Source organism: Stegodyphus dumicola, chromosome 10 (assembly GCF_044657685.1).
Source record: "Stegodyphus dumicola isolate Sdum_Otavi_A_Nest chromosome 10, ASM4465768v1".
Classification (NCBI taxonomy): Eukaryota; Metazoa; Arthropoda; class Arachnida; order Araneae; family Eresidae; genus Stegodyphus; species Stegodyphus dumicola.
In genome coordinates this window covers 137,600,167-137,850,215 of record NC_140777.1, presented here as the reverse complement: position 1 = coordinate 137,850,215, position 250,049 = coordinate 137,600,167, and the positions used below count along the sequence as shown (strand labels likewise).

The 250,049-nt window shown below is 31.7% G+C and overlaps 2 protein-coding genes across 3 annotated transcripts; both read right to left on the bottom strand.

Annotated features, from left to right (window-relative positions):
* Positions 1-6,122: 6,122 nt before the first annotated feature.
* LOC118186617 (intracellular coagulation inhibitor 2-like) lies at positions 6,123-25,580 on the bottom strand. Of its 2 annotated transcripts, none has more exons than XM_035356722.2 (4): positions 25,442-25,576; positions 21,518-21,776; positions 12,080-12,519; positions 6,123-6,707 (listed from the first exon to the last, which is right to left on the bottom strand). In XM_035356722.2, exons 2-4 carry the CDS (start codon positions 21,761-21,763, stop codon positions 6,167-6,169), a joined length of 1,227 nt encoding a protein of 408 aa, XP_035212613.1. In that variant the 5' UTR covers positions 21,764-21,776; positions 25,442-25,576; the 3' UTR covers positions 6,123-6,166. The 2 variants fall into 2 exon arrangements, with proteins under 2 accessions (XP_035212613.1, XP_035212621.1); XM_035356730.2 differs by lacking the exon at positions 6,123-6,707 and adding an exon at positions 8,840-9,439 and having other exon boundaries at positions 25,442-25,580.
* Positions 25,581-58,890: 33,310 nt separating this feature from the next.
* Ubr3 (Ubr3 ubiquitin ligase) lies at positions 58,891-246,565 on the bottom strand. Its single transcript, XM_085825584.1, has 37 exons — positions 246,261-246,565; positions 239,171-239,384; positions 238,950-239,086; positions 233,339-233,485; positions 227,652-227,747; positions 227,412-227,554; positions 221,156-221,384; positions 213,525-213,704; positions 207,690-207,823; positions 206,565-206,657; positions 200,043-200,198; positions 199,507-199,688; positions 195,499-195,632; positions 193,281-193,426; positions 189,180-189,346; positions 185,090-185,237; positions 182,403-182,498; positions 178,193-178,418; positions 170,040-170,159; positions 166,156-166,471; positions 162,604-162,927; positions 157,738-157,826; positions 152,619-152,753; positions 149,453-149,589; positions 147,457-147,567; positions 135,862-136,068; positions 116,591-116,724; positions 112,922-112,995; positions 106,108-106,216; positions 105,930-106,027; positions 101,542-101,735; positions 97,343-97,450; positions 83,943-84,065; positions 74,920-75,096; positions 73,281-73,490; positions 65,969-66,108; positions 58,891-64,538 (listed from the first exon to the last, which is right to left on the bottom strand). Exons 1-37 carry the CDS (start codon positions 246,478-246,480, stop codon positions 64,421-64,423), a joined length of 5,772 nt encoding a protein of 1,923 aa, XP_085681710.1. The 5' UTR covers positions 246,481-246,565; the 3' UTR covers positions 58,891-64,420.
* Between the last annotated feature and the right edge of the window lie 3,484 nt (positions 246,566-250,049).

Genomic DNA, 250,049 nt, shown 5'->3' with positions numbered 1-250,049 from the left:
TCAGAAAATCTCTCTATCTTACAGGTTAGAAAGTCCTCTACGAAGGCATCCCTCCCCTTAGGCAGATAGCCATTGTGCGCTTTGCCATAATTAAATACACCTCTATCTTACAGCAGATAATTCTAAATGTTTGACGTAATAATCAACCGATTTAAAATTCAATACTTAGTAAATACATTGAAAATTTAAAAAAAAAATATTAGCTTTTTTCAAATGGAATATCCAAATTTGTTTTTATTTCACTAGATGTTATGCAGACAACAGTAACTGCGTTTGATAACTGAATTTTGAACTTTTGATTGTCATATCGGCTGCTAATTATATTGAGCATACCTTTCCTCAAATAAGATTACAAGAAATGCATTTAATGACTTACTCGTTCAGAAAAATTGAATCATTTACATAAGATTAGTTTATTATTGACTTAAAAGTATTAATCACCGCAATCTGTTATAAAATGTAGAATGGTTAAAGCATCTGTAAGCTAGGTAGAAATATATTAAATTGAAATTATTTTCCTTGACTTTTTCATTCTTAATATGAGCCGAAATGATATCAGAATAACAAAGAAATCTTCCATAACTAAAATTCATGTTTAATTGACAGACGAATTTGTTTTTCTTGACTATATTCCCTCCGTAGAATCAGTCATGTTCGAAAATAGCGGAAAGTGTTTGCGTCATGTAGTATATAAAAATTCACGGAACGAGCGATAATCATCTTTTTGGAGGAAAGTCTTATGCAATCAGTTACAATGTTTTACTATTCACTTCGCTGAGGTCTTTGCACAAATGGAGAGTGATTACTCATTTCAAATGTAAAATGACCTTCTGCAAGTAATAATTTGGTTAAGATTCATATTATTGTTTCTTTGGAATAAACCAGTTTCATGGTGAATGCCTGTCATTTCCAATTTTATTTCTGCATTTACAGGAGGAAACCTTAATTTAGCTGACTTTTTTAATACGCAAAAAAGACATTCGAAACAAGTTGTAGAGGTATTATTTCTTTAATATAATCATCGACGTATACTTCTAGATAGATTTTTTTAAAACAGCTTTGACAAAAAGAATGGTATTTCTTAATTCTCTGCTAACCCACATACATGTGGCTCGTACAGGCAGCAGATTTCAATTGCTTAAGTAATTTAAAAATTGTTAAAAACTGAAGTTTCACGCACACAGGTCAGAGAAATATTTAAAATTGCCTATATTGATATAAACCATTTTATCATATATAAACCTTCCGAGCACAAATTTAAGCAGTATCTATGAAACAGAAATTATTGCTTTTAATTTTCTGTTAGTGATTCCAACTACCTTAACTCAGTGCTGCTCTTTAAACCTGCAGCAGACTCTTTTATTTTTTTGGGGGGGGGGGGGGGGGGGAAGTGAGATTAAAAGCTTATTAGCGCTCTCCTTGATGTTTTTCAGTAAAATTAGCGAATTTTCAGTCTTTTCTACTTAAAGCGTTAAAAATGTTCTATGAATGGAGTTTTCTCTCCATTACAGCGGTATAAAAATTTAGATCCCCCCCCCTCTCTTAACAAAATCTTTCCTGTTTTGAATGTCGAGACTGTTTCCACAAAATTCTGTTTCTTATATTATTGAGTTTCGTAACTGGAAGTAAACTTTAAGAGGGATAATTAAAGCAATAAAGCCCTTTTTCAGGTACCTCTACATCTGTCAAACACAATATATGAATAAATTATTTTAGATAAAGGAAATGTGTAGAGACATTAGGCATTTTTAGAAACAGGAGAAGTGAAAAATGAGCAACGCCTTTGCCGGGAACCGAACAACGGACCTCTGAAATACGCGCCCAGCGTCCAGACCACCACACCACGAAGGCATGCTAAGAAGTTGGGAGAAATACCTTATAAACTTTCCTATAACCCATTTTTAATATAGGTATAGTGTATAAGATATTTCTCCTGCCTTCCTAGGGTGCTTTCGTGGTTCTGCACTCTGGGTCGGTATTTCAGATGTCCGTAGTTCGATTCCCGGCGAAGGCGATTGCTCATTTTTTATCTTGCCTGCTTCCAAAAAATACCTAATGTGGCGCCCGATACAGTGGTGCCCGAACTAAAAGTGTGTTGGATAATGATTCTGCATCTCGAATTAGTTTCTCTTTAAAGATTAGATTCAAAAAATGTTTTTGAAAAATTAAAAAAAAATATGAAAATAATTAGATTAAAAAGCAATGGCATCATGGATCATGATATACAGCATATAGTTTGAAATTAAGAAAAGGTTTTAAGTTAAGCAGTTACGAAAGGCCTAATGGTTTAATAATTAGTCCCACAGAATTTAAAAGCTTAGAACATGAAATCTTACAATTAAAACGAACCATTAAAATTGGTAAATATATAGTATGTATAAGTAAATTATTATGATACTTTTTTCATCGCAAATTAAAGCCTCCTGTACGTTTGAAAACGTATTTAATAAAGAAAAAAAATTAATTATTCAAGACATACCTGGCCATTTATTTCTATGCACCACTTATGAACGTGGCTTGCAATCAATATATTTCTCTCAAATGGCAGTACTTTCAGTTTTCCCAGGAAACCAAACCCGTAAACTGAAAATAGCAAACATCTCAACATTCCCTTCCAGCTATTTAATAAATGATTTAAGTTACGTTTTCACAGTAAATATTTAAGCGTTTTAAAACAAATGGAATCCATTTCTATGAGCAGAAAAAGATGAGAGGAACCTAAATATTTTTCTGTTTAAGGGTTGATACCTATGTCTACTTGTTATTTTAACAAAGTAGTCATAGTAGGTCTGATTAATACAGTCTACTTGTTAAAACAGCAAATATTATTTTTATTTCGCCTATACAAATAACTTTTCTGAATACGTTTTAAAATAGAGATAAAACTACTCCAAAAGAACAACAATTATTAGTCTCTAAATAGGATTTTGCGTTGAATCACTATAAATGTCTGAATCACTTTTCAAATAGCTACCTCTAAATATTTTCGCCCTGTAATACATTTTAAAAAATTAAATAATGAAAAATTTGCATGAATGTATGTGTAGCGTCTTTCTCCACGTATAATATTATCTTTGTTATTGCCAACATTAGTTTCTCTAGATTCGCAACGAGAAAAATCGTAAATAAAAATGAGTTCGCTTTGATGTTGTAACCCTAATGTCTTCTATTATTATTGTGAATTAAAATATTCTTAATCTTTCTGTAATTTCATTAGTTATTAAATTATCCCATGTATTGACTGACCACATCGTCCACAACATATGTATATTTCGTAATTCAACAACTGAATTACGTTACATATTTTTTCGCTTTTAAAATATACAAAAGATATATAACATTCCTATGTTACTCTAAATGCATATTCATCTAAAATCCTATAAAACGTTTCGCTACTCCAGCTGGGCCTTCCGTATCGATAATCTCTATTACTATCCTTAAAATCTGAAATCTTTCTTATACTTTTAAAATTTTATTTTATTTTGCAATTTATCTTTCTAATTACTTTAGAATTTTATCAATTTAGTGACATTAATAAAGAGATTATATTTCAGTATTTCTTATTACCAGCCTCCAGGTCTCTTACTCCACCACGCAAAACGATGCACGCAAAACGATGCTCTTGATCTCTTCTTGCATCTCTGCATCCATTATGAAAAACGAGAACTACCATCACCGATAGCCGAACTTCTAAGAAAGCCACTTCTACAGAAGACCAAAATCATCTGGAAGCGTGGGTAATCTTCACTGTACATTAAATATACAGTATTAAACTAGTCGCGCTTTCATTATATTGTTACGAATTGTTTAGCTGCGGTAAGATATCTTCCCCGCAAAGCGGGTTTAGGGTTGCCAGAAAATAGAAAGGAAAGGCAAGTTTGCAAGATTTGATGCGAAATCACCCATTCGGAGACATTTGCATACAAAACTGGCAATATGTCATAGATGGAGCTAGAACATTCTGGAACGAATTCTTACCGATTTGCCACAGAGTGTTCTCGAAGGAAGGGCAAAAGCTATATAAACCCTGCCTGTACGCGAGTAGCAGTGTATCGTGAGTTTTATCGTGAAGAGTATCTTGACTGTGTTGAGCTCCGACAGCGATTGACCGTGTCGAGAGCTAGTGTTTTGCCGTGAAGCTGTCTTCCCCGTTCCTGATAGCCTGAAGGCGGTGTTGCTGATTGTTTCAGCGTGTTTGTCGTAGTTTTTCGGAGGCTTCAAACGTCATTTTGAAACTATCCTGAGTAATACTGGCTAAATAAATTGCGTTTTGATCTTTCGCCAAATGTTGTCGTCAATCACTCCAAATCCACGAACCCGTAAATACGCAACAATATATTATGATTAAAATGTCTTTCTTAACCACAAATACATATAACAGAAAGACATTTCAGGGTAAGGACTGATACCCACTTTAAGAAACGAAGAATGTGAATTACTGCATGTTTGTTCTTTATGATCAGAGACAGAAAGCAAAAGATTTGTTTGAACGAGATATTTAATGAAAAACTGTGCTATCTAAACTGTGTCAGAGTATTTTATCGTCGCATTATACCAGCGGTTCTTAAAAATGTGATGATATGATGTGCATGTAGCGCGATCACTAACGTATATGATATTTTTATTACATTTTTAAAAATTAAACTAAATAACGATTAGGTTTTAGTTTAAAAAATTTATCGCTGATTCCTGATTATTACCTTCAGGACATCGTTCATCACAGTTTGAGAACTACTGCAGTATATTATTGCAGTAATTATATGAGCTGAAGTTTCGCATATTTTCCATATTCCTCCGGATACCGCATAATACCTTGGATGAAAATGACTGAAATTTTTTAATGTTACAGAAAAATTAATTGCTTAAGGTTAAATTCATTACCTGTAAGCTTCCAATTAGATCTTTAATGCATAAATCTTTTGCAGAAATATGACTGAGCGTGATATCTGTTAGTAATAAAGAAAGTAGTAAGAAAAGGACACTTTTCTAATTCAGAATCGAATTAAAAGAAAATAATGTTAAAAAAGAGATATTTAGAGACAAGGGCTTAAAATCATTCTACCAGATGATTGTAAAATACTGTAGTATCATCCGCTTATTAAAATCATTGGTTTATAAATTCAGCTCTTTATCACGTTTAATTTTCAGATCTCTAAATACAAACTAATCAATAGAAAGCCCTTTTTTTTATTAAAGTCATCTCTTTCACTTACGAAACTTATAGATTCTTACTTTCTTTGGCAACATTAACTAATGAGAAAGGCTACTGAGGAATAATCCTCTTGTCTCTCTGCTGGGACATATGCCTGTTTACCTTCGTTAAACGCCAGGCGTCCCCGTCCTCCGTCACTTGTCACCTGTCTTTCTCTGTAGACAGACAAAGTCAGAAGAAAGGTGAAGAAAGGTTCTAAAATTATTATTTTAGGATTAATTATTTAGTTTTTACCTATTATTTTACTTGAAACGTTTGAAACTGTGAAGGGTACTAACGGACAAAGAAAATTATCGTTATGCCTAAAACGACGACTTTCGTGTTAAAAAAAAAAGTTTAAAAAAAAAATATTTTCCTTTAAACAGAATTTAAAACACAAAGGCGGAATTAAATAGAACAATCAAAAGTAAATCAAATGTTGAAGGGTAGTCAAAGACAACACATTTAATTACTATTGTGGAAGCTAGTTCACTACTCTACCGGAGCGTCAAAACTAAAATTTCGGCAGCGAGAAAAAGCAAAGCCAAATAATTGAAACTATCAGAGCTGGCAGAAAACTAACCTGTATGCGATGCCAGAAACACGCTATGTCTTTAAATCCTCAGTTTAAATACTCATTTGCATTCTGGTGCGGAATACGAAAAGGAGAATTCACAGAAAAGGCTGAAATTATAAATAACTACTTAATCAACAAACGTATATAAAGATTTTCAATATGTACGTGTGAATTGTCATGTGGTGAACTCAGCCACTTAATGAACTCAAATATGCTTGGAACAAAAGTTATTTTATTACGTGGCGGGCACTGTATCTGTGTTTTGTGTTTTTTGCATCTGAAAAACACATTAATATAATTTATGGACAATGTAGTTATTGCCAGTCATGATGAAAAATGCACATCACTACGCTGTTTCTTATACAATGGCCGATATTTTATTTAAATATTTTACAACATTACAAGACATTTACACGACCCAAAAACAATATCATATCGCTTCTTTTATCTACAATGGCAAAGAGGAAAGGATGATCAGCAGTAAAAGATGGCGTGAAATCCATTATTGGTCTTATTCGATTGCCTATAATTCCAGTAACTGCCGCAGCTTCGCTACCTTTTTCGTTTACTTCTACTACTGCCTTATGCAGAATTTGACTAACGTAGACATTCTTGCTATCTGTCATTCCAGAAAAGTCAGCTGCTGGACGAAATATTTTATTGACTCCCAGTGATTGTATGTGACCAGACAATTCTTGAGAATATTGCACCTTAAATTTGGGGAGTGAGACAATGACTTTTGTGGGATACAGTTGCTGTCGGATGGTGGCCAGCTTTTCCGCAGTAAGGCTTTCTTCGAGAGCTTTCAGTCCATCTCGATTTTCAGGCAGCAAGACGAGCATACTGATGTTTTCTCCTTTGTAAGGCAGTTCCAAAGCTTGTAGATCGTAAACAGCAGTATAAGGGAATCGGGCAGTTATGTGCATCATTGGAATTTCTCTAGTTAAAGAAAAATACATAATTCTTTACGAACGTATTCTTTACATATATGTATAAATCGCAGGATGTTCATATGTTCGTATTAATCTTTTAAAAATATTTTCAAAATTTCAGCTCTTTTTTTAGTTTTTATGTGTTTTTGCTAAACTAATTATTTTACCTTAGATTAGGTGTATAATTTCATTTTAACTCATACTTTAAACTTACGACGGTAGCAGTGAAATTTTTTAGAATGGCAACACGGCGTGAAGCATGGTGCTGTCACTCCGCAAGGTTGAAAGCACGAATCTGTAACATGAGAATGCAGCATAAGTTGTATGGTCGTTCTCTCTTGTTCCACATAAACTAAATTATATTCTATAATGGCCTGACGAATTGTCGCATAGGCGTGAAGGACTACCAAAGCAGAAGAAAGGGGAAAATAACACTTTATTAATTCAAAATAGTTAATAGTATACAAAGGCACCGTTGCGATGAAACCAAAAACGTAGAATATAATTCAAGTCAAACCTAAAATAAGTAGTGCTAAATAGCACTTAAGTTACGCCTAAACAGGTGGTCTCACAAAAACCTAACAGGCGTGATGATAATTCCAATATGAGCAAGAGGCTTACTTACGTAACATAGCGAAACAACAACGTAGCGTGCGTTGGCTAGCAAAAACACGCTCTGAATAAACTCAGAGATTCACCCGTTTAAATATGCATTTCACTTAACTGTAAATTTACATCCTGGCGAGGGAATGTGAGGGGAAGTTGAGAAGTTCAAATAAAGGTATCAACTTAAAATAACTTTGTTATGCAAAATAAGAAAAACCCTACAAAGTAACTTAGGGTCTGTGTCTTGCTCTGAATAAGATGAATTATACTGGTATGTCAGCTGAATTTTTTTTAACACAAGAACATTTACTACGATTATTTTCTTTTTTGTGGCGGTGTTTCCAGCAAGTCTGTCCGTTTCTGGAGATTATATACGTGAAATTCAGAATAATATATCCTTTTTGACGCTTTTTGAATGCTAAAAAATCTTTCTTGGTAATATAAAAATATTAAAACTTCAGGAGACTCAGCGAACTTCGAGTTAGCTAAAATGTTAGCATCCTTATTAATTGAACCGTTTCTGTAGAATAAGGGAGAATTAATTGAATCCATTATCTTTCATTTCTAGCAGCGGAGAATAATTGCGGAGTGAGATGAAATTAGAAAATAAATAGAGAAATTAAATTTAAATTTAACTCTTGGTATGTTTTTTATAAATTTTCTTTAAAAACTTATATTTTTTTAAAAAAATTTCAAGTCATCATGTAGGCCTGCAAAAAATGCACTTCTTTCAGTAATGTTTTAATTCAAATCGGATTAACAGAACATTTGTTACAGTAATTCCGTTAGTCAATCTAGTCGCAATAATTGTCAATAAATGACGCGTTCTTTCAGCGGAATAATCTCAAGCAGATGGTAATAATGCCCAATTTGACTTTAATACTGTGACTCATCGTATGCCACTTATGCCTATTTTTAACCTTTCGTTATAATTTGTAGGAAGATACTAGAAAAAGAAGAGCAGGTGTTTGAAAAAAAAGTCCGGATTAAATGAAGTGCGTGTTATCCTTTCATTTAGAAGTCTATTTCATTTATAGTTCTAATTTCTATATGCCAAGGAAATGCGCTCTTTTTTCATGCAAATGGCTGATATTGAATTTTTGAAACTTCAAGAGCTGAGCTATTTATAGCATATAAAAATTATACCTATCATTTTAAACAAAAATATATGTCTGAAAACTCGAGATGAGTATGTGAAAAATCAAATTGTTTCAGAAGTTTGCTACTCAATGAAAACATTACGATGTTAATGGGGAATGTTAATTCAAAACTACAAATCTATATATTTACACAAAAATTATATAAAATTCTACTATGTGTATAAATTAAGACAAGTATAAATTTCTATTATGAGAAAAATACGTTGTAAAGGATTTGAATCTATCAATCAAATGCTTACGAGACCGAAAAGGGATGCTATATAATTTTAAATGTTATACGCCAAAACAATTTGTAAATATAATTCCTAGAATACACAAAGTATCTATGAGAGCTTATGAGTCATAATTTAATTTATCATTTGAAAAGAAACGATGACATTAATAAATAAATTTATTGTTTAGTATGCTGGGGTTTATTTAGAAATTTTACAAATTAAGACGTCACAAATTATTTACACGACCTAGAAACAGGATAATATCATTTCTGTTATCCACTACGGCAAACAAAAAGGGGTGGTCAGCGGTGAAAACTGGTGTAGGAATCATCATTCTATTTTCAATGATTCCAGTAACAGCAGCAGCTTCGCTGCCTTTTTCATTCACTTCCACCACAGCTTTATGAAGAATTTGACTGACGTAAACGTTGTTCTCAGTTGTCATCCCTGAAAAATCAGCAATCGGACTGAATATTTTGTTGGCTCCCAAAGACTGAAATTCTCCAGACATTTCTCTCGAATATTCCACTTTGAATTTAGGAAGTGAGACTACGACTTTCATCTCGTCTAACTGCTGTCTAATGTTCTCCAGTCTGTCTAGTGTAAGGCTCTGTTCAAGAGCAGAAAGTCCATCTCTACTTTTAGGTAACAAGATAATCATACTGATGTTTTCGCCTTTGTATGGTAATTCCAGAACTTCTACATCGTCCTCAACAGTGTACGGAAAACCGCCAACTATGTGCATCATTGGTACTTCTCTGTAAAAAAATTAAGAAATGAGGAAATAAAAAGAGACAACTATACTTAATCAATATCCGCGATGTTCATTAGCCTTTTAGCTTTGAATTTTTTATTCAAAAACTGAATAAATGTCATTTCTTTTTCAATGGAACATGGGATCATGCTCGAAAGCTAATGTGTAAGTCAATAAAGAATAATTTAATATAAAATACAGCGATCTTCCTAACACTACAAAAATTCCTTTATATGAAATGTTAATTTACTATCAACTTCCACTGTTATACAGGGTGTTTATAATTAAAGTTCCACATTGAAATGGCAATAAAAGGAAAACTACTGGATCAACTGTTATCAAACTTGGTAATCATGTAAAGGAGGTCATGAGACTTTATTTTCGGCCGAAAAAAAATTCGAAAACTCACCACCAGGAGGGAAATGGATCTTTATGCAATATTGTTAAACGAAATAAGAGTCGGAATCTAACTTAAGTTTTTGCAACACGGATTTAATAAGCTGCATATACCCTTAAGAATCATTGACCTAAACAAAATCCCCATTTAAAGGTGTTACAGGCAATAAAAGTCGAGTACGCCACCCGTGTAACGGAGAAATCCGTCAACGAAAAACCACAAATTAGAGATTAGAAAATGTGAGATTGCAAATCACTAGCAAAAGTGCGCGCATTCTGGAAATCGTTTTGTTACAGATCGCTAATTTCTGATTTTTGAAGCCTGAATTTAACGATCCTGCTGCAAGAGAATCTTTCGCGTTGGAATTCCTTGCACTGATTAAGTGGACGAACATTGACCATGGAGCATTTTGTGGACATATAGGCCCATTTTTACCTAAATGGCGATGTAAACACCCATAACTGCAGGATTTGGGCCAAACAAATCCCTCATGTTATCTACCCAGTTCCACTGCATTATCCTAAAGTCACCGTTTGGTGTAGTATGTTAGTTAATTTGATAATTGGAGCATTTTTCTTTGAAGAGCAGTCGATAGCTGGACCTATTACATGCACTGTGACTGCAGCTCGCTTAACGTCAATGTTAAGCCGTTTCGTGATATCTGAACTGCAACAAAGTGTCATTTTAGACACCACGATTTTTATGCAAGACGGGGCCCCACCACACATCGGTACATATGTCAACTTATGTACTTATTACTTAGGCAAGATTTCACGAATAAAACCGACACTTCCTCACTTCTTGACTACCTCGGTCACCAGACCTTAACCTCTGTGACTTTTGGCTACGGGTTATCTCAAAAGCACTATTTATGGCGATAATCTAAACAGTTGGTGGAATTGAAAGATGCGATACACCAACAAGTCCATAACATTCCTCCTGATATGCTAAGAGTTGCTGTTGAGAATGCAGTAATACGATTTAACTTGCTTTCGAAAAATGGTTGGCGCCACATTCGACATGCTTTGTAACACGTTTCAGAAACGATTAAACACATTTTAAACCGATGTATTCATGTCTTTTTCGTTTAACAATGTTACCCCCTGGTGGTGAGTTTTTGAACCTTTTTTCCCGAGGAAAATAAATTCCTATGACCTCCTTTACCCAATTACCAAGTCTGATAACATTTGGTCCATTTACGCAATTTCCAAGTTTGATAACATTTGGTCGATTAGTTTTCCTTTTATGACCATTTCAAAGTGGAATTTTAATTGTGACCATCCCGTAGTTCAATAATTAGGCAATTGCCTGATTATCGAACTACCTACTGCCTGATTTTTAGTCATTTTTATGTACTGCCCAGCAAAATGAATCCAAGTTACAAAGTTTCAGTACATCATATATATATAGGCTTTTAATTGCTGGAACGATTGAGCCGGCATATAGTACCAATTATTAACTATTTTGTAGCCTATATAAGTTGGAATCAAGTGAAATAGTTTTTAAGTGGAAAAGAATAGAACATGATATCAAATTTCAACTTTTTACAGCTTACACAAGTTGAAGGTCAAATAGGTTAATTTTCTTGTAGAACATAATATATGACGAAGTAAAATATATAGTTAATTACTAAGAAGTTAACTGGCTGATGAATAAACTGCCACAAAACATTCGGAGTATTTGCCTGAAAGAACGAGTTATCTTGATGTAGAACTTCTTAATTAAAAAGGACTCATACTTACCTGATATTATATGACACGAAATCACAAAAATTCCAGTGCAGCCACTTCATTTTGTTGCCAAAAATCAAACTGAAAACTTAATCGTTAGCACCCTAGGAATTTAACCCCTCGAACATCGAAGAATCCTAAATGTGGTAATTTTATTGGTACTTTTTGATTGCCTCTAATAGTATGTTAACCCCTCGAACATCGAAGAATCCTAAATGTGGTAATTTTATTGGCACTTTTTGATTACCTCTAATAGTATGTTAAGAATATGTTCAAGATTAGCTGCACCGTGTTCGAATACTTTAAAAGTATACACAGAATTAAATGATGGTCATTAAAATGTAATTTAAATGTTAGGTATTAAGACTATTCTGAAAAAAAAGTATATTTCCTTCGCCATTGAAGCTCTTCCTCGTATCTTAATACTTTATTTGTAAACGATTACGCTAATTGCAGATGATAAAATAACAAATATAAAAACGAACTGTGGAAACTAATTGCAAGAAAATTAACTTACTTAGCTTCTGATTCCAATCCATTGTTATAAAATTTCTGAGGTTTAGTTTTCTTCACATCGAACTCAGTTTTCCAAGTACCTTTAAAGTAGACAGCATTCAAAAGGACCAGAACAGTTGACGCATCCAGCTCATCAACCAAACTGTCGATCTTGCCATTTGTTTTGGCTTTTACCCAATCGTTTATTTCTTCCACAATCTTAGGCCCATCTTTCGCAAAATCGACATCCTGAACAGAAGCCTGGTATAAGGCTTGAACTTCTCTCTTGTAATTCGCTATCAACTGTAAGCTTTTGTCAGCCAAAATGGCATTTGCTGCATTAAGGACATAGCTATCGGAATCTCCACTCTTTATCGATTCTGTTAGTAATCGATAAAAAGATGAATGAACAAACTGGTTTGATAGATTAGCTTTCTCATATCCTAAAACAGTTCTAAGTTCCTAAAAAAATAGAAAATAAACAAATAAATAAACAACCTCATTTTTAATTTTATAGGATTCCTATTTTAAAAATTATTCTTATTATCCGAAAAGTTTCCAAATAATCAAAGTATCGCTAGAAACATTCTTAGTTCAAGCTTTATGTTTCAGGTGAACTTCGAGATTTTCTTGATTGAATTTCGTTTTGCTTTATTAACAGATCAGTCCTTTGAAACAGACTTCTAAATCATCGAACAAAAGAACGTCAAGATATTGAAGAAATTATTGCCAACATTTTGAAGAAATTATTCCCTTTGAATATATTTTAGCAAAGCTATTTACATATTTAAATAATAGTCTTATATTAAAGAAAAGCAGAAATTTGGAAAACTAGTATTAATATTTGTTATTGATAACTAAAATCAAGGTATTTAGCTTCCTGAGTTTTAATTTTTGTTTAAAACCTTTTCTTGTCACTAACAACTTAAATACGAATAAATCGATCATGAGCAATGATTTGGTTTGGTTTATTGAGATTACGACAAAGAACACTAAAACCCTGGGAAGGAATGCCTTTGTGGAGGACTTTCTACGGGAAACTGGCTCGTATACACGCTACAGATGGGAAAATCACGAAAACGTCCATGCGTCCTGGAATCGAACCCAGGTCGGAACTTCCAATGTTTAGCAACTTTCCCGCCCGGCAACTGGTGGACCTAGCGAGCATTGAAATTTATGGATGTGCGTATGTATGTATATTTACTTTCGAAAATTTTTATAGTTTTTAAATATATTATCTCGATGTTCAGAAACTCTGAAGAGGTGATTCAAAAAGGGAGAAGGAAAGCTTATGATTTTTTAAACATGAGACAAGATTTTAATAATTTAGTTAATTATATCGATTCTGTAAATTTGCACTATCTCTGCTTCTTTTCAATTTGCTCTCGTGATTTTATATGCAGTCTTACGGATCTTATTTATATGCAGTCTAACAATCCATTCACAAGTATGGAGTTACTGTATATTTTATTCCTATATTTTTTTTATAATTTGGTGTTTCACTTACTATTTGTTGGAGTTACATTTAAAGTTGATTGATAAAATAATTCTTTTGCTCTTAGCTACAATAAAATGATTCTTAGTTTCCGAACGTTTAGAAAATTGTGCAGTGCACATTATTGTTTCACTTTAATTAAAACCCAGCTTAATTCACGAACTAGTAACTCTAACATTTCTTTAACTACTATTCCCTGATTTGCTAAATATTTATAGCAATAGATGTTTCATAGAGAACTTGAGGATTTATTATAATTCTAAACTGAGGTACAAATGTTATGAAGATAATTAATTTCTTCAAAATCATGCAAAGAGATTATAAACGAAAGACAATAAACATAATTTTATGTATGCATTCTAAAACAACTACAAACTAACAGTCATTATCATTTTAAGATTTATTGATTTATTTTCTTTAAATTACATATAATTTTTTTGAATTATCACAGTGACATGTTTCCTAAATTAACTGAACTTCTCTTTTTATTATAATTATAATATAGAAATATGATATAATTTATTATATTATAATTGTAATTATTAATATTTATTATAATTATAATATATTATTACAATTCTAAATGATAAAATATAATTAATTTCTTCAAAATTATTCAAAAATATTACAAAAGAAAGATAGTAAACAAAGTTTCAAGTATGCCTTTTAAAACAACTATAACCTAACAGTCATTATCATTTAAAGCTTACTCATTTTATTTAAATTACATAAAAATACTTTGAATTATCACAGTGACATATTTCCTAAATTAATTAAACTTTTCTTTTTTGATTTCTCTTTTAGTTTAATTTTCTCCTGAATTAAGTAAAATAATTCTTTGGTTTCCACTAATTATCGTTTTTATATTTTTTCTTCAAAACTGTATAAAAACATACTGATTGGATAAGGAATATAAACTTGATTAAGCTTTTTATTATTAATATAAAAATATCATACCAAATTCATTTACGTGAAAGAAAACTCATAAATTAAGAAATCGTTAAAGGAAAATAATAAAAAACAAAATCTGAAATGTTTCAGATTTTAAATTACGTCCAAAGGGGCGTTTTTTAACATTTTGTGTGTTACCTTTCTTTATTAAATATCATGTTCCTCGCACTTAAACCATAAGATCCAGTGCAACAGCAATATCGCAAAATAGTTTTAAAACGAGCATATCTTTAGAATTTCCGATACAGAGACTCACGCGCTGGAGATAAAAATGTTTTTTCTGCACAACGTTGTCATTGCTCGCTTTGAAATCCTTGAGTTTGTTAATCAAAAATTCGTCAAAGTTTTAAAAAATAGGAAATCGATCATAAAACAAATTTCAAATTTCAAATTTGGTCTTCCACATGCTCATATTCGTTGGAGGATTACGTTATTCAAAATTCGATGACTCTATGTACCGTTGTTTTATCACAATACGAGAAATATACATACATTTATGCAGATTTTTCATTATTTAATTTCTTCAAATATAATGCAGGACTCTAACATTTTGTGGCAACAGTTTGAAAAGTGAACCGACATTTATGAGTCCGACGCAAAATGACAAAACGAAACTAATAGTCCTTCGGGATTCAAATCCCTTTGGACTAAAAATAAATGTAGACATAAAATGTGATATCTTTTATACACGTAAGAATGAGATATATTTTAATATAGAACAGAATTGTAATATTTTATTATTTAGAAAATAATTATATTTATTATCCATATTGGAGTGGTAACTCCATATTTGTGTCATATAACAGTTGCTGAGCAACGTCAAAAATGTTTAAAAATTGTTATTCTTAAAGTTTTACCAGTAGATGTATTAAAAATTTATAGAGAAAGAAACTGCTGGAGTGTGAAGCTGTAACGGATAAATTTGTATTTAAATTACCTATCTTCGTGATTTCAGAATAAAATTTTATGTTTTACTTAGAAGCTCATCGGTTATATCGATAAAAACAGCAAAGTACGTTACAGTCTTATAAATATTGGAGGTTCCGCCGAGATTTGAACTCGGACCGCTGGATTCAAAGTCCAGAGCGCTTTGAAAAAAAACACTCTGGACTGGCTCACTTTGGACTGATTCTGGAAAAGCACTCTGGACTTACTCACTCACTCACTCTGACTCGCTTTTTAAAAAGCACAATAAGAAATGAAATGTAGCTTATCCATGAAAATCACACTCAAACCATCAAGCACAAGCTAGCGCTGAATATAAAGAGCCGTTTAGGTTTTCTTTCTCTCTGCTGCATGTAATAAGGGACTAAGAAATAGATACTTTAAAATTTCAGGCTTCATGCTGTTAGATATTCTGGACAATTTCAGTCGTTTTACAAATATCAGAATTTATATTTATAATTAAATTTAGACACTTTATTTCTAGATTCAAGTTATATCATTTTCTTCTAATTGTTCCGAAGTCATAAAACACCCCTTAAATCTAAAATACTCCTTTGAAATCAACGGTCTGATTGAATCACATATTTAAGAAATTTTCAAAGCATACGTGCGTTAAAGACACTGTTTTATATTTTGTCATAGGCTTCTGAAAATACAGGATATGAACTTCAGTAAATAAAACGTAATTAACTGGCTAATTAAAATGTATAGTCGCATCTTCTTTGGAAGCATCAACTAATTTGAAACTCCAAATTTTATCCCTCCTTTCCGCATTCCTTCGTGGTGTAATAGAAAGCATACTCAACGCGTATTCGAGAGGTCCGAGGTTCGTGTACAGCGAGAGCATTGCACATTTTTCAAGTCACCTGCATCAATATAAAATACTAGCTCTACAATCTTAAGCGACTTATCTCTGTGTTTAGTAAGAAGTAAGAGAAGATCCTTTCATTAAACTAAGTAATTTAACAGAAGACACTTCTTGTGCTTATAAACCAGCCAGCATTTATGACGTAACTTAAAAGTAATGAATTCAGATTCAAGCTAAGTAGTCAAACGCTACACAAAATAAATAACTCGCAAGTTGCCCCAAACCTAATACTGGCGTGACACGCCTAATGGCGAGAATAACGCAAGTCGCAGACAGATTAACATGTTCTTGAGCAGGCGGAACACGTTCTGATTCAACAATTCAAAACCTTCCTTTAAATACTACCTCTGTCTACCTCATTCGAATACGCGTGAACTAAAATTTATATTCTGATAGGAAAACAGAAAGCGAGAATAACATTAAAGTTACTGAGTATAAAATAACTGGTCAGAAAAATAAAAAAAGGTATCAGTAAAAAACAAATATTGGCATTAGAAACATCTTTCATTAACTGCAGTACTAAACCAAATAGTATTATAACAGTATTAAAAATTAGAAAATAAAATAAAATCTGAAAGGTTTCAGATTTTAAATTATGTCCAAGTGGTCGTTTCTTAATATTTTGTGTTTTACCTTTATTTATTGAATATCACGTTCTTCGCACTTAAATCATAAAATTCAGTTCAACAACAATATCGCAAAATGATTTTAAACTAAGCATATCTTTAGAATTTCTGATACACAGTCTCGCGCGCTGGTGATTTTTTTTTCCCGTACATTGTTGCCGTTGCTCGCTTTGGAATCGTTCCTGACATTCTTGAAGATACCTCTAATGATAATGATCATATCACCAAAGCCAATAGAACAGTATATTCTTTCCTTAATAGCCCTGGACTACCTAATTTCACCTTTCTTGCTTCTCCGAGAATTGTTGCGGATTTTATTAGCTCTTTAAAAACTAAAAAAGCTGCTGGATGTGATGGCATTTCTTCCAAAGCACTCAAGCATCTTCCAATTAATGTAATTATGTGCTTAAATAAAATAATTAACTCAGTTATCGAGCTCTCTTACTTCCCAAAAGTATGGAAACATGCAGTTGTTGTTGTCTTCCCTAAGCCCATGTCTTCCCTAAGTTCTACTTTTCCTCAAAATTATCGGCCTATCAGTTTACTTAGTCAAATTTCAAAAATTGCTGAAAAAATTATTCTGTTTTATATTAATCGAATCATGCCTCCTAGCTCTTATACTCCTGATGAACAATTTGGATTCAGACATCTGCACAGCACCAATCATCAGCTTCTCCGCGTTATCAATTACACTACTGATGGATTCAATTGCAAATTTCCTACCGGTGCAGTTTTCTTAGATATTTCCAAAGCCTTTGACAGAGTATGGCACCAAGGACTTATATTCAAACTAATTCAGCTCAATTTTCCGAACCACTTTATTCGACTTATTGCCTCTTACCTCAGAAATCGCACTTTTGCTGTCAAAGTTGGAAACACCCTCTCAACTACTAGAAATATTACTGCAGGTGTCCCTCAAGGCTCTGTTCTCTCTCCTTTTCTTTACAATATTTATACTCAAGACATTCCAAAAGAATCTCATATTACTATCGCCTTATTTGCCGACGATACCGCTATCCTATCTCAAGCTTCAACCATCAATACTATACAAATTTTTCTACAAAACTGTTTGGAGCTTCTTGAAAACTGGATGACGCTGTGGAGAATTGCCGTTAACACTGACAAAACCAAAGCCATTATTTTCAGAAAAGGACAAACAAACTTCCTTTCGCCTAATCCCATCTTCTTTGACGACGAAATTCAGTGGACGGATCAAGTGAAGTATCTCGGAGTCACACTTGACAAAAAACTCACTTTTCGGCAACATTTACACGAAACCTTCAGGAAATTCAATATCTCAATAGCTACTATGCATCCTCTCCTCGGCAGACATAGCAATCTGACTATCAACAATAAGCTTATTTTATACAAGTCCATCCTTAGACCTACTTTACTTTACGCCAGTCCGGTGTGAGGTCACGCCGCTAAAACCCACATAAAAAAGATCCAAGTTATTCAAAATAAAATCCTTCTTGAAATTATTAATGCACCCTGGTTCATCCCAAATTCATATATTCACAGATATCTTCAAATTGATACTATACAAAATTATATAAAAAAAACTTGCAACATTTTTTTTTTTTCTTTCTGTACTATTACATCCAAACAGCTGTATCAGTTCTTTGCGATGCTCACCTTTTTCTAGAGCAAAACACACATATCTTTCGGATATTGTAACCTAGCATTTTGTTAATTTATTTGAAGTACCTACTACCTTACTGATCCAACTTTTTTTCACACTGCTGGTCTATTTTCATTCCTTTCATCTTTCTTCGCCGACTAATGGCGGCTAAGTGAAATATCTCATTCTACCATCTTGATTCTTCATATTTTCCTTTTGTTGTTCCAGACATTCTTTTATCTGATACAGAGTAAAAGCGCGCTGTCACTCTCTTTCCATTCAACACAAGTCAAGTTTGTTAATCCAAAATTCGTTGAAGTATTACAAAATATGAAATCGATAATTAAACAAATTTAAAATTGAAATTAGGGCTTCCACATGCCTATATTCTATGCAAGGTTATTCAAATTTTGATGGCTCTAGGGACCGTTGTTTTATCAGAATGCGAGGAAAATGCATACATTTATGCAGATTCTTCATTATTTAATTTCTTTAAATATAATACAGGACGATTATATTTGGTGGCAACAATTTGAAATGTGAAACAACGCTTACTGTGAATCGACGCAAAATGTCAAAACGAAATCAATAGTCCTTCTGGGCAAATTGCCCCTTTGGACTAATAAATCCTTACAAACGAGTGCAAACCTGTTAATAAAAAAATCGTATCCTGTCTAAATTAAAAAATCTTGTATACCTTTGATTAACAACTTTTTCAATGAAGCGTTGGTTTTTATCAACTTTTCTTTTCTTTCAATTAAGAAAATTCTGCATAAGTTCTCATAAAAGAATGTTTGACCTTCTGACCACATAAAAAAAACATACTATAATGGCCTAGATAATTAATATTTTAATTTCACTTTTTCTTCCCTAATATCTTTAATACTAAGAAATGAATTGAAGATCGCCATTTAGGGTACTTTAAATCGGCTGGAAATTAAATTTTATTCTATCAAGTCTCCAATGATCATTTTATATATTTTTCCCATTAGAATATAATTTGTTTGAAATGCTATAATCTGTAATTAATATATTAATTATATTAATAATTATAATGATGCTATAATTTGTTTAAGGGTCTTAAGTAAGTCAAATCACATGATCGTAGAATTCCTGAGCTTACGTATCGTAAGCAAATCTCATGTTCATCTACGCAAATTATTCCAAAATTCGTATTTATATTCATTCACAGCCTGTCATTAGTAATATTAATTAAGCCATTATAATAGTTTAAACTACAGTAAGTTGAAGGCATTGTTTTTATTATACAAAAAGAAAAAAATTCAAAATCTCAGACAACAGAAAATGCTATCGATTATACTCTGAAAATATCTGGTTTCCACGCACCTTAATATTCATTAAATTGGAAGCATTGCCAACTCATGCAACATTATCTTAGTTCAAATTTTTCTCCTTATATACCATACGCATGTACCAGAAAATGTTCACCATTACTAAAAAATCATTTTCGAATTTTTTATCGCATATTTCTAATTGCAATGATACAAATTTATGTTAACCTTTAAATATATAACTGGAATTTGAAAAGCAGTTATTTTTTTAATTATTATTCAGTGTTTTAAGAAATTTAAGCTTTACGATTTTAGTTTCTTGAAAATGGTTGCAAATAGTTACAAATGAGAGGAATACGACCCGATCCATCTGGTCTAAAAATAGACCTTGTAATCTTATTTGGGTTGCCTCTAAGTTCTTCAAGATGGTAAGGAATTTTTATTTGAATCGTTCAATATTACTGTGTTAACTACTTAAACAAGACGCCTCCTTTCTTAGCCAGTTTTGGCCTTAACTTCACTAGGCTGCAAGCTCCAATTTCTGCACAGCCAAAAACGCTTTGATTTTCACGATAATCAACTGCATCTGAAACACTTACCACCAGTCTATTCAAAATTACACCACTCAAGCAAATTAATTTTTACTTAAACTATTTCCATGCATTACCATAATTGAAGCCTCTAAATTAAATCTCTTCTTATTTGTTCTTACTTTTATTATTTGTGTTGACCTTTGTTTTAAAAATATATAAATACCAAAAATGTCAGAAAATCTTACAAAAACCCATAGAATTCCCCTGTTCCTTCTTAAACATTTATATTCTTGTGAATCTTTATAGATTGCTTTTCTATATTAAATTTTTCCGATTTCTGCCCTTTCATTAATATTTTTTATGTACAGGTAAATGATTTTTCAACCATAGTCACTGCGTAAATTTAAACCGTTATCATGGGCGCTAATTGTTTCATAATTATCAGTTTTCTTTGTAGCTTCAATCTATCCTTAAAAAAGATTTCATTTACTACAAATGCAACACACCAGCGACCTAACGTTAAAAGTCGCTGAACACTGGTATTTCGGTCTGAGGTTCGAATCCCGCGAACGGGCTGGCTGCTTGGGGGTTTTGATAGTTTTTGCCGTAATCACATAAGCCAAACCACCAAACCATTCACTACAAATGCGGACAACTTCATTCGTAGGATCTCTGGTTTAAAAGTTAAGATTAGCAATTGCAGCAGAATTAGCAGATACAGAAAGCATGCGCTAGCAAGATTTTTAACATTGCTAGCATACTTAACTGACTTTTGATCTAGTTTAATATCGAAAAGATGCCACGAATTTAATGACTATTAGTGAGGTTTAAGATGTTGTAAAAAACATTGCTTCTCATTTTCATTATAATGATGCAGTCACTACGTTTCAACCACAAGAGGTTCTAAAACATTCCACACAAATAATGAGAGAAACTGTTATTTAAAACTATCGCAAAAATTATTTGAAAATTTGAGTTTTAACTAAAAAAAAATTATTTTATTCTTTAAAGAAATTTTAATTAATTGAAATCTGTTTGCTATTTTAAACTACGCTATCAACAGATAAAATAATCGTTGGAAAACATCTTATAACAGAAATTACAATTACGATGATTTAAGTTATGTTACCTGAGCTGTTTCTCCCCTTGCACCGTAGTAAAGCATTCCAAAAGCGGTAGAAATACTGAATGGAGAAAAGAAAACATTACTAGATGATCCTGATGATAATTTTTGATGCAAATTCAGAGCCAAATTATTACTGGCTGTAGCCAACTTTTTCAAGTGATCTTCTGCCGCTTGTGGAGGCGCCGCACTGGCAATCAAGCAACAAACTGACAATACCACAGCTACGGAGATCAGATTCGATAGCGCCATTTTGTGAGACAGCCTAAAAAGAAAAACGATAATCTTAAAAACGAATATAAAGGCGGCAACATGTATCACTAAAATTGGCTTTTAATGAGTAAAAGTATTGGGAACTTCCAAAATTCGTTCCTAGCTTTTCAGAAAGATCCTTTTCAAAATATATCAAAAATATTTGCCCCCAAAAAAGCAGGAGAAGAGGTGCAAAAATTGAAAACAACAATTGTAAATCTTGAGAATATTTAAGTATTATGATAACAGTTACAAAATTTCGAAATAACAAGCAGAAGTATTTAAATTTTACTTCAGTATGTCTCTCTTACTATTAAAAGTAGTAGGATACCTCACAATAGCCTATATAATATACTATAAAATACGAAACTCTTTTCATCTTTACGGAAATATATGCGCAGTGTTTGGAAGATATTTCTGTCATAACGTACTAAAGATAAAATTTTGTAATGGAATTACTTTGCGTACTTTTAGACTATCCGTGAAAAAATTCATAAAGCTACCATCAACAATATCATTATCTACAAAGTGCAAAAATGTAGAACAATACACAGACATCTTGTGAAAATAAAATTAAATATTATTAAAATAAGATTTAATAATACTTTCAGTAATACAAATCAGGAAAACTCATACATTCAACAACTGAAGCCAATCAGTTAATTTATTTCATTTTCTCGTTTACTTCAGAAAAAAATATGATGCATGCACCACATGACTTCCTTGTGCGGCCTATTAAATTACGCACATTTTTTCCTGCATTTCATTTAAACATATTTGCCCCAATTTTATTACAGATATATTTCACACCTATTAACCTAAAATATATTTCTCATTCAATAAATTCAGTTCTCACTTCTCGGCAAGGAAAAAATACATAAAAACTCAAAACATTTTCATTAAAAATTGTAAAATAGAGGAAAACCTCAAGCACCAAATACAATTAAAAACCGTCAAAAAAAACAATTTTTACATTTAAAATTAGTGTTTAAATTAATTAAAATCAGACAGAAAGACAAATTTTTTCAGTGCACAATGCGTTTGGCCCCACTCGGCAAAAGGACAGAGAAGTTGTTGATAATTCTGTATTCTAAATTGTTGATAATTCTACAACTATTTCATGCAGATTAACTAAAGGCATAAAAACCTTAGACGGAACATAAGAGCAGTATAATTGAATCATTTTTAAAGCAAAAAATGCACAATTTACAAATATATAAGAATAAAACACAGCTCATCAAGCCGGGTAACAGAGTGAGTATATATATATATACATTTTTGGTACAGCCGATTGCAACCGAAATGTGAGGTGCACAACTAGATGTTATAGCACTATACAAAATTTCAACGCCCTGAGTCTACTCATTTTTGAGTTATGCGAGCGATCGTAATTAACTTCAGGCATTTACTATTCTAAATTTAGTAACAATTATTACATAACATACATTTTCTCAAAATATTAAAATATTAATTTAATAAAAATACAATTGTTTAGAACGGAGCAGAAAATGGCTCACTTAAGTGATGGGACACTTACTTTTCCATCAAATATTTATCCAAAAATTTTACTTTTTAAAAGGTTTTAATATTTTGTTGGATTTCCTTTTACTTTTAAAACATGATTTAATCTTCTTGGGATGGATTCGACTAATTTTTTTTTTTTTTTTTTTTGTGATTTCTGGAGTGATTTTACTCCATTCTTCTTGAAGCACCGATTTTAATTGTTGATTTGAAGAAATGGTGTGTTTGCGAATTCTTGATTCCAATTCTTGCCAAATATTCTCTATGGGATTTAATTGTGGAGATTGTGGGGGTGTTTTAATTATTTTAGGACAGTTATACAGCAGCCAGAGTCTAACGTTCAAAGCAGTGTGCTTGGGGTCATTGTCCTGGTAGAATTTAAAATCGTTATGAAGGTTCAATTTTCGTGCTGAAGATTTCAAATTTTGATTTAAAATGTCAAGATACTTGTACTGATCCATTATACTGTCAATAAAAACAAGATTACCAACTCCAGCGGACGACTACACCCCCATACCATAACTCCTCCTCCACCATGTTTTACTGTTGGCACCAAATTCTGTTTTCGAAATTCTTCCCTGGCTTTTCTCCACACCAAGATTCTACCGTCAGAACCAAATGTATTAAATTTACTCTCATCAGCAAATATAACTTCATTCCAGTAATCAGAATTCTTATTTATGTTGGATTTTGCGAAAGCCAGTCTGTGTTTTCTATTCTTTTCACTTACAAAGAATTTTTTCCTGGCTGCTCTACCGTGATATCCAGCAGATCGAATTGCTCTTCTAATAGTCTCAGGATTAACAATTACTCCATGTAATGCTTGTAAATCAGCAGCAACTTTACGAGCACTCATTCTTGGATTTTTTTTTAAATTTCGAACGATAATTCGCTTTATTCCATTGGATAGCTTTGATGGCCGGCCAGGTCTTCTTTTATCCCGAATCATATGATTCTTTTTATATCGTTTAATGATATTGAAAACTGTTGAATGACTCAAGTTAACTGTTTCAGCAGTTTCTCTAATAGATTTTCCACGTTCAATATGCAAATTAATAACTAATTTTCGAATTTCAGGCAAAGTTTCTTTCGTTTAGCATTCATGACAGCACAGAGCTAAAAAACACAAAAATTCCAAAACAAACTGGAGAGAAATACTGCAGACGATTTTATAAATTATTGCCATTTGCTTTTGAGTAAAAATATAAAAACCCCAAAAATATTTTTATTGCTTACTTCAGACGATTTTTGTTGCATAGTACGTGATAGTATCTAATGGTGTCCCATCAATTATGTGAGGCACTTTTTTGCTCCGTTCTAAACAACTGTATTTTTATTAAACTAATATTTTAATATTTTGAGAAAATGTATGTTATGTAATAATTGTTACTAAATTTAAGTATGAAACACACCCACAAAAAATTTTACATGTTTTTTAAATTTATTTTACTTCAGTTTCCTTTTGTAAAGCACAAGTGTCCCATCACTTTTGTGAGACACTGTATCTATTAGAGCACAAACAATAACTCCTTCACAGCATCTCTGTTATAGAGTAATAATTTCTTTTAATACTTTTAGAAATACCATCGCAAATTTTCTGCTTATTGAAAAAATCCTTATTTTTCTGTCATTTTCCAACATGATTTCTTTTGAATAAATTTTTCATTCAAAATTTAAGAAGTCTTTTTTCTAAATTGCTTAAATAATACTACCTTACTTGTCTAATTATTTAACAATTCATTTATTTATATTAATAAAATGGCATAAATTCATTCAGTAAAAAGTATTCCTAGAGCACATTCAAATTTTGACGAAAAAACAAGGAGAAGATGGCTCCTCAAAGTTCTCAAAAGTCATTAAATTATCGACTGGAAATAAAATACAGCAAGCAATTTTTGTTGTTGAGAAAATCATTTGTTCAAATTTGAAAATTTTAAATAGAAATATACACAGATTTTTTTTTCCTATAAGCATTTACATATTAACGCGTTAATTTAATTACGCATTTTTAGTCACGAATTATCGGATTAAAGAGTTTAATACACAAGTTATAAAAACAGAAAATTTACTAAGACAGCTATAAAATATCTGAATTAAAAAACAGAATTTCAAAACATGTAGGATAAATTTAGAGAGTTCACACTTGTAAATACGTACCCTTTTGACTTTTGTAGAGAAGGTTTTTCGGCGCGTGACACTTTTATTTCTTCTCCGCGAGAAATTTGGCTTGTCGAACAGCTGCCCGTGACTATTACTCAGACAGATGTTCGACAATTGCATTGCTATCTGTTTCGACTGTCAAATATAAACCTTATCTATTATTGATAAGGGTCTAGTCACACTGCACAAAACATTTGCATAAGATCTGGGTATTAAAGCTTTTAATGTTAAGATAATATGTTTCCCCACGCTTTATGAAAGAAGAGTGTTTCGTGAAATTTCTCGTAATTGCGTAAAAAGAAAAAGAAATTACCATTAATTAAAAAAACGTTTTCTGCCGTACCGTGCCACCAAAACAAATAATAATAATAAAATGAAATCACAACAAATAACACTGAAAACCTAAACTCACATTTAAAAAAACTGATAATATGATAAATACTCACCCGCAAAATAGAAACAGCATAAGTATAGTGTAATGTTTCCTTATAGAATAGGGTAGACAACTTGGGAACGCTGAACTACTTAGAAATGGTAATAAATAATAAAAATGCAAGCTGGCTTTTAAAAGATTTGTAGTGAATGTAGCAGCTCCCACTACATATAATATTATCTTTGTTGCTGTGAAGTTTAGGTTTTCTAGATTGGCAACAAGAAAAAATGTAAACAAAGCTAACTCGCTTTGATGTTGTAACTCTGTCTTCTTTCATTATTGTGAACTCCAATCTGGAATTATCATTTAAGCTATTAAATCATCTCATGTGTTGACTCAGCCTCCCCAACATGAGAAATGCTAAGACTGAAATATAGTACACAGCAGCGATAGTCAACTGGTGGTACGCTAAAGAAGAATAGTTGATACGCAAAGAAACATAGTATTTTAATTCATAAGCTCAAAAATTAAATACCCCAACATCCTGTTTAAGTTTTTTCTCTAACTCTCGTAAATTTATGCGATCTGAGCTTTGTTGTTGATCTGAGCTTTTGTAAGTCAATAGCCGCTCATGGACTTTAGCAAAGTAATCCGTTTTTATTTTCACAAATATTCTTTTAGCCATAGACATAACAAAATTTGCCGTGAATGATGTTTTTAAAAGAAGTAATAGAAATGGATGTTGTAATTAACAGGAAATAAAAATAAATTCCTGCAAAAGGATAATAGTATTTCTGTAGTTAACAGGAAATAAAAATAAATTCCTACAAAAAGATAATACTGTCTCTTTACTTCTTTTCGAGTTATCGATTTATTAGAATGTGTAATAGACTGATGTGTAATAGAATGATATTTTTAGAAGGAGTAATAGAAATGGATATTGTAATTAACAGGAAATAAAAATAAATTCCTACAAAAACATAATAGTATCTCCGTAATTAACAGGAAATAAAAATAAATTCCTACAAAAACATAATAGTATCTCCGTAATTAACAGGAAATAAAAATAAATTCCTACAAAAAGATAACAGTGTCTCCTTAATTCTTTTAAAGTTATCGATTTATTAGAATGTCTACACTTTTTGTCGCGACCATTTCCGAGCTCATTTTTCAATAAGAATAATTTTTTACGTCGATTTGCTGTCTCTAAAAGTAGGTATTCTAAAAGTAGGTATTTTGTTGCTTTATACTCTTTACTTTTCTATGCGATTTGAGAATATCGTCGTTTGATTTTGAACAACTCGTAATATATTGTGCATTTAAATATTTGTGAAAAAATAATAAAACAAACCTAGATTTTGAAATTAAAAAATGGCTACGCTTGACTAAGCGTAAGAGTGATGATCCATAGATGTTGGATCCAGGACAATCTAAGAATATGGAAAATAAAATAAAAATTGTTTATAGCAAATATAATGAGAGTTATTTATGATTTGGATTTACTTGGAATGGAGATGAAATGGACCCTCAACCTCAATGTGTTGTTTGTGGTGAACTGTTATCCAATCAAAGTATGAAACCATCGTTTCTGAAAAGACATCTTTAATCTAAGCATGCCAATTTAAAGGATAAATCTGAAGAATATTTTAAGAGGTAAATATCGGAGTTCAAAAATAGTAAACAAGTAATGAAAGCTTTTGTTACTTCAAATGAAAAAGCTTTGAAAGCTAGCTACATAGTAAGCCTAAGCAGCTTTCTTCAATAGTGTGAACCTGGGCAGGCTCACACTATTGAAGAAAATTATAGTACTAACAGTTTAAATAAATATGAAGAAAATTATAGTACTTATATTACTAACAGTTAGAGATATCTTTTTAACAATATTCAAATAAAAAGCGGATAATGAACTTGATAATATTCAGTTATCAAATGATATAGTAAGTAGACGAATTCAAGAAATGGCAAATTCCATAAAAGAGACACTTATTCAACATAAATAAATAAAACACAATGAGTATTTCCCATTGCAGTTGGATGAAAGTACTGATATAACGAACTTTGTTCAGTTATTAGTTTACATACGTTTCGAAGAAGATAAACGAATTGCCGAAGAGTATTTATTTTGTGAACCTCTTCATGATACAGCAACTGCCAATGAAATTTTTAAAGTAATTGACTATTTTATGTCTGAGAATCATATTCCTTGGAATAAGTGCATTGCCGTATGCAGTGACGGAGCTCGGGCTTTAACAGGAAAACATGTCGATGATATTTTGCAAATAAAGAAATTCGCAGTTGAAACTAAATTTACTCACTACTCCATTCATCGTGAAGCTTTAGTACCCAAAACAATTCCTGAAAACCTTATAAGGTATTTCTCCCCCTTTCCTAGCGTGCCTTCGTGGTGTAGCGGTTCTGCACGCTGGGCCGGTATTACAGATTCCTGGCGAAGGCGGTTGCTTATTTTTCATCTTTTCTGCTTCCAAAAAAATCCTAATATCTGATGTAATCCTAATGTTTTTGCTTCCAAAAACAAAACCTGAAAATCGTTTTAAATCAAGCTGTGCAAATTGTTAATTTTATTTTATTAAAAGCCGAGATTCAAATTCAAGAATATTTGCGATTTTATGCTAAGAGATGGTGAGTGAACATGAAACGCTTTTATTATATTCCTAAGTAAGGTAGTTATCCGGAGAAAAGTCTTAAATCGTCTTTTTGAACTTCAATCAGAATCCACATTTTCTTCTGTGATTCAAAATTTGAATAGAAAAAAATTTTACTGATTTATGGTTGGCGTGTTTAGGATATTTAACTGATATTTGTGGAGCGTTAAATGAATTAAATTTAGGATTATAAGGATTATAAGTGTTAATTTGTTTGCCATTAGAGATAAAATAAATGCAATGATAAAAAAACGCGAGCTAATAATTAAAGCATTGGATAATAATATTTTAAGCTTTTTACCACTTTTAGAAAGTTTTCTAACAGAAAATAATTTGAAAATATAAGAATTAGCATCTGACTATAAAAATCATAGTTTTTCATTGATAAATAATTTCAACGTGCATTTTCCCGAGGATTGTGAAAAAGAAAATTGGATTAGAAATCCATTTTATTCAAATGTGCCTGAAATTTTATCTCGTGAAGAAAAAGAACAATTGATAGAAATTTCCTGTGACCGAACTCTAACTGAAGATTTAAAAAATAACACACTTGTTAACTTTTCGCTGAACCGAAAAACCGAATTTAAAGGCATTTCAAACAAAGCAATTAAATTTTTACTGCCGTTTTGCTCAACCTATTTGTGTGAACAAGGATTTTCTTCCATGTTACATTTGAAAAATAATTACAGAACAAAATAAAAGTGAATTCTAATTTAGGGTTTAAACTAGTGAAATCTGATCAGACATAAGGAAACCGGTCTCTCTTAAACAGGCCCAAATTTTACACTAAATTTTAGAATTAAAGTATTATAAATATATAAAAATACCTAATGTATCTGCAGTGGCGCTCGAACTGAAAAGGTGGTGGGTGATGGTTCTTACACTCAGGATTTGGTGACTGAGTCCCCTAAAAACCCCACAGGAAAGGCGAAAAGGAGGAGTATATAAGGTGTTTCTCCCGCATTTTCAGCGTGCCTTCGTGGTGTAGTGGTCTGCATGCTGGGTGCGTATTCAAGATGTCCGTGGTTCGATTCCCAGCGAAGACGTTGCTCATATTTCAAGTCCACCTAATGTCTCTCTCATTCAAAATACTGTTCCTGTTAGGCCTGTTCAAACCAATATGAATATGACTTATGCAAATGTCGTTAAAAATAAGAAACAAGCTCCTAATGGCAACCTCTCTGAAAACCGACCTGAAATTAGTGTTAATACCATGTATGAATTTTATAGGTTTTTCAAAGAACTTGTCAATATATTTAGTGGCTTTTCGTTAGAAACATCCTCCAAAAAATCGCAGTCAAATTGCCCGAGATTCAAGCAAAAAAAAAAAAAAAAAAAAAAAAAAGAAAAAGAAAAAAAAAATCTGAAATGTTTCAGATTTTAAATTACGTCCAAAGGGGCGTTTTTTAACATTTTGTGTGTTACCTTTCTTTATTAAATATCATGTTCCTCGCACTTAAACCATAAGATCCAGTGCAACAGCAATATCGCAAAATAGTTTTAAAACGAGCATATCTTTAGAATTTCCGATACAGAGACTCACGCGCTGGAGATAAAAATGTTTTTTCTGCACAACGTTGCCATTGCTCGCTTTGAAATCCTTGAGTTTGTTAATCAAAAATTCGTCAAAGTTTTAAAAAATAGGAAATCGATCATAAAACAAATTTCAAATTTCAAAGTTGGTCTTCCACATGCTCATATTCGTTGGAGGATTACGTTATTCAAAATTCGATGACTCTATGTACCGTTATTTTATGAGAATGTGAGAAATATACATACATTTACGCAGATTTTCATTATTTAATTTCTTCAAATATAATGCAGGACTCTAACATTTTATGGCAACAGTTTGAAAAGTGAACCGACATTTATGAGTCCGACGCAAAATGCCAAAACGAAACTAATAGTCCTTCGGGATTCAAATCCCTTTGGACTAAAAAAATGCCATAGATAAATTATTCGTAGTATTTGAAATCTTTGAAGATATTTTTGGTTCCACCGATAATGAAAAATAATCTATAATCTTTGCCTTCGCTCCTCATCTTACCATTCCACTTCTCTTGTTTTGTTATATGTTCTTAGCACTGTAGAGTTCACACTAACCCTTTTATTTTCAGCAGTTCTTTACGAGTTCACGTTCATGTATTGTAATTACTCATTATATGCTTTACTGCAATTATCTCCATCATAATTCGGAACCGTCTAATACATTCCACAAGGGGTAGGGTTTCCCAGGTACCCTGGTGTTTGAACACCATTCCACTGGAACGATTACTCAAAATCTGACGTCATTTGCCTTAACCTTCTGTGTCTATATTGCTTCTTAGTATGAGGTTAAAATGTTTTAAGAATATCCAGGGCCCCGCCGACTGCGAAAATGAGTTTCTCATTCGGTTTCAACAGCAAAAAACGTCAAAGCTGCGAATATTCATCCCCAGATGTGTAAATGTACGGTGACAATACAATCAGTGACAGTAAAGCACAAAAGTGGGTGAAAGTGTTCAAGGAAGCTCAAAACAGCGATGAAAAAGTGAAAATGATCGTGAACACTGGCTATGACTTAAAAGCGGCAGAGTTCTATGAGGAGGATATACAGACACTCATTATTCGTTATCATAAATGTTTAAACCAACTAGGAAACTGTGAACTAGTACAAAAATGGAACCGATTAGAAAAATAGAGCATTGTATGCAACGTCAAAGAGATTTTTTTTCCTCCCTTTAGAAAAATGCTGCTTACTTGCCTCGTTTTTATCGCAAAATAGACCTCGTTTAAAAAGAATTCTCGCGCAATAAAAAGTAACTTTTATGGAACAGCGCTTTTTTTATTTGCATTTGGAAGCATTAAAGGTTCTTCGAATTTGGAATGCTTTTTTTCAGTCTTTTGCCATGCATTCATAGTAAGTTTCAGTATGATTTGGGCCTTGGAATTCATTTTATTGGACATCGTTATGGAGCATTTTTATAGCAAGTTGATCAGCTCTGTCGTTTCTCAACTGGCTAGTTAGAGTTTTAATTATCATCAACATTAAGCTTCATGGATAACATGAAGCTTATACTCTTATAATCTTGATGCTAAGCTACGAATATGATCAATTTAAGAAACTGATATTTTAATAATTAGTGAGGAGGGATTTCGGTTTTTCATGGCATAAATAGCAAACAGACTTAATGATTTAATTCAAATATTTCATGATTATGTTTTATTAACATTTCTGCCGATTTTCTTATAGCATTGATGATAGAAATTTCTTATAACACAGATAATAAAAATTTCTTATAGCATAGAGCATAGAATCTTTTCTTATAGAATAGATAATAAAACATTCTTATAGCAAATATCATAGATTCTTTTCTTACAGCATATAGTACACATAATAAAAATTTCTTACAGTATATAGCATTTATTCTTTTCTTATACCATTTAGCATAGATTTAGCTTGCGAAAACCATTGTTTTCGTCAAAATGTCTTTTCCATTTCTTAGGTACCTAATCATTTAACATAAGATAAATTCCACAAGCTGCACGATCGTCAGTTTTCAGTCCTTGTCTAGGAGTTACAAAGAAAATGAATGCTGGATCATTTTTCATTGCATGCAATTTTTAAGTAATGAAGGACGCAAAAGCAAAGCTGATCTAGGATTTTCAAAGTTATCAGGCATAAAAATTTCAGTCTGGTATTCATTTTGCCCGTTTAATTGAAATAATATGAATTTCTTAGCATAGTTTCTGGCTATATGTATAACGGTAAATTACCTACCTGCATGATTAATTACATCACAAGAAGAAGTTTTATAAGCTCTTGTTATTTGCATTGAAAATGGACGTTTGAATGGAAGGAAATATTTTGTTTCATTGCATCCTGTCATAGGCAGTGCCATTATTGCAGAAGCTTAAGTCTTAGTATTTTTTCAATAACTATTTATTTAAAATATTCAAAACAGGAGGATTAAGTCTTGAATTTTTACCTTACGTTTTTTGTAGAGTAAATACTGTGGCAGTGGTATGTTCTTTACTGTATCTTATGAGAAGAGCTCAGAAAGGTTCGTTACCAAGGGTTATTTCAATTTAAATAAAATTAACTGCTGGAATAAAAACTTACGTTTGGGAGAGAAACTAAACCACTTAAAAGTAGATATTAGACGTATAAAAACGACAATCTACGTAAAGAAACCTATCTGGTGTACATTAAACAAAGGGAGAAACAGTTTTAATATAGAAGTAAAGATGGTGAGCATACTGTAAAATAAAATACGGATCTTACGAACTCTTTATAGAATTGCAACTAATAAAATCTAAATTAATTTTGATAATTTTCTTGAACAAATCTAACCCAAACAAATTAAGTAATAATGACATCAGTTGTTCTCAATAATATCTTAATAAGAGGATCCGACTTAAGTCTCTAATGTACTGAATTATGAGAATAGTAACACTTTTAGTGCTTGTAACAGGATCCTATTCATATAAAAAGAAATCATCCTTATCAATAAAAATTTACTACGTAAGAAAATTCCTGGTCCAGACATAACTTATCAGTCAAATTCTCACCAATTCAGTACCTTCCCAGAATACTTCAAAACTGAAAAGATCCAATTCTTTGCAAATAATATTAAAATTCTTGAAAATACACATTCATACAGCCCAACTCATCTTCAGTGTGTGGTAAAATCTGAAAAAGCAATTTTTGGTCGACGTAAGCTTCATCTCCATACTACCGACATCAGCAATGCCATTCAGTTTGTCGTTGTTTTTATTGATATTGCTACGTATTTTGTACATACATAGATGATTTTAGTGCAATTATATGTGAAATATTTGTATTTCTCTGTGTAATGTAACGCGAAAAATTTCAAGAGACAAGCTATGCCGGAAAAGTAAGATTACAGGGGAAAATAATATAACATTGAGTAAATGGGTATCTCGGTAATTCGGCGAGATATCGCCAAGCTGACATCGGCGAGAAATCGAGGCAAGCTGACAACGGCTTTTGGAGAGAAATCGTCAAAAGTCGCCCAATTTGGAGACCATTCGGTGACATTCTCATATGATCTATAGCAGTGTTTCCCAACCTTTTTTTCCTCGCGAACCAAAAGAAAGGTCCGAAAAAATTTGACGAACCCCCTACGTAGTCGTTAATGACAGGTTAAAAAAAAGTAATAAAATTTGATAGAATATATATTTTTCATATTGCAGAATAATTGATTATATTAATCGTGAAACATTTAAATAAAACATTAATAAGACTAAAATGATGGCTATAAAAGTTGAAAACAAGATAAATTTAATAAACTGGTTCCTATGTTTTACATTTGGAAAAACTCTTAATGGGATATTTGTGGCTGTTTGATAGAACAAAGCAATTCAAATTTAGGCTCAATATCTGACAATTTCAATCTTAGATCAGGTACTGCATTTAACCTGTTTCTGTATTTATCTTTCAGATAAGTATATGTTGAAAATCTATCCCGCATAGATATGTTGTGCAAAATGGTAATAGCACTTCAATGGCATTTTTTGACAGAACAGGATATTCATTTTGTATACTGAGCCATAAGTCAATTAAAGATTGATCTTTAAAAATTGCTTCTAGAGACTGTCACAAGATAACTCTATGAGTTTTTCTTTTTCCAGTATATTTAGGGAGATTTCTGAACTTACATTTCCTTGAAATGGATTACGTATCCAGTTGTTTGAGATGGATATATTGCATCTGTTGGGAAAATAGTCATCGAAAGTTAATCGGAGATATTTCAGATGTTCACATATACTCCTTTTAATGTTTTCGTCAAGTTTAATTGAATTTTCTGATAAAAAGTGCTGACAGAATCGAAACATCCATACTCATTCATCTGCAGGCATTGAATCCAAAAATTGATCTTTTTCAACATAGCCTCAATTCTATCATGTACACTGAAAATGGTTACACCCTCGCTTTGTAAAGATATATTTAATTCATTCAGTTTACAAAAAATGTCAGCTAAATACGCAAGCTTTTGCAGCCAAAGAACATTGGATATACAAGAAGGCAAATGAAACGGATGATCCATAAAAATTGCTTGAACTTCAGACTTCAATTCAAACAAACGCGTCAAAACTTTACGACGGAAAAGCCATCTAACTTCTGTGTGAAGTAGTAAAGAAACGTGGAAACTTCCAAAATCCTCACAAAGCGTACGGAATAGACGGCAATTTGTAGCACGCGATTTTATAAAGTTCACAATTTTCACAGCATCACTTAGTAGATAACTCTGCAGGAATACGTTTACATACTAAAGCTTATCTATGAATACAACAATGAGTCCATTGAATTTTCTCGTTGATCTTCTTCACGCGTGCCACAAAACCAGAAAATTTTCCTGTCATTGATTTTGCACCATCTGTACACACACCCACACAATAAGACCAGCTTATCCCATTCTTTTCAAAATACCCATTGATCATATCGAAAATCGCTACTCCAGTTGTGTAGGTTTTTAAAGGTTTTGCAAATAGTACATCTTCTTGAACAATATTCGTAAAAAGATATCTAACGTAGACAAGCAAGACTGCGGCATTTGTTACATCCGTCGATTCGTCAAGTTGAATTGCAAAATAATTCAATTTTATTCTTTTTAGAAGTTCGTTCTCCACATAATTAGCCAAGTCATTAATTCTACGCGACACCGTGTTGTTTGATAAGGGAACTAGCTCAATTTTCTTTGCTGTCTTTTCCCCAAGCATACATTTGGCGATATCTTTCGCACATGGTCCAATTAAATTTTCTGCTATTGTATACGCTTGTCCAGATCTTGCAATTCTATAACTTACTCGAAATGATGCTTCAAGGGCCATTTTACTATCTTCGTTTGAAGTCAAGAAATAAGAAAGGCTACACTTTTTGATATCTGCTAATTTTCTTTTGAAATATTCAAGAGGTTTATCTTTGTGTGTCGGATGTTTTTTTTTTCAATATGTCTACGAAGAAGTGATGGTTTTAAACTGCTGTTGGCAAGAACTTCGTTACATATAACACAAAGCGTTTATGTTCCGACTCATCCCCAGTAAAATGAAAACCCAATTGTAGTCGCAGTCATATTTTCGCTTTTTCCCTTTTCTATTATCATTTCCTTTGTTTTTCGTCTGGTGAAACTTACTACAGCTTTCAGTAATCTCGATTATCATGTCTCGTTTCTAATCGACCCATTTTTAACCATCGATCCATAATAAAAATAAGCTATAAATATATAATTTAATTAAATTAATAATTATTAAATCACGAGAATTGACAATCACAGTATCACTATCACTCAAGCTTTAGAAGTGCTAAGCCTATGTATGAACGTCGACAGACAGACAGACAAAATAGATAGTTAATACAACACTACTCTCCCAGTTCACGGTTGTGAACAAGTATTTAATTCTAAAATCTGTAGTAAACTGCCTTAATTTGGTATTTATTTCCAATTGTATTGTAAAAAAATATATATATATATTATATAGAAGAGAAAACTGCTGCAATGATTTTAATTATAAAGCAGAACATGATACTAATCACATTGATAAAATGTTTTAAATATAAATAAATGTTTGTAATAAAAAGAGAATAGTATTTGATTACTTGAATAAGACGAATAAATTATAATGTATAAAATTGTTGATATAATTTGATATTGAAGAAGTAATTTTTAAAAACAAATAAGAAAAAAAGAAATGAAAATATTGAAATTTATTATAGATTTTTTTAACAAACAGGCAGCGAACAATCTGTTTTACAGTAAGTGTGTTCTTTAATTTTTGTGTTTTTTTTTTCCTTTTGATTTTTAATGGCGTTTTAAAAAATACTCCATTACAATATTATTTTCGCGAACCCCCTCTGCAAACACTGCGAACCCCCAGGGGTTCGCGAACCACCGGTTGGGAATCACTGATCTATAGTAATGTTTTTCGACACTTTTTTTTTTAATCTTGTGCCCCTTAATTTTGGTCCGGTTCCTGTATCATCGTAATAAGTGTTGTAACTGAATAGACGTAATTGACTATTACGTTAGCTGTAACCGTACCTCGATCCTGTTATTGCTTTCCAATAATTTCAGGCCTACCAGCGGCCGAGCGGTAAAGTCACTGAACACTGGTAGTTCGGTCCGAGGTTCGAATTCCACGAACGGGCTGGCTGCATGGGCGTTTTCGTGGTTTTCCCCATGTGTAACGTGTATACGAGCCAGTTTCCCTTAGAAGGTCCTCCACGAAGGCATCCCTCCCCTTAGGCAAATAGCCCTAGTGTGCTTTGCTGTAATTAAATCAACCAACCAACCATCCAATAATTTCAAGGAGCAGAAAGTATTAGAATTATCTCCACAGCTGGTTAAAAACTATATAAGGCCAGAAAGAGCATCTGATTTCAGTTACTCAGCTATTTGTTGCTCTTTTTGTTGCAAGTTGTAAATTCAGCATGAGATCGGATTAGCTTTCTCTTTAGATGCGCTTTGCATTGCGTTGTACTTAAGGTTCTAGTAGTTTGAAGTGTAATTACTGATTCTACTGTGTGATACTGTGAACACTTGTACGAATATTTCTGCGGAAAATTCGAGAGTTAATAATATATTTATTTTATGACTATTTATTTTGATAAAAATACATTTTATTAATATATCAACGGCTTTGCGCATTCAATCTGTTCTGAACCCATGCGCACTAACAATGTAATTATTATTTCTATTAAAAGTAAAACTACATAAGTAATGATGTAACATACCTAAAGAATTTTATAGTTTCCATTTACTAAAATAAATACATTTATCCTTTATTATTTTATATCTAAGCAGTTAGAGTTCAGAATAAGAGTTTCGAAGATGTCAAGAAAAATAATTATGATCTGCGTCACGTTAAACGTTATCTACGAAGTTTTCAAAGTTTGCAATTTAATTAGAAATAAAAAAGATATAATAAAGAAAGTAAATTTTATTGTTTGTATGGTTAATCTTCAAAAATATTTGAACGTAACAATAGTTCGGTCATTTCAAGATTTACTCTGCAAAATCACAGGCATTTTTGTCAGGAAAATAGAATTAAATATTATTCTCCCAGAAAGTTCATTGAAAGTGGTTAAACATTTTAGAAAATGTCTTTAAATTTTAAAAATCATTCTTAAACGAAAATAGTGTTTAGTATTTCTAAATGCGAAGCTGTTCTGAAGAAATTGCCCCGTTGAACTTAAAATAATAATAATAATAATAATAATAATATTTTGACAAAAATAAAATAGAATAGTGTTTCGAAGAAAGGCTACAAAAATTAACGAAATTTATGTAAATTTTTTAAATTAAGTAGAAAGGATAAACAGAGTACACTTAAAAATTCTGTTACTTGCACATTGAAAGGTTTGTTGGAGGCGAAATTAATGTCAGTACATTAAATTCGACTTGTACTAAAAATAATACTTTCTAATTTTAAATTTAAACTATTTAAATACATTTCACAAAAACTTATTTTTATAACAATATAAGAAAAAAAAATTAGTACCAGGTGTTTAAATTTATCCTGTCTAGAAATCCAAGGTTACCCACGATTAGATAAAGAAAAAACTATCGTATTATCTCTTATTCGCTTAATGGTCCAAAATAATTCCCGATCCAAAATAATTCAGCTTATCTTAAAGTAATGCTTTGTTTAGAAAAATGCTGCATAATTATAGAAATTTCACTACTTATCATATGATTAGACTATTCTGTCTCCAGACGTGCCCATCTATCTTTCATTTTTCTTCCCTTTTCTTTATATTTTTATAAAATCATGAAAAATCTATTAATCTGTTCTTGAAATTCTTTCTGTTTCCTGTGCATTTTCATGAGTGATTTATACCTGTTTCTATATATGTTACCCTAATTAAATTCAAAATATTTAATGTGCACAATGTATTCTCATTTCTCATATGATGTATTGTAGTATTTTTATGCTGTTCTTTTTAATTCGTGTATCATGTTTATTCGTGTTTCTTCACTATTCCATATACCCCACCATCACCCCCATTATGTGTAATTACTAACATATATAAGTGCAGGTACAGTAAAAACATTATAATACAGGGTCATTTTTATGTTTAACAAGTATGCAAAAATGGCGTACATTGGTAATTAACAAATGTAATTAAATTAAAAAAATTAAACACATTTAATGTGAGCCGTGAGGCTGTTCGGCAGTACTCAGTAATTTAAAATCCCGATCGGAAGATGAGTAAGTCTAATGTCCGAATATACGCTGAGAAATGTATTCCTATGTTTATTTTTTAAGAAAGTGTAAGATGAGAAAACCCTCCCCATTCATACGGCACTTGTAGCGTAATAATGATTGCCTTGTTGAATATTTCAGAGTATTCTTTTAAATCAATCCAGAATGAAATTAGAGGTTTGATTTCAAATTCTACCTAAAGTTATAAAGTATTTCTCCCGCCTTCTTAGCATGCCTCCGTCGTGTAGTGGACAGCCGGCCAGGGTATTGCTCATTTTTCAAATCTCACTTGCTTCCAAATAACCTAATGTCTCTACAAAGTGAAGAATCCGTACGATCAACTTTTTCTTCGTTCTTCAACTTTCGTTCAATCAACTTTTTCTTAGACTAATAAATATGCACACTGGAAATACTTTTCGCTCTCTCTATAGAGAGTGTTTCCGAATTCGACAGACACATTCAGAGGGGTAAGAATAGGCATCAAGACCATGAAATATTACCATAGAACATCGCCTCGCAAAACGTATTTAGTGTAAGAAAATCGCAAAAATAATTATGAAGGGTATGGCGTCGAATGGAACAAAACGGGCCAATAATTAAGTAGAAAAACATTAATTTGACGTAAAGCAAAATTACAGTGCATCACAGTTCTATGTCAGAAAAGAGACGGGCATTGCACAGCCGACATCGATGGACGAAGTTTTGCTAAACACGTTCAAATATACCCGGTGTGTTGGCGATGTCTGTTGAAGCGATGACGATCCATGTTGTCAAATCCTCCCGAGTATCCACAAGCATATAAGATCAACCGATTTCAGATGGCCTCAGAAGAAGGAATCCAAGGGATTGCATTCCAGGGAGCGTGGAGGCCAATCAACAGATCCGAAGCGTCCAGTCTCACGGAGTACGTAGCATCGAGGTGGTTACGCAGAGTAATCGCAGAATGTGCTGGTGCACCATCGTGCATGAACCACGTGTTTTGACACAAAGTGGCCAGTATTCCCTGCATCAAATTCAGGAGTACGTGCTTGCTGTAAAAAATACTGAGGCGTTCAGGCAGGTACGGTTCCAACAGATGATCTCCTAGAAGCCCTGCTCAGATGTTTATAGTGAGACAGTGCTGTGGGGACCCCATATGAGCATTGTACCTGTTGACCACGCCTTCTCTCAAAAATCAGTTTTTGGTTTTGGTTTATGTGATCACGGCAAAGCCTCGAGGGCTTTGATAAAATTTATTTTACAAAACGGAACATTTTACAGTTCTGGATTTTTCGACGAAAATACCGTTATGAGTATCACAGAGCACAATCAGTAGTAGCACGTCAAACTGCTGAGAACGTTAAACACAACGCAATGCAAAGGGCATCTAAAAAGGTGAAGCTGCTATGGAGATTTCTCAAAAAATGTAAAATTCTTGCTGAAGGAGGTCTAAATCTAAGAAAATTCGAAACCAGTTCCCTAGAGCTTAAGCAGAAATGGCATGAGGAAAAGTTAATCTCTCTCAATAGTGACACTCCATGTACATCCTTAAAGATACTAGGTTTAACATGGAATAATGATGTCTTAGGACTAAAATTAACACCCTTACTGTCCTCTATAAATACTGATTGTACCAAACGTAATGTATTAAAAATAGCAGCCAAAATTTTTGACCCATCTGGATTTATTGCACCTTTTGTAATTCGAATTAAATGTTTATTGCAACAGCTATGGCTTCAAGGGGTAGCTTGGGATGAGGTCTTTTCTGGAGAACTTGAAAACGACTGGAAAATATGGCTCTCCGAAATAAAAGAACTTAAAATGTTGAAAATTCCCAGATATTATTTTCATGTACCAAATTTGGATAGGGACACTGTTCAGTTATACATTTTTAGTGACGCTAATCCGAATGCATATGGCTCAGTCGCATACTTGAGATACAGAACTGATGAAGATAAATTTGAAACTACATTTGTTTTGGCAAAATCACGTGTTGCTCCATTAAAGAAGTTAACGCTTCCCCGCCTTGAATTGATGGGAGCATTGGTGGGTGCTAGGGTTGCCAACTACCTGAAAAATATTCTACATATTTCAAATGTCATTTTATGGTCAGATTCGGAAATAGTTCTACATTGGATAAAAGTATAGCTAAAAGATGGAAACCTTTCATTGCTAATAGAATTTCAGAAATACACGAAATTTCAGATCCTTGTTCATGGAGACATTGCGAAGGAATGTCTCCATGAACAGAACATCCTGCAGATCTAATAACAAACGGTTGTTCTGCAAAAGAACTGATGAATTCTGCGAAATGGTGGCATGGCCCTGCATTTCTTTCGTTACCTGAAAGTCAATGGCCAGAACCCAAACTATCAACGTCAAAATTACATGATGTATCAGAAGAATCTCGAAAATCGGAAGCTATCCTAGCGTGTTTGATCAAAACAGACAAAACTGAAAAAGTTCCACTCATGAATTTGACGAAATTTAGTTCCTTGAAAAAACTTTATCGTGGGACTGCTTGGATTTTCAGATTTATATCAAATTTAAAAGTAAAAGGGGAAAATAGAAATTTTCCGGATAGAGTTAATGAATCTCCGCCTTTCGCAATTTGTAGACTCGATTTTGCAGGTCCTTTGTATGTAAAAGAAAATGACAACAAATACTACATTTTATTGTTTACTTGCGCCACTACAAGAGCTATTCACCTGGAGCTCGTAAAAGGCATGAGCACTGAAGAATTTTTACTTGCGTTTCGCAGGTTCGTATCCCGAAGAGGTTTGTGTTCCACTGTGTACTCGGACAATGCTAGAACATTTAAAAGAGCCGAACTTGAATTAAAGCAAATGTGGAAAGTGATTAACCACCCTGAAGTAAAAAATTTTATGCTTCCATGGAATCACATGGAAATTGTGGAATGTGCTGCCTGGTGGGGCGGTTTTTATGAACGTTTAGTTCGCAGTGTAAAAACTAGTTTAAGAAAGAACATTGGGAAATCATCTTTGATTCAAAGTGAATTAGAAACGCTTTTGCTTGAAACAGAAGCGATGATAAACTCGCACCCATTAACATACGTCTTTTCTGATCTTGAAGAGCCCTCCGCACTTACTCCAGCCCACCTGTTGATTGGTAAACGACTCTTGAGTTTGCCAGCTGTAAGGAGGAATGACTTGAATTTACGTTTCCGTACACGAGAAAATCTAATAAATCACTTTTGGAACAGATGAAAAAAAGAATATCTCCTGTGCTTGAGATCTGCTCATTACACCGGTCAGAAGAAACCATCTGCATTCAACGTAAATGATATAGTGCTTGTTCATGATGAAAACTTACCTAGAAGCTAGTGGAAATTAGGAAGAATAACCAAAACTTTTATTGGTAGAGATGGAATGATCAGATTATGTGAAGTGAAAACTGGTAATTCTGTAATCAAACGTCCAGTGCAGCTATTGTACAATTTAGAAATTGATGATATCAATAATTGCAATTTTCAGTGACTTATCAAAAATAGACTGAATGACTGATAAACTGATGGTAGACAAAAAAAAAATATTCTTTCCTAATGTTTACATTTATTCATTTTATTATTTTCCTTGGTTTAATGATTTGTGGTGATCTTGAGAAATGTTAATTTAAATGTTTTGTTTTTTCTATAGTTTCAGAAAAATGTTGCTTGTTACTAAGAAATTATTGATATACTGTGACCTGTATATGTAAGTAATTTTTATTTGTTTCTTATTGTTATAGTAATATTGTAATGGTTAGGTAAATTTGTGATGAACCTATTGTTCATCGGGGGGAAGTTTGTTGAAATTATTTCTTTTTCCCTCCGATGGAGCAATTTTTCTTTTATTATTTATCGTCTGTCGCCGACTAGGTCACGTGATTGGCGGCAGAAAAAGAATGTAATAACTCTTTTAGTTTAGCTTGAGTGCGACGCTTGAAATGATCTGTTTGTTCTTGGCTGCATAGCGGTAATCAACAATTATAATAACTGTTCTTGATAAACTAATCTTGGCCCTGTGATGGGGAAATTTATATTATATGTAAATTTTGTGCTTTGAATAATGTAAATAATGTACATAAGCGCTTCATTAAATATTTCTGTGTTTCAACTAGAAGTTCTTATTTTCAAATTGAGTCTTTACGTGAAAATGGTATATTGACTAGTATACTAATTATACTAGTATATTCTTGATTAATTTGTTGCTCTCCCAACTCGTGTAAAATAGAATCGTGAATTCGTGATCATAACGTTCAAATTTTATACAAGCCATATTAATAACCACAAGGCAATTGAAACAGAGAAATATTCGGAAAACTTCAAATGCACTGAAAAATAATTTTGAACTCCGCTTCTCTGATTTCCATTAAGTTCAATCAATATTATTATTCATCTCAAACCCATTTGCTGAAATTAATATTTTCAGATGTATCACATAAGATTTGAAATATGTGTAACAAAAATGTTGATGTTTTGGAAATGTGCTCGCGATAGGCCAAAGATTGGGCACCACTGGTCTAGACTATTGTAATGGACGCACAACTTTAAGCTTAAAATTTGATGACTTACAGATCTGAAGTACGACCTTGTTCAGTCTGTTTACAATTGTTTAAGGACCATTCCAGGGTGACTTTAGTTTAGAAAAGAGTCCTTTCCGTCAAATCGGATTCCACAACCAAATCTTGTCACCTTCGCTGAATCGACGTCCTGTAGATCTTGGGTATATCGGGTCTTCGTCTTCACCGCGCCAAGCTGACTCGCTCTTGTGCATCACTTCAAACTGTGCCTAGAGATCTTGCATATAACTCTTAGGGCGATGGCCAATACTCTTATTGCTCGTATCTGGGTCAGGAATAAATGGTTTGTCGAGTTGAGGATACGTCAGCTAAAGCTTTCTTCAGTTTGTTAAGTGCATCTATACATTTTTTTTTTGTCCACAGGAAAGTTTACTTGCTTTCTGTCAGCTTGTGAAGGGATCTTGCGATGGAAGAAAAGTGCTTCGCAAATCTTCTATAGGTACAAAGCACCAGGAATCTTCTCAGCTGATGGATATTTTCGAGATGTCTCCAAACTTCAACTGCCGATACGTTTTCTGGACTCGTATGCACAGCTTCGGCAGAAATGACATGTCCAAGATAAGTCACTACCTGTCTGAACAATTTACATTTGAGGGACTTAATTTTAGATTGTTTTCCTTCAATTTCTGAAGACTTCGTAGGAAAGTCCTCTCAACACGATCTCCATGAGGCGTTCGAATGTTGCCGGCACATGACATAATTCAAATGGCATCACCTTCAACTGCCATCGGCTTTGTCCGGTAGTAAATGTATTTTCTCGACCATCAGGATGTAGCTCTATCTGCCAATAGCCACCTTTTAAATCAAGTGTCGGAAATCACTTTCCTCCGGAAAGAATGTCAAGAATATCGTCAATTCCAGGAAGACGGTAGCTGTCTTTCTTCGTAACACCTTTCAACACGTCAACGCGAAATCTAGTTGAATTGGCTTTCTTTCTGGTCAGAACTATGGAACAAGGATTTGCTGAAGGCTTGATAACATAGCTTTCTTGCATGTCCTTTAGAAGTTTTCTTACCTCTTCCTGTTTAGCAATCGGTAGACGTCTTCGATATTGCTGGATTGGTGAATGATCCCCTGTATCAATTTTGTGCTGTGTCAAACTCGATTGACCTATGTCAGAATATATGCAAGAGAAAATACTTTAAAATTCTTGAATGACACTTTCGTCAGCACTCTTCTGTTCATCGTTTAGATGTGCATTTTGCAATACCTACGATGTTAGGCTCTCTAAAACAAGATTCTGAAGAACTGCTGGTTCGTTTAACGCAGGTCAGTGGAGTACGTGATGCTACACATCGTCTTTCCTAATGACTTTCGTATTATAACTTACGCTGGCAACTTTCACGGGGATGACAGTCCTCGATAGGTAAATGAGTGTCGAGGCTACTAGTACTCCTTTCGGGCACTTACAGTTCTTAGGATATTGCACTTTAGGATCGGTTTTTTGCCACTCCTGTTTCGCGTGAAGGCACTTGACTTCTTGGTTAAATCGTCTACGCGAGCAGGCAATTTATCTGCTGGCTCCTGGACATGAACAGCTCTTATTGTTTGGCGGTTTCTAGGTGTTGCTTGCTGTGATGTCTTGAATTTTATGGTATACATGAAAGTGCTCATTGAATCCTTGGCATCAATTTGCGCAGTGCTTTCTGTATCCCAAGATCCCCTATGCCATCGATGACGTATATCAGGGACAGGATTTCCCTATTTCTGATGGGCAATCCGAAAAAGCTATACGAGATGGCTTTTGAACATCCATAACGAGATTTTGCGATGTTTCCGGAGGGTTCTGTTGGCAAGATTTTAACTGAAGCCTTCTATAATCCTTTAAACACTTGTTTCCAAAGCGTAGCTCCAAGCGCCGGATAGAACTTCCGTTCTAGCCTCTTGGTTTTCAGGCAGAGTTTGAAAGACATCCGATGCGTCTGCTCTCAGAGAAACAGCAAAATGTTGGCCTTAGCTTGGTAATCCCATCCATTTGCGTACGCTACTGCAACTGAGTCTTCTACTACGAGTCTCTACGCTTGCCGAGAGGTTTTACTACGATATATGGATAGCTTTAGAGATTAACGAAAAGGCACGGGTAATCTTCCTTCTGTATTTCTTTAAGGTCTCAATTCTTTGGCGACTGCAGAAATTCTAATCGATTTGTTCGACAGCAGAAACTCTCTCTTCGATTTGTTCTTTGACAGAAGAAACTCTTTCTTCAATTTCTCCAACTTTGTTTTCAATAGTGTCTATTCTGCCTTACCTAATTTCAATTTTTTTCTATTACGGTAGTATTACTTTACATTTCGTTTCTATTACTTTAAATTTTCTCTTGACCTGCGGCCCACCAGCAGCCGAGCGGGAACGCTGTTAGTTACGACCTGGGTTCGAGTCCAAGCGAATGGTTTGGCTGCATGAGCGTTTTCGTTGTTTTCTGAATGTGTAACGTGTGTACGAGCCAGTTTCTTTTAGAAAGTCCTCCACGAAGGCATCCCTCCACTTAGTTAACCCTAGTGTGCTTTGCAGTATAAACTAAAACAAACATCTTAACCTACTTCAATCTTTTCTTCAACTGATTTGACGACCTCTTCAGCCTTGCTAGACCCGCTTTCATCTCGTCTTACCGAATTTTTAGTCCGCTTTCATTTCTGCTTTAACGGAGTTGACGACTCCTTCCAACTTTTCTTGGAATGCAGCAAGAGAGGTCACCATTTGTGTTAGATACTCATCATCGCTCTTGTCACCGGCATTCAGCCCCACTCCTGACACCAAAAATTGCAGCGTGCGCACAGATTTGCAATACACTGAATGCACAGAGAACCGGTTGTAGTTTGATAAAGTTCATTTTACAAAAAGGAATACTTTACAGCTCTGAAACTTTCCACAAAAACACTCGTACGCTGTCCTCAGTATCATAGAGTACAATCAGTAGCTACATTTCAAACGACTAAGAGCGTTAAACACAACGCAATCCAAAGCGCATCTAAAAAGGCGGAGCTCCTACGGACATCTCTCAATACTTCGAACTCACGCTGAATTAAACAACTGAGAAACGTATGCTCTCCCCGGTCTTATGTAGTTTTCCCCTGGCACAGAAAAATCTGTAATTCTCAACCTTTTGACTAACGCTTACCATCTAAAATAAAATTCATAAACTTTAGTACCACCATTACATTTTACAAAGATTATTTTTCAGTTTCTCAGTAGAAATATTTATATACATACAGTGTATCACAAAAGTGATGGGACACTTGTGCTTTACAAAAGAAAACTGCAGTAAAATAAAATAAAAAAACATGTAAAAATTTTTTGTGGGTATGTTTCATACTTAAATTTAGTAACTATTATTACATAACATACATTTTTTCAAAATATTAAAATATTAATTTAATAAAAATACAATTGTTTAGAACAGAGCAAAAAATGGCTCACATAAGTGATGAGACACTTACTTTTCCATCAAATATTTATCCAAAAATTTTACTTTTTAAAAGGTTTTAATATTTTATTGAATTTCCTTTTACTTTTAAAACATGATTTAATCTTCTTGGGATGGATTCGACTAATTTTTTTATGATTTCTGGAGTGATTTTACCCCATTCTTCTTGAAGCACCGATTTTAATTGTTGTTTTGAAGAAATGGTGTGTTTGCGAATTCTTGATTCCATTTCTTTCCAAGTATTTTCTATGGGATTTAAGTCTGGAGATTGAGGTGGTGTTTTTATTATTTTAGGGCAGTTATACAGCAGCCAGAGTCTAACGTTCAAAGTAGTGTGCTTGGGGTCATTGTCCTGCTAGAATTCAAAATCGTTATGAAGGTTCAATTTTCGTGCTGAAGATTTCAAATTTTGATTTGAAATGTTAATATACTTGTACTGATCCATTATACGGTCAATAAAAACAAGATTACCAACTCCAACGGACGACTTACACCCCCATACCATAACTCCTCCTCCACCATGTTTTACTGTTGGCACCAAGTTCTGTTTGCGAAATTCTTCCCTGACTTTTCTCCACACCAAGATTCTACCGTCAGAACCAAATATATTAAATTTACTCTCATCAGCAAATATAATTTCATTCCAGTAATCAGAATTCTTATTTATATTGGATTTTGCGAAAGCCAGTCTGAGTTTTCTATTCTTTTCACTTACAAAGAATTTTTTCCTGGCTGCTCTACCGTGATATCCAGGAGATCGAATTACTCTTCTAATAGTCTCAGGATTAACAATTACTCTATATAATGCTTGTAAATCAGCAGCAACTTTAGGAGCACTCATTCTTGGATTTTTTTAATATTTCGAACGATAATTCGCTTTATTCCATTGGATAGCTTTGATGGTCGGCCAGGTCTTCTTTTATCCTGAATCATATGATTCTTTTTATATCGTTTAATGATACTGAAAACTGTTGAATGACTCAAGTTAACTGTTTCAGCAATTTCTCTAATAGATTTTCCACGTTCAATATGCAAATTTTCGAATTTCAGGCAAAGTTTCTTTTCGTTTAGCATTCATGGCTGCACAGAGCTAAAAAACACAAAAATTCCAAAACAAACTAGAGAGAAATACTGCAGACGATTTTATAAATTATTGTAAAATGCTTTTGAATAAAAATAAAAAACCCAAAAAATATTTTTATTGTAGTATGTTGTAGTATCTATGGTGTCCCATCACTTATGTGAGCCATTTTTTGCTCCGTTCTAAACAACTGTATTTTCTTAAATTAATATTTTAATATTTTGAGAAAATGTATGTTATGTAATAATTGTTACTAAATTTAAGTATGAAACACACCCATAAAAATTTTTATATGTTTTTTTAATTTATTTTATTACAGTTTCCTTTTCTAAAGCACAAGTGTCCCATCACTTTTGTGAGACACTGTATATTGCCATTTGCACAACTTACTGGGTATTTGTATTAAATATGCATACATAAAAAATATTAGATTAAAAATTGGTTACCATTTTAACTATCAAAATTTAAGTTATAATACTTTAATTCTAAAATTTAGTGCGAAATTTAGGCCTGCTTAAGAAAGATCAAATTCTTTATATCTGGTCTTATTTCACTTAACTTTAACCGTATATTAGGATCCACTTTTAATTTTGTTCTGTATTTTATTTGTCAAATATATCATGGAAGAAAATCCTTGTTCACACAAATAAGTTGCAGAAAAAGGCAATAAAAATTTAACAGCTTTATTTGAAATGCGTTTAAATTCTCTCTCTCTTTTTTTTTTTTTTTTTTTTTTTTCCCGGTTCAGCCAAAGTTAACAGGTGTGTTATTTTTAAAATTTTCAGTTAGAATTAATATCACAGGAAATTTCTGTCGTGTTTTAATCCTTTTATTTTCAAATTATTCTCGTTTCGAAAACTTACTAAAAGTGGTAAAAAGCTTTAAATATTATTATCCAGTTCTTTGATCATTAGCTCGAGTTATTTTAACACTGCATTTAATTTATCTCTAATGGTAAACAAATTAATACTTCCTCCTTGTAAACCTAAATTTAACTCATTTAACTTTCCAAAAAATATCAGCTAAATATGCTAAACGCGCCAACCATAATTCGCTAAATAAATATCTTACGAAATCAAACTTTAAATTAGAGGAAAATTTGAATTTCTAATCGAAGGTGAAAAAGACGATTTAAAACTTTTCCTCTAGATATAACCACCTTATTTCAGAATGTAACAAAAGCGTTCCATGTTTACTGCCCATTTCTTGGCATAAAATCAAAAATATTCTTGATTTTAAAGCTCGGCTTTTAATAAAATTAATTTTGACAACTTGATTCAAAACGATTTTCAAGTTTTCGGGGAAAACTTCAAGATGAATGGAACAGTGAGTAAATTCAGTTTCAGGTGCGACTTTCTTTATTTGAGAAATATCACCGGAAAGTCTAAGCTCCGTCACTATATATGACAATGCACTTATTCCAAGGAATATCATTCTGACATAAAATTGTCAATACTTTAAAAATTTCATTTGCAGCTGCTCTATCATGAAGAGGTTCACCAAATATTCGGCAAATCGTTTATTTTCTTCGAAATATATCTAAACTAATAATTGAACAAAGTACCGATTACCAATTACGATGCGAAATACTGACTGCGTTTTACTTTTTGAATAAGTGTCTCGTTTTACGGACTTTACTTTTTTTTTTTTTTTTTTTTTTTTTTTTGTTGCCATTTCATGAATTCGTAGACTTACTATATCATTTGATGATAGAATATTATTAAGTTAGTTAGCAGCTTTTTCGTTGAATAACGTTAGAACGCTGTTTGATATAAAATGCGATGAGTTACGAGAGATAATGGCGCTGGTTCCAAAATAAAACTAAGTTCGGCCATACAAATATTTAATTATTTACGTAATGTACAAGGTTACAAGTTAAGTGCTCCTTTAGCACAGACAAAGTGGAACGAACGAACGCACCATAGAACGAACGCTGCGTACCTTAGAACGAACGCTGCGTACCTTCTTCAACAACCAACTCAACTAAATTTGGCTCCTCTCACAAGAGGGCGCTGATCCTAGAGGGCGCTATATTAAACCGAACATTTCGGTCCCCATTGAAACAAGTTTCAATAATGCCATAAAAGTTTTACAATCAAATTCAAATTTAGACATACATATTAAATACACAATGAAATGCAATTTGCCCACCAGCGGCCGAGCGGTAAAGTCGCTGAACACTGGTAGTTTGGTCCGAGGTTCGAATCCCGCGAACGGGCTGGCTGCATGGGCGTTTTCGTGGTTTTCCCCATGTGTAACGTGTATACGAGCCAGTTTCCCTTAGAAAGTCCTCCACGAAGGCATCCCTCCCCTTAGGCAGATAGCCCTCGAGGCTTTGCCATAATCACACACACACACACAATGAAATGCAATTTAACACAAATTATTTCAATTACAATTAAATTCAGTATCATATAATATAAAAAATCAAAATATTATACTTGCAATACAAATACATACAAATATTATACTTGCAATACAAATACATACAAATATTATACTTGCACTAAAGAATAATGTAATAATGTCCATTCATAATATGAAAATTTTATATCTGATAGTTGTCTGGTATGGGCAAAATACTTAATTTTGTGACAGGCCTTTTATAAAGAGACCCTTTGCCGTGCTTAAACTGCCATTTTGTTCGCTCATGAAGTTGCGATAAATAATCCCGTTGCCACCTTTTCTAAATATTTTGAGTCACTTTGGTGACTCTTTTCCATCTAGACAATCTGTTGTCAGACTTATTTATAATTTCTGGTTCTACAGGGGCTGTTATAGAACGGCCAATTAAAAAATGTCCAGGCGTTAACGCATTAAAATCCCTTGCATCTGAAGAGAGAGGAGAAATTGGTCTGGAGTTTAATATTCCCTCTATTTGTGTTACTAAAGTTAGAAATTCTTCCATGCTTAATTTTGAATTCCCAACCGTTTTTTTTTTTTTTTTTTTTTTTTTTTTAATGCGTTTTGAACGATTGCCTGCCTCCCAAAGCCCACCAAAATGCGGTGCTCTAGGAGGTAAAAATTTCCACTCAATCTCCTCTGATAACAAATAGTCGGATAACCCTTGTTCTGGTACTTTGGCTAATTTAAACAGCTTGCTTAATACATTTCGAGCTCCACGAAAGTTTGTAGCGTTATCGCTAAATATGGTTGAGCTTTTCCCTCTCCTAGCGAAAAATCTCTTTAGGGTAGCAATTAATGCTTCCGAAGATAAGTCTGAGACAATTTCTAAGTGAATTGCTTTTGTAGCAAGGCACACAAATATTGCAACATACATTTTTAGAAAAACTTCTTTTCTTTGATTTTTTGCCTTTATAAGAAACGACTACAAAAATCGAGTCCACATTTGTTATAGGTTGATTCAACTGACACTCGCTCAGCAGGAAGATCACCCATTATCTGATTTATTGGTACAGGTCTGTGTTTGAAACACTGTACGCATTCATGTACTATTTTTCTAGCAAGATTCCTGCCGCCTGATGGGCCAAAACTTTTGTCTAACAGTACTCAATAGAGCTTCTGGTCCAAGATGCAAATACTTCAGATGATAATAGTACATGATCAAATAAGTCAACCTATGTCTAGCTGGCAAAATGATTGGATATTTACAATCATAACTTACCTGAGATTGCGCAAGTCTGCTACCGACGCGCAAGATTCCATCATTATCGATGAATGGATTTAACGATTTAAGCTTGCTCCTACGAGGTACCTGGCTATCCCTCTTAAGTGACTCAATATCAGAATAAAACTCACCTTTCTGCACTTCCCGAATCAATTTTAACTCGGCCCCTTTCCGCTCCTCTAAGGATACAGGCCCTGAAACCCTTTCCTTATTCCTAATGATTCTGAAGAACCTAAAATTAAAACTACAAATTTTGATTAATTTCATATAATTATTTGTTCGGTTTAAGAGAGAGGTTAAACTAGAATTATTTTCTAATATTTCAAAATTAGAGTCTGATAAACATTTCAGTTCCTTGACATAGTCATTATCAGTGGTAGGCTCAAGAGGTTGTTCTGGATAATGCATGTCCTCACGGAGAAGGTCTGGTCCATTCCACCAGACATCACACGTAAGAATGTCACTAGCATACAGTCCACGCGATATGACATCAGCTGGGTTACATTCAGATGGCACATATTTCCATTGGTATGACCCCGTAAGCTCTTGTATTAAAGCGACTCTGTTACTCACGAAAATTTTTAGTAAGGTGTAGTGATTTTCTAATTCAAGCAAGAGAAATCGTAGAATCAGACCAAAGAATTACTTTTTCTACTTTAACATTCAACGAAGATATCACTTTATCCATCAATCTGGATAACAGAAGGCAACCTGACAGTTCCAATCTAGGAATTGATAAGGTTTTTATAGGTGCAACTCGTGACTTGCTACGCAAAAGTCGAACGGTTGGCAATCCCGAAACTGGCAAAGCTTGAACATAGATTGCAGCTCCGTATGCTGAAGATGACGCATCTGCAAATCCATGGAACACTATGTGATTTTCCTGGAATACAAATCTAGGAATCTTAAGATTACTTAGTTCAGAGAGCGTGGATACGAAATTAATCCACTCCTTGGCCACAGAATCTGGCAATGTGTCATTCCAATCGAGTTTAGCAAGCCAGAGCCTTTGCATGAATATTTTGGCCTTTGTGACCACTGGACCAATTAAACCAAGTGGATCGAACATTTTCGAAATTAGTGACAGAACATCTCGTTTACTATAACTGTTAGAGTGAGGAATGGTCATTGCAAACAAAAAACAGTGAATCTAAGGATTCCATAGGACACCAAGAGTTTCTACGGACGAAGATTCTTGTTGCTTTTCAAAAGTGTATTCTGAATGAGCGGTAACCTTATTTTCAGACACAAGCAGATCTGGATGATTTGCAGGCCATTAATGCAATTCCATTTTTCCTAATTTTAACAAATCTATTAATTGGGCTTGTAGAATTCTAGCCCTTTCGAGTGATGATTCTCCGGAAAGTATGTCGTCGATATAGAAGTCAGTAAGAGCGACGGACGATGCTAGAGGTAAGTTTTGGCTTTTATCTATAGCTAACTGTTTAAGAGCTCGATCATTTTCCGTAATCAGACCACAGTATTGTGATTCAAGTGGGGAATTATGCACAATACTACTACCTACGAATCCAAAAACTGTTTCCTGGAACAATAAGTCTTTTGTCGCGCTGCGAAATTGACCCGATTTTAATAAGTCAAAGAAACATTCTGCCCCCAGTAATAAATCAATTTTCTCAGGTGTGTTAAATCTGTAATCAGCTAAGGAAATATCCCTGGGGATGTCAATATTTTCAATAGGTATGGGGGTAAGGGGAGTCATTTCTGTAATTTTGGGAACAATAAAAAAATCAAGTTCTCTAGAGAATGTTTTTTCCCTATTGGCAATTGAAGTCCTCAATTTATAATTTAAAGTAATATCAGTTCCATTTAATCCTGAAATCGGAGCGAAAACCTTTGTTTTTTTAATCCCTAATTGTTTTGCAAAATGATCAGACACACAGTTAATCTGTGAGCAGCTGTCCAGAAGAGCATTTTCTTTGATGAATGTCCCTTTCGAAGATTTCATCATAACAATCGCAGATGGCAAGATAACACTTTTATTCGTAGCTAATAAACAGTTTGAAAGACTCGTCGCCTTCCCATTAGGCGCCGAAGAAATATCCTTCCCGCCAGCTGTCTTCTGCTGTATCGTCTGCGAATGTTTATTTGAAACAGAATCCGAATTCGATGACTCATCCTTATGAAGCAATGTATGATGTTTTGAATGGCAAATATTGCAAAAACTATTCGATCGACATTGCGGAGCAATGTGCTTTTTTCCCAAACAGTTTAGACATAAGTTATTTCGTTTTACTAGCGTAAATCTTTCACCAAAATTCATATCAAGGAATTTACTACATAGGGAATGTGGCGAATTACATATAACGCAGTTTCTTTCCGAAATATTTGAATGAACAAGAAGGTTTTTTGGTTTTATTTCATTCGTTTGTTTTGATTTTACTTTTTTTTTTTTTTTTTTTTTTTTTTTGATATTTTCCAAAGTTTGACTTCTTTTTTCTAATGCCCCTATCACTTCTATGGACGCGCGCGCTTACCCGGGATAATTCCGAGCGAGAAACGAGATTCTAGTAGCACGGCTTTAAGCGGCAGGCTTCCGAGAAATGTTTCGTCTAGCTAGGAGGAACCTGTCCCGCCTACGAGCAACATTTTAAAATTTGTCCGAAAATGTTCCGGCTGGAGACGTGTTCCTCGAACGTTCAACCAATCAGACGAAAGTTCTGCTTCTGAAGGATCACGGGTAACTTTCAATATGGCGATGACTCTCACTGTGAAGTGATGGATGGTGGAAATAGAGGCCGATTTAATTATTGCTGTTTTGTTGTAATGCAACTGCCTGAGTCATTTTTTAAATGTATATATATTCATTAAAGTCTTTCTGACCCCTAAATGACCAGCTGTTTTCGCGTCGTGTAATTCCTGCAAAATGCTTAATCGAAGCGAGGCTGGGATGACTGGTTTATATTCGAAATTTTCGTTTGTTGTTTTCGTATAAAATAGTAAATTATCTATTATTTCATAGTTTTCTGCTCTACTTCTTATTGAATCGATATCTGTGTGTTCAAAGCTTTCGGGGTCTTTCAAATAAGTATAGATACTTCCAAACTCAGGATCAGCTTTCAATTCGGCAATAATTGTTTCTCTAGAATCTAAAATTTTTTAAGTCAACACAGCGCATTTAACTTCAAAAATTTTCATTGCCTTCATCGTCCAGTTTTATACGAGATAGTGCGTCAGCAACATTGTTTTCCTTACCCGGTTTATATTTAATTACTAGGTTATACTCTTGAAGTTTTAAAGCCCATCTTATTAACCTGGGCTATAGATTTTTCCCGAGTAAAGTCTACCAACAGCCGCATGATCCGAAAAGACTGTTACTGGCGCTTTGCCGAAATAAACTCGAAACTTGTGTACAGCCATTAATACGGCTAATGTTTCTCTCTCTGTAGCTGTATAATTCCTTTGCGTAGGGTTTAAAGTTTTACTAAAAATTACCAAAGGATGGCCATTTTGCATGAGAACCGCACCTACGACATAGTCCGACGCATCTGCTGCAATTTCCAGGTTTTCCTCCCCCTTCCGGGAATTTCAAAACAGGGGCATTGATGAGTGCTTCTTTTAACCTTTCAAATGCAGTATTTGCCTCTGCTTTCCACGTAAATTTCAGTTACAAAGTTCCACTGTTCAAATCCTGTAATTGCTGTGCCGAGAATACCGACTAACTTATCAATCAAAATTTTTTCGTTTTCAATAACCTCTCTGTCACTTTCTTCACTATCGGAAGCGCGCATGTGTAAACGCTTTACTGGCATTACGCGCATGGGTATCAGATGCGCGCATTAAACGCACAGGCGTAAACACTTCATGTGCATGCATAAACGCTTTACGCGCATGCGTAAGTTTGTGGCTTTGAGGTTCGGATTATAGATCATTCCGGATAATGGACATCTGGATTACGGACTTTGTACTGTATATATAATCTGTGACAATATTCTAATATTACGTATCCTAATACACAGAACAGTGTAATCTTGCATATTCCTATATTACGCAAGATTATACCATTCTACACACATTTTCTTAAAGGTTTGAACATGAAAATGACATTAAAAATTTTCGACTGGCTTTCACGTCGGTGCAACAGAAGAGAAAGTGGTGTTTATTTGCCTCAATTTGACTAAGCAAAGAAATATTTTTGAGCATCTGGCAATTTCACAATAACAAGGCAATAGCTGTTTAAATATGCACATAGTAATTACTTGCTGATTAACAGAGGCAATTTTTATCAAAGGCATAAATATCACATCGCAATCCCTGTGTGCGTTGGGAGGAAAGGACCAAGCTACCTGAACAGTGCAGATCAGCACTTACACATGGAAATTTAGAGTGCAAAGGGGGGGAAAATTTACTTTTTGTAGGGTGATGCACTTCAGTCTAGTGACATTATTGATTTATGATGTGCTCCTCAAAAAAATAGATTAACAAATGCACTTCAGTGTTGAAATGATACCAACACATGTTCTAATGTTAATGGAACACATGAAGCTCTCTGAACTTACCAGGACTCCAAGCTACACTTTTAATAACTTCTAGTGCTACATTAATTAGCAAGCATTGCTTGTCCTTTTGTTTATTTTTTTTGGGGGGGGAGGAGGATGTTAATTTTATAGCTAAAATAACTACATATTCTATTTCCTCATTACATTATTTTGATTCCCCTGTGAAGAACACAGAGAAAAACTGAGCAGAATAATAATATATATATAAGCATATATTCATATCTTTACATATAATAAAAGAAAGAGTCTGTCTGTGTGTGCGTCTTTTGTTCGCGCTGCGCATAAGCTAATAGACCCACGGCTACGAAATTTGGTACATAAGTGCATCTAGACAAGAGCCAGTGCACCTCGAAGCGATTTTTTCGAAATTCGAATTTTTTTATTTTATATTTTGTGACGAAATCGCGTCATTTAGAGACATAATGGGCTATAGGAAAGCGAGATTTTACTCCACACATTCCATTTTCACATCGTCATGAAACGTAGGCACTTAGCTATTTTACGAACTTAAAATAAATTTCGTGTTTCAATAAATCGATTAAATACGAATTTATTTAACAAAGTGAGCTTAACACCTTTTCAACGGGATTTTTTCTAAAAAAGTTTATTTTTAAAAATATACAATTTAGTTTTCTTTGATTTTTGGACACGTTAAACTTTCATCCTTGCGATTGCTTTCACAAAAAGAATTTTGGAAAAATGATAATATTTTGTACTTTAAAAAAAAAAAAAAAAAAAATTAAATGAAACTTTCAAGTACATTTCTCACATCTTTAAAAATGTGATTTTGGCAACAATTTTCCTTTCTTATTGTTGTTGCTGGACTTTTGATGAAATCACATCATTTTAAAGTTTCATTTTTTTAGAAATATGGGTTTGGCAACGATTTTTCATCTTATTTCTTATATCACTGTTTTTAAGAGAATGATATATTTCATTGTCCTATATATATATATTTATTGATTTTTTTTTATAAAGTTGTTCTGCAGAGTAAAATTCTGTGCAGAATTTTATGTTTTTTTAGTTGCTTTCATGTTATTTTTTGTTTATTTCACTGTTCATAAGGTATAGAAAAGTTTTGCATGATTTTTTTCCTTCAATGAAAAGTTGGTTAATTTTTTATTAGGATAATTAGTATTTGTATTAAGGGATATAGCTTATTTCATTGTAATATTTTGCTCTTGAAAATATAAGATAAAATATCATTAATTATACTTTGCTTTTCAGAATTTTTTGTTTTTTGTATTCTTTTATGTTATTTATTGCTCATTTCACTGTTTTTAAGATATTGAAAAGTTTTGAGTGATTTTTTTAGGAAACAAAGTTCTTAACCTCCTTTATGCCACTTGAGTTCTTAAGATTTTGCAAAGGGAAGTTGATTAATTTATTTATTAGGATAATTAATATTTGTATTAAGGGATATTGCTTATTTCATTGTAATTTTGTTATACATAATAACTTCTTTTAATGAAGTTGTTCTGCAGAGTAAAATTCTGCGCAATTTTTAAATTTAATATTTGGTGATCCCTTCAGACATTTTTCCGGTACATTTAAAAGCTAGACGAAGGCTGGCAGCGAAGCTGCTAGTATATATATATATATATAAAGAAATATAAAAATAGGCCAAAAAGTTGAATTAAATCATTTTTTAAAAACCCGTCTGCACTATAGCTATATATTTGTGTGTGTGTGTATAGTTAGTGTTTTGTTGCAGAAAGGATGTGTTTTAAAAGCGTCACTTGGTTTGCAAAACTAAAAGAATAACATCAATTTGGCTGGCTAATAATACTGTTAAGCAATTTCATAAAAACTGTATAAAGACTGGAAATCATAAATTAACAGTTTTTTTTTTTTTTTTAACTTTTGAATTATGTTCATTTCCTCAGTATATGCTTGTAACAGAATCTAAGCATAGCAAATACCTTTTTCAGCCAGAAGAAAGATTGCAATTAAATTACATAATATATACAGGCATACAACCAACTTACGAATAATATTCATTAGAGGAAGAAGGTTTTTTAAATTATTAATGTTGAGAACCTACTAATATATTAATTGTCTAAGTAATCAGCCAATTAATTCCAAGGAATTTTGAACAAATTTAGTAAAATAAATACAGCTAGAAGTATAGCAACATAAAAGCGGCTTTACAGGATTAAATGAGTATAAGATGTATGTAGAATATTTCACCAAATGAGGTTAACAATTACATTTGCAATTGTTTATTATTCATTAACTTTTGTTCCATATTAAAATAACATTCCTCATAACAATAATTACTAAGATTTTTGTTAGCTGATTTAATAATAGAATAGTTCAGAAAAATTATAGCATTATTAAATCAGCTGAAATTAAAACAGAAACTTATTTTCTCTTGCAACAAACTATAACAGTATATATTAACAATGATTCTGCACACAAATAAATGAATTCAGTGTGGCTGCATTTATTATAAAAATAATCTAACAAGTTTTATTTTCATCACTTCCTAACTTTTATCATTTTATGTTTACATTACTCTTATGAAACGTATGAATAATTTTGAAAAATATGTTAGAAGCAGCAGTTTACACAGACATTAAATCTAAATTAATTTAGTTTTCATAACAATGCCAAAAAAGTGGGAAATAAAAAAAAATTAGTTACTCATGGAAAGGACAAGGTCTAATTATATTAATAATAGAAATAATTTACGTTCACTAGGAATATGAAGCAGAGTGAATGAAAGTAAGATTAAGATCTATGCTAATAGCTAAGGAGATAAAAATTTTATCAGTTTGAATTGTTCAGTCATACTACTAGTAATTCCAATTATAGTAAAGAACGCCTGACAATGCTAACAGTTAAGGAGATGAAAAAATTTAACAGTTTGACAAGTTAAGTTATGCTACTGCTAATTTCAGTTATAGCAAAGGATGCCTAGCAATCATTTATATGATAATGTGCAATAGAAATTGATTTTTTACACTACAAAGAGATCAAAGCATACAGTAATAAGAATAATTAAATTTTATAGCACTTCCACAAATAAATTACAGCATTTTACAATATATACTACAAATCATAATAGTGTAACATTTAAAAGGGTTTTAGCACATAGAGATTTTTAGCTCACAATATTTTCCCATTGTTTTACACAATACTTATCTTGATAATGAAATTGGGGATATTTCTTTCCTCACAATTAAAAATTTGCATTGTATTCAGTATTACTACACATCTTTGATAATAACAACAGAACATCTAAAAATATAATTTTTAAAAATTAATTTCTGAAATGACAAATATCTAAGAATTCTACTTCCAAGAAATCTGAAGAAAAATATGAAACAATGTAAAACTGTTAACTTTTGCAGTTTAATTCAAAACAAGTGATTGGAAATATAAGATTTGGATAAAGCACACTTTTTGCTTAACATTTATACTTATTACATTTTCATTTACAAGCTTTATTTTCACCATATTAACAAAACACACTCTTCTAAATCTACTACAAAGACAAAATTCCATAAATCTACAATATTTTACATATAAGCAATAACTTTTACATTATCCTGGCAATAATAATTTTTTATAAAAATAACTTTAACTAAGTTTGTCTATGGTATAGTCAAGATATATAACATACTTCTCTGCTGTTAAAAAATTAGAACTAAATTTTCAAGATCAACTTTTATGCACTTAATATAAACATTGGCTCAGTTCTAGAATTCTATAATTTCTATGCAATACTTACCAAATAAAATCGTTTTAAGACAAATACTACACACGATTACCATAACAGCAAACCTTTATCCAATAACAGTTTCTGACCAAGAATTCTACGTTGTGAAAAAAATTTAAAACACTACATAAAAAGGTCTCTGAATATTCTCCTTCATTTCCATTCAAAATTTTTAAAAATTGAATGGAATTCCTTATAGCGCAGTAGATAAAAGTTTCAATAATGTATATAATAACACAGAAAAAGAAGACAATAATGTAGTCAGTATGTAGTTAACAATTCAGCGGTTTCAAGATTAAACAATTTTTCCTTCCCAAATATGTGTGATAACTGTCAGCCTTAAATTTGTAATGCAAGCTGTGTTCATTTCTGTCAGCTGCAATACATAACTGGAATGCTGACTATTAAAAGGGTTAATATTCAAGCAGAGTATATCTTCTCAATATTTCATCAAGATAGCTTATATTTTGTTGCATTTCATAACTAATTACATTATTTGCTACAGACTGAATTTATATGGATGGAATTTTGTAACTGCCCCTTGACATTATAATTGTTTCACAATAAAATGGCAACTTCTAGTTACACAAAAATACACAACCAAAATGACTCGCATATATATCCACACTGTTAATTATCATTCATTATTAGATCCCAGTATTATAGTGATAAAAGAAATGCTTGCAAATAGTTGTTGATTTTCATTTTGAAGTTCTGATGAGGTATTTACTTGGCAATAATTAGTGTGAAATATTACAGCTTATTTCAATATTGAAAGGGGAACTTGCCACGCCACCAAAATGGTCCAAACCTACTTTGAACTCCAACTGAAAACTAACCTCTTTAATTTTTACTCCAGTAAACATAAAATTAGCTGGAAAAATTAATGAAAACAGATGCTTTTCTAGCATTACACATGTTCAACAATTATAGTTGTCACATTAAAATCTTGATTTAAAGATCAAACAATAATAAAAAGTCAAACAAATTGAAATGTATTTTCATATGATCATTGCATTAAAAGTCCACATTTTAATGATCACTGGCATATCCACTGAAACAAGGGGAATCCGTTGCATAAATACTTTCAGAAGCAATTTTCGTAAATCATTCCAAAAAGTTTAATGAGGCTCTCATGCCATTTGTAAAACAAAAAGTTTTTTTGTAAAAGCATCAAACTCATCTTCTTGCTTAAAAGTACATTTCATAGTTGAATTTACACATCTTACAGGGATTGATTTGAATTTTGATTCTGCCACTACTAGTGCTACGAAGACAAAAATGTTTGATAATTAGAAAATATGCAAGCTTGGAAGAATTCTGTTGTGGAGGCAAAAAGTATCTTTACCTTAACTGCAAAAATAATTTTCTGGGGGAAATTTAAATATGCACAATCAGAAGAAGGAAGGGGAGAGGAAATAACATACCACACACCACAACCAAAAAAAGAAAAAAAAAAAAAAAAAAAAAATGCAAATTATTTTATTGCATGAAAAATGAATGAAAGATGAAAGATATAAATAAATTCTGTGTTATAAAAAAATTTTAGAAAAAAGTCAGACATCTAAAATTTGGCTTAAACAGTTCCTGGCAATCAGCAATTTGAGTAATATTAATGTTTAGTTAATGGTCTAAAGTTATTCCAAACTACAGGGTTTTCTACAGTCATCTCTGAGTATTGAAATAGAAAATCTATGATCTCTTTATTTCATTAGCAAAGCCACAAGACTATTTCTCACATAGTTAGCATAGCTGTCTACTGGATAAGAATTCTTATTTAACAACAGAACATGGAAAATACTTTTTATGACAAACAGTGTTTAGAAATTAAACTTCAATGTTTAGAAAAATTAAATACATATGTTTTAAATATTTAAAACTTTCATAACACAAAATGTGCTACAAAACTATTCTGATCTATATTTATCATTACAAAAATATATGCTTAGCTCACAGATTATCATGAACATATAAAGCAGTTTTTCTGTTGTTGCAAACAACACAGTGTAAAATTTACTTTTACAATATATCTAACAGCAACCTTATTCTTTAGTTTTGGGACAACTGATCCTGTGACAAATGCTGAGGCTGTTAGTATCAATAATAGCTTTTTTCACTGTAAACTACCAGCTTTAGATATAGACCACTACTTAATCAACTTATCTGAACACACAGCAATATCCCACAAATTTGTTTTTTACTATCTGCAATTATATCAAAATTTTTGCTCTAAAGCCAGATCTAAATAAAGTTTGTATAACTACTGAAAAAGTGAGAATTTTCAATCTCTCTTTAACTGAATAAATGGTGTCCATCATATCCAAAATTATATTTAAAAATACTTGAATTGATAATTAATAATGTTAAAAACAATTAATCATGCATGTACTAGAAACTTTAAATGTATTCTTTTTTGAGGGATGATTACAAAGCAATAATGAGAGAATATTTGATGCAAAACACACACACACACACACAGAAAAAAAAAAAAAAAAAAAAAAAAAAAAAAAAACGTAGATTTTTGCATTTTTAAATAAGAGACCTTTCCTTCAAACTAGAAAACACCATAGTAGCTATTCACATCTTCAGTTGCTAATTTCTTGAATTTTGAAGATATATTTATTTCAAGCTCGAGATATTAAGTAACCAAAAACTGAAATTTATAATAAAAAAGTTTATTTATCCAATACCTATATCTATGCCCAATAATACTCCTAGTCATTTTTCCATATTTTTATGAAAACATAGACATATGAGTGTCAGTGATATCGCCAAAAAATACTAGATATAAAGACAGACGGTCTATATATATATATTTAAGTCATACATTGACAAGTTTCAAAGAGCAAAGCTGGTAAATAAAAATGTTAGACTACCAAAAACTAAAACACAAACTAAGAAATCTTATTACCGTATTTTCAACAGTTCTCTGGCACCAATATATTTTGCAATGTGCACTGAAATTCAACTTGCTATAGTTATAAAAATTATTTGCCTCTGTACTGGATAAGGGTTTAACTGCATTTTTTTTTCATTAATTTATTATCTTAATAAAAGCAGACTTTAGAAAAAAATTTTACATGGGAAAAATAAGACCAAATGTGAAATTAAAAAAAAAAAAAAAAAAAGAAAAGAAAAAGGAAAAAAAAAATCATTTATATATAGCTTAAGTTATTTTCAAATAAACGGAGGGAGAGGATTTTTCCCTGATAGTATGGAAGCCCCATACTAAAAGAAAACAAACACTTGGCAGAGAAACGCATTAATTTTTTATTCAGAAGGAGCAACGTAATTAGTATTTTTTTAACCCGTATGTAGCAACAAAAGTGCTTCAGAACAAAATCTCTAACTCATAGAGAGATATTAGTACAATGACACACATACCATTTAGCATTTCCACTCAAAATACCGCTACATTAAATCATGACATCATTTTCAACATTGCCGTAACCAATATTATAATACATGCAAATTTAAATAAATTTTAAAACAGTACTCAGGTGATAAAACATAGCAAATCATCAAATGTTGTTGCTATTTTAGAAAGGAATTTTATATTTTTAATTAGTACTTACAAACATAAAAGAAATATTTACATCATTTATAATCTATTTTAAATAAATGGAGGAAAAACACAACAGTAAATAATTACATGCATAATGAGTAAAAGAATTCAATTTAAAAATAGAGAGAAATATGAATATCTTTAAAATTTTAGCTACTATAAAGTTTTATTACAGTAATAGTTATAGGAAAACGGCTTTGTTAATTTTTTTCAAAAATATGCTCAAAATGATTTAGTTTAAGATAACTGAGAAGGAGGAAGACTGTTAAGATAAGTTTTAACTAAGATATTCAAATTTTAATATTTCTTACATTTATTCAGAATTGAGGCTTGTATCAAATAACTTTCTGCTTTATTTTAAGATTTCTTATTTTCATTAATAGTTGAAATAGAAAATATGTTTAAAAAGGCAATTCATTCTGCATAATAAAAATGACTTGTGAGCATTTCTGCAATATTCTTTACTTATTATTTGCATATCATGCTAAGCTACTCATTACAAATTATTATTATTTTTTTCTGAAAACTTGAACATAAGTGATAACCTTGAAACAAAAATGATAAACTTCAAGATGCAAAAATTATGTCTCAAATACCTAAACTAAAATTTTGATATTGCTTACAATTACCTATTTTTTTTCTTCTTACTGTCTAGTATTTAAGGAACTGCACTAATATGGCATGCATCTTTGTTCAGCTAAGAAAAATGAATAATACATTTAGAATTATAAAGTTTCACTGTGTCTTGACAGAACTCAATCACCTGGATAAATTTAACCATTTAGCACCTTTTTTGTTTCCTTGATATAAAAGTATGCATAAAATAATAAGCAGGATTAAAAGATAATCAGTAACAACCTCATATGCAGTACATGATTTTCTTTAACCATCTAAACTGTTTTACGTTACAGGAAAGTATAGAGTAAATATGAAATATACTAAATTGATAATAATTTTACATAATTTAAAATGAATTGAGACTCATGTGTGCTTATAATCCGAATTAAGCAAAAAAATATACACCACCTTTTTTTTTAAAATTGATTCTCAATATTTTTTAATGACAATAAAATTGACCAAGTAAAACTGCTTATTTTCAGTACATTCTGAAAAGATCCACTGCCATTGCATGTTCAATTTCTTTAAACAACATCAAAAACAATTTATTATACAAATGCTCTGAAAACAGAGTCTATTTTCTCTGGGCAGGAAATTTACATAATTAAAATTAAATGTTATAAATTGTCCTTGTGCCAAACCCATCTTTTATTAGTGTGATCAAAGCTATGGTTAATCCACTGTTGTTGTAAAAGATTATAACGATCTTCACTCAAAAACAGCGGTTTGCCACGTCTAAAAAATAATTCAAAAAAATTAATATTACAAAAAAGAAAGATAAATAGATACATAAAACTAAAATCATCATTACAAAAAATGCATGTATGAATTATAAGAATTTATAAGGATAAACAGCATTTTTAAATAAATGAATATTTTTTACTAATAAAATATGATTAGAGAAAATATAAATTTATATCCAACAGCAACTCCATCCACTTTTGATTTCAGGATGGCATGATTTTTAATTTCTCTATTCCTTTCTCCAATTTTTGGTCAGAATTTGCAATGTTGTCCAGTGGCATAACACCCCCCCAACCACCACCACCAAAAAAGTTCCATGGTTTCCAGATATTTTTCCAGACTCTTAATGCAACAGCAGTTTTTGAAACTTCTGCAGAGTCTCATTTTTGTAATTTTAACAAATTCATAAATGAAAATATTCCACTTTTTCTCTTTCCAGAATTTCTCCTTTGACCCACCAAGGAGGATTCCTGTTTTAAACCACAATACTGTTGTATAAATAAAATATTATATAAATTTTTAGTGCCTGCAAAACGCTTATTATATAAAAATAGCCATTGCCAGTACATTAGCTAACTAATACATCAGCAGCATTCTTTGCATATTAGTTAATTCATCAACAATCCATTGTCTCCTTTTTTTGCTGATGAAATATATTTTTGATGTCAAAAGATTGATGAAATAGGTATTTTTAATTTCCAGCAGGAACTGTTTGGCAGTTGCATTCTATATTGCATAAGATTATTTTCCTTTCCAGTTTGTCCCAATGAAATACCCTTTTTCATTATACATGCATACAGTCTATGCATGTAAACAACAATGAAATTTCAGTACAAATAATTTTCTACATTATAAGTCTTAAATACTGTATTATCTATTTTACTCTGACAGCTTCACTTGATATCTGATTTTCAGCCAATTGATTTTCTATGCAATTTTTATAGCTATTCTTCAATGTAACTTAAGTCTTAAGCATTCAGTGTAACTTAGCATTAAGAAATTTAATTTTAATAAAACATTTTACTCTAAAACAATATCACATATTTTGATAAATAAACTGCTCAGTTGCTATCTACAAAATTTCAGAATTAAATTGAAATGGTTCTTACAGTTCTCATGTTGTCAATACAATAAATAAATGGTAAAAACACCAAAATACTTAATTTGATGCATTCTATCTTTGTCTCAAACATGCCAAATATAAGTTGTTTCAGAATTCATTTGCTTACAAGAAGGATGGGAAGGATACACACTTTAACTCAAAAAATATACTGGCATTTAGACAAAAATATAATAGTCATTAAGCTACGTTCAGAAAAGAATATTAAAATATCAAATAAATGTTCATTTTAATGGCAACAGCAAACAAAAAAAATTATTGAAAGCTGTTCATAAACTTGCTAAATAATAAAGAAACATACTTCAGATCTCTGTCTTCTTCTCCATAGCTATCAAGATAGACTGAGCCCCAAAGACATGCTCGCTTTCCACGAATTACTATTATAGTTGATGAATTTACAGCAAGATACATTGCAGTCCCAGCACCACAAATAACAGAATGCTGAAAATAATAATCATACTTCAATAAATATAATAACTACAAATAATCCAACAAAATATATATGCAAAACTTTAATTAACAATACTGTAGTTATACATATCTAATTCAAATAGAAGTCTAGAAATTAGCATTTTTTTTAACATTGAAGAAAATGCGTATGGATGTTTTTTAAAGCAGGATTAATACTTTGAGGACATTAGAAACTGCATTTCTCCCGTGTAAACATTTATAAAAATTCAGTGTATCTTAGAATATCATGTCTAAAAGTTTCTCTGCCTTCTGCAGTATAATGTCAAGTAATTTATTTTATGCACCCCTTCCCCCCCCCAAAAAAAAGATTACATTTCTAAATTTTTTAGTTAAAGAAAAGATGACAGATTACAGAAAAAAAGAAGAGAAAGATAGTCAAAAAGAATCTAATTGCAATGACTGCAATGTACACCAACTAAAAAAAAAGGGGGAGACAGTTCTACATTTCCACTCTTACTTGGCATATAGACAAAATTAAATTTGAATTTCTCATGACTTGACATCTCGACTTGGGATACGTACTAGATTTTTACACAGCAATGTTCTAACGTATGTATTTTGACACAAAATTTTACTTTATGAAATGACAGGCTGATTTTATTTTATTTTATTTTTCTATTTTAACTCTGCACCTTAAATTATGCTAAAATGCCACATTTTTTAAAAATTTCACCAGTTTTTATTTAGCACAATTATAACAACTTTTAAATTTTACCTTCCATAATGTGCCCAAAATTGGAGCAATTGGATGACAAATTTATTTATGTGAATTTTTTCCCAAAGTTTGGCTTAGCAGCTTGAAATGTCCCTTCTCACAAGACAATGCATCCAGTTAACATGCCACCCTGAGATAGCAGTTCAGTGACTGAGCTACCTGTCACAAAAGGTTAACCACACTTTATGGTATTATACTGTGCTTTATGTGTATTAACCATACTTTATGATATCTTTTAAAGCACAATGCAGTTTTCAAAGGCATTGTAATGAATACTGGGTCACCTAGTATTCTTTTGAAGGGAATGCTATTCAAATAAGAAAAATCAAATTAAAAATATATATATATGAACAAACATGCTTTAAATACACTTGCAAATGAATAAATAGAAATTTTTAAAGTCACTATAATTAAACTATGCAACTCAAAAAGTTAAAATGAAATTCTAAAAAGAAAAAAGTAACTAAAAATAAAAATTGTGATTAAAAAATTACATGCAAGAAAAGACAATATTTTTTTCCCTGCTCACACAGAATGAAAGGGAAATCATAATAGGTTGCCGTAAACCTATAAATTTGCCAAATGAATTATTCTAGGCAGAAAGTAAAAAAAGGTGCAGTACGGCAAATTTTCCAATTACTGCCAAATTTTACTTAAATTTGTTCTATAGGCATAATTTGAGTGGTAGAATGGAAATACATAAAAAAATTGGCATGTTATTTCCGAAAATGTCCGATTTTGTTTCAAAATATGTATCTGAGAACAGTGTTATATGTAAATATATATCCTAAGCCACGCTTTCTAACCATGAAAAACGCAAATTGAATTTTGTCAATCGAGCAAGTAGAATGGGAAATACAAAACTTTCTAATTTTTTTTTAGTCGTTCTACAAACTGATAGTTCAGAAGAATAAAATTATGGTATTGATTTAAAATAACACGTAATCATAAGCAGGCTCTATTGTTGTTTGTAAACCCAAATTCACTGTAATTAAAATATTCATTATATATATTTTGATACTTTGATTCAAATTACTGAAATTAAGTACAGTCAAAAGTCTTTAATCCAGACTCGTCGGGACTTCGGCGATTCCGGATTATCGATTGTTCCGGATTATAGATCATCAGTTTAAATCTGGTAAGATGGCATGCAGAAATTATAAAATTAAAAATATGAAACCAAAACTTAAGAAATAAAGAGCAATTATGATTTAAAGGGTATCAAAATTTAAAAAAAAAAACTTAATATTTATTTGTTTACTTTATTAAACATTTCTTTCAACGCGTGCATGCGTAAAGCATACATTACGCATAGTCGAAATTAGAAAATTGCAACCAGAAAACTATTTGATGTGTTATAATGATGAGGAATTTGATTTAAATCATATCAAAGACGGAGTACATCGATTTGAAATAAAACAAAGGAGCCTTTATCCATTTTTTGCAGCAATTCCACTTTTTGTTTGATGGACATCGAAACATGCTTTCCCTTTGTAGATCCAGCATTGGAAATTTTATTTCACATAATCGAAAGTTTCAATTTACTTTTATAAAATTGCTCTAACAGTCTGCAAAAAATACTAAGCCGGATCCAATTCGAAGATTAAGGAACAACACAATCTTCAACATTAACTGAAATAGATAATTAGATAATTTTAGCTTAGCTTATACCGTCCGTTATACATTAAACGCACATGCGTAAACGTATTATGTGTATGCGTAAAGGTATTACGTGCATGCATGAACGCATTGTGCGTTGATGCATGCGCAGAAAGTTTGTAGCTTTCAGGTCCGGATTATAGATCATTCCAGATTATGGGTGTCTGGATTAACGACTTTTGAGTGTAGGTGCTCTCTTATAATGAAAAAATGTATATAATTAAATTTTGGTAAATTTTACAAATGATTTTTCTTTCTTATCATATGCATTTTTAGTTTTATGCATAAATAATAATTATCCTGATATAAACTATTTGGGAGAAACAGAAATGAAAGCAATGATGATGCTGCTCTTCTTAACTATCATTAACAATTATTTTTCAACATAGGAATAGTGACAACTTAATCTTTTAATTTAAAAGTTCTTTCGTCTGAAAAATTAAGACACAAGATTACTTAATCTCAGAGACAAAATTTTCTATAAATAAAAGTAATACGCATTACTTTTGGTTTTCAGAGGTAAATAAGCAACTTTTTAAGCAACATTAAAACAAAAGGAGGCGCTACACATTTTTAGTTTCAAGGTGCATATTTCATCCTCAATGTTTATCAGAAACAAAATACAAAACACAATATAATTTACTTTTCTTATGAATAGCATCAATTTTTATCTTTTATCAGTCCCTGAGTTCATTTACAGCATTTAAAGAACAAGTATTCCCCAACTTCACAAAAGATTTTCTTTTATGAATGACATATATTATCTAGAACAGAAATAAAATCACAGAGGACTTTTGCTTTCATGAAAAATTCCAAAAAGCAAAAAATCTAGTTTAGTGTAAAGAGAAAGTGAAAGAGAAGCCAGTGCTACAATAAGAGAACACGATAAAAATGAGAGGCATGAAGTCAAGCTACTGGTGACATCTACTGATGAAAATTAGAATAATTTTGAAATAATTTCCTTAAAATCTGAAAGTAAAGATGGATTGGAATTGGGATCATTAATTAAAATTGAAGAATGTGAAACACATCTGGAAACTCTAATTTGCCAATGGAAATAATTTTTTTGAATAATTTTGGCTGCAGAAGAATGAAAAATGTGATTTTCTGACCAACTGTGTTGGGCAACAAAGGATTCATGTGTTTCTTTTTTCTTAACATATGCTTTGTGTTTCTTAGTGTGAAATTTTAAGGCTTGTTTAGTTTGAACAATGCAAATTTAACTACATTGGCAAAGAATCCTGTATATAACCCATGAGTTCATATCCAGAATGGGGTCCTTAAGTATGGAACTGCAAATTTTATCAACAGAAGAGAAAACAACCTGAAGTTGAATTTCTGTATAATATGTGCAGTTTTATACCTAATCGAAGGAAAGGAATGACAACAGAAATCTTACGATTTCCTAAAATGAGAGGGTGCTTTTTGATGTGTTGAGATGAGAAGTTTTTAACCGCTTGGTCAGTAAAGGTCTTAGGTTAAACATCTTTGTCAATAGCAACTGCTTTTAAGAAATTTAATTCTTATGAAGAGCCAATTTGGAGGAGCAAACTTGAAGTGCATGGAATGTGAACGAAGTCAAATGACCAGATTTGAAGCATACTGGAAAGCAAATAGATAAAGGTAAAAAAGTAGTACTTAACACTTTACTGACTGCTAGCGGTTCAACAGCATACGCACATTCGACCGGCCGCTCCCGCAGATTCTTGCTGTTCCGAATAACTGTCAGGACAATCTGATAAATTGTCTAAATAAAACTCGCCAGTACCATTTTTTTCACTCATTGTTAAACGTAATTTTTTTAAAAACAATGTGAAAACGTGGTTGCTTACGAAGCAACACACTTAACGCAAGTGAGCAATGTACCTCAAAACTATAATAATAAAATGCAAATGATATAGCAAATGGCAATTGTTTATCGCCATGGCTACCGATTGATAGACTATTTTTAGGTAATCCCAAGGAAAAAAAAGCAATTAATAGGCTATTGATTGGTAGGCGTTGGCAAAAAAAGGCCGATTAATATTGGTCGGTAGGCATTGGTGAAAAAAGCCGATTAATAGGCTATCAGCCGGTACAGTGTTAAGTTAGTTATATTACACCTGATCAAAATTTCCAGAAATGGAAGAGCATTGGATGTCCTAAGTCCAAAAGTGAACTGAATAGCAGAATCAATAAATTTTGTTATTGAAAGAACGAAATTTAAATCCTCTTTATAACTGTCAAGCAGGGTATTGTCAACACTGCAGAATGATACAGGGGAAGCTTATGTCAAATAATTTTCATTCACAATAATGCATGTAGATATCGGCAAGGATACAACTAAGAGGGTTTCCTATGGCTAATCCCTCAGTTTGCTTGTCATACTTATTTTGAAAAATAAAATATATTTGATTCAGATAAGTACAGGAAATTAACTCCTCAATTTTGATAGAGGAGAAATGAAACTCTCAAAAATCTCACTTTTAGATATTTGCAGTTACCACTGAAACATTGATTTCACCAGCGGCCATGTGGTAAAATCACTGAACTCTGGTAGTTCCAACCTGGGTTCGATTTCAGGCATATGGGCTGGCAGTAAGAGCATTTTTTTGGTTTTTCTTATGCGTAACATGCATATGAGCTAGTTCTCTTAAAAGGTCCTCCATAAAGGCATACCTTCCCTTAGGCAGATAGCCCTAATGCACTTTGCCATAATCAATTAAACCTTGAAAAACATTGGTGAATAATGCTTTTACATCAAAAGAAACTACATTGAAATTCCTAGAGGAAATGCTTCTTACTTTTTTTATAAACTGTACTGAATTAGTTAGGGTGTGTTATTAACTAATAAAGTCAAAAATCTAGAAACCAAATATTTAGCTAATAGGTGCAAGGCAGTGCCTAAATTTGATACAATGGGATTCAATGGAATACCACTTTCATGAATGGTGGGTAGAGCATATAATCTAGGCATAATGTAATGGGATAAGCAATTTTTTTTAAGTGGATAAATAATTTTTTATTATGAATCAAAGTTATTTGAAATTTTAAACTTCCTTGTGTGGTTCTGCTATGTTGACGATACCTTTACCCTATTTGACAGTAACAAAGATTATTTAAATAAAGTTCTTTCAATAACAGATTCCACAGATCCAGCTGTTTATTTCATGTTTGAATTTGGGACATCCAATTCTCTTTCATTTTTCAACATTTTGGCCATATGCAACTTATCCAAATTCAGTACTACTGCTTACCACAAAACTTTAACTGTTTCCCTTTCACAACAATTCAGATCTTGTCATTCGACTAAACAGAGCATCATATTATTCCTATGCTTTCTGTGCATTTCAAGCTTGCTCCTCCAAATTGGCTCTGGATTAAGAATTAAATTACTTAAAGCAGTTGCAACTGGCAAAGAAAAGACTTTTCGTCTAACAATATTGACCAAGTTGTTAAAAAATTCTTATCTCAACACATCAAAAACACCTTCTCATTTTAGGAAATTACACAGTTGCCCTTCCTTTCTTTCCATCGATTAGCTATAAAATTGCATATATTGTAGAGATATTCTACTTTTAGGTCATTTTCTCTAGTGTTGATGAAATTCACAGCTCCATACTTAAGGACTCCATTCCAGATAGAATTCATGGAGAAAACATTGGATTCTTTGCCAATGTAGTTGATTTTACAATGTAATCAACTAAGACAGCCTTACAATTTCAAACTAAGAAACATGAAATATATGTTAGGGAAAAAGAAACACATCAGTCCTGTCGTTGCCCAACACTGCTGGTCAGAAAATCACATTTTTTTTATTTTCTGCAGCCAAAATTATTAAAAAAAACTTCATTGGCAAATTAGATTTTCTAAAGGTGTTTCACATTCTTCAACTCTAGTTAAGATTTCTAATTTCAATCATCTTTACTTTCACATTTTAAGGAACTTATTTCATATTTTTTCTTATTTTCATCAGTTGCTTGACTTCTCTCCTTTCATTCTTATGGTTTTATTTTATCACTGGCTTCTCTCTCATCATCTGTATGTATGCAGCTGAAGAAGGTTCTCTATTTAAACCTTCGAAACTAATCCTGCAAATTTATGAATATTACACTGACTGATGCTTTAACTCCTTGAATCATGTGAAAAATGTTAAAACGTTTACCGTATATATCTGCATATAAGTCAACACTTAAATATAAAACTTCAAAGTAGGGGATCGACTTATACACAGAACCTAAAAAAAAAAAAAAAAAAAAAAAAAAAAAGGAGGAGAGAGATGCTCCGCCGCCGATCGATGGATGACATGTCAGTGAACTTGATTCAATATTATCGTTCATACAGAAAAAACACAAAATTTTTATTTATTTATTCCATTTTATTTATTAGTTTTTTATTAAATTTGTTTCGATTTTATTTTCTGTTTATTAGAAAAGCCCCCTTTCATTTCATTATCTGACGTCACACAGCAATTCAGTCTGTAGAATATCTGTGAGGCACTCTTTGATTATTATAACCATATCGAATCAGTAACTGTAACATAATGTCTGTCTGTTTATTTATCTAAACGTATCAAAAGTGTGAGTGACAGTTTATCAAGTATATCGGCATACCATTTTAGTTGCAGCGGCGCTCATGAGACAAATTTGTTTTTCCGAAAATTTTTCTCAAAAGTCGAAGGATTGACGTATATGTGGGTATATATGGTAATTCATGCAATAAATTCATACAATTACTGCTTAAATCACATGAAAAATGTTATCTTTACATTCTTAAAAACCAAACTAACCAGCACAGCTTCATAGTGTGCTTGCTGCCGACAACAGTTCTCTCTTAAGCACACCATAGTACCACAAACAAGGCAAAGCGATGGGTCTTTAGGCTCACTGTGACAAACTCTACATGGTTTTTTGTGATAGTACTTGAAAATTTCATCATAGTTCTGAGGGAGTTTGAGCAGAGCAGGCGGATACCAAATAATGGGACGTTGCAACAGAACCTAAAAAAGGAAAAACAAATATTAACTTTTTTCAGTCCTACTTACATAATTTTCCAATTTTAATACATACATACATAGTTAAAGTGATAAATAAAATTTAAAATGCATCTTTTTGCCATAGTCCTTAATTTGTAATAAAATGTTCTATGTACTTTGAATACAAATGGGTAACATATCCTTTATTCAAAAGCAAATTCATCTGCTAAATAACTCAGAACCAACCTGAATTAATAACAAATTATATTGATTATAAATACTACACAAATACAGGGTGATTCAAAATGAATACAGCAATTACAAAAGGCTATAACTATTTAATTTAAAAGTATTCATTAATAAGAATTATACAGAATATAATAGAAAATTCAAAATTTTGTTTACATATTTTGTAATTATTCTGTGCGACTCCTCTTGGTAACACAGATAGCATCTAAGCTGTCATGCAGTCATGCAGTCTGAAGCATATATGGAGTCACTAATGCAAGTGCACTAGAAATGAACATTTTGAGTTCAGGAGTTGTTTCTGGCACAGGAAGAACATACAGAATTTTTTTTCTATGGGATTATGTGAAAGATCTTGTGTATGTGTTTCCTTTACTGAAAAAAATTCCAGAGCTCAAAATGCATATTTCTAATGTGCTTGCATTGGTGACTCCAGATATGCTTCAGAATATATGGCATGAAATGGACTACTGCTTTGATGTTGCCTGTGCTACCAAAGGCAGTCACACAGAATATTTATAAAGTATGTAAGTAAATAAAATTTTGAACTTCCTTTTACATTATGTGTATTTCTTATTGATAAATTCTTTTCAATTTAATAGTTATAGCCATTTGTAATCGCTATATTAATTTTGAATCACCCTGTATATCTTCTGTATTTTAAAGCAATGGGGTTTAATTCAAACAGGAAGTATGAAAGTATGTTATAGTCTTTTGCTTAAATTTTTACTCAATTGTAATATTTTTTATAAATAAATAAATAATTTTTTGTGATTTTAATTACTGCTAGTTACATTCAACATTATTTTTTTTAACAAAGCTAAGAATTTCATTCTTATTCTAGATTAAATTTGCTTTATTTGAACATATGATAATATAAACATTTAGAACTTAAATGTATTTAAAATTTATTAAACTTGAAATCAAACTACTTAAATTTGTCTGTTAAATTCAGTCAAGCATACACAGCCGTGCTGTATACGTGTGCAACATATATATACAAATAAAGGGATGAATTTTAATTTCAAGTAATTAACACTTTATTCGAAATTTTAAAACTAAAGGCAGAGAATTTAGTGTAATCAATTACATAACATGAACTATACCTTCAAATTATATTTGCAGATTTATATAATAACATAATAATAATAATGACTAATAACCTACTTTAAAATTATTATACAATAAAAATATAATTCATACATACCCTTGCAGCCATAACTGATTTATTGGCAAAATTCATAAAATCTTGACACCAAGTCCCAATTAGAATTCTGGGATCATGAACAACCCACTGTATGCATGTGGCTGCTGTAAATTCTAAGTTGAACAGATGACTGAGACCCAAAAACTGGCACAGATGCTGAAATTCACTTTCAGAAGGCTATAAAAATTAGACAAGCAAGATTTTAAAAAGAAGCTTTTTTCAGAAATTTAGTTAAGAAAGTAAGCACCTGAAATCAAAGTTTAACCAAATGACTAATATTCTGCAAGATACTACTGATCACATTTATTATTTACAAAATACCTTTTTTTATTTAGAAAAAATTATCTGTCTATTTCAAAATAATTCTTGTTTCTTTTACTTACAGGGGAAGATGGATACCAGAGGCATATAAGGGAAAAAAAACTGCAAAAGGACTTTACAATTTTTATTTTGTGCATAAAAAGAATTAAATGTCATTTACACAGGAAAGTTAAATACCTCTGTTGTAACTCTGTTGATTTTTTAACCCTTTTCACTTCCTGTGAATCTCACATGAGTTATTTATCATTCTTAGCATTTATGACAACAATCCCATTTTCAAATTACTTGCTTTCTCATTAATACATTTTTCTTTTTTCAAAGATATTAATATCTTTTTCTTTTTTCAAAAAGGGGAATCCTGCTTACAACAATATTTTTAAATTTTGTTCTAATTTTTACACAATTTCACACTGGAGATAACACTGTTCTGCATGAAAATGCTCAGAAACTAATCTGTTAATTCAATAATTTCTACTTATGTAACTCTTATACTGACCTGTAAATTGTCACATCACGTAGCATAATCTAAACATCATCAACAACATGTTTTGACTGATTGCGAAGCAGGTATACAAATGTACTTAATAAGTTGATAGTTAAGTTGTTATAGCATACCGGAGTGTGATGTTGCAAATCTACGTTTTCTCCGAGTTGATTTGGGCTACCTGCCAGCACTACACGGGATGCCCCTCTCCTTAGGCTTTACATGGAATTCCAAGGACAGCAGTGACCAGACTCTTAATGGTCCAGTTTGCTACTTGGCTACCAATACCCTCGTGGAGAGGACTTACACCTCCCGGCCCATGAAGAGCAAGTATAGACTTACCCCATGGACCATCGGGAACCGCCAAGTTCATAAATTTTATACCCCCATGTCCGAGACTGCCTAGGTACAGATGCTAGCCAGTACTGGGCAGAGTACTCTACATGGACCCCCGGGGGGTAGATCTACCCAAAACAAAAGCATAGCTGCTTGGATTTCGTTTACAGCAATGGAATCTGTTACAAAAAGGAGCGAAAATTTCCATGTTTCGGAAAAGGCAGCCCATGCTTGCAGTATTTTTCTCAATGGCAAATGACTTAGTTTACTATCATGATATTCCAGGTTTAATGAGCGAATTTTGCCTTTCTATAAACTTACCGAGTGGCCACTGTTTATTGACTTTTCAAAGAGAAGTCTAAAGGCAGTTTTATTGTTTAATGGGAACGAACAACCGTGTGTTTCTGTGGGTCATGCTGTAAATATGAAAGAAACATATCAGAACATCCTAACTGCTCTTTAAATACACCTGTGGTATTTATTAATGGTTTTTATTATTATTATTATTATTGTTAGAGTACTCGGTGTTTCTTTAAATGGGCACATGGTATTTATTGATAAATATTATGCTTTTTTTATTATAGACCATTTGGTGTTTGGATTTGCAGTTCAGTTTCTAATGAGAATTATACCTTGTGTATGTGAAATGTTTCTGCTTAGAGTTACAAACAAAGGCGGTGAAACGAAAGGCAGTAACTGCCTTATCTCTGGGATGCTCCAATACAGCGGTGTCCAACCAATTTTGTCTTGAGGGCTACTTTTAAATTTCTGGCCTGCCTCACGGGCACCTGGTATTTGATGTTTGAAATTGAAAAATAAAAATTTCATGAAAATATGCGTTTTAACTAGATGATTTTGCATTCCAAAAAAAAATGCGGAAAATAAATTAATACAAACCTGAAGAAACTAAATAAAATCCACTATTAAAATGCAAATATAATGGAGCTCCAAACTGACTTCATTTCAAATTAGAAAATAAAGAAAAGCACATATTGTCAAATATCTCCTTAAACCAGCATTGCATTAAGTCATTAACTTGCTATTATTGAGATATCTGATTATTAACATTCTATGATAATGGTAATTTGGCCATCTTCTGATACACAGCATGTTAGCACTATGTTGTTTTCACATACTCTGGAACCAACATATTTTGTACTTGCTTTTTCTTATTTTATGTTGTGAAGGAGCTAGATCACAGAGTTAAGTTGACCCCAAAAGTGCTTTCCCTGTTAGTGCACACCTAAGTACATTTTTGTATAACAGGATCAAGTAGTTTAAAACCTTCATCACTTTTATTTTCTGTGCTTTTGAGTGTCGCATCAGTACAAAAAGTAATAATCTCTAATTTAGCCTGTGATTTCTAACTGAAACAGCATTTTTCCATTGAAGAAGTCACTTCACTTCTAATTCCAAGACATGATTTTTTAGAAACAATAAAATGGGCTCCCCAAAAAACGGGCTTTGGAATCTTCTCTTAAATTGTGCTAAGTAACAGAAAGTTTTCAACATGAATAAATTCCAGGTCTAGAATGAACTTATATGACAGAAAATGTCAATAGCCTTTCTTCCAATTAATTGTTCTACCACAAATTGATTTTAGCCAGAACAGCAGATACGGGACTCTTTATTTCCAATACACGCTTTTCTTGCAACTTGGTATTTAGGCCATAGAGTTTTATAGTGATCTTGCTTATAAATGCTAAGTCAACAAGCCATTCCGAGTCATCCAATTTTTTATCATAATTTTCTTTGGATATGAGAAAGTTTTAATCTCAGACAACATTCCAACAAATCTTGTTAAAACTTTTCCTCAGCCATCTTACTTCTGTTTGGTATATTATATCATCACACTCGCTATCTAAATCATCAAGAAAATTTTTTAAAAGACTACGATTCAAAAGTCGTCCTCAGACAAAATTTACAATGTGTAAAGTAACAGTCATATATGTCTTGTGCTTCAGTGTACTTTTCCAAAGTCAACATGGTCAAAAATGCTTCTGTCATGGAAAGCAGGAAATGCTATTTTTGTGAACATTTGAAGTTGTGGTGAGTCAGTAACATGAGTGAGTTCATGAAACCGCAGGCGAAAATACACACACTTTTTTCAAATCAGATTTCATTTGTATGTACATGAAGTTCGCTATATCGTTCACTCATCATGCTGCCGTATTTCAGAGGCACATCTTCTATAGCTGAGATAACTATTATTATTATTAATTTGTGAAATAAAGACTCTGACATTACCAGCATAGCTTCCTTCATGAGCTGGATATGCAATTTTATATCATGCAAGAACATAACTTACTTTGAAGGATGCTTCTACCTGATTCTTTCCGTCAATTTTTAGGGTGAAAAGATTATCTTGTTGAGCTATTTGAGAAAGTTTCATGACTGAACTTTATGTCTATGTAATGAAGACCCGAGTGGATATTTACTGTTGAAATCCTTATGAAAGGTTTTATGATGACAACATTCAGTCTCTTTACTGCTATTAAAGCACTGCATAATAAATAAAATGCTTTTTTGCCAGCATTTGTAAATAACAGCTAGTCTTCTTTTTTGTAGTTGAAGTGGTACGTTTTCTTTTTCCTTAATGGCCCTGGGACATAACTCATGTTGACAAGGACATCACAAAATATATGAAATAATTTTAAGTATTACAGCAAATCCCTCCTGAAGATGGAGGTTACATATGTAACACATTGCGCATATGGCAAAATCACATTCTGCAAAGTTAACTTTCTATATATATATATATATATATATATAAAAAAAAAAAAAAAAAAAAAAAAGGGGGGTTAGGTATAGTTTAGATTAAGAAAGTATGTATAATTTATACTGTGGTGTAGTGGCCGAAACCGCTACGCAAACCCTGGGTTGTGACACTGGGTTGAAATGAACTTCTAACTCAAGTTAACATGAATAATAAGATGAAAACCTTAATAGTTGCATATCTTGACAATATGGGCCTTGGGTATATTTGGTCCCGTAATTTCAGAATTTTGTTACCAGAAAAATGCTCTACCGCATTCTACATGAGGAATGATCGTTCTTAGCAGGCCAAGATGCCCATAGCTCTAAACAGGAAAAATTGTCCTCTCTTCTCAGGAAACCACCTTATATATCTCCTTGTGTTTACTTGTGCTGATCTCCGAGGGGGGGGAATGATTCTTTCACTCATACATAACAAAGTGTCCATCTCCTGCCCCTGATGAAAAGACTTCTTTTATCTCTTTGTCCACTGGAGTAACCCTCAAGGCTTCAACCAGGATCAATAACAAAAACACAGGATTTCACCACTGAAACAGATACTACTGCAATCTGAAATCATTTATTGTACCTTACCACAATACAAACCTAAATATTATTGTAATTGAAAGGGGGGAATGAAATAAATGTTAATTGAAAGGATTTTTATTGCTCTTTAAAAAGTAGGTAAATAAGCAATTATTTTTTTAAACAGGTGGTGAGTTTTGCTTGGGTCAATGTCTGATACAAGTAAGGAGTGCGAACTCATAAAGTGTCCTTTTCTTGCTTCATTTGGGTGACTCCCTTGGAAAACCAGACAAATCCTGCGCATTTTTAATAATTTGTTTAACTTCTTGTGCGTTAAAGGTTCTTTATTCTTTTTCATTATCACTACTTTCTCTGTTTGCAGTGTTATGAGATCATCTAGTTCTTCATTCGTTATTTCAGGATTGTCATTCTTAACTTATTTTAACTTGATTACTCTTGAATTAAATTACTTAATTTTTTTCTTTTTTTCATTATCTGAAATTTTTCACTGTCTATTACTTTTGTAATTTGAACACTTTCCTTGGCTTCATTTTCAATCAAAGGAAATCTTTTAAAATTGTTGACAACTCCTGATCAATGCTGATGCTAGCAAGCATTCATTGATGAAATCACATTTTCCATGAAAGTTTAATTATTCTTATACAGAATCATTTCCATAAAGCCATTAGTATTTTATGCTTTCCTTTGTCTGCTGCTTCATTTACAGAGATGTGGACATGCCCGATATAATAATATTTATGATTGCCTGATCCATTCATTGGATAAAGGAAGTAGTGCTTGGTAGAAGGAATAAAGTCTCTACATTTCTATGGAATGTTGTGAGGGCTTCAGTACCATGCATTATCAAGAAGTAGGAGAACTTTAAAGCTCAGGCTTTGCAGTTCAAAATAATATTCAACCTTTTAAATGAATGAATTTTCAAACCAGTCATTGAAAAAAAAAAAAAAAAAAAAAAAAAAAAAAAAACTATCACAATGTGGCTGATGTTCTACAGTGTGTAACTGAAATTTTCATGTTGGACAAATTAAATGGAGATTATTAAGAAAGCCCATATATGCAAAATCCCATTCCATAAATCTGCATTTAGCAAGGATCCACTGTATTTTAAAACTTACTCAAAACAGTCTATTGACTGCACAGCCGGATGGATGTTCCATCATTTGTGCAGATGTGCAGCAGCACCAGCAGCGAACAGGACTTTGGTTAAATCGGGCATTCTAATCCAACATGCAGATAAAAACCATGGGACCGGGTAAGGTGAAGGTGGTAACACATGAATAGGTGAACAAAAATGCAATGCCCCTATACATGATGTGCAACTATACCTTTTTTATGGTTGTTTTTTACATTAGAATTGAAGTTTTTGTCACATCGCTATACTGTGATGTAACTGACAGGTGCCAAAGATAGGATTTTGGGCTACTGGGAACCAACAAGCCATGGGTTGGACACCACTGATCTAGTAGATAATGGAGTAGATCTTTCCTTGATTCAGTCCTCTTTTGTAGAAATAGCCAGTGATTCAGCAGTATCTGGTTCAGCAGTTTTGCTAGATCCAGATGATATGAGGATGTGTCCTCTGCAAGGACATTTATGACCCCATTATCAGAAACACCATAATGAGAAGGAATCTACCAGAATATATTTTTTCTGCAACATTAACAGAGATGACGAAAGCTCTGCATCTCTCAACTTCCTAACTACTTGTTAGCTTATGTTGATCTTCAATAATCAGAATAGCTTTGCTAGAGTCAGAAAGCTTACAATCTTTGGAAGATCATCAAAAGTAAAGTTTTGTAAAACAACATCTATAACTTTTATTTCAATTTATTCAAATAAACTAAAATCAGTTTTGAATTGGCTAAGGGGTTAGTTAATGAAATAGGATTACCTCAAAAACTGAAAGCATTTCTGCTCCTGATAACATCCACCATTATAAAATAAAGAATACTCCAGCAGCTATCATATTAAAAAACTGGCAAAGAAATATGAAGATAAAAAGCAGAATGGTTGATTTCAATAGGATTTGGAGCAGACAGCAATAACTGGAGAAAATTTTAAATCTTTGTTTTTTCTTTAAAATGAGATTGTACCTGCCTTCTGTGATTTTAAAACTATATGGTTCATTAAATATTGTTTCTGAAAATCAACAAATGGGAGTTTGACAAATTTTTTATAAAGCCTGATGCCAACCAAAGAGATTTCTTGTCTGATATATACTCTGCTAAAGCAGATTAAAAAGGCATCATTTCAAATAATCGGAATCGATCTCATAATGATACTTGCAGATTGTTGCAGATGCTCAATTAAAGAATATGATTAACTAATAAAATTAAAGGTTTACTGATTTCCTCTTAGCAATATGAAAACAAATTAAACATAAATAAGGTATTTCAGGATTATATTTTCAGATTATAGGAGTTAACACATTTGTAGAAAGCTTTAAAGAGGATTGCTGTGCTATAAAAGAATCTAATTCAATTCATTTTAAAAACACATGCATGCTAAAAACTGGAGGTTATAAAAGTTGCTAATTAGTTTCAGCCCCAATACCTGTATAACTTCAAAATTATTGTAAAACATACTTGACGATTTCATACATGTGAAGACTCTTCCACTATAATGAATATTACACAAATGTTCAATATTGTTAGTTTAATTTTACTTTAGTTTAATAATATTATATATATATTATATATATAAATATATTGTTTCATAAGAATAAATTGAATTTAATTAAAAAAATTAAATTTAAATACATATTTAATTAAATTAAAAATTTTTGTACCATTGCTGCAAGGAATGAAATTTAAATTTAAACAAATTTAAATTCTTAACAAATACGTATAAAAGTAAAAAAGCAAATTTAAATTCTAAAAAAAGGAAAAAAGCCGAAATAATTTTAAAAAAATGTGCAAACATGTAAAAGATTTAATTCTCGAACTAATCTACAATATCATTTAAATTCAGAAGCATAAGCAAATCAAGTGCAAAATCTATCCATGAAAATAAATCTACTAATTTAATAAATTAAAATTAAATTAAACAATTTAAAAATTATTTTTTTTTTTTTTTTTTTTTTTTTTTTTTTTTTTTTAAATGCATATGTGAATGACCGTAGAGTAGGCAGGAGACAGACTTATCAAGGGGAAGTTGCCTCCAAACCTAACTCTCCAACCATTCAATTCGTGTTTCGTCACTCATGCAGGCAAGGGTAAAAGTCAAAACCAAAAGTAATTCCAATAAAGTGGTATCCTTAGAAATTAACATTTAAGTATTAACATTTAAGAATTAAAGTTCAAAAAGGAAAAAACTAATGAAGTCTTTTGAGTAACAAGCAAGTAAAGTCATAAATTAAACTTTTTCTTAAAAAATGAAATTTTTTAAAAATTAATTTTTTATAAAATAATAAAAAAATCTAGAAACCAATGTATTATTAACTATGTGTAGGGGAAGTTTCTGTAGACAAGGATTTCTAAAATACATTGGTTTCTAGATTTTTTTATTATTTTATAAAAAATTAATTTTTAAAAAATTTCATTTTTTAAGAAAAAGTTTAATTTATGACTTTACTTGCTTGTTACTCAAAAGACTTCATTAGTTTCTTTCCTTTTTGAACTTTAATTCTTAAATGTTAATACTTAAATGTTAATTTCTAAGGATACCACTTTATTGGAATTACTTTTGGTTTTGACTTTTACCCTTGCCTGCATGAATGACGAAACACGAATTGAATGATTAGAGAGTTAGGTTTGGAGGCAACTTCCCCTTGATAAGTCTGTCTCCTGCCTACTCTACGGTCATTCACATATGCATTTTTAAAAAAAAAATTTTTTTAATTTTTAAATTGTTTAATTTAATTTTAATTTATTAAATTAGTAGATTTATTTTCACGGATAGATTTTGCACTTGATTTGCTTATGCTTCTGAATTTAAATGATATTGTAGATTAGTTCGAGAATTAAATCTTTTACATGTTTGCACATTTTTTTAAAATTATTTTTAATTATTTCGGCTTTTTTCCCTTTTTTAGAATTTAAATTTGCTTTTTTACTTTTATACGTATTTGTTAAGCATTTAAATTTGTTTAAATACATATATATATATATAAATTATATATAATAATAAAATTATATAAAATTTGCAAACAAATTAATAATAAATATATTTATATATAAATATAACTACTATACAATACACATTCAAATTTTCAGTCTAGTACATTTGATTTGTAAGTGGTGGACTAATACCTTAAAATTTTCACTTTTGTAATGGTTGCTATGCATTGTAATTATAAACACATTAAAATACAATAGCTGCAATGCAACTGAAAATATGTCTCACATTAGATTTTACATGACACTAAAGCAATTTCTTACATGTGAACAATTTAATTCACTTCTATATTGCAGGCATCAATTTTATTTGAACAATAATTTTATTTCATTAAGTTTTAAATAAACTCTAAATACTAGTTATATTAACTTAAACAAATTCTAAATAATTTAATGTCATTAAATTTTAAACAAAGTCCAAATATAGCATTTTAAATGGTTTGGTATTTCAGTTCATAAAAGCATACTTTCATCTGAGGAACTTCCTCTTCATACAAATGGCTTTGCAGCAAAGACGCAATTTTCAAGAAATGTAAGCAATAATCTCGGACAAACTTTTCCATTGATTCCTCAGTCCATTCAATGGATCTCTAGAAAAAAGAAAGCATAAAACATAAATTTATTAATATTTGATATCATGCTTGAAATGTTTCAAAATATACATTTTTTTAATTCATGTAATAACTTAATTACACACTCCAAAGGAACTGAGTAAACTTAATGACTTAAATGAAATAAAACTACCTTTATTCATGCGAAATTATCTATTATGTAAAGATTACAGATGAAAAAAATAGCAGATGAGAGGAGAAAAAACTATTACATATACATGTGATAGTTTCTTGGATGAGAATGTGGGTGCTAAAAGTGAAGGGAATTGATTTTTAATTCAAATTAGAAATTTAAAGATCTATTGCCAATTAAGTGCCTTTTATATTTTACACACATACAATAAAATAATAACTGAAACTCTCATACAGGATGACACATTCAAGCACATTACACATTTCATATGTGAAACACCCAGCTCTCAGATGTATATATACGAGGGCCATCCAGGAAGTAGATTACGTTTCCGTCTGTGTCCGCTAGGGGCGGGGCTAGCGCGGCCATCTTGGGGTCAGAGCGTTGCGCAGCTCAGTCTGCATCTAGCCGTGCTAGTGAGAGGTTCGTGCTGTGCTCCGTTCAGATACTGTGACGGTTTGAAATGTCTGCGTTAATTGAAAATCCCGCGAGGTGCGCTCAGTAATAAGGTTTCTGACTGCAAAAAAACTGTAAACCGATAGAAATCTATCGGCAGCTTCGTGAAGTGTATGGGGACAACATTATCACTGAAGGTGGAGTGCGTCAGTGGGTCATAAGATTTCAAAATGGCCGAACCAATGTTCACGACGAAGATCGAAGTGGGAGACCCAGCATAGTGACCGCCGAACTTCTCGAAAAAGTCGATGCTAAAGTCCGTGAAAATCGAAATTTCACAATAACGGAACTTTCTTTGAGTTTTCCACAAATTTCGCGAAGTTTGTTGCACGAAATCATCAGCGAAAAGCTTGGTTACCACAAGTTTTGTGCAAGATGGATTCCAAAAATCTTGACAGAGGACCACAAAAATCAGCGAATGGCTGCAGCGTTGAACTTTTTGGACGCTTACCATAAGGATGGTGACTCTTTACTCGATCGCATCGTTACTGGTGACGAAACATGGGTGAAACATGTGAACTGTGAAACGAAATTGCAATCAATGCAGTGGGGGCACACAAGTTCTCCCCAAAAACCCAAGAAATGCATGCAAACAATGTCGGCAAGGAAGATGATGGCGACTGTTTTTTGGGACAGAAAAGGTGTAATTTTGGTGAACTTCCTGGAAAGAGGCACTACAATAAACTCTCAAAGGTATTGCCAAACTCTCCAAAAACTCAGAAGAGCAATTCAAAACAAGCGCAGAGGAATGTTGAGCTCTAAGATCTTGTTGATTCACGACAACGCCCGGCCCCACACGGCAAATGTCACTCGTAAAGTTCTTGAATCTTTTAAGTGGGAGTTGTTTCCTCATCCGCCGTACAGTCCCGACCTGGCACCGAGCGACTTCCACTTATTCCCAGCAATGAAGAAGTGGCTGGCTATGCAGCATTTTGATGACGACGCACAGCTGCAAGAAGAGGTAACGAAGTGGTTGAAGGCGCAGGCGGCCGAATTTTTCGACGAAGGAATTTCCAAGCTCATACATCGCTACGATAAATGCCTTAATTTGTATGGTGACTATGTAGAAAAGTAGTATTTGAGTGTGGCTTTCATCTGTATATAATAAAATTTGTTTCCTATACTTTGTTTATTTTTTTATTCCAAAACGTAATCTACTTTCTGGATAGCCCTCGTATAACAAAAGGGAGGCCTTCATAATTAAAAATATTTACATATCATAACAAAGTAGAGGGTATATGAATGTACTTTTAATTATGAATTTTTGTTAACAAAAGATAGGCATTAATACGTAAAATGCATCCATACATCATATAAAAGTAAAGGGATTCATAATTTCATGAAACATTAAAAAATATTTTTGAAAATAAAATACACAACCATAATCAACTTTTATTGCAGGAAAAGATCAAACTTATCACCCCCCCCCATATTTCTCAAATACTTGATGTGTCCAGATTTGAAGATGCAGACATATATGCAATAATCCACTTTTGTCTCACACACATGCTAGCACATCATAATCAATAAATATGAGCTACAACAATGATAACATGGCAGAGAAAATCCTGGAGAATAGTGCAATAGGGAAACAAAGACAGTAATCTTGATATATACACCCACAAAAAAAAGTCAGATTGGTTTTAATACAAAGACTGAATAGCCACAGCATTAACAAATCAACTTCTTATCCTGTGCACCCTATTCACATTGGTGATAAATTTTGATTGAGATGCTTTCACAAAAGGGCTCTTTGATACAGAATAGGCAGGGATTTCATCTTAGGATATATAATTCATGCTCCTATAAATTTTAAATTGTGAAAAAGAAAAATTTTTATTTCAATTACATAAAGGGTGTCTCTAAAAGAACGCCAGATTTGAACAGCACATTATTTTTATTTGTTGTTGTTGGCAACATTGGTTTTGCATGTTTTGTTATCATTGATGATTGAGGTTATGTTTTGATACTGTGCTTTTGTTTTCCAGGTTAATGTTTGTAGTGTATAGTCATGGAAAGATACAGTATGGAACAGCGAGTGTTGATTGTGAAAACTCACTACAAAAATGGTGAAAGTTTCGCGGAAACCGTTCGGAAACTCTGTACAATTTTGGGGCACAACAATGCACCAAATGAATCTACTGTTCATAGGTTGATCAAGAAATTTGAAAAAAAAACCATTTCAACAGTAGGCATCAAAAGCACAAGATGGCCTTGAAGTGGCCGGAGTAAGGCAAATGTTGCTGCTGTGCTTGATTTGGTCACTGTGAGTCCGGAAAAATCATGTCACCGTCGTGCTCAAGAAATGAACATGTGTCCAGCAACAATGCATTGAATCTTAATGAAAGATCTACATTTACACCCGTACAAAGTTCAGTTAACACAGGAACTTAAACCAGCAGATCATGGAAAACGATGAAAATTTGTGCAATGGATCCTGGAAAAAGAACGTGGTTTCACAAAGCACATCATTTTCTCAGATGAATCTCACTTTCATTTAAACGGCTTTGTGAATAAACATAACTGCAGAATATGGGGATCAGAGAATCCAAGAGTAATTCACGAAAAAGACATGCATTACGGTTTGATGTGCAATTTGGGGTGGGGGTTTAATCAATCCTTATTTTATTGAAGATGACCAAGTAAGGGCTGTCACGGTGAATGGAGTTCGTTATCGTGTGATGCTCACTAATTTCCTTTGGCCCCAGTTGGATCAAATGAACATCGAAATTTCTGGTTCCAACAAGATGGTGCAACTTGCCGCACTTCAGGAGACACAATCGCTCTTCTGCGTGAGAAGTTCCCAGACAGACTAATCTCGTTACGAGGAGACCAAACCTATCCACCTCGATCTTGTGACCTGACACCTTTGTACCTATGGGGGTACACTAAGTCATGAGTTTACAAAAACAAACCCCGTAATCTGTTGGAATTCAAACAAGAAATTCAACGGGTTCTCAATGAAGTTGATGGGGAAATGTGCACGTAAGTGATAGTTAATTTCATGGACAGAACGATTGCTCGTAGGGCTAGCAGGGAGGGCATATGCCCAATATTGTGCTTCACATATAAACTCAACATCTCCTGAAGAGAATGGTATATTTTGTTTGCTTCTTTCAAATAAATAAATTTGATTTATAGTAGATTCCAATCCGACATACTTTTTGAGACACCCGTTAGTAAAATCTTTATTAACCCTTTGAGCAGCACAGGGTTTTAGATCCATCATCAAAACCATTATTTAAACAGCATTTATTAATGGAGTTTGTATAATTACTTATTTTAGTCTGTATTTTCATAAACTTACATTCATTAAGGAGATATTTATATTATTAAAGAAAGTAAGAAAGTAAAATATCTTACATTATAAGCTAATATATGCTAAGTAGCAAAACTTCTGATGACTGGATAAAGCCGGTCATAATGCTCAGAGAGTTAATTCCTTTAAATATGTGGTTTTGCATTGTATGATTAATTTTTGTTCAGACAAAGGAGAAAAACCTTTTCCCTCCTGTTCTTCCACAATGTGGGACACTCAGTGAATATTTCTTTATCTGCATGTGGTTTCATCATCGCTTCCACGGTAAGAAGAGTACGTCTGCTAAATTTGGCACAATTTATTATTACAGTAGAAGTCCGATAAACCGGCACGTTCGGGACCGGCTCGGTGCCGGACTACCGAAAATTCCGGTCTATCGGGCGGTAATTATAAGAACAATTAGGTTAATAATTAAATTAAAAATACAGTATGCAAATACATACAACAAAGTTTATTTTACATTTCATATAATGTATGTACACGTATTGTAAAACATATTTCACTTAGATTTAAAAAAGTCACGAATGTCTTTTTGTTTTCTGGACTTTTGGCGTTTAGTATAAAATTTATTTCTAATGATATGGAAATCAATAATTTCTGAAGCACTGTAGCTAGTACTAGCCTCGGCAAAAGAGATAAACTTATTTAGTGATCCTGCAGCTTCTGCCCAGCTGATTTTTTCCTTTTCTTCCATTTCAGCATCTGAGTCATTTTTTTCAAGATTTTGAGTAGGCTGAGGGTTTACTACAATATTGATAATGTCCTCATCGGTTAGTTCTTGTTCAACAGGCTCATTCTCGTCGATTAAAAGCCACTCCTCTACCTCATCTTCAGGCAGGTTTTTCAAGGGATTGTCAGTACTTCTAACGACATCCAAAACTTTGGTCAGAGCGTCTTGATGGTTTTCTTCCTCATCAGTCTGTAGAGTTAGGTCAGATGCAGGGTTTGCAGCTGGCCAAAGTTTTCTCCAGCATTTTTGGAGTGTTGTATTTTTTACCTGGTTCCAAGACTGTGCAATAGCATAGACGGCATCTTTTACTGTAAACTTTTACTGTAAACTAATTGTTTCCGAACAATACCGTGCGCTTCCGGATGATCTCGAACCACCCCGAAAACTTCCGAATAGCTCTCGAGCAGTTTCATTTGCTTTAAAGACACACTTTTGGAGAAAACCAAAATTTTTACAATTTTCCGGAGCGATGCCGGACTGTTGGATGCCGGACTAATGGACTTCTACTGTACATTTAGGCATTATTAAAATGCCTTTATTATATTGCAAAGTCAGTTTTCTTCTTCTAAGTTTACATTGTACTGTACATTTAAGTTTAAAGTTGTTTATTTAAAGATGGCTTAAAAAGTACCACATTATAATGTATTAAATCTGTAATAATAAGTATCATTTTTTTCTTCCTTAAAGAACTGAAACATGACTGAATATGAAACAGAGGGGCTTTTAAAGAGATCAACCAAGCCAACACTTAAATTTTGATCATTTCTAAAAACACACGGCATATACAAATTACATAATGCAAGAAAACTAGCTAGTTAATTGTTTATAATGTTAAAAAAGGGTTTCTTTTGCCATGGTTAGTTCTAATTTATGAATTTAACAATTTTAGTAATTGAGACTACTAATAACACAGCGTGCCCAAGCAAATCCTGCCAATGATGGGCAGATGTCTGCAGTAACAGGAAAGATGGGTATACAGAAAGTTTAAGAAATATGCAAAAATGAAATTTTAAAAAAAATGAGATTGTTTATTTTTATTTATTTATTTTTACCCATTTCTCCATGTAATAAAATTTGGTATTAATTATGTAATTTATCTGTCATGGATTTTTTAATGTTTCCCTGCACTGTTAGGTTCAATTTTTAAGAGACAAATAGTATTTTGCAAGAATGTTGAACACAATTTAATTTTCATCTGTACGTAATACAAAGAAAATAAAACAAAATTATTCCAGCAAAAAAACAAACATTTCTCATAGACTCTTGAAAAAGCTACATAAAGAATTCCATGACTAAAAAGTGGTTGTAATTACTAAAAAGTAACTAAAAAGTGGTTAATAAATTCTACCTTTCTTCAGTGTCTGTCCCTGTGACTCATTAACAGTCATACAAAATGGAAGACTGATAGGAAACTATCTTCACTTGAGCTGAAAGGGGAGGTTTGAATCTGAAGGCGAAAGTTCAGTATGTAGAATGAAAACTCTTACACAGCATTCTGTCCAGAGATGACTTTACAATCTAAAATGTTTCAAATAATTCTCTTCAGAATGAGCCCATTCCATTGTAAAGTCCCACAGATGGATTTAGATTTCACAGAGTCATAACTCCAATTTTCTAATTCAAACAATGAGGTGGCATTCCAGAAGGCATCAAGCTGTCGATGAAATCCAGCTGATACATGTTGTTGTTCTTCATCACTACAAATTACTGAGTCTGCACTGTATTGTGAGAAAACTTGTCCCGGAAATCAGGAGAGAATTTCTTCACTAAGTTTCAGAGTTTCTTCCTTCTTTGGATATAAAATTTCTTTACTGCCCAAGTCTTGTAAGTTGAAATCATTGCCACAACCCAATAACTCATCTACTGTTGATCTGTTGATCATACACAAAGATTAAACTTCAAATAATCTCTTCTACCAAGCGACTGTCAATTTTAAGATGACTATTTCCCAATTGCAGAAGTCCTGGAAATTCTTATTCTTCTGGATACAATCGCATATTAGTAGAAACTGTGCACTGTCTGAAATGTGGCCAGAAAAAGGAATTCCTAAAGAAGCTCTCAACTACAGAAGTTTGGTTTCTGTACGTAACAGACAGGTAATGTTTGTCTCCAGTTGCCTTCTAAAACTAAAGTTTTACTACCAAAAGGAACATCCTGCCAAGTCAAATTTCTCAGTAATCCATCAAGAGCTTCCACAGCACAGTGGTGTGTCATGGTGCATTCATCTCATTTAAAAGGTTTTGCAGTCTTCAAGTGTCTTTCTTCAGCACTATCTTGTCTAATGCGGCATGAAAAATTTTCCAAAAGTGGGAGAGGTAAGTTGAAAGTAGAACGCATGGTTCGTCAACCAGTCAACAGCACAGTAGCAATACCTATCCATGCAGCAGGAAGCAGCAATATGGCTCATTTCCCGAACAGCATGAAGAATCATCTCAGCTTCAGCAAATGCAATAACATAAGATGTCTTTGGTATGTCAGGATTTCCAAAACCAAGTCATAAAAAAATTTCTGTTCAGGATTCAACATCTGGTTCATCACTTGGGCTTGTTCATTTTCCTACTGGACATCGAACAGTGTGATATCAAGAGAAACGGCATCATTCATTGTTGGCTGATAAAGATTGAGACAAGACAGTGAAACTCTGTGCTCTTGTAACTAGTGTTCTGTATTTCTCAGTGCAATGCTGAAACTGTCTTCCAAAAAGTATAATCTCGCAAAATCTTCAAAAAGGGACTCTTTGAACTCATTCCACAGAGCGATGGGTTCTGTTAGGTTGGGGGGGGAACAGAAGAGATGTCTTAGCTGAGTTAGCATCTGAAAAGCTCATGCGTCTACAAGAAAATTTTTCCATTCTTTCATTTCTTGCAGCAGATGTCTTGCACAGCAGGCTTCCTTAAATGTTAAATACTCCCCACCTTCGTATGTTCTTAAGCCAGCAAAACTCTTTGCTCCTTTAATGCGGGCCCACCAGTGGCTGAGTGGTAAAGTCGCTGAACACTGGTAGTTCGGTCCGAGGTTCGAATCCCGCGAATGGCTGGCTGCATGGGTGTTTTCATGGTTTTCCCCATGTGTAACATGCATACGAGCCAGTTTCCCTTAGAAAGTCCTCCACGAAGGCATCCCTCCCCTTAGGTAGATAGCCCTAGTGTGCTTTACTGTAATCTCAATAAACCAAACCAAACCTTTAATGCGACACATCAGCAACCTCAGATGAAAATGCTCAACATCTTTTGGGCCAACAGAATACATTCTTGAAAGGATGTAACCTACAAGTGTAACTCATCTCTGCCAGACATAATTCATCCAAGTGAAATGTTTAGGAACTTCAGCATACATGCAATGATTTGCTTCAGGAAATGTCCTGTTGAACTCAAACCATCTGCTAAGCATAATATTTTTCTTAGCAGCCCTCTTCAAAGCATGCCTTTCTTTTGATTCAGTAAAATAGAGAGGTTGCAGGTTTTTCCAAATGAACTGATAGTCGTACGATGAAGGGTGACTTTGAATGCATTCTCTTTTTTTAGACAGCCTCGACACTGCTTCAGGGGCACACATCTTGCATTTAAGAAGCACTTGATCTCATTCCACATTAGAGTTCTATCCTCAGATTCTTGCAGAATAACTTACACTGAGGCCCTTATACACATACCTGAACAAACACTTGATTGATTTATTGCAGCTACATAAGTGAACATTTATGTGAGCATTATATATATATATATATATTGATAAATATGGATTGTAAGGAATCACCCGCCTGTTATCCATGACATTAAAAATAAAATTTCCATTATCTCTTCTTCTATAAAGTAGATAACCATCTATATTTTCTTTAGTTTCAACCTGAAATGATTTTGGGAATCCTTTTGAACATGCACTATGAATCACACAAGGACAGTTTTGATTCAATTCACTGCAGATTCCATAAATCATCAATTATCTCATAATACTGTGTAGCATAAGACGTTGAGTAGCATCCAGAAGTTCAATAACACTCTGAATCTCTTATTTTATCATCTTCTGCTAAAATCAACAAAAGGTGCATACGAGGTCATCCTTTGTTCTGAAATTCAGTGACCTGTATATCTGTAACTGTTGCATACAAGACGTGACAGTCGCGGATAATCGTGCAACAAAGTTGTTTTCTTCAGGTGAAATACTCTTCACAAGGTCCAGATGATCATGAAAGGCTCATCTGAAAATAAGATTTCTATTATTTCCAGCCATGTAGGTTTGACAAAGCCAAAGTCTTGATAGTTTTGCTGCATGCAGCGAGGGCTTCCTATAAATGTTGACAGAAGTATAACTGGTAATTCCAAGGCAGACACCTGTTGCTTCACCGACTCTGCAAATGTGATCAGCAAGACACATGTAAGTTTCTACTCTAAGATTTATTTGGTGGCTCCTCAGGTATGCAATTCTGTTGCCTTCAACTTTTACATATGCATCCACAAAATACTGCTGAAACAATTTCTAACCATACAAAATAGGGTTTTTACCAATACTATCATACAGACACTCTGCAACTATAAAACCAAGACTCTGTGTACTGCTGTTCAATTTCGAATTCTTGATCACCATGAGGAAAGAAAATTACGTACATCATCAGTTCGAAGTTAAGATTTAAATTATTGACGTTAACGAGACCATCACCTCCTGAATGTATCACAATGTCTCTGTTCGATGGAGGAATTCCATTTGCACTCTTGAAAATAACTACAATTTCATTTTCTTTTGAAGCATTGTAATATCCTCTGTGTTCACCTGTAGCAATACTTTCGCCCTTGATGTTAATACAGATATCAGCAGCAGTTTCAGCACCTAGCTCTCACAGTGTTTGTTCTTAAAATCCTTTCAGTATCCTGTAGGTTTCTGCATATGGATTCACAATCCTTAAAACAACATCCAAATGTGCCAGCAGTTCAGCATTCAGAGAAATAATTCCAAGTAAATTCATTCTCTGCCTCAAGGCTTGATCCAAATCTAAAATATACAGCTGGGCATAGTGTTCTTGACCAGGATGAGGTGAATGAAGGTGACACATTCAATGATATATGGCACCATGAATTCTAAAACTGAGCCTGTAGGCATTTCTAAGCTGGCACCCATGGAAGCAGAACTAAGAAGATAGTTGTAAGTATTTATGTTATAAGGTACTTTCTCCCTCCTTCTAACATGCTTTCGTGGTGTAATGGTAGCACATTCAGGGCATATCTGGGAGGGCCAGGTACAAGTACTGGTGGGGCATTTTTACATCTTCTGCTTTAAAAAAAAACTCTACAGTGGCGTTCAAACTAAGAGGAGGTGGTCGTCACCACCAGGATTTGGTGTTTGGGTCCCTTAATCCCCAGTTGCTGTTTAGAAGGGGGCGTATATAAAAGTACTTTCTCCCTCCTTCCAGCATGCCTTTGTAGTGTAATGGTAGCACATCGTGCATATTCGAGAAGTCCAAGTTCGAGTCTTGGGGAGGGCATTGCTCATGCTTGACACATACAGCATCAAGAAACCTAATGTCTCTATAATGTTAGGAAAAAAAAAAAAAAAAAAAAAACCCAGAAAATTGGTGGTTTCCATTCATTAAATTATGCCATTCTTCTGGACTTATTCTTTCAGATTCTACAGTTTCCCCATCGTGACAGCAGTGCACATATCTTCCTCTTGTATTCCTTTCTCCTGGAAAATAGGTCACGGCAGAGATCGCAGCAAGCTTCCACTGAAACAACCCTGTGTTGCTCAGTGTAAACCTTGAGTCCACATCTTCCTGCATTAAGAAGTGCATGCTGCATTCATTGGAAACATGTCTTCTTGTATAGACATTATTTCTTCAGATCAAACTTGTCTGTGATGTGTTTGCGTCTTGCGTTCTTCGTGTAGTAGCATCCTATTCTCCCTTTTTCACCTGAATTTGATTATGAAGCTGAGAATCTTGTGCCCTTCATCCACTTGCAACTTCTTCTGTCTCTTCATCACACATATTCTGCTGATGTTGAACATGTTTGATAAGCCTCCTACTTGTTTCTGTTTCAGTATCTTGACCATGCAAATTTTCTTGATCTTCTGTCGAGTCCCCTACTTGTTTCTGCTTCAGTTCCTTGAGCACAAAAGTTTTCTTGTAGTTCTGCTTGTCTCCAGAGTTTAATTTCTTCTTTAGTGTATACATTTTTTTATTAGTTTCTTCTTCAGCATACACATTTTTTTTTGGGGGGGGTCAGTTTACCTGCTCAGTCTTGTAATGGTTTCTTTTTCATTTTCTGTAGATCACCATAACCTTTATGCTTCAGTTCTTTGTCTTCTTAATGCTTCTCTCACAATTCTTCTTTTGCCTTTTGGCATTTTAATTAATTGAAAAAAAATAGCACTGTATTAAAATAATAACTCAACTAAAATACATTAAATACCTATAAAAATTTAAACTGTAATTAAAAACTATATAATAAAAGGAATTAAATATTTGTAAACAAAATTATTAAAATGGACATAAAAAGTAAAATTAAAATGAACTATTAATTTAATGCAGTGTACACAAAGTTGTTAATCTAAAGTAAGAAAATTTTTAAAGGAAACTTTTAGAATTCTGAAAAAGTAAACATTCATGTGAAAGAAAAAACTTACTCATTAAAATAATACTGGTAAAAATAAATAAATGAATTCAAAATGTGTATAAGAGAAATTTAAAAAACAAACAAATCCTATACTAAATAAAATACTATACACTAAACAGCTAATTAAAAAATATAAAACCATAACTTACTCATTATAAAACTGCTAGGAAAAAAAATAAAAGAACAAAAAATATGGATAGTATTATGAAAAATTCTAAGAACAGGTAACATTAGAAAGAAATGTATAATCACATAACAAAACGATGTAACTTTTGTGCATCTTTAACATAAAAACAATAGTTATAGCAAACAGTAAATTGTAAAAACATAAAATGTAATTTTTCAAGCAACAGTAACAGAAAGAGATAATATAAAACAACAAGCATTTTTTAAAAAATATGGAAAAATAATATTAAACATATCAGGAAACCCCAAAAGTTAATGCTCTGAGAAAAAGGAGATTCTCCTCTTAGTTCTAAATTAGCAATAGGTATAAAAATCTAAATACAACTGTAAATTATTAAAAGTGCGAATATAAATGTAAAAAACTATAAAAACACCTAGAACAAGAAATAAAAGTTAAATGTAATAAGTTATAATGGGATATATTTCAGAAATTGGAATCTTCGAAAATTTCAGCATATTTTCCAAGCAATAACCCATTCATAAACAAATATTTTTGTTCCAAACCAGGAGTTTTGTTCAAAACCAGGAACTTTCGACACTTCATGTTTATACGTATGGTGTCATGATTTAACATTAATACAATATAACAACTTTTTCTCAATATCAATAAAAGAATTAATGTGGCAATAACATATCATGTCAGTTATCTCCTAACTTGAAACAAAAAAAGTTACCAACAGCAGCCATTTATTTAAAAAGCTGACATTAAGGAAAAAAAATTCAACATGCAGTGACATCACATGCAATCACATGCTTTCTTCAATGTATAAATATGACTTTCATTCAGAAGAGAGTGACTATTCCATCGAGAAGCAAGTCAGAGGAGGAGGAATGATTTAATATTATGCCATAGCATGCAAGATTTTTAAGTTATGACTTTGCGTGCTTCGTTTTACATTTCTAATGTCCTGGAATTTAAAGTAAGATATTTAGAAAGAAATATATGAATGTGGGGATATTTCATATTTAAAGGAAAAATTAAAAAAAAAAAAAAAAAAATTTTTTTTTTTAAATCCACAATTTTTAAGTTCCTATAAAAACATCATTGTCAAACACAGGTGTGTGTGTGTGATTATGGCAAAGCCTCGACGGCTATTTGCCTAAGGGGAGGGATACCTTCGTGGAGGACTTTCTAAGGGAAACTGGCTCGTATACACGTTACACATGGGAAAAACCACAAAAACTCCCATGCAGCCAGCCCGTTCGCGGGATTCGAACCTCAGACTGAACTACCTGTGTTCAGCGACTTTACCGCTCGGCCGCTGGTGGGACGTCAAAAAACAGGAAAAAGAGATGGAGGAATAAGTGAGGCACGTGATTCCATAACAAAAATTTACATTAAACATTATTTATTAAACAGAGGTTTAGGAAAGATGGATGGCAATTTTAAAATCCCATCTCGTACATGCTTCAACACACACGGTGAACAGCAACGAAATTCAGCGAAAAAAGCAATTTGCAGAGTATGAAAGTTAGCATTTTCAAGAGATTTTAATTAATATATTGGCACATTAAAATTGTACAAAGATCAGAATGGTCAAAATGATTTACAACAAATTTTTGGACACCAGCGGTACCTCTTTCCAAACTCAACTCCCTGCCACTGTGGGGGAAATGATGTTACAAACAGACAGACTGATGAATACAGATTTTAGTAGTGTACATACTACACTTTACAACATTAAAAGTAAAGACATTTTTATACTTCATCAAATATAAACACTGTCAAATAACTGTTGTGTATATCCTAATGTGTTCCTTAAATTTAGAAATTTTAATTGAAAACAAGAGATAAAAAGCTAAGGTATAATTTTAAATTTAAAAAAATACCTGAGCAGGATCCATCTCATCGTCATTTGTATAGTACACTGAGCTATGTTCAAGTTGGCTTATCACTTCACCAAGAATTACTGTTAGGTCATTGAAATCTGCATCTTCCTGTTGAATAAATAAATAATTGATATATTTAAGTGCTATCTTAATCCAATTTTAAGGACATAGTTACTGCTTCTTTAATGGAAAATGGACAAATTTAATGTTCATTTAAAATTCACTTAATGGAAATTTTTCTAAACAGGATTCCCATAGAAATTAAATTTTTAATATCTTAAACTCTGATTTATTTTCTATGAGTAACAATTTTTAGAACAAATTTGATTCATTAATTTTCAAATTAAATAAAAGTAGTTGAATAATTTCATACATTTAAAACAAAATACCATAAATAAGAGCATTATAAAAGTCTTTTATCTTACTCTTTGAAATAAATAAAAGAACATTAAGAAAAAGCAGGATAGAAGATTATTAAATTACATTTCTAATAAAACAAATAAACACATCTCACTACAACTGAAGAGAAATACTGTAAAAAATTAATGAGATAATATTCAAGTTGATAAAATTGTATCAGATATGAACTCGGTAAAATAATTTCTATCGCGCCCCCCCTCCAAAAAAACAACTCTTCATTTGCTTTAAGACACAGTTTTTCTTTCTTGATTAGTATGTTCCCCTGAAAGTAAGACCAGTCTTATATTAATTTTTTCTCCAAAAGACTTGTTAGGTCTTGTTTTCAGGGAATATCTTACTTTCTAGCCAGTTAATCGTTATCCATTTATAATTTATTTATACATTCAAGAACAAGAATCTGTACTTATTCATTTATTCATGATAAAAAAAATTATATTTGTTTACATACAGTCGGGTCATCTCCTTCCAGAATGATGTCATACAGTTTAAACCCACAATTCTGGCCCGAAATTGAGATTTCATATTCTTTAGTAGAATCATGACCCTAAATCTCAGGTCTAGCAAAGAACTTTCCTTGAATGAATGCTTCCTGCTTGTTCAGCCTGCTTATAGTGAACTGGCAACACAATTGTCAGTAATTACATGGCAACAATGCTTCACCTGAGTCGTGACATCTAGCAGGTAAGCACATATTTTAATGAAATTTGATACTGGCTTAGACTGCTACATGGGGAAAAAAGCAGTAAACATACAGGATCGTGGATAATGTTCATCTATGTTCATCTACCTAAAGCAGAGGTTGCAAGAATGAACAAAAAAGGAAGCATTATAGGACGTATAATCCCCACTAATGGTCATACAGCTCTCACAATGTGATTGCATACTTGAAATGAAGTGATTCATGAGTTCTTGTGGCAATATCATGTGTAGTGTGTATACAAGGCAGTTCCCTTAGAGAGTCCTCCATGAAGGCATCTCTCCACTCAGGTTGATAGCCCTTGAGTGCTTTGCCGTAATCAAATAAACCAAACCTTATGGCAGTCAGACCTATTCTTGCAACAACATTGTTTTCAGGTCCTGGGGTGTTCTAGAAATGGAAAGGTGAGATAAAATTGCCCTTCTAATGGGCAGAGTTGTAGCCATGGTTTCCAGCACCCACAGACAAATGAAGATTTTTCACTACCCCCTGTTTGCTAGCAATGGAAAATAGTTAATTCTAAAATTTTGTAACATCTATTTGGCACCTCCTGGATGCTGCACCTACGGAGAGATGTTCTTCTTTGCTATGTCACTGCCAATGGCATCTCATATATGTTCTGGTGGGTTTAGTTCTGGAGATCTGGATGGCCAGTCCATCCAGTTAATACCCTCACTTTCAGAAAATGATCTACCAGATTAGCCCTATAAATGATATCATCCATAAAAATGAATTAAAATACACCTGCACAAGTTCCAGTCACTCCAAAACTTTTGTTCCAGGACACTGTTTTTCCCCTCATTCTTCCCAATATCAGTTTAGGATGGCTCAGTTATGAGATTTATGGTTTGAATTCAATATTTAACCGAAATGTAAATTCACGTTCAGAATGGCAGTCACAGAAATGGGATGAAAATATCGGATGGTCAAAATTAATCACTGTTTGTAAATTTTGGCTAATATTAAGGACTTTTAACCCTCTGATCGGCCAATGTTTACACTAAGACAGCATATCAATTTCTAAAAACAATCATGCGAAATAATTATTTTCTTAATTTTAATGTCAAAATGCCCCTGGTATTTTATACCTGGATTTTATGTACTTTTAATATATCGCCTTAATTTCTTGGACATGTTTTAAGATGCAAATATGTATAAATTCTACAAACATCGCAAAAAATATATATGGCCTTTTTGGCCAGATGGTTAAGACCCCTACAAACCTTGTTATAGCTGTTTGAATGCACCAGACTTTCTCAGTTTCAAGAACATAAAAAACTGAAACGTGTTCAATCTTTTTACTTGTCCTTATGATGACAAAGGGCAGGGCTTTCTTTTCATCCAGACAAATTGCCAAACTACAGATAACACATGCATTTATATAATTATACTCTATTATTTTAATGAGTCTTGAAGGACATACCAGCTCTTCCTCAATAATGATTGCAATCTACTGTTATCATTGCACAGTAGGGATCAGGGGATTTTAGTTAATTAGAAGACTCCTCAATTGTCTTCTGCAGCACTCATTACTATGGTTATCAGGAAAGATAAAAGGGGATGAATTACCTTGAAGTGTTTATTCTTAAATTTTTGCTTGAGATTCTTGCCCCATAAATACTGCAGTTTCATTCACAGCAATCATACTGGAGAGCTACTATTTAGAAAAGTTGGCGCCATCAACACATAGATACCCATTTGATGATTTCAGTATCTTCTAGCTTGAATGATGTTGTCAGTCTTCTTAGAGACAGTTCATACTGCTAAAGGAAGCCATCCACCCAGTGTTGGGATAATATGAAGTCGCCTGGAAATACGTCTCACTGTGATACAAGGGAAAATTCTAAAATATCAGTTTTGCAAACAACAAAACCTTTGCTCTTCTATCAGCAATCCATTCACAGATAGTATTTTACAACTCAGGAAATAATGCTGACTCGATTCACATTTGTGCTTCTTAGTCTTACCATTTAGCATCTAGCTGTTAACCAAGGTTATTTGCATTCTAACTACTATTTTTAGACCATTAAGATATCCCTTCTCTTTACAGAAATTTGTTAGATTCTTGCCCTGTGGACCCTTTAAAATTCCATTTGTATTGGATGGAATAGTTTTTCTTTTTGAACTCACCTTGTTTGGGCTCAATATATAATTTCATTTCATTCTGTTTTTAAATCAAGGGTTAAATGAAAATTAATGAAATAAAAGTTACAATAAAAACCATTAAGAATAACGTACCACAAAACAAAAAAGGTGAAAAATTGCTAGCACAAAAGTCAGAATGTTTATTTCACACAAGTGTGTTCAGAGTTTCAGAAAATAAAAATGTAAATAATAGCATGACAGTTTCCTTAAAAGTCTAGTAAATAATTACAAGGAAACTTTACAATAATAAAATATGTACTTTTAAAAATATTAGAAAAATACAGCCGAAACATACACGAATTAAGACATGAAAACAACATACAACTCTCATTCTTGAAAAAAAGCATTCAGTATAATAGAATAATAAAATGGGTATGTCCATTACAACATGTTATTCACATGTTACATGTTATTGACATACATTACAACATGATGTATTGAAATGTGAAGATCCTCCTAATTTTTCATAATTATACCTGTTTATTACATGTGTACAGTGTATACTCTATTTGTACTCTGACTGCTCATTCAGCAATCTGGCATCCATCAAGATGATTATCTAAATATTTTTGTGGCAAGGCTTATACTAAGAAAATCTTGAAAAATCATGCTAGGGCTTATATTTCTTATTGGGTCTTATTTTGGGAAAAATACATTAAAAAAGAGCTTTTCATTATTTGGCTTTTCCTTCTTTCCTGCCTTTCTTTTAAAAAAAATATTAAATGCATCTGATGTTTCAGGGGAAAAAAATTGACATTTTCCCAGACCATTTTTCACTTTCATAACTTTCCTTGTGAATGAGAACTCTGTATACAAGCACTGCCGCAATATTATTTGATAAGCCATCCACCCAATTAATCTACACAATTAAATATAAATGGTGCAATATAATAAAAATAGCATTTTGATTGTTTTTACACAAATTTTTAGAACTTACATTAGTTTTTTCCCAAATATTTTTTGAATTTTCCTCCAATGTCTCTTTTTCAGAGATTTCTCTCGAATTAGATTTTTGCATTCCATTTCTTTTTGCCATATGTCTTTGGCTACAGGTTAAGTTACAGCTAAGTTGGACAATAGCTTGTACATACTGAAAGTTGTAGAGAATTTGTATCATACATCTGTAGTAAGCTATAAAAAAAGAAAATTGATAAAATAACCAATCATATTAAAAAAGGAAAGTTTTTCCATATGCTTGAAAGACAAATATTACATAAAAATAATTTCAGAAACAGTTCAGAATTTACATTAAAAATTTTTTTTCTCAGCTGTTGCATCCACCTACAGAATCATATATTGCTCTTATTTATTTGCAGAAGACTTTACTTCTGTTACAAAATGCAAAAACTTTTAAATAATACTCAAACTTGAAAAATTACAATTTATCCACTTTAAAAAATGTTACCTAGGGACACATGGAATTAAGACTGTTAGAAAATCAGAAATCTAATCCAACACGTTTTCTCTGACTGATAACTGGCCTTTTATATTCATTTTTGTTTTTAAAAATTTTACAATATGTTCAAATTAACAAACAAAAGTCATCAGATATATTAAATCTGTTTCATTTAACTAAGAAGTAGAGTAATAAATAATTATGATAAATCAGTACAAAAGCACATTTGTACTGATTATGCATCTAACTATATACTGAAATATAATTTGCATCTAACTATATACTGAAATGTGCTTCAGTATATAGTTAGATACAAACACTGTCAGTTTCTGTAAAAGTGTAATAGATAAATTACATGTAATCTTTAAGTGGTAATAAAACATGTACTGTTAAAAAAATTAGAAAATACAGGGAAAACATACATTAAAGACACAGTAATAAAAAATTCAGTATAACAGAATGCCAAAATATGTTACGTGATTGTCTTAATCAGAAAGAAGCAATAAAAGAACTTATGCACAAACTTACCGATGAATCAACACCTGAAAAATGTAAAAGCTATTATATAATACAAAGTACTGACACAAACTGTGGATGCATAGCTTCCTTTCACATATTTTGTGCATACTTCACATAACTGTTCAGATAAGAGATCATATAAAAGCAAAAAATTTACAGAAGTCTGGTGTAAATCTCTCAAAAATAAACAAGAAATCTGAATTGAATTCACAGATTCCAATGTTTTAAAGAACTTGAGCTTCATGACATAATTTCTCACTTTTAAGCAATGAAAAAATTACAGATGTAACAGAACTATTTAAGTGTAATTGAACTATTTTATTCAATGCCATGAACTGTAACCGAACTATTTTATTTAAACGCGATCTCGTGGCGATATGAAAAAACATCAGTCGACCTCCAGCCGCCATGATGATAGTTTACTATGTTATTCAAATGTTTGATGTTCCATTTGATATGTTTTATTTTTATGTATATTTCTTTTGTTTGTAACCGTTCCTGTGTGCTCTGTTAATAAATCCTTTTAAAGTTAGCTGGCATTAGTGTTTATTGAGGAACGGCTACATCACACAGTTTTATATTTTCTAATAAAGATTTTGACTTCACGAAATACACATTATGAGGCTAGTATAAAAAGGAACAAGCAATATTAATTTCTGTGCTTCCTGTCTACAGTTATGCCATAGATCCACCAATCCATCAATTATGAGCTGCCTGTTGTATCAGTAGATGCACTGAAAGCTATTCTTTTATTAAATAATTATAATAATATCCAGTCATCACAATACCCCTACACAATCACAATACTGTTCAAATAGTTCATGCTCTTGAAAAGGTTGGCCAGTTCTGCTACAGATAGTAAATTTCTTTTTATCATTTTAATTTTATTTTTTCTATTTATTCTTGATTAATTAATTTTATAATTTAATTATTTATTTTTGATTATTTGGAGGCATTTTCTTTGTAAAATGCTTCAGAATTATGTTAAGAAGCTTGAACCACAACATCTTCAAAAGCACGACATTTCGATTTTTCATTTGTGTATTGAAAAACTGCCAGTGAAATGCTGATTCGTGACACATTCCATATATAAGCCATTTAATTCATAATTAGTTATTTTAATTCTGAAAATTTAATTTGCTTCTTAACAATAAGTTAAAAAATAGCATAGCATTGTGCACCCTCATACTATTCATCCAGTCATATAATGAAATACTTAGGACAGGAGAAAATGCTTGGAAAATTATTTAATAATTGCTTTTACTATGATTTTTTGCACTCTTCTTTCAGTACTATTACTACAAAAATGAAACAAATTATTAATGCTCATATTCTTTTTCCCTTCTAAATTACAAACATTCATTACAGATACCTTGTAGTAAAAACAAAACTACAAATAAAATTGTAATATATATATAAAATCAATTTTATATATATATAAAATCAAGAGTTTAGAATTTCTAAAATTAAGATATATATAGAACACTAAATAATAAAAATAAAATAACAATAATTTGTCCTTTTCATTAAGTTTTATACAAATTCAAAGGATCAACAATGATACATGCTGAACACAGTGCAAATTTGACGCATTACAATAAAATACAAGATCTAAATTTTTTCAAAAAATACTAGGCAAAAATACAAAATTTCAAAAAGTTAAAACAATCTAATATCAGAAAAAGCAACAGAGGTTGTGACCTCTTTTTCCGAGTTAAAACAAATTTTGAAGTGTGCAGAATGCTCTTCGAGCAATAGCTGGGGAGGGGAGGAAAGTAGAATGCTGAAATACACTACAGAACTAAAATAAATTTAAGAATAACTCAATAAAATTAATTGAATCAAAAAATAAAACTTCTATGAACTCAGTATGCCTAACCATATTATGCATATTAACATAGAGATATAATTTTAAAAAATTTAATGCAAATTAAAAATGAATATGAAAACAGGAACAATTATAAAAACATGCATAAAACATATCATGGAACATATCATAAAGTGCTATCTATATATATAATTCAGAAAAAATGAAAATAAAAATAAAAACAAAAAATTCACTTTTAGTGCACATACTGCTACTGCAAAAAAATGCAAATAAATATAGATACTAATAATGTAAGAAAGAACTGAAAATGTATTTACTACCTTATTATTAATAAAACATAGAATCATTTTTTAGGGGGGGGACATGTATTTTTTGTGAGTTAGAGTGTACAAAGTGTCTCACAATTTATATACTATATTTTTGCTTCCATTGCAATGTAATTATTTGTCCTTTACACATTTGCACTGGATTTGATCCTTATATATATTTTTACTGCCACACACTTTTTCTTGGAAGTTTTGAAACTTGGTCTGCAGATTTACCATTTCCTTATTAATTTTAATTATACTGTTTTTTGTTAGCTGCCACTTAGCAGCAGTTTCATTTCTGATTAAGATTTTTTTTAAATTATTGCTTTATCAGCTTATATTTAGCCATAATTTAATATCAATTCAAAATTTTCATTATCAAAGAAAATGAATCTATAACTGGAATAAGAAAGATTGTTGATTTTGATAATGTTTGCATCTGCTCCTGTGGGAAAGGGAGATCAAATTCTTTTATTAATATTATTCTTTGTGTTTTTTTTTTCTTTTAGTTTTTAATAAAGATTTTTTTAAAATTTGTTAGCAAGCAAAAAAGTCCTTTCAAGGTACTGAACATGCCCTTGCCCCTTTCCTGAAAGGATTATTAGACTCAAACTTCAATTTTCATTGAATCTATTAAGAAAAGCTTTTCCTGTATGAAAAACTACAAAGAATGTTACCCAACAACAATAGACAAAAACTGGAGTAATGTAATATATATATATATGTATATATACATATATGAAAAAAAATAGAAAATGAATAATTCAAGCATTCATTGTTAAAAGAAGAGTGAACATTACTGGAAAAACAAGTCTTTCTGAATGATGTTAAAATATAAAATATTTCCAATTTTTTTATTAATTTACTTACTTGTAAACACAAGATTAAATCTATCTTTGAAAAAATATCAAGAAAGTAGTATATATTAAATTTTAATTAATTACTTTATGTATAAGCAATATCCAATAGGTCACCATAAAGAAGAGGAAGACCCCTAAAAACTCCCAAAAGTCTTTAAATGCCTCCAAAGCTAGCAGGCATTTAAATGTTCCCATACATTTGAGCGTTAAACAGATAACCAGAATAAAAATAATTTGCATACTTAGAAATAACTGTTTTCAGGCAAACAATTAATATATAATCTAAGTACATCTGAGCATGGCTGTACTTCCTGCTAGGGGGGGGGAGTATTGCTATGCTGATAAATCATTATACAAAGCAATCAAAAAGCAATAAAATCTCAATAAATATATAATTTTAAAAATTATATTCACCTTTCTCCAAATTTAATGGTATTGTCAAAATCATTTGTAATAGTAATGCTGTACAATCTCTAAGCAGAAGAGGAACTTCAGCATCCCACACTGCAACACTAAAAATAGAAATGAATGTTAGTATATTGCAGAACATATATATATAATATCAGCCCTTGAAGAATTATATTCCCCTTACGAATAATGATCTGAAGGCATTTGACCAGTCAATCTTGGCCATACTACATTAGGGACCGATTGAGCAGTTAATAAACGTGAGTGCATTGATAACACATGAAGTAATGGCACTGAAAAAGAAGAAAATGCATTAAAAATATAGCAAATGAAGCACTAAGATTTAAAATACCAGTCATTCATGATTTTCTTATCAGTCATTACTTATTACAAATCAGACAATAGCAGCTTTTTATATTCATTTATTATAATTTACAAAATAATAATAATAATAATCAAGATCTAATAAAGTAGCTCAGAATACTAACAAACTGCATATAAATCTGTATTCCTTTTCCAAAGAGAAAAATGCTATTATTAATTAAATACAATTAAAACACAATAAAAACATTTACCATATTTTTTAATCCAAAGGAAAATATTCAGTATTACTTATCAGATGATCATTAATACGTCCAATACATAAAAATTATTTTCAAAGCTAACACATTACATCTTAAAACAATTTGAAGCTTTCCAGATAATGAATTAAAAGATAATTTTTATATAGATAATAAAACTTGTATAGTACTTTGAAAGAAGCATTCAACAGTTAATTGAACTTTATGTACATTAAAACCCATGTTTAAATCATTCATTTGATTTCTTCTCTATATTACAAACATATAATCAAGATACAATGAAATGAATCAAATACATTTCATTAAATTTGATTTTTCATGTAAAATACTGTATTTCTGTTATTCCATAAAGCAAATAAATTTGTCCGCTATAATAGTCTGAAGTCCTCCAACCTTTCAGTACTTCTTTTACTTCATTTAAAGAGTAATAACGAAATTTAAACAATACCAAAGAAAATAATCATGTGCAATTTTAATTAACAATTCAATCATTAACCCACTAACTGACAGAGTTTTTATTAAACATTTCCTTCCCCCCTAAAATATAGCTTCTCTTTTGCAGGTAAACAAACACAACGCACTAAATTTTACGTTAATGAAAATAAATAATTGATTTTTATTGATTTAGAAATTAACCCCTATTTAGGGATTGCAGCACATTACACTGTATATAATTGTACAGGAGAAATTTCCTTATGAGTGTCATGCAGTAATACATTCTATGTGTAATCCAACATGACACTTTATACATTGTTTCCAAACTGCACATTTCCTCTGTTTTCCATCTAATGGTCTTCCTAGATGATGTTCATTAGAATTTTTTCTCACATCTCATAGGTATTTCTATGGACTCTCACTACAGAATGGTCTTTCACGCTTTATCGGATCAGATAAAAAGTTTAAATTCAACTAAAACCTCGAGATCACTTTTCTGAAACTTAATAAAGGATTTTTTCCCCCCATTAGCAATGTAATGTATTGCATGAGCATTAACTAGGGTCATATCCACTGCATTAGTAAAAACAGGAAAGTAACATGTCTTGCCTTTAATTTTTAATCTACACTTTTGTATATCACAATCAAGCTTGTAAACACCACCCATGTTATTAATTTGCAATGGCTGCAGAACCGTCACTCGTTTTTTCTTCAGTTCTAGACTATCTTTGCATACGTCCCAAAGGTAAAACTTCCAAATGATTTGATATCATCCTAATGTTGTTATTTTTCCAAATAAGGACAAATAGTCCTTTTATTTCACCATATGTATAATCAAAAACCCCACGAAATTCCTTATTCATTTTCTTATCTATTTTTATAGGGCATTTATTCTTCCTGTTGTATCTCACAGTTCCTGTCGCAGGTATACTTCTCTCTTTTAAATTTTTCATTATCAAATAATCATATTATCAAATCAAAGCTTATAAAAAAACTATCAAAATAAAAGCAGTGTCCTCTGGTTTGTCTATGGTTGCTAACTTATTCAATATTACCAAAATATTTAACCCATATGCATCTTTTCCTGAACTACTGCTTAGCTGACCTTCACGTATTTTAGCATTGCAGCAATATCCAGCCACTCTACAACACACTGCCCATTGCTGTATGCCCATTCTGAATGGGCTTGTCCCTAATAAATTGTTTAAGAAAATGATGACTGCAATAATGCATCATTTATTCATCAACACTCAAAATATATGAAAATACTCCAAATTGTGTAAATGTTTTATTCAGCTCACTTAAAATTTGGTAGTATTTTGAATAATCTTTGTTCTCATTTATTATTGGCACATTCGTCACAAGTACAGGTTTCTCTTTATTTCAATATAATGATTTCTTGTCATACATTTTGGTACAATTTCAATATTTATGTCTTCTTCTGATTAATACATCTGCTCTAAAAATCCCAAAAAGTTTTTGAAAGAGTCTCCAGAGAGCGTAAACTGGCGGCAATTATTTTGAGCTGCATAAGATGCACTCAGCTGCACAATATGCTTTACTAGATCATCTGTGAAGAACAACATTCTAAACATTTCTACTGATGTTTTAACTATTGCTCTTTCTGTCATGTTTATTTTATGCTGGTTGCATTCTCCTTCTCCAAGATTATGCATGTTAATGGTATACACTTTCTATTCCACTTTGATATGGGTTTCTCTTTTTCTTTTGGACTGCAACTTCTTCGTTGCACCTCCCTCCGTGAATTTCAAATAAACCTGGGACATCGTATGGAATAATATTTCCCAGTATGTTTCATCTATATCTTCTGAATAGGAAACATCATCAGCTGTGTCCGGTGGTAATTCAACTATGTCAATAGCAAGTCAAGGTCTTCTATAGCTCCGTTCACATGCAACGCTCCTTCGCACAGCTGCCATTAGCAAGAGGAGAAAAAAGAGACATGAAAGAGCTTCGTCTTTAGGATCCGTTCAGAAGACCACCACCTTCCTTCCCTTTATTTACACCTAAGCCTCTGTGAACAATCACGTCTCCGAACTGGCAGATTTCTAATACTGTTTACACATTTTTAACGTTGTTTACTGTTGTTAATTTTGTAATCTGTACTTTCGCAACTAGTACCTGAACTTTCGTAATGGTTCCTGAAAAATATATGCTTTTAAATTATTATTATTATTATTATTTTATAAGCTGTTATTTAGTTCACTCTTCGTGCTTGTCGCTATAGTTAAAAGATGGTCATGGATTTTTAAACTGCTTCCCGGTAAGAAACAGAACTCAAACTCTGTACATACACTGCTTGTGGATGTAGTGTCACGCTTTTGATTTTTAGAGGATTAGATTTTTTTCAAATTTAAAGTTGAAACAATTTTTTGCAAATATTAACAAATAAACTGAGAATCTCAGAATATTATAATTTGCACCATAACACATTGTGGAGGAAAACAAAATTAAACGATATTTTTAGCGTAATATTTTTTAAAAATATTTTGGGAGAATTTTTGAAAATCGTTCATATTTTTAGACTTTTTGACATCCATTAATTTTAAAATTGTATATCTAAAAATAGCTTATAAAACAAACTTTTTGCATTTAAAAAAAATGATGAAGGATATTAATTGGATGACTTTTTTTACTTTTTTGAAAGATATGCAATGAAGCAGAATGGGAAATATTGGTTCTTCTTGGGCATCAATTCGAAACATTGGTTTCATAGTAATAATCTCATTATACCACACTATTTTTATGACATTATTTATACTATATAAGTTGTTATTGTTGCCAGTTTTTAGTTCAGCGTGAGATTGGAGATATTTCTGAGTTAACTTTCTCTTAAGATGCGTTCTGCATTCCATTGTGTTTAACGTTCTTATTAGATTGAAGCATAACTACTGATTATACTTAGTGATATTCTAAACACTTGTACGAGTATTTCTGTGGAAAATTCCAGAACTTTGAAGTGTTTCTGTTGATAAAATAAATTTAATTAAGCTATCATCAGATTTGAGTGCAATGACAATCATTTACGAACTATTATCAATCTATTACAAACCGGTACGCACGTAACAATATTATAATTAATTAATGTATTAAAATTGTTTTGAACGTGTTTTACAAAACAAAAACAGGTAAAGAAAAATTCTGCTTGCGTTTTATGAGTTTTGCAATTTTTCTGGCCACATAAGGTTTTTAAAAAAAGTTTTGTAATTTATGTTTATATTTACCAATTGAATAAATAGCACTAGGTTTGATTTATATATCCATGTGTGTATTGAAATTCAGTAATAAAATTTTAAAGATTTGAAATGATTAAATGTCTATTTAGACAGTTTGTATTCTTTAAACTGCAAATGCAAACTGAGAAACCTTTTGCATTTTTTTCAATAAATCCTTTTACTTAAAGTCCTAAAACATATACAGGTATGGATTAAATTTTTTATTATTTTTACTGCTTATTTAAAATTATATACTTTATAGAAATAAGGATGGGTTTTGCAAAATACAGAAAGGAAAAATTATTTGAAATAAAAATGTGACTGAGATAATATTGTTTTAAAGATTTTAGACAAAATTGTATTTTTATTTTTTTCTCAGAAACTAATTCATTAATTGCAAAATCATTCCTTGAAGTTATTAAGAACACTCTAATAAATACAATAAAAAAACTGGAGGGAGACATTAGGAGAAGAAAGACATTTTAATTGTAGAATTTTTCTTCAAAAATTTTAATTAAAAAAAATTACTAGCAAAAACTTTTTTCAGCTTAAAATTATTTTGTCTCACAAAACCATTTAATAATATTCATAAAAAGTAGATGAAAATGCTTTTTTTTTTTTTTTTAATAATCATTCAAAAGATACCAAGTCCCTTGTCACGTTGAAGCCGATATGCACTTGTCTTACCTTTAGTTTTAATTTGAATGATATTTTTGGAATACCTAGCATCAGATAACCTTGTCTGTATTTGTTTTAAATTTCCATATCTTGTACAGTTCTATCTAATTTTGGGGTGGGGATGCTATCACAACCCCAGACATCTATCAGCGCGATTGTTTCGCTGGCAGTCCAGCGAGCAGTAACTAAAATTAAGTGAACCGTGCAGTATAGTACGGGAAATCTTCCCATTTGCCATGCTCCTGAGAGGTAAGGAACATTCAACCAAGTTCTACCTCCAATTCGGCGATGCAGTTAATGCTTGTCCTATGTGAACGGGACAGGTTGGAAGAATCGGTTTTTGCTACCGGTCGAATCTGCTCTTGTGAACACCCCGTTCATCTGCCAAATCAAGGTCACTGTCCCAATATTCTTTAAGTTCTCTTAGTGTTCAAAATTTGTTTTGAATCATGATTATCCACACTGAGCAAATAAAAAAATATTTATAAGAATACAAATTATAATGGTAAAGTCACTTGTGAAAATCTAACCATGTTGCTCTTATGTAATTCAAAGATCCCTAAAAGGAACAACTTCTCAGCAGAGAATATATATATTCTCAGCAGAGAATAAGTCCTATATGTAGCGCAAACAATAAATCATTTTATACTAGAATGCACTGGTGTCATTTACAAGTAAACTTTTGAAATAAATATTATTTATACATATATATATTTAAAATCAAACAAAAATTTTAACGATATACATTAAGTTTAGAGTTAAAATTAGGCACATAACTTTAAAAATAAATAAATAAATCAGAAATTAGTAGGGAAGTAACATTAAAAACATTTATGAATTAATATTACTGATAAAGCTTTCAGTTTTTTTTTAAAGCACCCTCTTACCAAATAAAACAAAAATAGAATACGAAAATCAAACAAAATTAAGATTTTACATAAATTTGTTCCATATGCTTTTGTAAATTAGAGATCCCATGTAAAGTACACCATGTAAAAATTTATTTTGCAATATTTTCATGTGTTGCATGCATACAGGTTTGCTATAGATTGAATGCACACAGAATTGATGATAACTTGATATAATTTATTTTACTAAAAGGAATACTTCACAGTTCTGCAATGTTCCACAAAAATACTCGTACAGCTCTTCACAGTATCACAGAGTACAATCAGTAATTACACTTCAAACTATAAAAAATGTTAAAGACAATGCAATACAAAGCCCATCTAAAGAGTTAATCTCACATGGAGATATCTCAATACTCCAAACTCACTCTAAACAGCTACTACTCTGAAACTGATGCTCTTCAAGATCTTCTATTGTTTTTCCACGGCTGTCAAGTAATCTTTAGTACCTTCCACTTCTTGAAATTACAGGAAAAGTGCAGAATCACCCACTGCTTAGCATGCTTTTAAGAATTGCACATACTCGGTATTCATGTACACAACATCGACCTACTTTCACTTAAAAAAACTTCCCAGAATTGCACAAAAATGGCATTTTGCACTTCCTTGACTTTATCCATGTACACATCGACCTATTTTTACTTAAAAAGTCAAAGAAAATTGACAAAAATCCAATTCTTCTTACTCTTGTAAAAAGCGCCAAAAAAACGCCAAACAAATAAGTGGGCGATTCTGCACTTTACCAGAAATTACTGGAAGGCATTTGAGAACTGGATACTGTTACAGTTTAATATAGGATCAACTTCAGTTATCCGGTTACAATACTTATTACAGTTAGACAGGGACTGGACCAAAATGTCACTAAATAAAGCGACTTTTGGCGAGTTCTCGCCAAATCTCGAGATAGAAATTAGTTGCCAAATCCGTCACCAGCCTGGCGATGTCTCACCAATTTAGCAAGATGGCCATTTACTCAATGTTAAACAGACTTTCCCCTGTATTTGTATTTTCACAGCAGAGCTTTGCTTCTTTAGATTTTCAACAACAACAAGAGAGGGGAAAACTACACTTTCACATATAATTTCACTAAAATTATTTACATATGTACAAAATGTGTTCATGTATTTATTCAAAGAAGTAATTTAGAGAAAACTTCTTACAAAAACATGATTTCTTTTTCAGTGGATTATTCAGCGTCCCACCTCTTTGAACCAGTTCAACTTCTAGGTTTGTTCTACAGGAAAATAGATAAATAATAAAAACATTATTTTATTACCTTCATAAAAATACACAATTTATTAGAAAATAATGCAAGATTCATTTAAAATAAGGAGGGAAATGATAGTTTTTTAATACTCTTCCTGAAAAATTTTTTCTGTCCTGGCACAAAATATTCATTCATAACACTTTCAGTTTCATTTATTTTAGAAGTCATCATGAGAAAAGAAAATGGTATAGTTATCTAAATATGTAAATACCTGAATTTCTACAGTCTGTTCATCAAGAAGAGAGAGAGAATGGGATTTGGCAATATCAAGGACTTATTATTTCAAACAAATGTCAAGCAGATGCTAGCAGTTCTTTTTTATCTTAGGGTTCTTTACTATTTTAAATTTTATCATCTAAGATTTAATAGTATCTGCCAAATATTTAATACTTTAAATTACACTGTTAAAATTTAATTAAGAAAAACATAATTAATTAATATTATTGCAATTAACCCTCTTGATCTAAACTAGATCAAGTCCATAAATTCATCGGGGCAAAGAGAAAAAAAGTTATGATGTGTTTAGCAAAGACTTTGGGACATACAGGTGGACAATACAAGTTTGCCTAACTTTGCCTTAGTTTCGATGGAAACTATCTCAGGGAAATGGATCAAAAGGTCTCCTACCATCTTTCTCTCCCACAAAACTTCCAAGTGTCCATGTTTGAGTGGATAATTACATAATTCAAAATTGGATGGCTTTAGGTACTTTTTTGGGGGGAGGGGGGGCAATGTGGGAAACAAACAATGTTGCATAGATGGCTGAGAAGACTTGGTGGCTGAAGGTAGGACTGAGTGGAAAAGCATGATCACACATTTAGCACAACTGAGCTTGAAGAATCACAATTTTTATTTTTTTACTTATATCAAATCATCCTTTTGAAGACAAGATATTTCTTAATTATATTTGAATACAAGTTCCATTTTGAAGTACGACATCATCTTAAGCAAGTAAGCAGCAGCAGCATGGATGAGAAGCATCTTGCCAGCAGGAGAGTTTATGCGAAAAAGGGAAAAACATTGTAGTACTTCAGAGGAAGAAGAGAGGGAGTTGGAAAATTTTCAGGTCTGTTAAAGAAAGTTTTGGCTTACAATTCATTTGATTGAACAAGAGGTATCTGCATTAAAATTTTATGTAACATAGAAAAATCTGGAATTTGGGAGAACAGATGAATTTAAGGGGAGATCAATAAATCTAGAATGTTAATTTTGAAGTTGCCAATTATTTGTTTTAAGCAGCTATCATATTTTGTTATATCTCACATATTTACATGCAGATTATTCATTAGTTAATTTCTTTAAAAATAATACAGGGTGATAATATTTGGTGGCAAGAATCTGAAAAGTGATATGCCATTCCTTGTAAACTGATGCAAAATCCCATTTCAAAACTAACAACCCCTTTCAGTCCAAAAATTCAAATTAGCTGCATATACTTCACTACGGCTGAAAATCTCATAATTTGGAAATTAAAAATGGCAATCATCTATCACTTTTCTCCCAAGAGTGAAATTTTATGAAATATCCAAAGCCTTCTGCAGTTTTTTGACAATAATTATAAATAAAGCGATGCAAAAGTATAAGAAAATTTCTTAGCATTAAATAAGCACATATTTTGTTCTAAGGCATTTTGCCATCTCTTCAACAGTTAGAAAATTCCTTTTTTTAAAAAAAGGCGTTAATGTTATTTGTTAAGAAATTATCAAGGTAATGTTTGACAATCTATGAAGGGGGGAACTCGACGCCATTTAGAAAATTCTGAAGAGATGAAAAATCAAGAGGACAAGGTCTGGTTAATATGGTGGAGTAACACAAGACATCCCAGTCATACTCACTGACTGGGATGTCTTTGTCTGAGGCACATTGAAATGCTGAGCTGAGCATTATCATGATGAAGACAACATTCTGACTTCTGGTCAGTTCTGCACCCTTTGCTTTAATTTTGGCTTTTAAACTGCCATATTTTCTGAATTTATTGCATGATTTCGTGGCAACCACTCCTCTGAAATCCCAACATACAAAAAGCATTACTTTTCTAAGATGCATCCTCCTCTTGAAGTTAGAAAAGGAGGTTCTTTTGGCTTATCCCATAATTTGTTCTTGTAGCATTATTGTACAATATCCACTTCTCATCTAGTTATGAGTTGTCTTAAAAAAAAAAGAGAGAGAGAGTTTCCTCCCCCCCCCCATTTTTTTAGCAAAGAACCATATGCTGAAACCCAAGCAAGCATACTGTGCACTGTTAACCCTCCAAGGGTTATGGATGTAAAATTCCATGAAAAAAGACGACTTTCCAACTTTGTTACACATAAAAATTTCTGCCAGCTAATGACGGATCCGATTTTGGGTTGAATGTATATCCAGAGAAAAAAGCAAGGTGTAGAGTAAAATGGTCATTTTGGAATAATAATAATAAAATACCACTAATTCATAGCATTTTGGTTAATTTTAGGGTTTCACAGGCAAAGTCATAATGCTCAGAAGGTTAAAATATGCAATATTCACACATCTTAGCAGCTTGCATACCTAATCTTCTTCTAATGATCATGTACAGTACTTTTTAGAATATTTGGTCTGCTTTATAGTTCCACTATAATATAAATCAGGGGTCGGCAACCTGTAGCTGTGATGTGCCAAACTAATCTTCCAGTATGATTCAGGATGTCACGCAGTAGGAAATATTTGAAACAATTCGATTCCTGTGGCAATGCATGCAGAGTTAGAGAACAGAGGACAAGAATACAGATATAGAGTTTTGCAATGCATGCAGAGTTAGAGAACAGAAGACAAAAATACAGATATAGAGTTTTATTATATATTAATTATTCATAACTTAAAAAACATTTGTTAATATAAAAATAAACAACACAAAATATAACTATTCCTTCATCAAAAATGAAAAAAATTAAAAATTTACATATATGACGTATTAACTACTTTTAAACATATTTATTACGATAAAAATAAACGGCATAAAATATTTCTTCAATACAGATAAATAAAAAGTTTTAATTTTAATGCGAACCCCACGTACCGCTCTAAATATCACAATATCAGAAGTATAATTTATGACTTTCAATTTCACACACGATTTTGAACATTCAGCTGTTAAACCACAACTTTATTAACAGGAATTAGCAAAATAATATGCTCATCAGCTCATCAACATCAGTACCATTAAATTTTTAGTTTATAAGATAGATTATCCAAACTCTAAAACCCTTGCATTATTCAAATACAAATTTTCTTCTATTAATTTAATTGCTTGATAAAAATATCAAATTAAATTTATTTAACTGTACTTTAAAAATATAAGTATTATTAATACACACTAAAAAAATTTCTTCCAAAGGGAATAAGAATAAAATGGTCCACAGATCATTCTAATTCATAAAAGTTTTTCACACTTTTAAAAAAATTATAGCAATGATACTTCAGGTTAATAAATATAACACCAGAAAAATATATAATCGAAATCTGAACACTAGCAAAAAGTTTTAGAAAAACTTTGCAGGTAATAACTTTCATATCTTCATGCATAATAAGAGTTGGAAAAATTTACCTCGCTATGGAACAAACAAACAAGAAGAGGCTACTTGGATTAGGCGAGCAAACTGAACGATACTGAGGGTAAGTAGCATGCGTTATGTCTTCCATGATACCACCCACGTACTGTTTTAGAAGATTTTCTTCTCGCTAGAAGAAAAACATATTATTAAAAAACAAATTCTTATACATATCTTAACTTTATAAAAAAAATAATACAAATTTTTGTACTTTGAGTTGCAGATACAATGAGCATAACACTTGTAACATGATAAATGATATTTTCATAAAATATAAAATTAATTTACAAATAAAATTAATGTAAAAGAACAATTTTTAATAATGAAAAATATAAATTCATTTCCTTCAGCTGCATTTAAAATTCATGTAAGCATTTATTAGTAATATTCTTACAGAAAATGAATTCAACACAATAACAGCAATCAAATTAACTCACAGAATATTATTCACAATTCTCTTGCTTTCAAGAGAGTAAAAAAAACTGAAAATAACCCAAGAAGAAATAGTTTTTTTCTTAATCATGAACATAAAATATTAGATATATAAACAACTTGTCAAGAAATATATAGCATATAAAAATGGATATTTTGATACCCTAAAGCTGTGGCGCATAGCGTTATTTCCTAAAGAAGCACCAAAATTTATCAATCATTTTACTTTATGTTTTAACAGATTCTATACTATGCTCATGGCTAAATAAATTTCTGATAAATGCAACTCCAAAATAAATGCAATTTTAATAATGTATATTCAATTCTAACTTTAATTTCTTGTTTTATATGCTTGATAGCATGATATTTCCAAAATAAAATCATTCTTAACCGAAGTTGCATTTGTAAAACTGCCATGCAAGAAATAATTCGTAATTGGAGAGAAAATCCCTCCTATTATGAATTATTATAATGATAAATATTCGTCTTTTAAACAAGTGCATAATGAATTTTAAAATTATAATGTTCAAGAATATACCTATTAAAACTGACAGGCACTAACCAAGAAATCAAATAGGAAACAAATACAATATGTTAGAAAAACTTAAGAATGCAAACCATCCTCCTTGAAATCCAAAGTGAAATAGTACATAGGAAGTAATGAAACATGTAAGTGTACGTACGCTAAGTACCTGGGATTGCACTCACAAACACACACATATAATGCCAAAAACAAATGGGGAAATATACACACAAGGTCATACATGATAGACATTTCCAGTTTCACTTTTTCCCTGAAAAATCATTTCATTTGTAATTTTCTTCTCTCAAATAAACCTTTTTACTTTTCACTGCTTAACTGCTTTTACACTATCAGAAGTTTTTGGTTAGCAATTTCATTTTCACATGATTATAAGTTAATGCCAATCAGTTTTAATAAATTAAAGCAACAAAATCCTTTTATTTGAAATTTTTAAAACAAATATTCATTGTAAACAAAATATCAAATATATTCACTAAAATTCATTTAAACGGTACTATAACATAACTGCACAATAAATAATCAACATTAAGGAACTGAAAAAACTGTAAGTATCATAGGAAAATTCTTTTGTTCTTGGATTTTAAACATAACAGGGTACTTCAGAAGCTCATCACATATATTTCATAAAAGTTTTGAAAAAAATTAATGAAGACAAATTGAAATGAAAAACAAATGAAACTTTTCCAAAAGAGTAAATAAACCTATGAGTATACATATATAGATCATATGTATGTATACATATATGCATACATAACTTTTTTAACAGAATCTCATCCTCCTATTTTTCACTTTTAGGTGTTTTTTATTTTGAAGGAAATAACCGATATGTTCTATGCATTAGATGTGAATCTAGTCTTGGAGCTAAAACTTCATTTATCTTGTCATTAGATTTGTTTACACTCAGTATCTTTTCTCTAGTTTTTTCAAAGCATTTTGTTTTCTTAAAGAAAATCTGATGATAATATATTTTTGAAATAAGAATCAAGTGAATGACACAAATCACAGTGAGAAATGTTACAATGCTTCATAAATATCTCTAAAAATGCAGCTGTTTGAGTTAACTGGTTATTTTTAAATGCCCTTTATTTGGGTTAACTGGATTCAATTGTACACATCAGAAAACTTAATAGTCAGAAGCATCTATAGAATAATTTTTAATCTATTCGGTTATTTACATAAATGCCCAAAAATTTTCCATAAATATTGAGAAATTATAACATTAAAAAAATATTTCTGAAAATCATTAGAATCAACATCACATACTTAATTGAATGATAAAATAATTTTTTATCTTCATTTCTCAATTCATTAAACTTGATAGTCAACATTTTTTAAGCAGAGAAGCTGATAAATGCTAAGAAGCTGAATATCAGAAAACTCTCTTTTATCAAACACAAACTCATTTTTAATAGAATTCTAAATATCGGATTTTTGACATGTCTAAGTTATATTTTTAATGATATGATTTATTAAATTATAACAGATTACATATAATTTAAATTAATAAAATATGAAAATTTCTATCAGTTTTGTCAAAAATTATACTGAAGGGGAAACTGAAAACAAAAATATAATGAGTAAAACAGATATGTGATTTATTATAAATATCTAATAATGAAACTTCTTGCATTTTAAGTAAAGGATTATTAATTTTTTATCCAAGAAAGGAAAAGAAAAAGAGATAAATTAAAACTATGAAATGCACCTGCCTAAAAAAGGCCAAATTGCATACACATTAAAATTCCAACAATCCAGAACCTCTTATTCCACAAATGCTCATAATCCACGTTCATTTTTGGTATGCAAGCAAACAAAATTTAAAGTGTATATATACTTTATTCAGGATCAACCAAGATTCATCCTGCGTCATTAGTTTACACTTCTTTAGCAATTAACTGTTTAATCTATCCATGTGCATGATAGTATGAAACTAGCATATCACTAAAAGAAGTTCTTTACGTGCAAAAAAAAGGATGATGTAATTAATTGGATTGTGACTGTTTAGTTACAAAAATTCTGTAGGTAGCAAATTATCAAATAAATGACTTAACAATAAAAATTTTAAGATTTTTTTCAAATCATCAGAAAATTATTAAAATTTTCAAACTATGTATCTCTATGAAATCTTGAAAAAAAATCAGTTTTGCTAAGGTAATGGAGGAGGATAAGTAAACATGTTTTGCAAATTCAAATCCCAAACGATTCAAATGAAATCTTGTATCCCGATGGGGAAGGGGGAAAATAAAAGAATATGGAACATCAAATAAATTAATTTATAACAGTCCTCTTCAGAACAATGTAAAGCTTATTTAACAAGAAACAAATATTACAAGAAGTTTATATATATGTATATATAAATATACATATAATTACACAACAACTCTTTTAAAAACAAAACAAAATATAAACATGCTAGTATTTTCGTGCATTAAGCTGCTGAAAAATTGTCATTAAAGACATAAAGAAATTTAGAACTAATTTTTCACAATGACCAAAAACTGAAATTCATAATTAATAAATTTCAAATAATCCAATAAATGCAAAAAAGAATTTAAAATAGTTAAAACAAAACCATTTTAAAAAACTTTACGAAATTTAAAGAAAAAGCAACAAAACAGAAGAGAAATTCAATCAACTTCAATGCCACTTCGTCGGGGGGACATTGAAGCTTATTGAAATCTCACTTCTACATATATATATACAGGGCGTTCGAATCAAATGTACCTATTTTGAACAGTCGATTAAAAACAAAGTTTTAGAGCTACAAGGGCAATTTTGGCCACATTTGGGAGTTGAATTCGTAGAGTTTGGTGACAATATTTTTTTCTCGCGTCTGACGCACTTGCGCTTTTGCTGAGCTGACAAATGGAAAAATGGCATAACTGCAAGAGAAGGCACAAATTTTTCTCTGATATGCAGAACACAAATCCGCAGTAAAAGTGCAAAGAATGTTTCAAATAGTTTATAAAAGAAATCCACCTCAGGCTAAGAAAATAAAAAAGTGGCACAAAACATTTCTCATGTATGGAAAAGATCTGGAGGTGATCGCCGTTCACATTTTGATTCACATGTGGAAGATGTTGGACGAGCTTTTGTTAGGAGCCCTCATCAGTCAATCAGGCAGGCAGCTTCTGAATTATCTATGCCATGCTCAACCATTCATGATATGCTGCATTGAAAACTGAGGATGGATGCGTATAAAATGAAGATTGTACAGAAACTGCAACCAAATGCATTATACAGAAACTGCAACTGCAGAGTGCAGCATTTGCTGTGAAGATGTTATCTCGCATCAAAATGAACAGCACATCTTTTTTTTCAGATGAAATTGAGTTTCATGTTAGTAACAACGTTAATAAGCACAACTGTAGAATTTGAGGCTCAGAAAATTCCCATTCACTACATGAACTGGAACGGAGCTGACCAAAAATCAATGTCTGGTGTACTCAATCACATGATACAGTCATAAGACCATTTTTCTTTGTTGAGACGTCTGTGACAGCAAACATTTACCTGGACAAATTTACGCAATACCCCAAATAAGCATTTACGACACACTGTTATCTTCCAACAAGATGGGGCCCCTCGTCACTGCGACAAGCATGTTCACGCATTTTTAGATACAGCTTTCTCTAACTGATGGCTAGAACACGGTGGCCCAATTGCCTGGCCACCAAGATCTCTTGAAGTGACTCATGATTTCTTCTTTTGAGGCTACGTGAAAGACAAAGTCTACTCAGGGAACATCCGTGATGTTGAAGATCTTCCTGTCTCCATAACCACTGCTATTACTACTGTGACTCCAGAAATGCTACACCGGACATGGCTGGAACTGGACTAAGGTCTGGACATTCTCAAAGCTACTAAGGGAGCTCACGTGGAATTGTATTGATTGTTTAATAAAAACTTTGTGAGTATTGGTATCTAATTTTACAGTTTTCTTATGCTTTTAAACTCTCTGTTAAGTACAGCAACCTCTCAGATACGTTTAATTCGAACACCCTGTATATATATATATATATATATATATAAACAATCCAAGTTTTCATAAAAAATAAAAATCAAAGTACAAATCTACACATTTATCAACAACAAGCAATATTTAATACTTACAGATATTATTAACAATTAAAATTTAAAAACTGACATTTTAAACCAATTAAAAAAAGTTACCTTCCACCTTCTATAATCTCAAAAAAAAAAAAAATATATATATATATATATATATACATGAGAAATGTAGACTTAATTAAAAAGCTTGTCTTTAGACTTTTCGCACAACTTACTTGGAAAGCATCTTAAAGCTATTTTAAGCAATTCATCATTAAATACTCTTATAAGTAAGCACTTAAAAGATCAGTAGCAGTAAAAGGAAATTTATTAGAGCAAAAGGTATTATAACATACACATTCCTACAAAAGTAAGTGAATAAAAACTAATTAGTATTATTATTATTTTGAACTAACAAAAATATTTCATTACATTTCTGGAATTTACATTAAATTTTGAAACAAACAAATATCAATAACTTATTAGAATTTTTAAGATTATAATTAATTTTGAATAATGTTTATATAGAGTAAATTCTAATCTTCATGATATATATTACACTAATTTTTAAAATCAAATGAAATGCTAGAGATAACTAAGAAAAAATTTAAGATCAATTTTAAAAGGATAAAATATGGTTTCCCAATATTCCATTACATATAACAATTTTTCAACTTCTGGAGATATTCAGTTAAATTCATTTATTAACAATTGAATCAACAGGAATCTCATGGTTTGGTTTATATGATTACAGCAAAGCATCGAGGGCTATCTGCCTAAGGGGCCTTTGTGGAGGACATTCTAAGGAAAATTGGCACATATACATGTTACACATGGGGAAAACCACAAAAAAATGCCCATGCAGCCAGCCCATTCATGAGATTCGAACCTCGGACCGAACTACCAGTGTTCAATGACTTTACCACTTGGCCGCTGGTGGACTCCGGAATCTCATGAAAATTAGTGATAGATCAATATTAACTTCCCCCCCCCCCCAAAAAAAAAAAAAAAAAGCTTTTTTTTTTTTAAGATGTTAGGTACTTTTCAAAAAATGAGAATTACAGGAATAATAATTGCTAAATTCAGATAATAACAAATGGAATGCATTAAAAATTTTTAGAGTTTAAGATATAATAAATTATGGTAACAGCAATCAGAAATGTCAGATTTGAGAAACAGGAAGGAATACAGTACTTCTAAAATTAAACTTGTTTTAATAATATTTTAGTTTCTATCAGTTTTTTAATGATGATAAATTAAACAATCATTATGTACGACAGTATAAAATCAGTATATCACTAAAGGAAATTCTTTATGTAAAAAAAAAAGTAATTTCGTTGAGATTTTTTAAAGACAAAAATTTTATAACCAGAAAATTATCAAATAAAATTATAAAATCATTTTATCATTTTAACAATTTAAAATTTCAGCACTGAACTATTTTATATTTTTAATATCAAGCACAAACTTCCAATCATTTAAGAAGAAAACATCAATTAACTTAAAATTATTAATTAAAATTCATAACAATTTGGTAATGTCCAGATTAAACCAAGGAACCCATTTTCAACCTGACATTAGACTAAGTAAAAAAATCTGATGTGGACACCACATGACTTCCTTGTACGGAATATTAAATTATACGCATTTTTTTCTTGAATTTCATTTAAATTGATTGGATTGAATTAAATCTACTTCGTCGACAGCGCATAAACCACAATAGAATAAATGCACTCTTAAAAATTCACTATAACAACACTCTGAATACACAAAATTTATATCATTTGAAGAATTATCGTTGCCACATGTTCTATTCAAATACTATAATAAAGCTAGAACGATGTATGAAAGAAATTAAGCAAACAAAACAGAAAAGAAACAGTTTTTCACAAACGATTTAGTATTTATCATTCAATTAATTCAGTTCTCACTTCGCGACAAGGCAAAAATACATAAAAACTCAAAATATCTGTATTAAAAATTACGAAGTAAATCTTAAACACTTATTTCCTCGAAAAAATTCCAGAAAAGATTAAGCATGATTTAATTCACAATAATAAATGAAGGCATTATTTTTTTTGTTGCGAAGCTTAGTCTCTCTAGATTGGCAACAAATCTACAAATCTGCTGTTTCAAATGTAAACAAATATGTCCGCCATGTTATTTAAAACTTAACCGCACTTAAACAGCTTTTAAATTTTTGATAATTGTACAAATATTGCTTCCAGAATTATGAAAGGCATAAAAACCTTAACCGGAAGATAAGAACAACATAATTCAATCATTTTTAAAGCAAAAAATGTACAATTTACAATCATATAAGAGTAAAGAAACTGAGACTGTGCCGAGGAACTGAGTGGATATATATATAAATATAGTATTTATATAGGTTTGGTGCAGCCGATTGCAACCAAAATACGAGGTGCACATCTACATGTTATAGTAGTCCTATATACAAAATTTCAACGTTCTGAGGCTACTCGGTTTCAAGTTATGCGAGATACGTATGTACAGACGCCACGAAAAATTCTCTTCAGAATTAATTTCAAAGCAGTTTTATATATATATTTTTTTTTTTTTTGAGGAAACGAGTATTTTATTCTCTCCTTACGTACAGATATCACACAAAAACATCGTTAAATTGCATTTGATAGCGGTCAAAATGGATATTTTCATTGAAATATGCTGCCTGAAACTTTTCACGATTGCAATACTTCCTTTTTACTTCGTACAAGGAAGTAAAAAGGGGGGGGGCTGGAAAGGAAAGAAAGAAAAAATACATAATTAAAAAATTACACTGATTAACCTAACTCAACAGTCACTTAGAACAAAAAATATGTAAATGCATTAAATTAATGCAAGAAGAAAGAATTTGCCTTCACAAATTTTTAGCCACTTCGGAATTAAAAATTAAGAAATGGATTGATCTTCAGTAGGTGGCACATAATATGATCACATTTGTCCACAAACAGATCGATAACATTTTAATCACCCTGATAATTAAAAACCAACACACTCCTGGTTGTTATAGTTTTATCAAGCATCATACTTTTATGGAAAATAGTATGCTTTTATTCATATATAACATGTAAGATTAGAAACAAAATTTATATTTACAACTTGACTCAAAATGATAAAATGAAATTTTATTTGTAAAAATCTGTTTTATTATATAAAGAAATTAGAATGGAGAATATTAATGCTTCTGATAAAAAAAAGATTTCAATTTAACATAAATAAATAACAGACTATTTTAAATTTAATGATAAATATGAATATCAAAGCAAGTAAAATAACAACTTATTATCCTTACATACATTTTTATGTAGAAATATAACAGCTGAAGACAAAAATACAATACACACTTTTGCTTTTAGTAGAAAAAATCAAAATTCAATACCACATAATCATGACAAAGTTGCTAAGCCAATACTGTTGTGAAACTATATAGTTTAAAAAACATTATAACCTGTTTTATAAGATTCAACATTAATAATATAAACTAGCATGATATGAAATAAAATATCTCTATATACACAAAGTAAGCAATATTACAGCATGAACAGTTATAACACAAAATTAATTCACAAGATAGAAGCAAGTAATGAAATACTTAATGTAAAATAACAAAAAATTAAAGAGTTTGAAAACTGCATCTAAAATAGCTAGCTAGCTAATTTTTTTAAATAAATGTTAAATTTACTCAAGAATCAGATCCAAGCATTTCTATTTTTGCAGTAATCTACTATGTGAAATACATCACATTTAATTCATGTAATTTCCCTTTTTTTGTTTCGTTATTTCAAGAAAGTATGCAGATAAGCTAGTTTAAAATAAACATAAAGAAAGATATAAAAACAAGTACTGAACTTAATTGTAAAAGAGAACTGATAGTTTAAAGTCTTCAATGCAATATACCAAACTCTCTAAATCATGTTTAAATATAGATGAATAAACTTTTTTCCTGATTTATACAAAAATATGTGAAACCAGTAACAAAATAATAATGGACATGCAAACCACAAGAATTGCAATATTAAATCTTTAAAAATGTATGATATTACAAATAATAAGAAATAATTCTGAATATGGGATGCAAAAATTCAGCTGTTATATGAATTTTCAAACAACTAAGGAAAGAAAACTGAAAAGAAATTATCTATACATTATTTACTATAATTAAACATTATTTACTATAATTATTTGTACCATATATTGAATTTCCAGCCAACAAAAGCAACATTATGATCCCAGAAATTAAAAAAAAATTATGATAATCATTTCAATCTTAAAACTAGTATAAAAAAGTTATCAAATAAGAAGAAGGTATCAAATCATTATAATTCACACATACACATACAATGCACACAAAAAGAATATCCAAATCAGATAAGGTTTAAGCTTACAAGTTTATTTAGAAAAAAAAAAAAAAAAAAATTAAATAAATAAAATAATGATTCAAAGCTAATCCTGTAAATATGTATTATGGTATTATCCAAATGCCATTTTATGAATTTAAGGGAAATTACATGAACATAATTTTATAAATTTTACAAACTTATGAAAAGTGATCCAAGAAAATGCTAGAGCTTTAAATTCTGAAACATCAAACATTTTTTTAAATGTGCTTCTAATAAGAAAATATTATGAATGACGATTAAAGAAAGTATATATTTATCGTACACATTTATTCAAGTTGAACGCATCCGATTTCTAGAAAAATTTTCATGCATAGTTTTCTGTAGTCAGAAACTAAACACTAAATGGACCTTGTATTTTCAGGCATGGTTTTGTGTAGCAGAAAATGGGCCTAATATTTCCATGCATTGTTCTGTATAGCCAACAAATCACTTAATGGTCCTAGTCATCAGCATATAAAAACTATGCCTACATTTCAAATCTCACCTAGGTTCTAAATTACCCACTCTGCAGCCAGCATCTCATCACCAGAATACTGACAAGTCTGCTTCCCTCATATTATTTTATTTTTGTGTCAAACTTCTACTCAAGCTTTTAATCATGATTTCTTAATAAAAAAATCATTTAAATGAACTGTTCATTCTTATTTCCAACAACAATGACATATTTTAAGAGCATGAAATGAAAGTGCTTAAAAAATGCTTTTCTGTAACTTCCAATTTTCCCACTTATCATTGGTACATATAACAGTGAATATTATCTCATTAATTTTACACTTTTAAAAACAAATTCTGTCACTTTTGAAGAAAAGAAATGATTAGATTTATCATGCTTTGTATGAAAAATTAAAACAATAAGTATATATTCGACAGTCTTTTACATTATTACCAGGCTTACTATAATACCAAATATATAATTTTTTAGAAAACAAAACACTTCCTGTGAATTAAATTTTATAAATATCATTTACATCACTCAAACCCCTTCACAACATATATATAATAATTAAATAGGTTGAAACACAAAAACAAATCTGATTTTAAAATGTATCAAAATAATATTGCCTTTGAAATCTGAGAATATGATTTCTATCTTCAGCAAGAAGTTGTAATGAAAGAATGTGTACTCAACATATAGGAGACACTTCTATATATTAGAGTATACCAAAGATTTTTCTTTAATATATTCATATGGGGGAACTCAGATATGGCATTGAAAAGATAATAATAAATAAGATCATTTTAAAAATTTTCAGCCGATAGTACTATTTATATGTCTAAGTTATTTTTAATAAAACACACTGTAGCTTACATTTAAGTAACACTATATTTTGGGGCTGTCATGATCCTCTTATAGCTACCATTTATGATAACTACGTTCAAAACTGACTGACATTTGCTAGGATATAAACAGGGGTACTAAGCATCTCTAAGTTGACCATTAATACAGAAAACAAAAACTGTCAAAAACCATAGGTGAGCATCTTGCAGATGTTTCATCATTTATAAAGCAATTGTAACTCTGCTGTGCAAAAACTATTTTAATGTTCTAGGCTTGTCAAGTTCTCAATATTTTATCCTTGACGAAGGGAATCCCTTTCTCATTAACACAAATATTTCTTTCCTCCAGTTTACAAAACTAAAAATTATAAGTTGATCATATACACTAAAATTCAAAAAAAGAATGTGACTAATGCTACAAAATATTTTTTTGAATTTATACTAAATTTTCACAGTTGTAATGCAGCATAAAAAAGGTTGGATTTCTTCATAATTTTTAGAGTTAAAATAAAAAAAAGATTCATACAGAAGACTTAACCCTCCGCATATTGCTCAGTTTTGATACATTCTGGTCCTTAAATACAGGGCGGTTGTTCCCCCCATCTTCCTATATTACTATTCACATCTTTATAAACAATAGTATAATGCAGGAATTTTAATAGTTTTTTAATTTTTAAAAAACACAAAATACGGCTCACGCAATTTTAGCGTGCACGGAATAAAAAAATAAAAATATACAGGATCTTTTTTATTTTGATGCATGCTAACTAATTTGTACAGCTAATAATATTATATAATATCACTTGTTATTATACAAATTATTTTTAGTGGGGTAAACTCTGAAACATGGCTCTAATTCAACTTTGCATTCTTCACACCAAATGCGAGTCTCTTTACATATTTTTCCCCCATTGTTGTCTTTTTTGGAGCAACACACTGCTTTCTAGGTTCCTTTTTTTGGAATTTGGTGGTATGTGGCTTGCAAAATGCCTCTCTGCAAGGTGAATAAAATCCATAACTATCATCACGAGACTGTATTGACGAGCATATAGCAGAAGAGTATTTGTCAAATATTTCCTCAATCATAGCTAGCTTGAAATCAAGAAGAGATTTTTTCATGTTTGTTCTTTTTCTGTATATTATATACAAATTCCATATTGCTTAATCCAATACATGGAAGAATATTTTCTTATAATATTTACGAAGTTGTTTTTGGGTACAAGGGTAGTATGACATCTCCTAATCGCATCTGTCGACACCACCCATTGTAAAGTTATAATCATAAATCACTTTTGGCTTTTGTTTTTTTTATCATCCCTGAATAAACTGATACAGATAATGCTTCACAAAAAGAACTAAGCATATTTGCTATTTTCTTATCATTCCACAATGAGAGAAGCAACAGCATTGATGGTGTTCAGCTGTGAAGAAATAATAGTACTCCCTCAAAATGACATACACCAGCGGTTCTCAACCTTTTGACTAATGCATACCATCTAAACAAAAATTTAAAACCTTTAGTACCACCACTACAAAGTACTACTATCACCACCACTCTTGAATAAAGCTACGATCACATAAATTTACAAGTGTTAGAGAAAAAATTCAATCAGAATATTGGGGTTTTAATTTTTGAATTTAATAGTTAAAAATATTTTGCCTCTTTGCGTACCACCTATTTTTCTCTTGCGTACCACCGGTTGAGAAACCCTGATATAAACCTTAGTCCCATCTAGGTGCAAAATGAAACATGAATATTACAATATTCTCAGCCTACACTGAGAAAAAGCGGGATCCATATTGAAAATAAGAGAAATAAACTTTTGCATGTTATTTTCACGCAACCCTTATTATGAGACGGGTTTCACATCCCGTGGAAATTACGGGAGTCTTACACTTATTTATTTAGAGGGTTAATACTAAAAGCTCATTATTTATATTTATGAAAAAGCATAGCATATTACTATAATTATTCAAATGACTTTCAAATCCAACTAACACTGAAGGTTAACTTGAAAATTTCTTTACTTTATGTAACTCTATTAACATCTAGTTTAAACAATGAAAATACCATCTGGTATATATAAACCATCTGCCCAATTATTCTAAAAAAAATTATTTCAGTAATAGCAGCCTTACACATATAAATTACACATATATGCAAAAAAGTGCATACATAAGAGACATTTAATCTAAAGGTACAGAAATTATTTTCCCGTTTAAATGACTTCCCATCTCCTATGAACTGCTAATAAGAAATGCCATACTATTAATCAATACGAAATAAAAAATCTCTTTTAATATAAAGACGGCAATTGAAAACTAACCTCCGTTGTGATGTGGCACTAGTAGTAGGAGGCACCATGCAATAAGTGATTTATAAAGCAAACTGTAATCCAGGAAGCTTCCTGCTATCTTAATGAGAGTGTCGCACAGCTGCGCGTGTGCTGGTTATAGCATCATGAAATGTGCACTGCTATTGAAAATCCTGACAAATGCGAAGTCAGAGGAGTAATACGATTTCTTTGGGCAAAAAAACTATCAGTGGTAGACACTGATCGTGAATTATGTGCCATATATGGAACAAACATTATGAGTGAAGGTGTAATGCATCAGTGGATGAGATTTTTCAAAGAAAGAAGAATAACTCATGATGAATCAAGGAGTAGGTGGCCATTTGAAGTTAGTGATGATCTCATCAAACAAATTGATGACCTGTCAGATCCATCGATTCACAATCTTGGAACTTTCACAACAATTTCCTAACATTTCTCAGATTGTTTTGAGAAATCTAAAAATTAGAATTACCAAAAGTTCTGTGCTCAATGGGTACTGAAAATTCTCACGAAGATTCACAAACCATTCGAATGGAGCTGCCTTAGACATTTTTTATTGATAAGTGGAAAAGTTTCTGAACAGATTAATGACTTTTTGCCCAAAGAAATGACTGCTGACAAGACTTAGGTAGTGCATGTGAATGCTGAGACAAAACAGCAGTCAATGGCATAGGTCATACCAGTTCTACGACCTAGTTCAGGAAAGCCCGTCAAACTTTGTCATCAAGGAAGGTGATGCTCCCCGTGTTTTGGGATGCTAATGGAATATTGCTTGTTGAATTCATTCAACATGATTAGCAATCAATTCTGAAGTGTACTGTAACACATTGAGAAAACTGTAAAGAGCCATCCAGAACAAACACAGCGGCCTGCTGACATCTGGGGTTGTGTTCTTGCATCATAACACTCGCGCTCAAAGTGCTCAGTGAACACAAGATCTTTTATTCCTTTCAAATGGGACATGTTTCAACACCCCTCCACACACACAGCACTTGGCTTCTTCTGAATATAATCTTTTCTCTGCAATGAAGTATCTCAGCACACAGCACTTCGCTGACGATGAAGAACTTCAAACCGCAACAAGTTGGTAGAAGTCGCAGGTGGCTGAGTTTTATGCAAAAGGGAGTGGTAAGTTGGCAAAAAGGTATGATAAGTGCTTGAATGCCCACTGAGAAAAAAAAAGGGGGGAGACAGTTCTATATCTCCCGTTCTACTGAGCTGATTGACGAAATTCAAATTGCATTTTTCCTGTCTCGAAAGTGCGCCGTAGGATATATCTTAGATTTGTCTATATCTATATCTATATATATATATGCATACCATCATTCTAATATAGGTATTTCGCCACAAAATCTGGCCTTTTTCTAAAATTACATGCCAATTTGTTTCCATATTTTGATTCTACAACTCAAATTAGGCCTAAATATTAAATTTTGTAAAATATGGTGCAAAATTTACGGAGAAACTCAAAAATGTATCTTGGTGCATTTTTTTCATGTTATGCCAAGAATAATTTACTCAGCAAACTTCTTAATTTAAAGCAGCCTATTTTCCTTTCCTTTTTTTTCATTGCACATGAGCAGAAAAAAGGGTCATCATTCATACTTTCAAACAAATTTAACAAAGTGTGTATAGCATATTTGGTGTTATTATCGCTTGTAACAAACATGCCAAATTTCAAAATATGTCAATATATAAATTCACATATATCTTAGGAAATTTTGAATAAAAAACTCTAATTTTTTGAAGGTGTGCCTAAAAATACATCTACTTTAAGATGATGTAAAAAATTTCTTTTGAAAAATTTATAAAAAATATTTAAAAATACAAATTTTTAAAATAAATTGTAAAAAATGTGGGAATTATATTTGGATTAAGCCTATATTTCAAATTCTGGAAGAAAGAATGAAGCAAGTTTAATAAAAAAAAAGAGATATTAACAAATATACATCAAATGCAATTAACATTGAGGAGCTAACATTTTGAGAGCTAATTTTTTGAAAACTAATCGAGCAATTTTTACATAACTTGACAACTTGCCCTAATTTGAGTCATAGACTGGAAATATGGGAAAAATTTGCATGTCATTTCAGAAAAGTCTGATTTTGTGTAAACACACCTATATTAGAACAATGCTCTATATATAAATCTAAAACATATCCTAACTTGCGCTTTCAAGACATGAAAAACGCAAGTTGAATTTCGTCAATCAGCCCAGTAGAACGAGAGATATAGAACTGCCCCCCTTTTTTTGCACAGTGTACATTGTGACTATGTTGAAAAATAGAGAAGAGCTGTACCTTTCAGATGTAAATAAAAAATATGTTGAATCTGTGGGTTTTTTATTTATAGTGAAACGGAGGTTAGTTTCCCATTTGCCCTCATATATATTAATATATTTGTGTGTGTGTATGTATATATATTAGATAGCAATATTTCTTCTTTTAACACTATTTGAAATATGGTAAAGAACTAGGATAGTAAAGTAAATCCTGGAATCAATAAAAACAAGTAATAAAATGTTATGCATGCTTGATGACCAGAACAAAGCACTAGCATTTCCTATATTAGCTTCACGCAAATTAGCTTACCTTTCCCTTAAAAAAAGACTGGGGACAAATATCATTAATGTTATTAACAAAGAAAGAAGAAAACTTGTCTTGCAGATTAGAATAAATCTTTTCCAATTGGTGTCTATACCTTTCCAATGTCCATTGCAACTTATGGACCATGCCTTCAGCTTGATTAAGGGTGTTTCTTTCATAGAAATAACTGGGACCACAATTGCGAGAGTATTTCTGCAATGATCAGCATTTAAGCAAGTAAACCCCTACAGAAAGGTTTAGGAACTAGGGGAAGAATTCTTGAGAGTCTTGGAGAAACATGCGTGGAAAAAATTGTCAAGTAATATTAGAGATACAAAATAACACAAAAATGTTTCAAAGACCTATATGGGTGCTTTAACTAGTTCAGGCAAATTTTAGCTGATGGAAATGCATGCTGATAATTTTCTACAATACATAAAAAATAATAAAAAAAAATATCTCACATGACTTTTCCACACACATCCACAGAAAAAAATATCAAAAATAACATACATGCTCTACTCAAGATTATAAATGGTAATTTAAAAAGATTCCTAATTTGCTGACAAAGATCAATGGAATTAGTTAATTGTAATAAGAAATAAATTACATAAGGCAAAGTCGTAATCAGCAATTAGTAAAATGAATTGGGCATATCAGTACGAAATTTTAGTGAACTTCTGAATGTCACCAGGCATTTCAGATTCAAATAATTTTTCTATTACCAGTTTGAAAGAAAAATACATATGAATATTGATTAATTAGAAGGATGAAAACATTAATTTTTATTTTCATGTAAGTATGTACGAAGTATTTTTGTACATGGAAATACTGCTCTGTAAAAGCATGCATTCAAAGTAATGCAATTTCTAACCACAGAGAAGCATAACTGTGGTTTAAGTAAATATTATAAATGTAAACTTTGTTAGAAGAATGTTATTCAATTTATTTTTATAAATCTTTTTAAATAAATAACTGATGATGATGATATTATTAGAATTCATTTGTGTTTCAGTTATCACCTGCACTAATTCAAGTTAAAACACTAGAAATGATCATTGGAAAACCAACCAAAATATCAATGAAATTTAGAGGGTGGAGATTTTATATTAACCATACAAGCTCAATTATTCTGAAACTTGATAGCAATATCATGAATCTGTCAGAGCATGACATGCTTCATAAAACTGCATTTTTTATATCAACAAGAAAATGAGACAGTTTGTTTTTGATTGTTGTTGACTGGGAAATTGTATGACAAAAAAAAAAATAGTCTCATCTATTACTATGAAAGCAGATATGCAACCAAATAACATTTTGTGTCATTTGTGAGACATTCAGAGTATACAAATTAAAAATTTAAAAACATACATTAAAGGCATTATCAAAAATGCAAAAAACTAAACACAATTTTACACAAGGTAACCAAAAAAGTTCTTGTCGTTTCTGATATGACATTGGAAGAGTGAATCCAAACATAAAAATAGTCACCAGACCTGGCAATGAAGTGGTTAGGATGGGAGTCCGGACACTGACCAAGAGTATAAAAGCGTGTTGCATCGGTACTTCAAACATAACTCACACAGCGACTGACTGAAATGGACGTATCAAAGGCACTTGCTCAGAGCTGTTTTCTGTATGATTTTAAAGTGGGCCTGTCAGCAGCAGAATCAAGCTGCTGAATTTCCCAGGCCTTTAGGGATGATGCCATTAACGAATGAACCGCCAGGCAATAGTTCCAGAAGTTCAGGCCATGGGGTATCTCTCTTAGTGATGCACCATGCAGCGGTCGGCCACAAGTGCTGGATGATGAGGCCCTGAGAGCACTCATAGAGAGTGACAGTAACCAAACATGGTGAACTTACTGCATACTTCCAGGTATCTAATGAAAGGATTAGACTCCATTTGCACCTCATAGGAAAGGCATACAAGCTGAGAAAGTGGGTATCCCACTCACTGTCCGATGCAAACAGCAACAGCATGTCGCTGCCTGTTTGTCATTGCTTACTTGGCATTGCAATACATCCAGATTTGATCAAGTACTCACCAGCAATGACAAGTGGATCCAGTAAGACACACCCAGGTGTTCCATACATTGGTTAGGACCCTGTGCCTCACACTGCAAAACCTTCTCCCCATCCACGCAAGATCATGGTCTGTATCTGGCGGACTAGTCACTTAGTAGTGGCCTATGAGCTCCTGACAGTGGGCCTAACCATTACAGCAGGCCTGTACTCGCAGCAGTTGGAACATGCGCATCAGGCACTGATGCATAGAGAGCCAGCAATGGTCAATCATAAGGGTGCACTCCTCCTCCATGACAATATGAGGCCGCATGTGGCGCAGGAGGCCAGGGACACCATCCAGCGACTGGGCTGAGAGACACTACACCATCCATCATACTCCCGAGACCTCTACCCAACAGACTTATTATCTTTTCCCTTCCCTGGACAACCATCTTTGTGGGAAATCCTTCAACAACTGACCAAAGACTTCTTTGCACCCAAGACTCTTGAGTTTTACTGCAATGGCATCGCACAGCTAGCCACTCATTGACAAAAGGCGCTGGATGCTGATGGTGATTACTTTGAGGATTAGAGGTGATTATTATTTGTTTTGTGACTTTTTCTTTCTGATTGCCCAAAACAGCAAAAACATTTTTGGTTACCTTGTAATTATTTTGTTCCATATTTCACAGAATCATCTAAATGCTATGCCTTGATCTGCATGTTAAAATGAATTCTGACTATTTTTGACTCCACAGCCAATAACCTAATTTTACAATAAGAAGACTAAGAAACATCAGAGATAATAAACTATGTTGAAAGAAATCTCAAACAATATATTTTCATTTAAAAAAAGGGGCAGATGCAACAAACTGAAAAATACATTTTATAAGTACTTTTTGCAAAAACAACTCATTTTATTAAAGTATGGAATTAAAGTTCTCCGTTAGATTTAATAAGAAAACATGAAGAGATGTGTGCTATTTTTTAGCAAAATAAGAAAATTATCTGACAGAGTTAGATTACTAGCTGACTAAGATACATAATGTGCTTTACTACACACAAATAAAAAGTTTAAAGGAATATTAAGCAGAAAAAAATGCAAAATTATTAAAACTGATAATAAAACACCCTCATTAAACTGAGAATAAATGATGATGTTCTGACTAAGATACATAATGTGCTTTACTACACATGAATAAAAAGTTCAAAGGAATATTAAGCAGAAAAAATGCAAAATTATTAAATCTGATAATAAAATACCCTCATTAAACTGAGAATAAATGATAATGCTGCTATGAGTATATTAAGCTTCATTTTCAAGAAATAACTAAAATAATTGCATTGGAAATTTAATCTAATACTAATTCATATAACCTAAATATAATACTTTGCTATGGAAATTGCAGATTATTTTAATATGCAAGATTTTGTAAATGATAATATATGGGAACAAAATATCCATTTTAGGAACCAAAATGAAACAAATAAAAAGGTCCTTCAACAAGACAGTAATTTTAATATAATCTATTAACAGGAAAATATAAAAAATTAAAAAGAATTTTTTAAAAACTAAAGAAACTAAACACACAGAAGTGTCAGAATGAAGGCTTACCTCTGATAGATGAGATGGCACCAGTTTACTCAGATCTGATGCAAGATTACTAAGTGTCCTCCCAGGGCAATTAACAAGTGCTGCTGTTCTTCCAAAATTGGGAATTATAGGTATAACAGAATTCGCCAGTTGACGGCATAAGGGGCAAGAATATTCCCCTCGATCAACAGCTAAATTTTGCAAGCGTGATGATAACTGGCTTTGATTCTAGCAAGAAAAAAAAATATAAGATTACCAACTGGGATAACACTTTGAGTACAATATTTGGTAGTAAATATACTTACTATACACACATTATTTTGCAAGTGAAAATCAAGTAACAATAAAGCCTGTCGAAAATGGAAAAGAATATCATAAAAAAAAAACTTGGATTATAAAATTTAAATAATGACAATCTAAATGCAAACTAGGCACTTTCTTTTTTGACATATCTCCTTCTGAAAAGTCACAAAAATTAGTAATGAGGCAATGCACCATATCGCAAAAAAGTACTTATGAGGCAAGCTGCAGTGTTGCCAAAAGGTATTTTTGAGGCAATCCACAGAGTTGCCAAAAAGTATGTGACAACCCAAATATGCACATAGCACACATGAGGTTGATTATATATATATATATATATATATGATTTACACTTTTGACATTCAAAAGTTATTTTTCTTCATGCATTAACTTTTAAAAGACTAGAAAGTCTGGAAAAGTTTCATTTAAAAAGACAGGTAATCCGAATGCACTTTCACCCCCTTTTAGCTGCCATTCTAAAGGGAAACTACACATGAATAAAAAGTTCAAAGGAATATTAAGCAGAAAAAATGCAAAATTATTACTGTTTTGAAACCTTTCCTTTACGAGTCGCCTTTGTTAATTTTCAGATAAGAGACTAGGGAATACAAAGGAATTTTTCTCTTTTCTGCTGTCTCTTTTCCCTAAACTAGGGGAACACATACAATGCTGAAATTTCATAGCTTAAGCAATTGTCGAATGGTGGAGTAATTTTCCTCTGTGTTATAATGAAAATATGCCTTAGCTGCAAATACTTCCTAGGTATGCCTAAAATCAGTATATAGTCTAATCAGTTTTTGTTTCTTTTCAAACTGAATTTAGAACTACATGTATTGATTAACAATTTTAATTTATACTCGAAAATGATGTTTAACCATCCGTTTCTTGCATAAATCGGTAATTTGCATTAATTTTGTTACAAATATCGTATAACAGCTTATATTTATATTAACCAAATCCCCTTGTATTTTTGTGATATTGGCTTCGTTTACTTTTTTCATTAATATTCTTATACTTTTTTTTTTACCCATCCTGCCCCCATTGTATAGTAAGTATTTAATCTTTCAACTGCATTACTGTTCATTGTTTTTTCTGCATTTTTGTGATAAAAGCTTTTTTCTTCTTTAGAGTATACTTTTTAAAATATTCTCCTTTAGTATACAAAATATTTTATTGATTATATTTTCATTGTTTTGTATCGCATTTTGCACGTTTCAGGCAGCAATATTAAATACAAAAATTAGAATAAAAAGGGGAAATATACAGAAAAAATACATTTTTGATGACACTGAAAAACTGGTGAAATTAACTAAATAAAATTTAAAGTGGATTTATTAACTAGTTTTTTTTATTTATACAGTACAAAGTCTGCAATTCAGACGTCCATTATCCGGAACAATCTATAATGCAGACCTCAAAGCCACAAAAATGTTTTTTGGTATGCTTTACACATGCACGTTTAATGTTTACACATGCGCGATTAGCACACAAAACGAAGCAACTTAAACAACTTACATTGAAAGAAATGTTTCAATAAAGTAAACAAATAAATATTAAGCTTTTTTTTTTTTTTTTTTTTTTTTTTTTGTAAATTTTGATACCCTTTAGATCATAATTGCTCTTTATTTCATAAATTACGGTTTCATATTTTTAATTGTATAATTTCTGCATGTCATCTTATACCAGATTTAAATTGATGATCTATAATGTGGAAAAAACCCTAATCTGGAATTGCCGAAGTCTCAACAAGTCTGGATTACGGACTTTGTACTGTATAAACCCACCAGGAGTCGAGCGGTAAAATCAATGAACACTGAGAGCTAGCTTCGGTTCACATTTTGGTGAACTAGCTGACTGCATGTGGTGTCATGTGTAACATGAATACCAACCAATTTCCCTTAAAAAATCCTTCATGAAGCCCCTTCTCCCTTGGGCAGACAGCCAGCCCTCTATGCCTTGGTCATAATCCAAATATTCTGACTTTCATTGACATAAACTATTAAGACTGGAACTTTCATAAACAGATAAGTATCCTGTTAAAATATAGATGCTGTTACGTAAGTCACTTCTACAGGAATTCAGCTCGTATTTTCATTATGCACAGAAATGTGAGGAATACTTAGATTACAAATGTTCTTAAAATAGTATTTCTTTTTATTACTTCACCACCTCACCACAGTGACGACAATTTCATTCTAAATTTAGGGGGGAAAACAAACTTATGCTGAAAAGTAATTCAGTTTCCCAGTAAAATATGAAATAAAATAAATTTGGTAACATAGATAAAATTAGATAGTATGATTATGCAAAAATATGCTAGTGCTGCTTGCCTATATGAGCAAATAACATCGTTAACAAATATATTATTATTTATTTGTTACATGCTCCATCATTAGGCACGAGACAGAAAGGGAGGGATGCTTTGTGGAGGATATTTTAAGGGCAACTGGCTCATATCCATGTTACACATGGGAAAAACCATGAAAACACCCATGCAGCCAGCCCATTTTCCGGGACTCAAGTCCTGGACTGAACTACCCGTGTTCAGTGGCTTTTATACCTCTGCCACTGGTGAGCCTTTGTTAAGGACGTTCTGGGTGAAACTGGCTCATATGTTATTGATATTCATTTTGATTATCGCCTAGGAAATGAAGAGTAAATGCTAATTTAATGAGAGATTTTTTTAAAAGTTAAATCCAAGTAAATGCTGTAAAACTAAAGAAAGTAAAGTGTAGAAAATGCATTAAATTTAATTAATAAAACACAAATATTAAAAATAAAACAAAAATAGATAGCAAATATATAAGAGTAATTATTGCTGATGTCATAGAAAGATCCTGACTTTACATGGGGAATTAATCTCTTTCCATAAAATCATCAATAATTGGAATATCATCACATTTCATCTCTTTGAAAAAAACTTCTATGCTCAATGCGAAAAAATTATAAATTAATATAATATTTGAATTTAAATCTGTGATTTTCAAATATATATATATGTACAATAAAAGATATGTAAGATATAAAATAGGTAAATCAAAATTATAATTTAAACTAACAGTAACCCTTTATTTCTTCCTCTCCATTTTTAAAATCGTAATAACTTCTCTGGATTGCATCATTTCCAAATCCTTCCATTTAGCATGGCCTGCACAGTGCTGATGATGCAACAATTGGGAACTGAAACTTTTAACTCAAATCAAAACCTTTCTCTTTGTGTGCTTCCATTTTGCATAACTACACACTTTAGCCTGAACTTCTGCACTGCTTGGATATAATTCCGTTGTGCTTGCTTGCTATCGTCATAGTACCAAAAATATAAATATTCTGTGAACAGGCACGACTAGGGTGTTAAGTGATTGCAACCATAAATGTCAAGTGGAAATAAAAATGGAATTAAAACTGCCTCAACTGCCAAGTTTCTTAGATATTACCAAGTCAACATATTAGCATACTATGCAATCACAATGCTTCATCTTCAATATGAATCTGTGATCTACCATATCTAGCTATTACACATCAACACTGCTCAGTCTTTTCCTTGCTATTATTTTATACATCCACAGATATCATACATACATGGTACTTACACATACATACATGTGTATGCATTTATCCACATGTACATATAACATGCATTTATCTATTTGCATATACATACAGAATTAGCATACATACCTCATTTGCATATGTATATACCAATATGCATACAAATATCAGTATAACCATACCGATATATATACTATAGGTTTAGCACTCAATAACAGTCCTATATAAAACTATTGTTAATTCTCATTAGGAGCTTATACCTGTGTATGTAAATTTTTAATTGTTTGCAATAAGAGAACAAACTTCATTTTGGCTAATTAACACTCAGTAAAGTACTTATCTTTTAATGTTATTTAATTAATTTAATCAAATGCTCGGAAGAGACTGTGCAATTCAATAATCTGTAATAAATGTGCAAGTGCCTGTAATAGGTATACAATATTCAAATGCCTACTTAGTAATAGTCTAAGGTTAAGCTGTATGCTTGACAATATTCATTAAGAGTTAGTGATTGCATGTGTACTCTAATTAAGTGTTTGTTATAAGTACTTTTCATTTTGGCTAATTAGCTTCAGTACTGGTCCTACGATATGCTCATATAATGTTTGTATGATATGCTGTTTGTTTTTAATTGAAATCAAGTGTTCATAATGATGCACTCAATTTAGGCACTAGTGAGTCTGTTATTTGCACTGTCTACTCTGTAAATGAATTGTAATCTATGGAATTCAGTTCTCTCATGCTGCACGTGCAGACACATCTGAAGGAGTGCAGAGATAAATCCAGGCTAAAAACGGCAGACTTCGAGGGCATTTCTAACTAGAACATTCTTAATATTGCCTCTCAACAAAGGATTCTCTTAACACATCAGGAAGGTCAAATTAGTTTACTGGAGAATCAGCTCAGAACACTTCTACTAAGTAAAGCTCAAGACGGTTAGAACGGAAGCGAGATTGAGGCTCAACGACCCAGTCCTGAGGAAGCAGATTTAGAACAAAAGGGAGGTGACTTCATCCCAGTGTCCCATAAAAAGAGAAAAAAGTCAATATGGTCTATTGCAAAAAAGTGCTCTTCAGAACACGTTCTGCTAGTTAAGAGGAAGAATGCCAATAGCACACCCAGCTAGCTTCTAAGTTGAAACTGCAAAAACAGGGGATAAAAATTATCCAGATATGCCCTACAAGATCAAAAGAACTGATCTTCCATTGCAAAGAGGAAGAGCACATTGAAATACTTAAAAGAGCCACCAAAGTATCTGAATCGCTAGCTAATTACCTAGAAGTATGTAAGCCTCGTCCCACTGCGACGTTCTAGCATTGCATCTGGTTTACCTCCGGAGACAACAGCAGAGTTACTGCAGAGTTTAGAAACTTTCTAACTGACCAGACAAAGGAAGTGATCTTTCCGAAAAGCTCACGACCTCAAGTGGATGAGAATTGTGATTGGCTTATTAACATTGCAGCAGAACAAGATGACAATACCTTAAAGCATAAGAGAGTCTTCTTAAGCTTCCACTCGTGCCCTTTCAGGGAATACTTTAGGATGATTCGCTATTACAATTGTCACGAATTTGGACATTTGAGCAGGAATTGCCAGACAACTTCCGCTTGTTCAAAGTGCATTAAAGGGCACCGTTCAAAGGAAAGCAAATTACAGTAACAGAGCTGCATAAACTGCAAGCATTCAAACAACTCTGAGGGAACAGATTATGAAACAGATCACCAGGCTAGCTCACCAAAATGTCCCTCGTACCAGAGGGAGCTGTTGCGAGTGAGTTAAGTGCAACACATGTGATAACACATCAGCTGAGAGAATTGTGATTCCTAAATACAACCTTTGAACATTTACAGTATCAAGTCAAGCTCCAAGCATCTGCAGATGACTTTCTGCTAGTGGTGACAGGAAGAACAGACATAGAGAGCAGAGATCAAAATACAATTAATTACTTCATGGAGTGGGCCAAAGAGCATAAACTGGAAATATCTCAGATGAAGACCAAACTACTTTTCATAGGGCGTAAGGGTATCCCACAAAGAAACCCCACAGTCAAGCTCAATTTAATTCTATTAAACTGTGTTTCATCTTTAAAGTATTTAGGTTTCACACTCACTAACAATCTTTCATATGTGCCTCAACTCCAGGAGTTGAAGCAAAGTTGTGCACGATTAACAAACTCCATGCTCCGTACAACGATGGGGGAGTACACTGGGGTACACCACTCCAAATTCTGAAAGCATGGTACAAAATTATTACTGAGAGGATTATCATGTATAGAGTCGCAGTATGGGGCAAAAAGGTCACTACAAGTATGATAAAGGCACTTCTAAACATGCAGAAAATGCAGCTTCTGTTGATCTGCAAGGGATATGAAACTACGCCAACCATGGCATTCTAGGTTCTTGCAGGACTCCTGCCACTAGACCTAATTACAGAAAGAGAGTCATTCATTTCGAGAGTGCACTGCCTTGAAGAGGATGGTACACTTTGGCAAAAAAACCTACTTTGCTAGGGATTATGAAAAACACAGGGAGTTATTAGATCACTCTGCAGACATAGATCTGAATGCTAACATCTTTCTTAATTACTTGGCTCCACGAAGGGTGGCACTCTCACTGTACACAGATGGATCCAAGACCACAATAGATTCAGGAAGTGCCTTCTGTGCTATAGAGGATGGAGTGATCTTGTATAAGTGGAGAAGACGACTGAACGAATCCAACTCAGTGTATCACGCTGAATTAGCGGCACTAAAGGCAACCTTAGTACATGTGAGAAATAATTCAGACAGGAAAACGGCCATTCTTAGTGTGCCTCCAGCTTGGAGGCTATAAGAGGACATAAAAGTCAGTGTCCACAATTACAGAAAATTCGCCGTCTGCTACTTCAGCAGCCACAAGCAGTCCGTCTCAGTCTTCGTTGGCTGCTGGCACACGTTGGGATCCAAGGCAATCATGAAGCAGACAGGGCAGTGAAGTTGGAAGCAAATGATGTGGCTCTGCTTGAACATCCAGTGAAATTTTCAATCTTCCAACTTAAAAAGAGTCACACACCAACAGGTCATTGCACAGTGGCAGCAGATGTGGGAACAGCAATAATGGGCAGGCGAACATATGAATTTTTTCCAAAAGTGGGGGAAGCACTCTAAGTCAATACTGTGAATTAACTCACTTCTTCACAGGCCATGGCCCTTTTGAATCTTGTCTACATCACTTCCACCTAAGTGAAACAGATATCTGTGGCTGTGGAGAAGTGGGCGACCCGGATCACCATCTCTTCCCTTGTCCCAACACTGCTCATTTTCATCAAAAGAAACCAAGTGAACGATTTTGGTTCCAATAGGCAGAAAATTTAATTAAGAACAACACAGCCAGAGTAAAGCTGAGAAAACTTATTATGTATTGCGCAACAAAAACTCAGCTGTAAGTGGGCACAACAGGGCAACCTAGCACTTGGCATCTTGCTCTATCAGACATTAACCAAGTAGCTAGGCACACTGTTTTTCACAGAACATCATAAGTCTCTATGATTTGTAAGACTGTGTAAAGACATTCTGCAAAGCAGAAGCACAACAATGAGCCTCATTACACAAAGTATTATTAGTAGTTTAACAATCTCCTCCAGCAGCACCTGCATACATGTTGTTTCTTTTTTTATGTGTGTGTGTGTTCAATTGTAATTGCACTTATATACACCCTGCTTCTATGTAATAACCCTCGTTTCATTTTGCTGCTCATTGTTACAATGGAATTCAGTTTACATTTCAACTGTATTATAATTACTACCTTGTTCAATTCTATTACCATAATTCCTTCATTCAATAGAGTAAGTAATATTAATAGCACCTTCAATGCATTGTTCAATAGTGTTTTGTGAAGTTAGCCTGAAATTGGTATATTATATGATAAGTATTCTAAATGTTAAGTTATATATCTATAATGCAATCTCATGTATCTTAGATTGTAAAGTGTTAGAAATGCAGGTTAGAAACTGGTTTGAAAAAAATCATTTACAACAGTCACAGCAATAATGGATCACAGCTGCATTCACATTTGTTGCCACACGTACCATTGGTGGGTCACCTTGTAAGGCTATTATTTGAAACTAACCAGATATTTATAATTTCAGCCTTCACTTTAAAGTCTCCTTTCTGTTTCTTCACCAGAATGCAAATCAGTTAGATAGTATTTAAGATGAAATTTTTAGATTGTAAGTCATCATTGACGTCATTTGAATTTGTAATGACAATTAGTTTTGAGCCAGGTTAGATTTAAATTCAATTCCGTAGACTTTGACTACTATTGTACATTTTAAATTAGAATCTGACTGCTACTTAAGTTGCATCACCACAAGCTGCGGCTGGCTTTAAGAGAAAGAAAGTGCATTTATGATCAAGTTCATGTTTAAATAAAAAGGTTTATTTTAAACCTTTGCTAGACTCTGTAGTTACTTTAGGTCATAAGGATAATTTGCTTTACGTTAGTTAGGGATTTGGAGTACTTAACTTTTACTAGATCAAGTAAACCCTATAAGTGATGCCCAAACAAATTATGAATCATGTCACAAGACAAAGGCAGTATTTAGTCTGCACCTACTTCCAAAGATCGCAGGCTCCACCGCCACCGAAAGAAGACTCTGGAAAGAATGATGCATAGATGTTCCGGAAAGAACGATGCATCATTTCTTGTCATAGAAATGATGCAAGCCTCAATGAAACCCACAGCTATTTTTGATGGCAGAAGTTCATTATGATTTTTCTTAAACAACTGGATTCTCACTTTTTGCTTTAATATGGTTGCAGAAATAGAGAAGGTCACCACAGTAAACACTGCATTGCGAAGACAGGCACTAAGCACATCTGAGCCCTGAACACCCGCAGTGCACATTTAAATTTTATATGGCAGTTTGAAGTTCTCAGCCAGCTGAGATTTATATTTAATTGTATAGTCTTTGACTACTATTCTATGTTTTAAATTGGAATTCGACTGTCACTTTAATTGCTTCACCATCAGTCGTGGCACCCGGTGACTATCACCTGTTCCTACATTTGAAGAAGGATCTGGACAGTCTTCAACACTCTGACAATGAGGGCAAAACAACCATGTTGCAGCGAGTCTCAAATGAAGCCTTCTAAGAAAAGGGGATTCAAAAACTGGTTGTACAATATGATGAGTGCCTTAACATTGGTGGAAATTATGTAGAGAAATAAACTGGGGTATAAGCTTTCATATAAAACTAAAATTTTATGAAAATTCTTGTTTCTTTTCCATTTCCAAATAGTGCTTACTTTAAAAACATGCCTCATATATGAATATGTGTAGCAATGTTCTGGAAAGCACAAAGTATTGTTCAAAAGTATATAAAATTGATGTAGACAATAACCTAGACATAATAACCTGCAATTATATTTTTTCAAACTTCAATTATAAATTAAAAATATAGTTAATTTTGAGATTTGTAATGATCTAATACAAATGTTATATATACATATACTTCAAGAGAAATATGACTAAGTGCACTGATCAGAACCCAAAATTTACATGAAGATGATGCATATAAAGGAATTTCTAACATATGCACATACATTAGCATATACATGAACAATTATATTTAATAATAATGTGGCCCGCTTATGGAATTTACCCTTATGTGTGTCAGTAGTCAGCATGTTAAACACAACTACTGACTGCTGTAATTACTTCTGAGAAGTGTGCATATCTTTTATAGAAAGAGAAAAATAACACACACACACACCCCACCAAAAAAAATAGGCAGCATTAGATGCTTTGTTGCTGCATTAGATGCAGCATTAGACAGAAGGATATATAAATAAATATTTCTCACCAGAATCATTAATAAGATCATAATTCAGTGGGGATGTAGTAAACAGAAAGTACTACTTTTCTGCTAAATACTACACACAAATATATAATTTCAAAATTTTATATTTCAATTTATTAATGAAAATATTTCATTAAGTAAAATTTTATATTGGAACATGCTATAAAGAAAATATCTTATCCATTTAGAATTTAACTTGGCTTAGTTTGAATTTTAAAATAAATTCTGCAAGATATGTCTGCTCATAAATTTCAGTTTCAGTTATAGTGTACTAGTCTAAACTGGCAGGAAAAAAAAAATCCATAACTTCATATTCATATGATAAGATGAACAGTTTCCTAACTGAAAAATGAACAATTTTAGCAATAATAATTTCTTGTTTATAGTATTTGCCCCATATGCTTTTCAGCAGCAAAAATTTAAAGCAAAATTAAAATTACCTACAGTACCTTAAGGAAACTGCATTATCTATATAACTTATGATCATCATCTGTAAAACACGAAGTATCTAAAACATGATCATCACTTTGCAAGCTCTGAGAGTTTTTCAAAAAAAGACTAAAACACGAAGTATCTAAAACATGATCATCACTTTGCAAGCTCTGAGAGTTTTTCAAAAAAAGACCAGATATAGGAATTCACTTCATATCTCAACTTTGTCTTTGTGTCACTTCATATGTCAACTTTGTCAACTTTGTCAATGTGCAACAGAAATTTGAATTACTAATGCATTTCTGCATTGATGTGGATCATGCAGTACTTCCCTTACAGTTTCAAATCTAGATCTGGTGTAATTTGAAATTTTAACAGGACAATAGAACTGGTTATTATTACATATAATGCTTTGTAATGGTTCTAGGCAGATAATGCACCAGTATTGATATAGCCCATGCAACGTGATAATGAAATCAAACAGCTACTTTTATATTCTCAGCAACCAGACTTTAATACAAATTAAGGTTAATAAATTTTAGCAGTTCTTGCAAGTCAGTTCAGAGTTAATAACCAACACTTTCATCACATGAAAATAAACCAAGATCTTAACAAGGAACAGAATAAAATACCCTACCTTTTAAACATAATATTGATTTTTCAAATCTATGTGAAATTATAGCTATTCTAAATGTTCATGAAAGGCACTTAAAACAGCTTTAATTAGTTTATTAGCCCTTATGAATTAAATTATTCCCATTTTGCAAATTTGCTAATATATAAAAATATCAAAATCCTTTCAAATACAGTATCATACTCAGATTCACCCTATCTCATCAACAAACTAATTTTAATCATGCAAATCTTTCTCACGATCTATGCCTTTTGATTTATAGCCCAATAAATTAAACTAAACATATGACACACAAATTAGAGTTTTGGCATGATATTTACTTTTGCAATGTTTTACTACATGATTCAATACTCATGGAATTCAATGCATCATCAATTTCTCAATTATTTTTCTATTAATATATACATAAATGGCTATGAAATACTATTAAAAACATATAATATGAATAATACAGATAATTTTTTTAAATATCAAGACTTGAGAAATGGGAATATATTTCGTTACTCTAAATTTGCATATTGCTAGGTACATAATACATCCAAACATAAAATTCATTAAAAAATTATTTATACCATAATGCAAGTCCAAAACATTTTAAAACTCATACATATGTAATAGCTCTTATATGAAAGTACAAATGACAGTTAAAAAGAATATTGCCTGTCTTTCAGGCACTTCAAATATATTGTGGCACACATATTTCAGTCCCCTCCCCGCTCCTTTTTTTGAGAAAGGTAAATCTTGGTAAATTATTGTGTAACATACAGTTTTAATAAATTTCTCATTAAAATAAATTTCAAAGTTATATAAATGTATAACATCATATTTACATAAATTTAACAATGACACAAAAATTATTGTACCTTAAGAGACTGTATATAAGATTTATGGCAGTCAATGTGTAAATAATGACCACATGATTGAACATGGACTCCACCTTCCCATCCAATATTTAATGCCAATGGCCAGTTTTGCTGCAATAAAAATAAATAAATAAAAGTCAATACAAGATAAAATGAGATTTAGAATTAGATAAAATGAGATTTAGAATACATGTTTTTTATTCATTAACACATTCATTATCAATATCAAAAAGGGCATAATCTCTCACAGACCAATAGGTATATTTTTGCAAAAAGTTTTCAAAGATACAAAACTTTTAATATTAAAAATTAGTTCCATAGGGGGGAATGCTTAAGGTTGCACATAAAAATGTCAAAACATATGATATAAATAAATAGATATTGAAAATTGATGATAAAATTTAAAATATACACAAATAATCTGTAATGAGAATTTTAAAAAAATAGAAAAAGCGATTTATTTGTAAATATTGCATATTATAATTTCAAAATATAAAGCTAAACATATCTTTAACTAAATTTATAATACATAACAAATAATTAATAATTTATCAATGATGTACTTTATTATGAATGTCGGTCAAGAAATATTAGTCTGTATTTAACTCAGTTATAAACAATCAACTGCTGGTAACTAAGCAGCTGAATTACTTCTCAATACTTTACTAAAACGTCCTTTTATTTATATTTCCAGAAAATGCTCTCATGCACAAATATGACTTAAAAAACTCCAAAGATTTGATTCAAATGTGAATTGAGGAAAACCACTGCTTCATTACAATTTTGTTCAATTAATGTAGTGTATGCCAACATCACCTTAAAACACTTCTATAAAACACAATAGACACCTCTTCAACTGACATAAACCAAACCATAATAAAAAAACAAAAAGACTTAAATTATTGTTTTGAGAAATAAAATAACTTATTAAGACTACCACAATGATACGTGAAACCATCTAAATTGGCCAAAATAAACTTAATTCATCCTATACTTCCTTTATTAAACAAACTTCAATTAAATAAGCTTGCAATTTTTCTATAGATGTTTTTGACTTTATATCCAAGACTATAAACTGGCTCACAACATAAAAATAAAAAACTAAATAGACAGCAGATTAACCCAATGAAGAAAAATCTGATGTGGACACCACACAATTTCCTTATACGGGCTATTAAATTATACACATTTTCGGCTGCACTTCAATTAAACTTATTTCCTCAAGTTATTCTAACTTAATTAACCGATACTTCGACATCAAAAACTGCCATTTTTGTCATATGGGAGTCAAACTTCTTGCATTTTTATTTTATTATAATAAGTATAAAATGTAGGAACTAGGAAACAGCATTAAAAGACAGATTTCATTACTTGTCCAAAATAAATTTTTTTTTTAAATTTGAAATTTCCAAAACATGAATAATTTTGTCATTTGAAACACTTCTATAATTGGATGCATATGCCTATGACCAATGATTGCAAAAACAAAGGCCAGGTAAGGAATTTTAAGCCAGTTAAAGAAGGTGAATATATATATATATATACTTTTGGTATTGCCAATTGCAATAAAAAAGGGAGGTGCACAGATAGATGTTACAGCAGGCCCATATAAAAAGTTTCAACATTCTATGGCTAATCATTTTTAAGTTATGCAAGATACATAATTACATACAGAAAAAAAAATCCATTTTGAATCCATTTTATAATCTGATTTGGAAAAAAGTTCTTTATTCTGTCCATATGCACAGACATCGATAAATACTTATGTATTCAGAAAATATTTATAGCCCTATAATTTTCTTCTTCAAACACATGGTAAAATCAAACTTTTTAGTCCTTATTATTAACTTATTTCAAGAAAAGGAATCAAAAACACATAATGTATTTTCTATTGTTTAAGTAACATGCATTAACATGCATTTATATTAATTTTGCAGCTATTCATAAACTTTTTTTTAGATAAAACATTTGGAAGAAAAGATACCCGGTAGCTTACATTATCAAAATGTCTTGCAAGCAGATCAATTTTGTTTTCAACTATTGCAGCCAGAGTTTTCCCCTTCTGAAGATCCAATCTTTCATCATCTCCACAGGGTAGCTTACGAACAGGGTTCTGGTGGTAATGTCCAATCACTATTTATCAAACCCAAAAACAAGGGGGGAAATTTTAACACATACATAAAAAAATAAAAATGACTTAAAAATTAATTTATTAAATATAATTAATTAGCATAAAGTATTTTCATCACATATAAATCACATATACTTCAACATAATATATTCAGCTTAAATAAATCACCAAAAATATTCATTTTATGATATAATAACAATGTTCTACAAATTTTTTAATTTTTTTCTATTACGAAGATGAAATAAACTTTTCTGTATTAAATTCCATATCCTAAATACAAATATGCACTTTATTTTCTAACAGGAGCTCTTGCTCAGAAGTTACAGGAAAATTCATGTCACATTTTAAAAACCATAAGCAATGCTTAGTTGATATTTTGAAAGGAAATACACTTTCTTTTACTAAATTTCATCTTCTGAACATGACCATGCAATTTATTTTCTAAAAATGGCTCTGTTTTAGAGCTGCAGCAAAATTCCTGTCATATTTTAAAACTAATAAAGAATGTTTTGCTTGTATCTTGAAGACTTGACATAACTGAAATAAGGAAATAAAATTAAGTTTTTCTTTCTAAATTTTATCTCCTGAACACAAATATGCAACTTATTTTTTGGCACTGCCCCCTTTTTTAGAAGTAACTATAAAATTAATGTCATATTTTAAATCCTTAAGGAATGTTTTGCTTGCATTTAGAGGATTCACATTAACTTCTTTCATACCATGAAAACTGGAATTTTCAGCTACACTGTTAAAACTGCATTACCTATAATACTATAAAACTGTATACATATAACACTATTAAAATCAGTAACATAACTAGACTGCAGTGTCCATGCCTTTATTTCCATGCTTCACTTTAGATACGTAATGCTACAATGTAAGATGTTCAACAGTACTCCCTTACATAATCAGATTGTGATAACACAAACCTTCTCTTCTGACAGACTGAAATGAGAGCCATTTGAAAATGCCATTGTTATGACCATCATATCCAAATTAGCAAAGACATTTATATAACAAAATACAAGGTAACCAATAAAAATTCTTGCTATTTTTGACATTCAATTCGCTGAAGAGTAAAGAAATTACTTGTGAACCAGGGGAAAAAAAAGAGAGAGAGAGAGAGTTAATTTAACCACATTTGCACTAATACAAGCATGTTATGCACATACAGTATTCAGAGCTCATCCACTATCAAAGAGAAACTGAAGTATTAAGGCAACTTGTTTGTGGTTGTTTGTTTCAGGTGCCCTGTCTGCAGCCACATCAAATCATTGAACATGTCAAGCATTTGGAGAGAATACCATGAAGAAATACACCACCAGACACCAATTTGAGAGGTTCAAGTCAAGTCTTTATGATGAACCTTGTAATGAATGATATCCACAGCAGCTACAGAGGAGGACACAAGGGAAATGTGTGGTGAACTTGCCTAAAGCTTCCAAGTTTCCAAAAAATAATCAGACTTCACTTGTATCCCATAAGAGAAGTGCACAAATTGAGCAAGTATGTATCCCATACACTGTCAGCAGCTAAGAAGGAATTATTAGTGACAGCCTATTTGTCTTTGCCATCACAGCCCCACAACACACACATATTCGGTTATGTGCTCACGCAGAATAAAAAGGGGGCTCCAGTATTATCCTCCCAAACGTACCAGAAATTGCTTGAGATTTGACAGGATCACAACAAAACACCATGTGACCTTGTGCCTTACACCTCCAGACTATCTCTGCATCCATGCAAGATCATACTCTGTGTCTAGTGGATTAAATGCTAAGTAGTGCATTATATGCTACTACCACCTGGCCATACCGTCACTGAAGACCTGTACTTGCAGCAGTGACAATAGGTGCAACATGCACTGCAACAGAAGGAACCAGTCTGGTTTATTGCAAAGGTGTGCTGTCCATAACAATATGGCATAACACATGGCAAAGATGACCAGAGATTCTAACCAGCAGTTTGATTGGGAGATGCTGTGCTTTCTTAACCGAGTGCCCACAAATTATCACTGGACAACCTCCTTCATGTGAAATACATTAAAAAATGAGGCAGACGTGTTACACATAATCACTAACTTCTTTGCAGCCAAAATGCCCAAGTTTTATTGCAGAGCATTACACAGCTGCAGGAATGTTGGCAAATGTAAGATATGCTGATGACAATTACTTTGAATACCACTATGTGCTTTATGTCTGCCTGTTTTTGATGATACTGAACAGCAAGAAATTTTTTGTTTCCCTTGTATGTACAAAAACAGTGTAATTTAAAGAGTTGAATAATCCTACACTATATTAAATCATTTTTATGAACCTACATAAATTTATCATAAAAATTTTATAATTTTCAAGACAAAGATGCTAAATTACATCTTGAGGAAGGAAGGTGCCAATTTAATATATTAATGAGTTAAATTCTACACATCAGGATAACTACATGTAAGATTAAGATAAATCAGACTAAACACCTGCAAATTATTACATATATAAGTAGATATTTGAGAAAGATTATACAATTATTAATTGTATATAACTTAAATACCTTTTTAAATTATTTTCGATAGGTAAAATTATTTAAATATGACAAAGCCATGCAGACTATCTGCCTAATAGGAAGGATGATACCATGGAGGACTCTGGCTCATATTCACATTACGCATGGGGAAAACAACAAAAACCAACCATGCAGCCAGCCTATTCACCTAGAACTGAATGCATTTCAAACTGAACTACTAGTATTCAGCAGTATTTGCGGAGCTTTAACTCATTTAGTAAGTATTTAATTATACACATAAGACAACATAAATACAACTTAGAAACATATGAAAAATGCTATATACTTGCTACTTATGGAACAGATACAAATTTTATGAGTTTAACATACATAATCATAAATATGTTTACTGTACACATTAAAAGTTTAACTGGCTTCAAGTGCTATGCTGATTTTTCCTAAACGATAACAATAAAGAAAAATAGCTTTCTGCATTAAAGAAAGAGGCTGAAAATGGCACATAAAAAGAACTAACCACTTGTAGCTTGCAACAAAACAACCATTCCAACAGGCCTTTCTTCTTCTGATGCTGTCATCTGCCCACAGATAACACACTCATATTCCTTATCTTCATTAATTAAACTATCTTCAAATAAGGATTCTTTAGAATCTAAATGTGGAGGAGAAATTAAAAAATCTGAGAAATTTATAATCGAGTTAATTTTACAAGAGAAAAGAAATTAACCCAGAGAATACTACCACAAACATGTAATGAACAACTTACATAGCGAGATTACACATATATATATGTAATAAAATTAAAATTTTTAATTTTTAAAGCCTCACAAATTTTCACTGAATTAGGCATTTTTTTTTTTTTTTTTTTAAATTTGCTATACCCAAAAACAATGCATGCTTACTCTTTAAATTGTTTATAGTAATACACACTTTCATAAGAGGAGAAACATAACTTTGTGGGGAAAAAACATTTTTAAATGAAATTTATTAGAAGGCCAATCAGACATGGATCGTTTTTCTTCACTAACTTCTTTGTTAAGTATGCTAAAAAGTATATTTTGGGGTCAGTGCCTGATTTTCTTCAAAATCTCTTTCTGTTCAATACTTTTATTCAAAATCCATACCAAACTTAAACTTTTCTTTTTCTTTCTTTTTTTTTTTTTTTTTTTTTTGGTCCAACTTTAAATTTTACACTGTTTCTCTTCCAGTCTGAGGTTTATATGAGTGTTTCAAATCATATGGAACATGGAACATACACCAATACTAATTCCACACCTTTCTCTACACTCTGTAAAACAATTTATTAATTAATTTATTTATTCATAATAATAAATAGGTAACATATTCATAATAATGAATAAAATCTAATGAAAAGTATAAAATGGGCATTTTGTGGCATATGTTGCATTGCTTCAACAATAGCAATAATACACAGAGACAGGCAAAGAGAAACAGAGGAAAACACATCCAAAATGTTTCTAAGAAAAACAGACACTGTATACAATATATATACTGTATACAGTATATATATATACACAACAATCATTAACATCCTTCAAAGTAAAGCAAAGAAAAACATATTCTCAATTCAATTAAAATGAAGCAAATTACTGAATAAATAAAAAAATTAAATTTAAAAAAAAATCCAAGATTTTACAGAAAACCTATAAGTGATAAGGAAGGTAAAATAATGAAATGTTAACTTTTTAAAAATAAGTTTACTAGTCTTTTTTTTTTTTATCAAAGTAGTCAAGAAAAAGAGCAATGGATAAAATACATCACAGTACACTTATGATTATTAAATAATGGCTGTGCGTCTTATGGCAGTTTCATCATCGACATATGTATATCAATAATGCTCGGCCAAAAATACAAAACTGTCTGCATGAACTGGATATGGCTGCCATACATATCTGTGTGTACCAGTGGTAACTTATTTTGCTTTAAGCATGCCTTTGCTAGATGTTCCCCCTTCCCCAATTTTCCGAAACTTGAAAAATTTATATACATTTATTTAAATCATCCTTTAATGAGGTTTATAAATCAAACGAGAAAAGTATAGAAAATGTTGATAAATACCAACACTTGAATAAAAGTAGTTTTTTTTAATATTCATACACTAAAACTAAATACTTAACACAAATAACACGGTGACTGCATTTTCCCTGAAACTACGCACACGGGTAGATTGCAATCCCATTAAAAAAATCTGGGAAACTTCCATACAGTACAAATCTGACATAATTTTAAATTATTCAAATTATGAATGTGAAGTACACACATGAATATATACCCATTTTAAACAATTTCATGAGCGAAGCAAAAATTATACATATTTTTGAATTTATCAAAAATTCATTTATGTTTCACTAATCATTTCACATAGTTGCCTACAATTTTAATCTCAACATTTGTAATAATACCTGTTAAATTTAGCTTGCCTTTTTTTTTTTTTTTTTTTTGGTTGGAGGGGGGAGGTTTAGAGCAGGGTTCTCAACCAGTGGTACGCAAGAGAAAAATAGGTGGCAAGCAAAGAAGCAAGATATTTTTATCTATTAAATTCAAAAATTAAAATCCCAACAACCTGGTTGACTTTTTTTTCTAACACTTGTAAATTTACACGATCTGAGCTTTGTTCAAGAGTGATGGTAGTAGTAGAACTTTGTAGAGGTGGTACTAAAGGTTTTCAATTTTTGTTTAGATGGTACGTGTTAGTCAAAAGGTTGAGAACCGCTGGTTTAGAGGTTTAGTTTATGGGATTTACTGTGTTTATACATACATACACATACACACATGTAATATATATATATAAACAGGGTGATTATAATTAAAGTTCCACTATCAAAAGACTAAAAAAGAACCTCTAGTAAGAATGACCTGAAATGTGATATGAATGTATAGGAAGCAATGGGATTTGTCATACAAAAGAAAAATATAGGTAAAACTTTTAACAAAAAAAATCAGTTTTTTTAATGTCTCTAAGCTAAAAATCGTATAAAAAGTAATTACACTGCGGTTGACTTGCTTAAAAAATGTTCAAGATGCTACCCCCCCCCCCATTTGCCATGATCTGAAATCGCAAAATAGCATGTTCCACAACAGATCACAGTGTATGTATGCTGATGCTGTGCATGTGGTGCGTAATGCATGTCTTCAATTTAGCTGAGTTTGCAATCAAAAAAGATAAGGACAATCATAAATGCTACCATAAACCTGCACCATAAAATGATCTTTCCAAAGCAATTGGTGCAGTGGGAATGAACTGCCTATTGCCCACATTCTGCAATTCTTAGCATTTGATACACCCCTTGAAGACGGAAATGAGCTTCATCTGTCCACAAAATGCTCCATGGCTATGCATTGTCTTATTTCATTCAAGCAAGAGATCATAGGACAAAAGATTGCTGTATTGGCAGGTCAGCAAGGAATCAATGCCTGAATGTGGATAATACTGAAAGGATAGCACTCCAAGATACAGTACAAAGTCTTTAATTCGGACATCCATAATCCGGAATGATCTATAATCTGGACCTCAAAGCTACAAACTTTCTGCGCATGCATAATGTTTACGCATGTACATATGCGTTTAAGCATGCAAATAATATGTTTACACATGTGCCTTTAATGTATAATGGACGGTATAAGCTAGGCTAAAATTATCTAATTAGATCCGGCTTATTATATTTTGCAGACTGTTAGAGCAATTTTATAAAAAGTAAGCTTGAACTTTCGATTATGTCAAAAAGAGTTTCCGATTCTGGAGCTGCCACAGGATCTACAAAGCGAAAGCATGCTTTGATGTCCATCAAACAAAAACTGGAATTGTGGCAAAAAATGGATAAAGGCATGAAGAAAGTGACCGAGAGGTTAGTGAAAACGAAAAAATTTCGATTGACAAGTTAGTCATTATTCTTGGCACAGCAATTACAGGACTCGAAGAGCGGAACTTTGTAACTGAACAAGAAATTATGTCTGGTTATAGAATTAAAGAGAAAGTATTAGCACATAAAACAAAGCAACTTAAGCAACTTACACTGAAATTTTTTTTTTTTTTTTTTTTTTTTTTTTTTTTTTTTTTAGTGTGTGTGTGTGTAAATTTTGATACCCTATAGATCATAATTGCTCTTTATTTCATAAATTACGGTTTCACATTTTTAATTTAATAATTTCTGCATGCCATCTTACTAGATTTAAACTGATGATCTATAATCCAGAAAAACCCTAATCCAGAATCTAAGTCCCGACGAGTCCAGATTAAAGACTTTGTACTGTATTTTGTAAAATTTTACAAGCCATTTGATAGGCATATCTAACAATCAGGCAATTCACCTTACAATGCACTTTCTCACACCACTTCTCATTTCTTTTTGCAATGCTATAACTACATTTTTCACTGACAATGAAGCACCACATTTTCCAATGATGCCAAAGCCATTACTTTCCTCCTCCTGCTAGATATTATATCAAATGAACTAGCCTCTTCAAATTTACAAATCATCTTCTGCAGACTGTTGACAGACACTACACAGAGTTTCAAATCTGACACACGTGTGAGTGAAACTGTCAATTTTTTCACTTGTACTGTAATATACTATTGCAGTTTTAGGTCATTGACTTTAATTTCTAATTTTAAGATGTACAATAATGTGAAAATTTTAAATAAGTAACAGACAAAACAACAGTGTCATGTGCAAAGCAAGAAAAATGAATGCATCCAAACGTTTTCTTTTTTTCTTTGTCTGTATTGTCTATCTTTATCTATTTCCAGATACATTGTGTAAAAATATATTTTAACAAAAGTTATAAATAAAATATATTTTATTAAAAGTTATATAAATGAAATATATTTTAATAAAGAAATATCAAAACTGCTAAAATTTTTGGTGACCCCCTGCTGCAGGTCCCACGACCCCCAACAATTTAAGAAACCCTGTCCTAGGAAATGTTTAAAATTTACATAGTAAATGTGTACTATTATGAGTATCAAAAACTGGAATTTGTAATTAATTAAATAGGAATTTGCAATTTATTAAATTCTAAATTAATAAAAAGTATACTTAAACAATCAAAATCGTTGATGCCACAGAAAAAAAAAAAAAAAAAAAAAAAAAAAAAAAAAAACCACATTTAATAGGGAAACTGAAATCCCTCTGTACAATCACCAACAATTCATGAGAATTGTGTTTCATTTACTTCCCATTTCTGAACAAAATCCCTATTCCAACTGTAAATTTGCTAATCAATATTATAAAATAACTTAAAATCTTAAAATTATTCCAGGAATGGGCAAAAAATTCCCCGACTGTTTTCATCATCTAAATTTTTTACATTTCCTAGGAAACAATCTCAACTTTTATATTCTTTGTTAAAGTTAAATTTTTAATCTTTACAGTGATAGTGAAGGATTTTACTTTTTTAAGCCTTTTCAAATAAATTTTGAAATTCCTTAATTTTTATAAGGTTTTTTAACTTGTATTTCTTTACAAGTTATATAGAGAGAGACACCTACTTACATAAAGCAAATATTGTACTTTAAATAGATTTAGTAATCTACAAATTTCAATGAAATCCTTGTGGAGGTGAGATTCTTATTATTTCATTTAAATAAAATGGGAAAATGTTTAATGAAAGATTACCTGTTTCTAATGTTTTCTGCATAAAAGCTTTCTGCTTTGAAGCAAACTCAGCCATTAGCTTTTGCTGTCTTTCTTTAGCTCTCCTTCTCCTATAATAAATTTGAATTTAATTTTCCAATAAAACATAAAATGAGACTTTAAAAAAAAAAAAAAAAAAAAAAAAAAAAAACCTATTATAAGGGCAGTTAATTTAAAATTTTACACATCTAAGTATATTCATCAAATTAATATTAAAATGTGAATAAAATTTTAAAATTAATATTATCTGTGACTATAGCTTTTCTCAGACAGGAATTTTACTAGACTTGAAAGCAACATTGCTTTTGTTACTGGATTTCAATGGAAAAATTACAAATGTTTAACTGAAAAACGATAGCAGCATTTTTTTTTTAAAATCCTGAATTGATTAAATCAAATGTTAAAAAAGAGCAAATAAATTCTCATAAAGAGTAAATCAAGTAAATCAGATCATTCTTACAAAAATAAAGTCTTTGCATATGGTTCTTCACATTAGCAAGACATTAGCATACATAAAGCAAATATTGTACTTTAAATAGATTAGTAATCTACAAACATAAAGTACCAAACAAACGCTCGCCCCAAAAAGCTGTTAAACAGCCTAATTTTATTATTATTATTGACTAGAATTTTAGCTGCCAGTTTTCTAATTATATAAGAAAAATCTCAAAGCTGTACTTTCAGTCATATTTAAGAGGTTTAACATATTTAGAGGTTAAAATTTCATAAAACAGCAAACTTTGGCTACTGAAAAAGAGGGACCTGTATCTCATCACCCTTGAAATCAATACAATTTTATTTAAAATCTATTCCAAAACAAGACAACTGTTTTACCTAATTTTAATCATTATTATCATATCATAATTTCATCACATATATTTCATGATTTACAATAGTGTTTCTCTCCTCTTATTTAAATTCTAAAGTTATTAAAATTTTTAAGTTTGACGGCAGCCTGTGAAAAAAGATAAGTCTCTTTAAACATTGGTCTGTTAAAGCTATTAAGCCTTTTAAATGCCATTCGTTAGCACCACAGCCTAATAGAATATCATATTATTTTATTTGTTTCTGCTGAAAAAGGTGAGTGAAATGAAGTGATTATTGATGAGAAATAAAATACAGAAAGCAGAAATTTGCTGTTGTTAAACTGATTAATTTTACAATTTAAAAATATTTAACTCATCTTTTTTTCTATATTCTCTCTCTCCCACCCCTCCCCCTTCCCCCCCTTTTTTTTTGTCGACACAGATGTTTTAAAAATTCTGAAGCATTTTTTATAATTAACATACAGATTTCAAATTTGTGCATGTTAATTATTATATTTTTGATGAAACTAAGCAGGGAACTAACACGTGCATTTCCAGTGATTAAATATATATATATATTTCAACTCAGAACTACCTGGATTTTCTTGTTTTTAAACTAAGCAAGACAGCTCCCTCCCCCCCCAAAAAAAAAGTTACATTTAATTACAGAAGCATACAAAACCCCATTCAGAGTTTTGTGTAACATATCTCAGAGAATACACATAAAGAATTTAGGACAAAAATAACAATACTTAAAAATATAGCAGCAGATTTTTAAAAATTATTTTTTTTAAATAATTTTTATTCGAGCCATGAATTTAATAATATTTCTTTGAACCAAATTTCTTATTCAAATATAACTACAATCTTCACTATAAATTTGAAAACGTAAAAGCAAAAAAAATTTGTTCTTCTCAATTATGATATGAACAATTTGAAGTAATAATGCATTTAAAAATACAGTCAAAACTATTTATAATATTTGGAAAATTTAAAAATATATATATTAATAAAGGAATTGAAAAAATTCAAAGATTCATATTTTCAGTGAATAAAGTTATATATAGATATACACACATTATCTGCACATTATCTTTTATTACTTGTACTTTTCTTGTGAGTCTTTTATGTTCTTATTGTTATTTTCTTGTGAGTTTTTTGCCCAGTTTCCCTTTCTCATCATATTATACATTGCCAGCCATTAAAATTGCTACACCATGAAGGTGCAAGCAACAGACATCAAATTTGCATGAAAATCATTACATGCTGGTATATGCAAATGATTGGCATTCCAACACATGTACATAAAGCAGATATAAGTAATGAGATCTACATCTTACAGCATTTGCACAGCAAGTTGCACATTTGAAAATTCCATTTGACCTATATTGTGTAAAGGTCATGCTATGCAGCACGTCAAAAGGAGAAACTCCTATCAACAGGTGTCTAAATTCGAATGCAGCAGGAACATGGCCTATCGAGACTGCAGTTTATCGTTCTGTAACACTGCAGCTTGTGTTGGTCAGGTTCGCATTTGTTGTGTGAGAGCAAATAAGGAATCTATGGGTCCAAGACAGCCATACAAGATCTCAGCAGCCCTGAGCATTAATGCCTAAGAAATCAAACATGTTGTCCTCTTGGCCTTGTAGGATCATACAGCCATGTCGTGTCTCTGAGTAAGGAACTTGGCTTGGGCGCAAGACAACAAGTATCCACAGAGACAGTGTGACAACATTTGCCACACCACATACTGTCAACAGGACAACCATTTTTGTGGCTTCCCTTGACACTGCCGCAGAGACAGGCACACCTACCATGGTGCAATGAACATCAACACTGGATAAAAGAAAGGCAACTGTGTACAACATCTGCATACTGCTAGCTTGCATTTATCATCATCACACAGGCCCAACACCTAGCATGATAATATGAGGTGTCATTAAGTACAGAAACAGTCACCTCTTCTTTAAAAAGTTGGTAATTCAGACACCTGCAGTAGTATTTCTGACATGTTAAAGCCCTGTCTTCGAGCCTGCATGATGTCATCTTTCCACAAGATAATGCATGAGTGCATGTTATCTGTGCTGCCCTGAATTTCCATGACACAGTGGGTTTTTGAATGTTGCTCTAACCAACATGTTTTTCAGATCTCTTATCCATAGAGAACACTTGGTAATGGGTTACTGAGAGATTGGCATGCCAGCCTTCACTAGCCATTATGATTGATGAACTCTGGTTTAAGAACTGAAACCATGTGGAATGAAGTATTCATATCTGTCATCCAGTCTCAGTTTGACTTGATGCCTCACCACATTACAGCCATTGTTGCTACCAAAAGTGGCAGCCTTTTGTACAAAATTCTGCATGCTGTATACGCAAAATCACCTGAAAATGTAATCAAGCCTTCTCTAATTATACTACAGGAGTACAATAAATAATCTGTTACTTGTTTTTAATCTTTGTGTAACAATTTTATTGGCTAGCAGGGCATATATACTTTGTCTGCCTTTTCTACATGTGCTAGAATATCATTCCTATCCTAGGATATTTTGATTCAAATAGTGTATTCCAATATGTAAAATTTACAATATTTTACTTTATTTTTCTTCAAAGGGCATTTCAAATTTTCATTTTTTTTTTCATTAGGAATTTGAATTTCTTAAAATATAATAAATATATATTGTCTATATGCTTACTTCTCTATAAATTATTATTAGACTGAGATTTTTATCAGTTTTGCTGTGCTTTTATAATGGCTATAGGTAAAAATTTTTCAAGTTCAACTGCACCATAGTGCATTTTTACTAACAGCCTTTTGCTAAAATAAGTCTACTAATCTGAGGTACACCCACACCCTGGAAATGTAAACATCCCTTGAAATTAATAATATGTATGCTACATTTAAAGGAAGAATATGCAACCTAATTCAACACAACTGAAAATTACCATTTCAATAACATCCAAAATAATAATCTTGAACCATTTTTCATATATTGATTTTTATTTTGCAGTTCCTATATTTTATATGAAATGTTAACATTTGAAAAGGTATACCTTTCCTTCCCATTAACAAAGATGATAAAAATCAAACATTTCAATTTTTAGTACAATGTTTTAGATCTCCCAAAAGATGTAAAAAAAAAATAAACATATACTGTCACATTGTAACATACTGAAAGTTCAGTTCTTTGCTAACAGTCTTTTGCACTGTAGTAAAATGAGATATAAGATTTAACCTCCCAATGTGTATTTAAAGTTACATTTAAACTATAAACACTATTGTCTAATAAATAATATTTTTTCCCTTTCTTATCATTGGTTTGACAAAATGATTGGTATACCTCTTTTCTTCAATGGAGTTTTTTTCATGCTCACAATTCAGCTAAATGCTTGGAATGAGAAGCCTAACTTTTCAGCTATTACAATATTTCACATTCCATTTTCAAATTATTTCTAGCTTTCAATTTAAAATTAGAAATGTACAAGTAATTTCGCTTACATATTTAAAAAGATTTTTTTTTCAACTCTCTAAGTTTAATATAATAATAAGAAGTATAAAAAAATTATGAGAATTAAGTGTCTACATCTGTTAAATACATAAAAATTACAAACATACATTCCAATAAATAAATATCTCATTCAATTATCTCATATAATAATCCTTATTAAAATATCTCATTCAGCACTCAATTAAGATTTTATATAATCACTGAATATTTTTCGGCCCTGTATCTCTTTTTATTGGCTTAAAAAAAGTAGGAAAAAAATTTAAAAAGCTTGAAATGTTGTGAGAATTATCATAATGTATTATAGAGATTAAAAAGTAAAATTAATTGGATAAAGGGTCTTTTAAGAACTTGCTATATATAGCTGTATTGGATTGCTCAGCCACAAACCAATAATTTGTAAAAATGCAGTAAAATCAGATGTCCCAATTTTAAAACTACACCACAACTTCCACAGAAATTCAAAATTTTGGCTTTTCATAAATACAGAAAATGACAGAGGGAAAAGGTTAAATTTTTATTTATGAGATACTTACTTTACTTCTTTATCCAAATTTTCTGACATATATTCTGAAGATGGAGATGCAGAAGAATCAGTTTTTTTAGGCCACAGTCTCTGTTTAATGTTCTGAATTACAGAAACTTTATTTTCACCTGAAGCAGCAATGTGATCAATTAATCTTTCTATATATGTAACACCATCTCCAATTCTTAAATTGATGGATTCCTGCGACAATGATTCTCTTGGCTTAATCCTATATGAATCTGGTTTTTCTGACAGTTTTGAATGGAGTTGCAAAAGAAGTGAGAGTATGCTTTCATTGACAGCAATCATTCTTTTGTTACTGAATGGTAGATACCTATATGTAAGAAAACAGAAGCAAAAATTTTACATATTTACTGTTTTTATTGATAAAAAGGAAATACTAATATATACTAATATATATACTTATCCACATTGTCAGGAACAAAATGAAGATTAATTTACACATCATATCATTATAAGAAAAATAAGTATAAATTCATTATTCATTGTTAAATATTCACAATGTGACAAGTTTCAGCATTGTTAATAACAACATTAACTTACGCAAGTCAGTATTAAAAATATTTCATGAATTTATTACATTATCTTTTCCTAAAAAATACAATTAAATAATAATATCATAGCACCTAAAAAATGAATATCTGAGACAATAAATCAGAGGAACTACTTGCATCAGTGCTTAATTCTCATGTGATATTTGAGTGACATAACAGCGTTCTGGATATTATATGCAAGTAAAAACCTTTTTTAAATACTGATTTCTATTATGGATTGTTTAAATTCATGATTTTGTAAAAATACTTTTACAACATTACTCCAGCCATTTAAAAACATTTATCATAATACTATTGGCAATATGGATGCATGCAGACACTCAATGTACTATTACAATGTCACTAATATAAGCATATATACTAATTCTTCAAACTAAGTTACTTCAAAGTTTTTCAGTTTAGAACACAGAATAGATACTAAAATTTCATTACAGAATTTTCTTCTTTTTCAGCAAATATTACAAATAGAAAACATCAAAACAAGAACTCGAAATATTTATCAGAAAAATCATTCCCTTTCTGATTGTCATTGGTACTAAAAGTCACTGCTACCAAACATACCCTAAGTGGACTAAAATACATAGGCATCCTTCTATGGCTGTAAAATGATAAAAATTTTCAATGCAGAAAGGATAACAAACATTCATGACAGAATGATGAAAATATATGGGAATGAATGCCTACCCAAACATGCATAATGGAATGGCATGTATAATTCAATGAATACTATGACATGACTCATGATAAATATCAATCTGGTTAGCCATCCACATCTATTATGCCTAATCTGTTCCCAATGCTGAAACAAAAAAAAAAAAAAAAAAAAAAAAAAAAAAAAAAAAAAAATGTTTCATATAATTTCCTACGAAATTTTGTAGTTCAAAGTACAAAACTAGAATGACTAATTCAAGGGCAAAGTCTGTAACCACCTTTCATAAATACCACTTTCATTAATTTAAGGTAGAACCTTGATTTATCATTTCCAAATGAAGTTTTATACAATAAGTGTTATTTATTCCCACATTCATCATTCCTCAAGCTACTCTTTAACCACATTAATTGTTTGCAAATCATGTTTTCAGCCTAGATCATTTGTATTTCATGCCAGATGATTTGGGAAAAAATTTAAAACAAAGAACATGGTTAAAATTTCCTTCTCTAAAAGCCTGCCATTTTAAATTGCAAAATAACAGCATTTAGTTTTCATTTGTTTTATTTGTTTATTTATATTAAGTTAATTTCCAATGTTGTTTATTTATTCTTATATTTTCATGGTTTTCAGCATAATTTTCAGTTTGAATCTGCACATCATATGGAACATGAAAGAAGGAAAAATGAATAACAAATTGAGCTCAGATTTCCCTGATTTGCAAAACTTCGTGAAAAATTAAAGTATGTTTTTCGATGCAAAGTGGAAGCAATGTGGATCACGAGCATTTTAAATCTTGAAAAGTCACATTTTTCAGTTGAGAGTAAATTCAGCAAGAAGCAAATGACAAATGTATGATCTTTTCTGCTAAAAAGCAATTTTTTCTTTAAGTTTTTTAAACTGTTAAGTGTTTATGTTCAATGTAATATATATTTTGGTATGTAGTAATCACTTATTTATTTACAATATATTACTTATTTGTAATAAGTAATAATTGCACAGTTTATTCAGTCCCTCACATCACTTGTTTTTTTCTCACTCCACCCCAGTGAAAAATGACGGATCAAGATTCCATTGTACTTATACAAGTAAGATCAATTTTTAAGTTTAATTTGCTATAGTCTTTCTAAGTCTCTGAGGTCTCATTTTTAATCTGGTTATTTTAAATCTCATCCCAAAACTAGCAATATGCTTAAGTGGTTTAAATAAATCTGAAGCATCTTATTTTAACATTAATCTCTGTCACCTGATTTTCATTTAATATCAATAAATACCAACAAAAGGGAAACTAACATCATTTGCACAAAAGTAATCATAAATTTGCAAACAAAAACTCTTTACTAACCAATAAAGGTAAAGTAGAATCATTTTTTTATTATTTTTAATATAGCATCAATATCATAATATTCTCATTCTTGAATCTACCTCTGTCCTGCTAATATGCAGCCTGTAACCTTTCTTTCTTAATCTAATTATACTGTTACAAATATGTGAAAAACATGTATGTATTTTGGCTGCACATCTTGCACCAAAGGCTGTACATCTTCCACCAATTTAGTTATGATGTTTATTTGAAGAATGTTATTGCAAAAATAAAGAACAGCATTGATCTGTTACATCTTTATGCATCAGCTGCATCATCATGTTCTACTTCACCACACAAAATTTTCACTGCGTGTAAATGTATATATGTGTGTGTGTATATATATAATTTGATAATCTACAATCAATTCTAACAATCCGTCAGATAAACTGATGTATGCACTCTATCATTTAATTTCTATTAAAAGACAAATCAGAAGAGAACTGATTACATTATATAAATTCTAAGAGAAATTATAGTCATGTACATACTAAAAACTGGGTGAATTCAGTTTGTGAATACACACTGGAATTCAACACTTCAGTATTCATTATAAATTTTAAAAATTGTATAACGAAATACTGCTTAATTCATTGTTTAATTGCCAATATTAAATAGTTCCATAATGCAATGATCAAAAAGAGCCTTTTATGAGCATGAAATAAATTATATTAAAACTGTTTTGAAAAAATTATGCACAATGGGGTAAGAAATTTTTTTCGGCTGCGAATTGCAGAACATAAAACTGAGAACATATAGTTCAGCATGCACACAAATTAAAAAAATTATGCTCTATAAATACAAATAAACTAAAATTTTAAATCACACTAAAATAAAGGTTTACATTCTTTAAAAAAATGAAGGTAATGTAGATTAAATATAAATAATGAATAGATTAAATATAAATAGTTCAGCTAACAGAACACATTACAGCAATAAAAATAATTTTAACAAACAAATTAGCATAATAGTTACCTGGATTCTCCAGAACTTCCACATTTACAGCCCACAGGCATGGGTAAGCCATTGTCAGAGACTAGTGGAAGTCCTTTATCTAAAAGCAACATCCTATGTCGTCCTGGTACTTGCTTTAACCTTAGGCATTTAGGTCTTACAGTAGCCAAACCTTCAGAAGTAGGAATCAAAGCCATATTGAAAGAATTGCTGCCAGATGCAACAGCTGGTTGTTGAGATGAAGTAGGAAAGAAGTCTTGAGATGTAGAGGAACTTGATGTGGAAGACGATGTAGAAGAGCTAGATGTAGAAGGAACTACTGCTAATTCTCCACTGCCTTTAAATACAGAAAAAAAAATATTTTCCCCTCAAGTATAATAATTTTAGGATTACAATTACAATCATAAAGTATGACATATTTTATCAAATCCAATTTGAAAAATTCTACTTTTTCATTAAAGCATTTGTAGAGAAATTGGGTATTTTTTGAAAGCAGGAGATATGAAAAACGAGGAATGCCCTCGCCGGGACTCCGAGTGTGCTCACCACTACACTACGAAGGCATGCTAAGAAGATGGGAGAAATAACTTATATATTAACATAAATACACAAGAAAAAACATCTAATATATTTTTAATTAAATGACACTTTTGGTCTACATTTTTCATAAAACCAAAAGGCAAGCCTATTTGTTATCATACTTGCCAAAATATGACACTCAAAAATCAGGAGATTTTTTTAAGAAATCAGGAGATGTTAAAAAGACTTTTTTAAATGATAAAAATATAGTTTTTAATAATGAATTAACTTTAAATAGTAACTAATTCTTAAATGCAAGCAACACAAAAATACCTTACACATAAAAAACATTTTTATTACTTGCATCGTTTAAGAAAAAAAAAAAAAAAAAAAAAGACACTTTAATCAGTTTTCATACAAACGTTATAAACAGTGGCAGATTTTGCTTTCTTTAAGAAAGAAACTTCATATTTTTGTTCACAGCAATTGCCACGTAGGCCTGCTTTCGCTAATAAAAGTTTTTCGAATGTGTTATCACTAATATTAGATCTAAATTTAGTCCTCGTTTTCACAACAACACTGAGAATCCTCTCACACTCTGCATTACTATGGGAACTGTTAAGGCCATACACAATTCTAGACAGTTCACTATATTTTAAAATTCCATCAGCACCTTTCAGTTTTCCAATTAAACTCCATTGGTTGTCAAAACTAGCTGATTTTATAACTTCATCCAAGTTTTCTAATTGTAAACTGCTGTTACGCAGCTGTTGGAACTGTTTCAATTTTTCCTTCCTTTTAGAACTCCTTTCAAGATAATAATAAATATCAACAACGTGTTCATCCACATTTATTGGTAAAGAAGCTGCCCCTTTTTCAGCTGCTAAATTGAAGAGGTGACAGGTGCACCTCATAATCTGCAAATCTGAATTTTCCTTTTTTAAGATGCCTGCAACATCAGTCTTCCAAGCCTACCAATACTGGTGCATTATCGGCACCAAGTGCCAAGCAATTATCCAGATGGCCTGCATTTTCTTTAAAGTTTTAATAATTAGCTGTGCTATATTAAAGCCTGTCAAATGTCCTTCTAAAGTGGGAACAAAAAGTAAACTGCACTCAATTTCTGAAGACTCTGGATTAAAAAAAGAAACAACAAATGGATACAGTTTTGAATCGGTATTATTGCTTCCATCCGTACAGAGGCAGAACAGAGCTGTTTTAATGCAATCAACAACTGAAGATTTATTTTTCAAACCCATTTCTTTAACAATTGCACCTGTTTTGATTCTTGCACTTGAGTATTTCTTAGCAATTTCACTATTGGGAAACATTTTTCTAAATAAAGCTGCAGCGTGATCCGATGCATTCAGTGGCAGGTTGTGCTCCAGTAAAAAGGCAGAGAACAGACATTCTGCATTAATAACTTTTTGGTCCTTCATTTCCGGAAAAAAATTTAATTTTCCGTTTTTTTAAAAACAACTCATGTTATCCTTGTGTTTTTGTGTACGCACATGTTTGAGAACATCCGCCCTTCCACCATGCGAAATCGAAAAATCACAACGACAGGCAGTACACATCGCAAATTATTACATTTCCTTGAGAAAATAATGGAAGGAAAGTCAACTGTGTACGATTTTTGAAACGTACACGAGTATTTCACCTTTCTCGCAGACATAACAAAAGATGATAATTTCTAAAACTATTTCCCTAAGGCACATGTACTCACACAACTCAGGACAAAATGAACGAAATAACTAAAGAACATACAAATAACAACTTGCTTTGTTGTCATTGGCTAATATATGCCAGCTGACATGCAGTGGAACTCGATGCCCGTTGGAGAACTGGAGTACGACGTTTCTGGATACGTATATGCTCTCACTCACAAAGCAGAAGTTATCTGATTCGCAAGGTTTTGTTTTAGATATAATGTAGAGAAAATTCAATTGCTTTCAGACGTCCAAAAGCACTTTTTTTTTAATTCATATAACAAAGTAAAAAGCCAAGTTGCATAAAGATCGTGAGAAATTTTAAGAATAAGAAAAAGTCGGGAGAAATTTATTGTAAATCGGGTTGGCGGGAGAGCGGTCGAAAATCGGGAGTCTCCCGCTTAAATTGAGAGAGTTGGCAACTCAGTGTTATTTGCAATTATTTAATAGTAAATACAGAGTTGTAAACTTCAGCAAACATTTTGCATACATTTTGCATACATTGTCTCTGTGCTATAGATGATTTATTTTTTTTCCTTGTAGCAAAAAACTTTCAGCTATATTAATCTCTCAGAATTTTCAACTTGAGAAAAATCAATACTTTCTAATTCCAAGTCAGTTTAGAAGCATATCACAATGGAATGTATGAGTCAAAATCTATCAATAGTTATGAACAATGACAGAGTTCTAATGCAGCATTTCATGAATTTATTCTGAGCAGGCCAATCAACTCATCAATATTCATATCAGCAAACCAACTTTATGAAGCATGTACCTTTGAGGCGAGAGCACAGTTGTGCTGGAAGAGTAACAGGTTTATAATAAACTGTTGTCACACAGGCAATGCTAAACTGTTTTGAAAAGTGAGAATAGGCACCTTTATAGAAAGCTTCATTCAGCTGCCCAGGAGCTTAGTCTGAACTATGAGAATAACCCTAAACTGTTATGCTCCTGCAGCTAAACTTTCCTCTGGACACAACATATTGGTCAATAACATGCACTTGATGTTCTCTGCATTCAAACAAACCCATCAGACTGTTAGATAGAGTAGGAAGTTTCACTGCTCCAATGCTGCATAGCTTTAAATCATTGTAAGTAATGCTTGGTAATAATTTACGGCAAAAATGGTTAATTAAATTTGGTTTATGTGGCTGCTCATCCATGAAAATATAAAGTTTGGAGCTTGAAGCAAATTGTTTACATTTGCAGGCAGTTTAGAAATCAGCATAAATATTTTCTGCTGATACGAAGCAGTTTGTTTCACAACCCTTTTTCACACATTCCAGACAACATATAACAGATTATGCCTGCAATATATAGAGCTCCAGGATATTTTTCTATTCCTAGTATATCATTTTACTATAGAATGGGGAATAAATAACATGATAGAAGTTTCTTACTACAAACAGCATCCAATCATTTCAACACATTCAGCCATTTGTCTCCCATTTTTCATTTTTTTTCTCCCTCAATAAAAATCATGAAATTTCTTGTTTCCTTTCACACTTCCAATTCATGCTGTGATATTAGTAGTATAATTCATGACCTCTCAGGCTGTCAAGATAATTTTTGACTATACACTAAATTATAAATTGATATGCTATACAATTACTTATTTATTTTTTAGTTATAAAATTACTTATAAATGCAACACAAAACACAATTAGTAGTACTTACCACTTGTATAAGCTATAGGTACTAACTGAGTATTAGTAGTAGAAGAAACAGGAGCTGGTAAAGCAAGCCGAGTGCTACTTGCAGGCAATGCAGGTTGCTGGCTCCCTGACTCTTGTACATCTAATATTAGAAGAATAACACACTATCAGTACCATATATTAACTTCAACACATTAAGGTTTGCTCATTTTAGAGATGATAGAGCCCCATTTCCATTAAAGCAGTATAGATGTAGTTTCCCAATCAATAATAAGTTAGTTTTAAATACATAAATAAGTAAAACTTCCAAAGATGAGATTATCTCTCCCCTGAAGTAAATTGTCTGTTTGAACTTAATTTCACTGAATGTACCATTGCTATAATGTTTTACTTGACTGTGAAACAATCACTTTTAATTTCATGTTATACTCTTCAGAACATATTTTATCTAATACCCATTTTAGGTAACTGGCTATGATACTCTCTTTTGTCCTGACTGATTATCACTCCTGTTATATAGTTATGTACTGATCTATCTAGATTGGGAGTGGGGAATTTTAAAAAAATCAGTTTTCAAATGGGAAAAAAAAATATTAATCTGAAAAACACAAAATTTGTGTACTGCTTGAAGATTATTTAATTTGGAAATTTTATACACCAAAACCATGTTGTAAACACTACAAATACAGAAGGATCTGAATTGAAAAATTGTGTTCCTATGAACCCAATATATTTTTACAATATAATGTGAAAGCAAAATTAGCGAACTGTAACTTGTAATTGTTTTTATTTGCAGAAAACATGAATTTTCCATTGACAGAAATAAATAAAATAAAATCATGTATTTGGAAACTATGATTTAAAATATATATATATATATATATATATGTGCAAGAGAACACAGCTTTATATTTTTATCTGCAGAAAAAGAAAAAGATGCTGTTTGCAGAAAATTTAGATAATATCATATGAATTCAAGAAAATCTCTCATTAATTGACTGTTTATTAGACCAACTGAATTTTATGTTATACAAAGATCCACAGTTTTTCTACTTTGTCTTACAATTAATATTGTCTCAAAATTTTTCATCAGAACTTTTTTAACCTTCCTGTGAGAATTTGAAGAATTATTAGGTAATAGGAATTTGACGTACATTACCAAGATAGTCATCTTTCATTCTGTTTTATATGAATGTGTATACACACAGTCAAATCACATTAATATGGCCACTCATTAAAATCCAGAATAAAAACTATGGACAGTGATTAGAGAGGCATGGAAAGATTCAATAAGGTGTTGGGAAGTGCTGATTTGAACAGGAAGCCATGTTGAGGGTGCATGGCAAAGGATGCACGAAGTGAATATTTGATTGAGGTAGTTGCATAGTTTCTCCATTGGGTTTGAATCTAGGGACTTTGAAAGGCAGCAAAGTCTTCCTAGTGCTCTTCCAACTACTCATGTACATTCCTAGCAGAGTGACACATTGCACTGTTATGCTGGAAGGCATCACCTTTCCCAAGGAAGAGAACCTACATCAGGGATGTCAAACTCATAGGTACACTTGGGCCAAACAAACAAGGTTTAACTTTAGGCGGGCCGCAAAAAAAAATCAATATTCAAAGAAACGTAGATTTATTTCGAATAATACAATAATAAACATATACATATATTTATATAGAAAAGAACAAGAAAAATTTAATGTTTACGTCCTGATACTTGACATCTCTTCTCTGCTATTATCTTTCCTATTTCGGGAGAAATTTTGTTTGCAGTGATAACTTTCAATGCTGACCCAAGGTGAGCATCATTAATACGGTTTCTAATAAGAGACTTATTACCTTTCATGACTAAAAAAAAACTGTTCGCACCGATAAGTGCTACCAAACATGGAAATAATTTCATATGCGAATTTTCGAGTATTTTCAAACCTGGCTGGTAAATATTTGTAAAATTCAGGCATGCCCACTTCAATGAATTTTGCTTTCAAATTTGAGTTGCATTGAATCTCGATCACCTCCTTTTGCATATGGCTGGGTACTGAGTCAATACTTATTGAGAAAATCGAAGAAAACAAAAAAAATTTGTCTTCGAGGGAACTAAAATCATTAAACCTCGTTTCAAATTCAGTTGTTAAATTTGCAATTTTTTCTGCGTATTTTTGATATGAACAAGTATCATCTAAACTTGATTTGTTCATGCTGCACGTCGGAAAGTGCGTCAAATCTTCATTTTTAAGTTGTTTTTCCCAAAGAACTAGTTGACATTTGAATGCTTTAATTATGTCAAACATGTTCATAATGATATGATCTTTTCCTTGTAACGATAAATTTAAATCAGTTAAGTGTTTGGTTATATCAACCAAGAAAGATAAATCTTGTATCTATATTGGATCATAAAACAAACTTACGTCTTGATTTTTCGTTTTTAAAAACTGACATATTTCTTCTTTCAAATCCCAGAATTGTTTGAGAATCTTGGAGCAAGATAACCAACGTACCTCGGTATAGTAGGACAAGCCCGAATATTCACTATCTAACTCACTTAAGAAAGCAGTGAATTGACGCTGATTTAAACCTCGAGATCTTATAAAATTTATAACTTTTTTTATCTATGACAAAACATTCTCCATATTTATTACTTTCGTGCATAGAACTTCTTGATGTATAATACAATGAATATGATGAATGTTTGAACCGTGAATTTCACTAAGTTTTTTCTTAGTAATGCTACGAAGCCCTTGTTTTTCCTGGTCATTGATGGAGCGCCATCTGTAGCTCCAGAATTTAATTTTGCCAAAGGTAGATTGTATTTCTGCAGAAGTCCAAAAACACAAGTAAATCTTTTTCTGTGGCAGTACCAGGCATCAGTATTAGTTCCAGTAATTCCTCGAAAATGTTAAAATTCTTGTCACAAGAACGAAGAAATACTGCTAATTGAGCTTTGCCACTAATGTCCGTGCTCTCGTCACAGGCAATGGAGAAACTTTCGAAACTAGATGATTTTGCTTTGATCTGATCACTTAAATTCGCGGCTAAATCAGTAACTCTTTCCACAACCGTATTTCGAGATCAATGAAATTGATTGAAAAGCCTTCACAAATCCAGGACAAACAATTTCTCCAGCTTTCATTAGGCATTCCTTGATGAAATCACCAACAGTAAAAGGCTTCGAATGTGTAGCTATCTACTCGGACAAGACGTAGCTTGCATGTACCGCCACTTCACTTTCTTGCAATACTTTACTAAACATGGACTGTTGCTTTTTCACTCTTAACTTGAGCTCTTTCAACTTTTCTTCTCTCATTAATCCTTCGTAATTGTTATATTTCAATTTGTGTTGTTCGTAATGACGTTTAATATTATATAACTTTGATACATTAATAGTATTATTACATATCAAGCAGATTATTTTATCTTTTATTTCACAGCAAAAATATTCTAATTCCTATTTTACTTGGAATATTCTATGTTCGTCAGCGATTTTTCGTTTAATTTCACTACCACTTGGTTTTGATATAGACATACTGAATACAAAGGGCTGGAATAAACACGGTTAACGTTAAAAAGTTAACAAAAATTTCTTTCCACAAGAGATAAATCAAAATGCTGAAATATTTCTTCAAAAATATTCTAACAATATCACAAAATGTCAAACGTTTAGCAAAAATCAATTCAAAACAGAGAAACTAATTCTATCTCACAGCGAAATCGCTACAAATCAATCACAGCATTAAGTAAACAAACAGTTCGCTAGAACTACAGCTACTACTGAGATGAGTTGTTTGTTCTCGGCTTTTATAAGCTTTATAATTAATTTCTCGAATATACTGGAAACATCTATAAATATCTGGATTTTTGTGGATGGCAACATCAATTATGAGATATTTATTTATTAGGTATTAAATGCACCAGCTGTTCTATTTTTAACCTTCTAAAGCAGCTGTCTTTTCAAAAATCGTCTGCATTGCTAAGGCAACATGAAGCAAATCTAATTACAATTCTAAATAAAAAAAACTAAATAAATAAATAACTATGAAATCCGTAACAATATGAATTAAGTAATAATTAATAATAAAGCAAAGTGCATGCACATGCATGCATCAATATATCGAACAAAACTATGATTGGAAAACTGAGACCATGAGTTCGGTCACATTCGGCTATCAGGGGATGCGTACAAGTTCTGAGTGCATGTGTCCCCCAAAAGCCGAAGGTAGCTGAACGCAAGCTACTCACACGCATTTGTAATTTAAGTAGAGTGTGTGTCAGCTCGGTGTGAGTAATCTAACAACACTGAATAAATTATCGTTAATTACTTAGCAGTAAACATTTCATTTTTTTCTTCGTCGATATGTTATTTTATTATTATATATTATTATTTGCCGATATATTGGCCGGGCTGCAAAAATATTTGTTGTGGGCCGCATGCGGCCCGCGGGCCACGAGTTTGACATCCTTGACCTACATGAATCGATACAAAATTAATGCAATCCATGCTGCATCCATAATAAGAGGACCCAAAAACTGACAAAAAACATTCCCTAGATCAGAGGTGGGCAAAAGCTGGATTGAAGACCAAATACAGTCTTTTTAATCACTTAACCTATTATGAAATTTTTTCACAATGACATTTTCACCTCTTTCCTATCCAATTTTATAATAAAAAAAAAAAAAAAAAAAATTAGCAGCATAAAATAGCAGAATCTATTGTTTGAGTTTATATGTGCATATATACAGATATGATTACACTAGCAGTCCATCTAAGCTGTGAACACTAGATTGGCATCTTTTCCATTAATTAATTTAGAAATTAATTATTTATTTATCAATTAATTTAGAAATTAAACAATGAAATATGAATATTGTTGAGATTTGACTGATTGGAAAAGAGAATTTGGGAAAGAACATTCCAATCCTTAAATTTTTGTCTATACATGGAACAGTATACAAATCAATTATTTGAGGACCAACAGGAAAAGATCAAGTTATTGGAAGACATACATGCAGTATTAAATATTGCTACGAGTGAACTTAATTTGGATGAAACAAATGCAGATGAACAATTGAGATTTCATTTCTCACATTAAATATACATTAATGATTAACTTTTTTTACCACACAATGCCTGTAATAAAAATTTAAAAGCATACAAAGCTATAAATTTATTTTTAAAAATTTTAATTAATCATTGATGCCTTTTGGCTTCATATTCCTTGAAATTTATGTGCACACTTTCTATTTCATTGATTGACACACATGCAAGGCCATCAGGAAACCTGTATTCAGTCTGAGGTTTATTTAAAGTAAAAAGTATGAAATTAAATGCATAAAATGGTATTTTTTAAAGTAAAAAGTATGAAATTAAATGCATAAAATGGTATTTTGAATTGTAATTTTTATTTTTTTAATTCTACCCAGGAGGGATGATCCTCTCTCCCCTACTGTGTGCTGGCAAATAATACGGCACCACAAAAGATCATCAAGCACTAAGGCACCTTGAAATGGCACTGCCCACATGATGCATTAAAAAGACCTTGGCACATTCTTAAAAGTTTTTGCCCAACATTCCTTAATTATAACATTGCCAACATCAACTTGTAATTATCCATAAATGGTTGAGGGTGTTTTTACTTATGTTTCCCACCAATAAAATGATATTAATATTATTATTAATATAGATATTCTCATTATCCATTTGCTGTAGAGCCTCATATACAGCAAGGTTCGGTGAATTTTCTGCACAAAGCAGAATGGCAAAAAAGAATAGACGGTAATAAATAAAAATGAGACATGTTAATAAAAGAAGACAGACTTACTCAAGAATTGTGTACACAGTATTAAGAAAAAAGTGGCCAAACACTCTCCTATTCTATGCTTACCATTCCATACAGAACAACAAAAGACTAAGAACTGCAGTGATGATAATAAAGGCAAAATAAGAACTGGATCTGCACTTTCAACAAAAAGTGAAAGGGAAAAATGAATTTCATTATCAAAATTCCAAAAATTGAATCTGGTTTAACTGCTAACTGAATTCAACATCTGAAGTAAACATTTCCAAAAGGCTATATTGTGACAGTGTGCATAAATATACTGCTACATGCTTTCATAGCTAATAAGAATACGTTTTCAGGGGAAAGAAAACTCATGACTTGTGCACTGCCCATCATGAGAGCCTCAGTTCCAGAAAGAATCACAAAAATGCTGCTTCCGCTTTCAATAACAGCTGTCGCAGCTTGATTCATCAACAATAATCAACATGTACAATACCTGTGACAGTGATACAGACGATGTCAATTAATGCAAAGTAAATGGACACTATCATAATATCATGAAATTCGATACTCATCTTATGAAATTAAAACTCTCATACTTAGCACCCACATACAGTATAACATATCTCCCGATATTTTCAATTTTGTATTGTTTGTGCTTTTTTACTATAACAGTTTAGATTTATGTATACCTTAACCCTTTCCCTATATGCATTCCCTATGAAAGTCTCATACGGCCAGCCATCAAACCCATGCATCACTGGAGAATGAGCTTAATGAATAAGTGATGCATACATGCATTTTAAGCTCAATTATTTTTTAAGTTGCTAGATGGTATCCTGAGTCCTTTTGAATTGAACATAGTTTGAAGGGCCTGTCACATTCTGCCTAAATTTGGTGTCAGCTATTGCAGGAGAGTAAGGATAGCGTAATGTAAACAAACAGAGACTAGCTCTTAAATCACTTTTATTTCACCTTTGAATACTTTTTTAATTATTTTCTTCACTACTATTTAGGGTCTTTTAGGATTACTATGTGGGGTTGTGTTGAACTTTGCTTTGCTTTTATTATGTTTCATGCATTTCCTTTTTTATTTTGGAAATCCTTGATTCCAGTTTGTTATGGTGAACAAGCATTATTTATGACATGCAGGATATATTCATAAGGTAAATGAGCCAATTATGGATATGGATGATAAAAGATGATTCATTTTTTAAAGAGTTAGGAAGCGATATCCCTAGTGATTCTGATACGAACATTTTATCAGAGACTGAGCTCATAAGTGCCTGCCTTCCACTTCCCTTAAAAATTTTAATAATTTTAAAAATTATTGATGTATTTTGGAGAATTTAAATAAATAAATAAATAGCACTTTCAGTATAGCACAATAAATAGCAGAATAATTTAAATAGCACTTTCGGAACTATTTCTCAAAGCAAGCATATTCTTTTTACATATTTTCATGTAAAGTAAAGGAAAGATTATTAAATGCTAATTTTAATGTATGTGATAGCTTACATAATAATCGAAAATGGTACCAAAAAAATTATGATGTTAGGACTTTTTAATTTTTTTTTTCTAAAGCTAGGCTTGGCGATGCGAAGCTTCCATCTTCTGGATGATTCCTTTCAACTCCCATTCACCCCAGAGAAACATCTTGAACAAAGGCGTGCTGTCTCAAAAGGGTTAATATACAAAATACAGTTCAGCCATACACATATATACTATATTTCCTTCCTGCTTGTAAATATGCATTTTTTCATAGGAAAGTTTACTCTGAATTTTTAACCCCTTTGTGACGGCATGTTGCTGAATTAAAAATCCTCTGCAGATGGGTGAGTCATATATGCATCAGGCCCAAATATCGCTAGCAGCCGTGCGTTGCACTGGTTCAACACACCGACTCCAAGGTGAGTTGCACTAAGCAACATGCTGTCTCATAAAAGAATTAGCTGCTGATGTGTATATGATACACCCAACCTGAAAGGGTTAATGATTTTATGATCTTCAATTTATGTTACAGTAATTAGTTTTTAAATCATGGCAAACATCAGTAAATCCCTTATAGAAATGCCCCCCAATTAAAAGATAAATACGGTAGCATAGTTGTGATTTTTTTTAATTCTTAAAGGAATTACTAATTCAAAATATGTATAACAATATATAATATTTAAAATAATAATAATATAAATAACCATGGTTATGTTAAGACAGATAAATATAAAGAAAGAAATTTCTAACATAAAAACTTGATTTAAAGACTTTACTAATAACACACTTTTGTTAAATATCTTCTCTTTTATACCAAGATAAATTATTTTAGCACAAATCATATTGTATATACATTCAGAATAATGGAATAAATAATAAAATAAAATTAATAACATGTATAATTTTTTACCTTCTTCCACTATGGGACTTTGAATGTCATATATATCTATGTCCATATCCACAATTTCTATTTCTTCGTCAACTTCCATTTCTTCAACCATTCTCATTGACATCTGTACTTTCTCTGTGATGATTACTCGGCTTATGACACGTGTTATATTTTCAAGAGTTTCTGAGCTGTCAAACCACTCATCATAATTTAGATCTTTTACTTCTTTCTGAGCTTTCTTTTCATTCTATACCAAAAAAAGTATTAAAAAAAGCAAATCAATTTGAATAATCAAATTTTTCAGTATCCAACCTTAGACTTACATCATTTTTTAAAAATCTCATATCAAAATATCTGTTACATATTTTTATGCAAGGAAGGAAAAAATCTGATATGTCCAGGACATGACCTTTTGCCAAAAGAACTTGAAGTAAAACTATCACTTCCGATTGATCATTTGTAAATAAAATCTAATTCATTCATAAACTTTATGGCTGGATATTAATTATAAACACTATGCATTTTTTTATTTTTCTATTCTCCCATACAGTAGAGCATGTTAACTGCATGTGATCATGTACACAAGTCATTTTTCTTATGCTATGATTTTGAATGCACAGTAAAAGCCTGCAATTAACAGCTTTCGATAACAGTCATGGCTGGTGGTTAAGGTATATACACAAAGGCAACTCAACTTAATTTCGAAAAATCACCAGTTTTTATTTTTACGCATACCAATTACTTTGGCAAACATTTATTCAATCATAATTAAATATGATAAATTTCTATGTACATTGGCTTTTTAAAATAAAATGGCATAGTCACTTATGAAGCGAAGCGATGGGGATGTATTAGCAGTGGCAAAGGTAGTAAAGGAATGAGATAGTTTTTTGTGCCAAGAATATTTATATGAAGCCTGACATATACGAAGAGCTAATCTGTAAATTGGTTAATTTGAGGTAGTTATATAATACAGAAGATTCTCAAATTTGGGAGAACAGATGAATTTAGGAAAAAGCACCAACTCTAGAATGTTAATTTTGGTCGCCAATTATTTTTAAAGCAGCCATCGTATTGTCTTATATCTCACATACATCTGCCCTCAAGCTTTCATTTCAAAACACTACATCGATCTTAGTCTTCTGGTCATATAGCGTTTCAGATTTACAAATCAATAACTTAACAATCACAAAATTTTTAAAAGCAGTATACCTTTAGATTTCCTAATAGAGTTTTTAGTGTTGCTACAAATTTCTTTAAAGTTTTTTTCTCAATTTATGATTTGATATCCAAACAGAGAATTAATTGTGGCCATACCTTTTTTTATATTCACTGTATTATTTATAATTTGTTATATTATGTCATTAAAAATAATACATGGCAATGACATTTGGTGGCAGCGTCTTTTTATTTGACAAGTAATTCGACAGAAAAATGAAACAAATATAAAACTGATCATTGAGGCTAATATATTTAATTGCTCCATAATGATAGTTCATCTTCATAATGAGCTTATTCTTACCACATTTAGTATACTTTTATGAATACATTTAAAGCTTATAAATGAAACATGTTGTTCTTCAAAAGTCTGTTCACAGCTTCAACTAAAGAATAACTTCTGGTTTATCAATTTTAGCCAAAATATAGTGTACAATTCACAATGAAGTCTTAAATACTAAAAATTGAAAAGTTTTGGATTATATAATAATATAGTTTTCATTAAAAACTGTTATAGGCTACAAACAAAATATCACTTCTGCTTGTACAATTTTACCCAAAATCTAATCAATTCTTTATATCAACACAGAGAGCTTAAATATAGAAAACAGAAATTTTTGGAAGTTTCATATAAGAGTTAGCATAAATGAAAAAAATCATCACACACATACACACACACAGACATCATTGTAAAATAGTAAAAATGTGTTGAGGAGCCCCTAATTTGCCCCCATTCATTGAAACTCACTATCGAATTTTAGATCAAAAACATCATTTTCTTTACCTACTTATATAGGTAGGCAGGAGGTAAAAAAAGAATACCAAAAGATATTTGTCACCAACAAAATAATATTTTCATGCAATACAAAAGAAGAGTTACTTTCAATTGTGTACTGTACCCCCCTGGGGGTTGACTCAGGAGAATTCCTGGGAAGTACTGGTTAGGATCTGTACCTAGGCAGTCTCAACCACGGGGGTATATAATTTGACTTCACAGGACTAGAACCCGAGTATTGTACTCAGGTTAATTCAGACTTGGCAGGGACCATACTGGTACTGTTGTGTCTGTTCCTTCGGATGTGGTGGAGCTAGATTGGAGATCGTTGACCAAGTCCCCGGGAGTTTGACCCCGATTCAGTTCTCGTGACGGGGACTGACAGAGTGATCAGAGCACACTTTACGACGTACGTTTAGCCGATGGAGTGGTGCCCGGATATTCAATTCATACCTGCGATTTGTTCTGTCCAATGCTTTGTATAAAGCTGGGCAGGGATGTATAAAGCTGCGGAGGTTGCACCCGCGTGGACCATACATATCCAAACTCCGGATGGGTCTACAAGTCGGACCTGGGTCAGGGTGTCCAATGCTTTGTATAAAGACAGGCGAGGACTGCAAAGGTTGCGTCTGCATGAACAAGGTCCCCTGGACCATAGATATCCAAACTCCGTATGGGTCCACAAGTCGGACCTGGGTCAGGGATCTATGCTTGTTTGCTGCGTCTGTCTACTGCAAATTCAAAATATGCAAATCTGGGCTAATTGGGACTAAAGCGCATTCAAATAATGTACAACTGATTGTCTTTCCTTTGCATGGCAAATAAGTATTTAATATAAAGCAAATAAAGAAATTTTATTTTTTAACATGATTTATTTTAACCCTCTAAGCGGCAAGGCCGTATATATACGGCCTAGAATATTTATTGTGATACCTCTAAGAATGTATATATACATGCATATTAAAATATGTCAATGAAATTAAGGCAATACGTCAAAAGAAAACAAATCCAGGTATGAAATACCAGTAGAGTTTTTACATTAAAATCAATAAAATAATTTGTTCTCATAGTAGTTTTGGGAAATTTGCGCTTTCTTAGCGAAAACCCTGGCCGCCCAGAGGGTTAACAAAGGTTACATAGTTTTAAAAAACGTAAAACTCGCTTAATTTCAATAAAATTGAATGATTTTTTATTGAAATTAAGCGAGCTTGTTATTTTATTTCCTTAACAACTGACTTCTATTTCAAATACAGTAAAAGATAAAATTAAATTTTATACCTAGGCTCTAAAATTAAAAAGAATACTGGTTTGTCATCCATAGAGAGAAACCTGACCTGACCAGCAAGTTTAATCAGGCTAATTTACAGATTAATTAACAGGCCTACATACAGCATCTACTTAGCTTTTTATGAACATTTATAGGCTGTATATTTTCCAAATGATATATGGTAATACATCATTAACTTATAACATTTTTCAATTTGATAAGAAGGGTCTCGTATATATATTGACTTGCATTAAATTATTTTTTTAAAGAAATGCATTTATCTAAAGCTTAAAAATATGCTGTATTGCTTTATCTTTCAGCTTTATTTAAAGCAAAGGGGAATGACTAAAAATAATGAAATGAACAGCATGCTTAATTTAAAATGATCTAAAAAATCAAAATATGATTCAGATAATTGGACTTGCACAACATTAAAATTCTTTTTCTAACTTTAAAATGCCTAGAAACTAATCTATTTTAGAACGTTCAATACTTAAAGTATATCAGAGTTTATTCACATTTTGAAAATAATGAAAACCATTTCACTAAATATCTTATAAAATATTTATTATACACTGAATGCATTGTGATGCAATTTAGGAAGTTAACACATGACAACTTGTTATTGTCATGTCACTGTATCTTTCATCTCATTTTTATATTAATTTTATGTTTAGTAATCTTATTACAATTAAATTTTAAAGAAGAGAGAGAGATAGAGCCAAAAAAGAAGAAGAGAAAATTCCTTTAGAGAAAAAGAGCCTATTAAATATATTCACACTTTTTAAATGAGCTGATATTCGGTTCAATTGCTTCCCTTTCATCTGATAAGAAAAATCAGCTGTTATTATGTTAAAGTGTGCCTTTTCTACTCTGACTTTTGGTCATACCATAAATTAGGTAACTAAATTATAAATAACCATACTTAGGGTAACTAAAGTATAAATAAGTTAATTTAAAGAAATACTAACACTTTGAGTCCCTGAATATGGAAATCTCACAGCCATGTCCAAAAGATAAATGCACAAACTAAGTATTTGCTCAGGTATATCTGGATCATTCACAGCCTATATTAAAAAATAAAGCATTTAGTTTCCATGATAAGAATAATGCACCTCTTTACACTTTTAAGAGATTTTTGAAAACACAGCAACACATTATCGACAACATGTCCAAACAGAAAATACTGAACTTTTACTGTTTTCCCTTTCACACATATTGCATATTAGTTTTACATCTTTTAGACTATTATAAGGATAGAAATTCTATCAGGTGGATATACAAAAATTATTATGCGCAAGGTTACAACTTGCTTTTCTCAAATCAATTTTATATCAAATTCTTCAACATGTTTGTTACAGATTTATATTTTTACTACAAAGCCAATATTTATTTACACACAAAGAAAATGAACATTTATGATAGAGTTTTATTTTTCAATATTCCAAAGCAAATATTTAAAAGGAATGAATAGTAATTATCCAGAGATTATTACTAAAGCATAACCTCTGCCTGCCTGCCTGGGTGTGTGCATTAATTCAGAATTACACTGATGTTTTGCATAATAAACATCCTATACAATAAATGTCCTGCATAATAAACTTGTACAACAGCCCAAAAAATATCCCAGATAAAACTGATCCCATACTATAACTGCAGATGTAATAAAATACAGCTCTTTCAGGCGGCAACAAAACTTACACACCAAAAGAGGAAAAATTTCAGGCACAACCTTTGAGAAGAATTAGCTTTTTATGACTAATGTTCAGACTGAGATTGGCTAAACTACTACTTAATTTCTGAGTGGAATTGCAATTCCAGCTGAAATCCCAATAAGATGATAATTTTTTTTTCATTTAGTTTCTGAGTAGAATTGCAATTTTAGCTAGAGTCCCAATAAGATGATAATTTTTTTTATTTAACTATTTATAATTGATTTAATAATGTATTAAATTTCTATTTATCTCTTTATATTTCTTCTAATGTTAATTTAATTATTTTAACTTTTAGTTATTTAATTAGTTCCCCCCCCCTCCCTTTCTGATAATCTTCCATAGGGCTCTGATGCTTCTAATTTTAGAAATTAAGCTCTGTGTATGTGCTATTAATACTATTACCGTGTGTAAACTGATTAACTCTTTTAGGATTAACTCTAATTCTCATTTCACACATTCGACACTTTTGTTGATATTTTTGATATTTATAGCCACAGCCCTTTTTTGGATAAAGTAAGCTTTTTTTAATTATTATTATTATTAAATAAATAATTTTGTTTTTGTGATAAATGTGGTTTTTATGCTCTTATGTGGATATAATACCACAGCAATTAAACCAGATACAAAGCATGATCTTTTTACAGTCTTACTGCACTTTGCAACACTGCTGACGGATCCCCGAGTGCAGACCAACCCCCTTTTCGGCCTGTGTTGTTCAAGTAAATCTCTTTTTCATTACAAGTGACACTCCAGTCTAGAATTTTGCCGTTGCATTGATATTCGAGCGGATCAGTGCAGGCCGAACAAGTCTGCCCTCAACTACTTGAGTAAGCTCCTCCAGTACTCAGGGATTAAACTTGTACACCAAGCTTATGCAATGCATAGCATGACTAATGAGCATGGCACTAACATTTAACTCCTTAGCACACTCTTGAGTGGTTGCATACTGGTCTTCTTCCACATCGGTAGGCTGGCCAGAGAGCTCTGCTTCCTGAATGTTATAGTCCTTTGTTTTTAAACTTTCAGTACCAAACCTTGACTTTTATAACACAGTGTTCTAAAGCAAGTCTTTCAAATGCCAAAAAATGTTTGACAAAATTAAACAACCCACCAACACGAACTGTTTGCACAGATGGTATCTGCAGTGGCGGGAAACTTTCATTAAAACCCGGTAATTTAAATCAATACAGATTTGGGTGTGAATTTGATTCAAATTTATTATTAAAATTTGAATTTGATTCAAATTCACACTCTGAAAACTGTTAAGAGAATTCAGTTAAGTAGAAGAGAACAATCTGAATAGAAGAATTTCTACATAAAGCATATTAAATCATTCTACCTTCCCCCCTCCCCAGTTTTACAATATACAAATACTCAAGTCAACATAGTGTGCTAAACAAAATGGATTACATACAGAGAATAGAATTTCCAAAAGAATGGTTTTACTAATTCATAAACTTCAAAAAGCCTTCTATGCATAACTGAAAGCTTCAGATATTAAAAGCAGAATGAAAATAAAATTTACTAAAGGTACTGAAAACACTGGTGTAGCTTCCAATAAATTAATATTTACAAAAAAAAAATTCAACAGAAATCATATCCTTAATTTACTCAGTATGAGGAACTCAAAATATAAATTATATCATAAAAACAGCATAATTTTATTGACAATTTTGGTTAAATATGAGTAACTTGCAAAATAAAATTTGTATATAATAAAATGGCAAAATTAAGAACACCTGCTTGAACATTTTTATAGCATTCATCATAGTACATGGTTACAGAACAGTTTTGACTACCTGGGTTTTATATTTATATATGAGATAATAATACTAAATGTAGTCATCTTTAAAATAGCATTTTAAGAAAGAAACATTTCTATTTTTCACTTCTCTATTATACAAAATTATTATTATAATTACAGAATTTAAAACAATAAATACCCGATGCAGAATAGTAAATATTATTCCATGCATAGTTTTGCTGTGGAGAATTCTACGAGGATCTACAAACTCTCTGTGCACAGGACCAGGAATTCGGAATGGTGGCCAAGGAGCATGAGAACCAGAATATTTATTAGCTTGGCGTAAGCTATAATGCATAAAGTATATCTACATCAGTCAAAAATTCTTCATAATCATTATAAAAAGTATTCATATACCAAAAGTATTAACGGATAATCAGAGCTATGTAATCAGATTAATATTATCCAATTTTCAATTTTGTAAGCAATTAGTTATGTAACATACATGGAAATAAACTTGTACTACATGGAAATTGAAACACTTCCTTAATAATATGGAACATCTATCATATGAATTACACAAGGGCTATTCAGAAAGTAACTTATATTTTGCCGCTGCACAGCGAGACATGGTACTAGCATCCTCATCTTGGTGTCGGAGTGTCTATCAAGTCCTTATGCACATGGTTGTAATTGTTGGTGGTGTGTGTTGCCTCCGCTTTGTTTACTGTGAATGTTTAAAATGTTTGCAGCAACAGAAAATACCGCCAGTTTTGAATTGTGATCAGTGATTATAATTTGGTTCGCAAAAAAAAACTGAGAACAGTTGAAATTTATTGAGAACTTTGTACTGTGTACGAAAATGACATAATGAGTGAAGCCAGAGTGAGACAATGGTGCATCATGTTTAAAAATGGGTGCACTAATGTTCATAAGGAAGCATGAAGAGACCAGTCGAGCACTGTTACTACTGAACTGGTAGAGAAAACTGACAAAAAGATGAAACTGCTACTTCACAATTTCGTGAAAACTGCTACTTCACAATTTCAGAGCTCTTATTAGTTTCCTCAAATTTCACGAACTTTGTTGTTTGGTGTCATGATGCAAGATCTAGGCCATTATTTGTGCCAGATAAATTCCAAAACTCCTGTCAGAAGACAACAAAAATCAAAGCATGGCAACAGCTTTGCCATTTCTCGAGGTGTAACACAAACATGGTTAATCACTTCTCAATCCTGTCATAAAAAGAGACGAGATTTGGGTACAGTTCATGACTTGCAAGACAAAACAACAGTTTAGGCAGTGGGGTCGCACAGGTTCTCCTAGCCAAGGAAATATTTGCAAACACTGTAATCAAAAGAGATCATGACAACTGTTTTCTGGAACAGGGAAGGTGTGCTTCTGGTGGATTAACTCAAGCATGGTGAAACAATAAATAGTGAGAGATAATGTAAAACATTAAAGAAATTAAGAAGAGCAATACAAAACAAGCATCCAGGAAAGTTGAGTTCCAAGGTTTTTTTCACTCATGACAACACATGGCCCCCAAACAGCCATTCAAATTCGACAGCTCTTTGATGGTTCCAAATGGGAGTTACTTGATCATCCATCATACAGTCTGGACCTTACTCCCAGTGATTTCCACTTGTTTTCACATAAGAAAAATTGGCTTGCAACACAGCGCTTTCATGATGATGAGGATCTGCATGCAGGTGTCCATGCATGGTGTAAGTCTTGGGTGACAACATTCTATGACAATGGAATTAACAAGCTTGTGTACCCTTAAGATAAGTGTCTCAATTTATATGGAGATTATGTAGATAAATAGCTTAATAATGCACCTTTCAAATGTAAGTAATAATAAATGTTTACATTTGCCCAGAAGGACTATTAATTTAGTTTTGGCATTTTGTGTTGATTCACTATAACGGCAAATCACTTTTTAAATTGTTGCCACCAGATATTATCACTCTGTATTATATTTAAAGAAATTAAATAATGAAGAATATGCATAAACGTATGTATGTTTCTTGTATTGTAATAAAACATGAACATTTTGAATAACGTATGTCTCCACCCGAATATGGGCATCCGGAAGGCGAAATTTTGAATTTGTTATATTATCAACTTCATATTTTGTAAGGTATTTATGAGTTTTTTATTAAGAAGCTCAACAATTTGAATGTGAGCAATGGCAACACTTATGGGAAAAAAACATTTTTATCTCCGCGTAAGACTGTGTATTGGAAGTTCCAAAGATATGCTCTTTTAAATATTTTGTGATATTACTGCTGAATTAAATTTTACGGTTTAAGTGCGAAGAACATGATATTTAATAAATAAAATAATGCACAAAACATTAAAAAAGCACCTTTAGGCGTAATATAAAATCTGAAAGCTTTGAGATTTTTTTTTATTATTTTTTCATTATTTTTATTTTATTTTAAAATGTAAGTTACTTTCTGAATAGCCCTCATAAACTCCCTCCATCATGTTAGAAATTTAAAGTTACAGATTTTATAAAGAAACTATCAGAAATACTCAACTTCACTCATCCACCCATTTATGGTCTACTCGCCAGAAGTTACATAGGAAACAAATTACAGCTAAATATGTAAGAACTATTTAAAAAATAAATGAATATATTGTCTAACAGCATATGAACTGCATTTAAATTACAAGGAAGAAAATATTTTCAAGACAATCATGACCAAAAATTATAATTTTGGGGAAAAGGAGCAGATTATTTGCTTTGTTTATAATATTATAGTTCGACTGCAGTAAACTGGTATATGACCTTGGACCCATTTATTTTTAAGTAGGGCCTACCAGGTTAGAAATTCTAAAAACAGATGATGCTTGATTGTAGCAATTGTAAACAATATAACTGGCATACAAATTTTAATTTCTAATTAAGAACAGGCTAACAAACAGTGCCAAAACAGGAAAATTTGCATCCACTTAATTCTAGAGCACCAGATTCTAATAGGCTGCCCCACCATCACGCTGGAACCACATGCAATCAAGAAAGACAGCCGGAACATCCAGAAACAATGGCGGTAAAACCTCTTCCAGAAAAATATGATAATGTGAGCCATTGAGACATGCAGGTAGAAGGTATGGATTTATGAGGTACACGTTAGCAATACTCACCCACAAATTCACAGCGAAGCAGATTTGGAATGCATGTGGATTATCAATTGCCCTCATAAGACTGTTGTGCACATTGAAGACACAGTCCTGTGTGAAAGTTGCCTAGTCTATGAACAGTACATCCGATGGGAAATCTGCCTGTGCTACACACTGCTGCAAGAATAAATGACAGAAATCAATGCACAGAGGGTTATCTGTGACTTGCAAAGCTTGGACTCTCTGCAGATGATATGGGTGTAAATGATGTTCATGCAATACTTTCCAAACAGTGGGCTGACTCACATGCAGAAAACATGCAGTAGCTCTTGTACTTGTGTGAGGTGTTTCATCCACAATGTTAAAGATGGGTTCTTCTATTGTGAGGTTGTCATACAGTTCTTATTTCACTTCTACTGTCAGAGTTAGCGGTAAATGACCTGCTTTGACACAGAGGCCGATGCAACCTCTTGGACACTGTGTGCTTCAGCATATGCCTGTTTGGAAACCATTCCTGGTACAACCATAGTACTACTCTGCCGTTCTCATCAGCAGCGCCATACATTACATGCATGTCAGCCTTTTAATTATGTGTAAACTTGCCAATCAAACTCAAAATCACAGTTGTGAATGACATTCTTCCACTGATGCAATGAATCACGGTTTGCCCAACTCACTACCGCCCTCTACCCACTGTACTTCCAGCCAGTCACAGCTGTAGTTCGTATTACTGTTAGTGGTCACAATTTTGTACATTTCTTATGAATACTGTATTGCTGCAAAGAAGCACTCTGTGTTCATTTTGTAAATAAACATACTTTTCCTCCCATGTCATTTTTTGCATTTGTGACTTAACATGTCACTTTAGACCCTGCATTCCTATACAAAAAATACACCTTTTAGTATGCGCAAACACCCCTCCACGTTTGTCCCCTGATCATAAAATCAACCTGTACATACAGGAGGATCTATTTGATTTCTTGCATTTGTATAGTTACAAAGGTTCCCTTAATAACCATTTTCATTTCAGTAACTTACTTTTATAATTGCTTACATATTTCAACATTTATATACTATACATTAATTATGACATTGAATTTATCAATTTTATATATTTCAAAACATCAGAACAACAGCAAAAATATGAAATAATAGCATACTGCTGAGTATATCTGTCTAATGATGACTGATATTCCCTACGGTGCACAGCTCTTAAAAGAACATGAATAGGATCATATTCTTCTTCCCAAATCTGAGGCTTTGGAACAAACATTCCTTGTAGCATCGTTCCTCCAGCTTCAAAATTTGGTGCTTTATAATCAGCAACCTAAAGAACAAAAAACACAATAAAGACTGCATTTACTTCTGAGTGCAAAACCTGCACCTTAATTCTTATTAATGTGTCTTTTACTTGTCCTTTTTTAAAACTAGAACAAGCAGTTTATACATAATTTTTAAAACTCTACAGATTAAAAAATCAGCATTAATAATTTTTCTATTAAGATAATAAAGACAGAAAGCTAATCCTTTATTATGATAAACTTTAAACTCATATTAAAAATATCAAGAATAAAAATATGTTTAAATCATTCTTATAATTAATACGTTAAAAGTATAACTATGTTTCCACACTTAGTTAAGCCAATGGTTTCACACTCTCATAATATTTCTTTAAATAAAATTTTTTAATTAACATCTTTTTTTTTTTTTTTTTTTTTTGAATAATTCTTTGATGTTTGCAGTGAGATACTATAGAAAGCTGCTGACTGCCCTCCCCCCACAAACACCAAAAAAAAAAAAAAAAAAAGTTCCAAGACCAAATTACAAATTAGAACAATTTCATAAGTAGCTCCTATTTTTCCCAAAGAAAGGACAGATATATATTGCTGCCCCAAAATAAATAATAAATTTGAATGATGAGATAATGAACACTGAATGTAAAATCGATGATATGAGACAGGAAGAAATCTAAATTATGATAAAAATAAAATTAATGAATGATAATACAAGAGCAAAAAAAAAAAATCCTAGATAACAAATTTTAAATGCTCACATTATTGCCTCTTTTATTCAAGAATAATTCGAAATCAAGAAAAGCAATAAGGATCTTTATGATAATGACTGAGGCCCAAGCTTTAAAAATTCGAAAGCAGTTACAGTAGCAGAAAGACAATAATGCAATGAAACTTTTATGTCTAAAAGCATTTCTTGATTGATTGTCAACTTAACAAAAGATTACTGTAATATATACATTGAAATAAATTTTACAATTCCATGTCTGATAATTCACACTTTTGTTTGCTGTTCAGACTAAAGTAGGTCCTGGTTGGTACAGATAATCAACATCCTGTGAACCTGTGATGTGTCACATGTCACAATATGTATTATTACATACATGACATAGCATTTTGATTACATATTACATCAGCTTAATATTTCTGCTCTACATTTCTGCTTTTAAACAATACATATACTCATTCTGTTAAGATGTCTAATAAGCAAAATATAAATTATTAAAAAATATTAAAAATAAAATTGTAATTAGCTTTTACTATAAATCTTGCATACAAGTTAGCATCCAATCAGAAAAAATTAAGCTTAGTTCAGGATGTATGGTGAAAGAAAACAAGAAATATAGATTTTTTGCATAATTTTTGCCTATTTATACATCCGTTTCTCAGATTATCAATATATTCATGTAAATATAATTAATCAATGTCAGGAAACATATTTAATTTCCTGGCATTGATATACTATATGCACATCTACAATTAATTGCAATTTTCCCATTTTTCAATAAAAATTTTGTCCTGCTATGATGTGATCACAACAAAAAAAGAAAGAAATTTTAAGAAATACTTTCAGTAGCATATTTCAACAGATGCTGTGATTTAAAGCAGAACATTTTAAAAGCTATACAAAAACTGGAAGTTTGAATATCTGAATTTGAAATTTTGTATCATCAAAGAGAATCAACTACTCCAAAAGTTTAAATTCAATCTAAATTATATTAATTTTACTTCCATGGCACTCAATGTAATATAAAGCAGGGGTTTATTATGTAACATAATTTCTACAGTAATATTTTTCTAAAACTTGAGAAAGTAAGTAACAAGGAAATCATCTTTCTTATTCAAAGGAAATCCATAATTTAAAATAATAATAATAATAATAATTCCCCTCTTCTTCGCCCCCACAAAACATCATATTCTAACTAGAATAAATAAGTGGTTTGGACAAAGCACTCAAGAGCTATCTGCCTAGAATTAAGAAGTTAGGATATCTATTTTAGAAAATTAATATTACCACATATCTTAGCAAATACCTTTTTTGTAAGAAATTTTAATGAAAAATACTTCAAATAAAAGTAATCATCCCAAAACAAGAAAAATTCAACAATATTCAAATGAACTGTTAACACACAAAAAAATTAATGAAAAAATAAGAAAAAATTAAAATTTCGCACAATATTCTCCAGCATGGGGTTTTTGAAACAATTTAATCCCATATTTGTTTTGTCTAAGGTTTCAGTTAAAGGAGGAACTGTCATTTATTTAAAGGAAGAAGCAGCAGCTTCTGAACCTTTATCAGCCAATATACACTAAACGTTCCTTCAGCAGAGTATAACGTGCAAAATCAGTAGTAACATAAGTTTTTAGCAATTTTATAGAGTATAGAAAACCAAACATACAAATAAACACTGCAAAGAGTAATGCATATTTCTGCAGCAGTATAAAACAATAAGGAATAACTAGCTTAACAATCAGCACTAATTAAAAAAACAAAACATTTATGCTTTATACCCCCACAAAAAAAATTATGTTATATACCCACCATAATGCTTTTTCTCAGTTACTACAGTTAAAAATCCGATCAAAAGCTTGATTTCAAAACTTAAACACACATGATATAGCTACTAATGAAAAGACAAGCACATCTGATTTTAAGTAAACATGAAGCATAATGAAAATGGCATATTAATATGACTATTGCTTAATCAAAGTATTAATTTTTGCATAAAATAACCAATTATGAGCTGTCTATATTAAAAGTACTGTTATCCAATTTTTATCCTCCTAAAAATTTTGGCTTGTGTTTCTCATAACTATTTTGCTGTTCTTTCATGTTTATAAAAATTTATATAAACACATTATCCAATGCATTTGGGAAAAACTTACAGTTGGAAAAAGATTGAAATCAATAAAGTACTACATGAAAATTAAATTTGATTAAAAGTAAGCAAATTTAATTTCTGTTATCATGAATGAGAAACACTGCATAGTAACTACTCTTGTACTTTATGCAAAATTCTAAAATGCAATTTTTTCATATTACCAGACAGTGAAGGATCAAATATTACATTTAGCTTTGCAAAAAGAGAATTATGCTTACTTATCATTATACATAACATATCTGCATTGAAACACACTAACATGCCGAATAAATAGTAATTCAGAAGTCAAACAACAAAAATCAGCGTTAATTTTTCAAAATTTTTGCAGGACTAGTTTCGATGGTTTTACCGAACCATCATCCTCAGCTGCAAAACCGCAAATGAACAAGATAGGAAATAATGATTAGATAAGATAAGAAAGCCAGGACAAGAATAAGCAAGTGGTGCCATCTGTTGGTGAAACCAGAACTAAAACATAATTACTTTAAAGGCCAAAAGCAAAGATGGATTGGAATTAGGATCGTTAACAAGAACAGAAAGATTTTTTTGAATGTGAAATGCCTCTAGAAAATCCAGTTCTCCAATGGAAGATGTTTTTTGAATAATTTTGGCAGTTTTTCTCATAAAAATTTTCTCATTTGGCATAACTGCCAAAATTATTCAAAAAACATCTTCCATTGGAGAACTGGATTTTCTAGAGGCATTTCACATTCAAAAAAATCTTTCTGTTCTTGTTAACGATCCTAATTCCAATCCATCTTTGCCTTTGGCCTTTAAAGAAATTATGTTTTAGTTCTGGTTTCACCAACAGATCGCTTATTCTTGTCCAGGCTTTCTTATCTTATCTAATCATTATTTCCTTTCTTGTTCATTTGCGGTTTTGCAGCTGAGGATGATGGTTCGGTAAAACCATCGAAACTAGTCCTTGTGAAAATTTTGAAAATTAACGCTGATTTTTGTTGTTTGACTTCTGAATTAATATCTGCATTGCTTATCATTTAGATTCAAGTAATATAGTTGTAATATTTGTACATTCCAAACTAAAATTTCAAATAATAAACCCAAAATGTACAATCTTGCATTGTACCTTATTTAAAATGCTTTCAAAATCTTTATTCTGAGAAGTTGCTCCACACTTGTCAGGTAACAAATCCATTAATTGAGAATGTGTTCTGTCACTCATACACAGCAATGACACCATCTCCTGACGAGTCACTTCCTCTTCTGTTTGTCCTTTAAATTAATTCATATCATTAGTTAAGAAATAACAACAGCAAATAAAAGCAATTTTTATAAAATATCCTAGCACAAATGTTTTTAATCCTGCTTTATCTTCAAGTTATAGAATATTTCTTAAAAAGCCCTCACTACACAGCTTAAAATTTATAATAACTATTATATGGTCATTTAGCCCACAGTAATATGCCATATTAAAAACTTTAAAAAACTAAAGAAAATATTTATACGTATAGTTCTTACCTAAAAGTACAAATTTTTAAATAAATAAATATGATTTGACCGTGACTAATGAAATGAAATGAAAAGAAAATTCAATGTTCCTCCTTATCAGTACAGAATTAAAAGTACTGTTTAATTGACTCGATTCAAAATTTCAAGTTTCTTAAAAAAGGTTTCCTTCAGATTTTAGAAGGATATGATGGTAGAATTTGATGGCATGATGAGATTTCATTTCTCTTGAAATATATTTCATTTCAAAAATATTTTCAGCTTCTATAGTTTTGAGCTATTAAATAAAAGAAAAGTGAAAGGTGTGTGTTTTTCTTGTTAGATTACTTTTTTTGGCAGTCTGTAATTATTTTATTTCTCATTAATGTGCACCATTTTGATCACACGATGCATGAGAAATTTATTTTTTCCTATCTCTGAAATTTATGTTACTTGTTGTGGCTACTTATGCCAGTATGATGTAAGTTTCCACAAAGGAATGAATATCTGTAATAGAACTCTAGCATCAATAAAGGGGACTGCCTGTTATTTGTGTGAAAAGAGTACTGAGAGAAAGAATACACATCCAAATACTTCACATGCAGTCAAAGTGAGGTCAGAAAAAAGGCTTATAGAAAGAATGCATATGTTACCTTAATCCAGCATTATAATCCAATATACCTGATATTAATATAATTACCCTTAATTTCACTGAAAATACATTTAAAAATTAGATCCATAAAATAGTCAAGGATAGATGTATTTTTTATTTTATTGCAAAAGTAATTAATTATGTGTTATTTTGAATTATTGCATGCTATTATTCGCAACCACTAAACATAAAACACATATATATACATGGTAGACATGTTTGGAGCTTAATGAATATGATAAAATAAAGTCAAAACTAACAGTGCAAAAGTAACGGGCATATAATATGCATATGTGTCATGTAACCAATGCACTGACTGTTGTCATGGAAACAAGTAATCTACACATGCAAATGTAAGCTTAATTAGGATAAAATGCTTCTAATAAAACTAGAAAAAGATTTTTAATGAGTATTTTAGAATAATGAATACTTTTTTCAATCAACAAGAATCAGGCATTCAAAACGATGAAGTTCATTAAAAGTTTTAAATTAGCTGTGTCAGCAATTCCAATACTATCATCAAGTACTGAAATTGTTATTATTAAAATTAAAAAAAACCTTATTAAAACTTATTGAAAATATTAAAAACTCCATCATACTCTAAAATTAATAATTAAATTAATTTTATTAATTAAAAACTCCATCATATAGCTGGCATCAAGGGTCTAATTATTGAGGCATGAATTAAGAATGACTCAAGTTATTAGTTACTAAAAAGAGCCTCTAGAAATATCTTTAAAAAGTGAGTTTTGAACACCAAATTTGAGACAAATGTTTAGAAAATAAAATTTTTAATGGTGGTTTTCCATGTAAGATGCAGACTGGAAAGCATCTGAAAATGGTGGCTTAATGTTAACAATGATATATGATAATCCAATGTTTTTTGTATAAAGCTCATCCAGAAAATACCATTTGGGTAATAAAAAAGTTTCACTCTGGAAATATGCTTAATTAAAAACAGAGGAGCTTTTGCAAACAATCCATCTGCTTCACCTGCTGTAGCTGAAATCCCCAGCTCTAGCTAAGCAACAACCTAAAATATATTATTTCATTTTTAACATTAAGAAACCAATTTTTGACAATATTTATTTTGGTAATTTAATGTACTTCTTAAATCTGAAATGCATGGAAAGAACGATTATATGAATATTATATGCATTAATATGCATTCAGAAAATGAAATAAATATGAAGAATAAATGACATACCAATATTCGTATGAGTAGATAATAAGGTACAGAGGAAGGAAAGAGCACCCTCAAGCATGGGCAAAACCTTATCAGATTCTAAGAAAGAATTATTCCTGCTAGGATGGAAAGTAAACCACTCCAACACATGAAACCTAATTCAAAAGAAAAAAAGTTTGTTTCCACATAATATAAAAAATTTAAAAATTTTATAATTCACATTTCTTAGTCTTGTAAGGAAAATGCATAATACCATTCATTATTTATTTTAAACTTATTTGTAAAAAATAAATAAAAAAGCAGCAAATCAGCAGTAAATGGGAGTTTTCTTACAGAATTACATTTTAACATGCAAGGTACAAAACAAAAGGCACGAATAATGCATATTTTGACATTCAAGAATTAAATTTACTAAAATTAAATTTTTGCTTTGAAAATTAAATTAGATGATAAAAACAAGAAAAATATTACAAGATCTTATTGGCCTATTAATAGAGTTGAATTCCTTTAAATATGTATTACGTAGCCCTAACTATAAAGATGAAATTTTAACTCGTTGATGAACAAACTGGCATTTTAAATAATTGAATCCGACTAATAAATAGTATTAATTTTATTAAGCTGTTAAATTACACATGCAGTTTATTCTTCCTCCTTATGCACAACTTTTCTGCTCTAATGACTTATGCATTTTGATACATCTATTATTTAAAATTAATCAGGAGTTACATTTTACTTTATTTTATTTTATTATTAATCACACTTTCTTAAGAATCCTAACTTTACTACTAGTCCTCTAGCTAATCAAAATCTCTCTTCATGTGTACATTGAAAATACATTTCACAAGGTTTTGAAACTGGGGGGGGGGGGGAATGGGTAAAGTATTAAGGCTATGAGTATGAATGAAATTCCATGCAAATGATAATACCTCCCAAAATATAAAACGAGAAGGATAATACTTGCACAATTACTAAAAAACAAGATTGTATAAACATAAAATAACACTTAGCCATACTTAGATTCTATATACATCAAAAACTGTTTCTTAATGCACTACAAAGCATTATTAGCCACTACCCATTGTTAGAATACCAACAAAATGTTTGCACTTTTGGCAATAGGATATATATTTTCAACATCAATAGATTAATGATACAAGTTCTTGGATTTCCAGTGGGAGTTTCTGGTGACAAATACATTCAAAATTGCATTACATTATTATTATTATTATTATTATTCACAGTTTGTCTCTGTCTCCATATGAACCTTTTTAAATAAGAAAATAAATTGCCTGTACTTATGCTACAACTTTTGTAATTAAATAAATAAAAGCTTTTGCAGACAATATATTCCTATCATATATCTTGCATCATGAACAGTTTCACTCTATAAGAATTGGAATGCTTGCGATTTTCTTGCAAAATACTGTTACGCCTGTAAATAACTGATTATGTTCCTTCTTCCTTTCTCAACAACTCAGTAAAAGCATGTGACAATATACTTTATATATATAAAAAAAAAAAATTTAAAGATGGGGGCAATCTTGAGAGATAACTGAGAGTTCACAGAAGATTTTTGTGCTGCACAGCTATGGTATTTTTAAAAAAATTCAGACTTACTTAAATTCACTTCACAATACATCATTTAGGTTATCCAACTATTTATCACATGAATCTGATGTAAAATATATTACTATTTAATTAAATGTTTCTAGCCAGTTGTATTTTGTAATTTTTTTAATTTTTATTCTGAGCAAAATCCCGAGTAGAGATGGAAAGCTTTTATATGAAGTACTTTTAAGTATGATGAATATAAAATTAATTCACATATACACTTATTAATGTATAATTTATTGACATAAAACAAGCCTACAATCCTAATTTTAGGCACCTGCTAGCCATAATCAAAATATTGCTGTGACACAAAAATTTTATTCTCATCCTGATGAAAAAAAAACACTTAAAAAAGGCACAATAACATATCATGTACAAGGTAATCAAGTCATCACTTTCTCTTTATCCCATTTTTGCGGTTTTATTTATGCAGCATATTAACATCAGGTTGTTTGCTTTAAGACAAGCCCTGTTCGCTGCTCACACAACTGCTTATGTGCATAGATGATGAATCATTCATTCGAGCCATCAGTTTAATTAAAATAAGCAGATGCGTTTGCAGTTGCAGACACCAAACTGGACCGTTTCTAACACTTTTTAAAATGACAGCTTTAATTATTTTGTATATTTTGTGGGGATGTCAACATGAGTGTCATGTTAGGGCAACTGAAGATATAGAAAAACCTAATACTTAAACAACGAATGGGAGGAGCAGCTGTTATTTATAAACACTGGCAAAAAAGAAGTTTGTTTATTATGCAGTGCTTCAGTAGCAATACCAAAACAATCAAATGTTAAATGTCATGTTAAATATCATAAAAACCATTCATAAGGATTTCAATGATAAATATAATTTAAATAAATAAATTTGCAACAAGAATGATAGTTTGAAGAGGGAAGGCTAGTGGAATCATTTTGATAAGGATGAAAAATTTTGTTAAAAGCTTTTTCCACATCAATGAAAAAAACAAGGCCATGCAAAGAAAATGCCATATTCAGGAATGCAAGAACCACATTCAGGTCTGCTTACATAAAGTTCAGGCATTGAAATCTTCTCTAAAAGTTCAACAAAGCAGTCTTTTTACAATCAAAAATGAAGCAAAGAATCACACAGAAGCATCCTCTAAAGTAAGTTACATTCTTGAATCACGTAAAAAGGAAAGAAGCTACACTGGCAATGTCAGAGTCTTTATTAAACAAATTTAAAAACAAAAAGAAAGAAAGAAAAAAAATCTGAAAGGTTTCAGATTTCAAATTACATTCAAAGGGGTGTTTTTTTAATATTTTATGTGCTACCTTTATTTATTAAATATCATGTTCTTCATACTTAAACCATAAAATTCCATTTAAATTGAGCATATCTTTATAATTTCCAATACACAGTCTCACGCACTGGAGATAGAAATGTTTTTTCTGTACAACATTGCCATTGCTTGCTTTGAAATCCCTTGAGTTTGTTAATAAAAAATTCATTGAAAGTTTTACAAAATATGAAAACAAAAGTAAAACAAATTCCAAATTTTGAATTTGGGCTTCCATATGCCCATATTTGTAGTAGGATTGTGTAATTCAAAATTTGATAGCTCCAGGTACCATTGTTTTATCACAATGCGAGAAATATACATACATTTATGTAGATTCTTTATTATTTAATTTCTTCAAATATAATACACGGCAATAATATTTGGTGGCAATAGTTTGAAAAGTGAAACGAATATTCAAAGAGATTCGACGCAAAATCCCAAAACAAAAACATTCCAGAGCATGTGAATAGCAGCATGGTGCTAGCATATCATGTATTAGAATATAAGCAAATTTAACAAGCTGTCAGAGAATATTAATAACCAAATATTCCATTAATAGCAAGTTGATGACTTAATGCAGTATTGATTTAATCAGATATTTGTAAATTTAACAATTACATTTCTTGTATTAATAATTAGCTTATTAGTACGTACTTACAATATATACATACACATAACATGCAACATAAACACAAATTTTAACATACAACATAAAAATACACATGTAAAGAAAAATAAAAAAAATTAATATCAAGTACAATACATTGCAGCTTTGTCATGGCTGCATTGTTATTCTATATTGTACACTTTTTAGTTCATAATTTAAATTTTTAAACAGTTTTTAAAATGTTCATAAGTTCATTAGTTAATCATTTTCAGCTAATATAAGTATTGTCACTGCCAAGAAAGTTCAAAAGATTATGGTGGAAAAAATAAAATCTGTTATGAAATGATAGCTTAGCAAATATTTTAATTTAGTTCGTCTGACATAATGAATGAACTGATGAATGCTGACAGAGATCAGAATAAAGAGTGGTATTTTGGGCAATATTTTGGCTAACATATAAATATCCTAAACAGAAAACTTCCATGGTGAATAATGAATTATTACCTTTGCATGACAGTTTTAAGAAACCAGTCTGGATCTAGCTTCATGGCACATAATTGTAAAAGGAAAAGATCAGCATCAACTATTGAATTGCAAAAATGGCACTGTATGTATGTCATTGCCTGACCTTTGATCTGAAGACCACTGCGAACCCACATATTGCACAAAATTTCATTAAATACAACCTGAAAGAAATTACCAATTCCATTAGTGATACCATTAATATTAAATATTGCGGAGAAATCAGTTGGAAATACTGATAACATATACAAAAGGAATACATTTCATGTGGGTCTGCCAGAAGTAAAATTAAATTATTTGATAAACACAAATTATTTTCTTGAAAAATTAATTAATCTTGATTAATAAATTAAAAGAAAGAATTAAAAGAAAATTTTAATCTTTCAAATTATAAGGAAGAAAATTTTAATCTTTCAATTAAAAGAAAATTTTAATCTTTCAAATAGAATCCACTTAGCAAACAGCAATCATTGATTTTAAATGTTTTAAGAAATACGACAGCACTATTTTCAATATACCTGTGCTTGTAATGGATGCATCATCATTAATTTAAGAACGTCTTCACAAGGAAGAAGACTATCTAATGATCCATCTTGTTGACGAACAGCTTGGCCTAAAAAGGATGCGAAACAGCGATGAAGTGGTAGATGGAAAGAGACTTGATACGCATTTATCTAGAATTAAGAAAAATAATTAATTAAAATGAATGTACCAATAAAATTAGAAGATTACATAAGAGAAAAAATTAATAGATTTTTAATGCCTACTATAAAACTAAAGCTATAAAAATTACTAATAATAATCTGAGTACATACAAGAAGCAATGAACAAACTGGGCATATAATCTCACCATAATGGTTTTATTTTTTATTCCCCCATTTAAATTTTAAAAAATCAATACAACCCCATTAGTTTCATGCCAGTGTTCCTTTCCTACACTGAATCTAACTGATGTAAATTATATGTAGTATTATGAATCTAACTGATGTAAATTAAAGCATTATAAGCTGTTATTCAGAATCAAAGGATAAACATCAACATTGAAAAACACACACAAATTTTGATAAAATGTAAAGGTATGATTTTGAAAACGGTCAAATGCTAATTTTATTTAAAATATTGTTGCGTTTGGCACGGGTTTGTGGATTTGGATTGATTAATAACAACACTTGATGAAGAATGAAAACACAATTTATTAACCAGTATTACTAGGAATGGCTCCCAAAACATGTTTACAGTCGTCGAGAAACTATGACAAACACACTGTAACAACATCATTTATATGAAAATTTGATGTGGCAAGTCATCAACAGACCTGATCACTTTCCACAGGTTAAACACAATTAGACATTTCCAAAGAACTGAACACTTTCTAATGCATATCTTAAGAGTACTAAAGTATAACTTAGAGCATAGAAACGTTTAGTTGTCTTGCAAATCAAGATCATCTGAAGGTAACTATAATAACTGTAGACCATTATTTGTTATTGCTCATGCAAAGGAAACATTTTGCAACTGTTAGACAACTAGCCTGAGACTTCATAGCAGCCAGTAATACTCAAATAACTCCTAAAAAAAAACTAACTTTAAAAAACATTAAACATTAGCCACAAAACTTCTATATATGTATCTTCTATTCTATATATGTCAAGGGTTCCCAACCTTTTTGTCCCAAAGAGCACACTCTAGAATATCTGTTGGACAGCAGGCACCATTTACTTTTTCAAGGTGAATTTATAGGTGGACAGAGTTATTAATAATACATGCACATAAAACAGAGATCGGCCACCTTTCACTTTGTGCTGGTATCTAAGTTGGAAGCTATTTCTATTTCATTAAAAATGAGAAAACTTTCATGTAGAATTTTATTGAAAACTAAAACACTTTTATTTAGATAGCTCAGGGGTGGGCAAGATTGGTAACCGCCATGGTGCAAGCGGGCATAGGGGTGAGAACCCCTGATCTATGTATTTACAATAATTTTAGAACATAATTTCAGAATCATATGTCATATATATATGGAACTAAGTGTAGCGTTTCTCATGACTCTTCCATGACCAAATAAACAATTATCATAAAAAGCCCCTCAATGAACATCTGCATGCTTCAGGCTGATTAAAGATGAAAGTACAACCAGAATCACTCTAAACTACACTTAGACTCATCTATGAACAGTACTCAAGCTAACTCATTACCTTGGCCTCATTGATAATAAATACCATTTTAAACAATCTCTTCTGAAAGATTCAGTAAGTGCAAGCCAATGCAGTGGTCTTTTCCCATAAGGTCTGCGCTTGTGAAGGCTTCAATACACAGCAGTGCTGCTTATTTGAGTACAGTAGATGCTCAAAATTCCCAAGCCAATTATCTAGTAGCTGTACAACAATTGCCAGCAATGATAACTAATAGTCCTCAAATGCTGAGACCCTCAGACCTCAACAATTATTGCTCCCATGCTTAAAAAAAAGTTTTGAGAAACTTTTAAAGAGAACTCCACGTCTTGGAGAATGTTTTACCCATACTCATTCTATGAGTCTACTGACCATTTTCCACTTCTGGGTTCCACTTTTGTATCTTTCAGATATTATTACCACCACCATTTTCCAAGCCTACAACTTTCCACTTAACCAAGATATTTGTATGACTCAAACATGTTTCCTTCTATGGTTTGTTAATACTTACATATTCTGAGCACATAAATCATTGCGACAGTTAAGTTCTTTTATTCAATAATTACATAATTACTCTAGGATCCACAACACAATTATCTTTTAATTCTGGCAAAAAATCAAAAAGAATATTTTTTATTTAATTTATATATTTAAATAAGCAAAATTTAAGAAAGCATAGAATTTATAATAAATATTGAGTTTCAGAAATTTAAGAAAGCAATAGATAAATTTCTTTAAAAAAGCAATAATAAATTTTAGAATAAAAATTTTATTTTAAGAAATAAATTTTAATTTAATAAAGCAATAGAATAAATAAATTTAAGAAAGCAATAGAATAATCAGTGTTTTTAAAAAAGACATATAATACAATAGTTTGAGCACTATCTGCTTCTGCACTTACAAATAGTTGCACTACCAATTTTAATTCCTTCCTTCTGCACGTGTTTCTTTTATCTGTCTTACTTTCAAAATCTCTGTCTTAGTTACTTAAATAATGAAGTCTGTCACTATGGTAGCAATTTTTTCAGGCAGTTATATTTCTTAACCAGATGCCAAAAATTATATAGATACAGTACTAATTTTAGAATAGATGGCTACTGATTTTACTCATCTGTAGGATATGAATGAACACCTTTTTAAACAACTACATTGGCAGCATTATTTTTAATTATATCATAGTCAAAAATCAAACACACATCTTATTATGTTGATCAATATTACAGATAATTACATAGATCACAACACATCACACATACACACACACAGCTATTTTGAAATATAATAACATAAAAGTTTTATAGTGTAAAAGGGCTATTAATTTTAGTTTTACTTCCCCCTTTTAACAATTATTGCTTCCCTGCTGTATCTGAGCTTTGCAGCGTATAAGACGTTATGTTAATCCTTCCATTTCTGAATACAGATGCCATTCAAAAATAAAGATTTTCTTCCGACCTAAATAAAAATAAAGATTTTCCTTTAAAAATAACAATAGTCACTTCTTAATGATTTACTTCCTTATTTAGAGACCCTCTATAGTAACTATTTTGCTCCAAAATCTTCATAAACTGGAACTGGCTATAAGAACTGGAATAACCTCCCTGTAGAAAGTGTGCATAACTCTGATGAGTTTATCAAATTTTCTTCTAGGAAGTGCTACACAGTTTTTTCTGTACGTCTTTTTCCTGATATGCCTCCGCAAATTTTAAGTTTTATGATGGTTAGGTATGATTCTGTTGACATATATAATTTTTATATTACATTTAGATCACTTACATTTGAACTATTGCTCAAATGACAATCAGACTTAATACATAACAGATTCATCAAAACATGATCATCTCCCTGGGTAGTACATTTATTTTTCCCAGCTGATTACAAAATAAATTTTTGACAACTGACTTTGATTATTTTTAAAGCTACTGAAATGCAAACATTGAAGAATCAGGAAAAAGTGCAAATGCATGACATGTAATTAAGTTAGTTGAAAAAGTAATGTCTTTCAAATAATCATTAAATCTGTTGATTTAAATCGGCTATGTGGAAGAAAAACGTAACAATGCAAGAGGTAAAATTAAGAAAAAGAGAAGGGAACCTAAACTTGGCACAGATTTTATGAACAGTTCTACTAATTTAGAGAACAGATACAGGATATCTTTTTTATGAGCAATTTTATTTCTACATTCCATAAAAACCAATAAATCTTCTATACAAAAAGATAAATAAATAAAATACAATGAGCTAATGAATATAATAGGTTACTTATCTTCTGTAGTAGCATTGCCGGCAGAGTGGTTTTGGCATGTTTCTGCATTGGCAAGAAACAAAGACTACCAATCTGCACAAGTATGAGAAATAAAACAGTTAATGATCTAATTATTTTTTCATAATTCCCTGTGCCAATATAGTGAGTTTCACTGTAAAATACTCATTATGGCAACTATTTTCAATTTTCCATTAATGGAAAAAGATGCTACAATTGATGTTAGAGGCAACTGCTGCACTATGATTACCAGATTGTCTGTAAAAAAATGAGTCTTCCAGTATGTTTTATATATATTTTTTATTTTTATAAATTACTAACAAAATTGTATTAAACAAAATAACAAATAGATTTTTTCAGCATATATTTATATATGTTGTTCTTTTTTAAAAAAATTGCTTATACATGTTAAATAAGTTCTATTGAATTGTGTTATTTTAGATAAATTTTGATCAAACTGTAAATATTACAATAAACACAATTCATATTAAATTCCTTCTATATGTACGTATTAAATAATCTATGTTACAAAAATATTAAATCAAATGCTGATTTATCATTTACTGTAGTAAGTTTCATTTTTCTGAATGTTCACAACATTTTGCAACAAATTACACTTTCTGGAGTCTGAATAGGGATAACATAATTTTCTCTCACCAAAACCACTACAAAAGGCAAGTACCAAATAATGTTTATTTCCAACTGCTAATATGTTGAAGGTGAAAAAAATAAATTTAGAGAGTGAGAAAAGGATTTAGAAGGAAAAAAAAGAGAGAGGGAGAAAATACCACTTTATAAATGTACTAAGTTTGCTCACTGATATTCATGATTTTAGTTGATTATGGCAAAGCACGCTAGGGCTATCTGCCTAAGGGAAGAGATGTCTTCATGAAAGACTTTCTAAGGTAAACTTGCTCGTATACATGTTACACATGGGGAAAAACCACGCAAACACGGATGGAGCCAAGCCTTTCGCCTCAAATCGAATCTAGGTCAGAAATGCCAGTGTACAGTGATTTTATCATTCAACCACTGGTGGGTCATTGAAATTCATGAATTATTGACATTTTTAAATCTTTTTAATCAGTTTTCAACTAAAGCCTTTTTTCTTACTTAAAAAATCTGATCTGTACACCACGACTTCCTTGTACGGAATATTAAATTATACGCATTTTTTCTTGCATTTCGTTTAAACTTATTGGATTGAATTAAATCTACTTCGCCGACAGCGCATAAACCACAATAGAATAAATGCATTCTTTAAAATGCACTCTAGTATTTGTTTACCATAGCAACACTCTGACGCTAGATTCACTTAACAGCATTATATTTCGTTCATATTATAACTCATAATGCACAAAATTTATATCATTTAAAGAATAGAAGTATCTAATCATTGCTACATGTTCTATTCGAATACTATAATAAAGCTAGAATGATGTATAAAAGAAATTAAGCAAACAAAACAAAAAAGAAACAGTTTTTCACAGACGATTGAGTATTTCTCATTCAATTAATTCCGTTCTCACTTCATAAGAACGCAAAAATACATAAAAACTCAAAATATCTATATTAAAATTTACGAAGTAAATCCTAAACACTTATTTCCTCGAAAAAAAATCCAGAAAGGATTAAGCATGATTTAATTGGCAATAATAAATGAAGGCGTTATCTTTGTTGTTGCGAAGCTAAGTTTCTCTAGATTGGCAACAAATCCACTAGTCTGTTGTTTCAAATGTAAACAATCAATGGCCGCCATAAAAAAAAAGGCTTAGCGGCACTTAAACAACTTGTTGATAATTGTTGATAATTCTAAAAATAAAATTGTTGATAATTCTAAAAATATTGCACACAGATTTACTAAAGGCATAAAAACCTTAACCGGAAGATAAAAACAACATAATTCAATCATTTTTAAAGCAAAAAATGTACAATTTACAAACATGTACGAGTAAAGAAACTGAGATCACTAAGCCGGGTAACAGAGTAGATATATATATAAATATATTTATATATGTTTGGTGCGGCCGATTCCAACCAAAATACGAGGTGCACATCTACATGTTATAGCAGTCCTATATACAAAATTTCAACGTTCTGAGGCTACTCGTTTTTTAGTTATGCGAGATACGTACGTACGTTCCTATAGACGCCATGAAAAATTCTCTTCAGAATTAATTTTAAAGCAGTTTTATAATTTTTTTGGAGGAAACAAGTCTTTTATTCTGTCCTTACATACGTGGATTCCAATCGTTACACTTTAACAATCGTTTTGTAACAATTAGAATAGTTACAAAACACCGCAGTTGCTTTCAGTAGCAGGAGCGGTTATAAGAGTTTGTTGTTGTTGTCCTTACGTACAGATATCATGCAAAAACATCGTTAAATTGCATTCAATAGCGGTCAAAATGTATATTTTCGTTGAAATATGCTGCCTGAAACTTTTCACGATTACAATACTTCCTTTTTACTTCGTACACGGAAGTAAAAAATGGATTTTAATTATTATTTATAAACAAATACTTTAAGGAATTATCAAGAGAATAATATTCAACTATTACAAATATAAACAGAGATTCATAAAATGAATAAATCTTTAAAAAACTTACTTCATCACTCAAGGAAAAATCAATAGCTGCGAACCATTCTTGCAACACTTGCAGACATATACGTAAAACATTTTTTGTTTTTTCCAAAGTTTCCTACAAAAAAAAGAAACTTATGAACTGCATCTTCTTATATTATGAACTATAATCCAATTAAATAATACCAAATAAAAGAAAAACTCGTTCATTAAATTTTTATGTTAATTTTAACAAGATATAAGTCTAGATTGAATACTAATTAAAATAATAGTATGTAAGGTAATTATGGTAAATCTGTCAGAAATTATTAAAGCTTCGATGCACTTAAATGACTGATATAATTTACACTTCAAACATCAAAATAAAATCATTAATGCATATGTTTTATATATATGTAAACAAAATCTATATTACATCTTAATGAAAAATTCAGTTGGATTTTACTCATATTAAAAATTTTTACTTGCAACAGTCTTTCGATTTTCGAGAAAGTTAGAGGAGGATTATTTTGATAGTATGGGCGTGATCATAAAATTCTTGAATCCTACACTGAAATTTTTATTCTGGCACAGCATGTTATAAATATACTGTAATTTTAATTGTAAGTTATCTGTCATCAACTCTGAACAAGCAAAGTCAATATGAAGAAGATACTGATAATAATAACAAATTTTACAAACATCGAATTATTTTATATGGTGACTCCAATTTTTCCATATGCCAGAGCACAAGTAGTTTGATTCTCTATAACAGTTTAAAAATTTAACTGTTAAAAATTCTAATCATGTTCCCCCCCCCAAAAAAAAAAACTTCAGGAAGAAGAGGAACTGACGGAGGGAACATACAAAAACTTAACATAAAAAGAGATATAGGTGTAATAAAAATTCAGTAGTAGAGCAAGCTAATTTCTGAAGAGACTAGCAATAACAATATATATTTTTGTAAATACTAGACTAGAAGGAGCAACAATGAAATCAAAATATAAGCAGTATGGATGAAAGCAAACGGATAAAGAAACTATTCCAGATTACTAACATGATTATCTATACGATATCAAACAACTCCTGCTCATTTTGAGGATCAGATATACGCTAAAAAGTTGAATTAATTCAAGTAAAACAAAAATATATTTACTGAGAAAATTCTTACCGGACTCTTTAGATGGGAAATTAAAGCCCACATAGGTGTTGCAGATGCTTCTAGTTCTGCTGAGAATGCAGCATAATAAGTGTTAGATTCAAATTCAACATGGGCTTTTAGTTCCCTCTGGTTTACATTCATTCCTGTGAGAAATATTTTTCATATCAACCACATTTTACATAAATTTTTCAATATGTATAAAATAAAAAATGGAAGTTGAAACAAGGAAATTTAATACATATACAATATATATATATCACATTATGTAGCAAATTACAGAGTAATAAATTAAAACAGTAAATACCAAGAGACATAAAATACTTAATACAGACTACAGAAATAAATAAAATCACAAAAGCTGTTTAATTGTATATCAAACTTAACTTGAATAATTTTAGTGAATATTGCCTAATTTTTCCCCTGTACATATTTTCAAGTATCATTCACAGATGCACTCAATACAATACATAGAATAATAATAAAAAGTGTCCGACAATTATGTTCAAACAAAATTTCAACTGAGAACAAAAATGACAATTAGAAGCAACTGACAGAAGACAGATATTTAGAGAGCAGTAGATAATCAGGAAATACCCCACTACTGACATAGTTTAAAAATTCAAAAAATGCTATATCCTTTTACAGTAGCTCATCTATAGCTAAATAAAACTCATTCATGATGATGAAACTCAAACTAAAACATTACAATTCATCAGTCAGCAAAATAGCAAAAATTATGTTAATATTGTGCTTATTAAGTGTGATACACTTTGCTGTTGAAGATAACATTTTTCCTAAAATTGATTACCAATTGTAATTGAATTGCATCATGCATTCTCTACAGAAGATCCAATTATGGTTGTCAATAACAAAAAAGACTTGCATTAGCATGCATGAAGATTTTAATACTAGAAACTTCAGAACAATATAAACAAAAGAAAAATTCAATGGAACTAATTTAAGAAACAATGAATAAGAACTACTCTTATATGCGACCTCAAATCGCCAAATTTCTTCCACGCTGCCATATTACTATCTAAATGTTTTGTTTACATTTCGAACTTTAAGCCTAAATATCTCCAAAAACGCGTATTTCACACATGCAAAAACCACGTTTTGAACACACAATTTAGCTAAAAATCCGAAACAAAAACAAAAAATTTAGATAGCAAAAACGTAAAGTTTCTAACCAAAAATATTTGACAAGAATCCATGTACACAGCAATATGTTTTAGCTTAAAAAAAAAAATCTACGAATGGCACAATCTAGGCAACGAAAGAATCTACGAACTATGCACACCTCACTTTAATAAATTAACATAACAATAAATTTCAAAGAATACCATGTACACAGCATCCTGTTTAAACTTTAAAAAAATCTACAAATTGCACAATCTAGGCATTGTGCACAAATCAACAAAATAAACTAAAATAACTAAAATTACAAACAATTCAAAAACAACAATAAGAACAGAAATTCATAATAAAAAAACAATGAATAAGAATTTATAAGATATTTATGCATATCTTCCTTTAAAAAAAAAAATCTGAAAGGTTTCAGATTTTAAATTACGCCCAAAAGGGTGTTTTTTTAACATTTTTTGTGTTACCTATATTTATTATTAAATATCATGTTCTTTGCACTTAAACCATAAAATTCAGTTCAATAGCGATGTCACAAAATAATTTTAAAATAAGCATATCTTTAGAATTTCCGATACACAGTTCTGCGTGCTGGAAATAAAAAGGTCCCCCCCCTCCCCATACAGTGTTGCCATTGTTCGCTTTTAAATCATTGAGTTCGTAACTCAAAAATTCGTTAAAAGTTTTACAAAATATGAAATCGATAATAAAACAAATTCCAAATTTTGAATTTGGTCTTCCACATGCCCATATTCGTAGGAAGATTACGTCATTCAAAATTCGATGGCTCTATGCACCGTTGTTTTATCACAATGCGAGAAATAGACATACATTTATGTAGATTTTTCATTATTTAATTTCTTCAAATATAATGCAGGACTCTAACGTTCGATTGCAACAGTTTAAAAAGTGATTTGTCATTTACAGTGATTCAACACAAAATCACAAAAGGAAAACAATAGTCCTTCAGGGACAAAGCCCCTTTGGACTAAAAAAAAAAAACGTTGTCAGGTTTAACGTCGCTGAACTTTCATGATGGTAAAACTCAGACCGGTTGTCCTTTTTTATATGTACTTTTAAACTTAACATAGACTTTCTAGGTTAATTAAGAAGTAACTTTACAGCATTATAACAAAAGAGGAAAGATATCAGCTTCCCTGATGCATGATGCATCTTACTTGCTCGGCGTAAAAAGCCATCTTCCTGTTAAAAGCCATCATCATGATGTGTGTCGATTCTCGTTTTGAATTATTTCACACACAGCAGAATTATTAAATTGGAATTTAATTACCTACAGAGAATTATTGCTTAATTTTCTTTTATATTCGTATTTGTAATTTTGCTTTTACGTGTATAGTATTTCTTTTCATGCTTATAGTTACAATTTTAGTATTTCGCATGTTTCATTTATTTCTATTAATGTGCTATTCTTTATATTAACACGTTGAGTGCCACATCAGCCATCTGTGGCTGACATTGAATTTTCCGTTTAGGCCGCATCAGCCATCTGTGGCTGACACTAGATTTTCCGTTTAGGCCGCATCAGCCATCTGTGGCTGACACTAGATTTTCCGTTTAGGCTGCGTCAGACATCTGTGGTTGACACTAGATTTTCCGTTTAGGCCGTGTCAGCCATCTGTGGCTGCACTAAACTTTCCGTTTAGGTTGCGTCAGCCATTAGTGGCTGACACTAGACCTTTTCGTTTAGGCCACGTCGACCACCGCTGGCTGACAGCGTGTAACATGATATATAACTATAAAATTTACACTGCTTTATGAAATTACACAAAATTTATTTAAAATTTACTTAATTCTGATTCATGATTTGATTTTGATTCATTGAGTTTCATTGAAACACGGTAAACATAAAAACGATTCTCCATTACAGCTATTACAAAATGTGACAACACTGGCCATTACTCTACCAGCTTCTGTTGCATTTTTATCATAACATAATTTACAATATTTTCGTACTTCAGAGGCTTTTCCCGGTTTTCTTCAGAGTTTATGTTGTTGTTTTCTAGATATCCTTGCATTTTTGTTTGACAGAATGCCTTCTTTTTCACAACTTGTTGCTATCTTCTACCGCGATACGAATCACTGGCCCTACAATACCAGTGCTTTTAAGCAAAGCACGTGGCCTGAACGGGATAGCCTAAAACATATGTGTGGTGCTCAATGTGTTAATACATACTAATAATTAGTATATTAAGTACATAACTTTAAAAAATGAGGTCATTATATTAAAATGATGATTTTATACGAATTTTTTTGTAAAAGTAGGCTTAATTGCTTTAAATGCGTGGGCCGGTGGCGACGTTCCATTTCAGGTGGTTCGGTCCTGCTGCAACACTTCATTCTCCACACGCTGGTTTTCAAGGGGTTAAGAGTACAATATGGTCCTTTATTTAATAATTAAGTGGCTCCTCTAATGTGTATACTTTTTGGAAATAAGAAGAATATAACCCTCTTTTTTCACTTTAGGAACAAGAATATATGGATTAAAATTAATTCTTCTTTCAGTTAAGATCAGAATTGCATTATTTATCACTGAAATTAAAAGTAACAAATCATTCAATTATTAAGCGACAAACGATTTCCTTCTATGCTTCTGAAATTTTCCTTTTTTCAATGTTTTTTTAATAGAAATGTTAGTTTTAGGAATAGTTTTTATACTTGTTAAAAGTTATAGTTAAGTGTTATTTTAAGCTTTGAGATGGATAACATTAGATGCATAACATATAAAACTAGTATTTACTGTCAGTAGGTCCCATTCAAGATAATTTCATATCTAATTCTTTAAAAAAGCTTATATCTTTCAAAAATTTTCTTACTGATTGCGAGGCTCTAAGCATCCTCCATAGCAACAGGAAAAAAATTTAGGAATAATTATGTCTATGAAAAACAGAGGGTTGCATTAGTATGTGAATAAATTCAATGATTGTGAGCATTTCTTAAATTAAGGTTTTGTCACATATTCTATCTCAAACCAATTGGTTACATAATTAATTTATTTCACTTTCAACTTTCCATAATTTGTGGCAATTTCTTTTGGGGTACTTGTGTATCTTAAGACCTTGGTAAAAACAAAATAACATTTGGCTGCAATCGAAGTAACATGATTACCAGCATCTTTTCCTCAGATGGTAAAAGCCTCAATACATCAGAAAAGAAAGTTCACCAGCAATATCAGGTGTATTTGTTACATAATTCGGTATGATTATTTTATACTTTCTATTCTAAACGTCTTCGGCAATCTCATCCTTATACTCACTTCCTAAAAATGAGTATGTGTGTGTGTTATTATGGCAAAGCCTCGAGGGCTATCTGCCTAAGGGGATGGATGCCTTCGTGGAGGACTTTCTAAGGGTAACTGGCATGTATACACGTTACACAAACCACGAAAACTCCCATGCAGCCAGCACGTTTGCGGGATTCGAACCTCGAACCGAATTACCAGTGTTCAGCGATCTTACCGCTTGGCCGCTGGTCGGCCCTAAAAATGAGTAATTTTAAAAGAATTAGATCATAATATAGAATAGCAAATGTATATGTAATAGAATTATTTCTATGCAAAACAGAGGGATTCATTATTATATGAATAAATTTAATGATTGCTGAGAACGTTTCTTAAATTAAAGCATAGCCATCTATTCTATCCCACACCAACTGGTTGTATAATTTGTTTGTTACATTTTAAACTTTCCATAATTTCTCACTATTTCTTTTGGAGTAACTGTGTATCTTAAGACCTTGGTAAAAACTAAATAATATGCGGTTGGAGTAACATGATCATTAACATCTTTTCCTCAGATGATACAAAACTCCACTATAAACTACAGCCAAAAAAAAAAGAAATTTCACCAGCAATATTAAATACATTTGTTACATAATTCAGCATGATTATTTTATACTTTCTATTCTGAAAGTCTTGAGCAATCTCAGCTTATTAAAATCCTCTAAGTTAAAAGAATTAGGCAGAAATACAGAATTGTAATAGTAATGTAATAAAATAGCTGTCTTCAAAGGCCTTTGTACTCTCAACAGAAAGGCTCTGCAACTAAATATTCAACAAGCCTCAACAAAATACAGTACAAAGTCTGAGATTTGGAACTGACATGACTCAGCAATTTGGGATTTTAGATTATCCATTTAAATCTACCAAGATGACATGTAGAAATTATAAGATTATGAATATTAAATAAACATTTGTAAAATAAAGAAGCATTTATGATCTTCAATTCTGTGAAATAAATAAGCATTTATGATCTGTAGTTTTTTCAGTTCCTTCTGTAGCTTGCAGTTTTTACAGAATTACCACAGCAACTACAGCTTAATATTAAGATACAATAACACGTTGAACAAATATTAATTTAGAAGCCAAACAACAAAAATCAGCATTATATATGAAAATATAATGCTGATTTTTGTCGTTTGACTTCTAAATTAATCAGCTTAGTAGTTAGTATCTATGCTTTATTCTTCCCCCTCCTGTAAGAATATTTCCTTAATATAAGTATGTGATACGCTTAACTTGCAACTGCTCCCAAAGACAATGCTTATGTAATCATTTGCACCTATCACCACTTACATAAGTATGTATCTCAGTTTATTCCAGTTAGATGAATTTGTAAAACAATCTTAATAAATGCTTATTATCATGGTCATTCTTCACACATCATGCTTCCAGAATTTACTTACCTTGGAACAAGGACAAAAACCTGAACCAAATATCCAAAAGGGTAACATTATTCAGAAATTCAAATGCTACTGCTTCATGGGTGAGCACATTATTCAGATCACTGACTAGAGGCCAATAACAATGTTCTTTCATGATACGATGACTACAATCTACTACAAGATGCTCATTCTTGTCAGGACCTAGAAGTAAAATATCTAAATAAATATTTTAATGGAATAAATTAATATATGCTTTTCACCAAAACGTATATATCCTTACATGTGAAATGTAGACTATAATTAATTAATTGTAATGACTATTTCCATATATTTCTGGGTCAATTTTAATCTCAATTATCAAAAAATTTTTCAGATGGTAGAAGCAAATAAAATATCGTTAAGGCCTTTTATCAATCAATTATACTGAAATATATATGAAGACTAAGAACTTGGAAGCAAAATGTGAGTTATAGCTTTTCAGGCATAATTCCAGAACAGACTCTGACTTGAAACTGCCAAAATGATGATAAAATGACAAATGTAGCTAACTTTCACTAACACTGATGTTGTACTGCATAGTAATGTTTCAGTCAACAATTTTTTCCCTGCTGAATTCATAAATTTTCCCATTTTTTCATACTTTAATATATAAGCTTTAAGTTGAATTTGAGATTTTTCTTCAGCCTACACATCTTTATGCTTGCAAAATAAACACGCATCCTCACAAGTTAAACATCACCTAATTCTTTTGCCACTGAATGAAATAAACATATCATTTTTGATGAACACCGTAGCCATTTAATGAAATGCACTTGAATATAAAATTAGAATCTTCAGCAGTTTTGTTTCTTAATCGTCTATTATAAGAAAGGAACCCATATATTTCAAAAAGTGAAGTCTTTATACCAATATTCAATTGCACTAACATTTGGAACTTCAGTATAATAGGTTAACTGAATTTCAGATTCCATCTGCCCACCATTTGGAAAATTACGTTATAGCAATATCACTCAAAAGCGTTGAGGTGAAGGCTTAACTACTTCAAAGTACAAATACAGTAGAAGTCCAGAAATCCACAAAGCTTGGGACCAGAAGTTGTGCGGATTTTAGGATTTTGCGGATTTCAGGACAGAAAAGATAAATCATAATATTCAGAGTAAAGGTGCAAATTACATATGGCAAATGCCTCTTTATGCAAAATAAATAAGGCATATTAGATACATTTATTTAAATTATTATATATATTATTGCAATAACTTATTATATGTGTTAAATTATTATTATGTATGTAAATTGATTATATTATTCATTGTATTAGATATACACAGCATCGAGGTTTGTCGATTTCACCTCATGCAAAGATTTCCGGTTTCGGATTCCGGTGTTAGAATCACTATTGCTATAAAATTTCAACAGCTTTTCTTTATTTTTCCATACACCATACACAATCGTATCAAAATTCCATACAATTTTGCTATAAGCCGATTCTGCTATAAAATGCACCTATCTCCCTCTTTTGCAGAATTTGCACTTTTTGCATTACCGTCAATGCAATGTGTTTACGTTTTTCAACGTTGCAAGCAGTAAAATCATGAATGCATTTCTTATCTGTAATTGTATTAAAAAGGGATGAAATTAAAAATATTCTTAATTTATCCACAAAATATCCGGATTAAAAAAAAGGTAGCACTAAATAATCTTGTGAAATAACAAAGCTCAGAAAATACAACAACGTGAATCGTGAACTTGAAAAAAAGAGTTGAGCGAATTGTCTGCTTTCTTACCTCGATGCAGATTAGAGGGTAAAAAACTTTTATCATGATGTCAATAATTTGGTATTTCTGTTATCACTCATTATAATTCAGTAATTATGACGTCATTATTCAGTAAGTATTTTTTCTTCAGTATTTCGTACTCAATGTCCCAGTTTCTGGAACCTATAAACTGAATGTTTATATTTTGAGAGGCAATGCGGTTTTCAGGTCGGCGGATTTTCAATATTTGACTGTACTGATTTCATAAGAAATAAAATGTGTGAAGCATAAAGCATTATCATTGGCAGGTTTAAATTTATCTGATTTCTAATTTATTAAATTTATGAGACACGGCAAGTATAGAAACAAATCAGCGATTCTTTATTCTGTGTTTTCAAAATACACTTAAAATTATCTACAAACCAGAGCTAGCAGATCAAGAAACAAAATAAACAATAAATTTTAATTTATATTTGTTTCATTCTTAATTGCTATTTCCTCATTTCAAATTTGACTGATCAAGTGCTCCTTTCAGCCATTATTTTGAAAATTGGTTTTACCCTTAGCATATTAGGTTAAGGGAACTTTTTGAATATTGACAAGAAGGATTCTGCCCTTGAAAACCTTTTGTTTCCAGTAGAATTAGTTGTTATTTCTAATGCAGAACTGCATTATCTTTCAAATTACATATGGCAATTTTTAATTCTTATTTGTTTCATTCTGAAATGATTTAGCATGATTGAACTAATATTTAAATTTGTTACTTGGTTTCTGATAAGAAATCAATAAGTTAAAATAAACACATAAACAAACAGCATTAATTAAAAAAAAATTGGATGCTACATAAAAACATACATACAGTGACTCGCAAAAATGACCTCACATTTTGAGTTTCCCTTAGAAAGTCCTCAACGAAGGCATCCCTCCCCTAAGGCAAATAGCCCTAGTGTGCTTTGCCATAATTAAATACACACCTCACATTTTGAATTTTTGTATTCTTTAATGAACATAAAAACTAAAATAAATTAAAACAAAAGTAAAGGATTTTATTTTGATTATATATAAATTCAAAGATTTTTTATAGTAAATACATTTAGGTTGCAAAGTTAAAATTAAATTCAAAATTCAGTATCGTTATTTTAATGAGGAAAAATATTCTCACAAAACAAATCGGACACTTTTAGTATCAGCCAAAACTGACAACAACATACACTGTATTTGCTTCTTAAATATCTTGCGGGATGACCTTAACATATGTTCACTTCATTTAATCTTTTGGGCATTGACTTCACAAGATTTTCTTGTTACTTTTGGCTTATTTTATGCTACTGCTTTTAGTTGCTTCCATGAAGACATGCTCTGTTTTCGAATTTTCGATTCCACTTCCTGCCAAATATGTTCAGTAGGATTAAGATCTGGCGAGTGAGGTGGTACCTTAAGTACTTGTGGGCACTTATACAATAGCCAGAGTCCAACATTGGGTGCAGTATGCTTTGGATAATTGTCCTGGTAAAATTTAAAACTATTTTGTATATTATTTTTTGTGCTGATGATGCAAAATTTCTCTGCAAGATGTCAACGTACTTATACAGATTCATAACACCATTTATAAACTCTACATTACCAACACCAGAATGTGCCGTAGATCCTCATATCATAACTCCTCCTCTGCGATGTTTAACAGTTGGTACTAAGTTTTGCTTTCAAAATTCTTATTTGGGTTTTCTCCACACCAGCACTCGTCCATTTGAGCTGCTGATGTTAAATTTGCTTTCATCAGCAAACAACACTTTTTCCCAGTAATCAGGGTGTCTTTTGTTTCATACATTTTGTGAAAAGGATTTGAAGTTTTTATTATTATTATTATTATTACTGACATAAAATTTTTATCTTGCTACTCGCCCATGATATCCTGCAGATTTCACTACTCTTCTTACAGTTTCTAGATTTACACATATTCCATATGATTCATGAAGTTCCAAAACAAGTTCAAGTGCACTCAGTCTTGGACTTTTTTTAATATTCCTGAGGCTAAAGTGTTTCATTCCTTCAGATAACTTAGATGGTCTTCCAGGTCTTCTTTCATTTTGAATACAATTCTGTTTCTTGTAACGCTTAATAATATAAAAAACTTTAGAAGTTCTTAAATTATGTAAATAGGCAATTTTTCTAATAGATTTCCATTTCTTTTAATGGAAATCAATAACTAATCTGCTAGTTTCTAATGATGTTTCCTTTCTTGACCGAGCCATTGCAAGAAAACATTAAAATAACAAATATCTTCTAAAATGAAAATTCGAATTATAAAAGCAAACATTTTTTAGATTTTTGCTTAGCTTCTTCATCCAAAATTCCATAAAATTTCATTCCTTATTTATTGCCAGCAGTTTTAATTAGAAATTATAAAATGTCTAATTAATTTTTGTTATCTTTTTCTTCTAATTCAGCCTAACACATTATTATTTTTTTTTTTTTAATTTACCATTTAATTTTTTTAGTTCAAATTTATTTAGTACAAAGAGAAAGCTAAGAAAATATGCACTCGAAGAGAAAATATTCTTTATTCTTTTATTTCAAAGCTTTTCTCTTATTACATAAAAAAATAAAAAATCATAGTGGCCAATCATTTTTGTGAAACATTGAATATATTAACAAAATAAATTATTCAATTACAAAACATTTCTTCATATTCCAAAAGCATAATCTTTCTCTTAAAACTTGTGAAAAGATTTTTCATAAAACCATTAAGAAACCCTTGCCTTTAAGAAAACAATGACAGATTTTTCCCATTCGTCGAATAATTTTTTTCCAGAGCTTTTCTCATTAATTAACATGGTATAGAAATAATTTTTTGTTAACATACTCGGCACAAACAGGAATTTTCTTCATTGATTCATATAAAGTGCTGTTTTTCACAAATCAATTTTTTGTTACACTTACAAAAAGTTAAGAGCTAATCTTTATTGCAGTATAAATAATAGAAGTTTTTCTTTTTTTTTTCCGATGGCAGATTGTGAACAATTACAAATGTAACCCAGTCCATTAATCTATACAAGGCCGGATGTGGTGGTCTCTTTATTATGGAGGCACCTCATAGGTGGACCACCATTGCCTTTCCTATGAAGGGACGGAAAGTTACAACCATGCCTTCTCCGGGATTCGAACCCAGGCCCTTTGGCATCGAAGTCAGCTTCCCTGACCACTATATCGACTGGGTAGCATAGAACTTGGTATTCATACCTAACCAACAGATAGCTTAAGACTAGTTTCTTTACTATTTATCAATACTGAGCAAATGTCATTTATCACCTGATAAACGACAGTAAACTGTAGAGGCTGCCACAGGGAGATGCTTATTTTGCTTGAAAAGTGCAACACCATACCTAAACCTGAGCTTTATCCTCATTAATGGCATTAGTAAGAAATTTTGGATGCTTTCTATATTATTTTTCAAGATTCTCATAAGGATCTAAGGAAAAAGCTGTGTATAGACCTCCATATGTTGCTGCTTCTAATTATTACTCAGCAAATATAGAATTTTCCAAAAGAATGTACTAGTATATGTACTAGTTTGTTTAAGCCAACCCCTAGTGAGGAGACACTTGCTGCAATAAAGAATCATGATACAGTTATTATGAATCATGCACTTCATGATAATTTCATGCACGTTTGCAAAATTCTGTGAAACCATGCTGGTGGAAAGATAACCTAAACAATTAACATCATTAACTGATGCATAGTCATCTTTGAAATAGTTAAATTACACATTTTGTTCTCCGTTCTTTCTTAACTCCGTTCTTTCTTAAGATGCTCTCACTTCATGAATTTGTATCACTGTTTTCATGCTTACAAGAAAGAGAATGGGGGGGGGGGAATGAGCACATGTTCGCATTTCTTTATATTGCCTTTTTATATGCAACAAATAACAATTGCATAATAATATCAGTACAATAAAATAACACAGGTTAACTCCTGCATAAAAAAAAAAACTGGGTTCCTAAAAAATGTCCTGTTATGTGAATTTATATCATATAAATGAAAGAGAATTAAACACAAAAGTTTCATTGCTATGAGAACTAAAGTCCTAAAGTAAATAGATGGATTAATTTAAAAAAGGGGGATTCTTTCCTATAAAAGTACATAATGTTTAATTTGTTGGCGCTATTAATCATTACTAAACTTTTTTTTTAAAGGGGGAGAGCTAAATAAGCCTTGCCTTCTGCCAGCAGAATCTTGACTTTTAATGCTCCACACTTTTTTTAGGAAAGCAGTGCAGGATATATGTAAAAGCTGCACAAGCTATAGATTAAAGCTCTCACTTTCTTGGGGCCACCCCCAAAAATTGTACCATATCCCATATAAAAAAAAAACTCACTCATATCCCTCATAAAGGGCCCCATATCTCAAATAGCTTAGGACCTAATCAAATCTAAATCCGGTCCTGAGGAGAAGAGGAGGATTTGTTAATCTCAATTGCTTACTTTTAGCTGAGAGAGCTTTATAAATGTCAATGTATGAAAATAAGCACTCCACAAGAAATGTCTCAAATTATATTCTTCCTTCAGAGAAAGATATTAATGCAAAACTACAATTCCAACTGAACAAAAATTATTTCTTTTTTTTTTTTTTTTTTTTTTTTTTTTTTTTCAGCTGTAGAGACATTAAGGTATTATTTTTGAAGTAGGAAACATGAAAAATGAGCAATGCTCTCGCTGGGACCTCTTGAATACGTGGCTAGTGTGCTACAGTTAACCATGAAGGCATGCAGAAAAGAGGAAGAAAATATTTTACTTTTAATATCGTAGGAATGTTGCGTTATAGGGGGATTTTCCCCATTTCCAAACACTGTTGTAGATATGCATCTCACATGGTGGTTGCCTGCATTTCTAGATAGTTCCAACTGAATATATTTTAATTCATTCCTGCCAACTCTACCGCTTCTCCCATTTAAACAGCAATCATGTTTAATCTTCAGAATTAGTTCCTTTTAATTATAAGAAGTTTCATGTTTATCTTTGCCCTAATTTAACAGATCAAAGATATAATCCACACTACTTGAAGTCCATATGATCCTAGCATTGTTTACAAAAAATTATTAATTATTTAACAAGTTTCCCACCACTTAAGTTATTTTCCATTCATTCATTATATCAAGCATTTTAAAATGTTAATTTATTGCAAATGGTAATTTCAGCACATTATATCACTATTTTAAAACATAAATATTGCACTAAGAAGTAATAAAAGGTATTTAAACCATAATTTCTTTTGTGATATAAAAAAAATTCATTGCAGAAATACAACACTTAGATACCTCTTTAAAAAAAAAATAAATAAAATAAAAAAATAAATTAAAAAAAAATAAATAAATAAAAGACACCATTAATAAACAACTTAAATGATTTGCAACAAAATCAATTAGATCATTTAATTCTCCTTTTGATATATCTCCTTTAAGACTATCTATACAGCAATCTATATAGATGAAATGAAGGAAAGAGAAGTTCAGATGATTATTTTTACCATGGACGTTGCACTTATTAACATTATTAGTTCATGGATGAAGCTGTTTTTAATTATGACACAATATTCAGGCAAACAATAATAATTATGCATGTTCTCCGCAATCTAATTTTATATAAATCTATAAAATGGGAGTTGTTTTTAATAATGATGTAATCTTCAGGGAAACAATAATAAATATGCATGTTCCCCACAATCTAATTTTATATAAATCCATTAAAAGAGTGCATAAAATGTTCATTGGAAAGGATAAAACTAATCAAAAATGTCTTAAATTTCAAAAAGAATAGATGACATAGACAAAATATAATACATATGTATAAAGCATTACTGCTAAGTACTTTCATAAGTAAATTTTAAAAAAGATTAACTTACACTGAAGTGTACTGTCTTGTGATATAGTAACCATCATTGAACCCAAACTATCTACCATAACTCGCAACAAATCATGGTCTTTTGCCATCTGGTAAGCAAGATCTTCATTACTGAATAGTTGGACACTAACATGCACAACTCTATTAGAAAGTGTGTCAGAATCTGTAGACCTCGCCAACATTTCACTAATTCTTTTGTAGTGCCTGACAAATATTTTAGTAAATGCTTCCTATACAAATAGAAAAACAAATAACATGCATTGAATATAAAAAACATAATATCAAATGCTATCAGAAAAGGCTAACATCAATACATTTTAAATACTAAAATTTTATTAAAGAATAAGGGAAAATGATAAATTAACACAATACACAAAATAACATATAGCATGAATAAGGGAAATGATCATCATTATTTGCAACAAGAGAATTTTTTTTTATATGTATGGGTATTGTCTGATAATCTGATTTTAAACAAGACTATGATGTATAATTTTAAAAAGAATGTCAAAACAATAAATATACACAGAATTTATAATAATTAAGCAGAGAGTTTGTCGACGTAAATATATATATCCCATACTGCATGTATGGAGGTGTAGTATGAAGTTTTGCCACATGCTGTCTGGGTCAGAGACGTGCAAAATGGTGCTTTTATGGGATTGGCTCAGAATTGTTCGCTATAAGTGAAAAGCAAGAAGAATTAAACAAGCAGTGGAATCAGGGAAACTGACTGAATCAAACACTAACTCCTTGAATTGATTTTTTTCATCTGTAGTTTTGAGATTCCTTAAAACTTCCTTTCTAATTAATAATAAAAAAAACTTATAAATGCTTGACAAAATATGAAATAGATAAGAAAACAACGTATTTGGGTGGAGATATACATTATTCAAAATTTGATGTCTCTAGGTACCGTTGTTTTATCACAATGCAAGAAACACGCATACATTTATTCAGATTCTTCATTATTTAATTTCTTTAAATATAGCACAGGGCAATAATATTTGGTGGCAACAATTTGAAAAGTGAAACGGATATTTAAAGCTTTTGATGCAAAATGCCAAAACTAAATTAATAGTCCTTTGGGCTATTTATAGGATCAAAAATTTTAAAAAGTTGAAAAATTATGATTAAATAATAAAAATTAAACTCACTTTTAAGATGGAAGAATAAATATTAATTAATACTTTAAAATTCAAATCAAACTTCCCTACAGCTTTTCCAACATGAGCTCTCAGAATTCTGAAAAACTCCATTCTTTTTTTCAGGGGTGAGAAAGAACAGGCACTCACTCATGCACTAAAGTAAATCAGTTTGCAAACAAATAGCACATCTCTATTGTTGACATGCTTCCAACAAAAACTTGCCATGAATTGTACAAAAACTAGTACACTGTTTTTGTTGAGAATAATCACACGTACTCCCCGTTCTTGTTTTAATGTCATGTATTTTAACTGTAACTGTTTTATACTTTTGCTTAGGTTGATCTGGCAACAGTTGTAGTAGTTCTTGGTCACGGTTTGATATGTAGAAACGTGCCGTGCCATGTGGGCGTGAAATTCCATCTTCTAATAAAACCTCTACTTAATTATCATCGGCCTCTGATTCACTTCTTTTAAATCTTTACAGCAGAGCGTGGTTCTGATATTGAACACGCTAGAGGCGAAGCATTTATATTTGTTTTGTGGAACTTATTTGTTTGGAACGGAAGCGCGCGTTAAGTGAAATTTGAAATGGCAGCACGTGATGAGAACAAAAAGTATTGTGTTGAGCCGTTTAACGGTAAAAACTTTTCTGTTTAAGCGCCGTGTAGAAGCTGTGTTTGCAGCCAAAGAACTTGATAAATATTTAGACGTTGAAGCGGATGAAACGAACGTTGCTGAAATCAAAGATGCAAAAAAGGCTTACGCATTGCTGCTAACCCTTCTAGATGATGCCATATTGGCGACCATGTCGAGTGAATCTTCTGCATGTGAAATTTGGAGCAGTTTAAAGAATAAATACCATAAGGTGAGTGCAGTTAGTCAAATATTAGTACGAAAGAAATTATCGACACTGAAGAAACGGCGAGATTGCAGTATGCAGTCACATATTAACGAACTGTTGGCTATCGTAAATGAACTGCGGCTTTCGGGTGCTGAAGTCAAAGATATGGATGTGATTATTTATTTGTTGATGTTGCTACCTTCTGAGTACGACATTATTAAATCGACGATTGAGAACCAGCCAAATGAAATGCTTACGCTGGACTTTGTTATGCAAAGGCTCTTGAATGCTGAAGAATTGCAAGGTGAGAGAAATTCTTACGATTCTCGTATTTCTGGCTCAAGTAATAACGTAGCTTTTAGCGCTGATAAGCGTGATATCATCTGCCACAAATGTAAAAGTAAAGGTCATATTGCCAGGCTTTGCAAGAAAAAATTAGTTTGTTTTGGATGTGGACGCCCAGGGCATTACAGGAAGGATTGCAGATTTAAGCATAAATCAGATTATAGAGAATCGGCTGCAGTAACATTCATGGTTGGTGAGCCTGTTGGAAATTTCCTTCTGGATTCTGGAGCATCTACACACATGTGTAATAAAGGTGAGTGGTATAAGAAATTAAACCTTTTTCTGGAACTGTTGCATGTGCTTCGAAAAATGATGTTTTAAAGGTAGAAGGTATTGGTACAGTACCTGGAACATTAAATGGAAGAGAAATATTACTTAAAGATGTGTTATATGTGCCTGAGTTGAATGGTCAATTAATATCTGTGAAGAATATTCAAAAAGCAGGTTACAGTGTAATTTTTAAGAATGATGTAGCTGTTATTGAAAAGAGGAATGAAAAATTTAAGTTTGCTAAACTCAATGAGAAAGGACAGTACGTGAGTCAATTTGAACCTGTTAAAGCTTCAACATACATTGCAAATCATAGTGCAGAATTATGGCACAGGCGCATGGGGCACTCATCTGATAAAATATTAAAAGAAATGGGTTTGCCAGTATCTGAGTCACCTTCAAGCTTTTGTGAAGAGTGCATATTGGCAAAACATTCCAACACTCCTATGAACAAAGGTCCTAGAAGCAGAGAGCATGTGCCGATGAGAATGGTACACACTGACATATGTGGTCCCATTGATCCACCCACTAGGGAAGGTGAAAAGTATTTTGCTACAATCATAGACGATTTTTCTAGATTTACTGAAGTGCATCTCTTAAAGCACAAAAGTGACATAAATGAAGTGTTTAAATTGTTCCTAAAGCAGAATTCTGATGTCTACAAAATTCGGTGTGATAATGCCAAGGAATACGTGTCTGGTGAACTAGCTCGTCATTGCAAGAAAAATGGTGTTATGATAGATCCTGCCCCTCCATATTCACCTCCTTTAAATGGTGTGGCTGAGAGAGCCAACAGATATCTTTTAGAGAAGGCCGAGCTCTAATATGTGAAGCAAAGCTTTCTAAATCCTTCTGGGGCTATGCTGTACAGACAGCTGCATATCTTAAGAATAGAATTCCAAATCAGACTGTTGAAAATGTACCTTATAAGCTCAAATATGGGAAGCCGCCTGATTTGAATATTATTAAGGTGTTTGGATCTGATGCATACATGAGAGTTCCTGATAACTTAAGAAAGAAATTGGATCCAAAATCAAAAAAGATTATTTTTATTGGATACTCTACCATGGGTTATGGGTTATCGTTTACTGGACCCAGTCACAAATCATGTTGTGGTTTCTCGAAATGTGTTGTTTAATGAAGAGAAAAAGAAATGTATCTCAGTTCAAGATGATTTTTCCATAGAAGAAAAGATCCTGCTAAAGATGAAGTAGTATATGATTCAAGTGATGTAGAATCCAGAAATCTTGAAGAAAGTCATGAAGAAATTACTAGGCAAAGAAGAAATATAAAATTACCTGTAAAGTTGAATGATTACTTTGTGTATGAAGCTAATGTGGCAACTGTTGATACAGTAACATATGAGGATATAACATCATTGCCAACATAAGAGCAAGTCCTATGGAGGAAAGCCATGGATGAGGAAATAGCTTCTCTTAATAAAAATAAAGTGTGGGAGTTAGTCAACTTGCCAAAGGATGGAAAGCCAATATCCTGTAAATGGGTGTTGCGCATCAAACGAAACAATGTTTACAAAGCTAGATTGGTTGCTCATGGCTTTGAACAGAAGCCAGGTATTGATTACTTTGAGACCTATGCTCTTGTAATTAGTACATCATCACTTCAACTTGTGCTGGCTATCATTGTTCAAAAGAATCTTGAAATCTATGCATTAGATGTAAAGACTGCATTTCTGAATGGTGATCTCCAAGAAACAATCTACATGGAACAACCAATGGACTACAGTGACAACAGTGGTCGTGTGTGCAAGCTTCTTAAGAGTCTTTATGGACTTAAGCAAGCACCGAGGCAGTGGTTCAAGAGATTTACTGATTTTATAATTCTGTTAAACTTCCAACAACTTAACTGTGAAGCATGTACTTTTGTAAGAAGAACTAAACAGAGTGAAATATTTATTGTGCTGTATGCGGATGACTTGCTAATTGCTGGTTCTAATGATTCAGAGGTAAAAATTGTGATTGAATTACTTAGAAATGAATTTGAGATGTCCAAGGCTGAAGTTGCAAATGAATTTCTTGGAATAAGTTTTGAATATTCACAGAACAAACTTACTTTAGGCCAAAAATCTTATGTTGAAAAATTGTTAAATAGATTTAGAATGTTAGATTGTAAGCCATCTGATACTCCTCTAGCGCCTAAGTCAACTTCATTGAATTTTGTGAATGGTGAAAGATTTCATGGCCCTTATCGTGAACTTGTAGGTGCTTTGCTGTATCTGTCTATGACAACTCGTCCTGATATTCTGTTTTCTGTGAACTGTCTGGGTCAGATACAAGAACAGCCCACTAACAATGCTTGGGCTGGTCTGAAGCAAATTCTTCGATATTTAAAAAGGACATCTGAATTGAAATTATTATTTTGTAAATGTAATAATAGTGTTGATATTATGTTAAATGTTTATGTTGATGCTGATTGGGGGTCAGATACAAATGATAGAAAATCTATTTCAGGGTATATTATTTTCTTTAATGATTGTCCTGTAACTTGGTCTGTTAAAAAGCAAATATCTATTGCTCTGTCCTCTACTGAGGCAGAAATTTTGGCTTTAGCAAAAGCTATTCAAGATCTAACTGTATTTTATAATGTATCTAAAGAAATTTTAGGAGTCGACAATATTAAAGTTTCAGTTTATGAGGATAATCAGTCTGTAATTAAAGCAATATTAAATAAAAGTAATTGTGCTAGACTAAAACATTTGGATATTAAATTACAGTATATTAGAGATATTGTAAAATTGTACGATATAAATCTCGTATATGTTTCTAGTGAAAATCAGTTAGCTGATTTGTTTACAAAATGCTTGCCTAAACCAAGATTATGTTCTTTAAGAGATAAATGTAAAATAATATGTGATTAAGGGAGGGTGTTGAAAATAATCACACGTACTCCCCGTTCTTGTTTTAATGTCATGTATTTTAACTATAACTGTTTTATACTTTTGCTTAGGTTGATCTGGCAACAGTTGTAGTAGTTCTTGGTCACGGTTTGATATGTAGAAACGTGCCGTGCCATGTGGGCGTGAAATTCCATCTTCTAATAAAACCTCTACTTAATTATCATCGGCCTCTGATTCACTTCTTTTAAATCTTTACAGTTTTTCAGAATCACAATTCATTCACTCAATAAACTATAATCCAAATCCTTTATTGTTAACAGACTTCTTGATTTCATTTTCAATCATACATTATTAAGATTCTTGCAAAAAAAAATTATTTTTATAAAGCATCTAAATTTATTATTAAATTGGAATAAAACATTGAAATAAATTTAGATGCTTTAAGTTTATATATATATATATATAAGTGTGTGTATATGTTATCACTATTCAAGTTTAACATTTATTCTCCTTGGTACTTCTATGATATTTTTGAATATTTTACATTTTCGTTGAAAATAATTTTCTCCTCCAGAGAGAAGAATATATATATATATATATATATATATATATATATGTAAACTACACTGCTTAATATGTATGTATTATACAGTAAATTTTTTTTTTTTTTTTTTTTTTTGCAAGAATCTTAATAATATATGATTGAAAATGAAATCAAGAAGTCTGTTAACAATAAAGGATTCGGATTATAGTTTATTGAGCGAATGTATTGCTAGTTATTATTAAAAATGATTACCTTATAATTTAAGTCTGGCATCATGTTTAGAAGCAAGCACACAAGTTTCTGGGGAAATTCAAATTTGATAGTCCAAAAAACTAGTTCATCTAAGAAACATGATTGCTTGAAATCTAGATGAAGATTACTCCATTTCACAGCACCTATAACCAACAGTTGTAAGGTTGTACTAATGCCAAAAAAAAGATACACAGAAATTTTCCAAACAAATTCAGAAACTGAAATACAAAAAAAATATACCATCACTTGAGGGGCCAGTACCATTCCGAGCTTCTAGGAATTTTTTCAAATTTTCTAGTTTATATTCAGATACTCCTTGATTTGCTGAATCACAGTCTAAAAATTAAATAATAATAAACAAATGAATAAATAAAAAATGTCTTAGTCATTTTAAGCGAGATTTAAAAATACAGTCCAATTGAAATGATAAAATAAACATAACTTATTCTTTCTTTATATACAGACGGGCTTTAAAAGCAATATAAGATATTTCTTACAGCTGATATTAAAAAAGGAATAGAAATTAATCCCTATTTGTTAAACTTGTGCTGATTATATATATAAAATCGGTTATATAACAATAAAATCAGTGCAGGATTTACGTATAAGCTACATACGCTATAGCTTAGGGCCCCTACTTTCTTGGGAACCCCCGAAAAATTAAAATATAATATTAAAATATAGTATAACAGACTTATAAAGGGCCTGATATCTCAAATAGCTTAAGGCCTTATCAAGTCTAAATCCAGCACTGGATAAAATTAAAAACTTATGCATCTTTTGGAACAAACTGTGATCAAGGCAGTAAACAAAATAATGAGAAACTGTAAACCATGAAGTAACTAAAGCATTGCCGAGGAATATATCTAGCCTCAATCTACTTTAACAGAAATATCCTTTTGATAACTTTCATATCAGACTACTGTCTATCATAAGCAAAAATAAATACACTAAACTAAATTTCCTATATTTGAATATTTTAAGCCTTTTAATTAGATTTTGATGTTAGACCACTATATTTGACTCAATTTTTATCAAGCAATAAAGCTACAGTCAAAAGTCGTTAATCCGGACTTGTCGGGACTTCGGCGATTCCGGATTATCGATTTTTCCGGATTATAGATCATCAGTTTAAATCTGGTAAGATGGCATGCAGAAATTATAAAATTAAAAATATGAAACCGTAATTTATGAAATAAAGAACAATTATGATCTAAAGGGTATCAAAATTTACAAAAAAAAAAAAAAGCTTAATATTTATTTGTTTACTTTATTAAACATTTCTTTCAATGTACGTTGTTTAAGTTGCTTCGTTTTTCATGCGATAATACATTCTCTTTAATTCTATAAACAGACATAATTTCTTGTTCAGTTACAAAGTTCTGCTGTTCAAGTCCTATAATTGCTGTGTCTATCGACTAATTTGTCAATTGAAATTTTTTTCTTTTCTATAACCTCTGTCGGGAAGCGAATTATAATGACGAGGAATTTGATTTAAATCATATCAAAGACGGAGTACATCGAGATGAAATACTACATTTAGAAAGGAATTATAAGCCAAATAAAATAAAAACATCTGCCCTGAAGATAAGGATAGTGCTGACAGATCAACTTCCAATTCATGGCGTGCAGCGCAGCAGCAGCGGCGTTAAAGATAAACAAACGTTTAAGTTTAAATAAACAAAGGATATGCCTTTATCCATTTTTTGCAGCAATTCCACTTTTTGTTTAATGAACTTTGAAATATACTTTCGCTTTGTAGATCTTTTACATATTAATAAATATATATCAGAAATTCTATTTGACATAATCGAAAGTTCAAGCTTACTTTTATAAAATTGCTCTAACAGTCTGCAAAAAATAATAAGCCGGATCCAATTCGAAGATTAAGGAACAACGCAATCTGCAACATTAACTGAAATAGATAATTAGATAATTTTAGCTTAGCTTATACCGTCCATTATCCCTTTGCGGCATGGTGGGTCAATATACGTCCCACCTAATTAATATTTATTTTCTCAGTTAGCAATTTCCGTTAGAAATTTTCTAATCTTTTAAAAATAATCTATTTTAGCTATTATTTTTCTCAGTAGATGTTACTACTATACCAGGGCTTAAGTTTATAAGCAAAAAATATTCAAAATAGGATCACAAGAGTGATATCCATGTATCTCGCATTTTTCAATATTTTAAAAATTTTGGTATACAATTTATGATATGTATGATTCTTTTTAATATTCAAAGGTATTTTATTTTCAAAAATCTTAATTGGTTTCAATATTTTATAACATTAATTTTGCAGTTGAAATAAGTGGGTTAAAATTTGTCCCACCACACACTTGAATTTCCGCTCAATAGATGGCAGCACTCACGATTATTTTTCTTTTCTTTTTTTCATCTACTTTTTTCGTGATTGCGCGCGCTTTTACATCCGTTGTATGCTCTGATGTGCTAAAATGTCTAGAAAAAAATTAACAACTCAGGAAGCTTTGGATCTTTTTGCTGAATTGCCATCCGATTGCGACTCAAATGCTTCAGATGTCAGTTCTGATTCAGATGAAATTGAAATCCAGAAGAGAATAACTGAGGTTGAAGTTATTGCTGAAGAAGAAAGGGAAGTAGTTATAGTTTGTTTCGCTTTTTAAAGACACAGACTTATCTATGCATGTGGCACTGTAAATATGGATCGGAAGTATCTACCCAAAAATTTAAAAGACAAATTTATGTCAAGAGAATATATAGACTTTTCAGTTAGCGATGATTAAATTTATTGCATAAAATGGAAGGATAAAAGATCTGTTTCTATCCTGTCTTGCTTGGAAAAGGCAACTGAAATGAAAGAAATTAATAGAAAAGAACGAGATGGAAAGACAAAAAAAAAAAAAAAAAGTACTGTGCCCAAACAGCATTATTCCATACAATAAGAATATGGGATATGTCGACTGATTGATCAACTGAAAGGACTATATGAAATAGACCGCAAAAGCAAGAAATGGTGGCACATGATTTTTTTTTTTTTACTTTTTAGATGCGAGTATAGTGAACACATTTATTCAAGTTTGTTCTCGAACCTGATCATGATGTAAAAACAATGAAAGATTTTTTTTTCTCTCAGTTATAGAAGGTCTAATGGCACTTGCAGGCAAGAAAGACCTGAAAAGAAAACTGAAATCCCCAGTTCAAATAAAAACTAAAAACTCGTTCGTACAACCAGAAAAGAGACTAAAAAATGTACGTAAAACACCAAAGAGAACGAGCAGGAGAAGATGTGCATATTGCAGCATATCAAAAGAAGAACGACGAACATTTTGGATGTGTGAAACATGTGAAGTGCCTCTATGCTTACAAAAGAATGAAACAACATGTTTTTCAAAGTTTCATGAAAAATGACTTTTTTTTCAATTTTAATCATATATAAATGTTTTTGAATCAAGTGCCAATTTTAATATTTTATTTAGTACGAGTATCAAATTTTAATCTTAAAATAATATTCAAAAAATATTTTCTTTTGTTCCTAAAATTTACAAATATTAAATATTAAATATATACTACAGTCAAAAGTCGTTAATTCGGACACCCATAATCCGGAATGATCTATAATCCGGACCTCAAAGCTAAAATCTTTCTGCACATGCGCCGCATTGACGCATGCGCATAGGCGTTTTACTCGTGCGCCCGAGACATTTACGACTGCGCAAGTGCAGAATACGTTTTCGCGTGCGCGTTTAATGTATAACAGACGCTATAAGCTAAAATTATCTAATTATCTATTTCAGTTAATGTTGATGATTGCGTTGTTCCTTAATCTTCGAATTGGATCCAGCTTATTATTTTTTGCAGACTGTAAGAGCAATTTTCTAAAAGTAAGCTTGAACTTTTGATTATGTCAAATAGAATTTCCGATGCTGGAGCTCCCAAAGGATCTAGAAAACGAAAGTATGTTTCGATGTCCATCAAACAAAAAACGAATTGCTACAAAAAAATGGATAAAGGCATATTCTTTGTTTATCTAACCGTTCTGAAATCTGTTTATCAATTTCACGCTGCTCTGCGCGGGGGGGGGGGGGGGAGACGTCGCTGCACGCAATGAACTGGAAGTTGATTTGTCAACACTATCGTTATCTTCAGAGCAGATGTTTTTATTTTATTCGGCTTATAATTCCTTACTAAATGTAGTATTTAATTTCGATGTACTCCGTCTTTGATATGATTTAAATCAAATTCCTCGTCATTATAAATACCACGAATACAAATCAAATAGTTTTCTGGTTGCAATTTTCTAATTTCGGCTATGCGTAAGGTATGCTTTACGCATCCGCGCGTTGAAAGAAATGTTTAATAAAGTAAACAAATAAATATTAGGCTTCTTTTTTGGTAAATTTTGATACCCTTTAGATCATAATTGCTCATTATTTTATAAATTACGGTTTCATATTTTTAATTTTATAATTTCTGCATGCCATCTTACCAGATTTAAACTGATGATCTATAATCCGGAAAAATCGATAATCCGGAATCGCCGAAGTCCCGACGAGTCCGGATTAAAGACTTTTGACTGTATATGCAAAATTTTACAAGTCATGCATATATGCAATAAGTACAGAAAGCATTTTAGTGTGTTTATTATGAATATTTTGGAATGCACGCTTTATTTTGTTTATTCATTCCACATATGATTTTTTTTCCTGATATACACCAATATGCTATAAGACATGTGCTAGTTGCATGGTGGGACAAACGGTATCCCACCTTCCACCATAAAAAATAAAAGCTCAGAATTTTTTTCAAGCCTTAAAGGCACTTAAGTAAGTCCATCTGACTTATTCTAAGGCATTTTTTTAAAGATTAAAATATATTTTAAATATGCGTGTCGCAAAGGGTTATACATTAAACGCGCACTCCTAAACGTATTTTGCGCACGCGCACAAGCATATTCGCAGCCATAAATGTCTTACACGCATGCGTGAACGCGACGCATGCGCAGAAAGTTTGTAGCTTTGAGGTCCGGATTATAGATCATTCTGGATTATGGGTGTCCGAATTAACGACTTTTGACTGTATAAGGTATTTCTACTGCCTTCTTAAGGAACCTTCGTGGTGTAGTGGTCTGCACACTCAGCACGTAATTGAGAGGTCAGTGGTTCAATTCCCGGCGAAGGTGTTGCTCAATTTTCATCTTGCCTGCTTCCAAAAATACCTAATGTCTCTACAAAGCAAATTTTATAAAGCAAAGCAAAATCTGCACAGCCATTTAAACCATGTTCGATATATGTGTTTGCAAAGGCTATCTACAGCCTGACTGTGGGCCAGTAGATGGTTGTTAGGCACTATGCCAGAGAAAAGGCCATTGAACATTCACCAAATGCAATACAGAATAGCCAATTATACAGAGGTGTAAAAAAAATTCACAGCTGTGTTTTGCTGTCTGTATTAAGTAAGTTTGAAAGCATTTCAATTTAAAACACTCTCTCCTTTACTACAGCACAGCATTATCTCAGTGACATAAATTTCATTCATTTCTTTTATTAATTTATTACCAAGTTTGAACAGGGAAAATAACCTACAAATCTTTCTCTCTTCCCCCCCCTCCCTTTCTTTTTTTCTTTTTCTTTTTTTTTTTTTTTTTGACCTTTTTACTTAAGCATTAATAATGATTTTCTTTTCATCTTTTCAACAATGAAGTACTATGTCAAAAATACTTTATTATGAATGAAAATTTACATTTTTGCCCATTTAGATCATTCATATTTTTAAAAGGAGACTAAATATTTATGTAGTTATAAAATTTATAAATGTTATTTGCTAATTTAAATAGATTTCTCCTGAATGTTGGCTTTTCTGTAGTTTATATATCAGTTAAAAATGGGTACCTTAATCACATAATGAAAGCAAGTACTTATGGGTTCAACAAAAATAATGATACATACCGATAGCCAATTGGAGATAAAGTTGAGGGTTAATCAGAGCACGTGTCATAACATCACGCATGGCAGCACCCATCTCACTATAATTATGTAACATAGTCAAATACCCATCAGCAAAAAGTATGGCTGCCTGATACCTGTCTATTGTAGCTAATGTAACAAAAAGCAATTTGCATGAGTAATATAAAATAGATTACATGCAACAAAAAGATGAAAAAATTTTAACTTTTTTTTATATATTATTATTGTTTTGCCCTACCTTCTTTTAGCTTTTAAAATACAACCATTAATTACAGAGAATGTCCCATCAAAACCACATTAACTCTGTAGAGTGAAAATTCTTGATTAAACTATACATAAAAAATGATTCAAGAAATGTATCTTACAATAAATAGTTCACAAGGAAAATGTAGAAGAGAAAGTATGATATCACCATATAAATAGAAAAATTAATTTACTCAGAAACCTGATTAGTCATACTTTACATTTCCACAAGAAAATGCTCAAAACGGTCACCATGCATCATGGCTGATATATCACACCTAACCCGAACATGTAAGATAATGTAGTAGCAATAAAGGTACATCATCAAGGAAATCATTAATTACATTATTGAAAAATACAAAGTATAGTTCAAACAGTCAATATACTATCCCATGCATTCACAAAGCAGCCAACTTCATAGTTTTGCGGGCAGATTCATGAGGACTGTACTGTGATAACACACAGCTATAGTAACTGTTGGAGACTCCAACATATATCAAATATAATTAATTAATCCATCCATTAGATAGATATGTGCAATGGAAATATTGCTGGCTTTATGTTATGACAGCATTCATGAAAGTCAAATCATTTACATAATCTGAATATTGACTTTGCATGATTCTGCAGTGAAGTGGATAGATCCTCCGATGCTCATAATATTTTGTACAGAATTGTAATGAACTGCCTGCCTAGTGCACTGATGCTCAATTTCCAAACTGCTTCAATTTATTTCAAGGTCACAATTTCCTGTAACAGTTATAAAATATTTTCTCCCTCGCATGCCTTCATGGTGTAATAGTAGCACACTTGGAATATTCAAGAGGACCAGCTTCGAGTCCCGGCGAGGGCATTGTACATTTTTTCCTGTGCACCTGCTTCAAAAAATCCTGTTGGATCTACAGTGATGCCAGAACTAAATAAGGTGGTGGATGATGATTCTTCACCACCAAGATTTGGTGACTGGGTCTCCTAATCTTCAGTTGCCCTTTAAAAGGGGGGAGTACACAGAGTATTTTCTCTCTACTTTCTGCATGTCTTCGTGGTGTAACAGTAGCGCACTCAGCATATTTGAGAGGTCCAGGTTCGAGTCCTGGCAATGGCATTGCACATTTTTCTCTGTAAACCTGCTTCAAAAATATCCCAATATCTCTACACAGTGTTAAGACTGAAATAAGCTCTGCTACCAACAGTGTGGAGATTTTTTGCTTGAAGAATACTTATTATTCTAATTGTCACTCAGTCTACAGATGAACTGATGGATAATACTAATGGATTGTCACATTGGAATGGTGGCATGATATACAGCAAATACCATACTCCACGACATTTCATAAAGTATTACCACTACACCAACCAAAGATTAAGTACATGTCACAATACTCACAGGCTGAGTATACTACCCACATATAAAAATTTCTATTATCTTGTAGCTTCCAGATGCTGTATTTTCATGTGAGCCAAATGACAGCTGTTCATCTGCATAATAGATATATAGCTACTATCAATCATTATATATATTTTCTCTTTCTGCATGCATGATAATAAGTACATGTTTACTTTATTCTCATCTGTTATGCAGCCTTACATTTTCAACAAGGCTCATTTTCTGTACACCGGATATGACTTTATATCCCCCCCCCCAAAAAAACTAAAAGTCACAAAGGTGTGATTCTTTGATCATTTTGCATGTGCAAAGAATCTTATTTGTATTGCAGAGTTTATATGCAGTCTTGAAGGGATGTTATGCATAAATTACCGTAATTTCCGGAAGAAAGGCCGCATCAACGTAAACGCCGCACTCGAGAAAAATGGCGGGAAAAAAAATTAAAATTACACAGAAACGCCGCATCAGCGTAAACGCCGCAATAGATTAAATTGCACGTGACATCATCGTGGGCCGTACTGATGCAAAAACTCAACCTAAGTCCTGATATATCACATACCAGTTAAGAAAAATGCATGAAATGAAACCATAACTCAAAAATACATTAAAGGTAAGAAATATATAGCTTCTGTGCCGTTTAGAGACATTTTCAAAAATTCTCCGCTCCCTTCTTACTTAAAAACTATCCAACAAGTACTTGTACCCAAACTGATGGGATCTGTATTTGGCAGAATGCCAAGAAAAATACATTCATGCTGAAGGGAAAATACGTCAGAGTCAGAGTTCGGAATCGTGTGGGCCTTTGAAAAAAATTGCAGAAAAGGCAGGGGTGGGGAGAGGATGGGTCCTGGAAGATTCATCGAATGGCAGAGGAGAGAAACTATTCAAACTGATGAGAATGTTGATTTGAAAGGGGGAAGAATATTATTGTTCTGAGATCCTGTTTAGGGTGAATAAGGCATGTAGGTCCGTTCAAGGGAAAGAATGTAAACAAAATAACGTTCGCAAAAAGCAACTGAATGGTCTTTTGTGTGGGAACAGCACCAGTCTACGCACAATGACAAGGCCATCCAAACTATGTACAATGACCATCATAGGAAATATTTTATTTTTAGTGCACCTAAACGCCGCATGGGTAGAAACGCCGCACCCGCTGAAAATTTTAATTTTAAACACGTAAATGCTGCGGCGTTTCTTCCGGAAATTACGGTAAATGAACTGGAATATGACTAATAAGCACAAAATGCAGCACCACCAGGCATCTCACTAATGAAAAATTTATTATTCGAGATACATATTGAGATAACATTCTTTCCATATATGCAGACAGCAACTTAGAATCAACTAGTACGGTCATTAATTAATCAAGCATGAGAACTGAATGATAATAAGTACCTAACCTTATAAACAATACTAAAAGATCCATTTAGGTATATAAAAATATATAAATAAACAATATCACTTTTAACACTTAATGCTGCCAGTCATAAATTCACGAGTAAGGCCTTTTGGTTAGCCTACATTTAAGGGTGCCCCTTAGATTGTTGCCAAGTTTTTGCTTCATTTATAGTAAGAGTAGTTGAATGTCATGGAAACTCTATTATGACGTAATTGGTTGCATGATTGTGGTGAATTTGACTGATGGGAAAATATTTGTTGGATGTCAGTTAGGAAGTACGTCGTGTTTGTGTGCTTTGCATCGTAAAATGGCTGCCGGTGGAAAGTGGGTGTTTGGTGGTATAGAACGAGAGAGTGGAAGTTTTTAACTGGCTGAGGACAGAAGAAAAGAAACTTTCTTGGATGTAATTCAATGGAATTATAAGTGTCCTGTTTGTACAAAGGAAATGCGTATGGTCGAACATTGGAGGATTCCTGCATTATGGAGGATATTTTTTACTCTTATTTTTTTTAATTCATGTGGCGATGACATGATACAGATTCTAGTTCAGATAATTTTAGGAAGTTTTTGGATGCTGTTAAGAATTTTGTGTGCCACAAACTGAAGACACAGAAATTTGTAAATAAGTGGACATTTTCTTTGTGTAGTGCTTAGACGCTATAAGATGAATTTCCTTTTTATGTTATTTCATTATTTAATTTAAAACATAGTTTATTGAGATTATATATTTTTTGTTTGGCTCTAGTGTAAAATTGGCCACACCTTTGACTTTTTAAGTGAAAATAGATTGATGTGTATATGGACAAAGTCAAGGATATGCGCAATGCCGACATTGTTCAATTCTCTGTTCTTTCTTAAGAGAAAATAGGTTGATATGTACATGGATATTGAGTTTGTGCAATTCTTTGACTTGTTATTTTGGCTTTAAGTAGCGGCTATTTTTGGTACAAAAATGGCCGCTACATAAAGCCAAAATAAAAAGTATTGCACAAACTCAGTGTCCATGTACAGCCAAAAATCGCCAAGGGGCACCCGTAAATAAATTTTTAGCGACATTTTGAATTATTTAAAAAATAATTTCACCCATGTTGAAAAATTAGTTGCCACAGTTAAAAATAAAGTTAAAAACAAGAAAATACAGGAGGCTTACATGCTGAAACCCCATTTAAATATAAATTAAATTTTAACTTTCACAGATGGCAAAGCAGACTGTCCTTTGTTAAAGCTCCTCTCCTATATATTCCACAATGAATTTTTTGTACTTCACATAATTGCAACCACCTTAATAGATGTGGCTTAATTTTCAGAATGTGCCAAACTATAGTAATCACATGCACAATTTTTCAGTTTTACTAAGCATTTTTGTATGCATTCTTTTTACAGATTCTACAATACAGTTTCTATTTACAAATCATATAATTTTTAATTTGCACACATTTTTAAAGTATGGACTAGAGTATAGTAGCTACAGTTGAAGAAATCATGGAAAACTTTTACCAAAATCTAGCACATTTCCAAAAATCGCTAAAGGGAACAATTTCTTTAAATCTATTCTTGAAGCAAAGGGACAAAAAATTTTCACAAGAACAAAGGAAACAAAAATCAGCTTAAGTAGATTTATATTTTCAGGATAAGTACTTAAAAAGAAAACACGAAATATGCATATACTGATTTTTTTTCCCAAGGTAATTTTATGCAGCTGCCACACTTTTTGGCACCTGTGAAAAAGAAGCAAAACACACTGCAAGACCTAATAATAGTGCTATGTGAGCTATCACTGTGTATGTGTGTGTATCTATTAATTATTCTTATAATTAGAAATATTTTACAATTAAAAAACCCACCAAAATGCATGACAGGTGCATAATGGAAAAGTACCTTTTCAACTATAAATCATCATTCTTTTGTGTGCGAGAGCGTAAAAACTTATCCAAGGTCAAACTCATCCAAGATAGTTATACAAGTACCAAATTTTTAAGTTTATTAGTATGTAAACTGAATGCATTTTCATGTTAAAAAATACTTGTTACAAATTTTAACATGAATGACACTTCTGTTATCGGGACCGGATTTAAAAATGCATGTATGTGTATAGATGTACTTTTTTAATGGCTGGCCACTTTATTTGATAGTTATTTAGCCTTGCGCTACTACTTGGACCGGAAGTAATGGCCGTTTCATTATGGAAGCACGAGGTAGCCACCATTGCCTCCTATGAAGGGACAGACAGATACAACTATGCCTTCTCTGGAATTCGAACCCGGGCCCATCACTATGGAAATCGGGGTCATTAACCATAATACCGGCTGCGCATACATATGTACATGTGTACATAAATATATATGTATGTACACATATATCCATAGTTACAAGCATAAATACATACATTTCTGAATCTGGTCCCAATAATAGAAGAGTACCACATGAATACTAATTTTAATTACTACTTTGGCAAAATAAAAAGCATTTAAAATTTATGTAAAGAAATTTAATATCTTCTATAAAAACAATTCCAAAACAAAGCAATAAACTGTACATAAAACTTATTAAAAATATAAACTAACCTGGTTCACTGTTGTCTCTTAAATGCTGAATAAGTCTTAAAAACATACGAGGCATGAGAGCTTCAGCTACACATAACAAATCTGGAGGAGCTTCTGGTTTATTTATTTGATTCTGTTGCCCATGTCTTTGACAAAATCTAAGAATAATTAAGAACCAAGATTAAATTGCTCACTTTGTAATAAAAGAAGAATTTTGTTTAAAACTGGCAAAAATATCTCACCCTGATTCTCGCATTACACTTTTATCTCCACAATCACATGCTCCCCCAGCTTGACTTCGAAACATGTTAAAATCATGACCTTCATGATTTCCTCTTTGGAAGCATTCAGAACATAAAGACATACATGGTGAAATTCCACAGGTTCGGCATCGATAAGCGACAAAATTAGCAGTCCATACTAAACCACATGTAGTAGCATTATCATATCTACGAACTAAAAATTACAAAATTATAAATACAGCAATTTTCTGCATTAAAGAATTAAAAATGATTTGCTATTGATTACTTTATACATGTATCAATGCTATTTTTCATATATTTCATTTATCCATGCTTAACACTTTTCACACATCATTAAATATTAGAAAAACTTTATTTCTATAAAGTATTTGACTAATAAATTATTAAAATCTTAAAATACATTAAATGAAATCCATTATGCTATTAAGCTCAATAAATTATTAAAATATTAAAACATATTAAATGAAATCCACTATTCTCTCAAATAAATTTAAAAACATGTTTCAAACATTTCATTTGTTAATTCAAGTATCTATTCACTGTGTGTGTTTTAACAAATACCTTTCCCTATACTATAATAATTTTCCTTCAAGAACGAATTTAATGCAAATGTACATTCAAAAGCCGAGAACAGATACATAAAAAGTATATACTCCGAGGTAAATATTTTAAACACTAAATGTTTTCCGATGCTATCTTAGTACTACCTGACTTTCATATAAATAACATTATTTCCTCTGTCTTAACAATACAGAAGTTTTAAAATACTGATTGATTGATTAAAATAATAATACTGCTTCAATGCAAGTAGAAATATTAAATGATACAACATAGCAATGACTATCGAAAGAAGCTTGAAAATTCCTTTGGCTTCAGAAAGGAAAAAGAGAGAATGGAAATATTCAGCATATTTTTTACAGACCAACAGATTCAATCAATTCTTTTTAAATGCTGTGAAAATTTCTCTGCATAGTTGATGTTTTTATAAAGCAAAAATCTTTCATTTATCAAATAAATTTATATTTACTTCCTAAATTTAGTCAGTGTACTGTTTTCCTACAATTATGACATAAAAAAATAATAAATACGTGGTTACACTTCCACTTAGATATACATCCTGTTTAAGTATATCCTGTTTATACAAGTTTACTTTAGATATGTGTCCTGTTATGACTTGATATAGGTCCTGTTCATACGCAAAACTTTTATTTGATATAAATTTAGGGTGTTGATATTTATTTGGAATATGACCCTAGTTCGATGAGTGACAACTACACATGCTATTCTTATTTACCTCTTTCAAGATAATGCTATGACCAATTTTGTTTAAAAATGCAAAAATAAATATATGCCAACCTCTAATGTCAAAAGTTCTGTAAAGAACAAACCACAACAAACAAATTAACATTATCTGGAATGACCAAATCACATTTCTGAAATATTCTGAGAAGAAACAGACCTAAGGATCCTCAATCAGGTCCATGCAGGGACCTGACAAAAAAAAAGTGACAGCAAATAAATAATTTTTAAAAATTTTCATTTACATACAGTCAGTACTGATGCCAGGGTGGTGCAAGGCAGTAGAATTTAGAAGCCAAAAGAACGGATTAATTGTTTCCCTTTATTTCTTCTGGAAAAGTTTATTCAGCACGCACCCAGTTTGGTGCAAGTCCAAAGATATGGAATGGATTAATAACATACATCGAGGGATCACTGTAAGGGGGAGGAAAAGGATTTTTCGATAACGCACCTGCTGCACAACTTGGTCAGGTTTTTTTTTTTTTTTTTTATGTTAACCGTTTACAGTTTATACTCATAAAAATAGTTTATAAGTGATAAATACTTCACTACATGGCAGATGATGACCAACAGATCATTATCTGCAGGGCATAATGGAAAAGAATGCTATGTTTAACATTTGAAATTTTAATTAATTTAAATTTACATAACTAATCATCTACATCTGGGGATTAAATACTTGGCGATTTGCTTCCCTCACACAATGCAATTCTTTCAAATTCATTGGTTAGTGTGTTTAATTTTTGTATTTAACAGACATTTTTGTATTTAACAGACATTTTTGTATTTAAATACTTAGAATTTACCAAGCAACAAACAGGCAGCAATTATATTCTTTCAAGATAAAGTTCTTATCCATAGAGAAAGACTGTGTTCAAATAAGCATTTGAAGAAAGTCAAACATCTGCCGAGGGCTAAATGATTCTGTTGCCTTTAATCATGCACAGAAGAGAAAGCCATCCGAAAAGTAACGTGGTTTGTGAACTCACATATTTCATTTCTCACCAGTTTATGATTTATTTACTTATGGTAAGAAGAACTGACTGCCACTGAATTTTGTGAATGACAGCTTCAATTAAATCATGACATGATGGTGGACTGGAACAATTATATCCAATAGATTTGTAGCAATTCTATGATATTTCGTCCTAAAACTAACATCGGAGGTACTGACAAAATTGTCGAAATCAATGAAAGTTTGTTCTCAAAAAGGAAACATACCGTAGGTCATATTAACCTCCACAGTGGGTTTTCGGAGATTTGAGTCGAGAAGCAGTAGAATGTTTCCTAGACAATATTACAGATTGCTCTGCTAAGACTTTAATAGATGTAATATAGAATAATATAGTAGGTGAAACAATGATCTTCCTAGACTGCTGGAAAGGCCCGAGTTTAAAGTGCAGAGATATGGTAAGTCTATATTAAAAGGTGCCCCTTGGATTATCGCCAAGTTGTTTCATTCATGGTAGACTAGTTGAATTTCATGGAAACCCTACTATGACATAATTGCTTGCGTGACTGCGGTGAATTTGACTAATGGGAAAAGATTTGTAAAGGCTTATATAAGTGTTGGATGTTGGTTCGGAAGGACGCTGCTTATTTTGTGGTTCACATGATAAAATGGCTGAATATAGTAAGATTAATTTGAATTTTCTGCACGATTTGGAATGAAAGGGGGGAAAAGCATTAATTGACTGGTGTGTAAACAAAGGTTTACTTACTAGCCATTATAAGAGTCCTGTCTCTATGAAGGAAATGCATACGGTCGAACGCTGACGGATACCGACACTACGGAGGATATTTTTTACTCTTATTTTTGTGAATTTATGTTGCGACACCAATATGCAGATTCTAGTTCAGATAATTTTAGGAAGTTTTTGGATGCTCTTAAGGAATATTGTGTGCCACAAACTGAAGAAACAGAAATTTATAAATAAGGTAAGTGGATATTTCCTTTCTGTAGTGCTTAGATGCTAATAAGATGAACTTCCTTTTTATGTTAATTCATTGTTTGATTTAAAATGTCGTTTATTGAGATTATATATATTTTTTTGGGGGGGCTCTAATGTAGAACTAGCTGCTCCTTTCACTTTTTAAGAGAAAATAGATCAATGTGTAGATGGATAAAAGTCAAGGGAGTGCGCAATGCCGAGTTTGTGCAATTCTCTGATGTTTAAGTGAAAATAGGACAATGTGTACATGTATACCATGTTTATGCAATTCTTTGATTTGTTATTTTGGCTTTGTGTAGCGGAGACTTTTGGAGCAAAAATTGCCGCTACACAAAGGCATGTCAACTTTTACCAAGGGGCACCAATAAATATATTTTTTAGCCAGGATATGATCGCTTCACAGTGAATCACTGATTTAATTTTACTGAGTCATGGGTTGTCATACCCAAGCTACCGAGTGTTTTGGGGGCAGCATTAAATGGCAGAACAAAAGCTAGGAACACGTTCAATGAAAATTTTTTCGTAAACCCGTAAATATATTTTTTAAAAAATATATCTACAGGTGCCCCTTGACAAAAAATGGCGATTTTGGGGAGTACATGGGTACCGAGTTTATGCAATTCTTTGACTTTGTGTAGTGGCAAATTTTGTGCCAAAAATCACCACTACACAAAGACAAAATAACAAGTCAAAGAATTGCACAAACTTGGTATCCATGTATACATTGACCTATTTTCATTAAAAAAAATATCAGAGAATTGCACAAACTTGGCACTGCATACTCCCTTGACTTTGTTCGTGTACACATTGATCTATTTTCACTTAAAAAATCAAAGGAGCACCCAATTCTACAGCAGAGCCGAACAAAAAATGCATCATCTCAATAAACTACATTTTAAATCAAACAATAAAATAACATAAAAAAGGAAATTCATCTTATGCATCTAAGGCACTACACAAAGCAAATATCCACTTACTTTATTTAGAAATTTCTGAGTCCTTCAGTCTGTGGTACACAAAATTCCTTAACAGCATCCAAAAATTTTCTATAATTATCCAAACTAAAATCCGTATATCAGCGTCGTCACATAAATTCAGAAAAATAAGAGTAAAAAATATCCTTTGCAGTGACAGTATCCTCCGATATTCAACCATACATATTTCCTTTCTACAAACAGGACACTTATAATGGCTACTAAGTGAACCTTTATTAACTCACCAGTCAATTAATGCATTTTTATCCCCTTTCGTTCCAAATCGTACACAAATTCAAATTAATCTTACAACATTCAGCCATTCTACCGTCTTAATTACAAAACAAGCAATGCACTTCCTAACCAACACACACCACAAGCCCTAACAAATCTTTTCTCCGTCATTCAAAATTACAGAAAATCCCGTCGACCATTTTCGCCTAAAACACGCCAAACTACGCGATTTTTTTGCCAAAAATGGAAAAGGCCTCTTCAAACACGCTGGGTTTGGTGTAACCTTGATTACATGTTTATTATTCTTAAGTAAAGACTCCTTTTTTTCCCTCTATCATGAATTTTGTGAGACATATTTTCGCAAGAAAATAACTGCTTTTACGGTATATCTCCTTAATAAAAAAATAATGGAAATTTTTAATGAAAAATTAAATATAAATAAATGATAATATAATAAATTTGAAAGAAAAATAAGAATAGAACGTTTTTTCTTGTATTTAGTAAATGGGTTTTTCTGGTTTGGTGCGATTGACGCTGTCTCTTGTAGTCGACGAGATTTTACGTAAGTACCGAAATTTCTAAATAAAGTAAATCAATATTTCCTTTTAAGACTGCACAGATTAGATAACATGTATTTCCATTTTAATGTTATTTCCTTCCTTTGATTTAAAATGCATTTACTGACATAATAATTTTTATGCATTATGTTCTGGGAGCTATTTTGCTTAGAAGGGCATTGCACGTCAGCAGGAATGGCTCCAAAAAATCGCCAAAGGGTACCTAAAATATATTTTTCCTTTAGTCTTCCCCCCCTATAATGCCAACATTTCAAATAATTTATGTATAACACTAACAAGTTCCACTTTTTTTTTTTTTTTTTTTTTTCAAAAAATACTTATTTTACCACTGGCTTAATATAAAATAAAAATACAATGTAAGTTTTAACAAGGCTGCATGATTAAATTTACTGTATTTATACGATATAATGCCCCCAAGTTATCTACTAACACTGTAAAATCCACAGTTTCCACTAAAAACCTCAAAAAAATCACAGTTTAAAAGTTAAAAAATGGCAAACTTTAAAATTAAGCAAAAAAAAAGCACCTTTAGTTTGGGGTATATTTTGAATGAAAACTAGATCAATTTCGACAACGATCAGAAACAAATCCCGTTTCTTCAAGAGAGAATTTTTTTTTTAAATGTTTGCGAAGGTTGCTTTCTTTGTCCAATCTTAAATTTTATAATGATGCATTTCTCTTCCAACTTAATTAAATACAAACTGTTTATAAATTTGGATGCACAATTAAGGCTAATTAAGACAGTTAAGAAGCAACTGGGTAAAGTGCAGAAATGCCCACTTATTTGTTTGGCGCTTTTCACGAGAGTAAGAAGAATTGGATTTTTGTCAATTTTCTTTGACTTTTTAAGTGAAAATATTTCAATGTGTACATGGATAAAGTTAAGGAAGTGCGCAATGCCATTTTTGTACAATTCTGTGATGTTTTTTTTAAGTGAAAATAGGTCGACGTTTACATGGATACCAAGTACAGTCAAAAGTCGTTAATCCGGACTCGTCGGGACTTCGGCGATTCCGGATTATAGATCATCAGTTTAAATCTGGTAAGATGGCATGCAGAAATTAAAAATTAAAAATATGAAACCATAATTTATGAAATAAAGAACAATTATGATCTAACAGGTATCAAAATTTACAAAAAAAAAAAAAAAAAAAACTTAATATTTGTTTACTTTATTAAACATTTCTTTCAATGTAAGTTGTTTAAGTTGCTTCGTTTTATGTGATAATACTTTCTCTTTAATTCTATAAACAGACATAATTTCTTGTTCAGTTACAAAGTTCCGCTGTTCAAGTCCTATAATTGCTGTGTCGAGAATACCGACTAATTTGTCAATCAAAATTTTTTTCATTTTCAATAACCTCTGTGTCACTTTCTTCACTATTGGAAGCAAATTATAATGACGAGGAATTTGATTTAAATCATATCAAAGATGAAATACATCGAGATGAAATACTACGTTTAGTAAGGAATTATAAGCCAAATAAAATGAAAACATCTGCCCTGAAGATAAGGATAGTGCTGACAGATCAACTTCCAATTCATTGCGTGCGGTGGCGTTCAAAATATATGATATATGTATAATATATACCAAAATATATGATAATATATTTTGATGACATTTGCACCTGAACACAAGTATTTGATTAGATTTAGGTTATACGAAAAATTATGTTTTTATTATGAAAAATTATGTCATAATTTTCATTAGTTTGATATTTGAATACTTTGAGCCTACTATTACATACACAGTGCTTTTTGTCAAAAAGAATGGTTAAAATTGAGTTAAATGAACTAAAAATAGTCATAATGTGATTAATAATGTTATTCTACTTTCTAATGAACTTGTAAATTATGACTTCTTAATAGTGATGATGTAAAGTAGCAATAATTCTACTAAATTCACGATTTTAACTTCGTTTTTCACCATAAAGTAAAAATTTAACACCATAAAGTAAATGTGACGTACTGCAAACATGCGTAATTTCATATTTCTTCCACAAGGATTTGAGACGAAAAAATTATTCATTACCTGTCTGAGTATATTCTTCAGGTGATCGTCCACCTGCTAACAACCAACGACACCAATCTATAGTATCCCAGTCATCTATGGGTACCATAGGATTCAATATTGAATCAAAAACTTCATTTGTTATATCAGAGTTACTCTGGGAACTGCAAACGCCTTGAATATATGCTGCAGTAGCACGTTTACCTTTTTTTATTAAAACATCTGCAGCTTCTGCAGCCATTATTAATAATTATTTTATATGTCCTTTATACGATTATAAACAGTTGTCTATCAGCTCAGATTATAAACACACGGACCCATCTTTCTCCTCGATACGTTGCCACCACGATGCAAATATATAAACTGGCGCTCAATTGTTGGTAGAGGCTAAAATTCTCCGCGATGAGCTTAAAAAATAGGAATTCGCTCATATTCACGTTATGAAACGGACACTGTCTCGTATTCAGGTTTGAATACAACGTTACATGCTCTACGTTACACATAAGCTAAACCCTATAAGGACAAATTCTTTGATGCTAGTTGTTTGGAATTTTACCCAAAGTCGAACTACCACTATTCAGATCCCGTATCCACCAGCGGCAGAGGGAAAACTTCCGTAATGCCGAATTCTGTTACAATATGTATATGAATTGGCTAACCAGCAGCCGAACGATAAAAGCAGCTGAACACTGGTAGTTCGGTTCGGGGTTCGAGTCCTGGCGAACGGGCTGGCTGCATGGATGTTTTCATGGTTTTCCCAAAGTGTAACGTGGATACGAGCCAGTATCCCTTAAGAAGACTTCCAAGCGGCATTTCATTCTTTCCGTGGAGTATCTAAGTATAGAGCACGTCATAAGTTTAAAAAAAAAAAAAAATACATGAATTGAAGAAAGAACTGTTTTCCCAATACACAGAGTCTTAATTACAAAAAGAATTTAATAGCTTCTCTTTCTTGCTGTAGCTTCCTTACTCCATCAAAACCTTTGAATGGAAAATGGGAATGACAATTAAACTATGAACTCAATGACATGTACAAGAAATTCCTTACTGAAGGAAAAATTTTTGAAAGTTTTATTTCTGTTATCGTTTCGGAAGATGAAACGAGAGGTGGAAGGGTAGTTGATGTGAATAATTTATTCTGAAATACACCCTCCAGAACAAAAGTTGAAATATTTCAATTCTTCTTCGATTTTTCCTCACACTATTAGTTGTTGTGAGAATAATTTTTCTAGAAAATATGAATCTCATTAATACTGCACTGTCTAGGATTCTCAACCTTTTTTGCCCACCCCTTTGATTACCTGACGGTTGGAAAATTGCCGCAGTCATTCCCATTCCAAAATCGGATCAAATTTTAAGTCTCTCCGTCAACTACAAGCCAATTAGCCTATTATCATCTCTTTCAAAAATTTATGAATTTGTTTTACTTAAATGCCTGAATGAATTCTGCCGTGCTCGAAATTTAGTAATCCCGGAACAATTTGGCTTCCCGCCTGACACTCCACGTTACGCCAGTTACTCAGCGTAGTAGAAATCATTCACGAGGGCTTTCGTAAATGACAGAATACTGGAATTGTCTATCTTGACATTGCCAAAGCCTTTGACAGAACCTTAGAAGATTATTATTCCAAACATTATTATTGACATTGACATAGCATTAATATTGACATTGCCAAAGCCTTTGACAGGTACCTTATAATTTTACCTTTCTTCCACATATATATTCATCCTTTTTTAAACCTGTTTCTTTCAAAAATGTTGTTCAAAACGCTTTTGGTTTAAAAAAAATCCCAGCGAACTTATATAAGTATTTGGACACTTTGAATAAATAGTTTGTATTCAATAAAAAAATGAAAATAACGGGGCATTCAATATTTCATTGGAAACACTTTTAGCTAAAATTTACACTTTTCATACGCTTTGGCATGGATTCAACAAATTTTTCGTGTAAGAGCGTTCCATTTTATTACATTTTTATGAGCATTGCTTTTAGTACCATTCGACTAAATGACATTTTTTCTTATTCTTTTCTCCAATTCACCTTCACACATGTTCGATGGGAATTAACGTTCGGAGAATATGGATGAATTTTGATAACTTCACAAGACATTTGTATAACAACCCACAAGCGAACATTTAAGGCATTATGTTCAGAGTTTTTATCTTAACAGAACTTGAACTTTGCTTCGAAGTTTCTTTGAAAATGTTTTCAACCTTCCCTTAAAAATATTTATACGGATCCGGATTATTTGCTATGAAAACTAAATTTCCCATCTCAAAGCTGCGAAATATTCTCAAACAGTTATATCTCTACTGCCGAGCTTAATTATTAGCGATAGGTGTAAGGAAAATCTACCACCAAAACAGAACTAGACAGAGACTACCCGACAGTGATTGCTCTGAACAAGCACGTAATAAGAATAAAACTAAAAGATACCTAGACACGGGAGTGTAATAATCAGAATATCTGTTTTCAATATGCAATCGATAGTGTAGAAATAATTGGATAATAAGATATTTCTCTTAATCTGGGTATTGAGAGGAATAACAGCTTTATGAATCACTCAATATAATCAGCTTCTATACATCTCTAATTAAAACATCAATTTCCGGTGGTGTACAATAAAAAAAACCTGAAAAAAATACATAATAATAGAATTTTTATAATACCTGAACAAGCACGTAATAAGAATAAAACTAAAAGATACCTAGACACGGGAGTGTAATAATCAGAATATCTGTTTTCAATATGCAATCGATAGTGTAGAAATAATTGGATAATAAGATATTTCTCTTAATCTGGGTATTGAGAGGAATAACAGCTTTATGAATCACTCAATATAATCAGCTTCTATACATCTCTAATTAAAACATCAATTTCCGGTGGTGTACAATAAAAAAAACCTGAAAAAAATACATAATAATAGAATTTTTATAATACTACAAACAAAAGACCGAGACGAGCAAAGCACGCGGCAATTTTGATGGCACGTAGAAAAAATAGACAGAAAAATTATTCATAAAACTGAATCTTGTGGACAGCTCCCACCTTAAGTAAACCGATGTTAAAATGTTCAAAAGTTCAACAGTCATATCTTCCGTTCCTTGATTGCTCTGCCGCATCTCGACGTGCGGAGTCGCAGGTGCATCATCCTAAACTGGGCGTTCACTCGGTGACGCTATTGGTAGGCAATCACTTAGGGCTGGCGATATAAGCTTAACTGATCTGTGACTGGTCTCAGTAAGGATAAAGACCATTAGCAATGTGGCTATCTGGATATCAGTTTCCCAAGAAAATCAGCTTCTAGCAGAATCTTTTGCACTGGATGAAGGAGGTTACCAAGCTGAATTTTAGCTTATTATTTTCACATCTTCGTCCTGGCTGCCCTGCCCTCACATGTTCGGCCCGGCCCAACTGTTATAGTGGTTAGCGTCGCTGATTGCCGCGCAGAAGGGCCCAGGTTCGAATCCTGGAGAAGACATGGATAGTGTTGGTGCGGCATGGCGACCCTCCAAATATGCGGCGAGTCAAAAGTCCTCTCGTGTGGTTTGGTGGAAGGAGAGAGGGGTGAGAGACCCTCGAACACGTCCCCCCGGGTGTTCTCCATCAAAATTGGGTGCGGAACTGGGCCAAATCTCACTGTCACCTATAAGGTGCTCAAGGCAGTTGCCAATGACAGGCGTAATCTTGAGCTCCTTGCCACGAGGAATTTCGCGGGCTTGGGCTGACTACGCCAGACAAGTGAGCATAAGCAACAACAGCAACACGTTCGTTCCTACCTGGATATAATTCTTCAATCACGGTAAGTG

Coding starts and splice junctions, on each gene's coding strand:
- Ubr3 (XM_085825584.1), bottom strand. CDS start 246,480: ATGGCTGCAGAAGCTGCAGATGTTTTAATAAAAAAAGGTAAACGTGCT. Junction 166,472..170,039: donor ACCTATAGCTTATACAAGTG/GTAAGTACTACT, acceptor CTGTATTTAAAG/GCAGTGGAGAATTAGCAGTA. Junction 66,109..73,280: donor CACACTATGAAGCTGTGCTG/GTTAGTTTGGTT, acceptor TATTATTTTCAG/CATTCTGTTATTTGTGGTGC.
- LOC118186617 (XM_035356722.2), bottom strand. CDS start 21,763: ATGGCGCTATCGAATCTGATCTCCGTAGCTGTGGTATTGTCAGTTTGT. Junction 12,520..21,517: donor CAAGGGGAGAAACAGCTCAG/GTAACATAACTT, acceptor CTATTTTTTTAG/GAACTTAGAACTGTTTTAGG. Junction 6,708..12,079: donor GGATTGGAATCAGAAGCTAA/GTAAGTTAATTT, acceptor TTCTTTAACTAG/AGAAATTCCAATGATGCACA.